Source organism: Labrus mixtus, chromosome 23 (genome assembly GCF_963584025.1).
Source record: "Labrus mixtus chromosome 23, fLabMix1.1, whole genome shotgun sequence".
NCBI lineage: Eukaryota > Metazoa > Chordata > Actinopteri > Labriformes > Labridae > Labrus > Labrus mixtus.
This window is the reverse complement of record NC_083634.1, coordinates 11,308,597-11,564,469: the sequence shown is the minus strand read 5'-3', so window position 1 is coordinate 11,564,469 and position 255,873 is coordinate 11,308,597. Positions and strand designations below refer to the sequence as shown.

At 40.3% G+C, this 255,873-nt stretch overlaps 2 protein-coding genes across 2 annotated transcripts; both read left to right on the top strand.

Moving 5' to 3' along the window:
* Positions 1 to 13,012: 13,012 nt before the first annotated feature.
* LOC132958271 (phospholipid-transporting ATPase ABCA1-like) lies at positions 13,013 to 162,510 on the top strand. Its single transcript, XM_061030999.1, has 50 exons — positions 13,013 to 13,154; positions 19,783 to 19,912; positions 23,278 to 23,371; positions 23,973 to 24,114; positions 24,244 to 24,371; positions 26,471 to 26,598; positions 27,372 to 27,569; positions 31,652 to 31,738; positions 31,843 to 32,038; positions 40,466 to 40,605; positions 41,734 to 41,850; positions 44,210 to 44,407; positions 47,080 to 47,285; positions 48,377 to 48,553; positions 56,527 to 56,749; positions 61,340 to 61,561; positions 65,118 to 65,322; positions 65,631 to 65,744; positions 66,258 to 66,429; positions 68,158 to 68,289; positions 68,950 to 69,089; positions 69,871 to 70,008; positions 75,206 to 75,420; positions 76,899 to 76,977; positions 78,786 to 78,988; positions 81,926 to 82,010; positions 83,213 to 83,320; positions 83,454 to 83,486; positions 84,119 to 84,258; positions 88,373 to 88,500; positions 92,628 to 92,726; positions 93,286 to 93,475; positions 103,067 to 103,161; positions 103,795 to 103,900; positions 109,108 to 109,182; positions 112,814 to 112,983; positions 116,514 to 116,691; positions 117,610 to 117,725; positions 118,727 to 118,871; positions 125,330 to 125,453; positions 126,897 to 127,026; positions 128,134 to 128,254; positions 133,477 to 133,539; positions 134,992 to 135,098; positions 137,891 to 138,032; positions 138,966 to 139,100; positions 141,215 to 141,318; positions 142,461 to 142,553; positions 154,124 to 154,367; positions 161,108 to 162,510. The coding sequence occupies exons 2-50, from the start codon at positions 19,847 to 19,849 to the stop codon at positions 161,231 to 161,233; spliced, it is 6,777 nt and encodes a 2,258-aa protein (XP_060886982.1). The 5' UTR covers positions 13,013 to 13,154; positions 19,783 to 19,846; the 3' UTR covers positions 161,234 to 162,510.
* A 34,909-nt stretch (positions 162,511 to 197,419) lies between these two features.
* LOC132958273 (caspase activity and apoptosis inhibitor 1) lies at positions 197,420 to 201,351 on the top strand. The gene is made up of 6 exons (XM_061031000.1): positions 197,420 to 197,609; positions 199,070 to 199,264; positions 200,057 to 200,141; positions 200,241 to 200,298; positions 200,412 to 200,479; positions 200,604 to 201,351. Exons 1-6 carry the CDS (start codon positions 197,505 to 197,507, stop codon positions 201,110 to 201,112), a joined length of 1,020 nt encoding a protein of 339 aa, XP_060886983.1. The 5' UTR covers positions 197,420 to 197,504; the 3' UTR covers positions 201,113 to 201,351.
* Positions 201,352 to 255,873: the final 54,522 nt, after the last annotated feature.

The following is a 255,873-nucleotide window of genomic DNA, read 5'->3' as shown; positions in this document are numbered from 1 at the left end:
TTGTTTTCATTGCGTTGTCATTGTCTTGGAGGTGTGTCTCTCACCTGTGGTCTTATTGCAGCTCTCCAATTAGAGTAACTCAGAACACCTGGGCCCAGTGTGCTGAAGTTACTTAGGGTGCATTCGAATTGTCCCTCCTATCTCCTTTCACGATCCACTTTACCTTAACCCCGGGGAAACGTCGTGAGGTTGAGGAAAGATGTCAGGAGAATTCATAAAGGACTTAGGGAAAGGCGATCTCGTTGCTCTTACAATCCGACCACATTTCCACTAGGCCACGTCATTAAATGCGACGGGCCGGCGGAGGTTGATGACGTGAGTCCGCCGTGTTGAAACTACAATGTTCAAAAAATGGACTACAGAAAACGCATCTTAAAAAACTTTCCCCTGTGCCTTCTTACCGGTGAAATAATCCTAATTACCACAAGGTTGGGACTGAAATAAAAGCAATATAGACTACCAGGCTAAAAGTAAGAAAAGTGAAACCATCAGCTTCCTGTCCACTCAGAAATCAACATCAACATAAATATGATTGTATGAAATGAATTGTTACATTTATGTAAGATATAACCTACACATAATGTTTGAAGCATACAAATGTACAACTGCACAAAACATTCTTAAGTGAATGAAATATGTTGAATAAAACATCATCTTGATAAAAATGTCTTTTATCTTTTTATCCCTTGATCTGTGTCACTTTATGATCATCGTTCATTTCCGTGAACGGTCGGATGCACGACTTGCTTTAAATGTTGCGGCCGCAAGGAGTTGGGGGGCGGCATATCTCATCTCCTTTCGTAAAAGGATGGTCCGGTGTATCCTATGCTAAAGGAGGTTATAAAGGAAGCACTGACCCACCTTTCCTTAACTTTTAGAGAATTCGAACGACTCTTATCATGGCCGCCACTTAAATGCTTCCGGGGTTAAGGTAAAGTGGATAGTGAAAGGAGATAGGGGGGACAAGTCGAACGCACCCCCTAACTCCTACAGGCTCTCTCTCTCTCCTCTGAATTTCTCCACAGGTCTACTGCATTTTGCTTGAGAATGTTAGACTCACTATACATATGTGACTATTGCTGCTTAATATGACACTTAGTGGCAGTTTAAAGAGATTTCCCCCTCGTGCTAACCTTCTCTTCACTTTCTTTCCCCATGGACAGTGCGATCTCCCATATAGCTATTGTACTTCTCATGGTTGGGGAAAAATCACCACAGGCAAAATGAGTCTGACATTGGTCCACAGTACAGGCAATGGAGGGTGACATATCCAATATCCAGAGAGTGGCAGGGCTAAATATCTTTGTCAGGCCAGCGGCTTTACTGTGAAGAGATGTGGATGAAGGGTTCATTTGGGTCTGGATTTGAACACAGAATTGTGGAAAGTCAAACTACAGGTAAATGTTTGTTTGGTTTTTACCTTCTTTTAGGCAATCAGAAGGCATCTGAGGACAAATGTGCAGTCTTTTTAGTTTACAAAATACAAACCTATGAGAAGAATTGTAAGTACTTGGAAGTTAATCATAAGGTAAACTAAGCAGGAATATACAAAAAATATGAACAGTACTTGAGTAAAAATGTATAATGGCTTCCAAAAAAAGTTTGTAATCCTAAGGAAATCAACTGCACCACTCAGGAATACAAATTGTATTAGAGTATCATTTATATTCTATAGTGCATCATAATTATCCAAAAGCAAAACTCAATCTTAATTTTGAATTGAGTGCACAATGCCACAAATCAGGTGCTTGTTCAGGTTCCCAAATGCAATGACGCTTGTCTGTGTCTCATGAGGCTCTGTGGGCTGTTGGAGAAGTTTAGAGAATACAGATTTTTGTTATTTAAAAATCTGACATTTAATTTTAGCACTTGGAATCGAAAAAGTAAACTGATTGGAGTTGTGATTGATAAGCAGAAACGAAACTTAAATCAGATTATACACATTCCAAATGATGGGCAACCCTAAAATTAGTTGCAGCTAATTTATTTATTTGGGCCAGTCAGGTAAAAAAAATAATAAACACCACCGTGTTGCTTAGGGTTTTTTGTCCACAAAGTCAGAGCTGACAAAACAGATTCTAGGCTTCATAGATAAAGTTCATTCCATACCCTGTGGTATAATGGACAACATCATGACTCATTGTTTAATACCCATGTGTTTACCAAGGCCATGCTGCCAGAGCAGATCTATTTACGGTGAGGGATTCTTATAGTAACAAAAGGTTTGCAGCTCTCTTCTGTGAATTCAAGGAAACAATGTGACTATGACATTCTGGGTAAAAGCACCTTGATGGTTGACTTTAAAGACATGATGGTGTTTGAGTACCATCTTTGTCTGTGTCAGCCTTTGTTCGCTAATGGTTTTACAGGTGAGCCAAATCTTATAACATGGTGGTTTTAGCCAGCTGACTGAGACTGCCTGCTCTTACACTGAGCCGCAGGTTAAGCGTCCTGCTGGGATAACAGCCTGGGGAGTGTGTCACAGTTCAGGAAATAACCTGGGCAAATCGATGGACTGTTTTTTGAAATGCCAATCAGACTTTGAACAGAGAGCAATTTGGGTCAGCCCAAGCTCTCTGCACTGGAAGGTGTGCATCCAAGGTCAAACCTTTTAGAAATGCATTGTCACCCACAGGCTTATAGTATGAAAGTCAAGATAAAATATTTCAAGAAAGAAACCTTAAGAGTGTCTAATGGATGGTAAGAAGTTGTGGGTTTGACCTTTAGCTTTATGCTTTTGTGACAGTTTACCAACTTGTCAAGGATTCTTTTACAGCTTAGCATTAGAAAATACAATCTCATGAATCAGAGGAAGGCTGTTCTATAAAAAAAAAAGTGTTTAAATCTGATCTTGTGAAAGTCTTATAGGTTGGAAACTAAGATTTTTTTCCCCATGGGAGTTAGAAAAAACTCCCTTCTCTGGATGTCACAATGCTTTATCTCTTGGTGCGGAGATCTGGTGCATTGCAGACATGTCGTATATTTTAAGACAAATCTTAACGTTTAAAATAGCCAGTACACTGTGAAGAAAGTACGGCCATAGGGCAAATGCCTGGCATGCAGATGCTGCTACAAACAGTGTCCTCCAGGGCTGGTCTTTATTAATTGACTGATGCAGCTCGTGCAAACGTCCCGCAGCCCGTTTATCCACCTTGTATCGACTCTTTTCCCTCATGCAGTGAGGTGAATCAGAGCAGCCTCTTGTTCTCAAATACAGCATGAAAAGATACAAGTCAATTTCCTGTATTCCCTGCTAAAGCTCAAGGCTGTTACATCACACTGAGATCAATTTGTAACATCTGTGTTTGTGTTAGCCGTGCCGTGTTGTGTAAAGAGAAGGTTGGGGAGCGCAGCGGATGTGTGGCATTTTGTGATGAGGTAATGTCTTCCTTGCACTGCATCATGAGTCACTTTTTTTTTTTTACACATGGCACCTGATAAATCCTGGTGTACATATCTTGGTAAGATAGCAGTTTTTGGCCATCAGACATAGGACGCCTGGATAGAAAAATTCTATGACCTTGCATAGACACACCTGAGGTCACTTGTTTGGTAAAGATATGGCCTTTTTTTTTTTTTACTACCAGCATAAACAGCAGCACTGCTAAAATGAAAAACTGCGGGTTGATAGTTCTTGACATTAAAGATGAAGTTAAAGAAATACTCAAAACCTGTACGCACGGGGGTTCCAGACATTTCAGCTTGTTTACCCCCCAGAACAAGGGTGCTAGAGATTGGGGTCCCCCACTGTCCCTGAAGGTGGTTAAGGCATATAACAGAGCACATCGCCACACAGACACAGTAATAAGCCTAGCCAAACACTGGGTATTACAAGAGAACAACACAAAAGAACAGAAGAGCGTAAGATTTTTGCACTGAATGGACATCCAAGATTGGATTCTAAACGTCACATTGATTCTATGTAAATTATTTTTAATTTGAGTTTGAATGTAGATTACATTGACACAGGGAAGCTTGTTCCAACATCACCAGCTAAATGTACTCAAAAGAAGGTAACTGGAATAATTGGTTTGTTGTAAGCATTTATGGGGTGATTTTTTTAAGGATATATATTTTATATTATTGTCAAGAGTTCCGGTCAACCTTTTGGAAATAAGGATTGTACTGCTGTATCAAGAAAGGCTTGAAAAGGAAATTATTTTTAACACATTTGCTCTGAAGAGAAACACAGTTAACTCAACTTTAGTTGTTTCCTTGCCTGCCACACAGTGAAGTCCAACAGGGGCGTATATTGCAATTATTGTTGTTTTTAAACCTTTGTGAGTCCCAATCATATATCCAATATCAAGGCTTAACTTAAGAGCAAAATAGCCACCAGACAAATCAAAACACGACAACACCCTGAGCTGCTGAGCCCTGACCCTGTGTGCAAAGAAAACTGGATTTCACCCTCAGATACTTGCCTCATTTCGATAACTCAAAATTGGTTTAAAAAATTGATTCATGTTTTGTAAGATATCTGTGCGGTACTTTATTTCCTAATCCTCAAGAGATCAGGATTAAATGTCATGTGTCTAATAATTACACTGCGTTCACACTTTATTGGGGCCTTCAATACTGCCATGGCTGTTCATAAATAAATGAATAAAATAAATGATGATAAAATTTGCACACATTATATCCAACCATTTATAGATTGACAAAAAAAATCTCACAAATGAGGTTTTCTTTAGTACACCAAATCTATGCAAGTTAAATGTCCCTGACCGTTTAGCAGGCTTTATCTTGATAGCTGTAGAGGTTAATAACTTCACTTTTCCCTTTGCCACAACCACGTCTTCTCAGCCTATTTTAGTTTCTTTAAAGATATTATGATATAGCTAAATGAAGGGCACCATCCTTTTCTAAAAAAAAAAACACAAGGAAAGAGGGTAACAGCTAATTTAACTGTTGTTGTAATTATGAATACATGTCCATTTTTGTCTGAGTTGGAGGAGTGCTTATTGCAGGAACATGACCTACCATTAGCACCATTTTGTTTTTTAGATGAAACCATAAACAGCTGGCAGAGCACACTACTCACCAAATTAAAACACTAACTCACTTGGAAGCTATAACAGTATAATAAATAACTTCCAATTCAAAGTTGTGTACAGTGGAAAAAAAAAAAACCCAAAGTAGAATTTGTCCTTAAAATACATCCAGATTGAGCATCGTCTGAATAGCCTCTTATGAATCCGCCATTGTTGTCAGTCCTTTTTACGCGGAATAATGAGAAACCCAAATGTATTTTTCTCAAAGTGCCATTGATCAGACGATCCCTTTTTTCTTTCCTCAACACAGCGTCCCATCTCCCAAGCCTTGGACTGCTATTTTTATCAGTTTTGGTCACATAATTAGATATTGAACCAAAGCACTCACACAATAGATGAAAATAAACTGCAGGAAAAAGAAAGAAAGATAGAAACTAACGAGTCGATTTGTGATGTGTCCCTACCCGTCAGAGGCCTGAATTTCCATAACGTATCCATTCCTCAGTGTGCCCTCTTTATATGTGCATTGTTAGAGACTGCTCCTTTTAGATTCTTAGTTAGCAATATATTTTCCTCATTGACCCACAGTGACAGCTGACAATATGGCAAAGGCTGCTGAATGTCACCACGATGAGTTTAATTTGAACAAAACACGTCTTTGGTACATCAGGTTTATGCATCAGTCAAGGCTATAGATAATATGGCCAACTAATTCTCCAAAACCAGATCAGCCTTTGTGTGCTTGTGTGATATGGTAAACTTTTGACAGTTCCCCTTGTTCAGACATGCCTCAATGCAGGCACAACACCATTCTTACTTTAATAAGGGCCAGGGGTAGAAAACATCAAGTGACCTCATTATCCTTTCTGATTTGTAAGATCTTTACAAAACAGTAGAATAGGGTTCTGTTATCTCTACAAGTCACAATGAGTTCCAAGCACACTGCAGGGACAAGATGCCTTCTCCTCATTGTTTTGGCTGGTAGTAATCAATACGCAATCAGTTGTTATTTTTTATTTTGCCTTGCAAAGAAATGATTTGCTAGCACTTGCACAATGTTGGCAATGTCATTGGAGGTGGGCATAACTGAAAGATTCAGCACAAAATAATGCCACCCAGGACAACAGCCCAGCAATAAATGGTTTCTTTGTGCAGCTTATAATGTAACACTGTGTCCATTGAGGTTTTAATGGACCTCATCTCTGCATTATTTTGTAAGGTTTCATGTTGTGTATACGGTGTTGATGATGAGTGGACACTGAAACTGGAAGGGGACACTTGAATACCTTGAATGGCAGCCTCACTATGCATTGATTTAAATTAAAAACCTTTCTAACGCAGCAAAATTTGAATTCTACCAATTTTTTGGTCGTCAAGTGGGAAAAAAAACTAGAGGACTGCACTTTTTGGGGTTATTTTATAGGAAAAGCATTGCTCAATTTGAGCCAGTGTCAATGTCATCAAGAATTTGTCTGCCTTTTCTTGTTAAAAAAAAAAAAAAAATTGAATTGCCATTTGTCGGCCTTCTCTGCAGTTACTTCTAACAGATTGAGTCTTAGACTTATTTACAGTCATAGAATCCCCGGGACAGTCATCTGTCTGGAAGATGCCAAAATCTGTGACTCTCTGAGATAATGACCTGTGTAATGATCAAGCACGTCCAAAATATAATTTGTTTGTGGGGCAAGTCTTACAGGCCTGAGATCTCATCTAGGGAGATGAGATGAGAGGCTTTTAAAGGGAGGCACTAAATGATTAAACATTTTTACTGAACCTGAGATACAGAAGCAGGCAGATGTAGTCACAAACGCTATCAAGATATTCTCTTTGAAACCTGATGGTGGACTCCTTGACATTTGGTTCTAAATGGAAGTTTAAACTTGTCATATTTATTGTGTGTTATTGTTGAGATGGAAAATTAGGTATTCCAAGCTAGCACAGGCATTCAAATCAACAGTGAGACATAGCTTGTATTTCCATTAGGGATACAGATAAAAAGCAGAGGTACTCATTAGTGCTGCTTTTATCTTTTTTTGCTAATGTTGGACTGTCTCTACAGTCTCTGCTTTTGAAAAAGGTGTTACATTTGGGAAATGTTTCCTCGAGTTAAAAGCTTGGAACAATATGATAGATGATAGCACAGACTCCTCTTTTGAAAGGGTTCTTTAAAACACAGGTCTGACTGAGTAACCTTATTGTTGTCAAGTCAATCCCCAATGGTTTGTAAATCAGTTATCTTTGTAAAAACATGAAACACAGACATATTTTACCAAAAAGATCACATATGAGGGTACTCATGATTTTGTTTCAGCTTTAGGCAATGAAAAAAAGCAGTTATCTTATTCAAAGTAACGTGAATGATAAAGCATTGAGTTCTAGCTTGAGGCTTCCAGTGCAAAAATATCAATATCATCCATTACAGCTATTGATAACACACTATCATTTGTCAGAGTTGCACCAAAGATAAAAATGGCTTGTTAACAACCTTTCAATTCGATGACAATTTAAAAAAATAAAAGTAAGTGCTCCAGCTAGCCAAACTGATGGAGCAGTAGCAACTACTGCAGATGATAACCATTGCTGACTTTGGCCATAACAATATGCTGGCAAACACCTGGGTTGGCACTGTTGTTTTTGGAGTTCTCCATGCTAGTATAGCAGCAGGTGCCACACCTGGCTGAGGACTGTTAGCCCATTTATCACGGGCTGTCCACCTGCTCAAAGAGAAAAAAAAAACATATTCTTTTCCTCTCTGATTTGGTCGGACCAGTTTCCCAAACACTGCATGCTCTGTTGCCAGGAACATCCAATGTTGGCCCAGGGACGGTGTGAGCAACCATGTTCTCCCAACCATACTGTATACCTCCCATGTTAAACATAGCCACTTGCTGAAAGCTTAGTACAGCTGTCAGAAAGTAGCCCCAGCTGGCTAGCGCAATATCCTCTGAAGTTAAAGCAAGCCTGACAGATTCTGCTCCATTTTTATCTAGAATGCTGTGACAAACCCCCTAGAGCCCCCATTGTGATGTCCACAATGTGATCCTATGCAGCCTCTCAATCATAGTTCAACAAGAGGCGATAAAATAATGTCACTGTAAATTGCTGTCCAAGGGAGTTACCATGGGAACTTGAAAAATTTGAGCGTGACATTATACAACCATACATTAACATGAGGCACATGTTTTAATATGGTACATAATGCTGCATAAATGTGATTTGAACTGATTTTTTTTTTTACAATTGTGCTTTTTTAAAGGCTTTGAACTGAAAAGCAACACAGACTTTAATTGTGTCATTTGTCTCTGAGGTAGTGTAGCACAATAGCCATGGAGAACACTGTGCTTATTCAACTTTAAGCTTTCTGCTGGAGTCCTTTGGCTTCATTCTGAAGATAAAGCTTTATCTCAAGATAAAGCTTGCATGGTGGTTAACAGTGACAAAAATCTTATAGATATTTGTTGTGCAGTTAAGTTACTATTGAGCAATATCATTCAACTCCTCTGACATGATCTGCTGAGTTTTTGTTACTGCTCTTTCAATTGCACAAAACATGGAAACAACTGAACACAAACCCCCTGGACGTCTAAAGTTGGACAAAGCTGCTTGCAAAAATGATCACACTGGTGTAGGCCTCTCCCAAAGTCCCAAAAGCTGCAGCCTTGGCTGGTATACACTTTTCTCAAGTTTAAGTTTTGCAGTTCACCAGCAGCTATTTCATTACTTACTATTGTTTTCTTGATCAGTGTAACAGTGTGCTGTTCTCTGTTGGCGTCCTTTTTTGTTCTTGGTCGCCTTTTTACTTGTAACCATTAGCATTTTATTAATCTGATCTCATAACAAAAAATTGATGGGTCCAATCATTCCCTTAGAAGAAGCGATTGAACAGATCTTCTGCTTGAATCTAATGGCCTTGTGAGTCCATATTTCAAGGTGTTGTTTTTCTCACACCATGTTCTCACTGCAGTCCTTGCAGTGGTGATGTCAAAATAGACAACACCGGTGTAAAAAAAAAAGTGTTGTTCTGCCTCTGCACAGTCTGTGTGGGCTGTGCTGGCTGAAGTCAAAACAAACACAATTGTACCCATGGCCAGCAGTCAGGAAGAGGCAGCAGCATCTGTCGAGGAAGACTGTTATTTGTTTTTCTCAACTTTTCTGGGTTTATTTTCCCCAGGACAACTCTCCACATGCTAAGACTAAGACATAAGACAGAATGAAAAGTCAAAATGCCAGCTGTGACTCTATCGGGATGTTTATCTCTGCCCAGTGTCCAGTCTGTCCTGATGAACATGGTTAACAAGCACCTGTGTGTTTACTTCTCACCTCATCAACAGGGACAGAGAAATTGAACAAAGTAAGGGCAGAAGGACACAAGCTAGCTACCTAGCTAGCTGCCGCTCAGGGAAATCGCTGTTGTATTACATCTGATTCTCTCTCTATAGGCATCACATTAGATATCCTTGCTGATATTTATTTTTTTTAATTGATAGAAATGCAAGCATTCAAGATTCTAGTCGAAACTTGAACTTTGATGCACATAAATTAGTCAGTGAACTTTTCAGTACTAGAGTTTCCCTGAGCAGGCAAAAAAATGTAGACTCTAGTGTGTGGAAAGGGGTAATTTACTTCACATTAATGCTACATAACAAGACAGCATAACGAGAGTTTGAAGGTGTGAGTTTGAGCATCAGTTGTTACTTCAAAAGCTTTGTTGGATTTAGTTTAGTGAAATGTTTAAAAAGCTGACTTCAGACTCTCCTGCTTGGTTTTCAACATCTGAAAACTGGGAAATAATTTGATGTTTGATTTGAATGGCTCAGTTCTTTTTAACCATTCATCTAGTCTGCAGAAACACTTGTTCAGCTTGTAAATAATCTTCTGCTTTCCTTTTGCAAACTATGAAATCACTGTTCCATCATTCTACACAGACATCCCAGAGACAGTAAATAATGAACCGATATGAGTTCAGCTCGAAAACGGAAACTGTAATCTAAATAATTAGTTATAAAGAATAGTGATTTCATTATGTAATCATTTCACTGAACATGAATAAATGACCAAAAAAATGAATTAACACTGCTGTGCAGGTTCCAAAATAAACACCTGCCATTGGCGGTGGCCCCATCAGACAAGAAAGTTAGTTTTAAACCCTGCTGCTGTGTATTTTGAAGTCCAGGTGTTTGAGCCAAACTAGTTGTTGTTATGTGAATACATTTGAGTGCATCTGCAAGAAATGTAAAGGTCTTAATTGACTCAGTAAATGTCATTGTATCATTCTTACTAAAACTACACTCTGACAGAAGAGGCTAATGGGTGCGAAAGCATCTAGCATGAAAATACGACCTATTACCTAATTTGTCACTCTCAGAGCCCATCAGGTAGAAGGCCCTTTCTCTTTTAACATCACTGTGTGTGCTAAGTGAGGTCAAAGAAGGTCAAGGGGGTCCAAGTCTACATTCAGATCAGTGGCTTTATGTGTATGTGAGGTGGTCAGGAATCCATTATCTTTTTTGATTTCTTTACAGATTTCCATTATTTTCCTCAAAGAGCAACAAGGTGCTAAATTGGGCTTGATTACCCTGATTTCTAAAATGCCTCAAGCAGAGGCTTCGTTCAAATCCGCAATGTCGAAAGGCACCAAATACTTTATAATTAGAATTTATGTAGGCTTATGAATGTGCGGTCGTTTTATTTTCAGTGCATGAGCGTCTGTGTTTCTCTGCCCTGATCAACGTCTCTGCTCTCGGGTTGCTACAGAGAGTGAGTTTTCTTCTTTGATACAATCACAGCGACTGACACACATATCCTTTATGGTTTGACTCAGACGTATCGCCAGGATATTAAGTTTGGCTGAGCCTGAAGAAGTTACAACTCTTTCCTTTTCTTATACCACATTCTATTAGATTGTATTCGAGATATTTCACCCAATGTTTACAATACCAAGACAGCTTCTATTCACTCGCTGACTTTTAATATCATATTTGACACAGGCACATGAGGCACGCTGCTCTTAAAGTGCAGAAAAAACAGGATGTATGGTGTTAACAGTTTTTCATAACACAGAGATTACTTTTCTGTTTAAGATGGTCACCGGATGATGATCTGTATAGATTATTATTAGTGTGTATTTATAACAGAGGGAGGGAGACAGATTGTCAGTGGGCGAGCTAACGGAAGAGAGAAAGTCCTAGTAATAAAGCAAGATAAGGTAATCCTTAATAAGTCTTACAACAGTTGAATGTGTAATGTAACAGCAGTAAACAGTCAAAAATTGAAATAACCATCAATAAAAAAAACAATAATAATCATTATTGAAAAAAAACCATAAAAATGCAAGAAAACTTGTTGAATTTTAAAAAGGCAAACTAAGTTAGTTGTTTTTTAAGAGACCTGTCTAATTTTCTCTTTGGTATATTATCATAGCTCTCGAAAATAGCAAGATATTTATTGGAAGAAAGGCTATCTTTCTTATCCGATTACTCGATTAATCTCCAGAAACAATTGATAGATTTCTCGATTACTAAAGGAAACATTAACTGCAGCCCTTGTGCTCAGTGTGTGGCCCTTGACCTTCTCCTTGAGGTCAGGTTCAGGTTGTGTTCTCGTTATCATCTATCCTCCAAGGTGTGCAAGAAAACAAAGTACAAGGCAGTGGTTTTGCAAATGTTGCACCTTGTATTTTGTTTAGTACAGCTGGACAAATACCGGGTAGGTGACTGGGGAACAGACGGTGTACTCTAGCATGCTGGTGCCTGTGAGCGGCAGCACTTCATTAGTTGAAGCAATTACTTTTGGGCAGTGGCGGTTTCACCTGAGTTCTGTGAGTGTGTGTGTGTGTGTGTGTGTGTGTGTGTGTGTGTGTGTATGTAATGAATTGAGACTATGGACCTACACCTCATGAGCAAGTCACAGTGACCCCACTGTGATTGAAAGGGACAGAGACGTGTTTTTGTGGTAGTTTGTTAGGACACGGGGGACTAGAGTTTGAGCAAAACCACAACATAAAGTCACATTTATATGTCTTAGCTTTGAGGACTTTCTTCACACACTCCCTTGGGTTTTACAACTAAACCTTTTTTTTTTTTTTTTTACTTGATCAGGAAGTTTGTAATTCAAAGTTGTTTTTTTTTGCACAACAATGTCATTAAAGTTAATTGAATTATTTCCTTTAGAAAATGAAAAGTGAATTTCAGTCCCTGTTTTTTTCCGGAATCATACATCCTGATATACTCAGAAGTCTCTTCCTGTTTGAAGTTTCCTCATCCTTGTGTATTTCCTGTCTAAACACCCACCTCATTTACATAATTAAATATCCCGGTGCACCTGTGGTATTATTCTTTATCACCTCACATAATAAACTATTAGCCCCTTTGTTACCAAATTATATGGTCCCAATAAAACCCCACTGACACCACACTTACCCCCCCCCATGTGACACATTTAGTTTGTCAACATTTTAAGATAGGCTATGTCTCATAGTAAATAAATAATCTTCCCATGATCCCGTCTGGTCCCTAACCTCTCTAATTAACACCACGCTAAACAAGAAAGGTAAGCTTCAAGACTAATTAGCTCATGAATAATTTGCGCTAATTCAACAGGTGACTACAAACAAAGTTTACTCCAAAACTACCCAGCGAGACAACAACAAAAAAAAATCACACTGCAAAAACAAGGCCAGCCGAATGTAGGGCAGTGCTCTTTCTTCACCTCCCTCGCCTCCTCGGGTGACTGAGACAGGACTACAAGAAGCAGACATATGCGTCCTGCTACAGGGCCAAGCTTAAGGGAACATGCTGTGTAATGTACACCACCTGTGTGCGTCCCCGGCTGCGGTATTACTGTGGCTACAGTCACTGCGACAGGCTCAGCAGAGGTCATTTGCATACTTTATGACTCTAGGTAAAAGGAGATAGCAACCATAAGAGGGAGGCAGGGACTGTTTGTGTGTGTGTGTGTGTGTGTGTGTGTGTGTGTGTGTGTGTGTGTGTGTGTGCGTGCGCGTACGTGTGCGTGACAAAGAGAGAGGGAGAGAGAGAGAGGAGGAAGAGATTGTAAAAGCACACTGTTTTGCCTGACTCACAAGGGCTGGGAGTTCAAACTGTTCCAATCCATCTTTAGGCCTGAAGATGTGCTGATGGGTGAAGAGCAAACATCTCAGAGGTACGTTGTTTTTTGACAGTCATCGGTAGTTTCCTCTGAAAGGACATGTGTTTTTGTAGCCAAGCCTGCTGTGATGCTGTCTTTCTTCTTCTGCTGTTGTTGTTGTTGTTGTTATTGTAGCTTGCTCCATACTCCCAGGGCTAACTCAGGCCCTGGACCTGCCTTGGGTATCTGTACACTAGTCTCTTGTTTTCCTCTGTCTAGTCAGACGGATTCAAAAAAGAGCGGCCTAAGAACGGCTTCTCTTATTTGGAAGTGTTAAACGAATTAGTCTCCCGGATGACTGTGTTTAAAAATGGAAATAAAATAGCTGAAAAGGAAATATACGACTTTAATGGACGCCTTTTTCTTTTTACATAATAACCGAGGAAAATTAAAAACTTGTTGTTCGGTTTCTGGCTATAGTTATTGATCAGGGGGTTTGAACGCTCATATTCTCGCGGCTTGTTTGCTGAGTCAGAGTGGAAAGGCTGAACTTTAGCCTCAGCTAAGCAACATTTTCCCCAAAGCTAATGATTACCTTTTTAACTACTCGTTACATCATTACAAGTCCGTGTCTCACGTGGCTTCCCTCTGTACTGTATACTGTATGTGGGGGAAAAAAAAGTTTCTCCTTGAATGACATGTCTTAATGACTGATTAAGTGTGAACATTTGGCCTATCTTTTTTTCTACTATCGTTTTCATTTGTTTCTAATGAATGAGTAATTAGCTGCTAAAAAATATTAACAGGTTGCCCCAGGAAGCACTGAAACAAGATGCTGAGAAATATTGCTTCTCTAAAACTAATTACCTGTAATGACCGACTTAATATAAGTGATCTCTCTCTGACAGGCGCCAATATCACAGGTTTAAAGCCTCCGAGATGTAAAGAAGTATTTAAAACTCTCGCACAGTAGAAACACAGCTTTTTGAGAATATAAAGTTCCCATGAAATCTCCTTTTTTATTTTCATTTTTGTCTTATATGCCTTGCACTTGCTGTCTTTTATTTGCTTGTTTCTTACCTAGTGAAGATATAAATGTTTTTTTTTAAAGGTATTTAAAAGAATATTTTTAGAATTTACTTCCTGACACACTTTGGTAACAAATATTATGCCACCCTAAATGTCAAACAGGCCCAGACTCCCAGCATCTATGGTCACTGTATTCGTTTTTAAAATGTTCTCACATCGTGCTGGTGGCTACATTAAATGGCAAACATTATTTCTTTGCTTTCTTTTAAATTTGACATAATCATTTTGCTGGATTAAATAGCACAGCCGTTTCATGAGAAATTCAAATGATTGCCTTGCTAATTTAGGACTATCTGACTTGAATCAGGTTTTAGGTCTGTGCTACAGTATGTGGCCTTTATTGCATAAACACTCTCATACTAAGTGCTTAGTGCTCATACTAACTTCCATTTGTTAAAAAGCTTTTGGGACCAATCAACCTGATGAATCTTCATGTTATAGCCTCATTTTTTAATTGATATTTTAGAATCAAGCAACACAGATTCTTAACGCAAAGTGCCTAAATTTAATCCTTCATTGTTGTCCATGAAACTGACACCACTGCAACAAGTGCAGGCGCTGCTGACACCGCAGTGATGCAGCATAATCTGATTGAACAGCCAAATAAGTACCTTTTAGTTGTACTGCCCTGTCAGGGTAGCAGGTAAATAAGTCTGAACAAACGAGAAAGAAGAAAACAAGAAGAAAGTCTGAAGAAGGCTGAGGTATGAAATGAACTTCCTCTAAGACTCAGTAGTGTAGTCCAGAGAAGCTTAATGTACTTAAATTGCCGAGAATTCAGTGTGAGAGGGTCTAAAAGATAATCAAGATCCGTCTTTGGGTCAATAAACTCTCTTTCCTATCAGCTTGGCAGAGCTGGCACAGGGACAGGCCAGAGAGGTGCCCCAGGGAGAGCAGGGTGCTGATAGCCAGAATAAGTCAGCTGTACGCGACAGTACCAATGGCTGTAGATAGTGCAGTGAATGCTGTAGAAAGCCTGCAGGTGTTGTGACTATGAAGCTCAGCAGATTGTGGCTGAAACTTGCGAAAAAGCTGCAACTGAATGCGTGGCTGCATTGCTTCAACTGTAGCAGCCAATGGAAATGTAAGCAACGCAAAAAACAATGCAGTGGCAATGCAGTGATACAGGTGTGCCAAACAAAACTGTAGATCACCAGTCTTGGATTGAAGAAACAGATGCACAGATTTGCATGTTCAGAGCCAGTGCGCTGTGGTTCACATGCTCACATTAGCAGAAGCTGTGCATTGAGCTACATTTCAGAAATGTTTTTTTGTGGTGGAACATACCAAGTGTACACACAGAGGAATTGGATTATTGAGGGGTCTGAAAAGTTTCTAAGGCCGTTTAGATATTTTTTTTTAGCCGCTATGAAAGTAGGTCAGCATTTGTAACCTCCTTAAATGTAACCTCCAGTCCTCTGTAAAGAGGTAAGCCAGGAGCAGACAACTTTTCAAAGACAGCTTTAAAACCTGTTGGGCTGAGTTTGTCATATTTAACGCATATTTTTTGATAGGACGTGTTATTAAAAGAGAAAAGCATTCTTAATCACTGTGAAAATATATTCTTTATATAGTTACAGATAAAGCGCATTATTTGACAGCATTTGTTTGAAGTTTGCATTCTTCTGATTTACTGTATTTAATTGCAGGGCCTCAAGCTCAGCACAGGATTGATGGAATTGCGCACAAAATATTCAGTTCCTGCAAGTCTGTCTCTCACAATAGTGGCAAAATCCTGCATGAATTCATACATTTACAATTCAGTTTATAGTGCTTTGTATGTCAAACAGGTTGCACAGTTGAGCACAAGACAGACTGGTCAGAAATGCCGCATCAGGCTGGATCATTTATGTACCAGCGCTCATAAATACACACATGCACATTGGCAGGTGTGCAGTGAATACCGGAGGCGATGGACTGCATTGTGTCTACCTCACAGACTAAAGTCTGTCGCTCACTCTGAATCCTTTCTGTGGCAATTGTAAAATCTTTGTCTGACATTGATCCATTGGCAGTCATGACAATGATTAACATACAAATACAGAAATAATCAACATCTGATAGTCCCGTTTGCATTTGTCCGTCACATAGAGGCGTCAGTATTCATTTCAGTCTGTTTCCTCACCAGATGAAACTCATCAAAGTATGTTTAAGTGTCAGAAAAAAGACAAATCTCTAAGTTAAAACATCTCCTCCTATGTGAAAGATTAAGTGGAGGATTTCCCCCGAGACAAAAAGTGGACCTAAGGCCCTGAATTGTATTAATACACTAGCTTTGTCCTTTTTGAATACAATAGTAGAAGTGGCTGCAGCAGTGAGATAGGGAGCGGCTGTTCAACAGAGTTTGACTGATCACGGGAACTTTTCTAACTTCTATACATTGTTGTAAATTGCACAACAATTAAATGAGAAAAATGGGCATGCAGAAGATCCCTTAAAATTACCATCCATAGTGGATTGTGTTTAGCTTCGTCATAACGTCCTACCTGTAATTAAAACAAAGATAGCAATAGATAAGCATGGCCTTGAGCCTATCTTCTCCCAGTCTGTGGTAGGAGCTCCTGCTGCAGCCAGGCTTAAGGGGAGCTCATAATAGAGATTGAGTTGGAAAGACAGATTGGATGAAGGAGCACAGGGACCATTATACCCTTCAGAGGGCTGTAGTGGTCCCCCCCTCCTCTTAACAGATATCGCCAGCATTCTCTGTCGTCCTGTGCTCCCATGCTCCATGACAAATATCTGTTTACTCTTTCTATCATCCAGGCGGCCGAAATAATGCACTCTGCTCTCACTGGTCCCTGAGTCCACAGCATGCATCAACTCTTGTATTCTCTCAATACTTTCCTTTTTCAAATTTCTATATTTTCTCCCTTCCTCTGTGCTCTCATTGGACTTTCATTGGAACTAATGACACAATGAAATGCTGATGCCAGTGCCTAGTGGCCACAGTGTTGAGAAAAACAATCCAAAAAGTTGCAAGAAAAACAACAACCAAAAAAACAATTTGAATTATTCTCTGTGCTTCTACTAGTCATAGATTAAAATGATGATCTGGAAAACAGTCTTCACACTGCATGTTTTTTTTTTTTCTCTCTGGAGGACTGCGGCTGCAATGCAAATCACAATCATACCCTCTCTCTTGTTAGTTGTTATCTCTTCTTTTGATGTTGAATTGAAAAAGAGTCCTCGAGATGGGCTTTTCCACAAAACTCGCCCCCCACACACACATACACACACACACTATCTTTTAACATACGCATCTCTTTTGTATACACAACTTCTCACGTACATTTCAGATGTATGGCTTGAGCATTTTCGAGGAGATGTTGTTTACCCTTCATGCTTGATGTGATTTCAGAGTGGAGGTGGTACCAAGCGAGCCTTCTTTTTTTACGCATTACATCTTTCAAAAGACGAGACATGAGAGCTGTGCAAGTGAATGAAGTACATACTCAATTATACAAGCACTGATGGAGCCGAGTGGTCATGCGTACACAAGGCCTCTATTTGTGCTCTGCCCGGGCCATTTTACGACTGTACACTCCCATAACCAACATCTCCTCCCAAGTCTTTACAAAGAAAGTCAGGGAATGAAAGCTAGAGTAAGTAATGTGTGTAGTACCCTTCAGGCAGTAGCTCAGTCTGTAGGGACTTGGGTTGGGAACCAGAGGGTCGCATGTTCAAGTCCCGGCACGGACCGAGTCTGGAAAATTGGCCTGGTAGCTGCAGAGGTGCCTGAGCACTGCCGAGGTGCCCTTGAGCTTGGCACTGAACACCAAAACTGCTCTGGGGCGCTTGCTGTGGGCAGCCCCCTCACTCTGAGACCTCACCATTAATGAATGTCCATAGGATCCTGTTTGTTAATGTGTGTATATTTCGGCCTATGTGTGTCTTCATGTTCATTAAACAGAGTGTAAAACTGAATTTCCCCTCGCGGGATTAATAAAGTATAAGTTATTATTAAGAAAGACCATTGGAGAGTAGGTCCAGGAGTAGGTGAGGTATAGGGATTGCATTGCTCAAAAGTAAAATAACTAAGATAACTGTATAGAGTGTGATAAATAGATCAAAGGTTCATTTGGCTAAAACTCAGTTTCTGTGCCTGTATGTTCTTCTTCATGTTTTACGCAATGCCTAAGTGGGCAACGTATCCCTCCTGAATCCAAAATAAATTCAAGAACATTTTTATGTCCTTCACCAGTAAGTTGGTACCAATAAATCTAAGGGTAACACAAAGCTAGCTTGAGCTTCATCTGACTCCATTAAAATGGTTCAAAAAAGTTTGCCCATCATGCCCAGGCCTCCAGCCAAAGGTTAAAATTACACATTCATTCGACACATTGGGATGTGTGTAAAGTACTTTTTTTGTATTGCGATCATTATGAAATTGCAATTTATTGTGAACCCCAATCAACGAGGAGATGAGATGATTGTACGCCTCACATCCTGTGTCAACCTGTGTTCTATTTAACAAAATAAAGTACATTTTGATTATTTTGACAACAGCAGTTGTTGCATTATTCAATATTATTGGTATTGCAAAAAAAACAAACCAGTGGTCTTATTCATCCAAACCAATATAGTACTATAGATTAGCTTATTTAGCCATTTCTTAGCATGGGAGACTCAACTTTCCCATGGCAGTAAATAAAACATCCATGAAGTAAGCAGTAAATAATGTAAACACACAGAGGGAAGATGGAACCAGTACAGAAAGAGGAAATGGAGCGTTAAAAGGTGGCACATTTGTCAGGACTAGCCTTGGGCTAAAAAGCCCATCGCTATCCTCACCTGCCCCGCCTTGTTCACCTCCTGTAATCTCTGGATTCTCTGCAGAGTATCAGTGAACATGCTTTACAACATGTTTTAAACACAGCTAGGTTACGCTGCTTGTTGCATTCCTGTATTGACAGCTAGTTTATTTTTTTGAATACTTTGGAGCCTTTAAAAGCCCTTAAAGTATTGAATTAACATTTCTAACTTTGTTGTAGGAATGAATAGAGGCATGGAATGAACTATCATCAAAAGAGAGACTGTCAGTTGTGCAGTCTTTAATAAAGGTCACACTTGTAGCAGGGTACGAATGCCATTCAGATCCACTTGTTTATCATCTGTGTAATCAGTGTTCAGTGGTTGATAGAACTTCCGATAAATATTTTACAGCAATCTTTGGTGCATAAAAAAGTGAAGTAGTTGCCTGTTAAGTTTTTGTCTTTGGCATTACCCTGCTCCAAAAAAAAAAGGATTAATTAATTGGTGGAGAATTTGTAGCACAGCGGTGGTTAATGAGACAAGGAGCACAGTTTACATTGCCTCATCCCCCTTTAAGAGGAAAGAAAAGAGATTTTGGCTTGTGCTAATAGCTTTATATGCAGTACATTAAGTAAAACAACCACATGAATAAAGATTCTTCCTCTGGATCCAAGCTGCGTAACCTCCCCGTGCTCACACATTGCCCCATCCTGAGATGTGCTGAGTGCAGGTGATAATAATTCTTAGAACAGGTGCTGCACCATAAGCCCCAAGGCCGGGGGAAGTGAATGATTAGTGGCACTCCCCCAAGATGCATTGCTCCTCTGTATTAAAACCAAACTCTGCCTTTTATTCCCTCCAGGGTTTATTAAGTGGGCCAGTTGCCATAGCTACGCTTTGGCAGGATATTGCCAGGATAAGCTGTAATGGGTCTCCTGACGCAGTTCACTCTGCTCCTGTGGAAGAACTTCACTCTCCGGAAGAGACAAAAGGTACACTTGTGCTCACGAACCCCTCCTCTCACAAATCAGCGTAGATCTGCCCAAATTGGTCAGCAAAGGAGAGAAAACGAGGATATGGTCCCAGGGTTGTTTTATCAAGGGCAAGTAAGTTATTCATGGTGTGGGGGGGTGTAGATAATAGGAGGGATTTACAATGAAAACCGTCTCCTATAGAAATACCGGTGAGCTGCTCTCAACTCTCCCACTAGAGAACAAGAACAATCTTAGCTTAATGCTGACCAATTTGAAGTGTCACCTTCAATTTTTAGAGATCTATCTCTTGTGCACTTTTTGTCACATTGCCTGTATTTTACTTCTAACAAAGGCAGTCTGCGGCCTAATAGAAGGGGATAGGGAGTGACGAATGTTGAATGCTTTGTTTGAAGGGCAAACGCTCTTTCTGGCTCTTCTTACAAACTCGCTCTCACTTCCTGTCCTCGGCAGTGCTTTACAAAACTTTGAGTGCAGTTCACAAAAGTCAGAAATTCTCACCATCCAACTTAAAACACAAATACATCAATTTACGTCAAACTTTTTTTAAGGGCTCTTAAGCAATCTTTGCACCTAGACGACTGTCAAGAGTTAGACTTAAGTTGATGCTTCACCTGCTTTCAAATAGTTGGACTGCGTTCATTGCTTACACTTATGATGTTATTCAAGTGACACTACCTTCACACAAACTTACAATTCAATTTGTTAAAAAAAAAAAAAAAAAATGCTTTGAGAAGTTAGTTTCCTGACATATCTGAATTGCTTGTTACCTGTAGAAATAAACACAAATTATCTCAATGGGAAACTCTTGATTTGTGCACATGAAGACATTAAAAGTCCCGTTGGCAACCTACATGTGACGGATATATCCCCATAGTATGTGACATTAGTTGAAGGCAAAAAAAAGCCCAAATATAAATCTTTTTATATTTCAAAATTTAGTGTGTGCAAACCACATAAAACAACACTGATTTCGAAAACTTGTTTTAACATTTTAACTGCTGTGGAGGCTAAAGTCCCTTAGCCAGTGGCCCTTTGCTCTCATTACGTTCTCATTCTTATAACAGACAAAAGCCTGAACATGGTTGGCCAATGGAATTTATAGCTTGTGGTGACTATGAGGTCACATGCCGCAGGGAAGATAACAGTTCCACCTTTTGTCGCGACGGCCTCTCAAGGGTCAGAACTAGCTGTCGTGGAATCTAGTTAGCCATGTGAGTCATTTCAGAGACAGATATAGATGTAACAAAGAACTGCAGTGTGTTTCCGCTGATGTATACCCTCACAGTGATAATAGCAGCCACATCCACCCACTTGTTTTTGTTAGGGGTTCCAGAAACAGTAGTGTGTCTGTTGCGTGAGTAGAACAAAAGAGATCCTTGCAAAAAAACAACAACAAAAAAAAAACAGCTTTCATCAAAGTTCATACTTCCCTGGAATAACTCAAGGCAAAGTAATTTGCAGTTGTTCAAATTTGAATCTTAGAAACATTCCTGTTCTTAATTTGATCAACCAGCAGAAGGAACAGGGTGGTATCTGTTTGTGTGAGGAAAAAATATTGGCCCTGCTTGTTCCCTGGAATATGTAAGTGGACAGTGGCAGTTTTGTGCGTGGAATGTGTGATATTTGGTGAAAGTCAACATGAAATATCGTTATTACACAAAACCGGTGGGAGTTAGCAAGGACAATGGTGCTTCTGGAGGGCTTGTGGAGGTTAATGACCAATTATACGAATGCCTCACCAAGCATTTTAAGGTTTTATAACAGGCATGAAACTGATTTTATGGTCCAGTATTTCACATAATTTCATAGGAGGAGATTATCTGTTCACAAAGACGGCAGTGTCCGATGGCGAACGCCTGGGGAGCCAGACATCGAGAAAGTCCCCGTGATCTCTGTGTTCCACTCTCTATGCCTTTTTTCTGTGGAATACATTATGATAATTCATCCTCTCAGCAGAGCTACATCCTCTCTGACGCACACACTGGAGGGAATTAAGGAACAGAATTCTAAATTCTATCTGGTTTCTTTGAAATAAATGCAATGGGATTTTTTCTGCAATTTTCCCATCTGCAGTTCATTGAAAATATTATAAAACTGAAAAACCAGTCTCTGCATATATACCCAACTGAATCAAATAAGATGTGCTTTACCCTTGTGACATATTTATTCTTGCTGTTATTGTATTAACTTCACCTCTGCCTACCCTCTAGGTTAATTATGAAGACAACGACTTCAGTATTGAGGTCTTCTCTTATTATTTCAGTTAATATGAGCCATAAGATACTCTGTCTGAACATATCTGTGGCTGCTCTAAACAGGGTGCTCCCCCAGGCATGTTTGGAGGGATGAGTGTGCAGGCGGACGGGGTCAGCTGAGGTTAGCAGAGAGGGCTCACGGGGTTGTTGAGCGATGGTGTGCCAAGGGATGCGTAAAATCCTACACGGCGTAAAGTGTGGGGTTGGAAGAGTCAAAGGAGAATGAGCTGCAGCATTGTAATATCTCACTGGAAGCCACCGTTGGTGGATAAAACTTCCTCCAGCTCAAGGATGATGAAGTGAAGTCTCCTGTTGAACAAATGTTACTGGGCCTTCTGCTTTCAGAGGTGCACGTGAATTATGCATAAAGACACTGCACATATGTGAAAGCAGTAGTAAAAATAAGCTTGTAGGTGTGTTTCTTGAACCTGCTATAACCTTAGGTGAATCAGAAATAACCTCCAAACCCCAAGGTCTTGATACTTTGTCTCTAGAACATCCCTCACGGCACACTGACGGGGGAAGAATATGAGAAAATTCCTTGTGAACAAGGAAAGCCTTGAGGTGATCCATTTGTGCGCCGTACGTTTCTCTCTGCACCCATTCCCTGAGGTTAAAATAAAAGGCAGGCGTGTCACAAGGGGTGCTTCTTGCTGTCAGGTAATAAAGTAGTTGTATATTAAAGCGAAGAAGGTGGTTGGTGCTCTTCATCCAGAAGGGGATTAAACGTGGTGAGAAGGGATAAGGAGTATGTGATGGCTTTGGCTAGGGAGTCTCAAATAGAGGTTGATATTCCACTCCTGTGAGAGTCAGACTAGTAGGAAGTCTAAAAAGAAAATGTGGACTATTGCATGATCCCCCCCCCCCCCCACACACACACACACACACGGAGAAACACAGATCTATTAGGTTCTTTAGTCCATCATAAACAGTATCACAACAGGAACACCTCAGAGGTTTCTGTTTGAGATGGTGATAAATCTACCTACCAGTCAGATCTTTGACTAGATATACATTTCATGTGAAACACCATGCAAATTATGAAAGTAATACTCATGTATTCCACAAACAAATTATTAAAATAAGCCTGATTTATCCCCTGTGCAGGTGCGTCTGGTCGTTGAAGTGATATGGCCTCTGTTTCTCTTCTTCATTCTGGTGTGGGTGCGCTCCACCAACCAGCCAATTTACAAAGGCCAATGTAAGTACAAGCTAGGGTTGTCAGGATATCAGAATTTTAAACCTAAATATCATACTTCAAAATCAAATAATATTAAGACCTGTTTCGATACACATTTAAAAGTCCTGGGTAATACTGGGTCATTTCTTGTTTTTAATGAATAGAAATGGCATGCAGAGTCCTGCACAATGTCTAAATGGCAATAATACACGAGCAACGTTTCAGTACAGAAAAGTTGCCAATGTATTTTTGCAATTTGGACAGTGTTCTCTCTAAAATATGACTCAAGATCGGTAGATTTTTTTAAAGCTTCATTGCTTTTTGATACCATATCAAAAAGTGTTCAATAGCATTTGGCAGAGATGTGGCAGAAAGTATCGATGCATCAAAACATTTTGACAACCTTTTTGGAATTCATTTCATACACCTGTAGAACAACTGCTAAGGTGTAATGTGTGTTTCTGTCATTCCTCAAGGCTTCTCTTTCTGTCAAAATGTTGAGGAAGTGTAACGATTCGGCAAGTTGCTAACCTCTGCTGTGCATCTATACCTCCAAACAACAATGTGTTAGCACTGCAGCCGAGTAAAAACAAACTGTATGCGCTCATCCCTATTCCTTCAGGCCACTACCCAAATAAAGCCATGCCATCGGCTGGCGTGCTGCCCTGGCTTCAAGGGATGATATGTAACATCAACAATCCCTGTTTGAACTATCCAACGCCCGGGGAGACACCAGGCCAAGTCAACAACTTCAACAACTCCATGTGAGTACTGGGATGTTTCCTCCACTGTCTTCTAAGGTTATACATGGGAATGTAACTGAATATCTTCACGGAATTTACGTTTTAAAAGGAATAATGAGCTTCTTTTTTTTTGTCTTTTTGGTGAACCAGAGTTGCAGGGATGTTAATAGAGCTGCAAACCCTCGTGGTGAATGGATCGATTCTCAGTAAGGCTCAGCTGCTGACGGATGACATTGAACAGTGGTCTTCAGTCCTGTCACAGTCCGACCCTGGCAATGGTAAGAGAATATAAACACCTCAATTTTGAGACACTTACCTCAAACAGCCCTTTTTTTTCCATGTAATTTTCACACACAATCACTGTAAAGCAACAAGGTCAAACTATAGATCGGTCTTTTTTGAAGGAAATGTGTGACTGCTTCTGAGTAATGGCTCCAGATATAATTGGTATATGCAATAGTGATCCTCAACAACAATCCCTCTGCTATGTCTTTATTAAGTACTCTCCATCAAGGAAAGTATCCCCTTCATGTGGATGACAACTTGGAGGATTTGTTATTCCCCTTTATCCCTCAAAAACAATGGCGCCATTATTTATGATGCAATTTGCCATGCAGTGTGACAGATCGTTTGTCTTGATAACTTGCTGCTTTGCATTAGGCTCATTTAGCCTGATGATATTCAGATTTTCATACGCCACCTAATTTGCAAAAAGACAAAGGGGGAAGAGGAGGGGGGTTCTTCATGTGGGTCCATTTGCATTTTGGGGTCGCTGGCTTGTAAAGTACAAGATTAAATCCATCAATGATCTAAGCCCGGGCATAATTAACGGCATTCTCTGTCAGAGAAGAGAGCGCAAAAGGTCATTGACAAGAATGGGGAATGGAGTAGTATCAAAAGACTGGGATGGCAAAGGCGATTGTGTTGTCCCTTTTTTGTTATTACCCGGAGTTGATTAAAAAGCTCGGACGGTCACTTCAATCAGAAAGGCAACAGTGTTCGGCAACATGTTCTACACCCCTGTAATATAACCCCATCTGACCCCCTTGATCCTCCTGCAAAAGAGAGGAATAAAAACGTGTTTTTAGGAGGAATCAGTGTTTGAGCTCTGCGTCAAGTTGCACATTTGACTCAAAGGCCGTACTGAAAGATAATGATGCATGTATTCCTGGTGTTAAGATGCAAGATAAAAAAAAAGATTTGCGATCCATATCTGCTTTTGGCCTCTCTTGTATGACTTCATCAAGTCGCTTACGTCAGCAGCTGAATAGACGTACAAACACGGCAGCCCATTCATTGTGTATTGCAAGCTGATTGCCCAACATTGTGAAATAATCATGAAGAGCCCATAGTGTTCATATCACATGGTTTTGTATGGGATCACATTGTGTTCGCGAGTTGGATGTATTGTTACATCCCTTAGGAATAATTCATAATTACCAAACATTTATCTGAAGTGATTCTTGGTTAACTCAGTGTCACTCCATCCTCTCATCCCCTTAATCGACCTACTTGCATGTATTGCATTCATTGAAGGCCTAAATGCTCTAATGAAATTGCACAACCCCCTTCATCTTCTCACCAGCACACGATACAGTATGTGAGATTCCAGCTATGGCAATTGGTTTTTAAAGATGGCCCTTTTAAAAAGCAGACTGACTGTGGGCAGCTAAATATGTGAATATGGTTGTTTAATAATCTGCTCCATGTTTAGCAAACAAATATTCCCCTCTCACGCACACACACATGCAACTCAAGTGTTTAACCCTCATTTGCATCATTAAAGGATTTAATTGCAGCTGTCATCTAAAAGGGATAATTTACACTCACATTTAAAAACCAAATCAACAAGTCTGCGTTTCATGTTTCTGGTTGAAAAGCGAATAAACAAGGAAGGAAAGGGTTTATTTTTACGTCAGCAGCTGCACGACAGTGATCTTGAAGACAGGGACTTCATCTTTAACCTTGTCCTTTCAACAACAGAATAAATTCTCTGGTGCTTCGTTAGACCAGCGTTCCGTAACAGCAGAAGAGCTGCTGTCCTATTAGTTACACGACGGGCTCTCTCCGTGGTTGGCGTAGGTGTCCACTAGGCCAAACGACCCTACTCTCACATGTGTTTCTCCATGCACCCATTCCTCATTTGTGAACAGGAGTGTGGAAAGGCAGGAGGATAGACAAAGAATGGGGACAGGGAAAGAAAGGCTTGAGATTTGGCTGCAAAACATGTGAAATGCATAGAGCAAGTAAGGAAGCTTAAACTTAGCAGTTAAGACTTGAGTTGTCTGTTTACAGGAGAAAACTGCTATACACTGCATTTCATGTTGTCAGGTTGGCTGTCTTTGCTTTGCACTAATTTCCGATCTTTATGTTTAAGCTCAACCAGTGATCCTAAGGACTATCCTCAGAGACAATGAGACTCTCTCCAATCATCTGGACGAGAATTTGTCCGTGCCACCAGCAGTGGTCAGAAGCCTCATGAATGCACAGATAAAACTAAACCAAGTGAGTGAACCAACCATTTCGCAACACTGTTTGAATTTTAAAAGCTGCAAAAACTTTCCCACCTTCTCCCATAAATGAATGGAATTCAAATGTTGTTCAAAAGATTGAATGTGTAAAGAGTGTTGTGCTTGAACATTTAAGAACAAAATGTCCTGGCCAAGAAGTGCCTTTGGGACTCTTTGTCTTGACAGTCTTAATCAAAGCAAACCAAAGTATTTGAGCTGTTTGAAGCTGTCTTCAGTAGGTAATTTGGAATTAAATGAACTTGCAATAAGGCTGTCTTGTCTCTAAATGTTTCCCCACTGATACTGCTGTATGTACCGAGTGATATCAGATGAGCTGCGAGATGGTAATTATGCTTCACTGACATTGACAAGGATGCTTAAATACAATGTGCACTGATTAAAAGATCCCCACAGTGTCTGAGGCGTTCTAATGGTTGCACACTCAGCTCTGTGCCCTGAAAGTATAAGTTTCCTAAAAAAAAAAAAAGTTATGAGCCATTCTACTGCCTCTGCTACTGCTACTGCCATTCATACGGCATGGTATTACTGCTGCTACAAGTGACACTGTCAGTGTTTTTGCATATTAACAGCACTGTGTGTCAGAAAAATAATTTTGATGAAAACTTCTGATTTTGAAATGTGATTTTTGCATAACATCTGCCTGCACGACAACACAAACGACACAGTGCATGAATAAATCAATGCAAAGTTCTCTTGTTCGTCTACTTCTACCAGAGTTGTTGTTGTTTTTTTTTTTTTCTTTTTCAGATGACGGGAATCCCACGGCCAGGCAGCCTGAGGAGCATCCTGTGTGAGGGGACAGATCTGGATCAGTATGTCCAATTTAGCAGCCAAGCTGAAAAGGAGACGTTTCAAAATGTCAGCTGCTCCCTCACTCCGCAGCAGCTGATTAACACCCAGCAAGTTCTCCTGCGGAACCTGGACGAGAGGAAAGTGCTTTCAGAGGTGAGCTTTCCCCGCAGCCGCCCAATGACGATCACAGCTTCTCTGATTTGAGTTTAATGACAGTTGAAGGAAATAAGCGTGATGAGGACACAATCTGACTAATTTGATGAAAAATAAAGAGAGCATGCATTTGGAAACTGTGTTTTCACTAAGTGTCCTAATGAGGACACTGCACTGTTAATACAGGCCATAATTTTCTGAGTCTGAAAAAGCCCAAATTCCTACACAGCAAGGTCACCTCATCCAGCATCCTTACAAATCACACAGTCCGGGCTAATAGAGCATGCATTAAACATGACAGTTTGAAACTCTTGAGATGCCTCTGCTTCGGCTGATGCAACAGGAGAATATCTCACGATGCATTGGAGATTTTCACTAGGTCTTTCAAATGATTCATATATTTTTTTTTTTCACATTTATCAAGACAAGGGCATTTTTTTAAGAACATCTCAGATTCAGGTTTCTTCTTGTGGGCCTTTCCAATGACTAGTACTTGGATAATGGCACTGCAAGTTTTTTTTGAGTAGGGCGCACTGCCTCTCTCCATTTTTAATTAACTCCAGAGACAGCTATGGCTAACATGAACATCATATTTCCCACAATAACATAGATAGTTATTTTGTTCTGCTGAACACTTGTTATTTACTGTTTGCTGACACAATATGGTTTCTTAAAGATCTTTTAAGGCTCGTTGGTGAGGGGTTAGACGTGTGCTTCCGTCAAGCTCAGTGAACCACTGAGGGAGAACAAACAGAGAACAAACAGCGCTCTTAAAGCTCCTGTGAGGAACTTTCACTTTCTTTGTATTGCGGCGCCCCTTGTGGACATTTGTCCTGTTCATGTCTAAGTACGTTTCTAACAACATATCTGATCTTCCTGTTTTTTTTTTTACAAGATGTTTTTTTTTGGGCTTTAAGCCTTTTATCGATAGGACAGTGGATTGAGTAGGAAACTGGGGGAGAGAGTGAGCAACAGCAGACTGGAAATGAGCCACAGGTTGGACTTGAACCCGGGTTGCCCGCCTAGAGACAAGCCTCTGTACGTTGGATGCAACCTAACTGCTAGGCCATCTGCGCCCCAATCCTCCTGTTTTTCTGTTTTTGACTATTTATGCCTTTATTTAGAGATAGGACAGAGGGTAGAGTCAGAAGAGTCAGGAGAGAGTGGAGTATGACACGCGGGAAAGGAGCTATAGGTCAGATCCGAACCTGGGCTGCTCGCTCGCTCGGACTTAAGCCTCAGTACATGGTGTGCACACTAACTCTAGGCCATCTGCTCACCAATCCTCTTGTTTTTTAACAGTGTATCACTCATCGAGAATCTTTGTTATGGCAAATTAAATGATAAGGATGCAGTGTGCAGTTAATCACTTGTAATGACCCCTACGCTGTGATGTCAGACATGAAAACAACTTTATAAAATCATTTTCTTCAGCTTCATACTGATGGTCTCGGAGGCGTCACTATTCATTTCAGTTTCATTACCAGCTAAAATCTCCTTAGATGAGCTTGATTACAGCTTAAAAGGTATTGTAGGTGCATGCTCTGTTACCTAACTTTAAATCCTTCATGGCTTGTAGTAAATTGAATTCAAAAACACAGTTAACCTCAATTGGCTCTGCTAGAAAATTGAGGTTAACCATTTAAAAATTAAATTTTCTGCTTGTCTGGCTCCTTGACGTACAGAGAAGAAGAAGTATCTTTGAAAGTAAAAAAAAAAATGCTAACCACTTTAAGGCCGAACCTTACCACAACACTTCAACGTTTTTATTCCTTCCCCATTATCTCAATGTGTTTTTGTTTCATCCATTTGACTTGAGAAGTCATTTTCTCTCCCACACTGTCTGAGCTCTTAAAAATTGTCACGCTCATGTGCACCTCCGTGTCTTCAAGTGATTTTACTCGAATGCACGCAATCAGGTGGGAATTATTTATTAGAACCAATGTTTTCCTGAATTCTTTTAAATCTCCGAGTTTCCTTTGGGATGATGAAAGCCCGCACTTCTCTTCCAGTTTATCTTTGAGGGGAAATATACGGGACAGCAAATCCAATAAATAAGTGATAAGGCAGGAAGTTCGTCGGAGGGAGCATTTGAACAATTAAAGCCCACAGGCATTTTCAGACAGAGGGGGGGAAAAAAGGAAAGAGAAGCCAGACAAGATAGGGGGGAGAAACTCTTGAGTGCCGTGAGCAAATGGATGGAAGAGAACATCAGGCCTTCACACTTACAGCTCGACGAAGCTGAATGATTGTGATAAGAACAACAACATAAAGACAGGGACAAGGGAGGACGTCAGGGTTTATCACCGAGTTATATTTAGACATCGGCTCTGAAAAACATCGTGTTTGTGTATATATATATAATTTGAGAATCCATAGAAAGGCAGTAACAGTTCATTTAAACCGATGTGGAGCTCAACAAGTCATTCCATAGTAACGCTGTCTACTCAGTCTTTTACAGAAACATCTTAATTGCAGTTCACACTTTTTTTTTTTTTTTTTACATCATTAGAGCTACAGTACGCTAATGTAATTATGAACGACTACTTTTCTCAATCAGCTTACCTTGTTAGAGAAGAAGAAACGCAAACAACACTTTGAGGCATCTGTTACAAAGTGCAGTGTGATTTGAGTTAATCGAACAGATCTAAGGGAAACTGCTTTGGTTCTTATTTCAAATACTTTGCATTCCTCTTCTCCTCTCTTAGGCCGTGTTCACACTTGACTTCTTTTTTCAGAAAAAAGCGCTGCCTTCAGCGCCTTTTGAGCGCTGATGTGCGAGTGTTCTGTAACCTTAACAACGGGATCTAGTCTGCGGTGCAACCGCGCCGGAGCACAACGCATCAATTTAGCACAGAAAAGAACAAGCGGGACGGGACGTCAGACCCCGATACAACAGTAAAACATCCGGTTTCTTTTCAGAATAACACCCTCCGTTTTGACGGTTCAGAAAAACGACTGTTTGTTTGTGTGTTTATGTGTTTATAAGGTTTTTATTGAGTTTTATACCACGAATATTGTTATCTCGTGCTGTCGCCAGTGAATCTGTAAAATTACCGTGGAAACTCCTTTATCTCTGTACTCCAGCTGTCCGGCTGTGCTCTCCGTGCTGCGGACTGAGAACGCAGCCGGTGGGTGTTGACGGACGAGGATGCATGGACCCATAACAGACCGGAGCGGACACGCAGTGCACACATACCTGGTGGAAGTTTGCCGTTTTTTGGGCACCGGTAACTAGGGACGTAGGTTACTACTCGTCCTGATTGGTCAGCTGTCAGAAAGGCGCTTGACGTCACCCAGCGCTTTTCTGAAAAGTTGAAATAATTCAACTGAAAAAGGCGTCGGGCGCAGCGCTTTTTGAAAAGGCGTCCGCTTTTTAAAAAAGGCGTCATCCTTGCTCCATTTTCCATAGGCTTGTATGTAAAAAAGGCACTGGCAGTTGAAAAAAGAGTGAACACGGCCTTAGCCTTCTTTTCTCCCTCATTATTGTCTTTCTGCACCTATAACTCCCATACATTTTTCAACTTTGTCGTTCGTCAGGCACTCCTTATAAAGCCTCTGCTTGACACTCGATGTATGAAAATGACTGTGGTTGAAAGGGCACGCCATTGAGTTCTTATAATTGGACCCATATTGCGTTCCCTTTAGAATGTCAGTGTAACACACTGTAATACTTGTCATTTGTAATGCAACTTTTATGAACCACTGTCATGGATGATGACACAAGAGTTCACATTGCAGGTCAAGATGCCCAAATGAGCAGTCATTTAGCGTCTCTGACAGAAAGGCTGATGAACAGTGGGTACTTTCTTTTTTAGCTGGTGATGGACGTCACACGTTATATCAAATGTTTAAATCAATTAAAAGCTTATAATTGAGACTGTTGCTTCTGGCTCTTCATTCAGTACCATTCATATGTGATTCTTTTCTGGGCCTACGTTAAATAAGGGATCATTAGAAAACAACTCATTATCAACTATTCCTAAAGTGAAGTTCACACAATGTATTTGTTATGTTATTATTATGTTATGTTTTGGTCATTCATGTTAAAGCTGAAACCCCTTTTTCGTGATCTTCTTTAGCTTCCGGCAGCATTGGATCTTAATGCAGTAGACACAGCAGCACTGTTGTGGAAAACTACACAAGATGCACAACCAGTGTTTGAGGAGGTACATTTACCTATTTGTCTTTTACAGTAATTGAGGTTTTGGTTGTTTTGTTTTTTTCCAACTGTGTCTCTCCCAATACTTGACGTATACTTTCCTCCCTCTAGGTGGCCAGGCTGCAGAACTCTATGATATTTAAGGCTGCTAGTTCACTGGATTTCCAAAATGACATGATGGGCAGTATGAATATGCTTCTGTGTGAGAGGCAGTCCGATTTCAATTCCACCAACATGTACGTCAGTTCACGCTCATCTGGCTGGATGGAAAACATCAATTTACTGTCCACAATGGGCAACAGTTCAGGTCAGTACAGCAGTATTTGTCAATTGAGTTCTGTTTGTAGTCATGACTAGGAAATGGACAAAATTAATGATATGTTTGGAAACCAGTGAGCATTACTTGGTAATGTTGCAGACATGTTGCAGGTTTGATCACTATGTGATGCAGATGATGGCATTTATGATAACTCATCAAATCAGAATTGTGTTGTTTTGACGAATATATATAGAGAACAGTGTGAAACTCATGAACCCCTTGCTAGTGTGGCATAAAGAAAAAGTCCAGAAAAGCTCAGGGTGCATATTTCTAGGTTAGATGTGTTGCAATTGTTCAAACATGATGAGTAAATATGTTCCTGCAAAGACACATTTAATGCAAAACCCAGTTTTTCTCAACAAGCATTGAGATGAGAAAAATAGAACAATTATCCCCAATTTCACAAATTAATGGTGCATGGTACACAGTGTAGGGAACAGTGCAGGGTTCACAGGATGTGCCTACGTGTGCACATGCAGGAAACCTGCACCTGTGGCACAGTTGGCAACGCTGCCTGAGCTGGAAACTGGGTTTGATTAGGAATTCATTATCGGCGGCTGTGTTTGGGGCTGGCATCAATCGAATCAAATCAGCCAATCAAATCAGCTCTTCTCATTCCATTTAAAAGCTGTGCACTCCCCACCCCGACATAATACTGTTTTCTTAATGGAGAATAAAAGTCCAGAACAACTTCTCCCAAGTGGGAAGCTGATGCTGTTGTCTGGATTTTGCAGAGTCACAAGGCGAGAATGTATTACATCCTAAATATGAACATATGGCAGCCCAAACTTCTCACAGAGGACAGATGGTGTCACTGAAACACTTTTTTTTTGTCTTCTAAACTGGTATTTTGTGCTAATCAGTTCGAGAATACCACCCGGGCAGCCATATTGTCAGCATTTGTAGCCAAATTCCCCAATGTGGTATTGATTTCAAAGAACCAGGCTCAGATTTTTGAGAAAAGGCAGCACTGATGGTGTTCAGTCTTGCATTTAAACCTTTCTAAAGCTGTCTAAATCGCTAGGTCAAGTATATCCCAGGATGTCATTGTCTCCTATGCTTCTAATGATATGCAGGGAACAGCCACAGTGACCTGATACAGTGTCCTGCAGAGCGGTATGCTCTGTTGTATCCTTGTTGAACTAATGAAAGATGTATTCCAGGTGGCTTAATTAAAAGAAAGCGTGGTATATTCACACTGCACTGAAAATATGAACAAAACCACCCACATTCAGTATGGCTGTAGGTGAAAAAGCCTCCTCATTGCTTCAAGGATTAAATTGATAAAAGAGGAAATATAAATTCTAAAAGATTTGTGGATAAAAGAAATAAAGGATCACCGATATGAATCACCCTTTGATCCTACCCCGTGCACTCTGCTTTTCTTGCATTACTGCATCAAAGTGTGATTCAAACAAATATGAGTCTGTCTCATGGCCGAGGACTTTATATCAAAGTGAAGTACGCACTTTGTACATACATAAAACATGGTTGTCATTTAAATCAGTCAGTTCTAAGAACAGAAGAAAGATTACTCATGGCCCTGTAACTTTATGGGAACAGTCAGGAACACTACATCCATGCTTCAGACTGCTTATTCTTGAGCAATCTTTTGCCGCCTTTCCACCAAATGTTCCTGGGGATTTTAGTGCTAGGTACTAACATTTTCCTCCAGCCCCCTAATGTCTGTGTATTCCACAAGGTCACAAGACCCATGAAGAATTGGAAAATGAGCTTGTTGATGTTTTAAAAAGCCAAACCTGTACACCATCAATCAGCAATGTTCAGCAATGTAAGGCCCAATCCAAGTCCAGGTACTTTTCAGAAGTTCTGCCCATGCACGCAGGAGACTGAAAAATTATTTTATTTTAATTTTATTTTATTTATAATATTTTATTTATTTTATTTTATTATTAGTTTTGTTTTTTTTACGTTTTATGATCAGAATGACCAATTATGCGATTAGAAATCAAGTGCAATGAAAAAAAAAAATAGAAAGTAGGCACATTAGCTATAACTCATAGAGTCTATGTTTTTTCTTATTGTAACAAACTCAGACTTTTTCAATGTCTTTATTTTGAATATTCCTGTTGTGTCAATGAGGAAATTGCATTGTTTTGCATACCTATAGTTCTACCCCAGATCAGGAAAAAAATTTGCGTTTAAAACTAAGCCCCTGGAACTTTTTTTAAAATCCTGGTTCCAGCAGTAGAAAAGTGCTAAGTTCCACCAAAAGTTCATGTGCTGTTAACAGTGACCTGGTAAGGCCAAAAGCGGTAGTGTGAAATATAGTATGATGCATTTACAACAGTGAAGTCTGACATTCTCAAAGGAACTATTTCGCTACCTAACATGGTCCAGAATGCACTGCTGTACTGGTGTTATTCTTCACCCAAGTGTTGTCCTGTGAAGTGTTCCTCGCTGTCGTTCAGGTGATATTTGAATTACACTTGACTCATGCTTTCACAGTATCATTTCAGAGAGCCGACTCTGAATCATTTCGTTCTACCCTGGACTTGCTGGAAGAACCTTTTCGAGCGTTTTGAAGTAAATCGATGAGAGACGATGACCTTATCCTAACAGAATGGCAGCAGTCTGAAAATCTCTTCACTTCACTCAGTTTTTTATATTTTCATCTAAGGGACTTGAGGAGACCACAGGGTGAAAACTGGTTATGGATTACTATCAAGCACCTGAATGTTTAGACCTGATCTTGTGAATGGTTTTGATGAACGGGTTTGACCCTCAAAAGTTAAACGTTTTATCATTTGCACCTGTTACCGTATACTTAGTTTTATATTAAATCAGTAAAGGTGGGGTAGCTTTCCACACATGGGAATAAAACTTTTGTTATGACTGATTTTTAAAATTCAGAAGAAAAGTTACACACATATAGAATTATAAATATGTTTATCTTATGTACAGTTTTATTTATAAATGTACCTGCATTTTGTGATTTGGTTCTTACACTGTAAAACATCCCGACACTGTACTGGACTATTAATGAAATGTACAGAAATCACACTTGGGGAACATAAAGACACGCAACAATAATTCAGGGAAGAATACACTAAGATACAATGCACATGAACGTTTGAACAGCGCTCAATATGTTTGTGCCAAGAAGTCCTCGTGAATGATCTCTTCAGCTTCACTTCGTGCAGGCTGATGCTCGTAAGAGACCTCACACTCCGGTTTCATTAAATGTCTTTTCTTTAGAGACAACGACACAGAATTAGATTTTAATAAGAAGACCTCTATTCCCTGGAAAGAATGTTGCACTGTAAAGTGGAATTGCATGCAAGTGCCAGAGCAAATGAGCTTAAACATTGTATCATCCATAAAAAAAAAATAAAAAAACACCAACATCTCCGTTAGCATGCTATTGGCTTTTTTGGATTCGCCTTGGCATTTCAATGGGTCGCTCTATATACACTTAAGTGAATGTGGAAGATGCAAGAGCGTCTGCGTAATGACCAATTACAACTCTTTTGTAAATGAGAAAGAACACTCAAAGGAATAGTGGAATAACACTAATAAAGGCCAACACTGATGTTTTCTTTAACGGCTCTGAAACATTCCCTTCCTAATTAATCATTGACTGAAAAAGGAAACCTTCCGAGTCACTTGAGTGAATAGCTTGAGTGGTAACTGTTCTTCCATGATGGTAAATTAACTTGTCACCACTAAATTTGCCCAAGCAGATTGGCAGAAATGGGAAGTGATTACATCACGCAGCATGTCAGTTATACTCTGTTGGATAAATGTGGTTAAAGATATTTCATCATTGATTTTGGAACCCTTTTCTAGTCAGCTCATTGTAATGAGTTTCCCTCATTGTCGCTATTCTGTACCATATGGAGGATTTAAGAGAGTTGGCTCTCTTTTCCCTGCAGATAGAACAGTCGAAGTGCCATGAGCCAAAGCTGAAAAGCTGCTGATTATACTTGACCTAAAGCCATACCAAAAAGTCTGTACTCAAATCAACCCTTCCAATAATCACATCTTGTGGTCATTTAAAAACAACCTTCCCTGTTTTATTTAATATGTCTCGTTTGCTTTGCTGTGATTTTCTCTGACATTGCTCCCAATGATTTACAATTTTCTCAAGACCCATTTTATTCTCTCCTGAGTAATTGGGTTATCTTAACTGATATATGCTAGAGCCGTACTGGTCAGAACATGTGTCCATCTTCACTCTCCTCCAACTATTGAATGTCAGCGCAGCCTCTTTCTCTTTCTTATGAGAGACTTACATGTTTATTCACGCTTATTTGACTCTCTGTTGGATTTCTGTAAGACGGCACTTCGTTTATCCTGCTTGCTCGATATAACTGCTGCTTTTTCGATGCACGGGGTAGTCCACTTCAGCCTGGTGTTTTCAAATTAGGTGAATAAACATGAGGTATGTGTGCATCTGTCTGTCTGAGTGCATTGCATGAATTGGTATGAAACGTGGATAATAAGAATCTAGAGTAATATCCTTCTTAGTGTGCAAGTCTGCACATGTAGTTGCGAGACACTGTGCGTGTGTGTGTGCGTGTGTGTGTGTGTGTGTGTGTGTGTGTGTGTGTGTGTGTGTGTGTGTGTGTGTGTGTGTGTGTGTGTGTGTGTGCGTGCGTGCGCGTGTGTGTGTGTGTGTGTGTGTAGAACCAGCATGTGCTGTGTGTTGACTGCACTGTCCCACTGTATAGACCAAATTGAGCCCATCTCCAGGGTGCAACTCAAATTGATTAAATTTGCCAGGTAAGTTGAGGGGCCAACTTGAGGCTCCAAGCAATTATTTGACTGTGGCTAAACCTGTTGTAGAGAACAGATTCTCTTGTTCTTTCATATCGCTGCTTTGTAATAAAGTAAAGATCTGTTGTCAGAGAGAACCGCGCGGCTCACACCTCTCGAGAGTGTGCAACCCCTGTAATCTGATGCTCCCTTTAGCACACAGAGAATCAAAAGCAGATGTATCTTCCCCTTGATACACAGATACCCGGTGTGTAAGTGGTATGCATTTGACCCCGCCATTTCTATAGTTGAGTAGAATTCTTGATTCTTTGTGTTTGTATTTGGCACCAGCATGCAAGGGTTTTTTTTTTCTGCTGTCTATTTTCATAATCTCCTCAACATGTAGAAGGATTCAATTTGTGGGAAACACAAAAATATATATAATGCCCAGGTTCACCTAAACCAGGTTTACAGTGGCTGTTCAATCAAGATTACTATGTTATAATAGAAAGCATGCCTGCAACAGGTTTTAGCATGAAGGAAATACAATAAACAGAGGCTGCTTTATGCACAGAATCCGCAACCACACAGCTGAAAAGGTCCTTTATCACAGCGCCCTCATATTGCCGTCCCAGTGTGATATTTGAATAGTGTCAAAGTGCAGAAAAGGTGTTTTTTTTCTGCAAAATAAAACAAGTAAAAATAGAAAAGCGAAGGTTTCACATACACAACACAAGGGCTGTACCATCCTGTCTCTGTTACACCTTTGTTCCTGCTCTACCACCATTCTGTCGTTTTACTTTTTTTTTTTTTACACAGACAGTGAGGTTTAAAACTCATAATTTAAACAGGCTGTGTTAGAAAAAAAAGGCTTTGATGCTCTTATGTTTGTGAACATTTCACCTGTGGTCAAAAAGCAACAGTCAAACAAAAGAGTAGCTTTTCCTTTTCGTTTCTTCTTTAGAATGATTTTAGGACGCCTAGAAAGTTGAAAAAGTCAAGTATTCTAGACAAAAACTCAATAACTTTTAACTTTTATATTCAGATACTTAATAATAGATACATAATAGAAAAGTTTCTGTGTTTTGTCAGATATTAGAAATCTCTTTTCTAACTGACCCTTAACAGCAGAGAACTACTGAACCATTGCGTACACACATGCTGTCTTTTAAGCGTTATATTTGCAGGAAGTGGCATCTGTGCAGTCTGTGGAGGGAACAGCTGGTCAGACTCAGACTAAGGGGTAGCCATTAGCTGCCCGCACACACACCTCCCAGGAGCACCTGGGAAAGATGGCCAGCAGGCAGAAAGGCTAACATTTAATTGCACTGAAAATGGCCGCTAAAATCTCCCTGATGGGAGAAAGGGTCGCCCTGGTGAGATGAGAGGGAGTGCTGGACGGAGGGAGTGTTTCTTGCTGTCTTGACAGCGGAGACGTAAAGGAAAGGACAGGAGACGGCACTAATGCAATGACACGTGTCCAACAACGGGACAGTTAGCTCCAAATCAAAAAGGCAGACGGTCATATTGACTCGCAGGAGACACACTGGACTGATCAATTGTCTGATTAACTGCCACACAGCAGGAATCGCATATTTTCAGTCATAACAAAGCCAGAACAATCCAAGCATGAGGTTGCATGCAGCGCGGGTCCTCATGTAACCTATTCATCACTCTCCCAACCTGGCAATATCCACGCTGGCAGATACGTTAAATTAGTAATGATCGTACCGCCGCTGAGCATCTTGACTTTTTTTCCTCCTCTGCTCCACACAAACTTGTCCTTATGTGCTCAGGTCTGAACTCTTGGCTTGTGTTTTTCTTCTGCTTGTGCATTTTTACTTCCAAACTTTTTATGAATACATCCACTCTGAAACTCTCTGGTTGGTTATGCATAATAATGTCACAGTAACTGGCCATGATTTGCTTCCTCATGAATAAGAAAAAAACTTTGAGTTTTCTTTTAATGAACTCAGGTAGGCTATTCTCAGGAACAATATGTCTTTGTTAAGGAACAAGCAGCTTTGATATGTGTCAATAGATACATTAGAAAGTAAGCTTTCTTAACAACAACAACGACCTGAAAGAAGAAAAAACATTCTTACAAAAAAGTAATTGCAAATTTCTACCCTTTTAGTTGGGCTTTCAGAATTCTTTTGTGTTGAAACTACTTTGCTCAATACTGACAGTTACTGAATAGAGTGGAACTTAACCTTGTAAAGCCTGATTTATACTTCTGTGTGGAATCTAGGCTGTAGTTTCCAGAGCCCTGTACCTTATCAGAAGACAACGTGCATAGCCTGTCCTGCACCTCCTCAATAAATGGACCTACACATCTAAACGTTGTTCTTAGTATGATGAATCTCTGTGTGCTTACTGTGGGCTGACTAGTAGTCTGACCTAACAATGCTTTCCAGTTGAACATTCCATCCATTCCATTCCATCCATTCCATTCCAATCCCGTACATTCCATCTCCTCATCTACTCTGATTTCTCCTTTCTTTCCTTTCCCTATTTGAAATAACTGCGGTATAACCAACTTGCTGCTCAATGTGTTTAATCTCCAACTCCAACATAATATGCTCGGTTTCAGTCGCCATGGTTTCCTGTATACAAACAAGCAGAGAATGTGGCGGAGCCAGAGAATTGCAATACAACTAGCATGGAAATGGCAGTGCCATCTACTGTTTGTAGGCGGAGTAGTACAGAGCTACAGAGACACACCAGCTCACAAGTTTGTAGTCCTCCTCACTTAAAAAAAAAATGAATCTCTAAACAAGACACTACAACAGGGATGGGCAACTTTGTTCACAGCAAGGGCCACATTCATTTAATTCTCACTGCCAGAGGGCCAAATTGTAGGATACAAAAAACGATTACAGTCAATTATGTCTCAAATTTAACTCAACATATACCAGTGATCAAATATTATTATGGACATGTTTCTAGTTTTCATGATTTCATGGTTGTCATGTTTTCTTCATGTTTCCAATTAATTGATATGTAAAAATTGACCTGAGGGCCACGTTGAGTGCCGCCAGTTGCCCTCCCCTGCCCTACAATATGAGTGGTTGGCTTCGTCCATAAATACTAGCTCTAAATTCTGAAGTGTCGTGTTTACATCAATATTTTTTTCGGGGTCTAAACTGGATGAGCTATGTTCTAATCAGCACCTTTATTCCTTTTTTCCTGCCTTATATTTGCAATATTCATGATAAACGTTTTATCCTGCAGCTTTTGGGATCATTGTTGCTCGTGATTTAAGCTAGATTCAGACACTTTTAGCTTTAATTTTTATTCCGTTTATTCCCTGACTGTGCCATATTAGGCTGTGGTTTCTCAATATTTTTACATGTTTCTGGTTAAGTTATGAATATAATTTCACAGGTAAAGATGTATGCTTTGTGCTTTAACTCCTACTATCTTTATATTTTCTCATACCGGCCTGACATTGATTTCTATGGTAGCCGCATATAAATTTCAAGCTCATGTGCAATATTTATCATGTTTTCTTCTTCCCTGTTGAAAGTTCAATGATTTCTTACAGGTATTACATCGCTTTACTCCACTTTTGCTTTCCAGTGAAAGAGCATACATAAAGGAAAGACCCACAACGTGCAGAATTCCAGTGCTGTTCTCTTGCTCCTGCATTGACATTTCCCGTCTTCTCCCCTCTTCTGTTCGTCTCTCCTGCAGATGATTTTTGTCAGACTCTGGTCGACACCCTGGAGGGCACACCTGGTCTGCGCGTGATTTGGAGCACCTTCAGGCCGTTATTGCAGGGGAAGGTCCTCTACGCTCCCGATACACCTGCTGCTCGCCTCATTGTGAAGGAGGCAAGTCTAGGTTGAAAAATGCAATATATTTGGCATGCACACAAGGACTTCTCTTGTTCCTGAGATGTAGCAGATATGGCTAAGTCTTAACTGATATCTCCTCTTGTTGGAGTAATGTTTGAATATCCTGTATGCTCAGGATCATGCCTGTAACAGTGATTGAATCAGTAACTGTGTGAAATGGGAAGAAGGCCTCAGTGGAGGAAAGAAAAACAACTGATGTCACACAGAATTACCACCTGGGGAAGAAAATGAAAATAATACAATCGTTTGTCAGGAGGCTGCGGCGAATCTGATGTATTTTCATGACAAGACATTTCTCCAAGATATTAGCATCATTTGGATAACTCCATAAACAAAGCAAACATCAGGCAGGCAGGGAGGTTTTTGCAACGCGAATACATAATGAGCTCACAGCACGAGGCCCGGCGCTGGCGGAGGAGTACCCCTGTTTCACTCCAGACATAGTCGCATTGTTTACAAGTCAGTGTTCGGGGGTAAATAACCCCATTTACATTAGTCACCACGGGGGGGGGGGGGGGGGGGGGGGGGGGGGTGGCGGCGGTGTTGCAATGTGATGAGTCCCTCCAGGGATTAGCTGAAATGTGCAGATGTGAAGTGCTTTCATGTCTGGATTTGCTCAGAGCGAAACAGAAGCTGCTCAGTGAATATTCTCCCAGTCAGGGGAAGGTAAAATAACTGTTTAAAGCTCCTGTGAGGAACTTTCTGTTTGTTTTGTTTTTGGCGCCCCCTGTGGACAGAGCAGTATCTCTTATAATTTATACTGAACTTGTCCTGTAAATGCAGTAGTAGTATTTCTCAACAAAAAAAAAAGTAATTCTTGCATTCCTTATACAGTCACATTTGTCTCTCATTGAGCTCATTTGCAGTGGAAAATGTAGAATCAAGCAGTGTCTGCAGTGTGCACTGACCCTTCAGTAGTGTTTTCAGGCATTTCAAATAAAAAATATAGAAATTGTCCCTCTTCATGCTGATGGTCTCCTTTGCTTTTGTAGTTCATAAAAAAACGACACCGAAAATAATTTCAGCCTGTTTCTTAACAGTTACATGAAACTCCCACACGAGCTTTCAATGTTTCTTGTTGTTTTTTTTTTTTTTTTACTCCAGGCGAACAGCACATTCAACGCCTTGGCCATGCTAAAAGAACTGGCAGATTCCTGGGATGAGCTCGGGCCACGTGTTTGGGACTTCCTTCAAAACAGCACTCAAGTCAATGCAGTGCGGGTAAGGCTGAGACAAACAACTTTTGAATTGCAATGTGGATAAAAAAAAAAAAATCCTTCAATCTAATCCAGTTCTGAAGAGAAAATCAGTAAAAAGAGAATGATGAGACTTATATTTAGTGCAAGTAAGACTATATGCTACGTGTATATCAATTTGTTGCACCGTCTGTTAGAAATGGAAACCGAGGGAGGTAAGTAATTATGGATAAGTGCAGGATAATTTTCATCCTGGCAGAAAGGATTATCTATAGAAGGTAGAGGACAGAGACTCTTCCCTCCCTCTCTCCTTCCCTTCCTCTTTGCCTCTCGCTGTATTTCCTTGACACTGACATTACTCCAGTGTCACTCCAAATGAGCTTATAGGCAGCTGGAGGGAAGCAGACATCGGGAGCTCCATATAGCCAGGGTATTCATTACCCTAGCCCTAACCTTTACACAAATGGGCCGGCAATCCTCCTTTGTCTTCATTTTCTCCCAGCCCGCCGCTTTCCCTCTCCGCCCCACACTCCGAAGCTGGTGGCTGCGGAGGTTTGTCATCTTCAGAGGTCCTTCAAGGTCGCAGACACATTTTACGCTTATGGACCAATTACCGTCACCACCACAGCTACATCTGAGATAGCAGATTTAGAATGTGGAGCTGAAAAGATGTACACACTGTTAACGAAATGTCTTTAAAACCACAGCTTTTTATTTTTTTATTTTTTTTTTTTTTACATATTTTAGATGTCAAATCTAAATATTTCAGTCCTGGTCAAATCTGCGACAGCCTCGGTTGCCATGGTAACAGCAACAGCAGTTTAATACTACATGACCCAGAATTCTGGAGCTGCTTGTTTCTTCATAACTACAAGAGAAACGGATGTGGTGTATCTACTTACTTCCTAATCTGCTTTATTCAATAATATAAGGTTGCTGTCAGATTTCATGCTGAACATGTCCAAACAGTTTTCCAGGGGAACACTACCTTTCTGAGAGATATCACTTCAGTGTTACTCTACTAATGTTAAGCAGAATATCATCACAAGTGTTGACACTGAAATCCCAATTGAGTACACTGGCCTCCACTTCCCCAACATTGTGCATTCAATTACTGGAATGATTGGTTTTCAACATTTCGGGGATCATTTTTCATTTGTCTCTTTTCTGGTTAGGACGTGATGAGTTAATTAACTTCTCTTAGCGGGTTAAGTTTCCTTTTCAGCGTTCCTTTGTGCACTCGACAGGCTTTTAATCAGTTCAATTTAAGTTTGTGGAGTTGCACTGTCATTACAGAAACATTCAGTGTTATGTTAATAATTGGGGGGTGAATTTCCCAGCAGCTTGAAATGATAGAAATCCTGGGTGGGAGTGAGGGGAACAGTTAAATAAAGGGCAACACATTTAATCAAACAGGTGGGAGTAAAATAACCTTATTATGCAAGAGCTACTGTGTTAAGAGCTCAGAACTATTTATTCCACTCCACAATAATACATATACATATTCATGTAATGCTTATTCAGTATGAACTATGGGGATTCAGCGGGGTTATATTTGCTCCCGCATCAGTATATTGTTTTAATGTAGCGCGTGATTAGAGAAATTGCAGTTTGATTCATGACCTGAGGTGATTGACCGGGGCCTGAGTATGCTTCAAACGTTTGGCGTGTAAACAAAAGAAATTAGATAAACAAATTAGCATTTGTTTTTGTTCCCCTTGGTTTTGTGTGTTTGTTTTTTCCGTGTATTTACATGAATGTTTTTGTAGCGGCAGGATTTTGTGTTGTATTTACTTTCATACTTCACTTCTACTTCCACCAACAACAACATCAATAAATAAAACAGATTCATATTACGAAACCAGTAATTATGGGGAAATACACACTGTTTGTCTGATAGGCAAATTGCAGGGGTCCATCAGGGGGCTTGAGATGTCCTTATGGTGGCTCAACACCAGTCTCTCAATGGACTTCATGGCCAAATATATGATTCTGTCCTGTGATTGAGGAATCAGAATCACTAATACTTTATTTTTCCTTCAAGGTAAAATGTGTGCTTTGCAATAGCTTTTATTCAGAATAAAATCATGAGGAAATATAGGAAATAATAAAAGAAGTATGCAACCCAATATACAGACATTATATAGGGATAAAATAAGAATTATAAGCAATAAAATACCCATCTAGTAAAATTGATATATGAAATATGTAAAGATATGTGCATACAGTGTAATATATGACCTAAAAATCCAAGAGATAAAAATGTTCAGATACTGTATGCGATCTGTAAGTTGATTTAAAATAGTATTAATAAAAGTTATTTGAATCTGACCACCCATACTTCCTAGATAATACAATCTTTTTGCGTTTTCTGTTGTATTCAGGCTTTGCTGGCCAATCCAGTGTTTGCCATTGCCCTCAACCAGCGTCTCGGCGGCACCGCATGGACTGCTGAGCAATTGGAAAACTTCCTGTACAACGGGCCCCCAGAGGACCGTCCACCCGGCATGCCGCCCCAAGACTGGCGGGATATGTACAACACCACAACCCAAATGCTGAAGCTCCTCTCCAAGTTCCTCGGTGTAAGTAACTCTTTTGTTTTCTGCGTTTGCAAAGCACCTCGTGAACCTGGCTTCTTGCCCACTCATGCACCGTAGTGTTCTGTGACCTCTTCAACATAGTGAGAAATTGGATTACTAAAAAACAACAACTGGCTGTTCTTTGACATTTGAGATTTTCTAAAACAAAACTCTCACTGGTGAGGAAATTGGTAATTCATTATTTTCTCTGCCCTCCCGCCTCTGTTCTCTTTTAGCCTCTCACTTCTTTGTTATTTGTCTGATTCACCTGATATTACCCATGTGCTTTCTTTGGTTAGAGATGGCGTTAGAACAAGAACTGCATGACCTTTAAAATACTCAAAGAAAGCTATCTATCTTTGAAAATAAGTCGAGCAATTCTAATATTATTAGATATATTTTCTTAGTTTCTGGGTTTTTTTTAAGGCTCCTGCGACAATGTTTTCACTGCTCATGAAACAGACTGAAATTAAAAAAAGATGCCTACGACCTTAAAAAGCAAACGAGGCCATCAGAAAAAGATTGATTACTTCTTTAATGTTACTGGTAATGCCTGTAACCACTGCTGGGTGTAAGTGTCAAACAAGAAGATTGATGACAAGCTGAAAAAACAGGCCTTTATTTATGTTTTTTTATTTTAAAAAAATGTTCCATGGCCACAGTGAGTGATACTTCTAAGTGAAAACAGGAGGAGTTTTTTTTTTGTCAGTACGAGACCAGCAAGAGGTAAGAGGTACCACTTTCTCCACAGGGGGCGCCAAAAATGACACTAACCAGGAGCTGTAAGAAATGATCCGCATGAGTCAACTTGATCCATTCTGAAAAACTCCAGTAGCATGTTATACATAAAAACAAGAGATTACCATTTATTTTTCATAGCGACTGAAATAGTAGTTTCTGTCTGTACAGACTTGAACCTAAAGATTGAAGAAAGCCATTTAGCAGACGATTGGTATCCTTGACATAATTGCTGCTCCTTCATTTGTTCCTTTATCTTTGTGTTTCGGGACTTTGACACAACTCACAACAGGGTGCTGCAGCATGTGAGCATGGTGCTTTGCTTCTAACACACACTGTATCCATGTTAGGCACGGTGCTTTTCTGTTGCTGTATCTGTGCTTTACTGATGTTTAAACCAAAATCAAGACTTCTCCCTATGTCATCTATATATTTTTTGTACCTTGCTCACTCTATCAGCCTTCATCCTTTTTACAGAACAAGCAAGAAACAGCTCTGCTCTTTATTCATTAAACTTTAATATCCTTGACTTTGCAAACTGTCAAACACACAGGGAGATCTGTCACTACATTGCTTCCACGATAATCATACAAAAAAAAAAAACCCAAAAAAACATTGTTACAGGCTTGACAGTAGTGGATGTGTGCAGGCATCAAACAGAGTGGTGTCTCTAAGTAGGAAACACACCGTTGACATTGATATATTGATCTGTGGCACAGTTTGCAGCGAAAACCCTCTTTCTCTGTGCGGTGTGATCAAACACATGTACAAAGCCCACCCACTGCCCCTGCCATGCTTTCATACACACAAACCCAAACACACACACGCACACATACCATCAATCCACAGGCAGGTAAGATGGCAGGTGGACCCTTGGGGTTAGCCCTACACGGCCAATGAAATTCCAACGTAATGCAATCTATTTTCAGCCGTAATGGAAATTGCTATGCTCGGGATGGATACCAAGAAAGGGACGGTTATAGACAACCTTTATGATGGAGCCATTTTATATAGTTGTATGCATCTGTAGGATAATAGTGAGTCTCTATATGTCAAGGCCTGAAGAGTGAATGCTTTCACCATGAACAAAGATATGTGAGCAGACATGTTACCTCAAAGGCAAAGAAATGCAATGAAAAAACAAACCAGGCCTATTTTTATACATTTAATTGTCTTATTTTTTGACTCAAAAGAAAATAATAAGTAGAGCACACTATTATTAGTAGTATTTGTTTATTTAATCTTTATTGACTAGGAAAGGTTTGTTGAGATTAGAAATATCTTCAGCATCATGTCCTGGCCAGCTCAGACGGCAGAACAGTTACAAAAAGTTTACGACCAACAATGATCAGCTATTTATGCGGATGTTAACAAGTCGCTCAAAACAAGCTTTTTTTTTTTTCTCTTCTGTTTATTTCCCTCAGTTGTCCAAACTTTTGAATGAACTTACCAGTCCCCTGCTGCGATGTCCTCACTGTACTGAACTTAAGTCGTTACTGTGATAGCTTGGTTTCCAAACCGCAGCCCGATATAGAATAAAGACCAGACGATCCTGTGGGGAGAAATGAGAAAACTACTGCGGCGCCGAGATGTGTGGACAGCTGTCAGGTGTGACTGCCTCCCAGGATGGCTAGCTCATTATCGTCTCATGAAACAGGGGGACAAAGCCACAGAACAGGGAGTGCTAGCAAGACTGAATCTCATTTGCTTGTCTTAAGCCCAAAATATTTCGCCAACCCCTGACAGCACCACATCATTTGGAACCAGACTCTACATAGTTGGTTTATAGCTGGGTGTCACTTTTTTTTCTCGAAATACTCATCTGCCATTTGCCAGTGAGTTCATGCCCTCCCGTGTTTTATTCCCATTATGTGGATACTATAGATCTAAATAAAACAGTAGCACATTATGGTTATATCCTCTGTGTTTGTCGACAGTGTTTGGACCTGAATAAGTTTGAGGCAGCCTCAGATGAAGGTCTTCTGGTGACCAAAGCCCTGGAGCTCCTGGAGAATGATACGTTCTGGGCCGGCGTCGTCTTTGAAAACCTCGAACCGGATTCCAGCCAACCCCCTCCTTATGTCAAATACAAAATCCGCATGGACGTCGACGAGGTGGAGCAGACCGTCATACTGAAAGAGATGTAGGTGACATAGCTAGTTCTTGTACTAACTTGTACCTTTTTTGAAGGAATTATACCCAATGTGTCTCATTGCCATGTGTAGAAAGAGAAGATTGATACCAGAGCAAACAAAAAAAAAGTCTTAGTTAGCCGATGTGATATTGACTTAGTGTGCAGGCTTGTCTTCTTTTTCTTGCTGATGTTTTTAATTTTACTCCTCATAAGTAATGTACATAGCATCATCCTCCTTCAAGATTGATAACACACTCCTATGTGTGGGATCATTTTGAAGCTAGAAAAAAACACAAACTAGCCAAATGGTTAGCTTTGCATAAAGACAGAAAAATTGAGGAAACTGCTGCCTTTGTCCGAATGTTTCAATTAACAAACAAAACAAAATAAATAAGAAATGTTCATTTGTGAGATGTTAAAGGCGTGTGTAGGTGGATCTTTTTCACGTCGTGTTAAATTGGCAGTGTCTGCCATTGAGGTCAGAAACACTGACAAATACAGTGAATAAATAGATCCCAAAAATAGAAAAGGTAGCAACAGGTGTGTGCCGCCCAGCTGGAACTAGATCTGCAAGCTAACTGTGATGAGTTTAAGTGTTAGTGGCACATGAGTAGAAAGGGTTGGAGGGCTCATATAAACACAGATCAGACACACATTTTTTAAAGGGCTTTTTCATTTAATATTGTTCATGACACGCAATGATGAATATTTATTTCAACAAAATTTAAGCCTAATAAAGTTGCTTACATTGCTTTAAGCTCAACTGATTACCTGCTGGCTTTATCTAGTATGAAACATAACGCATTGGAGTGATGTCAGTCTTGACTTCAGACTTACAGCAAAGGGAGTTGATGAGCATATTTTCCCAAAATGTCAACGTGTTCCTTAAAGTTTTTTAAGATTCTAGAAGATGCTGAATTGTACTGTCCTGGGTGTTAAACAGATCAGATCTCTTTTTTTCTTTTTTCTTTTACAGTTTACTGTCAAACATATAAACCTCGGAGAACAGTCATGATGTTGTGACAGTATTTCTCAACATTCTGGTTATGGCTTACTTGCCCTTTGCTAAGACAAATCATTGTGTGTCTGCTTTTAATAAGGTCTTGGTCTCCCGGGGCCCGAGACAACTCCTTTAACGACCTGCGCTATATATGGGGAGGCTTCGCTTACCTGCAGGACATGATGGACCACGGCATTATACGAGCGCAGACGTCAAAGACCCAACCCCTCGGTGTTTTCGCACAGCAAATGCCGTATCCTTGCTTTGTGGATGACGGGTAAGTACAAATGCCTTTATCTGTCAGCCTTGTGATTAGTGGAAGAGAAAGGAGGTATTACAGCAATAAAAGTATACTCACTCTGGGGAGTTGCCACACGCTGACGCCACACAGTTAAGTTATGGTTTTATCAGTCACTCCGACTCTTTAGATTTCTCTGTGGAAGCTTCACTATGCTTTCAGTATGTTCCCTCGTATTTGTCTTGCTTAGCCTTTCTGTGATGTCTCTGTCTCTTCTGAAAGTGTCTTATGCTGAACACAACTCACCTGATTATAGGACTAAGACGTGGAACTCCTCTAATAATGTCTCAGGAGTAAAAAAAATCGGACGTTCTTTGGAATAAATTGAACCAACCATCCAGGGTCAGCAACAGGAAAAGACACAAATGAAGACACCAAGAGGGAACGAGTGAGCAAAAAGTATTGATTTTAGTGAAACCACAGGAAATTCCTGAATAGTTGATGAACACTGAATTATTTAAGCAACCACCGTGAGTCCCCCCCCCCCCCCAATCCTTGTGTTTCCAAAGCTTTTTATTCTTAACATACCCGACCCCAGCTCTCATGTAGCTTAATCATGTGCTAAAGATTGACATCAGGCACCATGTGTGTTGTGTATGTATCCACTGATAACACCAACTATAATGTAGCTCATTCACCAAGGGACAGAAATGATGCGCTATCACTCTTAATCTTCCACATCCAAGATTTCCTCCGAGTCTGGGAAAATGACTCCCATCCACACAACATTATGATCTCCATTATTAAAGGGAAAAGCCCAGCGATGCCATCAAGAGAGAGGATAATTACCAGGGAGATTTAAGTCCAGCAACACAATACGCCCAGTATGTACACCACCAGTAGGCCCAAAAGTATTTGCACCCTGTGGAAAAAACACAGTTCCAGAGATTAGGGGATCCAATTTAGAAATACTATGTGCTTCAGATGGCGCAGAATTTACAGTAAGGCAGCCTTCAGCTGGTGTTTGGATCAACATATTTAAAGAGGCTAAAGAAGAAGGAAGATGGAAATTACAACTTCATACTGAAGATGCGTTGGGTACAATACATAGTTGGAAACATGGTGCTGTGTTTTGTGCAATAAATGTAGCATGAAGACGTGGAATTAGAGGACATCAGCTAAGCAGTCTTCATCTGTTTTTACTTGGTTCTTTATCAACTGCCTGTTTCCTCCTGTTTTTATATTCACATTCTGGCTTCATGACTAAACGCAGCTTCGTTTCTATGCACTTTATTTTGTAGCTGCTGTATTAAAACAGGTTTAAGACACACATTTTATATTTTTATTTTACTAGTTTAACGGGTGAACTTGGTTTTGCGTGCAAAGGGTAATAGTTTGAGAAGTCCTTCTTGGATGAATGCACTGCGGAACTGAATATTGTGCCCAGTGGAGAGATTCATCTGAGAGGAATTTTGGCATTTTCCATTAGCTAAAGCATAGAATCATCCACCTTATTTACTGTACATTAGTAGTAGATACACTGCACGCTAAAGAAGACTGACATCCTCTCTGTAGCCTTTTATGCGTTTTTGTACATTATACTGTATGTTATTTTCTTAACAGCAACATGTTAAACTTAGCACCAGATTATTTTATTTCCCTCTAATGCACAGCACTTTAAAAGGCAATTGGTTCCATTTTCAATTCACCGCAGTGATGTTGTAGCTTATTTGCCATCTCCAGCCCCATTGCCTCTGTTTCATCATCCAAAAATAAAAGATTAATAATTACAGAAGATAAATGGAAGCCATAAAGTGCAGCAGCATCCTCGGTCCCTCCACCATTTACTCGTTCGCCTGCCTCGCCATTTGGGCATTTCTATAAATTATTAAAACATGAAAACTGCTATTTCATCCATAAATAATTGAGAGTGAAATCACACAAAGGAAGACACTGTAGGAGACACAGAGAGAGGCCTGATGGGGACGGACCTCTGTGGGAATAATTTTAATTTTCCACATTGTGCTGTTACCTTCTTAAGGAAGGAAAGAACATTGTGCAGTCAGATGGACATGTTGGTCTAATGTGACTTCAAGATGCCATTAAAGACCCCGCACTTTAAATCTCCTGGATGTCCTCTTCAGAGTAAAAAGCTCTTCACTGGGTTAGTTTGGGTAAAACAGAAAACATGTTTACATTGTTCAATAGAAGCTTTTACTAAAGTGCTACAGTACGAGGTTACAGTTGTAGTTTTACTTGAAAATGAAAAAAGGTTTATCAAAAAAATGGCTTTGGCTTTTGGCTTTCTTTTTGCTCCTCTTCGTTTGGCTGTAACACGCCCGTTAACAATCTGCACGGCTTCAACCAAAGCGCACCCTGTTGGCATTTCCAAATTGAGATAACCAAACTGTTTTAGCTCCCACTGTTTTCCTTCACATTGTGCACAGACCTGCGATGACGGTGTGGGATAAAGCTTGACCCTTGCAGGTCCCGGTAGCTCATAAACTAGTTCTTTTATCAGCGGTGTCTGCACCACGCCATGCTTCTGGATCAGAGGCATCTCTTGTTGTAATACAAAGGCTGTGCTCCATATCAAAACTCTCACTCTCACACAGGCTTGACATTAGATCTAAAGCGGCTTTTAGTAAAACAGAACATAGTGATGCTTTGGATGTGAGGAATATTCAAATCTAGGATGTGTGAAATATGCTTTTGTCCATCTTCAGTGGTTTATTAACCTAATGTGCTCGCTTAGTACTTAAAGTGGGCAGATAGTTCAGCATATTAAGGACATCTGAAGCTCATTGAAGAATAATTCAGCTTTTAGTTTTTTTTACATTCCGAGTGCCTCTTAGTCATGCAAAAGTGACATACAATATTAACACCATTAGAAAAATCACATCTTTTATCCAACATTGCAGATGATCTCCATGAAGCCACTGCTAAAGAAAACATCTATCAATTAATACAGGTTTAGGGTTGCACCAGAGGAGTAAATCAGGGCCGATACTGATTCTGATGTAATAAAAAAAAAAAACAATGCTGCCGATAACTGATCCAATACTAATGTTTTTCATGAATTAATTGTTGTTACACTGAACATTGTGAGTCATTTATTGGGGGGCGGCTGTGGCTCAGTGGAAAGAGTAGGTCGTCTCTCAACCGGATGGTCGAGGGGTTCCCCAGTTCCTGCAGCCACATATCGATGCGTCCTTGGGCAAGACACTTAACTCCAAGTTGTTCCCGCTGCTTGGTCAGTGGCGTATAAATGTGTATGAATGTAATTACTTCTGATGGTCACTTTACATAGCAGCCTCTGCCATCATTGTGAGAATAGTTGTGAATGGGTATGCTGTGACCTTCAGTGTTTTGGCACTTTGAGTAGTGAGAAGACTAGAAACACACTATACATGCTCAACTCCATTCACCATTCAGGCCTTAACACTTTTTGAATGAGCACAAATCATTTGTACATATTTACAAACAAACTGTAACCGCTTTCAAATAAAAATGTTCTTTAAAAAGTAGTAATTAGACAGCCAAACAAAGTCTTAATCTAGACACTGTGATATTAGTTATATTGAATGCTGAAATTGATTCTAAAGGCAAAAAAAAAATGTTATATTAGGCTACATCATAATGCATACTAGCTTTTCATCATTAGACTGACATGACTCAGCAGATACGTAGCAGCAAAAGTGGGTGAATGCCAAATTTGTTGCTGATATGCCGATATCCGTCAACAGAGCAAGTACTGACAGCTTACAAGATTCAGCCGCTATATCTGTGAACCCCGAATAATGGTTAGAGTACGACAAATATTCTTTCATAATACTGACATAAGAAAACTGATGGTACAGTGTTGGCCGCTTAGTTATTTAATTTACAATGTATAGATCCAGATACATCACTGATGTATATATATTATGAAGTGGATGCTAAATGGTCACAATGCAAAGCCTGAGTGTTCCCAATCCATAAGTTAATTAATGTTGAAGCCAAATGCATCATAAGAGACGTGCATTGAAGCGATCCTTTGTATCAAATGTTTTGATCCACTGCGACTTTTTCAAGAGCTGGCATTTAAAAGCATTTGATAGTTTCCCAGTGGCCGATGCTGCAGTGTTCATTAAGTCCAAGCAGATATAAAGAATAAAGTCTCCTTTATGGATATATTTAGATAATGTCTCATTTGCCTCCTAACTGCCGGATTGACATTTTCAAGGCTGTGATAGTGTTGCTGAAAATCAAAGACATTCTGTTCAAATCAATGTGCAGTGTATTCTGAACATTACCGCAAACACAAGACCATGTAGGCTTGATTGCTTAAACACTGTTAACACAATCACTTTAAAATGTCAGACAGATTATTTATACATTTCAACACTACACAGTTTAAGTTGTGAAGTTGTTTGTATTAAAAGTTAATTACCTTTTTGTCACATTTAATTTAACTGCACCAAAGAAAAAAACGGTTAATGTATAAGGTAATTAGAAATAGTTCTTGGAAAAAACACAGAAAAACCTTGAACTTTAATAAGTATCTAAATGAAACATTAGCCCATCCAGTTCTGTAATTGCTTATATTAAAAGCATTCATCTGAACGTGATCATCACTTAATTTATTATAGTATAAGCTTTCAACAAGAGGTTAGTTGACTGTACTCCAAAACGCAGCATGCAAAGTTAAAGCACATTCATTTAGTACTTCTAAGAGATGAGTTTTTATTTCAAGCTGGATTCAATTATTGGTTTTGACTTGTTTGTAAAATCTCATCAATCCTTTTGTAATGTTTTTTCTGTATATGTCAGATACTATTAAGTTCAAAGACTCTTATATATGCAGTGCCCATAAACAAGACAATTTAACGGCATGAAGATATTCTTGTGTACCTCCTTTCAAAACATGTGGAAGGGTTAAAGTTAACTTTGAAAATATACAGAAGAACCAAGACATTGCAACAACACCAAAAAGTTGACTTCATTCCAGGACGTGGTTGCAAACCCATTACCGTTATAAATGGATGTAAAATGATCCCTGCTAAGTATCTGACTATCACAGCTCTTTACCCCACTATTAAAACAAACTGCAATATCGTCAGGAGTAAAAGAAACACATTTGAATATTGATTGAGGAACAATAGATGGTAGCAGGTATACCTTTTCTTCAACTTTATGTTCAAATATTTGTCTTTTACTATTAGGCCTGAAATGGCAAATTTATTATCAAATGTTTCTTTGCTTTCACAAGTCTTCATTTTTGAATGTCAGTGATTAATATTCAGAAATGATTTCATAGAATTCAGCAAGACTAGTGATATCAGTGAATCACTATCAAGTGGCAACCTCAACAGAGCATACAGACGCCCCTCGGAGCCCATTTATGATGTGAAGTTTGTATGATTCATTCCCTTTCATTAATGCGTGGTTCAGATTTGAAATTTAAAACTGTATAATAATCTTTAAACGCTTTGCTGTTTACCAAACTGTGCTACAATATTAGTAAATGGATTTCACACTACACCAGCGATGAAATATCCACATTGAATGAAATCTTTTCCTTTTTAATAAATAGCTCATTTCCAACCAGTCATTGATCTCATCTGTGTATTTGCTCGAAATGAGTCAAGTAGCTTTTTTCTTCTTTAAGTGTAGCACGCAAACCTCCTGAGAGGTTGTCCTCTACTATCGCTCAGTTTACTGAGAAATCAGTTTTCCAAGCGTCCCTAAATTTAGGTCAGGCTGCCAACGTAACTGGAGCTCTGCAACACAAACCCGCCCGGAGTTCTATTACTTAAGCACCTTTGATCGATCAACGAATGTATAATTCAGGAGCATCTGGTGGCAAGGTTGTCAGTGTCAGACATGGTGTACATGACTGATCTCTTTCCCCCTCCAGTGCTAGAAATCGCAGAAGGAGTTAACTCACACAGTCTGTCAAGTGTTACAGAGATGTTAGGCAAGAATCAGGCGCAGATAATAACAGAATTAGGATTCATACTGACACATTTGTGACTTGGGGCTGCTCGCCTCCCAAGAAAAAGATAGCAAAGTGTGAGCAAGCTTCATTTGTTGAAGTGTATCTATTTCATGAGTATGCTTGAATCTTCGGGGTTCAAAAAGGGAATTCTGTTTATGTAATCCTATCAGAGATTTCGGTTTTATATGCACTGTGTTTCAACTTTTAGAAACTCCATGTCAACCAATCCCTTCTTACGGCTTTCAAGGCCTCGTTTGAAATGGATCCATCCCGCGAGGGCAGGGGGGGAAGTGTCCTCGAAAACAAGTCTGTCTCGCTACCGTTCAAGTTCTACTATGTCACTGAACTTCCTCTGAAGTCTCAGTGGGGCTAACTGAATCTCTTTGTTGTGTTTGCACAACCATACCATACTTTAATCATCAGTTGTTCTATTGACAAAAATGCCTTCACTAAATGGTATTTTTAAAGTCTTAAATTGCTGTTCCGCCTGAACCCTGTTTCAAGGTACAAAGAGTAACATTATCCCATCAATTCAAAGTCTAAAACATGACTTTTTCCACAAAGACAAAACTGAAATTAATCACCTTCTAAAAAGTCATCTGTACATGGCTACCTAGCAATTATTGAATGTAGTTTCGTGAGTGAACTTGCACTCACTTTGCAGGGATTTAACAAGGCCTTTGAAAATATCTTGACCACAATCAAACAGAATACACTTCATGCAAATGGACTGCACTCATGGTCATTATTATGATCAATAGTTTTAGTTTAATTGCTTAAAAAAAAGGCCGCCATTCTGCCAATTACTGCACCTTCATTTTGTGCCTCATCTTCACATCCGTGCTCCACTGTGCTTCGCTTGCATTACATTCTCAGTATTTATGGAATGCAAGCGTAAGTGAAACGTGAAATCCATACTTTGTCAAAATCTATTTGATATCCCTCCTTCACTGTCTAATAAAGCAGAGGAAGCACTTTGTTTTATTGGCGGAGAGGGAAGATATTGACATGGCATTTTGGTGGCATTATGAATCCGGTTTAATATCACCTCATTGTGCTGTAACAGCATCAAATCATACATCATCTCTGGCATGAAGTGCAGCTCTAAATGGGTTGATTGAGCCGATGCACCAAGTGTATGAAGGTTAGCTGAGTACAAAAATAAATAAATGCTTCATTGGTGTTGAACCTGTGTATGGGGCTCTGAATGACATTATTTTCCCATGGTTTCTTCAGTGTCTGCAAAATCATCTTCTCTTTTTCACTTACATACTGCAAAAAGCAACCTGTAAAAGTCAATATATAATATTCAGTGACCTACCTGTTAGCTTTTAACATTATTTACACTCCCAGTTAATTTAAGTTTTGTACCAAATATAATCAAATAGTGGGAAGAAAAATATCTGATGACACTCCCTGAAAGTCAAATGTGTTATATACTGTAGTGGTGGGAATCACATGGGTAACTTGTGTAAGATGTTTTATGATGTGTCATGATGCGTTACGATGTGTTACGATGTGTTACGATGTGTTTTACGATGTGTAAATATACGTTATGATACGATACATGGCCCAGGATAACGTCATGATACAGTCATTCTGTTACATTTACAACATGTCAAGACAATCATATAGTGATACATCAGGATAGCTGAGGGATATAGAATGCTCCTAATGATGTAAAGCACAGGATAGATGTATTTATTCAGTTTGACCTTTCATCCTGTTTCATCTCTAAAATAGTTTCCACCGCTGTTCATCATGCCTGTCTTCTAACGTATTCTTTATTTTCTTCTTCTACTACCTCTTCTTCTTTAATGTCACATTCAGTTTCTTCTCTGGCCAATTAACCTCCGTTCACGTTTCTTTATACGTTGTTCCTTTAAGCCTCTCACTGAGTACCTACATTCACACAGCAGATTTTAAACCTACAAAAAAAACAAAATCTTGTGGTGTTGCTTCATAGGCCACTTCACTCTCGTTGTCAAAGTGAACTGCTGAGATCTCTGATTGCTTCCCTTCTTACACCCAGCTTCATCCAGAATATCGGAGGCATCCTCCCCATGTTCTTGGTGCTGGGCTTCATGTACACCGTTTGCATGACCATCAAAGGCCTGGTGCTGGAGAAGGAGCTCCGGCTCAAGGAAGTGCTGCGTGCCGTTGGCATTCAAAACGGAGCCCTTTGGTCCGCCAGGTTCACAGAAAACATAGTCCTGCTCACAGTTCCCTGTGCGCTCATAAGTGTCATGGTTAAGGTCAGTAGAAAAGAGTCCCTTGGTGGAAAGTATCAAAACACAAAGCATACAATAGAAACAGCAATCTAATATTTTATGTTTTTACACTCCCTAAATGGGGACAATCATGCAAATAATTGTAGCTATTTTTCTTTTTTTGTGTACAAAGTTGTGTTTTATTAGTGCACTTTTCATTGTATAAAATCTAACTTTGTATGTTTTGGACAATTGCAGCAACCTCAATATGGCTGCAACTTTATAATGTATAAATATATTACAAATTTTATGGTTAAAAGATAATTGGAGGTTGAGTTAATAAAGAATGTGATTCACCATCTGAATACATCCAAACAGATCATCTGTATTGGTCCTCAGCTTATGTTGCTCTTTGTGTGAAGTCATTGAGGTTAGAATATTGTTAATGCTTTGTGTTTTGGTATAATTAAAGTATCTAATCAAAGAAATTAATACAAAATATTTGAATACACACGCAAGCTTAAAATTAGTTCTCCTCAAATGATTATCCATGATTTATTTCAATCATGCATGCCTCAAAGTTTCACTTTAATTCAAATCCAATCACGGCAGTATCACTTCACATTTCCTCTTATTGCATCACCGTGATGGCTGCATCTCGAACATGAAAAAGGCTTCTGTTATGTAATTTGATGTGACTGATTTGCACTTTATCGTTCTTCAATTGCAGTGAAAGTGTGTTGTGTTTCTGCGACGCTGTGCACGGTTTTACATTATTGCATCCGCAGGGTAATAACTGTAAGTGGGAAACCAAAGGCCTCCAGTTCAGACAGGTGCCCCAGTTTGTGCACTAAATTACTACTTGCAGTCTTGAAGTTTATAATGTCTAATAACGCTGCCCGTATTGGTCCGAGAAAGTACGATAGATGAAATGTTGGGTTGTGTGAAACAAGTACAAACAACATTAATATTTGGCCCGTTCCTTGTGCTGACTTAAGCAAAAGTCAGAACTAATATGAACTTGAAACAACTCATCAAAGCGCTGCGCTTACTTTTACTGTTATTGGGAGATTTTACCAGCCTTTTTAGCTCATGCATAATGTACACAGGTTGGAACAGAATGAAAGAACAAACCCTCTGACTACCAAAGCCTATCTCAGCATCATACTGCTCATGATGTATAATGCAGCCTAAGTACAATCTTCTAATGGTTCTAACATCATCAATCATCAGAATAACTTTGGAGCAAAATGCAAAATGGAGTTGGTGTTATTCCCAGGACAGAGGCTAAAGAAAGTGTGACCAACATAAGTAATGTGCACTAAGTTTGTTAACATTTGTCTTATTCAGCAAATGTCTTAATTCTAGGAACATCTTCTAGGAGGTGGATGTTCCCCCCCCCCCCCCCCCCCCCCCCCGCACAGTTGTTTCTATGCTAATCCATGTGTTGAATCAATGATTGTGTAGGATATAATGAACATGTTTATGTGCTGTAATGATCCTCTGTGCAAGAATTGATTAGGAAAGCAACAGTGAGCTCAGTTATCACAGAAGGAAGGCCCTCGTGCCTGAGGTGACATACGCTGCAGCAGCATTATTATTGTTCTCGTTTAGATCGAGCACATCCTTCGACGGCTCCTTCTTTTGTGGGCGTCGTTAATGAAATAAAAAAGGATGCTTATTTTAAATCAGCCTAATCAATTTTTGTAGTTTAATTGGAAAATGTGGCTGGTAAATAAAAACTGATATTTGAACAGCTGGGTGAAATGTAATTTCCCACGAGCCTAATGTGTTTGCAAGCCATCAACAATTTGTAAACATTAATAACAATAAATTGAGTTAGTCGAGTGCCTTGGAGGAGCGGCTGCATGCGCGATGTGTATTCAGATCACAGGCCCATTCTAAATGATAATTTCACGGCCATTTTTAGCACATTAATAATAATAGCAAATCAAATGGCAATTATCTAAAGGCTGTGTCTGGATTAGGTGTGACAACAACCGGTTTTGTCACCTGCACCTGAGGCCTCTGTCATTTTACACTTGTGTTCTCCTCCATCACAGAGGAGCAAATGCTCAAATTATCTGGCATCCACACAGATGTATTTACACTGTTCCCTGTCTTCCCCCCCCCCCCTTAAAAAACACCCAGCTGAATCTGGATTTTCCTTATGAAAACGAACACTAAACTGCAGCGATCAATACGTGTGTGTGTCCTTGTTTTGACAACCTCAAACCACCTTCCAAAAATGTTTTTTGTCATGTTTGCGCTCAGTCATTAAAATGTGATTAATATGTTGTCCAAAACAACACTGACGCGAAACGGGGAGAAAAGAATGCAAATGACAGAGACCACCTTCATAGTTGGAAGACAGCTATTGACATGTCATCAATCACTCGTGGGTGAGGGACAAAAAGATCATAAAATGAGGATTTATTGAGCTGAACATGATGGTGGAACATGACATTAACCTCTGTACTTTCATCCAGTTTGGAGGTACTTTAACTTCACTTTAAAACTTGAATGCTGCTTGTTTATTTCAAGTAAACTACATGTCTGAGGAAAATAAGCACCTTTTATTCAAATGATTGATTCAACACCTGAAGTTGACATCTATAGAGCAATGGGCACTGTTACATATTCAAATACTTGTCCAATGAAGCCCAACTCCCAAAGCAACAACATCTGAGAGCTGTTACATGTACACAGTAACCTGTCCATGTGACAGCATGTTAAGTTCTTTACCTGCTGATAGAGTACATACAATAAACTTTAACAGGAAATCTGCATCTGAATATCTCTGGAAAAGAAGCAAAAGTATGTAAATGTAAGGTGTTGATGGAAGCAGAACCCATAGTTATGAGAATTCTTTCGATTTGATCAAATCAAATCCCAGCCAGGTGTTAATACAGAACACTTTGCCCACGTTCTGAAAGCTCCTGTGAGGAACTTTTGGTTTATGTTGCCCCTGACTGAATAATAAGAAATGATAAGTAGTGATTACGACTGTAGAAAAGCTCATCCTGCTGTCTTTTGAAAGTCAAAATAGTGAATCTTTGCTGTGGAAAACCAAAAAAAAACAAAAACTCAGAGGTGCTTTGAAATTTAGAATTAATGTCTTTATTTCAATAACAGATTGATTGACTGGTTGCATGTGAAAGGGATTGCTCATAGTGATGAACACATTTTTATTATCACCCTGCCCTCAGCTAAAGAGCATTTAAACATCTTTCAGCTCATTATTTGGGTTAACTGCCTGCACCTTTACTGTTTTGGCTCAGCTGCACTTCTCTAATCAACTCTGTGTACAGCAGCAGGCTGCACCTTTCAGCATCAAAGATCTCAGAACCTTTTTGTATGCTGCCTGTCGAGCGCCAAGCAGCAGCCAAATCTCTCGTTCATAGCGCCGCTGAAGTGACAGGTATTTCCCTCAGGCTTTAATGGAGAACCAAAGCAGATGAAAATAAGAAAAAAAGGTTGTACCCGTGCTTAAATTTACAAGGTTGCCAAGGACACAACTGTAAATGAATGTGTGATATTGATGGATTATTATTTAGGTTTATGATATCTAGGTTTAAGGGAGAGAGAGACACAACAGAGGTGTCCTGGGATGCTGATTTAATTGATAATAAATGGAAAGGTTTGGGACCAGAGGTCATGCTACATATAAGGTTTCCAGAAAACGGACCATGTGTCAGAACCAAATGTAAAAAGGGTTGTTGTCCTCTCCGATTTGGCTCCTCCATACTTCAGGTTCCTCCGGTCTCTGGCACGCTCCCTCCCATTATACATGACTCTAGCCTGGATCTACTCGGTGGCTATGATCGTTAAGGGCATCGTCGCAGAGAAAGAGGCGAGGCTTAAGGAGACCGTGAGGATCATGGGCCTGAGAAGCTCCATCTATTGGCTTAGCTGGGCAGTGTCCAGTGCGCTGCCACTGGCTGTCAGCGCTGTCCTCCTTGCACTAATACTGAAGGTGATCCAGCACGATTTAACCATGATTCAAGGAGGGTCCGACACTACTTTTGAAGAGGTTTTTCCCATCCAGTCCTCCATGGACAAATGAGACTTTAACTTAGAATAGTAAAAGTGATAATATAAAGAAGAACACAGTCGTTCTTGAGGGATCTTTTAGCTTTTGTATATTTCCAAAAGTTCCTAAATTAGCCATCATGCATCGTCTTGTAACAGTGTCTTCCATTTGGTTTCATTGAAATGGCACCATTATGCTAACGATTCAAGTGTCTTTTTGAATTTGGCTCAAAGGGGACCGCAGGAGAATGTATGGATGTAAAAAATATAGAAAATAAAACCCAACAAAAGTAGAGAAGGATCCTCCTTACAACCAGCAGAGCAAAAGGGTGACACATTTCATAAGAATTTGATCGCAGTATAAATCAGTCAACTGAGAAAAAAAACAGACAAATGTGCAAAAATCTGAAATTGAAAACCCTTTGAAACTCATTTACTCTGCCTGCGTTGTTGTACAAATGAGCCATTATAATCACATTTTCTAACGCTCTTTCCTTGGTACAACATTTGACCTCCAATCCTTTTTTTGTGGGTTGTGTTGACATTAAATTCTAAATTTCCTTTTTTGTTCTCCCGTCTTCCATTTGCTTCTTTTCGTCACAGTACGGCAAAGTGCTGCAATACAGCGACCCGTCTGTAATCTTTGTCTTCCTGCTGGTCTTCTGCCTGGCCACCATCAGTCAGTGCTTCTTCATCAGCGTCTTCTTCTCCAAGGCTAACTTAGCGGCGGCGTGCGGCGGCCTCATCTACTTTGTCCTCTACCTGCCGCACGTCCTCTGCTACGCCTGGAGGGACGTCATGGGTTTGGGGGCCAAGGTTGCTGTGGTAAGTTCATCTCCAGCTCTGGAACTGTTTTTAGTATGTCCTCCCTGCTGCTCGGAGACAGAAGAACTGACTGAATCCTGAGTTGTATTCCTCTGTTATGTTTCTGCACTATGATCACACTTTTGACAGTTGCAGCAGTTTGTTCCTTCTCCTTTTACTTTTTTATGTCAAAACAGGTACATGTCTGACTTGATTTGTGCTGCTTGTTATGAAAGGAGGAAAATTCTCTCATTGTGTCGAAAATATCTTAAGAGTTTTTCCCTTTGTCGTACCTGCACAATCCTCTTGATAATAAGGTGTCACTGCAAGATGAATTTAGAGGTCTAGAAAAATTCAAATCGTGACACAAAAGCTTTTAGGAAGTGCATTAAATATTTATGCCATCGCCACCAATTTCTTTCCACTTGTTTGGACACATTTTGACACCAACCTGAAGTTTTTAACTCGATGTGGACATACTCAAGTGACACAAACAAGAAACATTTACATAAAAGAAGAGATTATACAGACACACAGCGAGGAAGTCTGGGGTTTTCTTCCTTCCCTTTAAGGGATAAAGATAAATAGTGCACCATTGCTCAACTTTCACTGTAGTCTGTCTGCATGACCTTTATGACAGTGCTGCTATCATTTGTCCACAAGCTGTCCTTTCTGCAGACAGAGACACACAACCTTCAGAATCTTCATTGCTATGTGTGCGCAAGTGCATCGTCCCAGAATTCCAATAAGGCTGTGTTTCTCCTGTTTGTCAATTGCAACAATGTGACCTCAGGTGCTGGTGGCCAAGGTAAACAGTTTAATGTGTCCTTTATGTATACAATTGAAATAGAAGCAGTCAATAACAACTAACACAGACACCTGATAAAAGTCACTTCTGATTTAACTTTTTTCATCCTCCTACACGTTGTTATTCAACCTGTGAGCTTGAATAGCTTGTCTGACAATAAGTCCTTTAAATTGATGCTGATAGTTTCCTTTTGAAAACTTTGCAGTGTATTCACTTCTGCAGACTGCATGCAGGTTAGGAAGTATTTTACATATAAAGCACAGCAAACCTTATTTAATCTCTACACAAAGTGCCAGTGCGAGGTGCTCCCCTGGCGCAGAGATTTTTCTCCCCTGTTCCAGCTAGATGGATAGCCCTCCAGCCCTCTAATTAGCATGAGCAATGTTCCTCTGACCAAACCACTATCCAGTTCATCCTTACACTTTATCACAGATGTGTGTGTGTGTGTGTGTGTGTGTGTGTCTGTGTCTGTGTCTGCAGAGGGTTTTTCTCTCTCTCAGCTCGGATGAAACTAAGCCATGCCAAGGCATACGAATTCTCCCCCGCGCTGTCCTTGATAATGAAGTCTTTAATCGGAGCAGAATTTCGAAAGATCATCTGAATTTTGTCCAGCGGTTCTTGATTGCAGACGAGTGCCGAAGGAGAATCAAAGGCCGTGTTTCAGAGGGTCACAATAAGACAGCGCATAGTCATTTTCCAACCACCTATTATCTACTGTACTTTCACTATTTCTCACCTTTTTTTACCTTCAGTTTTTAATGAGACAAAACAAGACAGGGCCCAGAGTTCTTTTCTGTTATGGAATACCAGAAATACATTCAGTCATTCCTTCAGTCCGAGAGAAATCCTGAGGAAAACCGTCCAGCATTATAATTTTAGAACTGGTTGTCTTTGAAATCAATGAATAGATCTGTACTACTGCAACATCTGGGAGCAGACTTATGCATATGGCTTTAGTTGAGACTGTTAACTGTAATAAAACTGCACTATAACTCTTCTTAGAGTTGTAATTTACAATATCATTACTATGTTAAGATAAAGGACTTTCTTATTATTTCTTTCTTATTAAATCACATCACACTGTGGAATAAAGAGAAAGGAGAAGACATGAAACAAAGGTCACATGTGGAAATTGAACTTGTGGTACTACCAGTAGATATCAGCATTAAATGTCCAGCTAAATGCATTGCTGATTATTCTAACACTTACTAGATAACATTTTTGGTACATAACAAGTCAGAAAATCGACTGAGAGTTTCCTTAAACCAGAAATGAAATGAAATGGCTTCATATGGCTTGTCTTGTCTGACCAAGCGCCAAATCACAAATATATAACAGCTACTGTTTTTCCCATTTTAGAAGCTTGGAGACGACAAGAAGAGATTCATTTTTTACTTTCTTGAAAGATGACTCGACACAATTCCTCAATCATCACGACAGTTGCCAATTTTGGAGCAATCGACTGGTTTATGGGCTAATTATGGCACTTTCAACCAGAATCCAACTCAAGACAGAGATACTTTGTTCTCCCAGTTTTTCATGTAAGCCTTCTGCAGCCAGACACACATTTCTCTGCTGTGAGTCTGTCCGTCACTGCAGCTCTCTTTTTTCAAAAATGGCTTCTCGGAAAGCGCTGGAACCGTTATTAACGTTCCTCTTAACGATGCTCTTTCTCAGCAGCCAGCTGAACAGTAGCTGTGTGTGCAGTGTTGTCTATCAGTTCAATAGAGGGGGCTTGTTTTGTCTCTCTCCCACTCCATGCCCTTTTCTCAAAAGCCAAAGGAGTGGTTCCTGTCGTTTTGTCAGCCTTTCATACAGAGGTCAAGGATGGGTGCCCGGTAGCCCTGCTGTCAACCCTCGTCTACTGACTCATTGCTGATTGCTTGGCAGTAGACAGACAGCGGAGGACAAAACAGGAAGAGCCCAGCAGTGTTAGCAGCCAGGCTAGATATTTGGCGTCACTGCAGAGCTTTTCAGATTCTCTGCTTGGAAATGAAACCATCAGTTTCGAACGGTATTCATGATGTTTGTCTCTGAAGCTCAAGAAAACGCTTCCGCCGCAGTGAAAATGCTGCGAGCAAATGAGGCGTAATAAAACAGCTGGCAGGCAACATGGCAACGCAAAGTGATAGGCCATGGCAGATGATGTCTCACGGGCAAAGCATCATTTGCAATTTCCTACTGTATGAAAGAGCCAACAAATCTTAGTTTGCGGCACACACACATTGCAGACTCCATCTTCATTCTGGTCTGAAGTCCTTTGAGATGTTCACAAAGGCAACACGGCAATTACGCCAGCTGATGCCCGCGTAGAAAATGTCCCTGTGTCTGCAGCAATAGTTTATTGATCAGTTATGGATATGACCTTGGCTGGTAACCATATATCGCCCACAATAATGGCATCACTGAAATGCACTTACCACAGGCTGCATATAAGAAGTTGATGTAGCCTCTTGTTTCAAAAGTGAAGCCCAACCAAAGGGATATGAACCTGCATTAATGGCTGCGCTGATTGCACAGTGAGTATGTGGAAATTGGGAGCTAAGGCGTGGCTACCTGTGATTGACAAGTCACTGACACAGCCACACATCAACCAAGCTCAATCATCCCATTGTCCCGACGTGGTCACATCTGGCTCCAAAAAACATCATGACCGCTGAAAAGGAAGCTTCCAAAAGATAGAATAGATAGAAGAAGTCTAGCATAAGACACACAAGCATGCACCTAATTACTCCCTGAACTACTCACCTGCATGTCTTTTATTCCCAGAGTTTATTGTCATGCGTCGCCTTTGGCTATGGCTGCGAGAACTTCGCCAAGTACGAAGTGCAAGGCATCGGCATTCAGTGGAGCAACATTAACAAGAGTCCAGAAGAGGGGGATCACTACACCTTCATCGTGTCCATCCTCATGATGCTCTGTGATGCTGCTCTTTACTGGATACTCACCTGGTACATCGAGAATGTCTTTCCAGGTATATATTTTTTTTTTGTTGCACAACATACCGCTAGAAGAAAAAAAGGTAGGTAGGAAGGTAAACATGCTCAAATTTAGTGATCTAATTAGTCCTCTCTTGCATGAGATCCCCTCCTCTCAATTGAATTGAATGCCAATGCAGCACTCCTAACAGGATAGTCTTAATGCTTTTCTCATCGACTCTAATTAGATGAAGACAGGATTGGTGCCAAGCTGTCACGAGGAAACATACACTGTAAAGCAACATATTCCCTGCAGCCATGCTGTTATTAAAATGTGTGTAACGTTCACTGCTCTTGATCCCAGGCCAATATGGAATCCCTAAGCCGTGGTACTTCCCTTTCACTTCATCTTATTGGTGTGGGACGGCCTCGGTGACTCGCTCTGACCCCGACCTGCTGAAAGACTCGACACACAACGGTAAGCAGCCATAAAAAGCTCACTCGCGGTGTGCAGCAGCAGTGTTACGTACCCAGTTGTTGTGTGTTAACTTGTCTTGATTCTCGAGTTAATTGGAATGGGTCGCAAACAAACATTAGCGCCTTATTTGTCACGTCGGGTGATAATAGAGCTCTGTGCTATTGTGGAGGGAAAAAGAAAAGAGTTTCAAGCCAGGAGTATGCTACAAAAACTATTTCCAATTAAAAAGTGAGAGCAAGCAATTCTTAATTTTTGTCTTTTACTGCTCTGCTGTCTTATGGTTTTACGTTAAGGAGGCCAAATATGAATTTAGATAGAATAAATAAAAGGAGTAGTAAAAAGGAAGCGCAGTAATTTGCCTGTTTGTAAGCTGCATCATTTAAATACTGTTAAGTGTTATTCCAGTGTGTGAAAATGGTGCTTATGTCAACAAAGTTTTATTTTAGCATCAAGAATGTTATTAAGTGTAAATTTGTTTTACTCTTTTGTGAGTGTTTTCCTGCCTTTCTAAAGCCTATCTGGAGAAATCACAGCCAAATATGAAACCCGGAGTCTCAATCCGCAATCTTGTTAAAATCTACAAGACGGGAAAGAAACTGGCTGTGGACGGACTGAGCGTGGACTTCTATGAGAATCAGATCACATCTTTCCTCGGCCACAATGGAGCTGGAAAAACAACCACAATGTGAGCTGCAATCTCGTTTTCCTCTCATTCTTTTGGCACTCGGCTGTACATGTTATGTCATTGGCAGCAACTAATCTAAGTCCAAACTGCAGACTGTTCTGTTGCTCCATTAATTCAGTAGACACTGCTGTCAGAGTGACATCCTCTGAGAGGACATTTATCACACACAGTCAGCTGTTGTGTTGATATTGGGACTCATCTAATTGCAGTTTAGAAAAGAGTTGAAAGGTTGGAAGGGCTTTGGGATGGCAGAAATAACTGAAACCCAGTGGCCCAGAAAGAATGAGCGAGAGAGAGCAAGTGATGCAAGACTAAAGGCTGAAGGGAAGACATCCGCTCAGAGCGACTGTAAGCAAACAGAACAGAGCACAATAACAGGGAAGGACAGAGGAAGGACTCTGTCACACACTGGAGCTCTGTGGAGGCTTTTTGAAAGGACAGTGTCTCTCTGTCCGTGAAAAGCAGCGTTACATTTAAGATTTTGCACACTTAAAAACCACAACACAGTTTAGCTTTTCTTTGGATATAGACATTTAGTCAATTCCAACAAACTTTATACAAATTAAATAGTATACATTGGATGTTCAGTTTGATTTGTATTCATTTAAAAAAAAAAAAAAAAGTAGATTTTTAAGAATGGTATCGTCTTATGTTTGGTGTTTTGATACTTTTCTACCCAGACTAGTGAGTGAGTAAAAAGAGACTAACAGTTAAATATGGACAGTCATTGAAGGGGCATGTCCAGACTTTTTTTATTTATTAAGATTTATTTTTGGGCTTTTTGTGCCTTTAATGGAGAGATAGGACAGTGGATAAATCTACTTATACTAATTGTTATGTGGGGCCCTGTTCTCTCTGTCTGTTTCTCCTTCCCCTGCTGCACACCTGTTCTTTCTCTTTGAGTCTCCCTCCTCATTCACCTGCTGCACACCTCAGTGCAAACTGTGCTCAGGCAGGAGGACGGGTATTTAGAGGAGCCAGGTGGGAGAGACTCAGGCACTCACACTCTGGGCAGCGATGTGCTGACGAGCTTTTCTTCCCCATTTTTACAGTTTTTCCCCACACAAGTCAATAATATATTAATTGGGCTGGAGATCACAGGGAGTCCTTTTTTTCCAGTTATTTGGTTTCTTTGGGTTAGTCTTTTCTTCTTTGGAGGAGGTGCCGGGAGCGATGGCCGATTACGTGGTTGGCTCAGCACCTTCCCCTTTTCTCTTTTTGTTCGGGTCTCCAGCCCCTTTTCTTTCTTTGGTTTCTTATTTAACTTCGACTAGTTTGGGTAAGGGAGGGATATTTATATTGAATAAAGCCCTGAGTTGAACCCCAACAACTGTTTCCAGCCTTACATGTTTTCGGTCTCCATGTTTTCAGCCTTAAGTTAATATTTTTGGTTAAGGAGGCCGTTAAACTTGCCACCCCTCTAGACACACCCCTAAAGTTGTAATTCATGAAAACATCCTTCTCGTAATTTTGGTCTATTTCATTAAAACATGGTGATCAACTAGGACACAATATCTTTTGAGAAATGTGTTTAAATGGAGCAGGGAATAAATCTTTTCTAATTCACCATTATGTTCAAACAGCTTTTCCCAAGTTGCAGGTTCTGCTTTTGCCTTGGCAGATATATTCTTCTTCTTTACGTTTTTTAATTATGATCTGAAAAAAACAAAAAAGGAAACAGCCAGACTTCTTTTTAAAGCTGTGCCTGGTATTTTCTTTTCTCTGCAGGTCAATTCTAACTGGACTCTTCCCGCCCACATCTGGAACAGCTCTCATCAACGGCTATGACATCCACACTGACATGGACAGCATCCGGAAGTACCTGGGCATGTGCCCACAGCACAACGTCTTGTTCAATGAGTGAGCAAATTGAGCTTCTCTGTCTTTGCACTCAACTGGTCATTGGTCTAATCAGGTTTTGCCTGCGGGGTTGGGGGAAAAAAAGCAGAATTTTACAGTCTAATTTAATCATATGCCTAACAAGGTCTCAGTCTCGGCTTATGTTTTACATCAACACATCATTATCACTTTCCCTTTTGTGTAACAAAAAAAAAAGGATGAACTCTGTTCACTGTGTCCACTAAATGTTCTCCTAATAGCATCACTCCTAACCATTATTCTTTTTTTTTTTTAATTTCACCTTTTGAGTCCCCTCTATTTCTCTGTCTGCACAAACTGATTACCTGCAACTCCACTAAAGTCCTACATCATAATTACAGCTAAGCACTTGCAAATGACTTTCATTAATATTAATCCCAGACAGTCAAAGCATCTATATTAAGTAGGGTTCAAATATTCATGCAAACAGGGAGGCAGACTTTATGACAAGTTGTGTTCTCACCTGGAAGCTGAATTCAAGACTTTTCATTATGCCAGTGCTCAATAGAAGGAAGCTGGATCATCTCTAATAAAGCATAAATATGACTGAATATATATCTTACATATGTATAAGTGGAAGGTGACGCCCTCTTTGGACACTTTGCTCAGATGGGTGTTAAAATGTGTTTTTTATCTTCCTAGGCTGACAGTAGAGGAGCATATCTACTTCTACTCCAGGCTGAAGGGACGCAGCCGCGACGAAGTGAAAATCGAGATGGACCAGATGATTAAGGACGTTGGTTTACCACATAAGCGGCATGATCTTGTAAAAAACCTGTCAGGTGTGTCTTAAACAAGCGTACGATGACATGTTTAAGTTGTATCTGTTTCAGCATCTCTTTGAAATTATGCAGAAATGCAAATGTATTTTTTTTGTTGTTGTGTGTGTGTGTCTGTTTAATCACATCCCCTGGGAAGAAACATCATCTGTAGATTATCCTTTTTATTCAGGATAAAGCTGCCCTGTCAAGTTGTTTCTCTGCCTGCACATGTGCATGCGCCTGTCTCAGCGTACACATGCACCGTACCTGTGTGTCACAGGTTGTAATTCATTCTAAGGTGGGGGGGGGGGGCCGAGCAAGTCATTTTTTGATAAATTGGCCCCAGTCACGGATTGCTTGTGAGCAAAATCACTGAAATATGACTTTCAGGGTTGATCTATGCTGACATTTCCACTACATTAGCACTACATTGGATGCATTTTGAAGAGCCTGCTCTGAGAGCCGAGCCCCGAATAACCCGGAGTAGGGTGTATCTACTTCCCTGCGATCAATCATTGTACATCATGCAAAAGACAATAAAATCCAGAGCGGTACATCTCAACACATTTGTTTCGCGATCAGTTCCCAATATTGTGTCCACTTTGCGTCTGAAAACCTAATGCTGAGGGATGGGTGTGTGGGATTTTTCCACGATTACTGCCAGAATTTCTGCTACACAGGACAAAGATGAGTCTCCATTTGGTGTCAGATGCAATTTCTGGCATTTTCCGTCATACCAGCACATGTCCAAGACGCACTATATCACTTAGATCAATCTGATTTAGGTTGTTCTCTCTTGTAGGTGGCATGCAGAGGAAGCTGTCTGTGGCTATAGCGTTTGTGGGCGGCTCCAAAATCGTCATCTTGGATGAACCTACCGCAGGAGTGGACCCCTATGCCCGCAGGGGTATCTGGGAACTGCTGTTAAAGTACAAACAAGGTATGAGATCAGTGGTAAGAACCAAAGCTCAGCTAAAGACTTTGAAGTCGCATGTGTTTGCAGAATTGACTGGAATGCACAGAGCTCACGTTTGATCTTTTTTTCGAAAAAGGAGAAACTTTCCAAAACCGAGCCAAGCTCAAGGTGAACTTTTTACTGACAAGACTGTAATGTATCCAGCCAAAGTAGCCGAGGGAGAAACATTTTTTTTTTTTTGTCTTTCTCTCTGTGACACCCTGCCGTGGGTGGAGAGAATTAGAAATTTGTGCTGGAACAGATTGAAATGGAAGTTAAGACAAGTGAATCTTCGACGCCTTAATTGACATTGCTATTTAACGGAGTCTCTAATTGTCTGCCATATCAGTCAGCTCGTCGCTCTTGTGGCCTTATATACTCTGCGATTACTTGTGGCTGTAAGCAGGGCATCGACATTATAGTAACACATTCCCTCAACAGATGTCTAAATGTTTAATGTGCATTGAGTGACATTCCGCCCTCGCTGTGTCATTAGCTTCTCTCTCTCTCTAATCAAGCTCTTTCGCTCCATTTGGGAGGCGGAGATAACTGTGTTATAATGAGAACACCCACATTCTGGCTGCTTGAGTGACTCATGTTTTTTTGCCTCTCCAGTCTTATTTGCACCAGTGTTACTAAGGTTTGTCATTAAGCGGGGAAAAAAGGCCACGGGCAGCCTTAATTGTATGAAAAAACACTAATGGCTGAAAGAGTGGTTCTTGGTGTCTAATTAAGTGTGCAGGTTTTTCACACAGACATGTTGACCAGATTGCCTGGAGTGGACCCTGTTTTGATTTAGTTTAGCCGGAGCTTATGTGGTCTTAAAATTGCTCTCAAGGTACAAAGGAGCGTGATGATAAAGTCCATGTGTTTATAGTTCTAGATGAAACCCTCAGTGTACATTTAATATGAGGAAGCAAAGTGCATCAAGTCATAAACAGGAAATGTTCTCTTTTGTCATGTGTCATTAGAAAATTGCCGTAGAAGGTGAAGATTTAAAGTGGAAATTAGCAAATTATTAATTTTTAATTATCATCCATTACTGGAAGTTGATTACTATGAAATTACCCCACTAATTATGTTATAAAATGGGCCTTGAGGACGGCAATCATATAATAGATTTTATACATTCAGCCTTGTGTGTTTTTGCTGCGACAGCATCATTTTATAGAACCTGATTTATCGATTGTAATGAGCAGTTTAACTGATTAACAAGCGTTTTTAGCCCGCAAAGGCTTGGTTTTTTCTGTTCTCTTATGTGTACACCACACGGACTTTACTGCCACATTACTATGACACTTTACATGGATCCTCATGATACACAAGTGTAACTTACTGAATGCTACATGGCTAATAAATTAGATTTATCCCCTGACTTGCTGACTTTATCATTTAAACAGCTCGTATCAGCAGCCCTGCAGTACATCAGCATCCCTCAAGTTAGTTGTTATGATTTAATTAGTGGTTATCCAGTGAAACAACACAAACCTGCACCTCTGAATTGCCAAAAACAGTAATAATATTGTGTTGTAGGACTGAACATCTTCAATCACACATTGAATGTTTACTCTTAATGTTCCATATATGCTAGAATAAGACATGTTGTAGTCACAGGTGCAGAGAAGATGTATGTGGCAATACATATTTTGAGGCACTCAATATCAATATAGTTGTTTTTCATTCCTATGCACTTTTCACACCTCTGAATTAAACACAAAACTACAGTTCACAAACTCTTACAAGTCTTCATGCCAGACTTACCTGGAAAATACATACACAGTATATTTAAACTGAAGTTTTTTTGCAACTGCACTTCTTGTAGACTCTGATTGCTGTTGCATGCATTTTTAGAGTTTCTGAGGCAGTCGTGAAAAATTGAACCCCCATGCATAATACATTCTTTCCAGGACTACAAATTAATGTAGGGTTGAAGCCAATGTTGCAGTACAAATGGCATAAAAATGCACCAGCCTTTGTTTCTTTTATGTGATCTTCTGGAAGTTCTTTTTCATAACATGGAGGGCCAACCATCATGACGATTTTCTGGGTTAAAATGCAAATGCTCTAAAATCAAACCTCTTCAATAAAACATGTTCAATGTGTGGAGGAGACAGCAGGAGCAAACAGTAGATGTTCAATTGTAGCATTTGGAACTGAATGCAAAATTGAACACAATAATCACACAGGAAACATATTATTTCAGCCTGTTGTAACCTTTAGAAGATACCTTTCCATTCCTTAATAACCATTTTCTGAGTTGAGTCAAGTTCTCATCCTTGGCTTTGGCCTGACATGAGAGTTTTATAATAATTAATAATTTCTTTCCTATTGGTCTTAACACTTTTTAGTATTGAATGTCTTGTAGTGTCTGATTTGGTCTTAGTGCTTTTTTGTTGTTTTGATGTTTCGATGTTGTGATGTGCTGACTTTGGTCAACTTGAGTCTTTAAATATCATTTTTAATACATTCAGATTGGACATAATTTGGACATTTTTCCTACCCCGTATTTGCTTTTCAGAACTAAAGCACAAAATAGTGTAAGTAGTAAAATACATTAAAAGAATGAAAAGCATGTTAACAATCTTTCCTCTACTTTATAACTACTCAAAGAGTTTCTTACATTAAACAGAATTAAGTTGAGAAGCCACTGACATTTAATTAGTCTTCCTTTGTATTGCTTGTGTTGCTTTACATCAAAACAAAAGTCTCAAATGTTTCTTAAACCCCAATGGACAGGCTGTACCGCGGTAATTCAGAATATATTAAAATCTAATGGATGGCATATTTTCCCAGTATGGTGCCTCCAGGTGCTGTAGTTTCTCGAAAAGGCAAAAAAAACCCACAGGTAATTGTTGCCTCCAAATTACCCAAAATGTGTGAATGTGAGCCTGAATAGCTGTCAGCTGGGATCAATTCCAGCCCAGCCTACATACTTCAAAGCACAAGTAGGTATCACTAATGATGAATTTACTGCCACAAACTCCAGTTAATACTGCTCAGTCCAATAATTTATCTCATAGCCGTTATACATAATATCTGGGCGGCTTAACTCAACCACTGCGAAATCCATTCCTATCAATTTGATTTAGAGGGAAGGAAGTGAAATAACAAAAAAACAGATTTCCAGCCGTGCCTTGCTGTGCATATTGCGAGTACTACCAATTTACCTGAACACACCCAACTCCATTTGATATATCACTTTGTGCTGTAATGCACCACAACACACAATAAATCAGAATACCTTTGTGGGCCATCTGCAGTCCAAACACATTTATTTTCCTCCCAACTCACAGATGATGCAGTGCGATTTGATTTTTTTTTTCTTCTTGTAAACCACAACGAATAACCTGAAGAAAATCATCTCTGAGTTTGAGCATCTCATATGAAGGAGTTGGCTCAGTCAAACTAAACCTCAAGCAATCTCCTCAGCCCACCCCCTTCATAAGCAGAGCTTTTATTACTCCATATGTTAAATTGACCGAGCTGTGGGCATTCATTCAACTCGAGCGTTTTGTTGGAGTTTGTATATAGAGGGATCCAGACTTGCTTGGCATAGCATAAGGCAGCAATACTTAACTAAGAAGGGATGGATTTAGCAGCTCAGCTGGTGGCAGGCTATGAAAAAGAGGGGGTTGACGGGAGCGGGAAGAGGGGGGGACTGAGCAGAAATAGTTGGCCAGGCGAAATGGCTGCATTGGTCTGCGGTTAATGACCTCTGAGTGCGTCCTTGTCCTGGGGATGAAGTGACCTGCGAGGATACAAATTGAACTAACTCAGCCGCCAAGCTCAGCAGAGCACCTGACCTTTGTGCAATAAAAACCAGCAGATTCAGAACAGAAAGGGTCAAAACTGCAGCCAGCCAGCTACTTACTGAGAGGATATCCACTCGCCGTGTTTGGGGATTAATATGCTTGATATAGCACACCTGTCATCTCTGTTGAGGAACTAGATGTCTCGGAATGATGGCCATGGCTAATAATGCACAGCCTTTCTATTGGCACTGTCTCTAAAATGTGTAAACCAAATCTTACAGGTGTCACTAGAGGATATGTCAGGGCATCACTTAAGCTGGATTACTTCTACATAAGACCTGTAAAAATGTCTGAACCAAATATCATAGCAACCCATTAAAAAGTCGTTTTACTGTAATCTGGGCTAAAGGGCTGAACCAACCAGCTGATCGGCAAACTGCACTTCCATCCATAAATCTTTGACAGCATTCCAGGTTGTTGTTTTTTTGTCTCTTTTTGTCTTCCTTACTTTAAAATTCTCTTGAGAAACCAGACTAATTGGAGAGTAAGTCATTTCATAGCAGGTTACGTCTTTGTCGTTTGAATGTATTAGGTATGAGGTCAAACATTTTCTGCTTTTAGACATAACAGGATGAAAAGTTACCCGGTACTTGTGTGATACTGCCTTCATGCTGACTGCAGAGACATGACCATGCTGTGACTTCATTACACGTCTAGTCCTTTTCCTCTGATTTCTGGGGTATGTGATAATTAGTATGTGTTATCTGATGCAGCATGATGCGAGAGGATTGGAACACCTGCGAATGACCTTGCAAAGCATGCTGTAGTTGTTTTTGTAATTGCGCTGGGTTTGATGCTCCTAGAATCAAAAAATAAATCACAGCACGAAAAAAAAAAAAAAAAAAAAAAAAAAAAAAAAAAGAAGAGAGCTGAAAAGAAATGTGCTCTCATAGAAGAACTGAAAAGTAGGCTTAGGGTGGCCTTTATCGTGATTTAAAATGTGTCCCAGATTCACGCCCACACTCTCCTCCGGAGTTTGCTTTGTTACCATGCGGAGGAGCTTGGGTAAAGAAACGCAGCAGAATCGGCAATAAGGAGATAAGAGCAGAGACAGATTGTGATATTGGCTTGATTTGAACACGTTTGATCTGTGGCTTCTTTTCTTGTCAAGCTTCTATTTCCGGACCTTGTTTGTGTAAGACCGCTGTCAACACAAACAAGGTCCAAAGAGAAGAACGCTCCAGAAGTGCTACTTAGATTTCCAGTCAGTGCTTTTACAATTTTTTTTTTAAATTTGCAGTCCAGTGTTTTTTTATTGTTTGCTTCAGACACACTGTCTGACTCCCACTGCAATGGGACAAAAGGTACTCTATCTTATTGTGGTCTTTCAGGTGTCATCCACTGATTCTCTCTTTCTGTTTCCTCTTCAGGCAGGACCATCATTTTGTCGACACACCACATGGACGAGGCGGACATCTTGGGTGATCGCATTGCTATCATTTCCCACGGCAAGATGCGTTGCTGCGGCTCCTCGCTCTTCCTTAAGAAATGTTTCGGCAGCGGTTACTACCTCACTCTGGTCCGAGACGGGACCGGGATGATGACGGCTCAGCGTGATGGAATCATACAGAGTCAGGCCAAAGAGGTGCGAACAATGGCATATGTAGTTTGTGGCAACTGCTCAGCCCTTTCACCTCAGGTTTAACAAGAAATCTTCTAGAAGCAGCGGCCGGGAGGGAGTGGAGGGGTCTCAAGTGGCAAGACACGACAATGATCATTTTTGCCTTTATATCAGTGCTACCTGTAGTTTGATGGAATTACAAAATCATCCAAAAAACAGAGAAGAACTTGAATGTGTCAACTCCCTCTCGCTCGCTTGTGGTGAATTTTGTCACCCCAACTTCATACGGAAAATTGAACAGGGAGCTGTCAGAGAAAAAAACCAGCTCATAGATTTTTATTGAGAAAAAAAAATAGCTCTGTAATTAAAAAGTTTTTTAAAAATCTATCAAAGTAAGCTATCAAAACAATATTGTTTTTGTTTCTTTAAGGTTATTTGATCAGTGCTTATGGATATTACGATGCCAAAATTGGCTGTGTGATGTCATAATCTTGAACAATAATTTCAAAAATCAGAGAAAGTTTAATTACAGGGCGCTGGAAACGCAAACCAGAAGCTGCTCCAATTAAATTGAATTTAATGGAAAAAAAATCACATGACCTGGAACAATACACAATATAAGCTCTGCAAAACATTCATGTTAAAGGTCCACTGGAATCTTGAACACCCTGACATTGAAAGGGGAACATTCTCTTTGTCTGCTTGTATCAAGAAATTAAATTCAGCTGCGAGCCCCTTTGACAAAACATTCACCTCCCTGCAGTCTATTGTTGAGCAGGCCCTCTTCTGACTCTCCTAAACGCTCCCTTTCTCTCTTGCCACCCTCCCCCTATAATGATCTGTGTTTAGTCTCTCCCAGCATGAGAATTGGCAAATGCCTACGTGCTGGATGATACTAATTGTCACCAGGGAGAGGGGTGATTCTCGCATTTGCTCGCCAACGGTTCCTCGCACACTTAGTTTTAATCAATAGGAGCAAATGAACAAGATGCACTGATACCAGCAGGGCCGGAGCAATTATCATTAGTCTGCGAGCTCTTTGAGGTGAGCAGAGTCATTTGTTGGAAATAAATATATAAACATCCAAACACCTTTGTGGGCTCGGCAGAACGGGTACCTCTCCAAGATGACGACTTTGTAATTCAGTGGAAGATTTTGCAATTACACAGGCAATATAACTCTGAAACAGAGCTAGACAAAGTTTGATCATCCTCATCTCATTCAAAGTGATTAAACTTTGCTTCATAAATGAGAATGCAGCGAGGGTTTATTCAGCCCTTCGTGAAATTAGAATATAATCTTCATTTGTGTGCTTACTTTTAGACTGAAGAGATTGTGGCTTCATGTTACATTATAAGGTCGACCCCATTACCTGATGACTCATGCATTCAATTTAATAAAAAATGTGTGGACGGCATCCATTATTCCATTAATGGTAGACGGGAGTTGTTCTAAGTGATGAGGCATATTAAAAGCCTTTCTAATCCCATTCTGATTAACAGGAGAAAGTCTTTACTTCAAGGGGAAGCAGCCCGGATGACGGGATCGGCAGCCAGAGTTGGGACAACTCCGATCCCTCAGGTAAAACTTTCTCTCTTCCTACCAGTCCTATCTGAGGATGAACACCTTACGCAGTCTTTTTCAACCTCTGCTGAATGCAAAAAAAAGTTTAAGATTGTTCAAAAATCTACAAATCTAAAAAGTACAATTTGTAAGTCACCATTGATAAAGTACGCTACCTCGATGTAGCTCCATGAGAGCCTTTCTCATTATAACACAAGAATCTGGGACCAGCTCCAAAACAGGAAAACAACTTCCATTACACTTTTCAAAAAAGCATAATCCATGCATGGAGGTGTCCATGAGCTCATAAGTGTTTTGCACAAATTCCTACTTCAGGGAGCCTTGAGATACTTTTACAAGCATCCAACCTTTGGTAAAGTGAGCCTGAACGTAAAAGTGAAATGATTGGCACGAGTGGGATCTCATCGTGATGTGATCTGCCAAAAACCTGCTCAACAAACGTCAGCAGAAAGACGAGTACGGTTACTAGCGGATAAAAAAAATAACCAATACTGACCAATCAAAAAAAGTATCTTATCATATCTGGAACCTTTATACCGGGTGTTAGATGTCAAACCCAACTCACTGTGTGATCAATGCATATGCAATGTTTATTCCACATATTCGTCAACTCTCTAATACACACTTGCCTTAAAACTTATTGATTAAAACTCAAACAGGATATCAACTGCCTACTTGAACAAAAGCAGAAACACCAGAAAGTGCCAAACCGACACATACTGCAGCTTAAATTTGATCTAGTTTTGATCATTCTATAGACATCATCGATCCTATAGACAGAAGACCTGATCTGAGGAAAACTCACGAGGCTACAGATCGTTCTGCTTTCCTTCAAGATGAATACACACATCAGTGTTAAATACAAGACACCATAATATCGTAAAAAAATAATCACGTTTCTGCTGGTGACAGCACATTCTTCTTTATTACCACACGCACGCACACACTTTCACAAATAATTCAGTGTGAGGTGTGAAGCCGATCCCTTCGCTTCTTCATAAAGCAGCAGGCCGCTGGTTGTTAAGCTGCAGTAATTATGTATGAGAGGTTCTGGATCAATAATGGATGCGGTGTGTTCTGCAACACTGTCCTGATTGATTCTCACAAAGACTTGGGAATGGATGAGGCTGGAGAGTTATGTCCACTGATCAGTTTCAGTGTGCTTAAAGGTCACACTTTATTAGGATATGTTGTGATCTCAGTTCTCCTAACAGCTGGTTTTAATGGTCAACGTCACTAGAATATAGTCAAGTTTCATCAACGTCAGGTTTGGATTAGGGATGTCACAATAGACTTCCATTTGATGTGTATGTAGAAAAAACCACGATTGTCCATTCCCTTTGAAAAACAAACCAAATCCAACACCTTGCATGTTTCTTTAGCACTTCCTTTAAGCATTGAATCTGTGACAGCATCAGAAAACAACATTTTTCTGCTTGTATATCTCTCTGGACCCCTGCTGCTCCCTCTCTCTTGAGCTGATTGTAGATTTATTTTTGAAAAGCTCCTCTGCTTTTCAAACCTGATGTACAATTAACAGAGGTTGTATTATTGTGAAGCACGCTGTATTGAAAAATAAGTATTGGTTATTATGGCATCGCTTGTAGAGAAACCTTGAAACAGTTGCTGTCATGTATAAACTACATTCATTCCAGTTATCAGCGTTGGTTGCTGTAGAATTTGCTGTCAGCTTCCATCATGAAGAACCACTTCACTGAAATGTTGGACTTAAAGGAACAATAGTGTGATGTTTTAAAGGTCAGACATTTTTGTGTTTGTTTTGTAAGTAATTTTTTGCCCGGCAGGCTTGACAGCTGTAGGTCAACTCGTGCGGCGCCTTGTCCCCGAGGCCGTCTTTTTGGAGAGCATCGGTCAGGAGATCACCTACATCCTGCCTTATGGTGGAGCCAGAGACGGGACCTTTGCTCTGCTCTTCCAAGAGCTCGACCTAGCCATGGCTGACCTCGGCCTGACCAGCTACGGCATCTCTGACACCACACTGGAGGAGGTACGCTAAGCGTGGGATTGACAAGCTAGCCAGAGATACAAGCATGCACTTCTTTCAAGAGATGGCCTACATACACACAGGATCATCAAAGTACACAGACACACATCCATACCCTTGTTTTTCTCCTCTTTCTTTTCCTTTCTGTTTTGATTCTACTGTTTTCTTTATTTTCTTCTCTTCCTTTGACTACTTTCTTCCTTTTTCTGATTCTCAAAGGCACCAAGTAAACATTCAAAACTTGGTTTGCAGTTTTCTAATCCTTCTCACAACTCATGAAAACTCATTTGGCAGATCGTTCGGCAGATTTGGAAAACAGCAACACTTTTACAAGAGCACTATTTCATCCAATTACTTTATAAAAGTACGAGGATTAGCTTTTCCTTCTAATATTCAGCCTCAGTGACAAATGTAGGAAATTTTCCTTTTTATTTGTGATGTTAAACTAATTCTCTGACGTTGAGCACAACTCATACTGAAACATAAAGCGGCTTTATCCAAATCAACAAAAAAGAAAAAAAAAAAAAAGTTTTCTTAGTGATGAATTTGAGATGAAAAGCAAATCAGTAAAACCACGAGTGGTCATGTTGTAAATCAGAGCAGCTTGTAGCAACAACAATACAATTTAAAAAGAATCTCTACCGGATGTTCGACTCTTGTATTTCAAACTCTTTCATCATCTTTATGTCAAAGAGTCTGTCGTTGTTGTTGTTTGTTGTCGTGGATGAAATAAGTTCTTTATGGAGATTTCTTCTTCTGTTTATAAATATGTCTCCTGATTTCAGTTTTTTCTTAAACCGTACTGAAAAACAGTAAAAGCTTGAATTGACGTTCATGTGTGGAGAAAAATCTCTTCTTAAGCTGAAGGAAAAAAATAGTAAAGGAGATAAAAAAAAATAACTTCATATGTAGAGGTTCAACTTTGCATGTATGCAGGTCTTTCCACAGACACAGGGGATAGTCAACCTGTGGGGTTGGCTGGTAGCTCAGCGGTTCGACAACAGGACAGAGTTCATTTAAACATAGTGAGGCACAGGTAATAAGGGGGGGATGGGGGGGGGGGGGGTCTGAGGAAAATGTTGAACAACCAACACTTAATTCCTGCATTCTGGTGAATATTAATGCAATACTTTGTGATTATGTATTTAAATAGGTAAAAGGAAAACACAAAATTATTAAATTATTATTAAATTGCTGACAACACAAATCAATACATCCTGCATGAAGCTCACGCTGTTGCATGATTTCATCTGTTGTTTTTTTCACCTGGTCATTTTTTTAAAACTCAGTAGTTTCATGTAAAACATAAAAGTCACGAGAGAGTTCTGGATGAAATGAAGACTCTCTCGGAGTTTAAAACTTCAGTCACAAACGTAACATAACAGCCACATGCCACATATATGAGATTTCGCCGCAAGAAGGAGATGACTTCAGTGTTTGTATTGCAGGAAAAATAGGGTAACTTTTGTGTTTACAGTGCAGGCGTCACGTTGCTGCCACCACTGTTCTCAAGTGTTCTCCAGTGTTTCCTGAAGCAGCCCCTAATTTGGTTATTATGATATCCATCTTTGTGCAGTAAAATGATACTCTTTTTCTTCTTCTTCTTCTTCTTCTTCTTCTTCTTCTTCTTCTTCTTCTTTTCAATAATTCTGCTCATATTTATCCATCACTGACATCTCCTCTCAGCTGAGCGCCCCCCCCCCCCCTTCCTCACACTCACACACTGAGGGTCAAGGTTGTCACAGACAGACAGACAGACATCTTTCCTCGTGATGATTTTAGCGATGGCTCGTGCTTTTCAAATGATCGTGGAAGCCGTTTGCGACCTGTGAGTCAAACTTATTCATCAGAATGAACACTGGAAAAAAGTAGCCGACTGTTATTAACGGAGTGGTCGGCTGTTTGTGTAAAGCCCTGTTGCATGCTAACTTTTTTTTTTTTTTTTAAACATTTCACGTACTGTGGAGGACATTCATCAAGCTATCTATTTAAAAATGTTCTCATAAGGATGAATTCAGTGAGAAGTATTAGTAATATTGTGTCATTGATATCATACACACAGCTCACAGTCTTATTCCTCCTGAATAAATGACTCACACAGTATGTTTGGCGTGCAAACTCGTCTTGGCTCATAAAGTTGAGCGACTGTTGGTTAATGCTCTGCTTGTAACTCCGACATGAATCACACACTCGTGGCCTGCAGGCAAAGTAAATAATTCCTTTTGAATTCCTAAATATTCAGACACAACAAGGTCATTTCATCCGTCCGTGTTTTCTTTTGAAGTCCGACTTCACCAACGAGCACTACATGATGGGATTTTTCTTCAGGGGCTGATAGAAGGTTTTTTTTTCCTTTAATAGAAATTAGTCATCCATTAAAAATGTAATGTTGAGATGTTATGAAAAGCCTATTAGTCATGATCGTATTGTTGAGTGTTTTATGGTAGCAGTACATCAACTTTGTTTGCTTTTGTTAGATATATTGCCCCATGTGATACTTTTTCATAGAGGGCATATGTTTAAAAAAAATAAAAACCCTTACTTGGGAGGTTACTTGGAAATGTATCACAAGTAGGAAGAGTTTATTGATTTTGACTTATGGCCTGGATTAATAAATAAAGTCAGATGGGGAAGTTCTCCTTAAGAGGTTATTTGGCAGGTCCTCAGAAAGCAGGTTAGGGGGTCTGTGGAGGCACAACCCTGATCTGATCCTCAGAAACTAGACAGTGATCACTTTGTAAAAATGAAATCTGTCTCCACAGATGAGTTGAGTTAAAGTGAGCTTGTTCAGCGCAACAGAAACACTTCAACAACAACATTCAACCACTACAGTATCAGTAGTTTGAAGTCTTAGTGTGTGCATAGCGTGCTAACAGAACAGAAACAGTACATACGCTCTCATTAGACACTATGTTAATACTCAATGTGTTTATTTCACAGATATTTCTCAAAGTGGCTGAAGACACTGAAGTGGACTCAGACAAATCGAGTAACGTTCACTGGCTTCAATCCAACCATGACACTGGTAAATCACAGTTCTTTATCGTTTTGATTCTTTAACAGGGATCATATATTATGCCACTTCCTGACAAAGCTTTTCAGTCCATTATTGCAATGCAGAAAAGAAAATCCTCAATCTTTCCTCCCCCTGCGGTCCGTGTCTCTTTGTGGCTGGACTCAGGCAGCTCCAGTGCACGGAGATGTTTCTGCATTGCTTTGATGTTTCTGTCATGCTTTATTGTTGAATGCGAGGTTGTTGGGCGAGACTAAAGAGGTCGTGTCATTCATGCCCATAATGCTGCTATATCTGTTTAATCGAAGAAAATCAAAGAAACTAGAGAGCGTATTAGACATACTCAAAGCTACAGAGTTCTCACATGTGAACTAAAGCATGCGTAGTGCTGTTAAAGACAATATGAGTCCCTTCTGTGGAATAGTTTGCAGTCTTGTCTTTATTTTGACACTTTTCAACACTAATCTAACATCTAAAACATGTAACAATTATATTATATCTTAATACATTTTTGAATAATTACATACGTATATACACATCAACATTTGCAAAGATACATTGAATATAATAAAACCAGTTACAATGAAATTATTACTAAAATAACAAAAAAAAAGTGAAATAATTATCAGTTTGTGTCTATATATTTATAAAACGCTTTAAAAGACTACATTGACCTGCAGCATTGACCCGTGACCATCTGGTGGTATATACTGTATAGTTTCAGAAGATAACAAGTATTACACCTTATGGCATTAGAATAAATGATGAGCTCAAAAAGAGACCCATATGAGGATAACTAAAGAAAGCAAAGACTTCTAATTGAAGTAAATCAAACTCATTTGTTCAGTTGTTTTGTCGAGTCATCAGTTTTGCCTCTTAAGTACAAAACAAACAGAAACAGCTCCTTACACTGTTTTGATGGACTTCACTTCAACAGAATGATATTGCTTATTCCAACCACCTCTCGTCCCTCATTAGTCGACCTCATAGGAATTATCTCCCGCCGCCTTTAATGCGTGAATTTTCTCTGAAACACAACTCCACCTTCCACTTTAATCTTCACTCAGGATTCCTCACCCCGATAAAACACCTGGCTTTTGTGCTTTTACAGGGAATAACGCAGCCTCTTGCAGGGCGGCTGGCTATTCTTATTGTTATTTATAACCCTAAATTGGGTCAGGCCACAACAACATATCTTATTTGTATTCCCACAGCAACAAAGGAGGTGCCGGGGAGAGACTGCAAGAGAAGCTCCCGCGAATCCAAGCGGAACAGCATCGCCAGCGTCCACTCGAAAACAGGACAAGCCTCTGGAATGACGGGCAAGTCTGTCCAGATTTATGATGCTGCTTCTCACGAAGGCAGCTCCACTTAACATGTTTCATTGACAAAGCAAGAGGCTGATTACTGGAAAAGGAACTTTCTGTCCTGATTGTTTCTTTTTGTCTCTCACAGAACTAAAGGAAAAGCTCACGAGGAAAGTGGAAGGTAGGTACTGTGTTGTCTTCACAGTTTTATTATTCCAGCAAATGTCCCCCCCCCCCCCCCCCCCCCCCCCCCACACACACACACACACACACACACCTTTTATTCTACAGTTAATAACTTAATTTAGTGTGCCTTCAAATGGACTGTTTCACCTCAGTGGGTGATTTGAAAGGAGGGCATAAACAAGAGCTCCCTTTTTAGAATTTCATGCCAATCCTTACAGTATTATCTTACCTGTCTATTCACCTTGTTCAATGAAAGCAGCACAATGTTTTGCAGCATGAAAATGGTTTTCAATAAGAATACGCTTATTATTTTTAATGACTGCTGTGAAGAAGGGAGTGTTTTCTTTGATTTAAACCATATTCTTAGAGAGTGCGAGACTCTCAACCCAAATCTCTTCTAAGCTCCTTGTTTATCATCTTTGTTCTTCCTCCTGAGTCACCTCATATTACCATTTCCAAATTCACGATGTATTCAAAATAAATGCAGCTGCACTGAGAAATGAGCGAGCGCAGCTGACAGGTCTTAACGTTTATTTGATCAGCCCATTAGCCGGGCTGGAAAAGCATGCTCAGCAGGCTCTTTTACACATGCACCGATGATAAATAACACCCGGCCTTAATGTCCAGACTCCAACAGGAACGTCAGCGTCAATGGGAGGGGATCCACGGTCATCACCGGGTGGAGGCTGATCAGGAGGCAGTTCCTGGCGCTCTTTATCAAGCGCTTCCACAACGCCCGGAGGAGCCGCAAGGGACTCATTGCCCAGGTAATGGCCTCAGTCCGTCATATTGATGAATTGAAGGCTTATGCTAGGAGGGGTGCATGGGAGGATCAAGGTAGGATTTAAGAAATACATGTTGGCTTTCAATATCACTTAATGACATATATGATAGAGGGAGCGAGTTTAGAATCAGGAGGGAAACGTCCGGACATTCATTATGATGGAGTCAATAATGGAGGGAAGAAATCAGCACAGAAAGGATGTATCAGAAAAAAGAGGTTAGAAAAATGAGAAAGGATGTCGGTGAACTTCACACACAATGATTAGCGTTAGCTCCCAAAGGACACCATGATGAAAAACAAACACTCGAGGGACAACAGAGGCTAAAAGACGGCATGAATAGAGATTTTAAAGAAATGTTTAACACTAAAAGATGTACAGACTTAACATGCTACCTGTTATATATCAGTTAAGGAGTGGGCCATATGTAAAAAAAATAAAAATAAATAACAAACAATATTCCTTGCAAAACAATGTAAAACATACAAGACTAGAAAACGTATTGTCAGGGGAGAGTGAAGAACGTAAAAATATCAATATATAATCTGATGAAGAGGTCAAATAAATGATTAACGAAGACAAACCAAAAAAAAAGAAAGAAAGAAAAAAAAAAACAAGAATTCATCCGTTTGTTCGTTTCCTAGCTCTAACAGGGTTGAATTATGCCGTCTCTTTTTTAAATTTTTATTTGAATATTCAGCATCAAGTTAACATGAAAGTGTGTTTTTCTTGTTTGTTTTTGGCTTCAGTAAGTGGACCATCAGTTCCACCTGATCGGCGTGATTGGCGCCCTAACGACCAAAGTGACACCCCTGATTTGTTTCCCCTTCATTTAGCTGCGTGCTAATCACGCGCTTTTGTTAGCAACGTGTTAAAAAGTGACCGCGGGTGGGGGGGGGGGAATGAAGAGGTGACACGCAGCTATCAGCTCATTAAGTGGACGTCTGTATTATTTTGTCTCTCATAAACATGATTTAAAAAGTCAAAAGCAATAAACACATGCTAGTTAAACGAGTCAAAAGCAATTTAGGAGAAAGAGCGGTTTTGAAGGCACGCATTATGTTTCCCAGCCAGTTTTTCAAAGTGTATTCAGACTCAAATTTATGTTGACACATGCATTGACATGTTTTGGTATGTGTGTGTAGATATCAGGTAATGCCATCAGTTATGACAGCTGCCATGACGCTGAAAAGAATCAGAACTGAAGAGGTCACGTTTGATAGACCCAAAACAAAAGAGAGAGAGAGAGAGAGAGAGAGAGAAAAGTGTGTGTGTTAGAGAGAGAGTACAATGTTTCACCTTTGTTAGGTGTACGGGCTCTTCTTGTAATTTGCTGCAGCACCAATCCCCATTAGTCACTGTCAGTCCTGGACGTCCCTCTTTAGCAGGGGGATGCAGCGCAGGATAGTGGGATGAGTGCGGAGTGTGTACGTACAAGGGTGCTCATTGTCTGCAAGGGCGCACCTCCTACCTCCCCCCCCCCCCCCCCCCCCCCGCTCTATTCATTTGGCTGGAGTTTTTTTTTTTTTTTTTCTCCCCCCATCATGTCAACAGCTCCCATTGTCAGCAGATATGATTGTGCGGTGAGGTAATCTTCTCCAATACAAGCGGTTAGGGGACTATAAAGGAGATTATGGCATGTTGTACAAAAGGAGTGATTTATGGGAATGAAAGTTGGGGACAGGCGAGTCTTGGCAGTGTCAGAATCAGGGAGAAGAGCTGATTGGTTGTGTTGGAGGCGTTCAATAGACACTAAGACGATCCTCCTTCCGAGCCGCATAGGATGTACAGTTTGAAGTACTTCAGTCGTCTTTCTTTCTGATTATCTCTAGCTTCCGTTTTATTTTTGCTCACTGCTGTGGATTGAATTTGTCTGCTGGAATCAACACCACATTTATTCAGTATTTGTTTCCTTTGATGCAATTGCTTTGAAAAACAAAAAGGCCACATAAACATCCAAATGATCCTAGGTGAGGCTATTATCCGCTGTAATTCAAGGTGCGGAAATAAAGCTATTATTCACAAATGAAACCGGGTTGACTTAATGTCGTCTGAGGAAACAAACTTAATCTAATGAGCCATTTGACTTTGCAGGAAATAAAACACATCGTAATAGCGTTCTGTTGTTTACACTTAGTTTGCATATAATCCTATCGGCTTCTTTAAATCCCCCAAACTCTGGATAAACTCATGCATTGTTCACGGCAGTGCTTCGGCTTTGTGAGCGTAATGACTTCTCCACTTTGTGTGTGCTCATTCCCCCCTCAATGGAAGAAGAACCAGCTGTCACCTGCAATTATTTTGGATGGAAAGAGAAAAAAGTGGAAGAGTTCTGTCTTTTGCACTCCGCCATTAGGCTTTTCAGTCTCATTGTTGCTCTTTTATCTTTCTCCCGAGCACATTTCCAAGCCGCGGCTCCATGCAAGTAAATTCCGCTTTTTCAATTGTAGCCTCTTGAATTGGCCGAGCAAATTGCACGCTCTGCAATTAATCAAGTGTACGCAAACTTCCCCCTCTCTCGCGCCGAGCGCCCCAACCTACAAGTGATTAAACATTAAAGATATGGAGTGTTTTTTTTTATTTTTATTCTTCCCGCTGACCTTTTTGTCAGCTCTAGCAATGAAATGAAAAGAGAATTACATGACGGAGAAAAGAGGATTGGATTTGGTGGGGGTTAAAGAGGATAAGGGGAAGCTTGGCGGCGTCTGGTTTGAAAAAAAAAACAACACACACACACACGCACAAAAAAAAAAAAAAGAGCAGAATAGCGAGAAACTAATTATATCTGAGTGGCCACATGATGATGGCGATGTAGGAAGTGTTTAATCAAACTCGTAACGCGTGCAGAAGAGCCCAAACAAGTCGGTGTGGAGCATATTAATGTGCGCGTGTTATTACAGCAGCTCTGCCTTGTTGTTGATTGCATCAGTCATTATGTAGCGCGTAATGACAGTGAGGGGGTAGCTCAGGGAGGGGCTGATGAAATTGATCTCGCTTTGATTCTTGTGCTGTCATGCTTAAACACATCAACATGCATAAATATCAGACATACAGCCTACAGAATGTGTTTTCTCTTCCTCATTTAAAGGAGACCAGCTACAATTGAATCACTCTGTATCCATTACATTCTGTACACAGTGAACACAGCCTGTTTCTACAGTTAGAACAAGAATACTGCTCTTGCTCTCTTTTTTTTACAGAGATGTAGAATGGTTTGGTTTAGATTTTCGGACTTGCTGGAGTTCAACAGAAGTGATGAAATGTACAAACAGAAATTTCAGTTGTGTTCTTCTCCTCTTGTGGACAGGCCTGGCAGAGCTTGCATTTGACTTTTCACAAATCTGCATGTCGGAGCTGTGATTTCTGCAAACTTAAAACTTGTTAGTTGCTAGTAAATTATGAGGAAACCCCGTTTTTTTTTCCCCCTCGAGGATATTCTGGTGAAGTACAAAGAGTGAAACCTCCGTGTGACTATTTACAATTACACTTACAAACTCACGAGAAACAGATGAAAAAGAGCGCTCCTACGTCAAATGTAATGAACAAGAAATGACTGAGTTTTCTATGCAGACATTTGCGGAAGGGTGAATTTAACTCCACTTCGGATCTGGACAAACAATCGCTTCTCCAGCTAGCCTATTCTAAAATCTGGCAACAGATGAGACTACAGATTGAAAAAAGGGGTGGGTCTTTGTTGGATAGGACAGCTGAAGAGAGGCAGGACATGTTGGGAGGAGAGAGTAGGGGATGACACGGTGGGCCAAGGTGGGATTTGAAATCCACAGACGGTGAGGACAATAGCCTCTGTACATGGGGCGTGCAACATAACCGCTTAGCTATCAGAGCTAAACAATGCAGTGTGTGGGAAAGGGAAATGTTGACTGGGAGACCTTAAATGATACAAAATGTGTCCATCATTTTCAGAGTCATATATCACAGTGAGACATAAAGCGATTGGGTTTTCGTCATTTAAATGAATTTAACACAATTCAGACAGATGATTTGATTGGGACATTTGGGGTCACTCTCAGCACTAAAGTCTTAATCAGGGCCGCTACAATGAGCTGATTGTCTTCAAATGTGTCCCCTGTTTTCGTAGGTGGTTTTGCCTGCTGTTTTTGTGTGCCTGTCTCTGATCTTCTCGCTCATCGTCCCACCATTCACGGAGTATCCGAGCCTAGAGATGCAGCCCTGGATGTATGGTCTGCCTCAAACCACCTTCTACAGGTAACCACATTTTGATATCGTATAGAAGTGTAGTTCCTCATACAGCACAGATGTTTAACCTTTACATATTTTAATCAGCAATTACAGATGTGATATTATCTAACTGCTGTTGCTCATTTAAAGTATCAATAATAAGATATATTTCCCTCAAACAACACCCTCTTCAAAAGCTGTTCTTAGAGGGACCGTTTATTTGTAATAGTTAAATTAATGAGCAACAAAAGCCAACGATAGTCTGTTCGGAACTTCAAGTCAAAGACAGAAAATCCAAGGAACAAGGCGTTACAGTTCTTCCACTGTTGTTTGATGGCTGAGAGTTTCTTTTTAGTTTTGTTTTCTTGCCTCTGCTGCTGAGGTCATCGATCTGGGCGCTGTCCCCTTCTTGGCGGCAGCTCGCTTTTCTGTCATTGAGAATCTGCAGACGTACTAGGTGACAAGCCACAGCCTTGGTGGACTTCAACACCCACTGAGAACCCACTGAGATCAAACGTGACTTATTGCGGGGGGGGGGGGGGGGGGGGGGGTGTGGACACAGAGCATCAAAACAACACACAGACACGTATCACACTGTATGGTTTGTTAAATAATATCTCCCTTATCAGGTAGAAGATTTAAAAAAAAAAACGAGATTCACTGTATATGACACTTGCTGAACACTTCTTTCTTTTATAAGATTTTATTGTTACAATTCATCCACTCTCAGGAGTGAGAACAACATTGCTGCAACATCGATTCCTCTCTGTTATAACAAAAGAGATGAGTCACTTTTTGCATCTTCTTTCTTTTTTTAAAAACAACATTTGTATTTTTTGGATGTTGTGCCTTTATTGTAGAGAGAGGACAGCGGATAGAGTTGGAAATCAGGGAGAGCGAATGACACGCAGGAAAGGAGCCACAGGTCGGACTTGAACCTGGGGCCGCCTGCTAGGAGGACTATAGCCTCCAAACATGGGGCATGTGTAGTAACCATTAGGCTACATATTTCATCTTCTGTCTTAACCTCATCTGGTCTCAGTATTCACCCAGTAATCTGTCCTTCTGACACAAAGCTGTCAGTGCGTATTCACCCTGCAGGTATTCTATTCCCCACAGTAGCACTTTGTAATAGTTCTCTTTAAAGATGTCCCTACAGCTTGAAGTAGATCTGTTTGTTAAATTGTATATCTATCAAACAGCTTGTCAGCAAATGGAGACAAAAATAACATTAATGGAAGAGAAAATATTAAATCTAAGGTGCTGTGAATGCTGCAGGATAAAAACTGAGACATCAACAAGACAAAATGAAGTTTGTCTCTTTACATGATCTCATCTAGTTTTGAACGTGTTTGCCTTTGTTCAAAAAGCAAGAAACTGTGTCTTGTGTTTTAACATGAATCAAGCTGATTGTGTTTACACAAGCACAACAAGCAATGATCATGTCTTACTTACTCTGTTGAGCCTTTTTGATTAACACTATGGTGAAGACTTGAACTGATGCAGTGAAATACATTCAAAGAAATACAATATCATATCCTCTGCTACTCAGACAGAGAGCTGCATTTAGCAACATCTGAATGCTCTCTAACCCTTACAACTGTGGTGTCATGAGACCTTTTCTGCACAGCCGTTCTCAAGGTGAAAATGTAAAAGCCCATTCCCTCCCAATCTATCATGGAAGACACTTGTCCTTAAAAGAGATTCATTCAAGCAAAAAAAAAAAATCACAAAGATTTCAACAAACTGGGAGGGTTTTTTTCAGGGCTGAAGTTTAAAACTTGAAATGAGCCCCTGTGTTTTTGTACTGCATTGAAAACGCTTCACAGGACTTGGTACAAATATTTTTAAGCACTCAGAAAGAACAACACTTTAATTTTCTTCTCAACTTTTTCCTGTTTACATGCAAACAATTAAGCTCAAAACAGCTCAATGTTGTTCCCTGTCTTCATGCACTCAAATTCATTCAGTCTGTTTCCCCGTCCACTGTGCTAAAACATGGATTAAGGTGTGTCTCTCTCCATGGTGCTGAAATAGTCAGTCTTTTTGCTGTTGCATATTGTACATTTATTACATGAGGTGTACATGGATTTACCATGAGCACTAACAGCCAAATACTAAGAACCTCAAAACCTACAAAGACACAGAGATATTATCTTGCAACACCCAAGAAGATACATGGCTACCCAAACGTTGTTACTGATCCAAACTTGAAATTAAATCTGGGCTCCCAAAGCAAAGGATTCCAGATTCATTCATGGCATTTCAGAGGCTGCTCCCTGACATACTTTTCAAAATGATCTCAGCGAAAGTGGAATGATTTTACACGTACATTCAGTTTTTCCCTGGAATCCCTGGAAACTTCTCTCACATTCCCTCCGGCTAACTATAAAGCTTTTTTTCCCCCTCTCACTCTCTCTAACAAATCCTGCTTGAGTTATTAAAAGTAGATTCCCATCTTATCTTAAAGTTTATTCAGAAGAGAGTTATAGCTCTATTTATATCATTAATGATCCATTGCAAAGTTCAAGAGTCTTTGAACCCTGCTTTCTAGTGACTATATTATCGACAGTTATTTACACCCAAAATATGATATCAGAGATGCTCCTCCCCGAAGGTTTTATTCTTAGTGTGTCAAAGTGCGGCCTTCATTTGACTTTCTCCTAATATCGTCTCAGTTCTTACCTCTATGATGTTTCATTTTGTCTGGATGAGCCATTCATTAGTTCCACTGCCTCTGTGTATATGCACAAGTCTTCATTTTGGAACTGTCCAATAGTTTTTATTACCTTAAATAACGTGCTAACCCAGCCATTGTTAATTGCAAAACAGATGGCTGCACATAATCCATTTTTACAATCAGACCACTTGAATTGCGCTCGCTGGTGGTCAAGGAAATGACCGCGTGACCTTCATGGAGACGCCTCTAAATGAGACAATGAGCACTGTATTAATCCACATGGTTGGCTGAGCTGTGGCTACAGCTGGCAGGAAGCCATCATGATGGTCTTTATGAAACACTGTGTTTTAACTCCCCCGGTACCCTTAAGATAAAGGGCAGAGTGTGTGTGGTTAGTAATGAGAATGGAAGTGGAGTGGGAAGATTGTTTAACTGAGACACAGGGCTTGTATCTGTACAGGACACTCTGATAATAATGAAAGGCTGTGAAGAGTCTGTACTGTACACTGAATCTTGAACTGGCTACGACAGGTTCATGCTTGGATTTATATTTTGACTCGTCAGCCAAAGAAAAGCTGAAGTAGACAATAATTTCCCTCCCACTCTTGATTAAGATAATCCATTGCTATCAAGTATATACTTGACACCACCTTGTCCCATCCCCAGATATTCTTGCAACATTACTTGACGGGCCATTTTAGATGTCAAGACACATTTAAGAGTAATGAGCATCGAAACTCCTGTGCATCGCCCGTATGAAACACTTAAAGGGTCTTGTAAAATCTGAATCAATAGTGACAAGAGACGGATTGTTAAACGTTTAAAATCGTATCCAATTTTGAACGACGAGAAATGAGAAGACTTGAAAACCCTTAACCAGTTGTGCCGTATCACTGCGAGTCAACATAATGACACATTTCAGAGATGTTTTTGTCAATCAGGCTTGTGCACACAGAAGAACTTGTCACATGTCAGCAGATATCTCCTCCGACTCAAAGTATATATCTGTCTGACTGTAGTGATTTCAGGACCTCGAGTATCAAAATGTCTTCGCTTTTCAAACCACAGATAGATGTTAAAAGTCAAACTCGGCATGCTTTGCTTCTCCTTGGTGTAAAACAGCTCATATCGACTCTTGACTGACTCATCTCTTTTGAGGATCTGTGATCTTGACTCAGCGAAGAAACTCAAAGAAGTCTGGTTGCAAATATCAAATATTTTAGATCATAAAGGGCGCACAGGTTAAGGTTTTACATCGATTCAGCTGATGGGAGGAAAGTTGCATCATGGCTGCACCGAATGGAGACATGGTCCAAGCTTTCTCTATAACTTCTGTTTCTAACAGAAAAACATACTGCAGCGTATTTTTCTTCCATTGACTTTGTCATAGATTGACTGACGCGCTTGGATTAAAGTGATGTGTGTACTCTTTTAACCTTATTGCACCTATGTTTCATATTCCCAATATCTACAGCAAAGATCTGCCAGATAATGCTGAGGTGTCTCGGGTGGTGGAAAACTTGGTGAACACGCCTGGCTTTGGGACTCGCTGCATGAATGGAAACCCAATACCGTGAGTGCTTCTCCAAGAATGACATAATAATGTTAAAAAGCTGTGTTTTTGCCCATGCAGTCATGCTAATTGGAAATCTGCAAGCTGTGACTATGAGGCTAGTAGTCATAATGTGTTTGTGCAAGAGGTTTAAAAAAAGCTGTCGAAGAGTGATGTAACCCAGGACATTGAAAATGATTGCTGAGAAGGTTTTAAAAACCAAACCGTCATCATTGTCAGACTTTCATAAATAATGAACAAACCTCTTTAAATTTAAAGTTGAATTGGAAATACTACTGAGAATATAGTTTGCAAGAGTTTTTTCATCACTGGCTGAGAAGGGCTTATTGTTCTCGAGTTCATCTTTTATTTAGCTTTCTTTAAAAGAAATATGTGACTCATTTAGTTTTTACATAATTTGTTAAATGAAAACCTGTCCAATGGAAGTAGATGTTCTTTTAATATACTACCTAATCAAATCTCTGCTTTAATTTGACATAAGATAACGTGTTAATTGGGAGGAAGGGGAAATTATCAGGAATCAAGCACTCATATTTCCTTCATTTCTGTTCTTTCTCAGGAAATTACCATGCTCCTCAAGTGGCTCTGATTGGTTCACTCCATCGGTGGACCAGTCCATCACGGACATCTTCCTGAACGGAAACTGGAGCATGTCGAACCCTTCCCCCTCCTGTCAGTGCAGCACGCCTAAGCGGACCATCATGTTACCCGACTGTCCACCTGGTGCAGGGGGGCTCCCTCCACCTCAGGTTAGTCCTTTACTCTCAAGCTTTTGAGCCTTTTTTTTTTTTTTTAATAGGAGGGAGGTAAGGTAGTGTGAGCGACAATTATGTGACATTCAAGGTCAAAGTTTTGATGCCCTGGAACAGACGCTTTGTCCGACTGTCTGGGGTCCTTCATAGAGACGGTTAAACACTGCTAGAGCCACCTGGGGTACTGCTTGTTTGCTACCTTAGCATCCTGGACCACCTACTGTATGTGTGTCACAGTTATATACACTGCATCAAAGAGAGACATTTTCTTAATGTAAGAAATACAAAAATAAGTCAGTGACACATCTGTGCAGAGGAAAATGCTAGTCATGGAAGCTTTTGGCTCGGAGTGTGAAAGACCCAGTCAGCATCATTTTGATTTGAAACCGTTAAGGTACTTACTAACAAGGAATTTGCATTGCATTGCAGAATGTAAATCAGCCTTTTGTGCTGCCTCCCTTTTTATGAGCTGGGGGCCTGAAAGTCGGTCCAAAATTGATTCAACTGAAAGTCCACTGAATTTGCCGTTGAGAATGATTCAGCTTGTTCCCCATACTAAAAATTCATTGAAAATATCCCCACAGTGTTTCCTTTCCCAACCTTCATCCTCGCAGCACCTTTTAGGACATTTTATGACATGCACTGCCAGCAAAGACTCTAAAAAGAACCATACTTTTTGCTGCTCACAACGGGAGTCCTGGGAAGAGGTTTAGGTATTGCTCCCTCTACCAAGAAGCCAATACCAATCTTTTACAGTCCATTACTTGAACGAAATACATGGCCAATTTCAGCGTGGGCCAAAGGTGCACGGTCTGACCTGCAGAGGCTTGATCAAGGCTAGGATCGATGAGCAAGTTAGAGACCCTGTGTTCCTGCCTACCAGCCCCACCTGCTGACTGAACCAATCACTATAACGAGACAAAGTAGTGTCTCAGTTGGAGCTAACTGGTTCACAGCGCTGTGTCCAAATGATAATGAGAAATCTAAGCTTGAGAGGGAATAGACGGAGAAGCTGCCACCTCCACTCCACTGTCATTTTATCAGAGATGGCTATTGTCTGTTTGCTCAGGCCGAGTGGCATGCACCTGCCTTTTAAGAGATCTAAATTTCTCATTCTAGCCCCTCCTGAATCTGCCAATTTTTTTTCCCTCTCTGGGTCCTCTAATGGTGAAGTGTTTATTTGTGGTAGTATAACTCAAATGGAGGGTAGAAAGGAGCAGGGGGAGCTCTGGTGTCTGATACCTCAGATTTGGCTGCAGAGTTACGATTTCACACTCTCAGCCTGGTTTTCATTCAGACGAGCAGTCTCTGCTGATTGGTGCTTTGGGTGAGCCTTGGCACTCCTGTGATAATGCACAGTCATGGTGCAGATTGGATAGATTTTTGTTCAAATGCGACAGCATGCCAGACAAACTGTTATTTGGCAAACAATCTGTGAGCCATAACAGATGTCTTTGTCAGACTAAAACAGAATTTATGCAAATGACTTCAAGAACTTTCAATCAGAATAATTTGTAGACATTGGAACCCAGACAGACTGAACTGTTGGTGTTAATGAAATGCAGAAGGGGAAGCAGCAAATACTGTGTGATCAGGTAAGATATATGAAAAACTAAGTAAAGAAATAAAAAGATTAGTGGATGCCGATTATTGTCTTCTATTTAGAAATTGCTAAATCTTAGTAACATAACATACCTTCCTCTGTGCCCAAGTCGACCCCTAAAGATGTCCACATCTTCCAAAGTAAGCCTACACCCTTACCCTGCAGGCAGATAGGGACTGAATATGATGTACACACACTAACAGCTCTTTCAACAATGCAATTACACTGAAAAAGGGGACAGCAGACATCATGTGTCATACAGTATGTTACACAATCATCAATTTCATTAAAAAATCTAATCATAAAGGTTGGTATTTTCTAAAGCATTGCCATTTAATTTCATGAACATTTAACGCTCCTGTGAGTAGTTTATCCAGTGACCATTACGTGTTGACTATGAATTGTTTTACACTGAATTAAGTTTAAAAAAACAGAAACATAGCCAAAAGCTTTTTGATCCACGATACATAATACTTGATCAAACCTGACGTTCGGAATCTGAGTTATGCCTTGCTGCAGTTAAATATCACTAATAAGTGTGTTATATGTCTATGAGGAAATGCTCAAACTGTCTGTTTAAGGAAATTCAGCAAAGTGGTTGTGACATAGTCAAGCTTCATTCTCTGGAGATATGTGCTTTAGAAGGACAAACGAGACAATCATTAAAATAAAAACACTGGAAAGTTCAAATTACACCGTGTGAAACTGCAGGGCTCATTTGCCACTCTTTTCTTTTTCCTCCTATCACCTACACATCCCCTATACAATATTTCACAGCATGTAACATGCCATTTCACAACCTCCACAGATCTGTAATGCCTCGTTGAACTTGTGCAGGCCTGGCTGCAAGCTCCTTCCTGTGACAAGGCCATCCAGGGCTACATTAAAGTAGAAACTGTCCAGGTATCGTGTTATGGCATGATTGTGGAGACAGTCAAACAAGAAAGGCGCCCTTTTTGTAACCTTTTCCTTTCCCCTGACATACAGCCCTATCTTCTGACAGCCCTGTCAGGGACTTCTCCATTAGTTCAGCTGCTAGTTGTATCTAAGTGTCTTCCTGGTGCGATGCTACGCCATTAAGGTCTAGCACATTCTTCATGTTATTATTTTTCTTCTTTCTTTCTGCTTCTTGAATTCAAAAAGCATCTTTCTTTTAATCCGAGCATTGCTCAACCTGAATCTCATAAATGTTATTTCATAGGGCTGTCAAACGATTTTTTTTTAATGGAGAATAATCGCTTCATTTCAATAGTTGATTGCGATCAATCACATTTTTAATCACATTTGAAATCCTATCATTTTGCATTTAAAAATAAAAAGCTTATCCACGGTGCCCCTAAAGGGACAAAACAGCGTGGGATTAATCTTGATACAAACTTAATTTAAGACCTTAATTAATTGTGATCAATAAGTTAATGCTGACAGCCGCTATAGTTGTATAATCTACTTGTACTTTGCTACGTCACTTCTTCGGGACTTTATCTTTTATTTCTTTAATAAGAAGTGGCCCTTCTGTTAAAAAAAAAAAAAAAAAAAAAAAAAAACCCTGCCTCCTTGTTTCATTTTCTTGCATCATTTCCCCTTTATTTACAACAACAGATTGTGTCCCCATCTAAATCCTGTAAACGGATGTTTAATGGACTCTGTTTTTTTTTCAAACAACCTTGAGGACATTGAGTTATTATCATGCAACAATAATTAGTTTATAATAAGTTTTCCACAATGGCTGACATGATTTAAAATGTAGAATAAGAAGCAAAGAATACAAAAGGAGAAAATAGAAAAAGCCAGCAAGAGGAGGAGAGCCTTTATTTCATATACATATGCAGTTTACAGTCACAATTCTCCGTGCATCACCTTCCTTTTTCAGAGTGCAACACTATTTATTTGGCAAGGGACTTCTTTTGTAACACAGATAGCCAGCAAGCCTTTCTGCCTCTTTATTTCATCATCTGAAACCTTGAAAGATTTAAACCAGGCAGGTAGTCTCAGAGGTCACATAGTTGAAAGATGAATTGACGTGATTTGCTTGATCATAGTACTTTTTTTTCAACATGAAAGGATAGATGTGAGTTTACAGATCACTACTACAGTACTTCTTCATAAATGACAGTGAGTAACTGTATTTAACTCCAACCAATAACCCTACATAACCCTTTTCAACCCTCAGCTGAAAAATGTAATCCACCAGTGGGCCATAAGCAATAACTTAGAGTGAAATGTAGTGCAGTGTATAAGGTCAAGAAAAGCAACATATATAGTGTTATATAATTTGGCTGTCATGCTCATATATAGTAAGCAATCTTTAGATTGAGAGCATTGTTGCTTGGTGAGGGGTTTGATAAATATTGTAACAAGGATGAATAAATGAATATGACAAGCACTTTTGAGAAGGCAGGTGCATGGGGAAGTGTGCATTTATCATCATTGCCGCATGCTCACCTGTAGACTTTGGCCCATTGCATTGGGTGGGTGTAGAAATTAATTCAAGTGCAAAGCAGAGACCACCCACAGTGGCGGCGCACACAGTGAGGATGTATTCCCTTTGACCTGAAAGCTTCCCCCCTTTTGAATAAATCATGACAAAGTGTACCAGCCTCCCCACTACTTTTTCTTTTGTATCTTTCATGCTGCCCATCCTTGGAATATGCCCTTGAGAAGCCACAGAAAAAAGAAGAAAAAAAAAGACAAGAGAGAGAAAAACACGGACACCGAACCGCGGGAGCTTGTGCGAGATCATTGTTTCCATGGAAATGGCAGGCAACAGTAAGCCCATTATCAATTCTAAGGTATTGACTCTCGTTCACTGGTGATATTTAACCTTCATAGATGAATCGGCTGTCATGCGTGCCGAGGAATTGATAAAGCCGTCACGTTCACCGAATTACGATTGATGTCTTTATCATTTGGAGACTGGCCTAACTACGGCTTGCTTGCAAATTACTCCTTGGGCTCATCTATCAGGCAATTGAAGGTTCAGCATTGGTTTATAATTTGCTTTGGAAAAAAAGGCATAGTGTTCTACGACTAGCATTTCCAGTTTAGTTTGTTAGTTGGAGAGTATTTGTTGTTGTAAGAAAAAGTGATGATTAAATGATGAGGCACGAGATATTGTGTTTCTATGGTTTCATTTCATCATCCATGTCAATGAAACCACAAAGAATCCGTAATATGAAGTTGTTTTTTTTTTTTAAATCCAACATCTGTCAGCAAGGAACCATTCCAACACATCAGCTCCCAAAACCACTCCAGTCCAAAAACAAGAGGCTGACACATCCTTTCTCTGCCGGGCCCTTTTGATTTGTCACTTTGACTCCCAAACACCCGTAGATCCATTTTAGTGTACAACCACCTGTCCAGAGGGCATCCTCTCAGCAGAAGGCAGGAGATGCTCAAAAAACAAAGGCACGGAGGTCAGTGAATTGCGAGGTGAAGCAAATGGCGAATGCTTTCTCTTTGTTCTGGCTAAAACGAACAGAAGGGGACTGGATGAAAAACCTGTCGCCGCGGTGGATGTTTGCAGGATTGCCAGAGCAGAATTGTTCCTCGCGGTTGGTAACGGGAGTGATTGTAACCCAGCGTGCAATTGAGTATGATTGTTGTGATGTGATCGTATTGGACGCTATCACACAACACAATGAAAAGGTGCTAAAATGAAGAGCGGCTCCTGAAATACTCATGTGACAATTACACAATAAAGCATCTGCCATGTCTACTCAAAACACATCAAGTTATAATGAGTGGAATGATTTCACAACCACTTCAAGCACACAGAAACATGTTGATACGCATGAAACAAAAAATACCAAAACAGATCAACACCTTGTGAAGTCAGAGGGCGAGTGATGGTAAGATGTGTAATGGAAGAAGATTCTGTTTTCTGCAGATTGCTTTTCTTTGTGCATACTAGATTCAATTTGAATTGTACCTCTGAGGTACGGCGTGATATCAACTCAGCCAAGATTAATATGAACGCGGCACAGTCTCGTATCTCTCCAGAGCTCAAGTGTGCCAGCTCATTCAACAGATTTGATTACTCCTTAGTTTACATTTCCCTCACCCCTGTTTGCTTCCCCAGCTATCAAACTACAACTGTGTGGCAGAAAGAACTGACGTTATGCACCAGCATGCCAAAGCACACTGAAGCCGTTCAAGGTGTCGCAAAACCACATCATGTTCCCATTTCAGTCTTTTTGATAGGGGGATGTGGACCACGGCCAAAATAATTAGACCCACACTGACAGTATTCTTGGGGTATAAAGTCATTGTACACACAGCAGAGAGTAGAAGCTCTTATTTCCGGTTCTGTTTGTTTCCAAGTTTCTGTGGCTTTTTCGAAAGGGAAGCATGTTTGTTCAGAGATAAGCCAAGGTTGCTGCGCCGTTCGTCCTCCTTATCTTTGATTCATAAGCCAGATGGGTTCTCGTCTTCCTCTGCTTTCTCTTTCTGTTTCTTCTGTGCCTTGTGATTCCAGCTCTCCTCCTCTTCTTCGTCTTTTTTATTTTTTTTTCCACTTTTAAATTATGTTCCTATCCTCTACCCACTCTTTTTCTCACATCTCCTTCTATTTATTTTGTATCAACTTCTTTGATCTTCATTCTAATCTGCCTTTATTCCTCTCCTCCTTTTTATGTTAGCTCAACTTCTCCTCATCTCATTTTCTGCAACTTCTTTTACCCATGGAACAGCACTACCATGTGGTGAAAGATCCAAACAGTAAACACCTTCAGTAAAAGGAGTTTTGTACGGATGTGTTATGCTGCCACTCTGGCAATAATGTGTAATGATTATTGTCCTAAGATATTTTCATGTCATAACGTATAACTTCTATTCTAAGAACTATCACATTATAACATGATCATTTTCATATTCCAACAGTACAGGTTATCACTTTGTTACGTTAAAATATCTTGTTATTACAATATACTTTGAATGTGAAAATAACTTGTAACAATAAAAATATTATTATTATATTATATTATTATTATTATATATTATTATTTGATGCTGATCCTTATTTTTATATCCCACAGTGGCAGCATTACTCTACCTTGACATCTACTGTTCTATAGACTTCCACTGGATTGTTCTATTTAAGTAAAAGAGAAGGTATACACTCAAAAGTAACAGACTCAGTGCGCTGGTGGCACAGTGGTTAGTGTGCACGCTCCATGTATGGAGGCTACAGTCCTCCAAGCGAGCGGCCCATGATCGAATCCCACCTGTGGCTCCTTTCCTGATTGTCATACCCCACTCTCTCTCCCTGATTTCCGACTCTATCCACTGTCCTATCTCTCCATTAAAGGCCCAAAAAGCCCAAAAATAAATCTAATAAAAAAAAGGAATAGATTCAACAACACGTCATGTAGACTTGGGATATGATACAATAAGATTAGATGAGATATGAGACTATTTAATGCCATACAATGTGAAACCTGACACATGGCCCCCGTCAACCATTATATCAAATCAAGATGGAACTGTTGATTTTAACCATCCATCCCATCACTGATTAACTGAAGAATATAAAATGCACTTAAACAGGTATTCATGCATTCATCCACTGCAAATTTGTGTTGGTTTCACCTCTTATCATGCTTCATCTCTTTACTTCTTTTTCACTACTTTTGGATATTAGCCTGCCTTCTTCTTCTTCTTCTTTTATCCCACTTTCAACCTATTCCTTTGCCAACAGACTTCCATTCATGTTGCCCTCATTCATGTTATAAGTGCCACTGTGACGAGTCATGAAGTACTGACACTATGAGTGAAATTGGCAGAAAGATGAGTTGGCTCTGCCTTTTTTAAATTTTTTTATTAAATTATCTATATTTGGTACCAGCAGATCGAAAAAAAAAATTGTCTTCCACGAGTCAGGAGGCAATATCTCAAATATGTCCCATGTTGATCTGTAACGCAGATCGTGTGTAGACAAAGCATGCACATCAAACTGTTTTCCTGAAGGTTATATAACCAGTATAATTATGCTGTACATTCAGAACTGTTTTGGAGTCAGAGGTCTTCACTTTATTAAGGATCACTCCCCTAATTAGCATAGTGTTACCTCTCTAAATAAGCAGGGTGAAAACAGCTTGGTGTCGTGTGAGTGTGCGCTGGAAAGTATCAGTCCACACATGGTGGAGTGTATTCACTGCCGTGTGTCGTACCCTCCCCTTAATTGGATGTTTGAATGTACCCATTTATCCACAGAAGGGCATCTAATTAGGGTCCTTTGGCATTAGACACAGCTTTCGCAGCTTTGTCGGGGGGCTACATTTCCAGCAGGCTTCCTGCAGCCGGCCTTAATTGACTATTATGATAAGGGTTGAGAGAACGTGTTCCATGGTCCTGTGAACACATGCCACCTGCAAAACCCCTTTTCATCTTTTGCTCTTCAGTTCTGTTGATTTGTATCTAGTGGATGAGTTTTTATGGCTGGCTGAGCAGTAACGGCTGCAGCGGTCAGCCTCCCTGCTCGTGATGCTTCGCTACACACAGGAAAAGTCAAGTGCTTAGTCTAAAAGTTTTACCTCCTCACTTTAGTTAAAGAAAGGTCATGCAACACATTGGCGTAGAAGTCATGTATCTAAACATTTGGATTCTTTTTTTTTTTCATTTTTAGGATCACTGGAAGTAGCAATTTCTTGTGTTAAATCTTAAATCTGCTCTAAGTTTGAGTGGAAAGTGTACCAAGCATATATGCAGACACCCAATTAAAAACCTAAAGAACTCTTTTAGGTGATAATATTCCGACCCTTCAGCTCCCTGACCAAGTTGTTCAATAGCCGGATAAGAATGATCCGGATTTGGGAATCAATGTTTTTGGTATCAAGGATCAGGTAATCCAGTTTACTTGTGTTGTTTGTTTTGCAAAGCATGAAGTAGATTTGTTTCACCTCTCGTCTGAATGGTGTCTTCAGTTCTGAACTGTCTGGTGGACGGAGCTAACATTTAAGCCTCTGTGGATCATTAGCATGTGTGTCAGCCTTGATCATCAGCAGAGGCTTCAACTTCTAGCTCCGTCCACCAATTAATATAGAGCTGAAGAAGCATTTTGGAGGATCGGTGAAACGTCTTCAAGATCTTCAACCAGTCCTGTTGCCTTTGGATCAGGTTTCAAATTGACCATCATTTAGATGACTGACATCCTACATAGGTTTGATCAACATTTACCTGTTGCAGAATTTAATTAATTACCAAACCCAGATAATCAGTGCTGTATTAACGACTTGATACTGTATTCTTTGTCCACAGAGTGCGCCAGAAGGAAACATCCTTACAAATGTTGTCATTGATTTGATTTTAAGGCTATTAAATGAAACATTTAACGAGGATGAAATCCTTTTTTTTTCCCCATAATCCTCCGAGAACTTGAGAAATGTTGTGAGTAGCAACATCCTTGCAATTATTTCTTTGTTTGACACACTTGAACGTGTTCTCACATTTTGTTCAGCCTTGTCCTTGGACTAGGATCTTCTAGATTCTTTTTTTTAATTTATTTTTTTATCAAAAGTTATTCCAATCTTTTTTGGTTTCCTGTTCTGCACCGTTAATGTTTTTGATTCTCTGCGACCTCATTTTCAGCAGAGAGAGATAATTAAGTATGAGAAAATATGTGGTGATTTGGGATGAACAATTGTGGCATCGAAGGGTTAGGGTTAGAGACCTTTTTTTAATTTTATTTTGAGAGACTTATAAATGAAAACAGAGCTGAAAGGGCCCCACAATTTTGGGTTTCAATCATCAGGTTGTAAGATAATTCACAAGCAATGTCGCCACATGTGCTGGATGTGTAAAAAGACAACTGCTGGGTAAAAGGTTCAAATCCTCGATGTTGTAAGCGAATAATGTGGCTGTTATACATCATAACTTATAGTTTATGGCCCCAAGTTGCAAAAGGAAAAAAAAGTTATGACGGAATAAGCTCAATGTCACTTAAACAAAGATCAAAAGGTCAACACATTTTTCTCTTCTCTTTTGATCAGAGGGTTCAGAACACAACCGACACACTGCTGGATTTAACCGGACGGAACACGACGGACTTACTGGTCAAGACTTTTGAACGCTCCGGTAAAACAAGGTAAAGTGTGAGTGTTGTGAACATTTCAACCACCACTCCAAGTTTCTCTGAGTACACTGCAGCATTTGAAGGGCTCTTTGTTTGCGCGTGTCACAGTGCATTCACGTATCTGGTTGTACTTTAGAGACCAGTGACTCTGCTCAGGCACTTTAGCTTTGGTTACATGTCTATTTTTTTTTTTGTTTTTTTTGGACACAAAGAGAGGCAAATTACTACCTGGGCTGCTGTTGTGATGTTGTTGCATCCTCTTTCAGAAGGTCACTTAAGTGTTATATGAACAAAAGGACACAGTCCAGCACACTGTGATGCCATTTTCTATCCCTGCATGTTTTTGCAGGAGTCATGCTTTGACAAAATCCTGCTGGGCCTCCATTTGATATGCTTCATTTTAAACTATGACACATGATTAATCGTAGGTATTTGTTCAACCCAATGATTGACTGGTCCCAAACAAATCAAACTGTTTCTACTCTGCCTTTGCTTTATGTCTGTATCTCATGGGTTTGTGTTGCTTTCCAGGGAAAGTGTGTCAATGTGTGGGCGAGTTAGTACATTCTTGATGTTATTCGTTCGCTCTTACCTCCACTTGAACCTCCCTCTCTTTCTTCTTTTTTTTTTTTGCTGCCTCTTCAGGTACGGCGGGATCTCTGTCGGAGCAGTCAACTCCCAGGTCCGTCTGACCGAGGCAGCAATCGAAGCTTCATTCAAGGATCTCAAAGACCTATTCAGATCATTTCAAGTACGTTATAAACATTGACACACTCTGAGCCTACCCTGTTGATACTCTGCACTATGTGATTATCCCCGACAATAATGCTGAAAATCTTCGATTGGTTCATAAAACCAAGGACACAAACACCTCCCTGAAATCATTACAGTCCTAAGCCCTAATATGAGCTTTGTTAATATCAGGGTCTTATTTTCAGAAACTCTGAACAAACCTGATTGAGCATTATGTTAGAAGAAAACCTCCTTTTTAAATATTCCTCCATAAAATGTCAACTTTTCAGTCATGCTAGCAGCACTGGGCTTGGTATGGAAGCTCACTCTTTATCAACATGTATTGACATTGTTGATACTCGCTGTACATCACCACGATGCCCTGTTGCCATGGTGAAATTTAGTATCGGGCCTCCATTAATGCTGGCTTTTATAGTTGTGGTAAACACACTGAACTCAAAGCAGCTATTCTGAAACGTAAAACTCAGACTTACCCAGCTCAGGCTCAATCAACTCCGAAGTTGGGATTCGGCTTGGAGTTTGTTGAGCCTGCTTTCTGAAATAGGGCTCTGATCTTCAGGGATTGAATCAAACAGACTTTTGTGATTTTGATCCTTTTTTCTCGGGTGCAATAAATCCGGTAAACCGCCTCGGCAGTCGTGCTGCACGATTCTTGCTAAAGTGTGAATGCTGATTTTTCTCCCTGAGATTTCACAATGACAAGCCTTATTACTGCAATAATATGTTTGTTTCCAAATTTATAGCGGACCTTTTAAATTAAACAATGAGGTCATTTCTGACCCGATTTTTGAGTTGCGCGACTGATCATGAAGTCGGTCTGAATTCCAGCTCAATCCCACGTTGTGTGCCGTGCAGCGGCAGGAGGTCTCAATCAGCTGATCTCGACCGGTTAAAGGAATTTTTGGCCTATTTCAAATCTTGGCGGGCTGACTGCATACTCTGGCACGGTTAAAAGCAGAGCCTCAAGCTGGTTCTCAATCTTCAGGGCTTTATTTTACCTGATTGCGCCTCTGCAAAATGGCAGACAGCGTCTTAAAGCACCACGGCAACAGCAGGTGTTCCTGTTAAATATGTCTTCCCCCTCTTCTCTACACTCGGGATATGAACAAGAGAAAAGTTGAAAAAGGAAAAAGCTGCAGACTTGGAGCTGCCGGGGAATATTTTGTATTCTTTAGCCGTCTTGTTAGCTTCTATAAATTGTAGATGCTGAGTATGCGTGTGAGAGAGCAAGAGCGTTTTTTAACACTGATTGTAGTTGAGCTGTGAATACAGATAAATACACATAGATCTGTCTTTAACATCCGTCTGTGGGAGTTTTCAAAGGAAACTTTATTGGCAATCGACCACGCTCACTCCTGATTTAGCAGTACAGTGTGAACACTCTGATCGTTCCTGACAATCTTCTCCAAATTCAAGATGGTGAATTCTCCTAACACTACACTAAAGTTACCTCGACACTCATTTTGTCTCCACAGTCATTTTGTCTCCTATATTACATGTTCTTAAATATGATCATCTTCTAATGATGCGAAGCGTCCACGGTAACGGTGAATCCATGCAGAGAGTCTTTACTCTTCCTTATATTCCAACAGGCCAGGTATTGCTTAGACACATATTGTCATTGATTCATCTTCAGTTGTTTGATGTAGTCACTTCAGGGTTGCATTAAATGTTTGGATGGGTTTTGTGGCTGCAGACGACGTTGTTACGGACTGATTTTCTCCTGTCATGGCTGCAGCCATCTTTTAAATGAGCTGCTGCTAATTTCAGCCCTTCATTTCAGTGTTCTTTGTTCGGTTAGCTTTTGTATCTCAGGCACAGGTGATGCTTTTGTTGTGGACTTTTGGACCCTGCCGAATTCTTAAATGATTGAGAGAGAAATATAAAAGGAAAGAAAAGAGGAGTTTTAGATTCCTCCTGACTATTTTGTGGGGTGTCCATGGAAACTAGCCATCATTGGTCTGCATGTCTTTGAATGAATCGAGAAATCTGGGTCTCGACTGCAGAAGAACACACACATCCACACACACACACACACCTTTACTCCTTTTCATTCTCACAATCATTTAACTTTATCTTCTTCAATTCAATTCAAATGTACACAGCAATACGCTTTCACTCAAGCAGGGCTTCCTGAACTTCATACCATCGGACATCTTGCCCCCTTCTTGAATCTCTCTCTCTCTCTGCTTCTTTTTCACACACACACACACACGCCCACACACATACACACACACACACAGACACACACACACACGCACGGTCGCTCATTAACATTTCAAATTTGGGATGTTCAAACTACTCTGAGATCAGCACATTGCTTCGCCCTCAGGCGTCTCCGGTCTCATCCCTACCCGGTCTCCCTTCCCTTGTCTCCTGGATCTGGACGCTAATGTGACTTTAATTCGTGCAGCAGCGGTGATGTAACCCTAATGGCCAGACATTAGCTCTGCATTCCCTGTTATTAAAGTGCTACGCTGTCATTGGGAAATGTCTTAGACGCCGCTGCTCGGCAGGCATTAAGACGTGATACGTTAACGGGAAGTAGCATGCTTTTGCACTTTGAGCCACCTGTGCAGACGTCTAAGAAGGCTTTGAAATTTCATTGTAATTGCGTTTCCTGTCTTAAGCAGATAGAAATCGAGTTCGCTGCTGCAAGGGGTGATGGGAATGACGAGAAAAATGGAGTCGTGGTGCTGAAATGTATTTATTCAAGCCAGAATCGTAAGTGTCTTACATAGATGCTCTTATTCTTACTAGAAAGATCTGACACAAGATCTTATTATTATTATTATTATTATGCTGAAGGATAGGTGTAACAACTTTAAGTTTTGAGAGTTACATTCAACTTGTACTCCCAGACATGCGCTCGTTCGGATGTGGCAGAAAAAGTGACCAATAAAAATCACAACAGCTCTGCTTCACACATCTTCTAATCAGCTCTCTTAAAGGGGCGGCACGGTTCTCAAGTCCAAGATTTACAGACTCAGGACTCCCCTGACTCGACTCTGACTCAAGCATTGATGATTCTAACTTGTACTTGGACTCGAGCATTGAATGCATTTGGATCGGAGCGTAGAGAGAATTTGGACTTTATTTTTTTGTATGGACCTTTTAATTGAGAATCGTTTTTTTTTTTTGGCCAAGGATCCAGGCACATGCAAATACTTTGACTCCATAACACTTTAGAGTAGAAGAGACAAACATTTTGACATACTTCACTTTAAACAAGGACAAAGACAAATGTAGCACAAACCTTTGAACGCTTATAATATAAAAAAAAAATACTACTATGTTACAATCTAAGGTTTATTATGAATATTTAATTTACTCAGTTTCCAGGATGGGCTGGCACGTGCATTCCTGTGCCATCTTGTTCAGCAACAGTTCCTGCTCACGATGCCTGATGAGGAAACACCAGTTTTTAAGATCTCAGAGAGAATGCAAACACAAGCTGTGCGACCTGTCAGATGTGCAAAAGAAGTATCAAGGAGAAGACAGGAGCTGCCTCAACCACCCAGACAAGGCAGTGAGATGCTAAAGGAATGTGACTGTTGATAACATTACTGACTCTGACTCCGGTAATGGGGACTGGATTCAAACTCAGACTCGACTGGGATTCTGTTTTGGTGACTCAGACTTGAACTCTGTGGACTCGATACGTGAAGAGGACTCGAGGTTTGGTGACTCAGCTAGAACAGTAGCCAAACCAGTCTCCATCTTTGTGTTTGAACGTGGAGGAGTTTGTCAGGGATTAAACCCCAGCAGCTGCTTTCCCACTTCTCATCGTGTCTCACTCTCATCCACCGGTAATCCTCAAGAAAGCCGTCTATTGGCGCTGCCCGCTGCTACTTTGCATGATGCGAGTAGTAAAGACACAAATAAATGGGAAGATTTGCTTCGTTTTGCTGGAAGAAGCATCACGGACACCAGCAGGAGTCTTGTTCTTTGCCCCGGTGTATGAACAGGTAATGACTTGGAACAGAGGGCTTGTTATTTAACACAAACACTCCTGTCAGCGTAGATGGGGGTGTTACTTTTTCTTTCTTTTTTCTTCCTCCTTTTTCAAACTGCAATATGGAAAGAGATGAAGAATTCATGCTGCGTAACTGAAATGATGTGTGAACACTTTGTTTTGCCAAAGGAGCAGACTTGATGTATGGCAGGACAGAAAAAAAAAAAAAAGAAAAAAACTCGCTCTGAATATGTTCTTGAAATATCTCCAGTTTTCTGAGAGTGTCACAATGTGGCGTAGGATTGGCTGAGTAAAGGATTGTGGGATAGAAATAATAACACAAGTGGTGTAATCTCCTGATCCCCTTGTCCTTAGGTAACTGTCTTTGTGGGCTGGAAATATCTTTTGTGTCTAATCCTTTCCACTCTCCCTCTTTCCGAGCGGACAGGCACTTGCACCTGAGCTCACACTTGCATTCTTGGGATGTCTCACTTGATTTTTCTCCTCGGATTTTTCCCGCCCCCCCCCCCCCCCCCCCCCACCTCTCTCCCCAGTTGTCACCTGCACTGTTCCTCAGCAGGCCTCTTCCTTACTCCCTCTTTGCCCTCCCCTCCTCTCCCCCATGATGAAGGCCGGGTCCAACAGGAGGTCCATTTGCATTTATATCACACATGTAATGTGCTCAGCGCCTCTCTGGCTGGCCTGACCAGCATGGTATCAACATGACACTTTGGAAAGCGCATGCCTGTCATACTCGGGCCCCCATCCCAAGGCTCATTTCATGAAATACATGAGTGAGGATGAGCTGATTTTAAATGCAACCTGTCCACTTCCCCCTCTCTTTCTGTCTCCCCACATCAAAACAAGATGCAGGAAACACTCTGTACTCGCTGGAAAATCCTTCCTTTTCTTTTAGGCTTTACATTCAACTTCTCATATGATTAGTGCGTTAGGCAATAAGGCGATTTCTGTTACTTGTGATTTTTTTTTTTCATGTTCTGTCCCTCCTCTGGATAATTTAATTTTTAAAAACTTGCAAGTAGCCAAAATAACAGGGGACACCATTTTTACCCAAGTCTGTGGGAAATAAGTGGCTCAACACAGCCCGACGCTCTCTGGAAGTCTTAATTCTCGTCTCCCTCTGCCGCATATTTTGCATTTCAAAGAGCAGAAGTGATTTTCCAAGTGCATCCAATTAAGTAATATTTATTTCCCCCCCCCCCCATCTTGTTTTTCCTCATTTTCATTAGGATAATGTGACTGATCAGATCTTCCCGAAGGCTGAGACGCTGCTGAAGAAGCTGGGGACCAGGGACAACGTAAAGGTATTAGATTAATTGCCTTGTTCTCCTTTGCGCTCTGCTGCTTGATTTGATGCAATGAGATGAAAGTTTGAGGAGGAAATGAGGCAGGTGCTGTTAGAATTTTGTAATGATGAAGAGTTTAACATGGACAGAGGCTAACTCACCTACAGATCTGATCTACTCTGATTTATTCAGGATTGCTGCAAAGTCGATAAACACAATCATACCGCATATTTCAGTCTCATAAGTCAAATCACTACCATGTTATGAATGACTACAGCACAATCACTCAAAGCCATTTGTATTCAATTTAATAAGTCCAATGTGTTTTACCAACAGTTTTAAGCAAATCATGGTCAAATTAGTTAAAATCATTATGTTAAGCGGCGCACGTGGCCAAGCGGTTAGGTCGTGCCTATTGTCCTCCAACCAAGTGGATGACTCCAGGTTCAAATCCGACCTGTGGCTCCGTTTCCGCATGTCATTCCCCACTCTCTCACTGATTTCCTACTCTATCCAATGTTCGATTAAATAAAGTCATATAGGCCCAAAAATAGAACTTAATAATTATGTTATAGTCAAGAAGTACAAGACACTTGTAATATATTTCTCAAGCACTCTAAACTGTTAAGATGATTCTTAGACGTTTTCAGAAAGGTCTTTTATTATGTTACAATAGACATGTGTATGATGGTATTACTACCACTTACATTATCTAATAATACATAATCCGACTCTGTTACCTCTTAGCTGACGCTTTTTACAAGGATGGTGATGAAAGAGTCATCAAAAACCTCAGTCTGAAAAGAGACTGTAGTCTGAAATTCAATGTAGTGCAGTGTAAGGTACCACTGGGACATAATGAAGGACAAGAGCTGAAAAACCTCCTCAAGTCAGTACAGTACTTGTGGTACTTTACATAACTGAAGTAGGTTTGCATTTTAAGTAGTGGTAGAATTTGATATCTCAAACAAATAGCTCGCTCCGAGGTGTTGGTACTGTGGTACGAGGGTTATTTTTCCTCCTCCGGAAACAAAAATGTCAAAAGCTGTGGAGTTGAAATGCAAACGTGGCTTGTCATCATATATTTGTATTTCCTCTGTCCCTTACAGCATGTGTTTAGCAGACCACCAGCGTTTTCTTTGTCATCTGTTATCCTGAAGACTTGAAAATGATTTTGAGGCTGAAGCCGTTTGAGAAACATCTCAATGTGGAACTTTAACAGTTCAAACAATATCATTCATGGTTGATCTGTGTCTCTTTAGATGCAGCTACAAGAGAGCTATAAAGAGAGCCGCAAACATGCAGACAGAGACTTGAGTGTGTGTGTGTGTGTGTGTGTGTGTGCACATACTGTACAGTATGTATGTGTACTCCATATCCTCCTGTGCGAGGCTGACACTCAAACACCATCCACTCTTAATTAGCTCGGCACTATCAGCAGGGAGTCCTCTCTCACGCCCGCTCTCTTTCATCCATTCTTTTTTTCTTCTCTTCTCCACCCCAGCAGCCACAGACTCTGAGAATCACTTACATTAGAAAGAAAGTGTTCAGAAATGTTTCTTTTACCCAGCACGCTATGCCGCATCGAGACTGGCCGTCATTGCGGGGCCTTTATCTTCGATTAAATGAAAAAGTAGTGTTTGTCACACTCATCGCTTCTTCTTTAAGAAAAAACTCTTAAGCACTGAGAAATGTTCTGAAGATTAGTTGACCCCTCTCCTCAGAGATCCTTTGTAGCAATAAGTGGCCTAAAATCTATTTTTTCTTCTTTATTCCCTCCTCACAAAAACTCTCACACAGAGATAAACACACCAATATACGGAATAGAAAACGTCGATAGATGCACAGCAGCCCTGTACTCTCTAAATCTCTCGCTGTAAGTTGCACAAAAGAGTTAGTACAAATAGCAACATATTTTCGCTGCAATGTTTTCGTCAATATCCGAAGAAACATACATGATTTGAAATATTTGAATACAAAAGTGACAATGTTCCGATCCGACAATAACAAGATGATAACAACATCAAGAACAGTATCAAACTGATCTCACATGTGGTGATTTTCCTCAGTTCTCTGCTTCTTTACTGACTGGTCTCAGCAATGCTAGATGGGATTTATTTCATAATGAAGCTGGAGGCATCATTTAAAACAGCGGTTCTCAGCTGATGGGTCGGGACCCAAAAGTGTGCGAACCGCGAATGTGATCCTGGAAAATATACTGTGTCTAAAAAGTCAATGAAAAGTTTTTAACCATGGTATTTTTTTTTCCTCCATTACTTTGTTCTGTCACATTTTTTTTGTACAGTTTTAGGTTCAAACTCCACCATTTTTCATCGTGAATTGGACAAAAAGTTTCATGGCGTTTCATGAAATTGACTAGATTTCATGATGCTGTATGAAAATAAACAGAGATTGAAACGAAGTATATAAAGAGAAAAGAAACACAGAGCATGAACATTTTTTTTTCTCTGTCATGTATTGAAGCTTCTAACCTGCCTATGACCTGAACCATATTTAGTACAGAAAGTGTTTTCTTTCTAATCAAAGAAGAAATACAATTTTAACAGTGAAATCTGTGGTACACAATCACGGGGTTCTATGATTTGTGTACCTTTCAGTCAAATATTTCTCATACTCAGGATTTATGCTCAATGCAACTTTCTCAGCTTTTTTTTTTAATTTGACTGGTATCAATCTCAAACGGCCTGCCTATCTTTCTATTTCATTTATAACATTCATTACATCATTGATGTGTTTAATAAGGAACTTGTGGGGCACTGGTGGCGCAGTGGCACAGTGGTTAGTGCGCACGCCCCATGTATGGAGGCTATAGTCTTCCAACTGGGCGGCCCAGGTTCAAATCCAGCCTGTGGCTCCTTTCCCACATGTCATTCCCCACTCTCTCTCTCTCTCTCCCTGATTGCTGACTCTATCCACTGTCCTATCTCTACATTAAAGGCACAAAAAAGCCCCCAAAAAAATAAATAAGGAACTTGTGTCTTTTTCTCATTTCCTGCTACTTACTTTTACCCCTGAAGAAGCAGAGTAAGGTTTTTCTGGCACCACTTAACCAACTGTGGAGGTGTATGGAGAGTGAAAGGCTTGAAGGTTAAAAAAGCTCCAGTGACACTTGTAGTAAGAAGATGGACTTTACTAACTTCAGTAGACTGACACATTTCACCATGACCCTGATGAAGGCCACAAGCTGAAACTCGACGGTCTAGTAAAGTTGATCGTTTGTGTTACTAAGTGTTGCTGGAGCTTTTTGACCTCGACTTCCCTTTATGCTTAACATAACATTACCCTGAAAATAGATTGGTCTGCCAAATAATGATCCAATAATGATTATTTTCTCTTGTAAAATGCATTCAATGGAAGTGGACATTAAGTCCTTGATATTTTACTCCGATCCTTTCTTCAGAATAAGCAGCAGCTGGAAACAGAATTAATCATTTTCACTGCTCCTCACTCATGACTTTTTGAAATGTCCTTTTCTCATAACCTGCATGTTAAAATCTCTCTATTATTTGACCATCAGAAAATGTTCCAACTTTCCCTATGCCGTGTGCAGTTGCTAGGAGACATCTAAAGCAACCACAAAGGCTCTCCATGCTGCTATTAGCCCTAATGCTTGTCTCCACCTCTGCAGGTGTGGTTCTATAACCAGGCTTGGCATAGCGTGCCATCCTTCCTCAGTGTGGCCAACAACGCCATCCTGAGGGGGAATCTGCCGGCGGGAAAGGACCCCCGTCAGTATGGGATCTCCGTGTCCAATCACCCTCTGAACCTCACCAAGGCACAGCTCTCCTACGTCGCTATGTGAGTCATCAGAACAAAAAATCATTCAGGTTAAAGGGTAGATGGTAGGTGTTGCATGAAAATCGCCTCCTGTCAAAATTTAAGCAAAAGTGCAGAAATATAGTGTTCTGTTGGGTTCAGAGTTTATCCTGCATCTGCAATTTTCCAAATCTTAATGTGAAGGGTAGCGACTTAACATTTTCTTCTTGTCGGAGGACATGATTTTTGATTTTCTGGAGAGGGAAACTAACGGCTACCGGGGGAACCGAGAGAAACCACGCGGAGTGAGAAGGGCAGGAGTGAATGAGTGTCAGAAAGAGAAGCGGAGACAGCCACAGACAAAGGGAGAACAGATGAGTTAAAGACGACTCAATAGAAAGTGTAAGACAGATGGATAGATAGATAGAGGGATAGATAGATAGATAGAGGGATAGATCGTGGATTTGTTTGAGTATGCACAGATTTGGAGTCCCATGGGAGCCCCCTTTGCGAGGATATAAAAAATGTTTTTTCTCTGGCCTTATCCCAGCACCCGCTAGAGATCAGCTCCCCATGAGAGCGGGAGATTAATGACCTGCTAAATCCCAACATATGGATCTGACTGCTCTCTGTGTACTCTGCTCTGTTTTGTTTTGTGATTATGAGCTGGTACGTGATCCTCAACGTTATCTGTCGTTGATTTTATTTATTTATTTATTTTTTTGCTCTAAGACGTCATCGTGATCAACACTTTTAATGCAAAGCAGCTGGAATTGTTCCCACTGAAGGACATTACCATGCAGGGCCATAACCACAACTCCTGACATTATACAGGCAATTCAGTGGCTGCCACCAATCACCACAAAGAAGCAGTTTTATCCTGTCCTCCGCCGCTGCTCCTACCTGATCCTCAGTCAGGTATTTATGTAGTGATCAGGTGCGGACGACAGCCCTGAGTTAGAGAGCGAGGCTGCACCGGGGTTGGGAGATAATTACGATCGGCTTCCGACGGTAGATTCAGGATTAGCCTCTTTTCCCTCTCCGCCTCTCTGTGTACACTGTGACCACTACAATTTATAAAGTGCGATTCCCAGATTAGCTTGGACACTCTGTCATTGTTGAAAAAGTGTGCAGGTCACAGAACAGGATGGGGTAAGTAGAAGACTTCTTGAATAGAGAACTAAACACTAAGTTTTAAGCCTCTTCTTACTTCTATTTTTAAAAAAGTTTTTGGACCCACATTGGTACTCTTCAGCAGCCAAAAGGTCCGATCAAAGAACCCAACAATATGTTATCTGCACCAACTCATCAGCAGACAAAGTTAGAGCTCATTTTGTCAAAAGAAAGTTTAACAACAGCAAGAGACGGAGGTATTTTGTAAGACGTTAATGTTAAAATGCCTCCTTTTTGTTGTGTCTTTTTTGGTTTTCAAAGTCTCTCTGCTATACGGAGTAGTCAGAATTGTAATGTAGTGTGTAATGTACATGTCTGTTTACACTCTGAATCCCTACCACTGCTGCCCTAATGAAAACTGCTTCTATGGAATTTAAGTGATAATCACCCTTAAAAATGACGTATTGCTTCTCATTGACACCTCCTACATTTTAAGGAGCGACCATTGCTGAAGCTGTTCCATTGATGATAATTCATCTCTAATTACATCGCCAGGGTTTGGACACCAAAAAGTTGCACTGCACCGGCTAATTTCAATTAACACTCCCCTCTAGTACACTTCACGGCCAATTCCAAATGCAAGTTTGGACAGGAGCCAACAACTTGTAAAAAACAATATGCAGGTGAACAGTAAAGTGATGTTTCCTCATCCCTCAACTTAACTCAAGCAAAAAAAAAACATTGCACTGCTCTGATTTCCTCTCTTGCCTTTACAAAGGTCACACTCAATAACAGAGATCAATACATCACATCTTTACTGCTCAAAAATATCAACGTGGCAACTGACAGTAATGTCACTTCTTATGCTTTGGATTTGGATAATGTGAATAATTAGTGCTTGTAAATTCTGTGCATTATGTGCAGAACATCCCATATTTAAATCATATGCAGTTCAGTTTTTCCATTGACATGGTTTCTACTTTATTACATAATACTACATAATACAAACATCATCCTGCATGTTGTGCCTGCAGCCTTACACTTGATAATTATCTGGTGCTTTCAGCCCTGCGCCTCTATCACATTTCAGGCTTTGCCCTGCAGCCCTCCTCATTAAAAAAAAAAAAAGCAAAGCAAAGCAACACATTCTGTAAGGCTTTGCTCCCACTGCTCATCTTTCTTGCTCTTGCATTATTAGTTAATTAGCAGATTGCTTGTCCTCTTCTTCACAGCAATTACACAGCTTCAAAAATTCAGGGTTAGATCAGACTCTCCCACCCACCCGGAGCACCCGGCCGTATAAAACCTGTAGAAATGGTACCCACTGCAGTGTATTGTTTTATTTATGAGCGCTAATTGTGTCTGGTTGGCCACGATAAATACAGCCATGTAGCCACACAGGGTGACTCATTTAATATGCTAATTACACAACAGGAAGTCTTGTGAGAGCTAATCGCAGGGCGGGGCGGAGGGTTGAGGATGACGACGGGGGTTAAGGAAGGACAGCACATTTTTATACAACGCTAATGGAGCGTTCACAACGAAGGACGTTTTCAAAGCTTTGACCGCATGAATAAGAGTCTTTGAAATGGAGGTTAAAATCGTGGAGGAGAAACAAACATACATGAAAAATGGCGGCTTTTACCTTTTGAGGTTGTGGCTACCAACCAACCAACCAACCAACCAACCAAGACACCAACAAGAGCTACGATTACTGAACCGGGCATAATGGCATATCATGGTTTTTGAAGCCTAATGTGCTTTTAAAAGTGTTTTGTTATATTTGAACCCATGCCAGAGAAAGTAGGCGACACTTGTCTCATTAAGTCATCAATACTAAAAAAAAAGCAGAATATTCTGTCAAATGTAGGATGTTTTGTAACTAAATGTGTTGAAATTCACCCAAACATTGCAGAATAATACATACAGTGTGCCCATAACATTACAGAAAATGAGCAAAACATTGCTTCTCCATTTTTGCTCGACCTTGTATCCTTTGCAACAAGAGAACCATTGATCTTCTTTTTAACTAAAACTCAACTTTTCATTTTCTATAATGAAAAGGCAAAGGATGAGTCACCCTATTAAAAAAATGTATGAATTCTGCAAATACAACACTTCAATCACTGACTTCAGTCAGTTTCATAGGAGGCATGAAACACTTTAATTTAGATTTTAATTTAGTTACAGTTTTGTATTCCATAAAGATGTGTGATGTACAGAAGTTAGTGCTTACATATTTTAGCACATGTAAACCCACTGGAAACAGTTTGATCATTAACAGAGCAAACGTGTGAACTCATTTCCATTTTGACACTGTTTTGCTCACACCAAAAAGGATATTTCACATCATCCAAAAACACCTGTGTTCACAAGTTTCATCTCCACTGTGTTCTTTGGTTCTTTTTTAAGTCTCGCTAATGACTTCCTGTTTTGCCGTTCTCCCTTTTGAATCGCAGAGCCACATCCTCCACCGACGTCGTGGTGTCCATCTGCGTTATCTTTGCCATGTCCTTCATCCCAGCCAGCTTCGTCCTCTTCCTCATCCAGGAGAGGGTGAACAAAGCCAAGCATCTGCAGTTTGTGAGCGGCGTAAACCCCACTGTGTACTGGTTGGCAAACTTTGCCTGGGATATGGTAAGAACATACTCCATCACGCTGCCATATCACCCCCTTTCTTGATAAAAAAAACAAAAAAAAAACACCTGTTGGTACATTTTAGCATCGCCCCTTTTTTTTAGCATGCACAAAGCAATCTCACCAAACATGCTCAAATGTAGTTTATTTATGCCAAAGGCCTCATTTTACCTCAGTGAAGTCTCCTTGTATTTTGGAGGTTTTTCCCATCCTGAGGTTATGTATGAAAATCACCTCAGTCCCGTATAATTGATAATATAGCTTTCACACTGATGCTTCTGGGAGAAGCTCTGCCCGAGCAGCAGTTATTGACTGAGGCGTCATTATCGACACGGAATGCTGCAGCTGGTTACGCTCAACAGGCTCACTCGCAGTCTCCCCAGGGCACAGTTGAAGTAAACATTTTATCAGGTATCTTTGGTAAAAGAAATGGCATTAGGATGCTCATCATTACGGTGGATAAATACTGTCTGACCGGGAGACAAATGTACCCAAGGAGCTGCTCTAACGATTGTAGCCTGAAGCTGTCTGCATTGTCATGCATGCTCTGTCCACAATAAGAATATGGCAGAGATCCACGGTGAAAGCTCCTTAATATTCTTGTGTAATTTTTCATGTTTCCTTGTTTCTCGATACACCCGGTGGAAAACACCGTGTTTGTTCTATAAAAGAGCTACATGGAATATCAAAAACACAATAAAATCATTTTTATACTGAATCAACTATAAACTACTTATCAGTCTTAGTAAACACATTATAGATTCTATAATCACACATCCTTTCTGATAGTCTGTAAAAATGAGAAAAAAAGTCAGCAAGGATTAAGAAGCTAACCTTGGAGACATTAATGACGACATTAAAGGTAGATTTCTTGTATTTTTTCCTCAGTGTATTGTGCCCCTGTGTTTGTTCTGACAGTGTAACTACGTCGTACCCTGCCTGATTGTGATCGTGATCTTCCTCTGCTTCCAACAAAAAGCCTACGTTTCTCCTGCTAACCTGCCAGCTTTGATCCTGCTGCTCGTTTTGTATGGGTGAGTAGAAAAGATGACCTGAAATGTTATTATATTATATTCATGGCATTTTAACACTGACAGTAAGTTCTAAATCTGGCTAATTCTACACTGTTCCTTAACATCCAGTGTATACTGTGTACTGTATGGTGTACTTCCTGTCTACTCATTGAAGCTGACAGCTCTTTTGACATTTTGCCCAATCAGTATTTTATCATTAAAAACCAATCATATGTCCCCACGATGTCATCCTGAAGCTGTGACCACACCTATCAGAAACCTTGAATATGTTTTGTCTGGCAAAAGCGAAATTACAGACTCAGCTAAATACATCTGGCCAAATCCAGTTCTTGCTGCCAAGGGTGCTCGCCCAGAGAAGGGGAGACTTCCTGGTGGCCATTACATTTCCTGCAGCTGTGTTTTTTATGATTCTTTTTATGCTTATATGTTTGTTTGATACACATACTCCATGGATTATCAAAGTTTAAGTCACAGAGCATTTAATTTAACGTGTGATATGAACATGTAACATTATTTCTGATTAAAATACATTCAGACTTGTTTTGTAACTTCCACAGACCACGCCGTGGAGGCTACGTTCTTTGGCCCTTTGATCTGTTTTAACTGCTTTAGTGCATGCCTGACTATATCATGCTGAATATCTGTTGTTTCTCCATACCTCTAATACTGAGCTACTGCAGGCCAAGAGTGGTTGGCATTTACTGTTCAGCTGTGTTTTTATGGGTCACTCAGGATGCATGCAAATGATCAGAAGAGGCTTGTGATGCCATGAAACGGCAGCCCCTGGCCTATTAATCTTCTATTATGAATTTGAGGTGGTGTATTTTCTGCTACTTAGCTGTCACATAAACACTGGTGGTGAAATAATCAGGTTGTGTTCCTTAAGATCTCCTTCATTTTCAAATCAAATTTCTCAAAAGTATTAATGTTAGATCAGGTCAGGAGTTGACTTATTTGTCATCCGTGTCTTGTTTGTGTGACACTGTCTTTTTTTCTTGCAGGTGGTCTATCACCCCCATGATGTACCCCGCCTCCTTCATCTTCAGTGTTCCCAGCACAGCCTACGTGGTGCTCACCTGTATCAACCTCTTCATCGGTATTAATGGCAGCGTGGCCACTTTTGTAATGGAGCTCTTTGATGATGATGTAAGTGGCAGTCACACACATAGACTTACACATATATATAGATATACATACTGTATAAAATCCAGAGAGACTCATATACAGTACATGCATAATTGGACTACATAGTCCCTGTCAAACAGCAGAGGCAGGCATTCAGGCTCCCCAAGCAGCATAAAAAATGGATTTTGAAGCTATACCAGTGAATGGCTAATTGACATGAATCATACATAAACACTCTGTGTTCTCCAAGCAGAAACTTCCATACGCTTGTGGGTGGAGTGTGTGTACCCACCTGTTCTAACTTTTAATATATTTCCTTTATCCTCTCAAGGATTTTTCAAAGGATTTATTTTCCCTATTCTCTTTAATGCTTAATCGTTTGGTGAGAATAGGGTCTTCGGAGAACTTTCCTCATCCATCTTTCAGCAAGTGTTCATTTTAACTGCAAGCTGCTTCAGTCTCCGGGGAATCAAAAGACAAAGACACCAGAAAAGAGATGCATAAGAAATGGAGACCTTTGGAGGAGAGTGAGGGGCGGATGTTGACTGTCAGTCATTTTACTTTTGGATTATTATTTAAATCATATTTTAAGAAGAAAAGGAGAAACTGGTCCATTCTGAGTATTCAGCTCTCGATAGAAAGACTTCAGCAGCTTAAAGGTACTGTTGATACAAATACTCTTTGGTTTGTTCCCTGAACTAAATAAGTCTAATTTGAGTGGTAGACATAATTGTTGTTTGCACGATTAGCATACCATCATCCACACTTTTTTTTTCACTTCACGTTTTGTAGCCTCCTGCTGATCACTCGTTCCTTGTCAACAGACAAAACTGTGTCTCTGTTTCTGACGAGCTGCTTATACATGGGATGCTTCAACAGAATGTCTCCCACGGCTCCAGGTCGGCACTGCAGACAGAGTGTTATGACTCTCTCTGCATACTCAGTCCCCTCCGACGCGCCTGCCTCCGTCTCGATGTTTCCTCCGGCGACAAACCCGGCGATGGCATGGGATGTTTTCCATCTCCTAACGAAGCTGCCTCATTTGCATTTTGATTTCATTATCATGCATTCATTAACAATTTGTACTTTTCGTCTGGCACGTCTCACCTCCAAGAATGTCATTGTTGCCATTTTGTTGCCTCCACATTCTCTTTATTTATTGATACACTCTTAGTTGAGTGTGCTACTCATAAAAAGTGCCATTGGTGATAATTTAATGGCCACTACGATGCCAATTGCAGCACAAAGAGACGGATTTATTGTGCTCTTCTCTTGTTCAAGGCATTAGGGACATAGATAGTGTCTCTGAGACTTGACAGGGACAGAGGTACGTATATGATAATTCTGCTAATCTGACTTGATTTCACAACCGATAACAGAGCCTGACAGGCTGACATCAATCACCAAATGTTACAACTCTCCAGGTTTCCACATGTGCCCTGTTCAAAGGAGATATCTCCATGGAACAGACTCTTTACAGGAAAAGATAGAACGTAGATACGACAGTGCCCCGGTGTGCCCCAGATAGAAAAAAAAAAGGGCAGATCCTACACATGACAGCTCAATCCAGTCTTCTCCTTTTCACGATCCTGCCGTTTCAAAGCTTCCTCTTATCATTTTGAGACTCCTCAGCGGTGGCATTAGTTAAACAACGTCGCTCAAAAGTAAAGCTACAGGCTTTCGATCTGTTCTCCGTTTTTCAGGCAAGGCTTGAATCCAGATCCCTCGTGGGCACAGCACCATTTTTTTTATTTCTCTCCTGGAGAAAAAGTCAAAATAAAGGGTGCGAGAGAAGAGCTGCTGTGGTACAGACTCTGTGCCCCAGTTTTGTCTCGAGACCGATGGGAGATTTTCATCCCTTCAGGAACTGTCCAGCTCCCTGTGGATTGCATCAATCCCAGCCTGCCTTGTAGGCTTGGAGCAGTGCCTGAGTCGATACCTCCACCACGTGCCGCTCACAGATAACCACATATAGACTTTTCAAGATGAGCGTCAACGTGTAGCAATGCGGCCAGGTACGAGCTAACTTCTACAGTGTAACTGGAAGCATCGTGCAAAATCAAGCAGCCGTTATTGTCGATTAGATATTTATATTAGGAATCAAAGGCTTAGGTTTTTATGTTGTCCTTTTCATAACAAAAGCAAGAGGTTCTGATTTTTTCATTTCCTCTCCACTCCTTTTATTAAATCTGCTAGTATAGTCCGACTACAGAGTGACTTCATTTATATAGAACCTTAAAAAACAAGCTGAGGCAAAGGAACCCAAACACCATACCGACCGCCGCAAACAGAAGAACCCAAACTACGATACTCAAACAACATAAAAAGAACCCCATCAACATAAAAACACAAAAAAATTTAAAACCCAACAACATAAGAATCCAAACAATAAAACGACATGGCACACAATGTCCCCAATGTCCCCAAAATGTGTCTGTCAGCTGCTTGGTAGAGCTTCAGTCTTCCCACAAGAACTACACCAGCTTGAAAAAAACATGAATATCACCTCTAGAAAGTATCTAACAGGAGTCTTTGAGCCCTATATTGTGTGTGTCTGCTCTCATTGTGATTCCAGGCATTATGAATGAAGCTGTGCTGCGGGAATAAGCATAAGTAGCGATATGGGTCAGATAAGCGCCTCGCAGGCTATACCACCTTCAAAACCATTTGAAAAAGATTTATGGGCACATGAGCAGGAACGTAAGGAGGGAAATTGTCCGGCATTTCATCATCCCCCCCCCCCCCCCCCCCCCCGACTTGGAGCCTCCTAGATCTCTTTTGATGAACGCCCAGTCAGAAGAATATGTTATTTCATGTATCGATCTCAAATGAAGTCTCGCTTTCACCGCATCTCTCCAGGTGGGCCGCATTCAGCCAAGGTCGTAGCTGTTGTTTATTTACTTAACTGTCTTCATCTCTGTATACGTATACGTTGCATTGAATATAATGAACAGAGAGGCCTTGAGTGAATCACATGCCAAGTGCCTGTGTGTACTGGATCATTACATTGTTTGCCAACATCTAGAGTATAAATGTTTGTTGGACATTAAATACTTACTGACAGTTATTCAAAAAATGGTATAAACATCCTTCTCCTTAGATAGAAGTTTATTTTATGCAACGGACTGGCGCGCATAAATGGTCCTTATTTCCGTTTTTTAAATCCAGCTAGCTTACTTTTATTAAGTATGAATTCATAATTTGCGGCAGTAGCTCAGTCTGTAGGGACTTGGGTTGGGAATCGGAGGGTCAGCGGTTCAAGTCCCAGCACGGACCAAGTCCGGAAATTGGTCTGGTAGCTGAAGAGGTGCCAGTCCACTTCCTGAGCACTGCCGAGGTGCCCTTGAGCAAGGCACCCAACCCCCCCCCCCCCCCCCCACCAGCTCAGGAGCGCCCGCTGTGGGCAGCCCCCTCACTCTGAGACCTCTCCATTAGTGCATGTCCATAGGATCCTGTTTGTGCATGTGTGTGTATTTCGGGCCTGTGTTTGTGTAGCATGATAACTAGACAGAGTGTAAAAAACGAATTTCCCCTCGCGGGATCAATAAATTATTATTATTTTTATTAAAGTAGAAAAAAAGTTAGCATAAGGAGTCATAAACACACTTTAATGTACCTCAGCTCACATGTCCTCCTAGTGTAAGCAGTTTGTTATTCATTGCATCACTTTAAAACAACAGTCAAAAGTCTGATCTGTAACTTTATGATGAATATAATGGACACTGATGTATGGATTGATGAAAGCGATGCATCTTTCTATATTTAGAGCTGCTTCCACTCCTTATAATTTGTTTCTTTTATACCCTTTTAGTCTCCAGGCAAATGTGTAAATGTAGATAAAAGCCGTGATGAATTATTGTCGAACACATTGCCGGACATCTGAAGGTTTGCTTTGACATCATGATCAATGACGCCCTTTCATCACGCTCTCAAATCTGCCTGAGAGAAACTAGGCCAGTGACCACCTACCCGTGCAAAAAAAAAAAAAAAAAAATCAACTCACAATGTGTGTGTGTGTGTGTGTGTGCGCCCTTTTGATCTGAAACATAACTGTGTGATTTGCCACAAGGGGAGAAGATAGTATTGGTTTCTTCTTTTTGTTATGTGATGTGTACAACAGTGAGATGTAAATACAAATACTTAAAGAAAGGCAAGATTCTTCCACATGACTGCAACTGCTTTATTTATTTAAATTTTCATATGAAGATGGCCTCGAGTCAAATGGATAGAAATCTGTGAAGAGGCTGCTTACACCACACGATGAATCAGGGGTGAATTTTCCATCACGTTAGGTTGTGTGCAGTGGACGCTAGTGGCAGCTGCAGCTACGGTCATGGCTCATGTCCATGTCATAGCTTTGGATGGGTGATAGTGCCCTAAAATTACCTTCAGCATTCAACACTGATATATTGGCTGAACCGGTTAATAGGACAGACTACTTTTTAAATGGAAAAAAAGGTATTAAAAGGGAGCGCCCATAGCCTAGTGGTTATATCGTGCGTCCCATGCACAGAGGCTACAGTCCTCATCGCAGCGGCTGTGGGTTTGAATCCAACCTCTGCCCTTTGCTGCATTTCATCCCCTACTCTTTCCTCCCACCATTCCCTGTCTCTCTTCAGCTGTCCCATCTAACAAAAGACAAAAAAAAAAAGTCCCCCAAAAATAACTGGAGAAATAACAAAAGTGCGTCAATACACCAGAAGGCTTATTTGTTTTCTTACAGAGAGGTAGCTTCACCTAGCATGAAAACTGGAAACAGCTAATCGGGCTCCGTCTAAAAAGGGAGCGAAACTGGCTCGCAGTCACTCTAAAGCTCCCTCGTTAGCATGATATATATGTGCTTCTTTTTTCTTTTTTCTTCCAAAGACTCAGGTGTACAAACAGCAATTAGTTGTTTCATGTGGGTCCATGGTATTGACTACTTCTTGGCTGGAATCAGTTGCTGGGGGACTGTTGCCGAGGAACCAGCTAAGGTTCCAGGAAGTGACTTACAAAAGATACATCGTCAATTAGTGAGCTTTAGAGGTGCTGTTTGATGGATTTTACTACCTTCAGCTGGAGCTGTGCTGCTTTTCCTTGTTTGCTCTGTAAATACGAAGCTAACTGGTATTAACTTACATGTAGTGGTATAAATCCTCTAGTTTAACTTCACCAGACCAACAAAAAGCCTCTTAAAAAATGTTTTTTTAACTTCTTCCTTTGAAATATAAGCGGACATCTGGCTAATTTATGTGAGGAAATTATCTTTAAAGCTGATACGATTTAAGTCCTGACGACTTACAATGTGCATACACTTTTCCTCAACCGCAAACTGAGAGCATATTCAATGAAACTCATACATTACACAGCAGTTACAAACTCAGTGAATACATACTGTGACAATAATCACCATCATCTAGTAATCATGCGCACAGCTTTAACAAGATGCACTGCCTCTCCCTTTCCACCTACTCTTTGCTCGGGCATGACAAAAAAAAAAAAAAAAAAAAAAACAGAAATGATGAATTTATATCCTCCCTCCATGTATGCAAGAGCTTTGAAGACTTTGCTGCAATGAAGCAGTATGCATAATGCATGATCTGTCTTTTGAGCGTCGAGCAGCGCCAAACATAGAAATATTTTGTCTTCACTCTCTCTGCCTCTCCCCCTTCTCTCCCCCCTTCCCTCCCTTTCTGACTTAGTGCGCTTCCCCCTTTATTTGAGCCCGTTCATCACAGCTCTGTCCATTGTGTCTTCACCTAATGAGTTATTTCCGTTTCACCTTTTTCACTGGGGCTTCCAATGATTTGTAGCCTCAGGAAAAAAAAGGAGAAAGAGACAATTTGGTCAAGAAGTTGTGCTCAAGAATGCCCCGTAAAGATAAGACTAGCTCTTAATGTATGCCATATGAATCAATGTGCTTTAGCTTTGTGTTTGTTTGTGTCAGTCTCTTTCTTCTTGATGCACTATTAGACAGAAGAAAAGCACGCAGACACATGCAGAGTGCCTGCAGGTTGTTTTTCTTTAGCTTTGTCTTTTGCGTCCCTGGGTGCTCCTTCTACCCCTCAGTTGCGGTTTTAAGAACATCTGCTTACCTGAGCACCACCTCTTCACTTTTGTGTTTACACATACTGTATGCGTGCACTCTTCACAGATCACACGGCGTGCTCCCTAACGGTTGCTAAATTCCGACATCAAACGGCAAGGATGAACTCAGGCGCCCCGCGCTCCCTCAGCTTGCCATTCGACGCCCCACAACACAACAGCGCAGCATGCAGATGATGACACAGGATGTTTGTTAATTAGCCACGCTTGCGTCAAGGGTGATTCCAAAGTTCTTGCCCCGCCGGCCCTGCTGAGTCAAGTTGCCGAGTCGACACATCGGGCTTGTGCTGGCTAATTCCCAAGCAGGGCTTAAAGAGTCAAAGCTTTTACATGCCACCAATTTGTATGTTGAGTGTTTTTTTTTTCTTCTTTTGTTGGTGCGATATCCTGAACAGAATGTGTCCCGCATCAACGACATCGTGAAGCAGGTGCTGCTGATATTCCCTCACTTCTGCCTGGGCAGAGGGCTAATCGACATGGCCAAGAACCAGGCCATGGGCACACTCTTCAGTAGTTTTGGTAAGAGTCCACCGACACTATCAGCAACACTAATCCTCTTGGGGGGGGGGAAACTCCTCTCTTAATGATTCATTTTGTGAGATTATATTTTCCTCAAACAAGGATAAGGTCTGCCAAACTGAGGAGTGACAATGTGGACTGCATTTGTGGTAACACTTCAAATTATGAGTATTCTGCTACCTTTTAAGATATTTTTTTTCGTCCAAAAAGACGAACTCAATCGAGGTGCTTCATTGTTATGAGGAGACAAGAAGTCTGTTATGTTAACATGATTTTAACAAGCTTTAATGTTTCTTTTTAAACACATTTCTCCTACATTCAGTGTTACCTGGAAGATCTCATTGGTGAATATATTTCCTTGGCTCACTCTGACGCACACAGGATTAGCAGTATAGTGGTAGAACACTGGATAAAGTAACTTATTTGAATGTGCATATGCATGCTTATTTGCATTCCTTTTGCCCATCTGTGAGACCTTTAAAAACACTTAAAGAACATGCCTTTTTTCTTTAAAGTGACACTATACAGTTATGTTTCAAATGCTGGTTTCTTTATCCCACAAGCATGTTCCGCCAGTAATTCAAAGCCCCAAAACTCTAGACCTCTAGAGCTCTTCACTCTACGTGGGTTGAATTCAGTCAGGAGAAAGGGGGCGGCCGGGTTGCAGACGTGGCGTCGAGGGGTTGAGAGGGCCGTCAAGAGGCAAAAGAGCCACATGAAAGAGGAAGAGGAGTCTTACCCGTGGAGAGATGGAGCAGGAAATAGCGTTTTGAGGAATCATTTGCGGTGGCGGCGGAGAGCAGAAAGAGAAAAGCAATCACAAGCTAAAAGGGCCAGCGTGGAGAGGGGGCTATTTACCAGAGAATGAGAATAAAAGCGCTCTTCTTCTTTTTTTTTTTCAGGGGGGGGTTCTTACTCTGCCCCCTCGGGCTCGAGGGTTGTAGAAGCTGAGAGAGGCGCGTTGACGATGATTAAAGTGCGGTGGGGCTGTCGCCAGTTTACTTGCGTGTTTATAAGCCGCGACAGGCTTTTACATAGACAGTACAGGACACCAGTGATTTTCTCACGACATTTGTGACAGCAATTTGTATTTTATTTTTTTTACACTTTGCATTTGAAGGCTAAGTGGCATCTTAACTGCTTGCTCTCACCAATGATTATGTCTCCAAAACACTTCAAAGTGCCGACAAATACCAGCTCAAACTTTTGACAAAGACGTATTTGGCTGGCAATGAAGGAGAACACACATCTGCTAATTCCTTTTTGTTTTGACAAAGATTCTGCTAAATCGTCTTCTGAGCTCGTAGATAAGGACTTGAAATTAACAGGAAATGACACACAGTAATGATGTGTTTAATGACTTACCTTCCTCTGTGTGTATTGACTTTAATACCAGATTTTTTTTAATTGTTTCTCTTCTTTCTCTTCCTATCTTCTTTTCAGGAGAAAACCGTTTCAAGGATCCACTCAGTTGGGATATGGTGGGAAAAAACCTTTTGGCCATGTCCATCCAGGGAGTCATCATGTTCACCCTCACAATCCTCATCCAGTACAAGTTCTTCTGCAAACCCAGGTAAAACTGACAGTTAACAACTGTTTGTTCATTATTATTATCATTAGTGTAAGAAGTGAGTGCTGTACAGGAATGATTAATAAAAAGATGACTAATGGGAGCGCTGGTGGCGCAGTGGTTGTAGTCCTCCAAGCGGGCAGCCCAGGTTCGAATCCAATCTGTGACTCCTTTCCTGCATGTCATTCCCCGCTCTCTCTCCCTCCCTGATTTCAGACTCTATCCACTGTTCTATCTCTCCAATGAGGGCAGAAGAAGCCCCAAATATCTTCAATCTTTAAAAAAAAAAAAAAAGATGGCTTATATCCAATCTTCAACAAAATCCTTTGCAAAGACAACAGCAAAACGGATAAAGACAAAGTATACAAGACCACAAAAATCAGAGAAAAATGTATATACCAGACTTTATATAGTGCAAGTGAATGAGTTATCAACAGCAGGTAATTTTTTTTTAAAGAGTTAAAGCATTGGGGGAAAAAAAAGAAAAGCATTATGTCATGAATAATTGTCATGAGCATATGTTTTAAATGAGAAAAGGAAATGGTATTTATGAATTGAGGGGAGAGTAAAGTGTGTGGGGGGGGGGGGGAACGATAAAAAACGTAGAAATAATAAAAAGTGAATGAATGATAAATTAAAAAGCAAATGGAAAGGCACTCAGGGTATGACATCATCAACATCTCTTTAGCCATTGTGAATGAACTCCTAAGTGTTAGTTGAAATAATGGAAAATCCCATTACGTTTGTAAATGTGAAAGTGGCCTGGCAATGCTTGCTCATGCTGTTGTAACTCTTGTCCATGTTCTCAATAAAGGTAAGTATTTCCCCTCCTAGTTCCTCCATTTGAATCAGTAATGTCCTGCATATTTAGTTAATGTAAAACATCTGTTGCATCTTGAATCTGTTCAGCAAACACTACCCGCTCCAGTGTTTACTTACTTTAAAAGCTTGGTTGCTGTGGTTACTAATGCCCGCAGCTTCTATTATTTATGAAAATTGCAGAGATAGTTTCACCGTGCTTAAACTTTGACCGAGATAATTTGTCCTGCGAGTTCATGTTAATTTTAACGAGGGGTGTTGTGTTAACTGTGGTTGACTTCTCATTGCCAGGCTCATTACAGCGAAGTCATTATCCGAAGAGGAAGAGGATATCGATGTAGCCCGGGAACGTGAGCGGGTGTATGGTGGGCGGGCCCAGAACGACCTTCTGCGGATCTGTGACCTCACTAAGGTGCCGTGTCTGTTATATGAAACGCTTTCTACTACTTTGTGAGTCTCTTCTTTCATTTCTGTGCTTGTTGTATTTTTTAAATTCTTTTTTAAAAAATCTTTTTGGTACCAAATACATCACAGAGAGACTCAAAAAGCTTCTCATTTGGACATCAGTCTACTTAACTGTATCTTCTGACCCCTAAAAGTCCTTTGCCCTTTGTGAATCATCTGCCCTGAATATGACATTTGAACTTTGTTTTGTAAATTTTACATTTTTGCCACAACACCTATACACCAGGGGAAAATGCCATGCATGATTATAATTTGAATGTATTTTATTTAATGTGCAATCAAAATGTGTTCCAATACAGAGCGTGTAACACTTTGCTGCACGGAGAGTGTATAGCTGTCACTAATATTCAACTCTTGTCCTCATTCAGGCCTCAAACAGACGCAGTCATGTTTTTTAGGGTCTCCCAGAGGAAAAGAGTTTTAAACTCTCCTCCTGCCTGTTGGTTTCCATTGTGTTCAGCAGAGTCCACAGCTCTGCGTCTGGTCAAAGCCGTGATAGCGGCTCAGTCAGTATTATTAAGCGCATCATGCGGACAAAGTAGTAGGGAAATCATTGAGCATAAAGCATTCTCATAGTGAAGGGGAAAAAACAACCTCAAATATAAAACATGTCGTAAAATGCAACGGAGCAGTGTCGGTCATACAGCGGCCGTTTTTGAGAGACTGTTGTCATAGAGACAAGACGCAGGTGTGTAGTTTGTGTCAGGTCGTGGTTCTCAAATATTCAGGTCCAGGAGGGTACAGAATTGACATTAGGATATTTGCAGGTAACTGGCTGGGTTTCAGTAGTGAACTTTCCAGGTACAGTAAGATGCAGGTTTGGAAAATTGGACTCATGCAGGACTCATGCAACACAGTTTATCCCCCTCCATGTTAACCTCTCTGACATTATACAGTGACAACCTACACCATTACCTTTTTTTTTTAATAGCATGCATCTTCTCTACATGCATGTTAATGTGAATGTGTGTGGGTTGCAGTTCAATGTTTGAATATTTTCCTCTGCTTGCACCTGCGTTTTTCAGTTTGCAGGGCAAATGGAAAAGACAGATTGCTCTGCTGCAGCTGTGAACATTCACCAACATCATAAGTGGGCATGAGAGGCAAACAGCATTGCATTTTGGGGGGTGTAAAGGTCTAGGCTCCTATACTGCTCTCGACCGAATTTCCCCCAGGGATTAATAAAGTATTTCTGATTCTGATTCTGACCTCGCCTCCTTGCAGCAGGTGAAGTCGAGCATGCTGCATCGGTGCGCACCTCGACACCACGGAGATTAACGCTCCATCCCTCGGCAGATGTTCTCTCCCCGCGGGCAGTGCGGCAGCAGGAAGTGTCGCCACAGCAGCTTCGGTGCCGACAGCTGGACGATCTAGCATCTTTCTTAGCAGCCTTCTTTGCTCCTTTACTCCCGCGGCTTCTCAGTTTCACTACATTTAATCTTTCACTCATTGTGACGCAGCCGTCGCCGCGCTCCCGAGGGTAATTACCGAACAAGTGCAAGGTAAAACATCTGGGTGGTTAATGTATCGCAAATCAACCTGCAAGGTGGAGAGGTTTATTGTATTTTTTTTTAGGCAAAACTTGGCGATAACTTCTTATATGTCTGTTTGCCTTTGATAACGATTAACCTCTACTACGAAGCTTACTTTAGCCAGTTCAAATAATTCAAACATTTAGTTTTGGCAAGCAGTCACTGTTCAAAAACTCCTTCCTGGTTGATTTTTTTTTCTCTGAGATGAAAACACAGTGGCCCAACACAGCACAAAAAAAACAGCAGCGCAGTGGCAGCAGACATCGGGATTCATCCTGCATTGACTCCCACCACAGCTGTGCCCCATCCATTTGGGGGTGTAGATAACAAATTGATCAATGAGCGTGCGCAGCTTCGGTGGCCATGCGCCACAGGCTGAGCCCCTGTCATAAATCCAAGCACGCCTCTGAAGCGATCGACAGGCCATCAATCATGTGTCAAATTCCTGCTCCTCCCCTTCCTTTTCCTGATGCTCCAAACAAGAGCATTTTTTTTTTTTTTTTTTTGCTATGCACCCCACCTGCTAGCCTCCACTTAGCTGCTGCATTATCGTCTGCGCTGTAATCGATGGAGACTGTAATGGAAGTGTGTCCGTCTGTGAGAGTTCTGCAGGCACAGCGCTGTCAGTTTAACCTTCCTGTTGCTCGATAAGTTGACAGAGAAAGTTTAAATGAACCTTGTGACAGCTGTTTGCCGTTAGTACAGTAATGAATGATGAATGGCACCTTGAAACACTAAGAGTATGCCCATGTGATAGTGTGTTAAAGCGGTTCAGATGAGACAGGTTCTGCTGATGTCGGCTCTGCGGTGACCTTTAACGCCTACTCCTCACACGTCCGGGGTGTGAGGAGTCTGCAGTGATGCTACCTGACCATGGACCCGGTATAAGTCCTGGACGGGTGGCAGGTCGGCAATGATGATTTTTTCTATCAGCATAGCACCTTAAAACTGAAATACTTTTAATTTGTGGAAAGGATGGACACCTATTTGGCAGAACCACATGCTAACAAGACCTTCCTAACAGAGCAGTGTCTGTATGATTGTTTACGACCAGAGCTAGTATTCAGAGTTTGAAGCTGGTTTTGTTTTGCAATGCAAATCCATATTTTAGGTTTGCAAAACTGCCGCCATCACATCCTCGGAGCTGTCTCGTCTGATTAGACGTCGGCCTGCTTATCATGACAGCTGCTGTGGTGCTCCAGTCGGAGGGGAATTATCCTTTAATTGCCTTCCTCCTTACATGTATCGCCTGCTTTGATGTAGCTTTAGCGCCGCAAAATATCACTAAAAAGTAGTATGTGTAATCCAGGTTGATAAGTACTGAGTGCTGCTGCCAGATGGCACCGGAGAATGGCGGATCTTTGCAGCTCCTGCTTTTATCACGAGCTTTTGATGTGCCAACTGTGAAATAAATGCAATGTCATTGTTTGTCAGGCTTGAAGTGCAGTTATAAATTTACATTTGCCTGCTAGCCTCCTGAATACAGAGGGGGGGATAGATGACTGTTTCTAATGGTGGAGGATCTGTAATGGAAACGCGTCCTTCGTACAGGCATTCTTTGCTGTCACTTTTCTGTTTTTTTTTTTGTTAATGATCGTTCACTGTTTCAGACCCTGACAGTCACACAAAAAACACTTGCAGCATTCATGGAGAACTGTGTTTTCAACTTTTTAAACACAGAAATATAGCCAAGAGTTGTCTCTTTTTCATAACTCAATGGGGCACAGCAGTGTCCTTGATTTTGAATGCTGAGTGTCTTCACTGTCACACTCAGCAACAACAACAAAAGGCCTTGTCGTGTCTTCCTTGCTCGAGCAAGACAACGCTTCTTTTTAACAACTTTGAAAAACATATCAAACTCTCACATAGTCTCGGGTGCGGAATAGCGCCGCAATCGCTAAACACCTCATTTTGTCGAATTTGTACTTTCTGTATCGGGTGTTTTTTGTTTCTTTTCTCAGAAAGTAACAAATCAGGACCACCTCAAGTGTGTGTTTCTTTATACCGCCTCTGGGGAGATTTTCAGACGACACACCTTCAATTCAAATAAGAATGGATCAGTCCGGTCAGCGGGGGAGCGTTTTCGGATTCAGCATGGAGAGCTTTCAAAGAAAATGTGAAAAAACAACAACCGGCTTGTCATTTCCAGTGACACAACAAGATCTTAGCAGGATACTGACTCACAATCGGAACATGAGAGCCATTTGTACTGAGAAAAGATTATTCATCTCGAGTGAATTTCATGTATTTCACTTTCAGGCAGTAGTAGGAGCTTTAGGGTTTTTAACAGCTCCCTGACGATGTCATAAAATAAACTATCCAATGGAATGTAGGACTGCAAAATGATGCGCTTCTTTGTCCAGATCACTCCTGTTTTCTCCTCGTGTGTGAGAGAGAGCTTACCTTTTAAATGATGGTAGGTAGGATTGTAAATTGTTGCTGAGGATGCAGAGAGAATAGACGTAAAAAAAACGTGGGTCAGCATTGCTGTCTACCATTACCCCTCTGTATCCACCCTGCAGTCTCTGCTTCCTTCACCTCATTTTACCATCCAGCTCTGGTCCTATTGTTTGAAACCACGTCTGATTTGCCCAACAGTGACCGAGGTTATAATAGTTTAAAGATATTTTTGGGGTCTTTTCTTGCTTAGATAGGAGAGCTGAAGAGAGAGAGAGGAAATGTTGGAAGGAGAGAGAGAAGGGGATGAGTTGCAGCAAAGGGCCGAGGTCAGTTTTGAGGACGAGGACTACAACCTCCATACATGGGGCGCACGACAAAAACCACTAGGCTATCAGGCGCCCCGGGTTATGATAGTTTTTAGTCTTTTATTTATAGTTTCTATTTCATTCTGGCTTTGTGTTTTCAACTTCAGTTTAGTCTTATTACATTTTTAATGCTGGTTTGTTGATTTTGCTGTTTTGGTTTGACTCGAGATGTGTCTTTTTCTACTGCGCTTCCCTGATGATACAAGTCGATTCCAGAGATTGTTCTAATTCCCAAAAAGTGTCCAAACTATCTGATAATACATCAGCAGCATGTCATGTTAAAATGCTCACAGTGAGCATGTTAGCATTACAAACATTATGATATAATTCAGCTCAAAGCACAGCTGAACCGAGGAGCCCTATAGTCGTCAGAATCCAAGTAGGTCTCCTGGTTTGTAATGAAGATCACACTGTCCTTTGTGTTCTGCAGATGTCTAGACTTCTACCTGGTTTACTTGATTATTGGGCCGTCTTGTACTGAGGTGGCACTCAGATTGGGGAAAGATTTCCTCATGAATGCCATCACTGCACCCACAAATACTAATGTTCCTGCCTCTTCTACCCCCTGTGCAAATGTATTTTTATTACCTTTTTCCCATTTGGCTGCTCTAAATGTTGCAAATTATGCCTTCTTGTTAAAATTTCACTTTTTCTCTCCCCCTCCTTTTTTCCCCCCCACCTGCTTCTTCTATCTTTTCTTCCTCCCTGCTGCTCTGGTCGAGCGCTCCATATTTTCTCCAGCTATCCTCTCTTCCATCTTTCCTCGTTGTCTGCTCCCCCACCTTCCCCCCTGCCCCCCTACCTCGCTCTCCTTCTCTGTCTCTCGTTCTCCGGCTGGCTGCTTGATTCATTTTATCGTCTGCTCTCTGCAGGTGTACCCCCGGAAGAGCACCCCTGCTGTGGACAGGCTATGTGTAGGCGTACCTGCTGCAGAGGTGAGCCAAATGTTGCTGCATCACACGAGAACCTTTTCAAGCCTGCGGTGTGTTTGCTTCCGCTGCTACCAGAGGACTTTCTTACTATTTGCATGTTGAATACTTTTCAGAAATAACCAGGAACACCAACATTGGAAAACATCTTGTGTTGTTTGTGATAATTATAACTTGGCTTAATAATACACATCATACTCGTATTTGAATATGAATGACAATATTTACAAAATATTGATGTTTTAAAGCAGGGACATTTGCTGAGATTCTCTCTCTCTGGGTTTCGATTTGCAGTTTACAGTTATTTCTCGAAGATTTGATTTGGCTGTGTCCTGCTGTTTTTTCCAAGTGAAATCAAAGTATCTTCCAAAGGCTGCTTAGAGAAGGCGTTGGGAGGAACACTAATCTGCTTATCGGGGCTTGTTTTCTGCCATTATGCTACTGCCAAGCGTGTGTGTGTGTGTTGAAAATACACACAGGCACACTGGTGGAAGAATCTGTGAAGCGAAGACCAATGATGTTTAAAGCAGGGATTATCAGTGGGAGACCAAATTGGCTATATACAGCAGAGGAAACTTTCACACAGTTTTGGACTAATGGGCCTTTGTGAAAAAGTGATGCACTGTCCGTGTAAAGCATCCACACTCATCGCACAAACCTATACACTCACACCGCTGGAAGCCTGATTTCAACATAATCTCAAATGCTGACAGTCGTCCGTGCTCGCTGGGCTTTGCGTTAGTATCCATCCTTCCTGCCGCTGTTTACTCAAAGCCCAATGTAAATGCCACCCAAATATATTGTCATTCATGGGGGCTCTGCTGATCACACACTGCATTTCCATGCATTATTTACATCCGGCTTTGCCCCTCTTCTATGCATTCACAAGCGCGGGTCACAAACAAGCAAGGGATCAATGAATGACAGAAATCAAATATTTATGCCGGAGCCGGAGCACCTAAGGCGGGTCACATGACCACGGGGCTCTGCGGAGATGACTTCCTCTTCCTGATGCACATGCCCTCCGGAGGGAAGTAAAAAAAATCAGCAGCATCAGGGAGAAACTGCGGAGAGAGGTAGAAATTTACAGACACAGGAAGAAATGCTTTTGGGAATGGTCTTGTTTTTACAGTGTTTATTCCTGTGTGCCTGCCATGTTGATTTAGTGTTTTGTTGTTTTGTTTGCGCACAGAAATATATCAATTTTAATTTACAGCACTGGGCTAGTCATGCATAAACACTTGCCTCAATGTGTGTTTGTACATCACTGCCCAAATATGCACACTTTGTGTAGATTGGCTTCATTTAAGAGGTTAATGGTTCCATCATATGCATAAAGATTATTTGAAATGTCAAGCATCATGTCTCCTGTCTGTTTTTTGTCAGTGAGGCTTGCATATACAAATTACTGTTTTCTAAATGGAGGCCCCCCCCCCCCCCTCTTAAATTCTCTTTCAGTGTTTCGGCTTGCTGGGAATCAACGGGGCTGGAAAAACCACCACGTTTAAGATGCTGACAGGAGACATCCCAGTCTCCAGTGGAGAGGCCTTCCTAAATGGATACAGGTGAGGCGCTAACTCCCACTAGAGCCCCTGGTAACTTGTCATAATTAGCCACCCAACATGGCTGCTCAGATGGGGATCAAGCTGAGGGGTTGTGTTTTTTTTTTTTGGTTTTTTTTATAGCTCACTCTCTTTCTCTTCTTCTTTGTAACACAGCTTTCTATTTCTCCATCCTGCGAACTCTCAGGCTTTCGTTTTTTTTTTGTTTTTTTTTCTTGGCTAGGTAGTTTCGATATCTCTTATACATTCTCTGCCTTTTCAACTCCTGCTTCTCACATGTCTCCTCTCTGCGATATTCTCAGAAATGCTGGAGACTCTGCTCTCGCTGTCTTTCTGCCTCTTTCACATATTTCATTCCCTTTTCCACATCCTCCGCCCTGTACCTTGCTCTGTTTTGTGTCTCTGCCTCACGGAATCAGTCAGAGGAAATCTTTGTACATGCCGAAAAAATGCATTGACACCAACAAGAAGAGACTCAGGCACCTGAGCGAGAATGCTTTTCCCTCCTTTATTTTTAGGCACAAACTACAAGGCAACACGTCTGAGCCTGGTCGAGTGAAAGCTGTGGTTGGTTTCACACTGCAGCGGATGCTATTAGATGTCCATTTATACATCTGCTAATTGACTTTGTGTTCGACAAAGAACAAGAGCTGTATAGAGCGAGGCCTAACACAGCAGTGATAATGTTGATTAATGCAAGTAAAAGAGATCAAAGGAAGATCCGAGAGACCTTTAGGGGAAACAATAAAACTGAAAAGAGAGAAAAGCAGATGTGAGAACACCCACGCTTCTGTTTTCAGCTCATTATCATCTCTGTGGATTGGCAAAAAAAACAAAAAACGAAGATCGGCAGAAGAGAGGAAGCAGCAGCTCTTAAATAGAAGTTATCTCCAAACAATTACGTCTCTTTTCTGTGATTGTGTGCTCACAACACACGTAGCTGTAGCTTGCATTAGCCGCACGGCTAACAACCGACAGCCAGCAGTGGTTTATCAGAAGACTCTTGTTGTGGAAGAAGGAAGAGCAAACCGACAGTATCAGTCAACCTCATCAGATGTAATCGTATAAATGTTTAAAAAAAATGATTTGTGGGGGGGCGCTGGTGGCGTAATGGGGTAGTGCGCATTAGGCTTAACTCCTCCAAGCGGGCGGCCCAGGTTCGAATCCAACATGTGGCTCCTTTCCCGCATGTCATTCCCCACTCTCTCTTTCCCTGATTTCCATCTCTATCCACTGTCCTTTCTCGCTAAAAAAAGGCACAAAAGCCCAAAAAGAAATCTTTAAAAATAAAAAAATTAAAAGATTTGTGTGCGTATAGGGCCTCCCTGCTTCTGTTACAAGTTTACCACAAATTATTTCCAAAATGAACTTGAGAAGTTTAACAGTTTAGAAAAGACACATCCCTTGTCTTTATTACCATTGTCGTCTTTCTACACTTGGTATGGGGCCAAACCTAGCTGGCAATAAGCTTAACGTAGCTTAAGGAAAACAAGCCTTGTCAAAAATAAGACCAATCCGCCCACCAGCACCATAAAACCTCACTAATTAACATATCACAGCACATAAACCCTCATTAAAGCCACTCCTAATAAAGCCAATACTGTCGTTTTTACTCTTTGGTTTTTGTTTGTATTCAACACATTTGTAAGTTAATTAGTTCTGTTAATTAGCTTTTAAAGTGCTGCCACCGTTTGCTTTTCTGTTGGACAGAGCAAGTCTAGCTCTCTACGAAGCTCCTACCTCTTGTTCATGCAGCTGCCATCAAGAAGGCAAATAAGAAAAGCCCAAAATAATCGTTTCTGTTCAGAGTTTATGTGAAGCCTAATAACACGACCGTGTGTTCTAAATCTATGCTAGTAACATACGGTAGTGTCATGTTTTTTTTAACCTCAAGAGTACCTGTAGCTCCTCAGCTCCAAGCTTTACTTTGAGGCAATGAATACCAGCCAATCACTGAACAGCAGTTCTGGCCAATCAAGTAGCAGTACAGTAGAGCTGGATTAGTGGCTACTACATTGAAAACTTTTGTTATCACCAATCTTATCTTAGCTAAAAAGAAAACAGAATGTAAAACCAGGCAAACTTTGAGCTTACTGTTTCTGTTTTCAGATCCAGCAGCCTCTCGACACATCAAATCACATTTAGCTTCCCCTGGGCTTAGCATTGCTCGTGGAAAATAACAGGAAAGAAATGGGCTCGAGATTATCTGTAAAGAAAACAAAGCAGCTGTGAAAAGAAGAAGAAAAAAACTGTAATGTCTAGTTGCCTGCTGGTGGTGAAAGTATTAATATTGTGACCTATGGAATGGCATGACTGCAAATAAACTACTGCTGCCATTCTAGTGGATACATGTTGATATGTCTGGAAGTATATGTATGGCATATTTTTTTTTTTTTTGATTGTTTTTCGCTTGTTTCCTTTTTTGGTTTAAATGGAGAAGAGATTGTGGGGACACTTGCTTTAGTCCATGAGTAGAGAATGAGAAATGAACCTCTCTGATGCTCTTCATTAGCTTGGCAGTGTTTCAAAAAGAGACACAGGCCTTTGCTCCCTCGGCTCTGATTTTCTCTCTCTAATCAAGATTGTGTCGATACGTGATTCATCTTTCCAAGTAAATCAATGTTAAACTCAGATCCCTTTGGAAAGTATTTTGCAACACAAGTGTCTGCTTTATGGCCTTCAAACTGTTCTCATTGTTCATTTGATATTATCTGCCTTTAAAGGCATCTTTAGATCTGCATCTGAAACATGAATGACGTCCATCTGCAAATCTTTATCATCTTCTCTTTTCCAAGCATACGAACACAAATGAGGGACGTGCACCAGAACTTGGGCTATTGTCCCCAGTTTGATGCCATTGATGAGCTGCTGACTGGGCAGGAGCATCTGGAGTTTTACGCCAGGTTACGAGGGGTACCGGAGAAAGAAGTCACTATGGTAACCACTGCATCCATTCACACTTTTTGTCGTTGTGCAACAAAGAAATTGTCACTTGTTGTCATGCAAAGCTAATGTTGGAAAGCACAATGGATAGCTGATGTAGATTATTTGTCAAGCTTTTACATTTGGAATTCACAATATTGCAAGAACAATGTATGTCCTGTTGGCTGGTTTTCCATTTTATTTTTACCATCAATATACTATTCAACTAGAATGCATGTAGAGCGAGTTTAACATCACACTCACAGTGATAGATTTCCTCGATTGTCAAAGCCATACATTATAGAAAATGGCCTGTGGTAGAAAAAGCAGCAGCTGTGGGTTACGGCGCTACATTATTCACCATGCCCGGTGGTGTTGCTGGCCCTGTGCGGCCTCCCTGCACTCCTCTTGCACCTCCCTCTCCTCCAACAGTGAGATCAAAAGAGGACGAGGGGCTGGTGGGGACCATAGGCCCTCAGACCTGGCGCCAGGACTTTGATCTCTTAGCTCCAGTGTATGGGGACTCAGTGCTGTGCTGCAAGCAGAACTTCTTTTTCCTCTAGCCCATTGTGATGTGGCTTACTGCGGCCATTCTCCATCCAAACTGACCTGTTGTGATCGTGAAAATATGCTGTATTTTCAAACACAATATCTTTTATTCTGACACCATAACGTGTGATTTGCGATTTGGAGATATTGTGCGCCAAATTCTGACTAGATGTTGTTTATGAAAACAAGGAGAATGGTGAAGTGCTTCTGCAGTTAGTGATTAGGGTCTTACAGTGATGCCAGCTGTCATGTCTCGTCCTTGAAAACCACAGAGCATAAATACATTACAGATCCAAGCCAAAATATCATCCATCATGAAGAGTGTGATGACGGGGTGTTTGAACACTTCTCTTGATGCCGTAAATGCTTTGGTCACTTTGATTTCTTCCTTCAAAAAAGGTTGCCGAGTGGGGGATCCAGAAACTGGGACTTGTCAAATATTCCAACAAGTCAGCAGGAACATACAGCGGCGGGAACAAACGCAAACTTTCCACAGCGATGGCTCTGATCGGATGTCCCCAAGTGATTTTCCTGGTAAGCTTCATCTTTACAGCTCTGTCGTACATTGTGTGTGAATGTGATACGCTGCTGTTTTATTAAGCCTTAAGAGTGTAACACTTTAGATCAATATTGATGCTGAGCTGATGTTTGGATTACATCCGTTTTTCTCTGTTTACAGGCACACTGAGTCTTGACTGTAGTGAGAAGATGATATCATGTAGGAATTTAGGGTCATGTATTTAAAAAAAAAAAGGAAAAAGTGCGATCAATCTCGTGATGCTTTACTGAATTTTCTAACGGGATTATAAGTACATTAGTCATAGATGAGAAAGGAGTTTTATCTGTGGTCCCTCACTGGTCATACTCGAGTTCATTTTTATGCAGGAAGGACCAATTCCTTTAGAAGAACCTAGAGCACACTGGACTGTGTTTGCACGCATTAAAAACCCATTCATCAGGACTTAAAACTGAGCGCAAATGCATTTTCTCTCTGATGGAAGATTAATGAAGGTATGACTCAGAATACGCCGCTTCTCATTCTTTCAGTTCAGCTGCTTTAATATGCATTAGGAATTCATGTCCCTCTTACCGTGAGGGACAAACTTCATTCACCTTTAATTGGACTTTGAGGCTCCTTGGGGGGGGGGGGGAATATTCAAATAATTTCAAATCATACTTGTTTTCCTATATCCCACCCACCACGTCACATGGCCTAATAAAGGAGACATATTGGCTTATATAGATACATTTACATTTCAGTTCATGCAATTAAATTAGCTGTAATAAATGCATTACTTTGCATGATTTGAAACCATCAGTCAGATTATGCTGCTAATTCACTGTAATGACTAATCAGCCAGGTAATGATAATCCATAATAAATTACATTTACGGAATAAGCTTTCTGCTTACTGGATCAGTGAGGAGCCCACCGAGCTAACATGTTCCAAACCTCCTTATTTACTTGCCTTAGCCAGGCTAGCCCTTACTCCGAGGCAGAGGGATAATGTGTTGTCAGTGTGTGTGTCAGTTTCAGTATTGTGTACTAGCCTGGGGAGCTCAGGCAGCCTTGAGGCAGTGCCACATAGGGTCTGCACAGGGACACATTGGGCACGGTGATGGAAATAGCCCTTGGGATTTGTAAGACTCTGCAAGCAAGGGGGAAACAGGCCTGGAACGAAACCAGCCAGTGGACTGAGTACTGTCACTCTCTAATCATGCATTGACAGAATAGCCCCGAGGAAAAGAAACAGCAGGTCACTGAGACCGAGTGTGTGTTGTGCTGTTTTGGAGAATGCTACAGTATGTGTCGACGTTATGTAGAAATGTTTATACACAGAATTTACCCAGACTTAACCCATGTCTGTCTGGGTTTTATACATGTCCTACTTTTGCCTGACATGTCTGTGTCTCATTTACTTATATGTGTTACATCAATACACATGCATTTTGTCTGTTAAATCTTTGCACTTTATTTTTGCTGCCCCGTGATTGTACACAGATTATGCAGAGTACGCAGATTAAATCACACACAAATACTTTTCTATAGAGATGAATTATTCACAAAAGCCCAAACAAACAGACCTGATTATTAAAACTTGTAAAAAAAAAAAAAAAAAACACTGAATGAAGCAGTTTAATGTTGAAATCACTGTCTCTCCATCGGTCTACAGAGAAATGAGCTGAGCTGGTGCTAGCTTGTGTCTGATAAACAGCGTTTCATTTGTTTACATTAGCATATCTCCTTTTTTTTTGTTTTGCCAAGGTTTTCATTGTGAGCCGCATAAACGACAAGGTTCTCGTTCCCTCCAAAACTAACAGATCAAATGATTAACATGGATGAAAGGAGGTTTTTCAAAAGTCAGTGATACTCCTTATTGGGACTTTTGCAGCTGTGAGACTAGCTGAAGCTAACTTTAGATTGCTACCTGACCATAGTCTGTTGTCTGGTTAAATGGTATAGAGAGAGAAAAATCAGTGATGTGGCTTTATAACACTCCGAAATTGCTCAAAATCATCTAATGAAAGCAAATTTTTGCCACGATTTGTTTGTGTTCTTTGCCCTTATCTATTTCCTTTTGAGATGCCGAGGTGAGGTGAGGAGGGACATAATGGGAACTGTTTTAAAGCGCCTGTATTTATTTTCAGGATGAGCCCACTACTGGGATGGACCCCAAAGCCCGGCGCTTCCTTTGGGACTGCATCCTGAGTATCATCAAAGAGGGACGCTCAGTTGTTCTCACATCACACAGGTGCAACAAACAGTCTTTACCTATTCATTTCCTCTGACAGATTCACTTGCTAAGATCAAGCCCAAATATTTTGACTCTTCAGCTGAGAAAGCACATCAGCCAAATTGTCCATAAAATGAACATGAGCGCTAAGTATTGTAATTATAATTGATTGGGCTTGCACTTTATTTGGGAGGTATTGTTTCCTGCACTGCAGTTAATATCGGCTGCCAGAAAAACACCGGGGCTGCTCTAAAGCTTTCATGAAGCGCGAGGGCAAATTGACTGCCTGGCACTTGTTTTTTTCTTCCATGAAAAGAGAAACTGTCAATAACAGCGCTGGAGTCTTTTCATTATCCAACACTTCCTGAAGCAGAGTTAGCTTTCCCAACTTTTTCTTCTGTAGTGTTAGCTAGTTCTGGACATGGTTGATGAGAAGAAAAGAAAATAAAGCCCAAATTTTTGTGTGAAAATAAACTTGATGGTGCAAGTTGTTATGGAGCGTTTTACAATCACATGCCTTTTTCATTTTACCCTTTCTCAAATTGCCCGTTTTTTTTTTTTTCAATTGTTTGAGCTCCTGGCAGTGCCTGTGAATAATCTCATTCATTTGGACCAGATAATTCTCATAACATGTGTTCCCTTCATGGAGAAATAAAAGCATTTGTTGTTGTCCCAGGCAATGTGGCTGAGCTGCATCCAATCGTCCATGGCCTGACCAGGTGGTTGTGTTTTGTTAAGTGGCAGATTCACCAGGTTTTACAAAGTCATAATCCTAATTGCACCATTCCTCAGAAAGGCTTCACAGGTTTCGCCTCAACTACAAATGAGTCCTGCTACAGGCCTGCACCGAAAGAGAAAAAATGAGCTGATAAGAGCTACAGATGGTCCCTTCCTCCCCCTCTAATTACCAAATTTGTCGTCCTTTTAATGTGTCAAAGTGGACATTTAAAAAATTCTCTAAACCAAACTTTAACTGTAAATGTGAAGAGAAGGTCTCAGGAAATCATTTTATTATGAAAAACTATTTGCTTGACTTGAACATTTGCATATTTGGGGAAGAATTCAGGAGGACAAACGTCAAAACATACCTGAATTAGACCAAATAGACCAAAGCTTCTGGTTTTTATTGCTTGTCCTTCTTTTCCCCTTTCTTTCAACAGCATGGAGGAGTGTGAGGCACTGTGCACACGCATGGCCATCATGGTGAACGGACGCTTCAAGTGTTTCGGAAGCATTCAGCATCTTAAGAACAGGTGAGTGTCTTTCTTTCTACCATCGAGTGCATTCGACCAAGTGTACAATGAAACGCATCTTTGAAGCTCCTTGAATTGAGATGAAAGAACTCCCTGGCTCCCACTGATGTGCTGGGTTATTTATACACCCTATATAAATAACATAAGACCACATCATGAATAAATAGAAGAATTTAGTTTTAATAAAGTTTCAGAAGGTAAAAGTTTTTTCAAGGAAAACTGGAAAGTCTAGATCTTTTATCATTTATTGTCGCAGCTCAGAATGACTCTTTGGAGGTGCTTTAAAGAAGAACACTGCACTGCGCTACCAGTGGGACCTAGCATACACACAACCACTTTGATCAATATCATTATAGAGCCGTTTTCACGTATGCACTCTATGCAATTCTAGAGAATATAAGGAGGACTGCTCCTGAAATCCTCCTGATCTGGTTGTTCACATGTGTATCTCACAGTGGGAGACTACACAGGTCAGACGGGAATGGGAGCCGGGGGGTCTCCTGTGGCAAGACATGTTGTAAAAAGAACAACTGAAGAGGATTTATATATGTGACGCAACAATGAGAATATTTTCCTTTATACTAAAGCTATGTGTAGTCCTGACAGAATCACAATATCAACAAATGAACAGAGAAGAACATACTGGCAAACTGAAAACAATTTAATTACATACTCAGAGATCGTCCAGGTTGCCTGCATACGGTGGTGCACCTGACTAGACGTCCCCACCCCCTCCCACTCAGGTGAATTCTCCTGATTACTGTATATCCTTTATTTTAGGACATCGGGTAGTTGCGTTGCCCCATTTCCAGTCCCAAGGCTAAGCTAACTAGTAGCCTGCTGTAGCTTCAAATTTAGCATCACGTAGAGAGAACCTTTAAAACCATGTAGATAATTCACTAAGCTAGGTACAAAAGCTAATTAGCTGAGCTTAGCTTAGCATAAAGGCCTTAAAAATGGAACATGGCTAGCCTAGCCTGTTTAGATTTCTTAACAGTTGGATTCATTTGCCTTTGGACTGTACCAGGCTAGATGCCTTTTCATGGCCTTCAGGCTAACCTCAGCTAACTAGTAACTTGTTCTAGCTTTAAATTTAGAATTCAGACATGCGAGGGATATTAATTAAATGTATTTAAAGGTCCCATATTATGCTTTTTCTGGTTTTATGTGCTCTTTAGTGTGTTTTCCAAGTGTCCTGTGCATGTTTAGGCACATCTATGTGCAAAAATTCAAAGTCCAACTGACCAGTAACGACAGAGCGGATCGGCAGACCAATCAGAGCAGACTTGGCCCACGTGGGGTCTAACAGTGGGGGCTCAGCAGAGCGTAGCTGACAGACTCAGAGCGTCGAGGGAGCAAGGAGGAGCAGTACATGAAAACAGACACTTTTTTCAGACTTAAGCTATTGTGAACGTACAAAAGTAGGTACATAGATTAAATATAAGAACCCCAAAAAGGGCATAATATGACCTCTTTAAAGGAAGACAAGTTAGTGTTTACTCCTACATGTAAATGTATCTTTACATTCCTTCAATATCACTCCCACATACTTTATATGCTTTGAAACTTGTTTGTATGCCTGCCTCGCTAAACACTCATTATAGTCTACTTAGTTAAATATGTTTCTTTAGCTTAGCATCATTAACATTATTGTATTGATTTTACATGAAACGACCCTTATATAAGGCATTTGTGAAGGAAGTAAGGTCTGTGGGTGTCAGATTAGTGTCCAGGGTCTTTCACCATTATCTCAAGCTCAAATTAGTTTCTCTACAGACCCATAAATTCTCTTTTCACTATCCGTGTCTTTATGCACAGCTGTAGCAGCCTTTGTACATGTCGCTTGATTTGTTTTGTTACATCTCCATCACATATATCCTCTGCCCTTAACTCTTAGTACTTGGGTCTGCTCTCTGGTGTTCATTTGACATTTCCCGAGGCCGGCGCTCACGCCCCCGAGCCCTGCATGTAACATTTAGGCCCATCCATTAGCTTAGGTACAGTCTGCTGACATCATTACCTCTCTTTTGTGAGTTCTTCTGAGAGAAAAGGACGTTCCGGCGGCACACGAGAGCCACACACACTCGACAGGAATATGTGGTGGCAATCGTTGGGAGAGAAAGATCAATACACCTGGGACAAGGGGTGGAGCGGACTATTTTTAAAGTTGTGCCGGGATTAGGGCGCAGCACAGAGGGGGCAACCGTGTCAAGGGTATTTCACGTCAAGAGCGTTAATGTCATGTCATTGGCTACTGTCTCTTTGTAGATAGAGCAGAAAAAAAAAAAAAGGGGGAGAACGAGGGAGAGTTGAGAGGAGAAGGGCTAGAGCGATGTAGCAATCAGTCCCTCCCAGATGTTAGGGTAATTGACAGATCCTCTGTGTCAATTACATCCTGTCTGTAGGGGGACGAGTAGAGTGGTGTAAATAATTTATGAACCTCACAGGAGGTGTCGGATAGGTACGAGCCGGGGGGAAGGGACGAAGCACTAAACAGGAGGAGGAGAACAGAGGGTTAACACATGTCCCACTTCACTCAATGTACTATCAGGTAAAAGGGAATCTCACTTCACAAGACAGACAAGTGAGAGGAGGCCAGATAAGCATGACGACTACGCTGATTTTTAGTTCTTATTTTAGATCTCACACGTACAATTTATACACTGCTGAAATGCTACTGCTCAGTTCTCGCCACGCGGTGAATAATTTCTAATTAAGCGTCCCTATCTCCGCAGCGCTCTGTGTAATTAATGTTTCATGAGGTGTGGGACCCTGTTAATGACTGAAAAGGCAATTAAGGACTGTCTTCTCTGTTTTCTTTTCTCGTCACTATCCCACCACATGTTTGTCCCCCCCCCCCCCCCCGCCCCTCCCCCACCGATCCTGGTGTAGCATGTGATCCTGCATCATTTAAGTTGAGCCTCATCAATCCAACTTTGCAGGGCCGAAGCACAGAGGCCGTTTCTGTGTGCTCGCCTCCACAGCCTAGTCCATAATGTGGGCTGATTCTCACAAATGCACAAGCTGTTGCCGGTTTGAAAATGGGAAGAGTTCCATCAGACAGCAGGGGTTGGGAATAGGACGGGGGCAGGCGTGGTGATAGAGGCAGGTGGTGTACGCCGTTGTCACACGGCATGAGCGCGTGACCTGCAAAGCTCGGGGTGTCTCCTCTTCCCCCTTCCCCCCACATCCCATATTCTCCATCTTTTTCTCATCACAAGCCCCTGAAAGGAGAGTAGATTCTCACCACAGGGGCAGCTCTCACATTTTGACCCCCTATTGCTCACCCTCAGACATTCCCAGCCCCTCACTCCCCCCTCCAATCGCCTCTCCTCGTTCATAACCCTCTCTCCATATTACCCTTATTTATTCCTCCTTCTGCTACTCTCAGGTGGCCGGGCTTCCAACGCAGCCATCCAAGTGCTTGTTAGTGCTGCCCCCTTTAGTTCAGTGATGACCCTGTCTTTATCACCAAGATGCCCTTCTGCTGCTCTAACAACCCTCGCCTCCCGTCTATCAATCAAACCCCAAATGAGCCAAAATAGCTCGTTTAAACTGCCCGAGAGGTGGTCAGCATGTGAGAGAGGGGCTCAAGATTTGATTTAGACGGCTGATTCCAAACAGCAGGGCGGCCATTGTAAGAAGCCCCTTCATTATGTTCCTCGGTGGCCGTTAAAAACATCCTCCTTACCTGTCCTGAACCTCAGACAATCAAATCAATCACACATCCAGGAATATAGGAAAGGCTGACGGGGGAAGGGGGGAAATAAATAAGTATTAAAAAAAAAAGTGCATGAGGCTGTAAATAGTGCTTTAGCACAGCAGTGTGCTGGTATGAAAGCTCCCAGGTGTTAAGTAAACCCAAATGAAGTGGAGGAACCAATAAAAGCAGCTTCAAAGCTCCTCTATAATCTTGTCAGTGAGGAAGGACACCCTCTAGCTGATGCAGGATATTTCTCTGATTGATATCATTCATATCCCTTCTTCATACCCACAGTAAGTACACACCACAGCCCGTGCTCTTATTTTCTCCTTGCTTAAAGCACGTCATGATATAAAAGTAGGGGCTAAAGTGCCTTTAATGCATTAAGGTAATGCAGTGGAGAGTTTTTACAAGAGTGGTTTCTAAAAGTTTGGATCAATCTCCTGAAGTTGATGTTGAGAAGTCCAATAAACTCTGTCCCACTCAGTCCACGTCAGCTCTGCAGGTGGGCTGTTAACTGAATAGTTTATGGCTTTTAAGTGCATGTCACCAACAGAGATGGATGGCAAAATAATACTCTTACGGTTTACAATGCACATCAACGTAGGCGTAATTAAGGCTGCCAGAACATTGACACACAGGCGGGTGTGCTGTACATGCTCTGTACGCATGTGAGAGTGTAAAGTCATCATTTATTTTGGATTGTGGTTCCTGTGCAGACATTAGTTATCATAGCTTATTCTCAAGGCAAGCATCTGCATCTATATTTGATCCCTCAAGGTCTGCAGAAATTGCTACATAGCTCAGGATATTTTTTATTATGTCTGGCGTGAACTGTGCATGTTTGAAAATACTGCAGTAATAACTTTTACAGGCCAGATGATGGCCTTCGTGCCAGATTACTTTTGAAACGCAATATTGCATGTAAACACCTTGTAAATATGTCTTTAGATGGAGGCAAACTGTCAGTGCTGTTCAATCAAAACTAGCATTGAGGACAGATGAAGCTGTCTTTTTTTTTTTTTACATTTCTATCTTAGCTCAAGGTCCGACCACTTCCATTTATCCCTTTAGATGCTGGAAACTGCATCTCATGGTTTTGTTACAATCTGTAAGTCAAAATGCTTCTTTCAATGTTATGATTGACTAACTGTTCAAATTACCACTTCTTATTCTTGTCAGCACTACAAGGCCAAACTGTGACAGCTTAAAAGCACAGAAAGTATTACCTTGATACTTGTTAACAAGCATATGACCATCATTATCCAGTATTTTTAGATTCATTTTACATTAATTCACACATTAATAAAGTCATTTTCTGTAGGCGTTACAGTCAGGAGCAGTGTTTTTGTTATCTGCTCCCTGTTTTGTTTCTATCTTCTACTGACAAATCACATGGATGACACACTTTCTCCAATTGTTTCATGTTATTCCACCAACTTACTGTCAAACTCGACTTTTTAATTCCCTGAGGGAGAAAAATGTGGAGAACAGATTACACATAGACCTAAGCACACAGACTTACATAGAGCACGTTGTATCAATCAACAATGTGAGACACATCAGATAGTTTAAGATACATTATATCATCTCACTGGCCACTTAAACTATGTGCAGCAAGTTTTTTTTTGCAATGAATTAGCCAGGAAGGTGAAGCAGCCATAAACAATTGTGAGTTTAAATCACAACCAAAACTGTTTGAGCTTGAAAAGAAAGTGGTGCCACTAAAGACACGGCCACAGCACTGTCATTGAACATTTTAGTATTGGTTTGTCGGCTTTTTCGCCAAAATGTGTAAAAAAAAATGTCCCGCACCGATGAGCAAGAAAGAAAAATGTGCAAGAAAGATTCAGGCAAGAAGAGGACAGCTGGTAAAAACAGATGTTTGTTTTAAAATATGAAGGAAATGTTTTTCACAATACATTTTTTTACAGCACATTTCCATCGCATAACCGTCTCCTTTTAGGCGACGTGTCAAGATCGTATTATCCTTCTATCCATCCCTCCCTTATCCTCAAACTGCCTAGAGCTCCCCCTCCAGGTGCTAAAGGTGTATTTTGGATGAGTTCCCACCTGATCAAAGCATCAGACCACCCAAGCCACTCTGTGACCTCTTGCCCCACATCCGCACTTCCCCCCCCCCCCCCCTCCTGCAGACCCAAATACAAGGTTTGGCAGTGGTGAGGGGTGACCTTTCTAGACTCCCTCAGATGAAGGAAGGCAGCAGAATTATTTTCTGCCTGTCATGCCCTTATCTGTGTCTGGCTGTTGTTTGTTTTAAATTACATGGAAGAACGGCTTCTCAGCCGATCAGGGCGGAGGAGCGGATTGAGGTAGAATAATGAAAATGAAGAAGAGAGAACTGCGGCGCAGGCTTTACAGTGTCCCCGCCATGCTGTGTTGAGCTGCCGTATCATCTCCCTTGTAAAATATTATGAAAGGATTAGTTGTGACAATGTGGGGCAGTCGTGACTTTAAACAATATCCATTCATTTTTCTTCCTCTCGGGCAGCCTTTAACCCCAAATTGCAAACATCTCTCTGCTGTCTTTTTAGTCATTGGTCAAAAGATAATGAATTGTTACGATGATAACTATGATGCATGCTTTTGTGATGAACATGCAGTGTTCAGTAGGCTCTGTTCTAGCTTATCCAAACAACCTTTCCCTACACAGTCAGAGTTTATTTGAGGAGAGTCAAGACAGTGAATCAAAGATGAAAGAACTTGTTTTGTTGTGAATACAGAGGCAGAGTGACAATGATGAATATGAAAGAAAGATATTTTTTTCCCAAAGTGCTGCCTGAAGCCCCCGTGTAGCTGCAGAAAGGAAGGAAATAAAAGTAAGGTAGGCAGGCAGAGAGAATGAAAAGCTAATTGATAAGCCCTTTAACTGTCACTGACAAGCAGCATTTCATTACCCACACTCGCCCCAAACCATTTTGCCAAACCCTTACATCACAATGCATCCTGGCCTTATTGGATTTCTGCAGAAATGTTTTTGCATCTTGGCTCAGCTTGGCAGTGTTTGGATAAAGCGCATTTCCTGAGCCGGCAGCTATAATAAACACAAAGAGATTATGGTCATAGTCTTGATTGGATGATGAATTAAGCTCGATGCGTTGAGAAAGCTGCGATATTGTTCTGGTGGTGTCTGATCACAGACTGCAGAGTCTAGTGCAAATCATCAAAAATGTCATGGCTTTCTACAATAGGAGATGTATTGGCTGCAAGTGCTGCGTGTGCAAGCCAAACGCGATGTGCATCATCAGCGGGAGATGGGAGTACGTAGGCCTAACGTATGTTTCCATATTTTAATGGAAAAAATGTAAACAAAAGCTCATTCGTAGCATGTCTGTAATGAAGCGTGTCCTCTGGTGAAGAGCCTTTTCACACATGCAAAACTCCTGAAACATTCCCCAAATTTTGGATCTATCAGTCTGAGCTGCATTTGTGAATTGAAAACGGTAAACTTTCCCACTGACTTCATCTTAACTTTTCCTCCCGGCCTTCTAGTGAGTTGATGTGTGAATGCAGCAGCAAAAAATTCAACGTTTGAGTGAGTAGGCAGGCTGAAGGGATTTAGGTCCTGCAATTGCTGTGCAACCAATGGGATTATTGTTTGCGTAAAAAGGCTGCCTCATACTTTTCTCCATATACCAGTATCCTTTCCTACTTTTGTATTTGTACTCAGAACATGTAAAATGACACAACACATTGATGGTAAGTCCAAAAGGCCATCATAGAGTCAGACACAGTTGATTTGTGTGCCATCTTGGATATGTTGTTAGCATTACAGTGGGACTTTCACAGCATCCTTTTTATGACCCCCCCCCCCCAGATTGCGACATAACATTTGGCTTTATTCTTATTGGTGTCATGGTTTGCTCATGATTAGCTAGATTTACCTGGTGCAGAGTTATGTAATCCAACATATGTCTCAGCTTTGCATACACATAAATATATAAATCCATCTTCCGCCAAAAAGTTGTCTCTGTCCTTGTCGATCTTCAAGTTAGATTTAGACGTTTTTAACCTTTCAAACCTCTCAATAAGGTTTGCAAACAATGGGCCGTAGATGGTAGCGGAGTCATGCCCTTTTTGCACTGTTACTGTACATTGTCAGTTGACATGGTTCTTTTGTATCCTTACAAGGTCTTTGTCACCTTGGCCCCCTCTGCTTGTCAACAAATGCATGTTGTTGATGAACGAGAGGCGTTAACACCATTGTGTTTTATTGCAGTGCAGTCGAACTCAGAGACCTTTGGTAGGCACCAAAGCACACGGGACTATTTTCTACAGTACATAATTGTTAACCTACTGTGAAACCCTGTTACTAATAATAGTAATCTTATGCTTTATTTAATAGTCAAAATAATGAAATGGTACAAAAATAAGCGTAAGAGTCTATACCAACTTTAAGGAGTTCTCAGTGTTTTGATTTGATTAAGTTATTGTTACGCTATAATTCCAAAGTCCTTGTTCCTCTGATCATAACTATAACCCTGCTTTCCCTTTGCACTCTAAGCTAATGAAGTCCTATGTACTCCATAAACTCCCCGCAAAAAGAAACAGCATTTCTCAGCGAAGCCGAGCAGGTCAGTGTGGAGTGTAATTTGAAACGGTTGAAGGGCCGTTAAAGGGCAGTTGCTTAATTAAGCACTAACATGCTGATACTTTAGGGGCACTCGTAGCTGTTCTATCAACATGGTGTGTACTACATAATATGTCTCCAAGTTTCATGGGGGATGCTTTTGATCGCCTGCAGTGTACACCCCCCTGACGAGATCAGAGTGCGAGCAGAATCCTCAGATCCTCCCTTTACAGTAGGCTTGACGTAGAAGGACAGCACGCAACTCGCTGTATTGCATCATCAAATAGGAAATATTCAGTTTCATTGCTTCACATTTTGAACATTCTTATGTCATTTTGAGATGTTGTATTTGACTCTAACATCATTGCCAAATGCAAAGCATCCATATTTAAACAGAGATTTTAGTTTGACTAGTTTTCCTAAGCACAGTGCTGAGAAAACACTAATCTTAGTAAGAGATACATTATTTTACGACTTCTGTTTTTTTTTCAGTTTTAGATTGTTTGATGGGAGAAACAGGTCATATGTTTGTAGGGGTTGATTTGTTCATATGCAGGGTTAGATGCATGTAATATATAAAGTAAGAACAATTAATTTGAGGAGTTTTGGAAACCTTCACATTGTTGTCTTGTTTTTATCCAAGTTTAAAAATGTAATCATGTTCTAAATGTAGCATTAAAATTCACTAATGCATTCTTAATGACAGTCAGTATTAATAAGCAGTCCCACGCGCAGTTCATGCAAAGTAATATTATTCACACACTGCAGCTGTTCAACTTTGAGCACTCGTGTTGCTACTGAAAGGACTACGCTACATATGGAGTCCATTCATAGTGCTTCTTTACTTCATCAACAGAGCGCTTCACTTCCTCTCTCCCTCTCTCGGGATTGTGGAGGCATGCAGTTTATTCACCATATCTCTAATTGTCACTAAGGGAGCCTCTGACTCTTGTTGCATGTAGCTCTGTACCAGCCCACAATGGACGGTTCCACCAGTGAATCCAACATTAGGGAATTAATTAGGCAGAAAACAATGGGTCATAAGAGTGCTAACGACAGAATAACAAGGCACATTCTTATTTGGTGCTCACCAGACGTAGCATACAATTGGAGAGATGCAGAATGCTAATTAGCTTTAGAGCTTAGCTGTGGCTCATTTGAGTCTGTGACAACATATCCAGGATATTGTTCATGTTGTCAAGTTATACCAGTAGCACATGTTGAAATGTCTAAAACCCTGGCTATTCCAGCAAATATTCATCACTTGGCATAAATTGTACTTTGCAAATAAATTTAAAAAAGGTGGTTTAGTAAAATGTTACTTAAAACAAGTTTTGCACAGCATCATAAAAAAATGGCCGATGTAGTGTTTTACCAGTTAAGAGCATTGATGACATCTTATTAACTTATCACTGCAATGAAACAGTATATTTACCCCTGTAGTGCATATTAAGCATACAAACATTAACATTGAGTGTTCTACACAGGACATCCTCAAATGAAAATCCAATATTCAGTCTTCCTTTAACTCTGTTGTGTGCTCTGTTCAACTTCTGAGGGATATATTTAGGTATTTAGCTGCTAATTAATACAATCTGTTCACCAGCTAGTAGCCAACTATGTCCATCTGCAAGTATTTTATATAGTTATTATTTTTTCATTTATTGGTATTTGTGCAACGGCTTCCTGTTTCTTGAAACAAAGTTGATGAGTGCATTGGGGCTCAACCAAAGAAAATGTGCCTCTAAAGCTAGTTCTTTATGAGTCCTGACCACTAGCAACCCTAATCTAATGAACCATAACTCAATCTTAGAACCAATTGGATATTGTCTCACGATGCTATAGCCTCTGAAAGCAAGTGAGCGGTTAGCAATAAAGGACTTTAAGATAAGGTATTTAAAGATATTCTTATTATTAGATTAGCTTCTCTGTACCCTGCCTTTGTTTGGAGTTGGAAGTGAGATGGGGTTAGTGTTGAAGTGTCGAAGAGTAGATTATTAGCTTTAATAGCAGGCTGATATCTGTAGAGATAAATAATAGTTCAATTGTGCAACCCTCCCAATGCCAAAATCTAGTTTGACACCTTACCTTTTTAATGTTCATTTTATGGGAGAATTTAAAATAAATCTATTTCTGCAGCATTAAATTGGAAATCCATGTGTTTTCATATGTTGGCAGCCCTCTCTGGCAAGAAGCCCTGGAAATTAAATTCCAAACAAAACAAAAAAAACAAATAACATACAGGACGGTTTTTTGGGGACGTGGTCTTTTAGGATACTTCTGATCAATCTTATTTTACTGATGCATTTACCCAGCTTGCACATCTTAAAGTACATTTAATTTCCACAAAATGTTCCAACAAATCTCATTTAATTATCCATTTTTATTTAACTAGATGCTATAGTGCCTAAATAATCTTTTACATCACACGTCAAAAAATGGAAATGGGCTGTGTTTGAGTCCTGGCCTTTTGTTGTTCCCGACCATAAAATGAGCTCCTTCAGAATTATCTACCATTATATGAAGGCAATTTCCATTTCATCTCCCTTGGCTTTTCTATTTGAATCAAATTGATGCTTTCTCTAGCGTTTGATGCAGAAGACTGTGTTGAAACCTACCATTACTTGAAAGGGTTGAAAGTTTATCCATCTGCTAGAAACTTTGTTGCGCTCCTGATATCAAGCTGCTTTTTCAGTCAGCTACTGTGACTCACCTGCACTTTCACATATCAGGAGCTCGACATGGTGGGAAATATGAGACCAATTATACTTTTTCATCTCTTCTACTCCTGGCTTTGTCTCTTTCCTCCAGTACATTGGCTGTTTATCCATCTCACCACTGGAGAATAGAAAGGTTCATTATTTAGAGCAGTGGTTCCATAAGTGAGGGTTGGGACCCCCTGGGGGGTCGTTATACACTGAAACTAAAAATAGCATTTCTTACCTATTATTGTGAAAGTATATGAGAAAACAAATGTAAGTTTCCACAAGACTGCAAGCTGCTGCGGTCTTTAGTGTAATTCTAATGCTAGTGTTTGGATAGGCCTATTAGTGCGTGCTGCATGTAACGTAAAATGCGTTAACCACTTTAAGTGACAGTGGGGGTCCCCAGCCTCTGGCACCGTTTTTTTTTTTTTTGGGGGGGGGTAACGGGCTAAAAGGGCTTAAAGTATGGGAACCCCTGATTAAGAGGACCAGTTGTGAGAAATGTTGTGCTGACATCTATGATTGTACTTCTTTGTACTGAAATCTCAATTGTAATCTTCTTCTTTTTCAGATTTGGTGATGGCTACACAGTCGTTGTGAGGGTTGGAGGATCTCCTCCTGAGCTTAAGCCAGTGGAGGATTTCATCCAGCAGACCTTCCCGGGCAGCATCCTGAAAGAGAAGCATCACAACACACTGCAGTATCAGCTCCCGTACGCACAGGGAGCGTTAGCCAGTATGTTCAGCCAGTTCACCAACAACCAGGAGAGGCTGGGTTTGGAGGACTACTCAGTGTCCCAGACCACTCTGGATCAGGTAAGACCAAAGATATTAGGACTATTTCTGAGTCTTTGACTATTCTCTCAAGTTTGTATCATTTCAGTTTATTTGCTCACATTGCTCACGCTCTCATTCTTGCACGGTAAAGCCTGAATTTGATGTAATTTGTTTTTTTTGCTTTTACTTCAAAGAAGCATCTCCAATTTTCAAAACCCTTTTCTGGAAAGCCCTCATAATAATATACTAATCCTCTTTTTTTTCTTTAGTACCTCATATGAATAGATTACCGTTGGGCTCAATAGAGAGTGCATCAGTCCAGATAGAGGCCTTCAATTTCCTTTAGCAGAATCTACTTTTGAAATGATTACCCTCAATGGAGGTTTGCTATTAATAGGACGACAGATGTGAGGCATGTGAATATCGAGGATAGAATGAGATACATTTCAGGTTATTTTGTTAAAAAAATAAAAATGCTGCTGCAGCCTAAAGGCTTATATGTATCAGGATAATTATAGGAACATTTAATTCTGTTCCCCACTTGTTTTTCATCCTCTACCTTTTTAGACATTATAGTTCTGCAGACCTATTTTACACAGAACTCAGATTTCTTCTGTAACACTAAAATGGACCATCTTCTGATGATTTGAAACACTGCATAACCAAAGATCCACCTATATTTAAGAAAGCCTGATTTTTGTTTTTTAATACAACATACATAGATTTGAAAGTTTAGCTTATCATTACAACTAAATTTGGTTCATGTCAGGTGGGTGGGATAGCCTCGTGGTTATGTAACACACCCCATGTACAGAGGCGAAATAGTCCTCGTCGCAGCAGCCCCCCCCGCTCTCTGCTCCCAACATTCACCGTCTCTCCACAGCTCTCATGCAGGATCCAATACATGAAAATGGCACACACACAAATTATTATTATTTTGTTTTAAATTAGGTGAATTTCCTGAAGTCGTCTCTCTCTCTCTCTGCATTAATACATCTCTAATATTTATGTGAAAATAATTCAGTTAGATAGATACATAGTAAAATAGAACAAACAGTAAAAAAAACAAAAAACAATATTAATATTAATTTTAAAACTGCATATATATTATCAGATTGTTAAAATACTAAAAGTGCTTCTTATTATGGCACAAACCCCAGGGTGCAAAACAAATTATCCATTTATTTTTTGTCTGAAAGAAAAGAACAAATACAAAGATCTCAAACATGCACAGTTCATTCATCGGGTAAACCTTTCTAATTATTTTTTTTTTAAACAAGAAGGTTAGTTTTACATGGTTTTGAGCTTTTACAGCAACAAGGGTGGCACAGTCTGCCTCCAAATGTCTTCTTCTGACACTATCAACATTAAGGCCAACTGTAGTGGGCTGTGTTCTATTGTCCCACTGTAATTCAGTGGAGTGCCAGCTCCCTTTAACAGATTGTTGGGTCATCAGTCAATGAATTCAGCATTCTAAGTGCTCGTCTTTAATGCAGGTCTGCTCAGTCTGGGAAAAGATTTAAACATCTCTCTTTGCCTACACATTGTCTTCTCCTATTAAAGCTGTCAGAGTGACCAATGAGGACTACACTCACTTTCTGTAGCCAAGATAGATCAGCTGCCAGGTCCTGGTATCAATCCAGAATCTGAAGAGATTTTCTTTTGACACAGAAATATATATAAAGCCCCCCCTCCCCCCATCTGGTGCCTTTTTTTATTCCAGCCCAAAGGTACTGGCTGGCCCCCTGATTGGCGAGATAAACTGAGCCCTGTATGTTACGGTCTGGCTTCACCTTGTGTTTTCCAAATGGCCCCCAGGACCTGATGCAATCAGGCACTCAGAGGAGAGTGTGAGTGTGTCTGGTCTTACACGCCCGCCATTAGCTCAGCAGCAGATGAGCAGGTGGGAGGTGAGAATGACCTCTGAGTGGTCCAGAAAGGTCATCGGTCCGTGGGGTGAAACACAGCCTATTGTTTGACTTAAAAAAAATAATAATAATAATCCAGAAAGACATATGTGAGAGTGAGTTTTCTGTGCATTCCCTTTTACTGTGGCACTGTTTTATTAAAATCAAATGATGTGTCTTAAAAAATACTACAGGGATGCGAGGCATTTCATTATCAACATGATCCCCTTGTGGGTAATCTCTAATTCAAGATGAAACCATCTTTTGGAGCATTACTTAAATAAAACATGCCCTTTAGGGGGCAATTATCCTACAACTATGACAGGATAGGAATTCATGAGGAGCTAAATGCTTTAACTACATGTGGTTACTGTCAGATTTGGTTTTGTCTCCAGGATTTTTAGCAGAATCCTGATTTCCCCTTAAAGAACGGAGCCATGCTATTCCTTTCTAAATTCTGTAATTTCTCTTTTTCATCAACTGGCCCTACATTGTGCTCTGGTCAATATTTACAAGATCAGAGGCAGTAAATAAATCATACCAGGTGTAGGAGGTCACGGCATTAAAGCACGGAGCAGAGGAGTGGAGAACCTGTGGAGACCCAGACTGTCACCTTTCAGCCAGTGATTTATAGAGAAGAGCCCTGACCTATAGTATAACACCAGACTTGCACTACAATTAATATTGATCCACACAGCCTTGAGCCCGGCCGTTAATGCTGATGGTCGAGACAGTGCAGAGCAGATGGAGCATTGGAAAGGAAAATGTGACGTTGTGAACGGTCTTTTAGAAGCAGAGGGTGAGGTCAAGTCTTCTCTTCTTTGTGTTCAAACATTTAGCCCGCACTACTAAAAGCAAATAACCTCTTATTTTAATTATTTAACCGTTTTATTTTAGTTTAATTTAAATGAGAAAAATGATGTCACGTTATCTGACCTCTCAAGTAAAGACATAAAAAGAACACATTAGTATTATTTTACTCCAGCTTACCACTATATGAAATACTTCAACTAAATATCAAGAACTGTCATGCTATCCCTCTTTATCAGAAGCTAGCTTGCTCACTAAGACAATTTAAGATCAATCAAAAATACTTTGATCACATAACTACATCCTATTACAGTAGATACAGCACCATTATAGATCTTATGAAACACACTTCAAAAAAGAGGGAAAGCTTTTAATAAGTATTCATCAATAATTATGTGTAATTGTGTCTGAAAGTCAGTTTTTTTTGTTCTGGTATACATAATGCTGATGCTTATCATCTGTCATATGCAATAATGATCCCTTTTTAAATTGAAAAGATAGATTGTGAATTATTTAGTAATTTACTCTAAATTAACTTTCAAAGCTAAATACTTTTAATACTTTTATGCCAGCAAAGGGTCAGATGATAATATTGAATTTAAAAAGCGTCCTATTCACCAAATCTGCATTTCCCTGTAGCTCTACTGACTGTACTACAGCTTTCAGATTGTTTGGGTCAGGGGTCAAACCTTGGTCAGGGGTCGAACCTTCTCTGTTTTGGTTCATCCGTATAACCAAAGAGCCAAAAATGTGTCTTTTTGGTTTGTGGAGACCCCACAAGTTCATTTTTAATATTTGCTGGAAGTATTGACTTGAATGTCTTTATTTTACTTGGGCACAATGCCGTCATTCTAAGTATTTGCACTTGTTAATATGTCAGAGTTGGACAGCCACCAAATAATCAAACAGAAAACAACTACAAGTGTCACATTTTTATTATTACAACTTTCAACGTTCCTTAGTACTCGTATATTATGAGGCTATCCGTTCTTGACTAACAGACTTTAGAAAGACAGGACCTTTCAAAGTCGCTGTAGCTTCATGAACATGTGGTCGACATGTTGTATATAAAAATAGCCCTTTTACATCCAGCATTCACTCCTTTGACATACACGGGAGGTTAATTGGGTCATTTATTTCTTTCCCCTCCTCTGTTCTGCCTCAACGGGCATCAAATAAACACCCAAACGTACCCTCTGTAATGTGATTAATGCCTGTATCCATCTGTTATTAAGAAAATGCCACTCAACAGCACTGGTGCATGACGTTCATGTCATGAATGGATGGCTGGCTAAATACAGAAAGAGTGCATCATGAAGAAAGTCACATCACCATGCAGGGGAGGTATCGCCATGGTCATCTCACTCGCAAATTCAGTCAGGACTTCTTTTTTAAATGACTCTGGGGTCCTTACATAAGTTAAATGAAAAGACTCGTTAGAAATTCTTTTGCAAAACTGCACAGCCTTGACAATGAATATCCAATTCAGTGCATGCCTCAGCACATCAAGCCAACATCAGCCCCTGGCAGGGTCAGAGGCCGAGAAAGATGGGCAGAGGGTGCATTTGTTGATACTGTCATTCTTATCCTCTTACTCACTCTGCTCTGAAAAGATGCCTTGACAACTGTGACCTTGAAACACACTGCTGATGGTCTGGCATCACACACGCTGAAGCTTTAGCCTTGGGAGTTCTGCAGGCCTAGCTTGGTCCTCACTTCCAAGGCAGACTGCTGTTCTGCTTTTTCTACACCCAATAGCCACCAGCTCCCTGAACATTGAGGTCAGGACGCTTTACATATACAGTGGGAAGGTACCCAATTTCAATAACAAGATTCTTGAACATATAGTGGTTTGTGGAGAGAATAGCAATTGTTCATGATGCTTGAAAATGCAATTCATGAAGTGGGAAAGCCTGTTTTACCTTGAAATGAACAAAGGACCATAATCCGCTTTTGTAGAATTACAATTACTTACTGGAAGCATAGCATTTGATACCATGAAATCCCAAGTAAAAACAGCTTGACTCCTTACTTTAAACCTGGTTTGAATATAGAAAGAGCTGAACCCCCCTCAATTCTACATGTACAGACTCCCGTTGAGCAAGGCATTTAACTCCTGATTGCTGAAGTGGATTTGCCTATTTAATCTAACTAATACACTGAGGCTGTGTTCGCACTGGGGTGCTTTTCAGTGGGGCTGAAGCATCAACCGAACAGAGAAAAAAATTAAGAAAAATCTGCTGTAATAACTATAATTTTCTAAGGGAACTGGAACCACTAGATTCAAGTGATTAGCATACCTGGTGATCAGTCCCTAACAGAGGTCAAACTGAATATGTATTTTCGAACGGCATTAAAGTTCAGATTTAATAACATGCTGTTTAAAACTGAAATAACATTCATAATAATATGTTTATTCCCTCTCTAGCAGAGATATAAACGATGTATCTATGTAAAAAAAAAGAGCTGGAGACAGACACTTAACATAAAAAACCTGAAGCATTGATAAAAAGAGATAGCTCTGATTCTGTTGAAGCAAGAGGCGGGCTAGTTAGCCTATCTTAGCAAAAAGACTGCAAGGTAGCTAGATGGGGGGAGACATTTAGCCTAGCTTAACATAAAGACCAGATACAAATATATGAAAAAGAATTGTCTTGGGTTGAATAAGTCCTGGACTTGATGTGAGAGGCAGTTAGCCTAAACAAGCATAAAGATAGTAATCTGTGATAAAAACATCTAGCCCTGATTCTGCTAAGCATGGTGCTAAAGTAAGGGTAAAGCTAAAGTAAGTAGCCTTGCTTTGCGTTTAGACTGTAGGTCGTGATAAAAACAATAAGCCCTGCTTCTTTTTTTAAAGTTTAAAGATCTGCCGTCCAGCACTTTTTACATTTTGATTCTTGTTGTTTTATTTAAGAGAAAGAAAAACTCAAAAAAAAGTAAACTCAACCATTTGAGGCTTCAGAGCGAGCCCAGCTAAGCTAATTGTGTCAAAACTTAAGATGAGAATAGATTGGATTAATTTCATCTTTAGTGTCATTGCACAAGTACAAGTACTGAACAATGAAATGCCGAGATGCACACTTTATGCACAGATATCAGAGTATGATTGGCCTTCTATGACATTAATTAAGGTTTGATTTTATACATTTTTTAGAATGTAAAATGTTTGTTCTTTTTGGTTCCGAAAACTTAATTCATTGATGTTAACACGAAGACATAAGACTACTGATTTTATAAACCGACTGAAAACAGCTGCGGACAGGATGGGTCTTTTTCACCCCGTCTTTTTTATAATCCTCTCTAAAAACAAACGCCCAAAGGACACTTTTGTTTGCATCTCCTCATTTATGATCTGTCCCATGTATTTACTCTCTAGGCCCATTTATTTATTGGCAGGCTTGTATCTGAGAGGACGGATTTAATTCATGGGGAGTCTGAGTACTTTTTGATAGAATTGGTCTGACTTTTTTTCTCTGTCCCCATTGAAGTTTTAAATACAATCTAGTAATTCATATAGCCTTTTATGTTCACACAGCGACTGAAAATCATTTAATGAAATAGCAATGCTCTTATCATTTTATGAGATCCTCTTTGCTGCTTTTTATTTTTTTTTGTCACGCTGTATAAAAATGTTTGTGTAGCTTAACCACCGCAGACGACTAATGTGAAAAAAATAAAAAAAGCCTGGACTACAAGCATGTTTACAGCACAATGAAATACACACAGCTTTTTATGAACACCATAGGATTGATTCCTTCTGACTTTAAATGGGCATCACAGAGAGAAGAGTGATTGTTTTATTCTCTCTCTCAGCTGGTCAAAGATGTCAAACTGACATTCACTATGTGAGCCTCGACGCTTACTTGATGCCTCACAGCCCTTGTCTGGCAACTCATTCACATGCACCCCGTTGTCCCTGCCACTATTTCTGTTTGTTTTAGAGGCAGAGGGCGGGGAGGAGAGCATAAACACGATGGGAAGAGGAATGTCCACAGGCTCTTCAGAATAGTGTGCGTGTTTATTTTTCCTTTAAGTACCTTCTTTTCCTCATTGCTTTTTTAGGTCTTTGTGAATTTTGCAAGGCACCAGCACGATGAGAACGAATCTGCGGCCTATGACAACCCAGTGGACGTTTCAGACGAGCTGCCATTGAAGACTCGGAAGACCATCCATGAAGAGAAGGTTTAACTTGCATGGGAACAGCTTAACACATTGCACTTAGACTGGGGCAGCAATCGACTTTAAACATGTCTGTATGGGGATGATTTGACAGGAGGGGAAAAAAAACAACCACACAGAGTTGAAGTTTTTGTTTTGATCACCATTTTGTGCCTACACTCTCACTCACAAACCTTTTTATACTTTTGATTGTAAAACAGTCCATGCATTGCAAAACCTCCCATCTTCTGGCGTTATTTATGGGAATCAAATCCTAAAAAAGTTTATAACCAGTTGGAATATTTTCAATTTTCTCTTTCAATCATTTTTTTCTTCTGAATGTTTACATGCAAGAAACAATGAGAGGATCACTCCATATGATACAAATATAACTATTTTTTTTAAAGAGTTTAAATGATATAAATCAATGTGCATGTGAAAAAAAGCTTTAAAAAATCTTTCTGCTCTGATAGAATTGTCATGCACTGAGAAAAATCATCATTAGGACTAAATCATAGATTAAAACGTCTTGATAAGAAGAATACAATCAACACTAATGTTCAAAGATTGAACAGTTAAAATCTTTGAGTTAGTCTGCTCACAACATTTGTCTCGGGAGGTGGAAAGGACAGATTGCTGGACTTAAAGCGTTTTACATGGTACATCATTTTGTTTACTGTTTGTAATAATGATGATATGTTTGACTGTTTAACTGTAAAAGAAAAGGCTTGCACTGATTTATTTAAACAGGGGGAACACATATGGCTTCATGCTGCTGGTAAGTTGGAAAGTAGGAGGTTAGATCAGTCAGAGTGTGTTGATATTAAAAATGAAAGAAAAGTTATAACTCTGCATTAAGACAGGATGCTGCAATTGGTTCCATTTAATGTTTTTTTTTTTATTTATCTTGAACACCTGAATCAATGTAACTGAGAGAAAATAACTATCAAATGTGAAAAAACACCAAACATTTACAATATAGAGTTTATCAGTTCATCACCAATTACTAATATAAGTGAAGTCACGTCTTTCCAGAGTTACAAATCATCAGAAATCAGGAGATTAGCGTTTTATATTTTATATGCCTCGTCTTTTTTTATGGATCACTTTTTGCCTTGATATAATTGAAACAGACCCTTTTTGGGTAATCAGACATTCTGATACAGTCTGAGTGTGAATGTCACAGAGAAAAGCACTCCACTTCACTCTGAGAACTGTGCAGTTCAAGAGAATACATTTTCTCTCTGTGCCATTTAAACACACGAGAGCTCTGAAAACCATTTTGCAATAAAAAAATAATCAGTGTGGATTGCGTATATTATTTAGAAGTTTCATTTGTGACAGCTTTGTTGTATTATTCAAGTATGTAGACCATTTTATCGGAATTGACCATTTGCTAAGGCCTGCCCCATTTAGTTCCTCTTTTTAAAAGAAGGATGTGTGACTTTTTTGATCCAGGATATGTCGCTCTTGAGCACCAACATGAAAACCAAAACAAACTGCTGTTTGGCGACACCCCGGCTATTCTGAAGCCTCCGCTCAGAACAAACATTACAAACTTCTTTTCTTAAATCTTTAATTCTTCAAACATTCATTTATAACATTGAGCATCAATGATTAGTTTCAAGACTAGTAGCTAATGTTAGCATGAACCCTGAACACTACTCTGACCAGCTGCCAATCATAAAAATAGAGAAATATTAGCTCACATGATGGAAGTGCTAAAAAGGTATTTTTTTTTATTGACCCAGAAACTCCAAAGGTGTTCAGTGATATTCTCCCTGTGCAGTTCTGTCTCTTACAAACTCTGTTTACACAGATTTACAACAGCAGCACTTGGGAAACAGTGCAGACAGAATATTGATTTCTAAAATAACATAATGAGGAGATGGTAATTAACAGATGTTGCAAATCGCAAAAATGACTTGCTGGAAAAAAATCTCACAATACATCAAACTAGTTGTGACTAGAGCATTATTCTGTTTTTCATCACAGCTGAAATATTGTGTTGTGAAAAAAATCCAAGATGAATGACCTCGTAAGCAAAATTGCTAACGAAGATGTTAACCAGTGTGAGTGACATTACAGCAGATAAACTCACATTCTGTTTAACCCATACCTCACACTTTGCTTTCCATCTGTTGGTGTTTAGCAGCAAAGAGCTTGAAAGTGAGAGCTGTGCTTGCAGTACATGTAGTTACTAAGCAACCTTTGGACAACCTCTGAAAAAGGGGAGGGGCTAGCAAATGGTCAATAAGATACCATGGAACCAGCCATTAGTGTCTCTTGTTTACTATGACAAAATACTTTTTAGAGGGAAAGAAATGCCTTCCTAGAATAACATTAAAGATAAATCACATTGACTATGTATTGAATGAATGATATCATTGTATACCTCAGGAATGTCATTTTACCTCAGGAATATCCACATGTAGATTTGAAGAGTTGTTCAAAGCTATATTCTTATTCCGTGTACTGAACTGTATGGCTTCGGCTGAATGTAAGTGTCCTGAATATTAAAAATCCAAATCGTTTTTTCCTTCCTGTGTTGAAATGACTTGGCACTTTCTTCAGAATGTAAATACCTCCTCAGTCTGCCTCTCACAGACGCTCTGGTTTACATTGAGAGCCTGACATCATTTGTTCGCCTCACATTACTATCACGCCCGCTTGGAAAAGAAAAATGAAAACTATTTGTACTGTAATACTGCTTCATGCCAAGACAAATTATTAAACATTTGCACACATTGTAATGCGACTCTGGCTTAAATGTTTGCACATTTCTGTATTTGTCCGCTGATTCATTGGGTCCCCGTTTGAAAAGTCTCTTCAGCTCAACTTGCCATGGGCTCCGTGTCTCTCACTTTGAGTGCAGCATTCAGTCACAGGCTCTCTTTTGTTGAGTTTCCAACGCGTCCAGCCTTTCAGTGAGACCATGGGATGCCAGAATAGAGACAGCACCACAGAGTGGGTAAGGCATTTATTTATTTATTTTTTACAATAAGTGGAGTCGCTCCTTCTCCAAGGGGAGGGGACATTTTGTCTGCCTGAGAATACATTCATTTTCTTGTCAAACCATCACACACAGACGCCTTGAGTGTGTTTGCTCTCTTTCTATTTATTTCACTTTTGCATTATCTGGAAATCCAAAGTGTGTGTGCTTTAAGGTCAGAGCAGATTGTCAACTCAGTTTGATTTTAGCAACACAAAATATGTAGCTCTAGTTTTGCCTACTGCCTCCCGTTCAATATTTTATGAAGACCTGCCAGTTTTACATAATTCTATGTTGTTTGTTTCTGTCTTCCTGTTTTTCTCTTTCAGGTGCAACATGTTTGTTTTTGCTTTTGAGAAACATTAAACCAGGACAGAGAAAGCTGCTGTCAGCTGTAAGTCTGTGTTTTCTTTCAAAGTGTTAACTACATTTCCTTTTAACCCACAGACAAGCGATACACCGGGAATCTGAAAGACTTCTTTTCGCCTTAAATCTTTTAACCTGCACCAGTTTAAGAACATGTGTTAGTTGTCATTTATTCCATCAGAATGCCCTTTATCTGCAGGTAGAATATTCAAATACGATAAATTACTGTTAACTTTATGACATCTTAGAATTAAAATATATTTATTTCGGCTAACTAGTTAGACAAATAAAAGATGAAACCTTTGATGGTCTTTTGCAAATATTTTACATCCATAAAGCACACCAAAGTGACTGAAGGGTAAAATGAAAAATGTTAACCTATAAATGTGAATGCTAGCTTTGTGTAGCTGTTCTGTGGGTTTGGATTAGATGGAAAAAAAAAAAAAACATTGGACGCTATTGACTAAAGCAGTGGACAGATGAAATATCTGTGTACAAAGAATATTTTGGGAAGTGTGTGTGTTTAAGTTGTATGGCCTTCTAGAGCTGTTTGAAGAAATGGCAGGTGTGTTTTTGTCCCTTTGTGAATAGAACAAATAATAGTGTGACATTAAAAGATCTATTTAAAAGATTAGCATTTCTACTGTTTAATGTGTTTAAAAATGATCTCACTCCTCAGTCCTGCTAACTTGATCTTATGTAACTTGAGCTGATGTTTATCCTTTCTTCGCGCCTCACACCTCTCGCCTGTCTTCAATAATTAGAAGCCAGAGCTGTAGGCCTCATTGCCAGAGGTGATGATTCAGGTGGGAGCTTCACAGAGGCGCTAACACACTGGAGTCTTCAGGTAAGATTACCTGTCACACTCTGCCGTTATTCTTCACACTTTTTTAATTCCCAGTTCAACACTTGGCAGGTTTTTGGGCAGAGAGAAGAGAGAATTTACACATCAGCTGAGTTTGGATGAGGCCGACTGATTTGTTCGCGCTATTTCTCCTTCTATATATCTTTATAATGAAACATGTGAAGCGTTATTGAGCCTCATTCACCGGCTGTTCTGAAGAAATAAACTGTCCTTAAATCCTACAAACGAGCATTTGTTCTTAGGTAAGCACAGAAGTCAAGAACACTCAAGAGCACGCTTATGCACATTTGAGTTCTGACTGGATCGGGCACAATGACAGTTATTGAGTTTTATTTAGATCTCCATTTGTACAATATCATAGGGTTTACATTACACTGTTGTTTGATGATTAATACGATGTTGAATACATCATTTTACGATCATACAAATCAGAGTGGTCTTTTAAAATAGATAACATACACATTAATTATGTTCATTTCATCCCATGCGTCTTTTATTTGTGTTCCTGTGTAACCGTTTCTCACCCTGCTGAATCAAACAGCTCGTTGGCTGCTGACTTCCTGCAGAAATCCACTTCACAACTGATGGAGTTTCTTCTCTGTTAGGAGTCCGGTGCTCTGCCGGCTCCATCGTCAGCGCTCCGTCAAGCATCTCCACCACCACATTTTCTGCCACCAGCATGTGTGTCTGCAGGGCCCTGCACTCATGCCCTTTTATGGGCATTAATGAGCGGTTACTTATGCTAATTAGCAACAACAGGCAAGCGTTTTCAACCTATGAACACAAGGAGATCAGAACACAGCCGCGATCAGTTCAGTCATTTCAGAACACGTTGGTGAGTCTGATGGAGAGTCTTCTTAGAAAACATCTTAAAAACAAGTTAAGAAAAAACGTCAGAAGATATTGGTGAATGAGTCCCGATCGTTACCCAGAGGCCTTTTGTTTTACTGTTTGTTTGTTTTTTGTTTACTTGTTCGTCCTCCTATATCGTGACCACTTTAAATGAAAATTAATATAAACAAGGTAAGATCTCATTCACGGTATTTTCCATCTCGAGGAACTGGTTGTTTCATATAATAGTTGCATACTTATAAAGTTTGTCATCGCTTCTAAATGACCAAAACCTCATCAATGTTTCTCCATTTTGACAACAAATATTTTTAAATAAATGTATTTTGTGAAATTATAAAATGTGTTCTTCTACATAAAGTTCACTAATAAACAAATATAACTGAGACAGTACATCTCATACAGTGTGATCCATTATACGTTATAATACTTGACTACTCCTTGAAATTTGCCAATCTCTGTGACCAAGTACAAGAACCCGATAGAAAGCGTTTTCAGTGTGAATGGGAAGATTACAGGAGTTGGAGGAGACTGGATGATGGGCTCGACAGGTGAGCGCTACAGAAAGCACCCGCTGCTCTCTCACACTGTAATCACCCTTTGTACTCTGAGTTTGCTGTTCCTGCTTCTGCCTTCTTTTTATAAGTTGTCTGGAATAGCTAGTAATTGGTACAATGTCTCTTTTCCTCTCGCTGCAGTCAAACTTCGATTGACACTTCAGACACACTCACTTTGTGTCCTTCAGTACAGATTTCTCTGATGATCTTTTTGAGATTTTTGATGTTCAGCTTTTAATGACTGTGTTCAATGCTGTGCTCAGTACTTCTCTTTGTAAGCAGAGTGTGTTGATGGTTCAGGTTCAGGTCACTTCATTTGTACCCGTAGGTAGATTTGTTTGCAGCCAGCGAGATGGACATCCATCATGACACACCGATTACAAGACAAATGTAACAATGAACAACACATGAGAGAGAAGGAGATCTAAACCAACTAGAACATGATAAACACCTAAACAATTATGAGTATCTAAAAAAGACAAGAAGTGACAGAAGCACTCAAGGTTCCACCAATCAGGGCAGAGGGGAGAGAGAATTCTCCGTCGATAAGATCGATTAAAAGCACAAATCAAAATAAATACTGGTGAAGTCAACAAAACTTGTGTCCTCTTTGACATTATTTTTCAATCAGTGAATATAATGTAGAGGCAAGGCAATTGTATAAGTAGATACCAATGAAATGATAAACATTCTTATGTAGGGACTAAATAACCATCTTCAGTTATTATGTTTCAGTACAGATCATTATGCCACTTTGATTATCACATCCTGTTGTATTATTTTCAAAATAAAGACGTGACATGCATGAGATGATATTTTTTTGGCACTGACTGATGTTTCCTGCATCACCAAACCAAATAGAAATCCTGCATGTGAAGTTACGTTGCACATATAGAAAGCCATGCAGGCATGGAGGCAGTTTAGTTAAAACTGTCAATGTAAATAGATTGTTGATCAAAAAAGAAAAAACGCCCTGGTCGGCTTTTTATCGCCCTGCCTGAAGTAGTTGTTATGTATTTCTCCCATAGAAGACCCCTTCGTTTGACCTTGTTTACTGCTAGTTTAAATGATTGCATGTTTGCGTGTGCGTTGTGTAGTGCTGTGGGAAAGCTTCTTCCCTCCTCCAGTTAATTACCTTTGTTGACGTTTTTATGCGCACATGCGACGATGAACTCTCCATCTCGTCTCCTGGATTGATTGAGAGCACAGCAAACATCATCTCTTTCTTCTTTTGGACCTTTTTCTCCGGATCAAGCTGTGACACATCAGCTTCCAAAAATACTTTCCAGGCCTCACATTAATCGCCGCCTTTACAGGTCGGAGTGTTTAGCATGGATATTTCTGCTTTTATGAAGTTTGGGGTTATTTCTATAATCCCCAGCCTCCCCTCTGACGTGTGATAGATGCAGCATCGGTGTGTTGGGTATTCATTCATTTGTATTCAGCTCTGCTTTGGACTATTCTGAGAAGGTTCAGTGCGTCATGCAGCACTATTTGTGACCGGCAAACCCCTTTGAAAGCTGCCGTTGAGTTACCATGAGGCTGCGATGACACATCCTGAGACAGGGCTCGGTTTAATCGAATCTTTGAAAAGGCGAGTTTGCGTCAGAAACAGCTATGATGAACGAGTAATGTCCAGGGGAACCAGGGGCGTCACACTGGGGGATGATGTGGGTTCAAGCTCGCTGTGCGGGCCTCCAATCCCTTTTGATTGGTGTTCATCTAGGGCAGGGGTGACAAACTTGTACTGGGTCGGGGGTTGTTGAAATGACACCTCTTGTATACCCGACTTTTTTTTTGACAACATCCCAGTTAACAGTTACAAATCTAAACAAGTCAGACATAAATCTTCATGTCAGCCCTACAGTCCTACCAGCAGCCCTCTGTGTGATCAGCCTGTGAGCTTACTTTTGGATTTGATTGAAATGCTCAGTTATTATTATTATTTTTACAGTCTGATGGGAGCTGGTGGTAAAAGCCCAACAGCATTAGCATCTCACGCTGAAACTTTTTAGTGATCACTGCAACAATTTCACCTTTGGGTGACCTAAAAATGAACCACCTGTAAATAAAATCCATTGATATTGATTTGGTGTGATTGATTTGACTATATTCAGGGGTTAAATCTGTCTGGAGATGTCAAAGGCTCAAGGTGTCCGGAACTTACGCACACTTCTGCATGTGTCCGTTAAGGACGACGGAGAAAAGAGTTTTTTATAAGGACGAGCTGCTCTTTGTGGCTCACTCTATAGGAAGGAAGCATTGTTGTTATCAGCCAAACTTTTGTTTCAGACAGGAGAAACTGATGTGAGAAGTGTGGACAGATGAAACCTTCTGTCCGACAGGATTAGGGTCTCCTGCAGCGATGGATGCTGCAGCGTGGCTGCTAAGTCTGAGACACTTCCCTGCAACTTCCAGCAGTTCTTTCCTTTACCACTCCTAAGTATCACTTGTCTTTGAAGATGGTGGGTGTGATGGGTTGTCACAGCACTGTCGGGCATGAACTGCCGGGTTAGCTGACTGATTACGGCCATTTTAATAATTTAGCTTTCTTTAAGTCACCTTTGCAATCAGTGGTGAATTACTTTGCTTCCCTATTCATTAAATTGTGTCTCCTCTGGAGTCTCTCAGCATATAAAAATTGCAATTGTCTTCCTAGGGGGTGGAGGTGTGTAGGGGTTGATTATTACACTTCCTCAATTATATCAATGAAAAATGATCGTCCAAAGACGCCTTGAGGACAAACGGGATCGGCAGTATAATCACGCCGGATACAAATTTCTTCTTTGAAACATTTTTACAACAACCAATGCTGAGCAAATTTGATTTAGTGATAGTTTCCCCCAGCCTTCCGTCTTCTAAAATAGTGTTTGGACGACACATTGTAACACAGAATGTGTGAGTGGATGTCAGGCCCAGTCTCCTCTACAGAACTAGCTTGTTTCTTGCACTTTTATCCGATTTTTTCCTTACAAGATTTATCGGCAACGTTTTTACCGTTACTTCAAATTTGTATGTTATATAATCTTCTTAGCTTAAAGCATTTGTGAAGGGTTTTAAACTGGTGCTAACAGAAGACTGACATTATTACTGATGCCTATAAAAAAAGCAATCAATACAAACAGAGAGAAGCTTGATTATTTCTATTAAGTTATTTTTCATGCCTGTCATCACTGCCAAGAGGTGTTTACGCTGAAGATACAGCCAATAGACATTTAAAAGAAAGCAGGATGAGATTTTTCTTTAAAAAAATCAAGACTTGCACATGCACAGAGCAAGGTTAGCAAAGGCATAAATCAGCTGCCGCAGTCCACAGGAGTGGCCAAAATTAATACAACCTGAAAGTACCCGTCCCCGACAGGAGCTTTGATTCAGTTGTTCATTCAGCTGGCTCGCCATTTTGAATATTATGGACACTTACATAACTCTGCTAGCAAGACCGTGTGAAATTGTTCTGCTCCTTCATTCATTTTTGCTGAGTGTTTTTATGTGTAAGTGTAAATTCACAATGCCCCAAGTGAACCAGGGCTTAACAACACAACTCAACATGGACTCATGATTCATTCATCTGTCAGGCGGAGTTTGTGTGGCTTGCTGTCCAGAAACATTTGACAGTTTTCAGCGGGGCGGCTCAAATCAAATCTGGGTCCCTTTCACATCAGAAATGTGTGTTATACGTTTATACTTCTAACATCTAAAGACCTTTCTATTTCAATTGATTAATTTAGAAATAAAAGAGAATTCATTACGTCCTTCCGCTTTTGTGGGAGGGGGGGTTTGTCAGTGTTTTATGCATGAAAATGAGCTTGGTAGAGTCTTCTGACAACTGTACCTGCCTCCTGTTTGGATAGGCATTTTATATAGAAGTAAAAAAAAACAACCTTATCCTTTCAATCTGGCAGGTTTGTGAATGTGCAGGCAGCGTTTTAAACATGCAAACATGTGCTTTGAAGAGTCTTCTGACAGCTTTTTCTTTTTCCTCCCAGTTACTTGTCTATCATCTGGTTTGTCTTGTATCATCGTGTTGTCTTGTCGGTTAAAGAGTTGCCTTGAAGTCCCGGCACTGGTCTTGACTTTGTATGTAATCTTTTCTCGAAAGCGATGCGCCCACTCGAAAGGGCACCACTGATCTCGTTGACAATAGAAGCAAAAATAACGAGCAGGCTCTCGCTGCCTCTTGCCACTTCAAAACCTCCTGTCTAATGGGTCGGTGGAGAGGCTCCGTTTGCCAACAAGGTTTGCTGGAGGAGAAGGAAGGAGAGTAAAAAGACAGGGGGAAAAGAAAACTGAAGGAGAGTTCACGGCCCAGACGATCTCATGCCCGGCTGATTCTATTTTCTCGCTCTCTTCCTAAAGCCTCCCAGAGTTTTCCAATCTGTTTTGAAGCCAGGCATGCTATTCCGCTCCTGGTGTTTATCTGACATCATTAAGGGGTTCGCCTTCCCCCGATCCACTGACAGCCCAAACCTCTTCAGAGTGCAAACACACAAGCCAACTCGGCAGATGACAAAGTGCTGCTGAGCCTGTCGGCAGAACCACGTGGCTCCCAGCGTGCTTTGCCCCCAGCACGTCACCTACCTGGTCTGGCACCGTCTCAGCTTTGTAGACCACCTCATTATTCACTTTGACAGGGTTTTATGACCCAGCAGCTATGCCCGGACTTGTTCCTGGAGCACGAGCAGATGCTTAAATCTGTAGCTGTGGCACTGCTTTCAAACTGCAACTCGGTTGTGATCCTTGTTTATAAGAACTTGTGCTTAAGGTGGGCCGACAAGTCAGGATTTAAAAAACCTAGACAACAAAAGGGGGGAAAAAGTTGGATTGCAATGCAGTACATGGTTCGGGGTTAAAAAGAAAGCCAGGGAAGAACCTATTAATGCACCACACACATCTGCCTGCAGGTGCATACTGATCAGCACAGCTTCATCGAGCCCAGGATGATTCACCCAGGCTTTTATTTTGATGGAGCGATTCAGGGCCGCACTTGAAGAGCCACCTTGCCGTCCCTTTGGCCGCGAGTCTCCTAATGAAACACCGTGAAGGGGCTTGTTCCTAAGGCCTGTGGCAAAACAAGCCCTAAATTTAAGCACAGGCAGGGTGTGGGGGCTTTTTCTGTATATTTTCACCCCCCTTAAATCAAACGAGGTTTGACCTTACCGTCTTTGGAATACAAAGTAGGCGAGACAGAGGAGCCCTGTTTAAAGTCAGATCTGAATGGGGTTGCCACAGCTTGCAAACTAACCGTATCAGCACCCTGCACCCTCGCAGATAAGCGCAGTCGGCTAAAAAAGAAAGAGATACATATGTTTACCATCCCCATACTTCGCTGCATCAGGGGGAAAATAATGTTAAGGACACAAAAAATGTCTGACCTTCAAAATGCTGCAGCTGTGAGACAAAATAATCCCTATTCTTTATGTGTTATCACTGAAGGCAACATCTGACCGAAGGCATCATCGCATTCTTGTAAAACTAATCAACACATTTGAGTGTAGGTTGTAAGAAAGAAATCGCTGACATATGCTGATGTAACAAAACTTGTATGTAACACCGATTGTTAGTGGATGGCTTCAGCGAGGACATTTTGTACCAATTCGGACCAGAATTTGGAGTCCCACAACAGATTTTGAAGTAGGGGCCAGATTTCGGCCTGATTGCGCGTCATTAGTTGGCCAGTGTACGGGGGGGAATCGTGAATGAAACACGGCCCGAAACGTGTGAAAGTTTTTTGCCCATTTCCCTGACTGAAAGTGTGTGTGAGATAGTAAACGGGATAATGATGGTGTTTGCATATGAGGCGATTGAAATACACAGAGATCTGACTTTTACTTTCATCTGTGGAAGTTTTCAAAGGAAACTTTGCAGACAGTTGTTGGTGCTTCTCTCCGTTTCAACTCGTACCCGACAATCAGGTTGTACAGTGTGAGCACATAAATCCTGAGCTGTGGTCGTGGGTCATAAATGCAGTGTGAGCTGACAATTCCACCACGACTTTGATTCAGTGGTACGCTCGACTCCAAGAGGATACACAGTTTTTCTAACATTTATCTGGCAATTAGATATCCCAAAAATGTGTCCTTCAAGTTTTTCTGTTAGATTGAAAGATGTTGAATCACAAGGCTGAACAAGAAAGGTTTTTCCTCATTCAGTCATTTAAACGAGGCTAAACCTCTCAGTAGTTAACTCTGTTTCTAACAGAGGACGTGGTTTGAATTAAACTCACCCATCAGGCATAGGGCTTGCTGTTGTCCCATGCTGCTCTTTAAGTCAGAAATCACTTTTCTATTTGTTTCCTTTGAAATACCGAGGCCTTTGTGTCCATATTAATTTAGACCTCAGAAAACCGGGTTTCCATTCTGACAAAGTGAAATAAGTATAATTGAAACTTTCCTTTCTCTTGAAAGAGGAAGTGATCAAGCTGTGTGGGACTTTAATTCCTCGTACAGTTCTTCCACAAAGCATCCTACTTCAGGAATCTGTAGGTTACATACTTATACTCATAAGAGTCATCATTCTAATATACTGTACATCCTATTTCAAGAGGTCCTCATGAGACTTGGATTGAGAGAAATTCATTTTAGAACAGGCATTATATATTTTGTATGGTATCCATAGCAACAGGTGTTATTGGGTTGGCTCCCTGAGAATACAAGGTATTGAAAAAAAAAGGTGTAGGGCTTATTAGCTGATTGTAGTTTCTAACATGATTTGTTTCTTATGTGGCTGTGGCTGCAGTCTGAACATTTTTGATCTGTGTGTGTTTGCATCTGGGTTTGTTCATGCATGTATGGTTGAGAGAAAACAATAACCTGCTGTGTGTGTGTGTGTGTGTGTGTGTGTGTGTGTGTGTGTGTGTGTACGTGTGTGTGTGTGTGCATGTGTTCGTACAGTGCCAGTAAAAGGCCAGGCCAATCGATTGGCAGAGGTTTAACAGCTTTAGTCAAAGAGCACATTTCTGCTTGTAGCTCGACGCTCTGCGGGCTTCCTGTAGCGTGGTTGTTCTGTCAGGGAATTCAAATGTTCGGACACACAGACTGAGCCATGGTGGACAAGGATTTTAGGGGGTCTGACAGTGACTGAAGTGCTCATTGTGAATACCTGAGTTTGTGGAGATGCCAGGATGCTCTGAAAGGCAGAGTTGGACAAACATTGCACAAATAAATGTCAAGTTTTTGGATGAGTATGAAAGGATTGTCTCTCCCCTTTGTGATGTTAACATTTCAGAATTCCAAGTCCACACATTTTTAAATTCACTGAAAACCCAAATAGACATCAGCCTATTTGTACTTAGGTTGGTATTTTCTACAGTATTGTGAGCATTTATAGGACAGTAATAATGGTTTTGATCCAGTCTCAGAACTGATCAGCTCTCATCTGATGACAAAGGTCCTGGGAGTGATGGTAAACCTTTTTCAGGGCTTCCAGTGTAGCCAGTGATTCAGGCCTTCCTTGTTTTCGCTTTGCCATAGTTACAGTCCAACTAGCAACTTGAGGAGAAAGAACAGGTTTTTTTGTTTTGAAATTATCCTTGAGAGAGGACACAAGCGGGTTTCGGGTTAATAGATTATTAGTAAAGCTCATTGCCATTGGTCGCATGCTGATGAGTTTGGGTATTGTGTTCTACAGTATCTTTGGGATTTCTATAGAAACTTTTGTCCTGCACTCACCTTGTGCTTGCTGAAATGTTCATGTAAAAATCTGTTAAAAAGAGATTAACTGGGGGCGCTGGCGGCGCAGTGGTTGGTGCGCGCGCCCCATATATGGAGGCTGTAGTCCTCCAAGCGGGCGGCCCCCATGTTCAAATCCGACCTGTGGCTCCTTTCCTGCATGTCATTCCCTACTCTCTTTCTCCCTGATTTCCGACGCTATCCACTGTCCTATCTCTCAAATAAAGGCAAAAATAAATCTTAAAAAATAAAAAAAGAAGAGATTAACTGATATAATTTCTAGTATATTCATATGGTCATTTCATTTTCTAAAGGCCTTGTGATATTTATTTTGAATTTTGACGTGCTTTAGCATGGATACCTGTAGAGAAAGCTATGTACAGTTTGCGTAAACCAATAATATGTGTTGTCACGTTACAGTAGCAATTGTTAAGGAGCGGTTCATTTTTTAACTCAGCAGGAAGTTAATTTGAACTTTTCTTCACATGGCAGTGCTACTGTCTCCTCTGAATCTTCCTCGGACACTACAAACATTGTGCAGGCTGGAAAATGTCTGTCAAAGTATGATTGGCAACGCCCATGCAGTCTTGAGGAATAGTTAAACTGCAATATTAGCTTTCTTTCAACCTGGTTTTCTGATCATTTTGAAATTTTACAGAAAAGTATTGAGTAGATAAATTAACATTTCACACAAGAACGCTGGATTAAAACCTCCCCCTACCGACTATAAGCCTTAACGGGCAAATTTCCTGTGGGAAACACTGAATACCCAAAAGATCATTTGATGGTCAACTCAACAGACATGCATGAGAGAAGTTTTTAGCTCACTGCTATTATCACCAGTAACTGAAATCCTGGTACCAGACCCTTTTCCAAAGACAAGCACAAGCCTCTGCTACCTGATGTCTGTTATGATCACATCAGACGAGCAGTGAACTGTGAGGAATACTCTCAAGTACAGTCTACAGTCAGGCAGACTCAGCCGAAGTCCACACAGAGCCACACACCAAATATCCGCATGAGAGCCCTTTCAGACGAGATGAATTTTGGCAAAAGGCCTGCTGTAACCCCTCTGTACAGCCCGCCAGTCAGCAAAGTCTGGGCGAGCGTGGACTATTGGATTCAGCACGTCTTCTCTCTTTACGCCCTCGAGATGTCTGACTGCATCTGAAGCCCGTGAGGCAGCGAGAGGCCTGGACGGAGACGCACAGCTTGAGTGAGAGACTTTAATTTTGTGCCATGAATCCCGTTAGCTGGAGTGACAGGCTTTGTGTTTTGTTCTTGACAGCTTATGCTTGAGTGACATATTTATTTTGTTGAAATTACCATTTTCTTTCCTATATGCCTGGAGGTAAAAGAAAATGAATTGTATTTTTAATTAGCCTTTGAGCTTTCTTGTAGTAGAACATGTCCTCATCTGTATTCTTTTTTCTGTTGTAACGTGTGTAAATCACTCTACCACCTGGTTATGTTGCATTTTTATAGTACCGGCTTACTTTTTGAATGAAAATAATTCAAGAAAATTCTCTCTTGTCACGCTTTCAGTGTTTTCAGTGTCTACTTCTTAAAAATCAAATTGCTGAAATTGCTTGTCAGAGTCAGGTAAATTGTTATCAACCAAAACCACATTTGTAGTCGATCATCGTGTGTTACAGCATGTTCATGTGTCTTATCTGAACCTCGCTACTAGACAGTTAATCAAACCTCTCTACCCATCAAATTGATCGCCTCAAACTCAGCACAATGGCACTCTGGGCTGTGAGAGGGAGAAAAAAAAGAGCTCTCCTACATGCGCGAGTGTTCTGTCCCAGCCTCGCAGCTCTATGTTTGTGTTTCCAGCAGCTTTGATTACCGCGCTCCAGCCCACTTGGCGTCCCACATCACTGGAATACATTGACAGTAGAGAGGGGGAGGAGATGCTCCTCTGTACGCTGTCGTCTCTGAGGATAAGGCCGACTGAAGAGGGGGAGACGGAGAAATATGTAGCCGTTCACGCTGTGGTCTAAAAATAAACATGCTGGTTGGCGTCATAAGGTGCGAGTCTACAGCAACGGCAACCTGACTTCTCATTAATTGGTTCACCCAATCCACATCCCTGAAGGAAACGCTCTGTGTAAATGTTAGTGTCTATTATTTATGTCAATCTCAACATGTTTTAGCAGATGATATTTTGCAGATGATTACCAGTTATTCTCGTTAATGAAAAGGAAGCCAAATGAAGGACTTGGATCAACTAAATATTCCATCCTATTTATAAAAGCAGCACCAGGTAGATAAGAAGAGACAAAAACTGCTAGAGAGAGAGAGAGAGAGACGGAGAGAGAGAGAGAGAGAGAGAATGAAACATAGGAAAGTAAAATTCTGTTGAGAGCTGGAAGTCAGTCAACGTGGGTCGATCCGACCAGCACGGTCTTAACGTCAGGCCACAATGGGCCCATTTAGTTTATTATGATTGTAGAAGGAAACAGAAAAAGCAAAACATTCCAGGGAAATCATGTTCCAGGACATTTCCTGAGCATCTCCAACAGCCTAGAGGTTGTACCACAGTCAGGAAGCACAATGTTTTTAATTTTGTCTCAAAATGGTAACAACACTTTTTTAGAAGTTGTAATGTAACAGGAAGCAACTACTGACATTGCTTTGACATTGTAAATACAAATCTGGTCAGTGCTTGAAATATATGTATTAAACAGCTGCATAACTTATATGATGCCAGCAGAGGTGAGCATAGTTCATCAAAAAATGAACTATTTGATGTTTATCAGTTAAATGTATTTAATGGAAGTTCAATTTAAGTATAGAGTTAACAGGTATCAAAAAAGCACGATCCAACCATCACAGCCACAATCTATGCATCTGTCAGACCAAACTTTAATTTTTCCTACAGTCCTAATATTGAAAACAAAAACTGTCCTGCTGCGGTCCCCACCATCCAAATCCAGAAAAAGAATCAACCCAAACGCATTCCATCCATTAACATATTCACAGATTGATTCAAAATTTCCTCCGCTGCTCAACTGTTTTCTCTGTACAAAAATTAATGTAACTGTGGCCTTTCGAGTGACTCCTTATTTGACCAATCAGGAACTTCCGTTGACTAATCCTAGGCTACTGAGGCCAATGAGAGCCTAGGTAGAAACGGGACTCTTTCTCTCCCCACCGTTGCCGGCATTAAACATGATACAGATGTGTCAGCTGAAAAAAAGTGTCAGGGGCAAATGAGGTCAGCTGACTTGAGTTGTAGACGGTGAATTCAAGTAGCAAAAGTGAGTTTTTTTCTTCCTTTTGACATGTAATAACTGTAACTTTATAATTAATGTAATAATTGTGACTCCTGCTGTGCAACACCTGCTTTTTCTCTATAAGCGTGCAGTTCCTTTTTCTGTTGCTGCAGTTTCGTCTGTGCTGCCACTGCCAAGGAGCTGCTTTACTGCCTTCCATTGTTTTTATTACAAACATAAATATATATCTGAAAATGGATCACGAACCTGAAGAAAATTATCCTAGCTTAGTTCAAAGACTTCAGGGCACAGCGGTTTCCCAGAGTTGTGTTATCACAGCAGGTTATCAGGGCAACCAGCTGAGATGTTACACAGAAACATTGGGTGCAGGGATCACTGCTGTTTGTCAAGAAGCTACCTGACTTCCCATATGTGAATCAAGCCTTAAAGATACTGGTTGACCAAATGTCAAGCTTTTGACATGCTTATAGTGCTCTACTCTTAGCGCTCCTATGTACTCACCTCCCAGCTATGGCTTCATCCTCAACGCATCGATGAGAGTGCTATTGATCCTTTCTAGTAACTCTATTGAATAGAAAAATAAATGTTTTCCCCAAATTGTACTTTGTAGAAGGGTTCATTGTGGGGACATCTTGCCGTTTGTGTGACTTCCCCAAAGATTGCTAGAAGCAAGCTGGGTTGCAGAGCAGACGACGGCTGTAATTGCTTGTTTACCCAAATGATACAGGGGTCTCCTTGTTGTTGACCTAATATCTGCTTTTCAATCTTCTCTGGAGGCGTTTGTGATATTGGAAGTTAATTTTTGTGCCATTTTCATTGGCTTCTTGGATATATTTTCTGATTGCAGAACCCTTTCACCCCCAATCCATAAATGATTGTCACAAAGACGAACCCTTTCAATATTTAAAGGGTTGAGAAGTTCACCGTGACTTGCACTCTCAGTCTCGCTCAGAGGCTCCCGGTCACCCCTGGGTGGCCTCACACGGCGATTATCAGGCTCTGCCCGCTGTTCATTCTCCCGCTCGTACCGGACAGAAGGGGACATCTGGGATGACGCTATGAAGCAGATGCCTAGAGTCCATTAAGTTTGTCCCCCCCCAGCCCCCCAACCCTCACCCCGCCTCCACCCTGGCTGCACAGCCATATTTTCTCTGTCAGCGGTGCGATTCTAAGAGAGGTGACCGAGAGCGTGGCCTGGTCTCTGCACCAATCTGCTTCAGGACCTCGAAGAAACATTACCACACACACACGGAGCGGCGGGCCATATGGACATGCCACCTAATATGGGTCATTAATGTGTTGGAGAAGCGCGTGATTGACAGGTGGCGGGGTTAGCTGAGTGGCAGGTCCATCCACATTCCAAAAAGATGGTGGTGTCACGGCCACACACCTCATCTTGGTTTTCATTATGATGCGTCGTGACAATGTCAAAGCTTTTACCTGGTGTAACCCATCCATCCAAACGAGACTCCTTATGAAATTGTTTGGCTTTAAATGTTTAAGAAGCTTCCCTGTCTCCTGTGCACTGGAATATTATTGATGCCTTTTCAGTCCTGTCTGTTCTGCTTGGTTTGAAGTTCTTTCATGGCTCGATATGATTATATTAGGCCCCCCCCTTTTTCCCAGGCAGAGGCAGACAGCCCTTTCTGAAGGCAGATACCTGGAAATAAAGCAGACTTTCTTTGGACTGTTCTGCGTCCAAACTGTTCTGACTGAGAACAATCATGAAGATGAATGGCAGACTTAGCCTCCTTCTGAACCTCAGCGTTTAATAATTGGTGTTCTTTGACAGCAGCAGAATACATTATAAAGGACTGTTGTTGCATTTGGTAAACAGGTGGAGTAAGCGACATAAATGTATTGACTTTTCGAATCAACCTCCAAGCAAATGTATTCGGGGTGGCAAAACATTTTTGTTTGTTTGTTTGTTTTTGGTACCAATGCAGTAAATCTGATCTTTTTTTAGATTTTCATCAGTCCAGATAAAACTGTAAGGCTGATTGTTTTTAAATTGAAATCCATTAATTGAGCATTTTTATTTCTCTGATTCACATTCATAATGTGGCAACTTTTCTTTGTTTTTCAAAACACGAATCCATTTTTGAAGGACAGAAGCTACAGTATGTATTTATTTTAGTGTTTTTCCCTCTATCAGTTACAATAAAACAGCACCTCTTTTGATTAATCAAACTCTACCAAACGTGAACCGTTTCTCAATGTCAGCTCAAACTTTTGATGGAGCTGTTAGTACCTCGTCCCTGGTCCAGTCCTTGGTCATGACCTGAAAACCATTTTTATTACATACAGAACATTTCCCTGGTTAATCCTCCAATATTACAATTTCATTTCTAATATCGAATGCTTGTAAATCCAGCTTTCAGCACACCAAGCAGTAATAACGTTTGCACAAACATTTAGCCCTGCTCTTTATGAGAACTGCAAATCAATGTCTGAGGGAATGTTTGGCTGCTCCACCTGAACTTATTAGGCGTATCTGTTATGACAAGTGGCAGGCTGATATTTTAAAATGTGTGCGGTCGTAGATAAAATGATTGAGCTGTAATAAATCATGTTACTTTAGGCCGTATTAGGGAGAAAAATAAATGCATGCTTCAGTGATTACACACAGCTGAATTAATGTTTCTTCTTGTCAGCGTGCAGGAAAATGGAAAAACTTATAAAAAATAAACAGCAGGGCGAAATCAATATGACAACAAAATATTGAACTACATTAGGATTTGGATCATTGGACCATTTCAACATAGCAGCCACTTCTCATAAGTTTTACTGTGTTTTCAAGTGGAGTTTATGACAGAGATACTCTTCACAGGCTTTTTCTTCAAACTTTAAAATGTGTGGTGTTTGATCAGAGGGCATTGTAGAAATCCCTTTGAGTTTTTCAGGAGCTTACTTTTTTACAGTTCTTAAAAAAAATCTACTGGTCTTTTGTGTAAAGTGTATGGAACCAAAAAAAAAAATCCCTTGATTCATATTTTTTTGAGTGTTCACTTTTATGACGGACAGATTATTTTTCTATATATATGTTCATGCTTTACGACACTTCTTAGTCAAAGCAGAGTATCTGTGGAAATGTATTTATTTACATCAGCACATTTCTCCTGATATGTCAAATTATATGATTGTCTGAAGGAAAACGTTCAAAGTATTCATGTTCAGTAGACGCGCTGTTTGATTACTGAGACTCAATAAACACTGTCCCTGTAGTTTTAATTATTACCATAAAATTTTATTTAGTTTTTAAATTTAAAAATAATTTGTAATTTTTCCCGATCTATGATTTATCATTGGTCTATTTAAAAAAAAGCGCTACTACTTTGATTATTGCGCACACTGCCTTTCCTAGAGTTAAAGAAGGTCAAAACCTCACTCTAATATTTCCCTGTGATACATTTGAATCTTAAATTAGCAGAAAGTTATCCTAGCTTAGCTTAAAGAACTGTGGGGATCGAATCAATAGTTTGGCATCTTTTGTCTTTCGTTAAGATAAAACAAAGGATATAAATCCAAGAACATGATGTAGTATCAGTGATGTCAGCCATTGGTTCCTGAAGATGTGCTATGAGGTCCAAGATGGGTGGCCCCAAATTGGAAATGTATTTTTAAACTAACACTCGACCAAAGTAACATCAATATAGTAACTAACGAATATCTGGAATTGAGGTGGGCCTTAAGCCTCCTGGCAAACAGATACAACGCTTCCACCTGTCAGCAAAATGGACTTGAGCTTGTATAGCGCTTCTCTTCTGACTACTCAAAGCGCTTTTTACACCACATGTCACACCCACCCACCAACTGATGACAAACACCCACCCACCAACTGATGGCAGAGGCTGCTATGTAAAGTGACCATCAGTATTTATTTATCCATTCATACTCATTCAAACTCCTCTGATGCTGCAGCAGGAGCAATTTGAGGTTAAGCATCTTGCCCAAGCACACATCAACATGCAGCTGCAGGAGCTGGGGATCGAACCCCCGACCAAGAGCCTTTGTGGAGCCAGTGTGTTTTGTTACTCTTTGACTGAACACGGCTACCTGATACATGCTGTACGCCAAGTTAAGCTGACAGTCTTTCCTATCTAGCTTTCTTATGATGAGCATCAGGATCAACACGCTGTCTTTGTCCAGATAAATTAATTTCAAACTACAACATCACTGTCACTGTATCCGGAGTCCAAGTTATCATCAGCGTTGTCATCAGCTCCATGAGGCCTATTATGGTTGTTCTGATTTAAAAGAAAACCGCAGCTCAGAGTTCAGTTGTAAAGTCGAAATGTCCCAGCATGCGACTCAGAGGGCGTGATTTACATTTCAAAAGACCTTTGGAGCCACAGTCAGAGCCTAAGAGCTGCCGGATTTCCAGCTGTGTGAGCGACCCCATCGGACGCCCATCAATGCCGAGACTGTGTGTGTTCCACCCACACCGGGCATCACCTGCTGTCATGAAGACATTAACAAGACGGGTTGTGCCCTGTCCTCTGCACTCAAACTCCTCTTCATTCGCCTTCTTGAAAAAGGTGACAGATTTGACATTATTTTTTCTTCCTTTGTGCTTAAAAGTTAACAAACAATAACAAACACCTGTTGACAGAAAGTTAGGCCCCTGAATTGATCGAAAACAGTTACTCAACTGTGATTGGTTCCCACTGTGACAGTCATTTAGCAGATTAAACAGCGAGGAGAAGGAGCAGACCTTTACCTGATGCCCCGGGTTTTTTTTTGTATCTTTCTTTGTCAGACAGCCTTTGGGGAAATTAACTGATGAGTCCAAACCAGCAACAGGGTTGCTATAGAAACTTCAACTATAAGAGAGGAGTTTGTCACCAGAGAGAAAACAGCAGACAGAGAGAGAGAGAGAGAGAGAGGAGACAAAGAGGTGGCTGTGTTGAATAGTCACTGGAGAGGCATCAAAGGTGGAGTCATTTGCAACACAACATTAGTGCCATGCTTTATTTTCTGTCTTCTTTACCGCGCCCTTGCTTCAATATCTCCTGAAGTCTTCAGACCCTGTCCTGGACTCCCAAGAGGAATATATCTCATATGTGTCATAAATATTAGGGTGGACACTGTCATTTTTCAAAACGATTGTAACAGATGTAAACAACATATTAGACTTATTACCAATCAGTCTGTGTGCTTTTGTTTTCTTCAGATAATCACTTTTGAAAGAAATCTGATTTCCAGCTGAAAGCAAGCAGTGTCAGGTTACTGTATTGTTGATATGCTGAGTCCATATTGATCAGATGTTCTGTTACTGGCCCCTAGTGGCTCAGGTCAGAACTTAGATTGCAGTATCACATGGGTGGAGGACTACTGCAGGACACCTATCTACTCTACAGGAAGCTATATGCAGTATAAAGTATTAGTTCAATCAAATGTATTACCATAGCACATTTAAAACAATATGACATCTCAGTGATTCACGAATATGGACAAATTAAAAGACTGCAAAAAGACAGCATGATAGCAGAACTGTGTCAAGATATTAACATTAATGATTCAAAGAATTCAAATGTGTTCTTCAAAGCCAAAGAAAGTGGTTGTGTTTGAACTGCGCTTTGAATGACTGAGTTAAGGGGGCAGCTCTGATGTTGGAGCCAGTTTTTTTTTTCCACAAATGGGGGCTAATAAAAAGCTCAGAGTCCCTGTTACGGACAACATCTTTTAAATGAATTCATGTCAAGTTTTTAAAAAACTGAATAAAAGTTGGGAGGGAAACCTATCCGACGATTACTACATTACCTAATACATAACGTTCTATGTGACACTGATTCATCAAGTATTTATTGCAGATGATTTAGCAGGAAATATCTCACTAAAGTCATGTACTTACAAAGTTAAAAAAAAAAAAAAGAAAAGTGTGAGGACAAACTGTTCCTGCCCTTAGCATTTAAATCCCTCATTACTGTGATAGAAAACAAATGGATAACCGTTCTACTAATGGAAAGAGGAAATGGCACTATTCTTTAACAGCCTTCCTTTAAAGAAATTACTTACATTCCTTAAAAAAAATCTATTTTCAGTTGAAGACCGGCTGAGGGTAAGATGTACCTGCAGAGAAAGGAGATTAAAAGTGATTAAACGGTGAAATTCATTTATAGCCGCAACAGTTGCAAAGGCTCCGTCCCTGATTTATGGCCGTCCAAGCCCGTCCTAATTTCAGTCTGGGTGACACATGAGATGAGCGTCTGCGCTATAGTCAGGCTTCAGGCTCTGACAGGAGAGTTGCAGCGCTGTCTCCCATCTCTCACTCTTTTTTTTCCTCCCACCGCTCTTCATCCTCCTCTGTCTCCCCGCGCCGCGCCTTGGTCTGTCTGTGTGACTTTCAGACGAGAGGAGTGAACATTGTCATGCCGAGCTCGGCTTAGCACGTCTCTATCAAGTGTTTGTGCCCTCTGGAGAAGTGTTTTGGGGGAGGAACAGTTTATTTTGAACATGTCTTTGCCCATCTTCATCTCCCTCTGCACACAATGCCAATGGGTACGGTCGAACGTGTGCAGGGAGGCAGTGCATGCGAGCAGAAACACAGTGAGGCGTTCAAAGTCAGATGCTGCAGATTGGAGACTCATGCAGACGCACTCTCCCCTGTGTAACATTGTAAACAAAGTAAACAAACACCAAACTCTCTCCACGTCCTGTTTGTAGACAGAGTTGGCGGTGCGATCCAAGCTTTCTCAGAATAAACTGGAGCTATGGTGCTGGAGTTGAGCGAGAAAGGGAGAGACAGAAAGTTGGAATGTCACCTTCTGCTCCTTGGCACCTCGACTGGGAGGGCCACGCAGAGTGCAATGGGGCACAGCGGGGGCCCCTCTGAACCTTAGCCTTGGGACAGATGGCTGGTTTGGACCCTCAGACCTGCTAATGAGCGGGTCGTGCCAACTGGTGTAGGACACGGGGACATAGGTCAGGTAGTTCCATCAAAGCCGTGATCTGCCATGTCAATGGGGTTAGGCCACGCCCAGCTGCTTAGCTGGTGGTGACATGCAGTACTGTTGCCAACGATGAGTTCTTGGCCGAGGCTTGGGCTCATTAAAAAAAAAAAAAAATCTGGCACCCCCTTCCTATCCTAAAAGAGCCATATTCATACAAACCTATAACATCCAAGAGACACTTTAAATAGTCTTATTAGATTTATTACGGTATGTGATTAGCATTTTTCTTAATCTAAAAAATCCAAACAGGGTCCATGTTTAAAACAGTCCTTGAAACTAGCGACTGATACCAAGAGGTACAAAATCAGCTCTTTCTTATCTTGTACCCATCAAGCAGACTCATCAAGCATTCACTCTTGAAACCTGATGCTAAGTCAGATTCTCTTTAGTCTGTCATTTTTATCCAAGCATATATTACTAGAAAGAAGGGGCCGCAGTAAAAAGTTGAGCTTAACTCATAAACAGCTTGAGCAGTTGAAATCAGATGAACTTTTTTCATACGGCATTCACTTTTTGTTTAACCAGCCTTCCACTGCAGCTCAGCCAACAAACACTGTCCGAGGACACGGAAGGGTCATTCTGCATATTTACTAGGCAGTTTGGTTAAACACGAATTAAAAATGAACTAAATCTGATAAACCAATTATTTTTAACCCAGGATTGGGTCGAGAAATCACATTGGGTTGGTACAGTGAAATAAGTAAGTAAAGAAGAATGAAAACAATGGTAGAAAAGTGAGTCAAGATATCTAAACGTATTTATTTTTTTTCTACAGTGAAAATGTGCAAGGTTGTGATCTGAAGATTGTCTCCCAATTTCAAGCTGAGAGGTACTTAATGAGGCTGGAAAACTAAATCTTCTCAAAATGTAATGTACTTCACCCAATGACTTTAATGGTTGTGACACGAGAGTTCATCCAGTGTGTGACATGAATGAGAATCATTGTGGATTTGTGTGAGGAGACATTGATAATAAGTAAAAGACTTCACTCAGATTAGAGCTGATTATTTTCTAGACAGTATAATCCAACCAACAAGTTTTGATTTAACACATACAAAACCAACTTTTTAGTTCTTCTGTAAACTCATACAGATGTGACATAATGGAGGAACATCGGAATAGATTTGGCTGAATTTCCTTTCAATCTCTCAATTGAATAAAACAGCTGATATTGTCAAGGGTAGTGTGTGTATGTGGTAGCTCTACGCTTCATTTCCGTCTAAGGACCTGGACACAATGGCATGTTTAAATTTGTGCATATTTTTTTGTGACGCCAGTGGACGAGTGGGTAGTTTGCGCGCCCCATGTACAGAGCCGGAAGTCCTTGAAGCGGGCGGCCAGGGTTCGATTCTGACCTGTGGCTCCTTTCCCCACCCTCTCTAAAGCTGATTTCCGACTCTACTATCCAGTCTTCAATAAAATCACAAAAAGGGTTTAGCTTGGGTGAAGTTTGACATGCTAATTGTCATCATAGTATAAAAGCAATCAGAGTTGAGGGTACAGAAAGCTAGAGAGCCCACATTTTCATGGGCAGTATGGACAGGGGGCAATCATCACTCACATTGACCAATACGCATCAGATAACTTTAAGCATGTGAGTGTTGTATTAGCTGAAAATCTGAACCTCTTATGCAGTTAAAGCTTAGCAAATAAGAGCCGTAACCAAACCAATACATGGTTTGTTTTAACTCAATAAAAGCATTAAAGTATGAAATTCCAATATGGACGTATAAGATGAACAACTGTGCAGTCCAGACATGGCAGCAGCAGTTCACACCTCAGAACTTCAGAGTTTTACCATCTCTCTGATTTGAATATGTGTACTCGATTTTGCAAAATTGGCACCATTTCTGTGTGAAAAAGAGAAACGTGTGCGTAACACCAAACCCCACAGGGAGAATCCCTGCCAGGAAGCACTTTCACACCTCAGACATCTGCATTTTACACCTTAGTGGCAGACGGATGGGAATCCAAATTGGTCACTTCAATAGATACATACTCTGATTTGGCTACGTATGGGCATAGAAGCATATTAAGTCACATATTGAAATATTATCTAAATGACCCTCTGCTCGTCCCAAATGTGGAATAAATTTGTGACTCATAATATGATTTTCTCTCCTGATTTGATTTCTAATTTGCAATTCTGATCTGAAAACAGCTATTACAGGTCCAGCTGCAGCCAACAATGCTCTTTATTTTCCTTGGACAGCCATGTAAGAATATTTGTATTTTTACAGCGAAGCACAATTCATGATCTGCATTCATATCCATCCTGGTTATCGATCCGACCGGTGGGCTCAGATATAGAGCTGTTTTATCTGAGCAAACACTTCAGCTGCACTGTGAAGAATAGTGTGAAACGGCTGATATAGGTGGGAGAGACAGGCTGCATCCTGGGAGCTCATTTGTAAAGAGTACAGGTGTAAGGAGAAAGAGAGGAGACAGGTTGGAACTTGTGATGGATGACGAGGGTACACGGTGGACCGGTGACAGGAGCACATCAATAGTTAAAGCATCAGTGATGTAGTGCATTTTGTAGTTTTTGCAGTTGAAGTTGAAAGTAGTTTGGGGATTGCAGCAGCCCACACCCACTGCTTTACTTTGTCATATTTAGGAGGCGTGATGCGTTTGAAACGTTATTGTCAGGCATAATCAGTCATCAGCCCGCTCACTGGAGGCTTTTTTGTTCCTCCAACCAAAGAGCTGAAGGACGTTTGATTGACAGCGCATGACAGCCCCTCACACAGGCCGCCAAAGTCGCAGGTCCAGCCTATTTGATAATGTGTGTGCGGGTATTTTATGTGTGTGTTCAGAACCTTAATATATCCTTGTTAAGTTTTGCTCACTATGCAGTTTTGGTCATCACCAATGCCCTGATTTACCTTCACACATTTACAGTCTTTAAACGCTCAGATTAAACAAAACTCCAAGCTCCAAAGGAACAGTTAGTCTATGGATACCTTTCTCAAGGACACCGTACAGCCAAGGTCAAGTGTCAGGCTAAAGTCAATGTCCTTTTCAATTTATTTGACATTTAAGCATTGTATAGTTAATCTCTTTTGAGCATCAAGGCCGACACATTTCCATATTATTTTACCTTTCTTCATCAACTGAAATCAGGCTTTTTATATGATGAGCGGCCTTGAATTCAACACAACAATAGCACTTCTGCCAGTTCTATCCCACGAGGGCCTTGGTATTTTTTTCTACAACCCAACTCAATTATCATAAACAATAATAAATAATACACGTTTAAAAAAGAAAATAGTCAAGGCCATCTTTAAAAACTGCCTCGTACCGTCCAAAGTGGTTAATATTAGGTTTCTCATTTGTACTTATTGTGAGGTTTTCAGGGGTCAGGGTTAGGGTCACCAACTGCAGGACAGTTTAGAATGACTCTGTGGGATTGCAGATGTAATGACTGAATTGAGTCATTTAAGTGTCAGCACATGTTATTAATAAGGGACAAGTGTTGTAACTGTCGGCACTCAATATAGCATCTGGAATAACAAGACAATGGGCAGCCATGCTAACAGCTTCCTGAGACAGGCCTCACTATTAGCTCTGTTCTAATGTCAACATGCTAACATGGACCCGTTGACAATGATAGCATCTTGTACAATGTTTACTGTGTCACCCAGCCTTGGTTTGAGTTACAGTCTGAGCCATGTGAGGGTCTCTAAAACAACAATCATTAATAGTGGTGATAAAAAAACTGAGAAAAAGTATACGATTTGGAATGCAATCCGAGACTAAACTGCTCATTAAGTGGTCAAACACTCTCTTTCTCAACTTGTATAAAATGTATTATTTGTTAGTAAAATCATATTTTTTTGTTAATCTAAAGAGACCCCCATAGATGTAAGGTTTTACTGCTTTCATTGGAGCTCAGAGGCCTTCTATGGAAGCTGAGCTCCCATTGGCTCCCACGTTATTCTAACCCTGTATCCAGCTTAGTTTAGGGTGTTAGCATGCTAACATTTGCTGCTCAGTATAACTAAGGTAAAGCTGCTGGATATCAAAACCAATGAGGCAAACTAAATGATGGCACAAATTAATAATTGCTTTTGTTAAAAAAAATAGTTGGGTTTGTAAAACAAGGAGCCAAAAAAAGTCATATTTTCCAAATGTTTCAGTTTTGTAAGTTTTGGAGTTTAGCCAGTGTCTTCAGCCAGCCTTGAGGTTAATCCCTCAGTGACTCAGTCACAGCCAAACATTAAATAAATCAATTACACCATAATTAAAATGGTTATACAACCATTCTGTGCAATCAAAATTAAAATGAGAATAATATGCTGAGCATAAAGAGGCTTTAATACACACTTGAGACTCACAAAAGACATTTTAGTCAGACACTCTCCAGACTCATGAGTAGTTACTCCCACTTCTTCCCTTTACAGAGCCTCACGAGACAATAACACATTTTTATCTTCCATCTTCCGAGTCTTAAGCAGGAACCATGTTGTATGTTAAAAAGGTTTACTGTTCATGTTAGTCACAAAGATGATAAAATGCAGTATTTACATCCTTAGGTGGAACAAACTAAATAAGGCAGAACTGCACTTTTATATACACCTCACCTCACAGGTTGTTTTTATTCTTTAAAACATCATCTGTAATGGACCACAGAGATTTTGGTTCGATGCTTGTCACAGCATGACATCATACTCATGGTGAACTCAAATCTGCTTCTGCATCGTTGTTTCTGGGCAGCAAAGAGCCTGTGTGTCTCTTCTGCAATGAAACAGTGCCATCTATGGAAATATTCAATGTAGGCCTATATTTAATTAAGACAAATCAGTGACAGTCTTCTTAGAATTAAAAGCATCTAATTCATATCCTCCTCTTTGGAAATGCAAGCAGGATGTATACTGTGTGCATCTATTCATTTATAAATGTTAGAAATTGTAGCTCCACGCCACAGCAGCCTGCTATATATTTTTATCTGACCTGATTTAGATTTCCTCTCAGAAAGCCTTAAAGAGATAGACTGAGAGAGGGAGAAATTGCTCTAAAATTAGTCATGGATAAATCCAGGGCTTATGTGACTGTAAATATCCCTCTGACAGTTGGAAATGGCACTAATATGTCAGGCTTGGCTGCTGTCAATCATACTTAGAGGTTTCTGCAAAGGCTTGTCCCTTCAAAGCTACCTTGGGATATATCAAACTTTTATTTTCCTGCATTTCTGTCACCATATTTTTTGGGGGTATGCTTTAGGTTATTATACATATTTCATTTTATATGGTGAATCCTGATAACATGACGTTGATTGATGTTATTGCCAAGCAGATGTAAAGCAAAAGGTGGTTCTTAGTAGTGAAGTATGAATTCATACCATTTACCTTGACAGCAAAGGATTTACAGACATTTGATTTGCTACTTTTTTACTTGGGGAGTTCCAAAGTAGATCATACATGAGAATAAAAAACAGCTTGACTTGCCATTTTAAGGCTTTATACAGAAAAAACCCATTTAAAAACTAGTTAAATGTAGCCTGTTTTTATATTGTTTTAACACGTGAAGTTTGTCTTACACAAAATCATCTTTTTACTATGTATTTAATCATATAATTTAATAGTTACAGCTTCACTTTGCATTTAGCAACCATAAGCAAATGTTAGCATGCTAAAATGTACCTAAATGTTGTGTCAGCTGTACTTTTTTCTTAGCACTGATTAGCTAATGTTAGCTTGCTAAGATGGACGGTGGTTGAAATTAGCTTTTGAACGTCAGTATGCTGGAGTTGTCATTTGATTGTAATAATTTTACCATTCAGTTTAAGTTCACAGAGCAGTTAGTGTGACTGTTTACTCTTGTTAATGTTTAAAACACACCTCCTTTTAAAAATTAAAAACCTTTGTTGCATTAAAATCACTGTGCATAATGAAAATACAACACACTGCCAAATAAAGAAGACGTTCGACTAACCATGTCAAAATGTTCCCAGGTGAGTTGGATGTGATACATTTTTAATATGTGGCTGATGTTTAAAGGTGTTGAAATGTTTTGCAAAGAATTTCTTGCTGTCTCTTTTCTCAAACAAGTTTTGTTCTTTACTTCAGGTAACCTTTCCGCCTGGAACACTCTTCACAGAGTTCATGCAAGGTTGCTCTGACTTTGCCTGAAGAAGACAGCCAGGTGGTAAGTATAGTCCCTGACAATCCCCAAGCAAGCAGATAACAATGAACTCATCTTTCACCATTTCTGTTCTCTATTAAATGCGAGATGTATGGGCCCAACCTTGGCTGAGCGCTCTGGGAATGAACCAGTGCCCGAGGATTCTGCAAGGCTAAGGGTTGGCTCTTGAGGGCCAAAAACCTGTCAGTTTCCCTCCCAATCTTAGCCCTCAATTACTGAATCAAAGGCGAGAGGAAAACCAAATCCCATCCTGTGCCTGGCCGGAGAGGCTATCTCTCCCTGCTTGTTCACTCTCTCTAACTCAAACGCACACGGAGCACAGCTCTTGGGAAACCTTGCAAGTGAGCTGCTGGTTGTGCTCCAAAGAAGCTTCAAAGTTCATTGCTCTTTCTCGGCAGAAGCACAAATAAGGTGACTTACAGATATCCCCCCCCCCCCCCCCCCCCCCCACACACACACACACACACACACACACACACACACACACACACACACACACACACACACACGCACACACTCCTTTACATGTTGCTTAAGCTCATCTCACATGAGTGTACGCAGATGAGACATGCCAGTGTGGTTTTCATCCCACTTCCACTACGTTATCGCACTGCCTGTCCTAAGAAGAGATGCACTTTTTTTATATCTTGTTATGTACTAAACACAAAGCCTCACAGCATAAGTAGTCAAAGGCTTATGCCTGTTGAAAAATTGCTGCGGTGACAGCTGGAAAATGATTATGACTGACATCACTCGGCGGGTTTATGCGAAATACACACCGGCTGTGAAAAAAAGCCTCTTTTTATTTTCCTTGGTTACACTTCAGATTTAAGACAGATATTCTCCAGATGATTTCTGCTGCGGGTGGAGGAATAAAGTGAGAATTTACTCCAACTCTCATGAGAGAAGTCTCCATAAAAAACTGTTGTAGTCAAAGTAATGCATTACTGTGTGACAAATTTTCCGAGGGTAAAGCAAGCACATTATGGTATGTTGTGTGCATGCAAAGTCCAACAAGCTGCAGCACACAGCATCATGGTCTGTGGCCTTCAGCTTCAAAATATGATCTACGTTCAACTCCGGTGTTTTCCAGTTCCAGTTTGATTGGTGCTGAGTTCCACAGACGAGTAAGAAGTAATTAGTGCACCACATCTGATTAAACTTCCAAATAAAAGCAGTCAGGTTCAATAGATGAGCAGCATCTGGTTTAGTGAAAAAAAGGTTTGCCAGTATTTCACCTTTTGACTTTTAGCAATGCAACAATCATCTACACATGGTAAATGTATTGCAGCAGCAGGAAATAGTGTCTGGTGTCTAAGCTCCGACCTCATCACTCCTCACAGTTTTATTTCACATACCAACATTTGAGGAGTGATGGGATGATATCTTAACCCCCCCCCCAGTGGGAGCCTACAGTACAGGTGGATGTCGGGGTGGTGGTGGTGGGGCTGAGCAAGAGTGCAGTACTGGTGCAGGTCAGAGCTGGCAATGAAAGAGCCGAGGGAGTGACTGAACGCTTGCAGCTTAAATAGGCCACTAATTGGCAGGAGGTGTTGTCAGGTGATTGTGGATAATGACGCTTGTCAAGTGTGTAGCTTGAGTCGTCTGCCTGAACTAGCTCTCAGACGTCGCCAAGGTTTTAAAGAAGTGCTAAAATGTACACACTGGTATAACATAGTAATCACAAGTTATGTAAGTAAAGCACCTTTTTCAACACACCTTAGATTTACAAGAGAAGCATTAAACAATGCACAGGTTGAAAGTTAACTTTTTGTGCCAGTTGAACAAGCTCAGTTTACTGATGAAGAACATCTCTTATCTCTTTGAAAGCGCCAAATAGTTAGTGGCTGGTAGTTGGTGAAGTTGGGCCAGAAAATCTCACTCTGCTTCTTTAAAGCTCCAAATAGAGAACGTACACGGACCTGAAGTAGAGGCAGTATTGTCAGTTCATTTATCTTTGTTACAGCCTTCTCTCTTTTTTTTCCCCTCGCTGCCATGGCGGGCAGCGTTGAAGTAACGTCTACAACTTTGAAACTTCCCTATTGTTCTTTAGACAACACTGTCTCACACAATCTGAATCGTGCTCATCCCTTGAAGCTGCTGCTCATTTGTCTTTCTCAAACAAGGCATCACACTTGGAGCACTTAAACATGTCTAATTCAAACCTCACAGGGCTGATGAATATTTTAAATATGCCTCTGCTTGAGCGTTAACTGACAACACTGTGAGTGTTTCTCTTTTCCTGTGTTGCCTGTTTCGAATCCCCCCCACCCTCACACTTTGAAAACACCTTCACTCAGCACTGACTGTTGATCTTGATGAGCCACAGTTCTCCTAGAAAGCTGTGTGAGGCAATGAATAGATTTTTAATAGACGTCTTTGGCTTTCATTACTCAAGGCAGCAACTGTGTACACACCGGCTTGTTTTTGCAGTCCTCTAACAAGCTGCCGAGCTGCACCGTGGAGAAAAGCTGCTGCTTAAGTGGGAACAATTGATATTTAAGTTAACACCATGCTGAATGAGGGGAAGCAGGAGAGCTGTTGTGTGAGAATCCTGTGCCAAACAGAGTGATTAGTTCTTTGGTGCTTTAGTGCCATTATTCAGTGTTTTTATGTGGTACTATTAGTTACTTTAAGACTATAACTTGAAACACTTTAATGTGGCTATCTGGAGTGTTAAAGGTTATTGCTAACCATTATATCTATTAAATGCAAAACAGGCCTCCTGGTTATCCCTGTGTTTTCATTGATCATACTCCTATGGGGGCCATTTCCTTCAAAGGTCATGATCAGGGTGGGAAGGTCAAATGCTTTTATAATGTCATACTGCTCTGTTGGGGATGTAAGTCATATGAAAGTAGAGATTCTGACAGTAATGTTCACAGGAGCGGCAACTGAAACAAAATTTAAAATCTAGGGGGACATGGTGACGTATGCAAGCAAAATAAATCTTATGCTAATGTCAGACCGCTAATTTTAGCATTTACCGCTTTATCGTTAGAAATGGATGAATGCTTTTCTCACCATCTGATAGTTACACATTACATTAGAAGAGTAAATAATTCCTAACTAACTATAATGCGCTCGAAAGAACTGCTAACTTTAATGTTAGCAAAGAATCAGTCAATGCTAACATTAGCTGTAGGCTAACAGTAGTTAATGGGTTATGAAGCATTCAGCCACTTCTTAGCTCTTACAAACATAATGAGTCAAGGTCTATCTTTTTACTGTGCTAGACTTTAGATTTGAAAGAAGTCATTCTTAGCTAACTTGAGTTTGCTAAAAATGGCAGAATGTACAGAATTGAAAGATCGCAATCGCTGGTGTCTAATTAATATGGATTATAACCTTAAATTTAGCAAATTTCTTTGTGGAGTTTTTTTGTCTTTTCAGTGAGCAGTGAAATAATAGCAATTGTCATAGTCATGGAAAGCAAACCTAGAACAAACTGTTTGGTGTAAGATTTGTTTTCTCCTGTTACATAAAGCACTCACTTTAAAAAAAATGTAGATCCATCTTTTCTCAGACATTAAGAATGACACTGAAACAAGCAGGATGCTGCCATAAAAGATATGGTTATTGTATCATAAGATGGAGATGTTTTCATGCATTAATGCCACAACACCAAACCATAGATTTAGAATTCCAGTGTATTAAAACCACATGGTTTGTTGTGTTAACCTGATCACCTTCACAAACGTACACAAAATGTTCTAACCTGGCAGAGATTTTAAAAAGTCATATTTTTAACATTTCAGGGGAGTAATTGGCTCACAAAAAGTCTTTGAAGCTGACTCTCAGGTGTGTGTCTGACGTGCTAAAAAGGTTCTATCACAGCTGGCACAGAAGTTGTTTTTCTTCACTGAAAAACTCCCACTGTCAATAAGTTTGGATTTGTCAAGGACGGGTGTTGATTGAAGAGTTCACACACAATTTAATATGGCTTCGAAATATGTGTTTCAAAACTTCCAGAAGTGCTGAAATAAGTAACTCTGCGTAACTCTGAATATGGCTTACATGTGTGCTCCATATCAAATCTGATACAGTCTTCTGTCCCAATGAATAGTTGTCTTGTGAGGCTTGTTAAAAAGATGTCACACTGTTTCTGAAGGTCCTAATGTCCTAGTGGCACTTTGAGCTACTATCTCTCTCTCTCTCTCTCTCTCTCTCTCTCTCTCTCTCTCTTTACATTCACATCATATTACTGCATGTCGCTATCTGTACATCTCAGTTACTGACCACATCTTTTCCTGGGAGCTCCTGAGCTCTCTTAGGTTCCTCTGGATCGTTGGTGGACGGCCTGAACAACCAACCCCAGCTTCGGCTTTATACAACTTAGCCTTTTATTCTGCAGACACTTTTAAAGACTGAGCAGCGTATAACAGCATTTCTGTTAGCTCTGTCTAATTCAATAATGCAATAATATGTTGTTGTGAAAAGATAAATCATACTTTTTTCTTGAGCTGGCTGTAGTCCTCACACTTAACACACTCCCATTTACAGAGTGTTGTTGTTTTTCCCTTTCATGGCTTCCAAATGCAACTTTGCCAGCTTCGTCGTTGCCCTTTTTTTAACGAGGCGATATCCCGACACATGGGAGCAGATGTTGCAAAGAAAACACATTGTGACGTGACCGTGATCGATGCCCACCCTCCACCATATCCCCTGCATAATTTGGCGGATGGCATCAGGATAACAACCTGCATTATGTGGAGACAGCTGTCGCCATGGCGCCTGGGCAGTCATCGTATTGGCCCCCACCTTATTTCAGGAAGAGGCGGGGAAGCCAATTAGTGTGATTTACAACTTGTTTGTGTCGTCACCACCTTGAAACCCATGTCCCTGGTCCAGCTAAAGAAAATGCATGGCTACCTGGGTGGTAATAAGTAGGGCAGCAGAGTTGTTTATAGAGGAAATGTAATGTAATGTTCTCCGGATGGGATGTTTTTGTTGTGAATCTCGTCATGTACGTAAACTTAATGAGTGTTAGGCAGGATATATATATCTTTGTATTGTGCTGCATGGTGATATATATCTAAACATGTTTCATTGATCACCTTTTAAGCTTTAGTTGTAATGATAAGGGACATTTAAATAATCTATTTGTTCTTTCTGTGATGCCAGCCAAACTATTTAGGTTCATTATTTTATTTTTTTATTGTTCTTTATTTCTAAGATTTCCACAGATGTCCATTGATCAAATAATTAAATGTGTTTCCAATACATTTTCATACTTCAATGTTGCATTATTATTATGTAGCCTTCCAAATATACGTAACCTATGATTCATTTTTATGCAAACCCAAACTGTGTTGTAAATTCCTTTGAACATTCCTTTCCAATTTTGAATGTGAAACCTGAATGATGTAAATAAGCAGCTGCTGTAGGTTTGAAGGTTGCTGCAGTAATGAATCCGATACAGCTGTATTTGATGAAATGGCAAGGCAGATGGAAACTGGGAGATGGCAAGACTGTGTGAGATACAGGAAGAGGACTTGTGATTGACTGTCACTGGTAATCCCAGCTAGCTTTGAAGTGTAAAATCATAATGGTATACAGTTTGAATGTATTTGCACTTCCATCAACAGCTTGAGAGGTCACAGGAACGACAGCTCTCAGCATGAGTCAAAGGTGCAGAAGAAAACCTGGGAGTTATGCAGCAAGAAGATTCCCAGACAGTGATCTAACAGAAGAATGAAAGTCTGTTGCTGTGTCTGTAAAAGGAGATTGTGTTAATTTAGAGGCTAAATTTACAAATTCTGGACTATAGTTTTAGCTTAGCAATGAAATGCCCATTTAATAAGTCAGGCAATCAATTTAGAACATTTTGAATGCAACCTTAACAATAGGCAATTCAAAATAAATGTTGTGCATTTGAAAATTAATAAGGTTAAATGACACTGATTAACCTATGGGGCAAATAAAGAAACAGAATGTTGACTTATAGTATCTGTTGAAGAAATTACTAAGACTTGACTCCACACAATAAGACTCAGTTGACTCAGATGGCTTATGTTGATGAAAGTTTATACATCAGGTGAATACTCGAGGAGACATGATTTAACATCACACGTCTGTACTCGTGTCTTGCTCAATCACATCTGCAGAACTTTTCGAAAGGCATCGCATATATCCTAAAAGACATTACCATTATCAGGGCTCACATTGACCCACCTAGACTAAACTGTGACGTCTATAACACTGGAGCAGACAATAAGTCTACCAAAGATCCTTGCAGATATCAGGAAGAACAGTTGACAAGCTGTCAAGCTAAGCTAAGCTGTCCTTGGTGTTCTAATCACAGCTGAAATCTGTCAGGTCTGACTGACATTAGAGAACAGTGAATAAATGTCATGACATCTTTACATTATAATCTAAATAACTACAGAAATTCCACCACAGTATCAGTTTACAGTACGGTAGATTTTGCTTCAAAGGAGTGGCTGTTATTCCTTTCCATTGATGTTTAAAAAAAAAAAAAAAAAAAAAAAAAAATGCAGTACCACCCCCGTGCAGTTGATGGCAGTAACCAAGAAATCAGACAGAACTACAAAATGCGTCGCTTCCCTATGACACAACTTCCCCGCGACTTTCAACTTCAGCTCCAGAGCTCACGAACGCCTTTTTTTTGTTTTTTGAGAACAAGCTCTTGTTGTTATTTTAAAAATGCTCAAAAAGAAGTCAAGTAGCTCTGACAAGAAAAGGAAACACTCACAAAGTGAAGAACGACATGACAGTGCTAAACGAAGAAGTACAGAATCAAAGGCGGAGGTGAGTAGTTCAATCTAACGAGGCTTTGTTATGATAAAAACAGCAGATATATCTCAAAGGTCCCCCATGTGTTACCAAATTAAGAACTGTTTACACAACATTGATAGTAAATTATGTTGGTCATAATGTTCAGGTCAACTAGATTATACAGTTTAGGTGTACTTGTTTCCTTTTTTCCCTGTTTAGAAGAAGAGTTATATTAAAGGAAAGGTAAATTTATTTATATAGCGCATTGTAGCAACAAGGTAATTCAAAGAGCTTCACACAAGACGTGAAAACATCATGACAGAGGGTGGAAAAAACACATTAAAAAAACATTTAAAATCACAGAGAAAATAAATGTGAAAATGTGTTTCAATATACAATCCGAAATTAAAATAAGAACAATTCAAATCAGGATAATAAGATAATACTTTATTGATCCTCAGAGGGGAAATTCGGGCGTTGCAGCAGCACAGACAAGAAAGCTCAAAATACACATTAAACAGAATAGATAAGATAAATAAAAATAAAAATAAAAACAGGGGGTATATACAGTACAAAATGAATGATGAAGTTAACTGGGGGGAATTGAGACAGTATTTGCAGAGAATGACAAGATAAAGTGACTTATATCAGCAAGTAATGTAAACAGCAGAGAAGAGAGGCAGTGTTGTATCACAGTAATGCAGAGTGCAGTTATATAATATAATGTAGTATAATATAATATAATATAGTGCAATATGAATAATATAGTGTAATATAATGAAATGTTATATAATATAGACTAGTATAATAATATAATAAAAATATATAGAATGTACAGTATATATATATTGATGCTAAATAATAATAATAATAGTAAGATATATAACTTTATAACCTCAAAGTTAGGATGTATTGATGCTCTGTGCACCTTTCAATGTTAAATTGCTCTGATGTCCTGACTACAGCCTTATCATCTAAATGGACTCAGTATAACAATCCTGTGTATTTAGGCTCACAGTGTGCTCTGTCTGTGTCTGGCACCCAGGGGTGCTTTGATGATAAAAACTACACTTACACATTAATTTGTAATCCAAAAAAAAAGCTACCCAATAAACAGAAATGACATCAGACTAAGAATAAAAAGAAGAATTAATCTGGTTAATGAAAATATGTGTATATTTTTGGAATATCTTTATATCTGTTTTTATTATCTTACACGTCAAAGGTAACACGTGTTAAATCGGAGTTGCTGTGTTTTTATTGAGTGCAGTCACTAAGTCTGTCATTTTAATGCATGTTTAAGATATGTTTCACTTACAGTGCCACAAACTGTTGTCACAATCGAACTCTTATTATGCTGCAAAACATTTTTGACACAAAGCCTGTTAAGCTTAACATCGTTGATGTTGCAGGGTTCCATCCTTTTATCTTCTTCATAAAAGCAACGCACATAGACTTTTCTCTGTTTCACACAATGTGCCATTTTCCTCCAGCGGGAACCAAAGGATGAGCTCGCCGACCCAGAGCTGGACAGGATTGGCAGCGACATCGAGGACGGGGGACTTGACCTCAGCCTGCAGTTCAAGCCCATCACTGCCTTTGCCAGCGACAGAAAGGAGATGCTGGAGCAGTGTTTCCGCGTGCTGGGGGACAAGAAACTCCGAAAAATGCTGCCAGATGAACTAAAGGTAAATGTGTACAATTGTACACACTAAATCTTGGTCTGAAAGTTTTAACTCTTCAAACATGTGTGTTCATTCCATTTTGTCCGTCGTTTTTTTTTTATCAAAGGAGAAAGTCTTACAGAGAAGTGAGTGTCATTTCACAACATTTGAGACTTCTATAAATGTTTCTTCAAGATGAGAGTCCATAAATGACTAAAAGGAGTTTCCTCTGTGCCGTCACACTGTTGTTTTAACTTCAGTTTGTGGATTTAAGGAGCACTTTTCTTTGCTTTGCCAAGTGTTGTCTTCCAACACGTGTGGCCACATTTTGTTCTGTCGGCTATATAACAAACATCACCAGCTCCGGATGACAAAGCACCTTGAGTTATTGTGATCGTTTCATGAGCAGGTTTGTTCCTTCATTTTTAAAAACCATATTCGTTCTTTGTCATGGTGCATATATTAAAGGTGTTTGATTCCATTTCATTATTAAAACTTCACCTTGTTCACCTTTTTACTTTTCCAAATCAAACATTTCTTTGAGTGTGATCGAAAATAGTTTTTGTCACCGCTCCACACTGGGTGTTCTGCTTCTCTATAGCCGTGACTAAGCTATGGACCTGTGCAGTAAAAATGTCAAGTATGTTAAAACATGCTTATGTTCTTGCCAACGAGAGAGCAAGTGTTTTTTTTTGTTGTTGTTGTTGTAACAAGACATATCAAACTACAGATATTTGACCAATCTGCTGTTTTCTCCAGAGGCGATTTAAGTACCTCACAGTCCAAGAACCCATTTCAACAAATTATCATTCACAGGACTGTAGTTTCGACGAAATGAAAAAGCTGTGCTGGGAGCAACTGGAGCTGATCACAGACACAAATCTGATCCAGATCTTATCAGGTAAGACCTTTTCCCGGATACCTATTTCACTCTCTGTACTCAGAACATTCTAACAAAAGGAAAATAGTTAATTCACTAAAAACTCTTATTTGTGTCCAGGGGAAGAAATTACATCTGGAAATGGAGACAGAAATCCAGAAGAGACCGTGGAAAGCCAGTGAGTAAATAGCTCGGTGATTCATCTTGGATGTCATTTTAGGATCAAAGCAAAGGGCATGTTGTCATCCCACACATTTTTATTTGTTAATTTCATTTTTTTCCCCCGACAAGGCAAGACAATATTGTTGACTCTACATCGTGCGTCAAAGAAACTGCAAAAACTGAGGACCCTAAGCAAGGTAATGAATATGTAATTCACACAAATAACATCCCTTAGGCTGTGTATCACAGACTTCAAAGACAGACAGAAATGTTGAATGTGTATTTTACATTTAAAAGGTCTTCGTGTAATTGTCTTCACAGAGGGTGTGTCAGGCGAGGAGAGTGACGTCCTGAGTATAAACGCAGACACTTACGACAGCGACATCGAGGGACATAAAGAGGAGCAGGCTGTGAAAGCCGTGGACGGAGGGGTTAAAGCAGCGGACAGCAACCAGGAAGACGCCGACCAGGCCGTAAATGCTGACCCAGCGGTTAAACCGGACCCGGCACATCCTGAACCCCCCAAAGGCGCTAAAAAACCGACAGAAGCAAAGAAAGACATTCAGAGCGACATAGACAAAAGTGTTAGCGAGATTTTAGCATTTTCTTCTGCATCCAACAAAGAGACCGTAGAAGTGACTGCACCTCCGCCGCCTCCCGATGTAAGCTCACCTGTTCAGAGTGGCTCTGTTACGAGTCGTGTGACGGCAGCGAGTCAGCCGTCAATTCAGCAGCTGGAGCTTCTGGAGTTGGAAATGAGGGCGAGGGCCATTAAGGCGCTGATGAAAGCGAGCGACGGGAAGAAACCTGTCGTGACAAAAACTGTGTAGAGCATTTTGTTGTTTTATTTATGGTTTAATCATTCATACTGATACAAAAATGAAACTCCCACATAAAGATATTTTTAGTTTTTGTTTGAAATGGCAACTTATGACTGTTTTTTTTTTTTTTGTGTGATATGTATTGTTCTACGAGTGTGCCATTCAAACTATGCCATGTTACTGCTCCATATTGGAATGATTGTGCTGAATGTTTAGTGAAGATTAAACATTAAAAGGCTTGTCCTCTACCCTCTGAATGAATCCCATCTGAGCTCAAAAGCATACTGATATTTAAAGATGTATTTCTCTCTGCGGTCACTAGATGGCAGTGTTTACCTGCCACATTACATCCGTGATGCTCCACAGTGATGTTTCTAATGAACGCAGAGGACAGAATGTGATTATTTATATCAGTCATAGAAGTCAAGACAGCAGAAGAGTCCACGTTTTTAGGACGGTGTTTGTTGAAAGGTTTCAGGATGTGATAAGAAACGGAGGGCCCTGTTGCTTCGATGTAGGCTGAGCAGGTCCCGGCTCCGTTTTGCTGTCATCTACAGGAGATACGCCTGCAGTGCTGCTCTCCAGAACACATGTTTGACTTGTGAGGCTTAATGCCTGGAAATATCACATTTAGCTCAATTAAAACTGGCTTTAGAATGGATATCTTGAAAGAAAGGAAAATAATTAATTTCCATTATATACAGAAAAAAAAAGAACATCAAAATATGTAATAAATGTAGAATACAGTCATGAGACTACAAGTAAAAAGAAAAGAAGCCCATTTGAATCCACTAAAGTAATTAAAATAAATAGCGTTGCGTTCTGCATCTGTTTCACGTTCAGTAGCGTTCCTCTGCTTTATATTGTAGGATATATTTTCTATAATTAATTCTGGTCTGGCTTTGTTCCTCGATAAGCGGCACAGGTTCTCTGTGTATGTCATTACATTCAGATGCAGAACAAAACAACCATCTCTCCCATTACCTTAAAGTAGACAATGACATGTAGGATGAAAAGCCTGCTCTCCTCCTGTGCATTTCCATTGAAATGGGTTATTTCATTGGAGGAAAGAGGCTGGGGAGGGTGAACTGCATCATTCTCTATGTATTTATGTACAGGTGTCTTTGCACTCATTGATGACTTGAGGAAGAAAATTTCCACTTTAGTTTAAAAGGATGCGAGGATTGTGAAGTGCTCTTGGCATCTATAATTGGTGAGTATTCATCAGTGTCATTTTAGTGCTATTAGAACACCGATTACGATTTGGTGTGAGCAGATAAAAGGCTTTTAAAAGCAGACTTCAAAAAAGAGTGGGCTGAACATGGAGCGACAGAGATGAGATGATACTTACATTAAGATCTTTAGGTTTGCCGCTCCATGAATGGCACAGCTATTATCGTCACAAACAAGGTTTAGCTGAAAGTTCTAGTACCTGACACTTTATGTGAGTAGTAGCCACACCTAGCATTATTCCCAGAGTTGTGACCAGGCGTCTGGTTAATCATTCTCATAACACTTGGTCAAAAAAGTTTATTTGAAGGCTGAGTTTGGTTTAATGTAATAAAGACTGAGGGGTCTGCTAAAAAGAATACAACCAATATGATCAAATCCCTTGATCTTTATGTTATTAAAGTCGATCCCAGGTGCTTAAGTCCTGAACTTGAATGTTCTGGAAGACTTTATAGACTACCTACGGTGGCCCGTTGGATATGAAAATAAATGGATTTTTGCACTTTTCGATGAATACTTCACAGGAGTCAAGAAAGGCCAAAAGTCTCCAACCACTTTCTCGCAATGTAAGACTACTTACACTTTTGTACTGTGATGCGATGTTCTCTAATTAAGAGTGTAAAGAGCCAAGTCCAATTTAGAAGAAATAAGTAGTGATGGGAATGTTAATGAAAATGAGTAACTAGTTTGAGTTACTGGTACCTACTATCAAAAAGTAACTTAAGTCACTTTTTTAATCTTCAATACTCATCTTAAAGGTGCACTATGGAGTTTTGGTGGTGAAAGTTGAAAGTTGGAGAAGTGAAACAATTCTATGCTATATTTTCTGAACTGAATATACAAACTTTACTCAAAGAAAAAAAATGGTTCCTGGAGCTCTGTTTCGAGCTTAAAAGCGACCAGGAGAGTTACAGTTTCACTGTTGCGGGCCCGCCACCATAATGTCCCACGTAGCATTTTATCTTCAAACAGTGTTACAGGGACCAATTTTTCCTCTGAGGCCAGTTTGTGTGCAGTGTTATGAATATATACCACAGAATCTGTACACTTCTCCAGCTTTCACTTTTCTCAAAACTACATGTTAATGTTTACATTACTTAATGTTGCTGTGGCATAGTGAGAGGAGACGACGCACAAATTCATATAACATTGTCATCATCATTAATGCTAATGCTAATTCGTTCTCAACAGTTGATATGGAAGCATATCGTCAACATCATACCTAGCAATCAGTCTGTTTAGTCCCGGCTTACAGGCAACTTGTTTAGTAGACGCACGTTGTTTAGCTCAGTGCTCCATGGGATTAGAATAACCTCTCTCTAACCTTTTCTGTCTAATGCATAGACTACAAGTCACCACTTTCTTCTTGTTGTTTGATTCGAGCAGGGGAGACATTGTTTTTTTGGGGGTATTTTGAAGACAGACAGCTCACGTCTGAATGGTCATCAGCCGTTCTGTGTGTTTACTTGTGCATGATATTCTTCCTCCCAGGATGCTAGCTGTGCAGTATAAGCGGAACCTCGCCCGCCGAATCAAAGTCAATAAACCTCAATCTACAATTCAATTCATTTAGCAGACGCTTTTATCCAAAGTGACGCTTATCAGAGAGTAATCTCCTGCAGTTGTCAGCTATTTCACCTATAGTAACAGGAAATTAGTGCTTTTAAATTTGCTGTTGCTCCAAACACTGGAAATAAGAGATGGAAATTTATTGTACTGCTGTCCACTTTGTTGTGTTCTTGTTCTTGTCACAGTTTTTACTCAACTACCAAAACAAATTAAAGAAAGTGGAAGCACAAACATGGCAGCACAACATGGGTATTTCTGTTTAGCAAAAAAAGCAAAAGCTCACAAAAAAGAAAAAAAAGTAATTCTTAGTCAAGCTCCAAGACTTTAGTCTAGAATGAACAAGTTAAGCCATTACTGAATGGTTTGCAAATATAATTATTTTTACCAGCATCCAATTTCCCCAAAGAATAGTGAAACTTTCTCCAACAAGTAAGTCTTCCACTTCTTTGTCCTTTGGTTCATGACAAAATGAGTGTAGTCCTTGTTGTACAAAACGGAAGCATGCAAGTGCAAACATTGTTTAAGCTTACATGTACGTAGTGACACTGCTAACTTTGGTTCAGCCCATTGATGTAAGCTCAACTGTACTGCATGCCTAATATTGTAGCATGCTTGAAATGCAAAAGGTCGCCAATCTACACCGTTTGGAATTACGAGCTACCAGAAGTGTCCCTGTCACGTGTGCTACGGTTTCCCTAGTCTGAGATTTGGGCTGCGTTTTCTTTAGGCTCGGGCTTTGTTCCTACTAGCTAATGGAAATGACAAGAGATGCAGTAGAAGCACAAGGAATTATGGAGAAAGATAAGCTGTCAGTCCAAAATAAAACTCCATTTTACTTTGGTACCACAGGGAATCACCATGGGGACAAAAAAACGCTGGTGAAAAATGTGGATGCCATTATTCTAAGAGCACATCCTGTTTTGCATAAATAAAGTCGTTCTCCTGAAATTTCTTCTGCAGTGTCTCTGTTCCTTCTGCAGCAAGAAATTAAATTGAACTAACAGCTCACGCTGACAGGCAATAAATAACTTAGCACCTCTGTATGACTAAATGAATTGATTTCCCCAAGCAATGACTCATTGGACACACATTTCATTTTCTTCAAGTTTCAGACAGTGTTTTTCTTCACAAAGTCGAGATGTTTAATGATAGATTTTGTTTGTTTTGATTAAATGTTCTCTCCTACATTTGCAATTCTAATGAATGAATGCCATTTTGAGGATGGTGGAGAACGTGAGCACTTACACGTGTTGATTGTATTTAAAAAGAGGGATAACTTGAGAAATGGTGGCTAGATAAAAATGATTTATTCTCCGTTTTGCACATCATTTAAATTGTAGTTTTACCGTACGCATTTTGGACTTGAAAAGTGGATCATTTTGTTCACTTAAATAGAAAAAGAATTACAATTGTTCCAGTCGCAGATGTGCAGTACATCTGTTCACTATTCACTTCATTCTGGCACATAAACGCTTGGCGTTTTTCTCAAAGTGGGCTAAGCTTGGCAGCATCCTTTTTGTAAAATGTGAAGTGGATGATTGTAAGTTTTTGCCTTTTTGGAAGAGAAGAGCTCCTTTCTTTTAGTCACACTACAAAATCCCCGAAAGAGATTCAAACATTTGATATTCCACTCCTGTGTAGTTTCTACATTCTGAGAAAATTCCTCCCCTTCACTGACTCCTCTGACATCTGACTTTCATATTCAATGCATGCTCTCTCCCTGCATGGGTTTCCCCCTCCCGTCGGCTCCGGGCTCTGCATTTAAATGGTGCATTAATACCATCAAACAAGCATTGAGATTCTGGCGTGTAGACCAGAGAGCCAATAAAGCAAAATGATTTTGAAGGATATCGGAGACATCAGGCAGGGATGGATGACCTCGCACAATCAAATCAGCATAATCAAATCAAATATCACAATATTGCATCAAAGCCAACTCCTGGCGGGACTGCAACTGCAACACCATCAACAAGCTCAACCATCACGGTACCGCTGCTCTCTCACACAAATATTGTGTTTGAAAGCCTGAAGTGAATATATTTGACAGCTAATGGAGTGTTGTGTGCCTTTAAACATCCATGTAATCTATGGTTAATCTCCAATTAGTAAACATGAAAGATTCCCACTGAAATAAATATGCATATTGCAAAACCTAATCTGTAATAGTATGCAAAGATTGAACTGTCCTTCGAGCATTGAGGACGATGACACCCAAGACAATTATGAGAGCTTCAGATTATATTTTTCTACATCAATAATGCACAAACACTCAAAAATAATTAGAGAATAGTATCTCTAAAAGGGCTTTCGTGTCATATGACATACTCATGGTTTTATGAAAAATAATCTCACCACACCCAGTGGACAGATATCTAAGTGAGATGAAGAATATGTTATTAGTGCAGCAGTTTAGTTCAAATATGGTGAGGTCACACGAGAAAAACAGAAAGAAACTCATCAGAATCACTTAACTTTACAGAGTATGTGCACATATTTATCTTAGAATCATCAACTGTGTTCAATGACAGTCGAATTGTGTCCTTTCAAAACAAAAGCATGTAGAACAAATAGATTCAGAAATCAACTTATTTACTTCATCAATACTCTGGTTGCAAATAAGCCAGCTTCAACTCTATGGGCATTATTTCATTGTCTTTGTTTCAAGATTCATTTGAAACTCAGATTTTTGTAAAGATGGCAGTACACAACAGTGAAAGTCTTCAGCCTTACAAGTCAAACAGGTGTTCAGTGCAGAAATGCTGCAAGTGTTTCTTTTTGTTGTGTTTTAGCATGTACGACTTCATGTTCCAACAATATAACTCATCTTCTTTTAAAGGTCAAACATTATCCTCCCTTTTCAACAAGTTTAAATAAGTTCCAGAGCTCCCCAAAACATGTCAGTGAAGTGTCTTGCTCATAATCCACTCCGATCCTGCATGCTTATAAACCCCTCTATTTCCTGCTCTGTTTCCGTGTCTGTAGCTTTAAATGTAAATGAGCTGTGTTCGACCACGTCCCTACTGGAAGGGCTTGTGTGGCTAAGGCTTTCTCGCTTCATGCATAAATGTTTACACTAAGAAGGCAGACTCAGAGGGCAGAACAAACACCTAGCGGTGGGAGGGGTTACTCCCCTTTGTGATGTCATGAAGGGAAGAGCTCCAAACGGCCTGTTTGAGCACACATTTTCTGAAAAGTGGAGCAGGAAAAAGATGGACAGGATGGACTTTTCTCAGAATTGGGAAGTTTATAGACAGACTAGGGACATATATTTGTGTTTGAAAAACATGGTGAAGTGTAGTTTGCACAGTATGTGCCTTTTAAAGTGAAAAGTTAAACGTGAAAGAAAAGCACTTTACACATTGTGTCCACATCTTCATATATGTTTTATTTCTAGGCTTGATGTGAATGCACTGCTTGTAGTATTTCCTACAAGGCATTTATATTACTCAAATCAAGAAAAGAACATCTGCTAAATTTTACTTCAAGCTTTTTTACTTTTTTAATATAAGCTTTATTTTCTAAAACACTGATGTAAGACCATCTGACACTAAAATGTATATTATGAACATATCTGAGTATACTGCAGTGGAAGAAACACTGTTCCTAGAATGAAAAATAAGCTTCTAAGCCGCTCTGAACCCAGTCTCTTAAACTAATCACACTTTTCTGTGAAGCTGAGCTTGAAACAGCTGCATGGTTATAGTCCCAGCTGTCCTATGAACAGCCATGGACCACCAAAACCGTCCCCTCGATGGATGATGGATCACAGCTAACTCACACTTTTATGATGCTAGGTGAAGACTACACCATTTGTGCCGAGGTTGGAAGACATTGAACTGTCAAATCCTGCTGGGGTGCCCTTTATTTATTTTTATTTGGATGATTTATTTCCCTCAGAAGCACAGAAGGACTGAGCCGAGTAAATTACTTTTGTCAAAGTTGTGATAAAACTGTCAGATTGCTTCCCACCATCAGCTGGCAAGCAATTGTGTTACATAAGTAATTGTCAAAAGGAATGTCAAGAGAGGAGTATATTGCTTGGTGAGTTTCTGTCTTTCTTTCAATCAGGGGTTTTACATTCCAGGCGCGTGTTTAATGGCCTCGTCTCGTGTTTTAACTACATTGCAGCATGTAGCCCTCTGAGGTAAAGCCTAGTTTAGATAAGAGTCAAAATTAGCCTCTCAACCCTTTCTGTTTTTTTTATAGTGTGACAGCTTTGAATGAAGGTTTTGTATCTCTATTTTCTATTTCGTGACACCTGCTTCAGTTACACCTCGCTCTCATGCTTCACAAGAACAAGTAGGACAAGTTTCATTTACAACTTTGAGATTGGTAGCTGACAACATTAATTCTGTCTAAATCCTCGATAATGTTAAGACTCCTATAAGCGCCAACGAACAAGATGTTGTCGTTGAAGACGCTCAAATGACTCCACAAAAGGTATGAGTCATAGACCAATAAACAGAGCCAAACAAAAGCTTTACCCCCACATTGCCACTTCAAGTCACAGCATCCATACTCTCCTCTTCGTCATTCAGTGCTATTTCAGTTTCACTTCTTGACAGCGTAATCAAACAGCCTGTGTCTGCATTATGCTCCTCAATACTGACTGTTTCTATACCTCGCTGTGATAACGATAGAATGTATGGAGAAAGTGCTTTTGCAATTTAAAAGCTATTTGGCTGTACAATCAGAAGTAATGGTCTTTCAAGTGCGATTTTTCTCTTCCTCTCTTTATTATAACCTCCCTCAAGGAGGATATCGGCTTTCAATCCTATTGGTTGATGTATATGTTTGTCAGCAGGATTCAGGGAAAACAACAACCTACTGTAATCTTCATTGAACTCGGTTAAGGTGTTTGGCATGGGCCAAATAAAGAGCCATTCACTATTTGACTGGAATCAATGTCTAACTAATGAATAAGCAAGAAAAGTGAATCCAACTCCCAAACAAGCAATTATAGGAGGGAGGCGGCTGTGGCTCAGTGGTAGAGTCTGTCGTTTCTCAACTGGAAGGTTGGGGGTTCAATCCCCAGCACCTGCAGCCACATGTCCGATGCTTCCTTGGGCAAGAGGCTTAACCCCAAGTTGCTCCGATTGCTTCCTCAGCGGTGTATAAATTGGTATGAATGGGATTGGCTACTACTGATGGACACTTTACATAGGTTGGTTGCTGTGACCTGCGGTGTAAAAGCATTTTGAGCAATCAGAAGACTAGAAAAGAACTATACAAGCTCAAGTCCAGTTACCATTTAGCATAGGAGACCCGTCCCACGATCGACCAACTTTCTTTTGAACGTACAGTTTGTGTTCAACTGTCCTGAAACATCTGCCATGGTAATGATGTCATCATCATTGAGACATTCAACATGTTCTCATGAGCTGCTGCATGATTATATGTATTTCCTGTTTTTCACAAATTTTGAATTAGTTGTGTTATAGAACAACAAGTTTGACAACACATCCCAAATTGATCAAGCCACCAAAAGTGGAGGAGATATCTTTTAACTTCACATACACACGACAAAAAGCAAATCATTGCTAACATATATCTGTGTGTTTGACTTATTTCTGTACATGTACAAAAAGTAAAGAAAAGAAACGCTTAAAGCCCTAATATCTGCACTCATAAATGGCTTTTATTCATCTTTTTCCAGACCTTCTCCATGTTACTAAATGAAAGAAGTTTCTTTTTGTGAAATAATCATTTTCCTGATTACAAATACTGTATTTTGATTTACCTCAAAAGTTTTTGACTCTTGCATAAAGTGGGTACAAAGAACAGTCAATTCCAAGCCTAACCCTTCAAAGAAGTCAATGGCTGATGGTGGCTGATACTTCCTGTGTAAATCATGTTCCTCTTCATTGGCTAGTTTTTGCAGTTGAATAGTGATTTCTATTTTTCTTGTTTAATAAATGAACCTCGAAAGGTTTGCCTTTGAAAGTTCAGTCATTATATCTGTAATGTTAAAGCCAGCAGAGACTCAATAAGTGTATCTGGGACAGATGTTAAAATGTCCTTTCTGGTACGTTCCCCAGCAGGAACAGATGTTTACTGGGCCTGCTGGTTAAAGGAGTCGTCATGCTGGGAGGATAGAGGTGGCTGTTTTATCTTCTGGACTGGCTCCATCTCCTTCACTGACTGGCGGTAAGTTTTTCTTTTTTAAGTTTGGCTGCTAGTTGTTTTTGCGATGCCCTTTTCAAAAATAATACACTGCTAAGGGATGCTTCTTTCATATGCTACGGTTACAAATGAGACCCCAGCTATCTGGTGCCATGTTGATGAGCAGAAATGTCAAAGTCAAATGAATCTGCGCCTCGCTGCTTGTCATGAGCACAGGAAATGAACTATTTGTTTGTCAGAGGCTAAAATAGTTCAGTGCTAATAACGATTTCTGCAGAATTAATCAAGGTGAGTCGGATGTGAGTCCAACATTAATCAACATTCCCTTGCCACTCTTTTTTTTCTTTTAATCCGGTCCAACCCAAACTAATCAGTAGCAGGCAAACGCATCCCCCTTAAGACTTCACAATAGAGCCATATTACCATTTTTCCAACAAAGATGAATTGACTATCACTTTGCACAATTAAAGGTCATACGGAAGTGATGAGTCACTCCAAAAATCAACACGGTAAAACCAAAAGATCCATCATGAGTCATCCGGTATTCATAGCAAAGGTCCACCTATTATAGAGCTGCTCGATATTGATAACCTCACCTCCACCTATTCCTCGGGGACTCATTAGTCACATCGGTAATGATATGTCATAATAGAGCAATCAGTGTCTCAGATGTGAGTGATGACTGTGTTAATAAACCCAAGTTATGATTGAGTACATGTCTGATCAAGGTAGGTTTGCTATTTGGAGTCTTTTTGCCTAAAAGATGTCCACCCTTGATTTGTGTGTTTCCCCCCCCCCCCCCACTGAGGTAAACAAACAAGATTCTGACATCAAGAGTGAGCCTCAAACCGCTGCTTTATATGTATTTAAGACTGCTTAGAAGTCATATCAGCCATGTTGGATGGTCTATCAAAGCTTTATCATCCTTACAGCAGACTCATTACCCGGGTGCAGAGATGGCATAATAAAATGTGACTTAATCAAAAGAGAGCAGGCCTCCAGAATAATGGCTCCCCACAGCTGAGCATGGGAAACAATTGGGACGGGGCTACTGTTGTACTTAACCTCATCAAGGTCCTCATTTAGGTGATGGAGGACACGGACGCTGAGGCGATGGGCTGTCGGGGGGGTTGTTTGTTATTTTCAATCTAGGCTTGGTGAAACGAGTCAGCAGTTCAGAGTTAATTACAATTGTACTTTTATTATATCAAGCATTTTAGAAGAAGATTATTTTCTAATTGGTTTTCAAAGTGTACTCCTTCAAGAATTACCTAATTTCTCTTTTAATATTTAGCAAAAATGAAATGTACAGAAAACCTTTCAAAACTTCCTCTTACACCCTTACAGAGGTTACACAAAGTCCAGGTTTATTGCTGTGTTCACATTTAGGGTGAAATCTTCCCCTGAAACCCTAACCCCCCCCCCCCCAGAAATATGATGTGTAAGTGTCTGTTTCTGTAATGGGCCATGCCATGGGAATGTTTCCATGGTAACGTGGCAAAGGCGCCAGTACAGCTCAATGCCGCTCTCTGGGGAGTTTCTGGGGAGCTTCTGCTTAGTGGGAAATGATGATAATAGTGCCGAGTGTTGGATAAAACTCAACTGGGGAAGACAAACCCCTTCATACTGCAGTGAAAGAAGATGTTCATCCTTTTTGCAGGCATTTTGTGAAACCATTTTTTCTTGTCCTTTGTCGCTTTCATTTTTGTAACTTCAAGTACCATTAATACCACAAAAAGACAGTTTTGCCCGTCAGACTTTAGATATTTAATCAATTCAGCTAATTTTACTGTGAAATTTATCCTTTTTTAAGAGCTTTAACATCTGATGAAACTCTCGCCCTGTCAGTTTCTGCATATTTTGTATAAATTGTTTGAGAATGCTCACACTATTGGAAAATATATGTGCACAATTGCTCACACGCTGGTCTTAGAAAGTATCATCCACCGCCTGAAAGAAGATTTGACCCTGTGACTCCTCTTGCAGGGAGAAATCTCTGCTCAAACCAGATACCTGTTTATTTCCCACCGGCTCTCTGTTGCTCTTTTCCCCGCGCTGATATGAGCGCCCATGTGCGTGTTTGTTCGGTGTTAGATGTCGGATTCCAGCAGCTTAGAAAACATGGCTTTGTATTAGATCACAACTGTGAATAAATTAGACCAGCGGCGAGTATTAGGCACGGGGAAAATAACCGAAGACTGAAAGTCTTTGGAGTTGAAAATGTCACATTAATTTCAAACACATTACCCCCTGCTGAAAGACTTAATGAAGAAGCCCATTAGAATGTCATACCTGCTTACTTTTGAGTTTTAGAGAAAGTTTATTTGATATGTCGGAATCAATTACCCAAAGTCTTTGTGATAAAGAACTGCTCAGTGAACCTGAACCCTCACTTCTACTTGCTCGCAAATTTTATACCGGCTGTGCTTTGAATCATTTCCATGCAGAGTTTCTTTTTTGGCAAGGCAGTCTATTTTCCTCCTGCCAGCTTAAAGGTTTTGTCCTTGACGTCACTTTGCAAAGTGTGTGCAACTGATACAAAAAGAAAGACTTGAAGATCTGTTTTAAGAGGAGCCCAGGCTGCTTTTTTTTTCTTCTTTTCCTGTGCACAAAGAGGCTGACAGGGTGAGGCGAAAAATGCAGTCGGGTAATGGTCTCATGGCTTTAAATCACAACAGAAAGCATTCTCTCCTTTTCTTCTAAGCTTCCCTTTCTGTTTAAATACTGATTGTATTCCATGGTGCCGTACCGTGGAATTATTCCTCATGCTTTTAAGAGCTACTCCATTTATTTAGCATTGCATTAACTTACAATGAGTGCGTTTACATGGACTATAGCCATGTATCTCGATTATGAGTCATATCCTGGTTTGGATCATATTCAGAATATGGTGTTTACATGCAGACGGAGAAACCTGGCTATTCATATCCCCGTATACATGATAAATACGAGAAATAACTGCAGTCTCATGTTTGTAACATGTAATTTCGCTAATTGTCAGAAAACCCAACCTAAAATGCAACGGTGATGTAAGCCTGCACTATATTTACACGTCCTTCAGCTCTTGACTCTGCCGTCATTAAGCCACTTTGTTTGAGCTCCACTTTGGCGCCTCCAATCTTGAACTGGGAAGTTGAAGATTTGAAATCTGCACGATCATGTCAGTACTTTGTTTGTCGGACCACGGCAGCAAATTAGAAAGAGAAACGTAGCACGCTGGCTGATCATAACGTTGTCTACTATGCTACTGAAAGGAAACAAAAGGAACCATTTCAACTCCTCTCCTGGTTGAAGAACAGGAAGTCTATTTGGCTGTTCTTTTGTCTCACTGCGAAGCATTTCCACTGAGTTTTTGTCAGTCTGTGTTTGTGTCCATCTTCTTGTGAACCACGTGAGATCACAGAACATCACGTGAGGTGGTACATATTTTTCAACTGGCACACAGGGACGTTTTTTTCTTCAGCACTGCAACTTTGCTAAATGTTGCTTAGTGCTGTGCTCATGATGGATTACCGTTGAGTCTTTGTAATATAACAATGAGTAAGGTCTTTTACCTGCTCTTTTGTGAAGTGTCTTGAGATGACGCTTGTTATGAACTGGTGCGATACAAATAGAGATTGAATGATCGACTGACTGATGATGTTCAACTTCTTTCTGTCATTTTGTCGTGTTTTTGTGAGCAAGTGAGGAAATTGTCTGTGCACTTGTGTTTTTCGTATCAAAGACATGCCATTGTGCAGTGCTTTAAAAAGGTCTAAAGGCTCCAGCCAGCAACATTTGTATTATGAAGAGCGACTTTATAAACTTTATTAGACTGAAGCATTTCATCTTGTGGCCTTCATGTGTCATATCTGTGCACTGCTGGACTAAAAAACTTCATATATTGTGCATTTAACACATGAGGAACCTCCATTTCTGCACAGGGTTTACATTGAGGAGTTGTGACTCTTTGTCTGCTTCTTATTTGTTCGGCGTTCTCAGGGTGGAGTTAGTCTCTCGGTGGACGTGGAGCGTTTCATGTCCCCCTCAGACACGTTGCGGGAGTGCTGGGACACACACCGGATGAGTGACTAAGAAAACAATTCCCCTGGATATGCCCGTTGTCTCGCTCTTCCTCTCCGGCACGCTCTCTCTGTGTCTCTTCAGGGCTGAATCACATTCCTCTTGCTTCCCTCCGATGTGTCTCTGTCATATATAGTAGCATGGGCACATGAGCACACACACGCAGGCAGACTTTCCCTCCTCTGACACACACACACACACACAGTCTGACAAATCCTGGCTTCTGCCAAAAAGTCGATAAATAAATGCATTGTCTCTTCACTTTCTGCTGCTGGCATCAGCCTGTCTAAATTGTCTGAGAAGGCAGTGGAGTGTGAAATTGAGTTCAGAACTGTACGCCGTGCGAGGGGGCACAAGATGAGCGTATGTTTGCTTATTTATTCATATTGCAGCAGCATTCAGGAACGCTTTTGCACGAGAGGGTCAGTTAAACACACTGAGGTGTTGTTGGTGGAATCTGACAAGTTTAAAGGAGGAGTCCTGGAGAGTGGCATTTTGTCCTTGCAATAAGAGCAAAAGGTCATTCATTCTTAGCGGTAAATGAAGCTTTAAAGTGAAAATGTTGCAGTAACACTGAGTCCAGTAACATTTCTAATCTCATGATCCTGGCTGCTGTGAACCAGGGTGACTTCTTTGTGACGGTCTCTGTCATTGTTCTAAATGCCATCCACACTGCTGCTCAGTAGTTGCATACAAAGCAAAAAGGTAATTTTACTTGAATCACTTGGTAGTGATTGAATAACTTCACAGTGATTTTCACTCTCCCATTTCTGAAAAGATGAGTTTCTTTCCCAAAGCCAAAGAGTTCATGCGAGAATAATAGCACCTGCCCACACTAATTTGCCAAGAACAAATGATTTTGCTTGAGAATGTAACTTTTGTGCCGCTCTCCCGAGATTTAATCAGAGGTATTACGCAAACCTTCCCTTCCTCAGCTCTTTTCTTGCCACTCAATGATGAATGTGTTGTTACCGGATGATGTATGTTTATAGATTGCCGAGGATAACTGCTGTTTTGAAGAGTTATAGCTTCCCCTCACATCACAGAAAGTGCCTCTGTGCGAAAATCATTCAGGGATTTCAGGTTCGTCTCTCAATTTCACTGAGCGCGACACATGATAAATGTGCATTTGTGAGGAAAATAAGAAGGAAACAAAAACTCATCCCTTAACTTTGTTACCAGACTTTTTGACAAGGCTGTCTGAATGTCAGTCCCTTCTGCAGAGTCTGGCAGTCTGTGGAAGAGCGATTCACATATTACATTTTTTAAGAGATTAGCAGTGGTTGAAGTGTCCTTCACTGTCACTAGAATCACTGGACTGGAGGTCATCCTCTTGAAGTTTTATCATTTTAGAGTGACAGAAATTGTAATGGCAGCGTATATCCAATCAAAGTCTTTGCATTCTCAGCATTTCATGTAAGAACTGTCCAGAGGTCAACTGACAGTCGAGGCTTCATTTCTGCAGCGCTCACATCAATCCACAACACTGTGTATCACAAGTGATTGTTACACATAACTCCATAGAAAGTGCTATCGAAGGGTCTTAGGTTGGATCTCCCTCGTCTGAATTTTCCAATCCATTTTATAATCCTGAAGGGAGAATGGTCTTACATCCTGGTCACATAAAATCATATAAATGGAATCTGAGAATGGACATGGAAGAGGTGGAAATGGCTAGTTTTGGCATGGTGTCAACAGCTAAGGGGCAGTTTAAATTAAGCAAGAGAAACATTGTTGTCAGACAGTCGCCTCCGTTATTCACTGCAACCCCCCCCCCCCCCCCCCCCCCCCCCCACACACACACACACACACACACACACACCATATGTCAGATTGTCCTCCTTCTAGGTTTCGATTCTAGGGGTCAAATTATGTATTTGTTTTGACCACAGATGGAAGGCAGTTTTAAGGCATCCCCACACATTTTGGATCCCCCTCGTAGAGTTGTAGTACTACTTGGTCCCAGTCTAGTCCCGGAGTCGAAAGAATTTTGACTTACTGCACATTGCACATATTGCACAAGTTTACTTTTTCTTTAAATTTTATTTTATTTTATTTACCATTTTGTACCTTTTGCACAATTTAGAATGTATTACTGTAAATATTATTTATCTTATTTTTACCTCATTTTATTTTATCTATTTTACCTTATCTTATTTTACCTTATTTTGGTTGTATTGCACCGCGGGACGGAGACAAACGAAATTTCGATTCCACTGTATGTCTGGCATATTTTGAAATTGACAATAAAGTTGACTTTGACTTTGAATTTTGACTCGGTCTTGTCTCCGCCTCAGACTGGGCTGATTCCGGATTTTAAATCAAGACCCCCACTGAAAGGCTATTTCCATGTCATTACTGATTAGAAGGAAGCCGCCCCTTTATAAAAGAACAATTAACTTGATTCATTCATAATTAGATTTTTATCCCCTGGTTACAGCTTCAACCTTCTTGGTGACATGCCCAGTGAACACAATATGATGATTTTTCAGAGATACTTTTGGTCTTGTTCTTGTCTTGGTCACGTCCTGCCTTGGTCTTGGTCTTGACTTGACCTTGATCCCTGAATGTCTTGGTCTTGACTTGGCCTCGGAGCACTCCGGTCTCAGGTGTGTCTCGGTCTCGGTTAGGGTTGTCTTGACTACAACACTAGCCCCTCGACTTGCTTGGCAAACAACAAACCAACAGGTGTTGCAGCGATGGACGTGAGCAAGCACACTGGTTCGGATTTAACTGATTCTACCCGACCTAAGCCTCAGTGATTTTCTGATAAGCTCTACAACAAGAGACAGTGAAGCTTCTGTTTCTGCGACATGGCAACATGGCACATCGACTCTTGAAAGAAGGGGACGGGGCGGAGGGAGACAGCTCTCTCCAATATCTTGAATTTGGACTGCAGTACCAATTTTAAACGCTAGGTGTCAGAATTACATATTACTCCTTTAATTCTTTGACAACAGGCATTTATTCCCATCATCATTGGAAATATTTCAATTTCTTATAATAATATTCAACCCAGTTTATTCAATACTCAGCGCTGTGTCAAACCTTGATAAGGAAGTGTGACCATGCCTGCCTGGAGAGAGAAAATCTCATTTTATGTTAATCACACTACCTTGAGGACATTCTGGCCTATTATCTGCTTTTAAGCATCTGCACTCATTAACTGAGTAAACACACAATTACTGTCATACTAATTAAGGGGTCATTTGGCCCTGTCTTTTCAAACAGCTACCATCTCCCATTTTCCCGTTACTATGACACGGAAACAACCAAATAGATTGCAAATTTATCCCAGAGAAGTCGTTTGCCCTTCTCTGGAATGCAAAATGGTTTTAATGCAACTAATGATGTGATTAGTTTTACTTGAGAAAAATAAACCAACCCTCTGTGTCCAGGGCTGAAATGCCTGTGCCTGTTTGATTACCATACGCTGTCACAATGAACGCAGGACATATTTATCCTGACTGGCTTCAGGCTTACTCATGAGATTTAAATTTGAATAATGCAAGGCACTTAATGAACGCGAACTTTAGAATTTTCATTAAACATATGATATCATTTGGTTGATCTTATTTGATGCCACCCTGTTATTGGACCAAAATGCCGTCTCTTTGCTAGCACAACCCTGCCTGTAAATGTCACCCATTCACCAACCAGTTGTCACTTTTAGTCTTTCTTTTTTGTCTTTGTCTTATATATTTTGATAAATCTGTGGCTCGAAGTGATGATGGAGAGTCAACAATGTTGTCAGTGTCTTCTTTGAAGCCTTTACTTTAAGCCAACTTGCTTGGTGTTAAATAGAAGTCTGTATTCTTTCTTATTTCTTTGGGTTCCCAGAAGCCATCAGCCCAAGAGACCCTGTTCCATTAAACTACTGCCAGATAGCAACAACCTTGAAGTTCCTCGAATCAATATTTCAGTGCTGAATGGCAAGTTTGTCCTTAAACAAAAATAATTTTCTTTGACAGCCTGAACAACCGTTAAGCCAGTTAGAGGAGGTTTGCCCTCCTCAGAGCCCATTAAAAGGGTTTTAATGAGGGGAGAGTGGAAGGCAGCAGTAGACCCCCCACCAACTTATGATACAATGCACTGTCACCTCATTAAATCCTGATGGCGTTCAGCGGTACTCCAGGACACTTGTGAGACCTAAGTGTTACTCAGCGGACGCTCCTTGGCTGTGGGGGCACTGCCGGGGGGCTGCGGGTACCAGCTGGACTTGGCACCACAGCTTGGCCCTAGACAGTGATAATGGCCTCCCTGCTTCTTGTTCATATCACATCCTTTGTCACTTTAAACTGCTCCGTAATGGCCTTTATGGCCTGTCATGAATCGTGCAATAAAGAGAAGCTTGAAGGCAACCAAAAATAAAAAGTAAGAAGAGTAGGGTAATGACCTCCGAAGTTTTCAATGAAGGCCTGACCAGTGGTCGAACAGACACTAGACTGGTGTGATAGTGACGGCTGGTAATGCTACCACAACCTATACAGAACAAAGTTTAATGCATAGAAAATGCAAATAAACCAACCAGAAGCTAATATAATGGATCAAACTTAGCTGAAACTGCTCTGATGAAATAATATTTCACTTAACTTTTATCAGAAGACCTGACTAATGAAAACTTTCAACACCATCAAAAGTTGTCTCCCAGCAGACAAAACTAGGGGCAGCTGATTGCTCAGCTAGCCCTTCACTCCTTACACATGACATGTTAGGCATGTTAGACTTTGAAGACTGTGGCTAAAGTTTGGGCTGATTTGACCCCCATCTTGCACTCTAAGAAATTGCTGTAAATTTACAAGGAAATTTCAACAGTATGACCCTGTTATGTTTAAATACAGGACATTACTGTATTATAACGGTTTATAACAATATTTTACTGTATTATTGCTTGAAGGAAACAAAACGGTAATTTACCGTAATTTTTGCAATGCATTTTGGGAAAAATAAGTTGAGACCACATGGTTGAAAGGACAGTGGACAGGTTGTTTATTCAGTTATGAAACTATAACAGAATTTTTTTCACTTCTCTGTTTAAAGTGTATCTACCAAAACTCTTTTATGCACTTCATATACATTGAAAATAGCCTTTGCTAAACGCCTTAATGTAAATATTTGTGCGAGATTTTTTGCCTATTGAACCTTCATGTTCTTAAAGTGTATTTTCTTTGTTTAAAATAACAGCTTTTTGCTGTATTTACAAAAACGGTAGAAAACTGTAAATTTCAGCAACAGCAATATACCGTTAATTTTACAGTAACGTCCTGGCAACCCTACTGCCAGTTTACCGTTTTTTAACAGGGGAATTTCTAAGAGTGTGGACAAGTGCTACCCATTTGTCGATCTAGTCCTGTACATGTGAACGGTCACTGACGGCCATGTTTTTTTACATGACAAAGAGGCATCAATACTCATTTAAGACTTCATATCTATCTACGAACCTGTTCACGTAAATATTGCAATAATAGAATGTCCTTGAGTGAGGACTGACCAGTTGTGGGAATGTTAACTTAACAGCCTGTTAACAGCCCCAGTTTAAAAAAAACAAAAAAAACTCCACAGTAAGCCTGAGTGAGCTGATGTGAGAACGCAGCAGGATATTATCCAGAGAATTCACCTCGAGCCAATGGGAGGGGGGAGTTACTTTTATACACTGTGACTGCTTCACGATGCATAGAATTTATACAGGCGATACGATCTCTGTGCACGTAATGAAACTGCTGCATTACGTTTTTTCTTTTCGTCAGTATGTTGTTCTCCGCTCTTTTGTTGATATTGTGTTTCCTTTTAACTACATAGAATAGAATAGAATTACTTTATTGATCCCAAACTGGGAAAACATGAAGCATTGACAAGAAGGCAAATATTCTCTTAAATATCATTATATAGTGGGCTATGTTCCTTCGTCTAATCAAGATTTATTTTTATAAAAATAAACCTTTCAGTCTTTTCAGTGGTGGGAACGATATCTGTCAAGCATCACTAGTAAAAAAAACTCATGGAATAATAAATAGCTGATATCTTCCTAAATATGACACTTAACTGATGGAGCAAAGAGATTTGATTGCCCCTTGCTTTTATCTAAAATACCCTTTTTCCACCGCACTTCTTAAAGGGTGTTTTGTGACAAAAATACATTTAAGTCTCCCTGCTTTGTGTTTGGCTTTTGTCAACAATATAATGTGTTTTTTGTTTGAAATATGTAAAGTGACCCAGCGCCTCAAATTAAGAGGTTCTCAGCTCGAAGCAAAGCCTTTGCTGAAAACAAGCGTGAGCAAATCACCGGTATGAGCCTATATTGTTTTTCAATTTGAATTAGTGCCTAAATGAAGCATTATGATACATGCACACAACCTCGTGCTTTATTATCCCAGGCCTTTTTCTGCCGTTGCTGTTATTTTAATCACATTGAAGAACGGTTTAAGCCGAATAATAAAACCATCGTGGAGGCTAATTTCAACAGCTTTCATTTTTCATTTGACTCAACCAGGATGTATATTTCAAGGTTCTTTGTAGTCCTGTGTGTGTGTTTGTGTGTCTGCATGCATGCTGAATATTATGCTATTTAATTTTGTGAGACAGCGGTGTCTTAGCAACACGATGCTATAGACATTAATGTAATCCTCCACTGTGAGTGTCTTCAATACAGGAAGAATGTATGAGTTTAGTTTTTGCTTTGTGGTATGAAAAGGCATGCAGAAGTCATGATATCAAAAATACAGCAGGTAGAACGTATGACAATATACCTTTTGAATGGGACTGACCTTGCAAAGAACGCCTACAGATCATCTTCATTTTCCTCATAATGATGTACATGTGTTGAACTGCGCAGGGGGAAGTAAAAACCTCCCTCAGGAAGTAAAACCTCCAGTTCTTTGAGTGATGAGGGAGGTGGATCCTCACTTCACCCTGCGCTCCAGAAAATTCCCATGGAGGATTATTCTGGTGATAGGAGCTTATTTCTGTCATCTCTTTACTGCTTAACACAGGGATGGGCAACTTTGGTCACAGCAAGGGCCACATTCATTTAATTCTGACTGCTAGAGGGCCAAATTGTAGGATACAAAAACGATTCCAATCAATTATGTCTCAAATTTAACTCAACATATACCAGTGATCAAATATTTTTACGGACATATTTCTGTGTTTTATGATTTCATGGCAGATTTTGTCATGTTTTCTTCATGTTTCCAATTAATTGATATCTAAAAATTGACCCGATGGCCCGCCAGTTGCCCACCCCTGGCTTAGCATCACTGTGTGTTCTGCATTCTGTTTTTATTCGCACCGGTAAGTGGTCTTGATTTTGAAAAACAGAAAAAACAAAAAGCGAAGCAGTCGGAGGTGTCCCAGTAGAAGAAGATACCCCGTTCATGCTGTTTGTGTCAAATCTAGTTTTTCTTGCTAATTTTATGAGCTGCAGCTGGAAAAGTGGGTCTTTGTGTGGGCTTGACGGCGCCATGATTGACAGAAGCCGGGTCTTAATGAGACCACAGAGAGTTTTGGTTTCATTTCTGAGATGAAAACTCTTGATTTCCAGGTCAGCTCGCACTGCGCTCCTCAACCTGTGCATTAACATAAAAAAGCCTCAAAGCTTGCTGAAAAACAGAAAATTGTTAGATCTATGACGGTGGTGCAACTTTCCATCAAATGGCCTCTTGATTTACAGCTGCCATGACTTGAACTAGAAGTCTTATGTTGTGAAACTGCGTTTTTAAGGACTCCAGGCTCCAGGTTTTATGTTCCGACACTGAGTTATGACTCACTAGTGATTTAATGACTCTAAATCTTTCATACCCATTTTGTGAAGCTCACAAAAACACAATAAATGTTTTTGGGGGATTTTGTTGAACAGAGGTGATACATGTTAGTCAGACAAGAAAACAATCTGTACTCATTCTGAAGCCATCCATCAGTTGGGACGCCATTCTTCACGGCTCCTTCTCTTCCTCCTCCTCTCCTGAGATGACATACATGCACACTCCCAAAAAAAAAAAAGAAAAAAAAAAGGGCAAGTCTTGCAAAGAAATGAGGCATCATAAGTAAAGGTGAGGTGCAGCACAAGAGAGGGCACTGTTCCATTAAATCGCAAACATAAGTGTTGGTAATTCCCTTTTCTTGATTTATGGTCTTAAGCTGTTCTTTTAAAGTCAGAATGACTGTGACTCTGAGTTTTGAGTCTTTCACTGAACAGGCAGTGTACTGTGAGGGAAGAAGCTGCACGCCCAGCGTTTATATGGAATAAGGTTTGTCAGCACTGGGAAGGGGAAAGGTGGGTAGTCGTCTGGGTTGTCAGCAGAGCAGAAAAGAACATATGTACTCATGTGGCATATGGCAATTTCAAGGGTAAAGATTATGATACATACATGGATTTGGAATAACATGGCAAAGCAACAACACTTAGACTTGACTGTAATTACTTGTTAGTTAATGGTTAATGCTTCCTCAGACACGTTTTCCCCATTTTAGGCAGCTTTTTGAAATTCTAAACACATGCCAAAAGGCACAGTAAAAAAGAACGTCTTCAAAAATACCCGCCTACTTGTGGACTAGGCCTGACTTTTCTTCTCATTGGCTTCAACCTGTTTTTGCTCCCCGGCAACTTTGTATCTGTTTTTTGTTGTTGTTGTTGCAGCTAAACTATAAAAAAAAAAAAAAAAAGGTGGCCTGATTTCTATTTCTTACATCAATGCTTGACAGGTAGTTCACCTTTTGGTTTCTGGAACATTTTTACAATTTAAAAAAAAGAAACTACTGCTCCTGCTACTGTAAAATGGTATTTCTGCTTAGAGCATTTAGGGGCGATTGTTATTGGGATATGACCATTCACAGTAAAACAGTGGTTCCCAACCTTTTTTGGCTCGTGACCCCACTTAACTCCACAAAACTCTGACGACCCCAGACATCCAAAACACATAAATCTTTTTGCTACACTAAATTAGCCATTAGTCAATTCAGTCATGTAATAACTTTTTCTACTGTGTTGCTCATTTTAGATGTAGAGGATTTGGTGTATGTTATTGTGGAAAGAGGAAGAAAGGCGAAGATGGCATCTTTGCACAATGGATGACAGACAGACAGACACTCTGCAAGTTTCTTGTTTTGGCCTTGGCTTTGGCCCACAGTAGCCTGACTTCAATATATTTTAATATGCAGTATATTTTTTATTGATCAATAAATACACATTTCAGCCGACCCCATGGAATTCCATTCTACCAAAGTTGGGAAAACCTGTAATAAATGCATCATAAAAGTTGGAATTAATCGCAATATTTATGTAAAGAAGCTCACTCAGTATGCATACATTTCAACGATTGGATGGCGTCCTGAGTATGTTGGACATGCTTCCACACCTTTTTCACATTGGTGAAAAAAAGCTATTGGTGCAAATTTAGTGATGAAAAAAAATATTTGGGGATTTTGTATTCAATAGTGAACATTGTTATCACAGATGGCATATTCTCATATCATGCAGGCCTATTGCTGCATGAGCACAGAGCTCAAAGCTCAAAGTTAAACGCTGTCAGACTCTAAAACAAACCGCCGTGCTAAAGAGCACTAGGGAGTTCAGTACCAACTCACTGTGGTTTCCTAAGCGCCTGAAGACCACCGAGTTGTAGGATCCTTGTTTAATTTGAAGAATAAATTATTCATATATGTTTTGGTGGTTAGAATACTCTCTTTAAAGGTAATTAGCCTCATGACTCATTTAAACATTTCCAGATAAACATTTCACTTTTCAGCGCTCTTTAAAGCTAAAACAGCCAATTTACATCGAACTAATGATTATAGTAGCCTTCAGTATTGTCATTAACTCAAACAGAGGCGGGTATTTCACAAAGTGTTTGATACTTTTCTCCTTCCTGTGTAAAAGCAGCAGATTTGAAGTGAGGATCTTTCAATGACAACCAAACGGATGGATGAAAGTAACTTCCTGATACTTTCTCCCTCCAGTCTCTGAACTGTCTTCCTCCTAATTCCTCTCTTTACTCGTGGAAAAACTGTCTCCATTTGACAACAGCCATTTGCCAATCTGGCATTTGTTGTCGCAATTACATATGACTCCTCTTCTTTTTTTTGTTTTTGTTTTTGTTTTATTCCTCTTGCTTTTCAGTCATCTGGACAAAGACAGAAGGAGCAATTTTTCATGCCATTCTGCATGCCCACTTGCTCACTGTAAGTAATGAGGCTACGATTACTGTCTGCCAAATGAACGCTTGTTTATTCTTCTAAAGCTCCAAACCATCATATGCCTGTATGCCAGTGACAAAGCGTTTTTGTGCTAACTGGGAGAGATCCATAATTGATATTGTGAATTTCATTTGAAGTATGTAACTTGGCTGAGAAGCTGTTCCTGGCTGCTGGAGATCTGATGAGCCTGCCGCCCTTTTGTCAAGTTGAACAGACTGTAAAGGCGGAAAGATGTACCCCAGGGACCAATGAACAGCTAAACAGATGACATGAATCCGAGCAGGACTTCCAATGAACTTTCCTTGAACTAGAGAGGACTGGTGATCCATGGCTGAATCTCTCTCCTCTGTCTCCTCATTCTCTCCTTTTCTCCCCTCCACTTCTCTTTCTCCTCCTGCACACCATTTGTCTTTTTAAATTCACTTTCCTGTCCTTCTTCCCCCCTCTAAAGGAGCCAAATGCAGCAGTTTCTGGTAGTTCTTAAGCTAAAGTTACTAACAAGGCGCTGTCACAGTGTAGTGCCACTTGACTGCTTTCCCATAATGTCGGATTTTTGCCTTGAAAGACAGCGGTTCATTTTCCCGTCGTTCCTCCCTCTTGCTCCCTCTCTCTCTCCCACTGCGGCTGACCAGGACTCTTCCCAGGCCGTTGGTTTGATTTATCCACTGTGCTGCTCACGCAACAATGGAGCAGAGAAAATGAAAACTCCCCAACGTCTGAGGACACCGTTTGTGTTTCAGAGAATATTCCAGCATTACATGATATCTTTGAAATAATCCAAAGCCTGCGACTGTTTGTATTAATCTCTAACAGGCAAGAACAACCATCGACTTTGTTGCTTCAAAATGTGAACTAAATAGTGTTGATCATGCGTACAGCCATGATAAAGACTTATATTTGCATTGTAAAATACAACATATCCAGCAATATGTTACCGTTTTCTCTATCCCTGCAGCCAGCCATTTTCTATATGCACTTTACCACTTTGGGCTTTCTTCTGTGCACCAATGTGTACGTCTATGTATCGCCAACAGGGGGCAGTATAGGAGTTCATATCGATGCTGCGCCTCCTTTCTTTCCAAAGCCACAGCCTGTCTGTCCCTTCAGATGCTCAAAATGAGTGAGAATGCATTGATTTACATACATCAGAGGTGTCTTTAAAATACATTTCGAATGCTAAATAATCTCTCGGCCTCTCTCTGTTTGTTTATCTGTCTGCATGTGCAATAAATTCAAATGATCGTCGTGTCAGCAGAGAGCGAGTAATAGTTCATTCTTCTGCTGTTTGAATGTGAAACGTACCTGTTGGTGTGATTGAGTTAGTGCAGACAAATTCTGGAGTAAAATACCCCAAAAATGTTCGACTGCATTGCTTTTAAAAGACGCTGCTTATACTGAAACAACACATTGTTTGGGCAAAAAGGTTACTCGATGCCTCACACATACTGAAAAAGTAGATCCTTTGGCATTTGTGCTGTTAAAATAACCCGGTTGTATTTCGCCTTGAGGCAGCTTTGATATTCTGTCAGGAAGCCCGTAGAGGTGTCGAGGCCTGCTGTCAGGGTACCCTCTCATCCATCTTCCATGCTTATGATCCATACTTTTAATTCATCAGCTGCAGCATGAAACATCCAACATCCAAACACAATGACACTGACACTCCTGTATTGATCTGTGATGTCAGAGGGACATTTGTCTGAGCTTCCTTCTCAACTCCCAAATCATTTCAGGGCATTTTCTTAGGTTATATTAATCCTTCAGGACAGATTAAAATCCATATATGATTTATAACTTTCTGTATTCACTTAATGAACTGCATTTTGAATCATGATTTTTCAAGCGTATTCTGACTTTTGCGTCGGCTACTTTCTAATATTTTCTCATCCCGCCTGTTGTCACGCGGCCACAGCTCCATTGTTCTCTGTTCATTTTCTTCCGAGCGATATAAACAATTTACAGGGTGCATTTAGTGATTTACAACTGCCATCGACCTCCGTTGGCAGCCAAGAGATTGGCGACAGCATTGACATGCCTCTGGCTTGGCTTTATGTAGGTTAAAGATGGGCCATATTATAAAAATGACAGCTTAACAATGGGAGAAAAAAAAGACACTTGCTAATTAGTGCAGACATCAGATGGAATTATTTGTTGAACAGTATATAAAGGTTGTCATTTTAAGGAGTCTCTGATGAGTTAGGGGTGTGTTCTGATAAACAACTTGAAGCCTTGCTGATGTATTATGGTCATCTTAACCATACGATACAGTACAGTTAGTTTGATAAGAGACACCACCTGTAATTATCTATAACAAACCAATATACTGATATATATACATATATATATATATATAGAGAGAGAGAGTGTTAACCTCTGTGGATATAGTAGGTAAATATTGAAGGATGATGTATAGCCCCAAGGAAAGGCCTTGACACAGTTTTTTCCAGATTTAAATATCTTGAGCTTGTATAGTGATTACTCAAAGTGCTTTTACACCGCAGGTCACACCTACCCATTCACACACTGAGGGCAGAGGTTGCTAAAGAGACCATCAGAAGTAACTAATCCCGATTCATGCACATTCATACGTCGCCGCCAAAGCACCTTACAGCTGGGAGACGACCGCCTCTACCAACTGAGCCACAGCCGCCTGTCCTGATTTAGAAGGACCATGATACCGTCTGTGGTGTTCATTTCAAACTGAGTGGGATTGGTCTTGTCTCTTTCCCAATGGCGAGAGAAGACTTCTGTGCTACAGACATTCCCAAGCTGATTTGTTGGCATGAGATCCCCACAACTGTCAGTGCTTATGTAAGCAGGCCCGAGGGGTGAAAATGTCACACTTGTTTGCAGGTCCGCGAACGTTTCACAGTTTGCTGAATCCACGGAGAGAAAACCCCCCCAAGAGAAATGGTGGACTGGTACTATATTTGCTCATAATTCCACCTACAGGCACAAACAGTGAATTAAGCGAGATACTATAAGGCTTAATGATGAGTAGATGAATGGATAATGAAGTATTAGCTCCATGTCTGGCAATGAATTCAGCCTTGCATGCAGTGGAAGCGCAGAGCAATTATTAATCTAACTTAAGTCTTAATTATATACGGAGTATTGAGTTGAGTTTTCAAGGTGCCACAACAGGCAGATTATCCATTAACTGCCCATTACCGATGTAATTGTTCTGACTTGTTGTCAAGTAATTTTAATTATCTGCAAATAAACCTTTGCACACATTAAGCTGCAACCCAAGAGGAGGTTTTGTTAAACATCTGAAGGCTTTTGCATCTCAGATATTCAAGTTTAGGAGTCGTTTTTTTTTTATACATAAAGTTTACTTACCACACAGCAACAATAACATGCACCTATAAAAGCACTTTGAAGGTGTTAATTTGTTCCTGTCCAATCCTGACTTATGTTACAGTAAAGGGACTGTCCTTACTAGAAAAATGTGGGCTTCAATCTTTGTCACCTTTTTGAAGATGAAGATTTAGAAAGCTCAACTTGTGCATTGGGGAAAACCAAGCAACTATCCAACTGTAAGAACAATGTATGCATAATGTTATATAACAGCTGCAAACCTTTCCTACACATTCCTTGTAGGGGCACTAATGCTACCACTCAAAACTGAAGCCTTACATACCGTGTGCTTACTTCTCTTACCTGTAGGATGTTCCATTATAAGGTTTTTGATATCCTTCAATGACCAACATGACAATATCTACTATCAACACACTGCTGCTGTTTTTCAGATCATAACCACATGTCACTTTAACATGACATTGTCCCTCAGGAACACATTTCAGTGCCCCCCCCCCCCCCCCCCCCCCCGTATTAAATTCATTGTGCTACTACAAAACCTTCTTTTTTTAAAAACTATCCTATTGCATTGACATACACACTGAAACACATTCCCTGCACTTCAGGCTGTATCTGAGTCATTTATGATTCAGGTATATGAATAAACAAAAAAAAAACCAAAAAAATCAAGTGAAAGTACGACGTGAGCAGAGTTGTAGTCATGACGCTGCAAAACCTCTTCTTTACAGAGACTCAAATATGTTTTCAATTTCATAGATTCCACATAGATTTCTCATCACGAAGTTCATCAACCACAGAAGCAGCTCTTCTTTTAAAGTAGCTCTATATGCAATCATGCTGCGTGTCTATGGATCATTCATGACAGTTTTGTATGGCACTAAGATTTTCAAGTTGCCTGTAATCTTGCAGGATCAGGAAATTTTCACTTCTTGGCTCGCATTAGATTCTAAAACAGGAAACAAATCTTTTTTTAAACCCATGTGTTTGAGGAGAAACAAACGTGTGTAAATGTCCTCTATTTCAGCTTCTACCTTGTGATAAGGTGCAAGTGATTAATTGTTCCTCTGGTCTACGTTGTGTATTTCTAGACCTTTTGTTTTCAGCTAACAAAGTGCAATGTGACAAAGTATTAAATGTCACTGAGAATACTTGCACTGTAAATATATTCCATGAAATTAATTAGCTGGAAGCAATGGAAATAAATAATATCTTGGGGACATTTTCCTTCCAAAGAGTGTGATCCCATGGAAACTGCTGCCTAGCTCATCTTCTGGTGCTTTTTTTAAGCTTTTTTTTACCCCTCCAGATACAAAGGAAATCATTACTTGGCTGTTTTGCAAATACTCACCAGTAAGCAATTATATCCCTAATTGTGATTAGACCGGGAGCTTTCTCCTAGCGTTTTGTTTACAGCACTTTGTATCAGGCATTTACTGGAAAGAAGCCTCATGAAAGATTCAACTATACAGCAGGGTGATACAGTACAGACAGAGAGAGTTGTGGGTATGGGCGCTCGTTCTGACTTCCTGAGGCAACTGGAAGCTCCATTTGGGGGATTAAGTTCACACCGTTGCTTATCTATAGTTCAGAGTTGCCCCTGCAGCCAGCTGCTGCTTACAGATGAGATCTGGAGCTCACTGACTCTGACAGCTAGATTGGCAGTCTATATTCCTCTATTCTATACCTCTCATCCTGAGCCTTGTCATGATAGAACAACAAGCAACTAACTGGACAAACTGAAGATTGTCTTGTCAACTCAAACTCCTGGTTCCACACATGGCCTTTCCAAGTATATTTTTTGCAAGATTAGGACAAGAAAAAAAGTTGCAGGACTTAAGGCAAATCAGGGTTACTGTGTAAACCAAAATACAGGCGTGGGTTTTCTTTTTACCTCAGCATTGTTTGCAGGCGTCGCCATCAATTCTCTCTGCAGCAGGATCTTTGAACGTACATTAAAATAAGCATTATTACTATTCATTTCCCAAAGCCCTGCATGTGCTGGCTCATGAAAACAGCCTTTAAACAATCTGCAATTAAAGTATTTAATTGATTTCAGTTAATAATGCAAATGAATGCATTAGGAACGGCACTTAAAATAAACAGCAAAGAAGAACCATGGAAAACAGACTTGGGTTAATTTTCTCTTTTTTTCACTTTTTTTTTTTTATAGCTACGGGATTATTTAAAAAAATATATTTATTTCTGAGAACATAAATCTTTTATGATGGGGAAACTTGTGTTTAGCTCGCCATTTCAGCTACTTCCAACTACTATTTATAATCTCCTGCCTTAGTGATTTGATGAATTCATACTGTCGAGTACAGTACTGGTTGCTCCTCTCAGCTGCTTCGGATTTACCTTTTGTGACTAAACCTCCGCTGTGCTGCCAGGACGTCTGTGGCTCCCTGTATGAACAGGTGGTGGATGTATACGCTGCCTTCCTCCTGGCAGCGTCCTCCACAGGGCCATCCTTGGGTCTCACTGTCTCACTGCTGAGCCTCAGATGCTACTCTGTTGTATATTTATGTTGCAATTCTATGTGTGACATTTTTTTTGCCTGCTCTTTAGGTGGTGCTGACAATTTCCCAGCCCAGAGTGTACGTCTTATTCTTTCTATTTGTACTTTGCTAAACGAAAACAACAAAGGTTGTACCTCGTTTTCAGTCACTCAGATCACTCAGATATCCATTCTAATCACATTTTAATGCTTATCGTTCTCTTTGTGTCATGTTTTTTTAATTAATACTCAAATGTATTTATATAAAATGCTTATTTAAAGTCAAACTCACTGGTCTTGTTTTACATTATTTAGAAACGAGTGCTATAACACTGGTGTTTATTCATTTTTTTCAATTATTCAGGACATTGTGGCCTTAAAATTGCATGAGCACATGACAAAAGAGTTCCACCAAGGCATATAATGATGGTAAAAATTGATTATTGCACTTCCTCTCTGTTGTTTCTGTATTTAAACTGTGTGAACAAGTTCATAAATCACTTGCTTAGCTAATGCGGATCCCTTTTTTTTGTTGGTGAGAAATTGACTATGGATTTGGAGGTGATGGTGATTGCAGAAGTAGAGTAAGCACATTTTTCATTGTTATCATTCAGACCGGTGCTGAGGGTGAAGGCGCTATTCAGGAAATGATGGCACCCGGCGACCTAAATAGGCTGGTTGTGCTGAAGATAAATGGGAAAATGCACTTAAATTCAGCCATTACATCTGTAGACGCTTCTTTTTTAGCTCCCTTCAATGTGGCTGGATAAATGGTCGTATAATTGAACATGTGAAGAAAAGGTCAGTAAATAATTTTAAGCTGTCGGTACCTGTAGTTGAAGGTTGCACAGATATCAACAAACCATTCTAAAATGACACATTTCACAGCATTTACCTCAGCTTGAGCTGTATCACCTTTCTCACGGCTGACTACATTCAAGAAGCTCTGAAATGTCCTTCTTGAAAGCGGCTGTTTGGATCCAGAGCGTTGTATGGTTTCATTTTTGGAAACTAGAAAGTGTTGGCTGCTCAAAAAAAAAAAAAACACTGTCAGCACTTTTTAAAACTCTTAGTTCGGTTGCCCGTGGCGAGAAATTATACCACAAAGATTACCAAGTGCTCTTTTTTTTTTTTGTTGTATAACATTAAAACTCAATTTATCATAAAGAGGATGCGTCATGCTTTACTGCAGTAATATACAAATGTTTGGATGCTGCATTAGAAAACATAGACAACACTCATCAACAACAACAAAAATCTAAGCTTGAGGTCCATTTGGTAGCTGTTTCTCTCATATATCACTACAAATATTTTGCAAATTTCTGCTAAAAACTGCACAGCTGTATCAAACATATATGGATTTTTCCATTATTTAAGCTGGGGCTGAATGATGTACTTACATATATTTACTGTATTACCTATCATATATTATGTCTGAGCGCCCCCTGCAATGGAAAGCTGACTAGTGTAACAGTACTGCATTGCTTCTCATGAGTTACTGTAAGTATTGCTTCTTTTTTTGTACTTAAATATGAACAATATTGATTTATTGATACAAATATCCATGACTCAAATGTTAACTTTCTTCCCATTGGCCTTACCAACCTTCATAAAAGTAACAAAGACTGAGGTACTGATCTTTTACAGATCAATGGCAGGTACAAATCATCCCCATTTTCTGCTGCAACTACAAGTTTACCCTTTACTGCTATTCCCGTGGGCCATTGGGGGAAGGAGGGAAAAATAAGTTTTTGAGGAAATCAAATTTGATACAAATTGCATTTGCTCCCAAGGAGGAGACATTGAAACCTTTTCGCTAGAATAAGCTGACAGTGATTTCATTTGTCTAAGTAGATAAATCATACATATTGAACTTGTCTCTCACGGCGTGTCACTGCTCAGACCTGATTTAATTTGCCACTTTGTGACGGAGCAAGAAGCCATGCTTAAACCCAGAAACTCTGAAGGTTGTACTCTTTCAGCATTCTAATCAGGTGCATACTTTTCCTTCTTTTCCCCCATTTTTTCCATCAGAAGAGTTGGAACCAGTTTTCCCCCCCCCCCACCTTTCAGTCTAGCGTCTTTCCCAAAACCGAATGTGTTGCAGCTTCTTCAAGTTTCAACATTTTTGTCATTGAGTTTTTGAGCATAAAGAAGTCTTTGACCACTTTCTGCTTCTAACTGCTCACCGTGAATGCATTCCCGAAAACCAAATGGGAGAGCGCCCTAGAATACCCTCCATAAATTTGGTGGGGTTGGATGGTTCAAGTGCACCTGATGGGAGATCAATTGCATTGTAGTGCGGCACTAACACTTATGTCGCTCTTTGCTTTGGCTTTGGGGGCGGCAGTGCCATGTCTGACAAGAGGACAGAAGCAGTCACAGGAAAAAAAAAAAAGTCATGATGAAAGACAAACCATTTGTGCCCACGACTGAATACTGAAAGCTATATTTTACGGCTGCTATTCTACCAAATTGCTTTTGTGCATTGGGGTGGCTTTTTAAATAATGCAATCGGTTAAAAGCTCTCTGTAAAGGCTGTGCCCGTATAGCGTGGGAAGCTGGAATGGAATTGAGTGCATTTTTAGGAAAGAGGGTTATAATTTATGCACCATTGAGATATGGCCACTTTTGTGTGTTTCTTTGGCACTTTGATTCAACAGGGTTCAACATGTACACAATCTGTTTGAAGATGAGTTCAGGGCCCTTTGGTCCAGAGATTTTAATAACCAGGCCAGTCTGGACTTGTTTTGATAGGTGGGTTTAAGAGTATTATGATATGATGATGCTAACAAGTGGCCTTTGCTTCATTTTCTTTTACTTCTAAAGCAAATTATACAAACTCCTTTTAGACACATTTGCTGACGGGGTTTTGTGCTATGTCAGTAGTGACGCTAACAGCAGGTACAGCTCCCTCGCTTCTCCCTTCTCCTTTGTTGTAATTAAAAGCAGTAAGTGGCCGTTGTTCATGCATTCATCAGGGAGGTGTAGCTTGTTGACCCTTCTCGCTAACATTTCTGCTTCATCTCATTGGCAAAACACACGTTTCACCCTTCGGACAATGGCTGACAAAATGATGGATCAGTTCTTCCATATTGGCTTGTTGATCCATAGTCACCCCTCCCGTCCCCTCCTGCCGACAGAGTGGATATTGGCATTTGCCACTCAAGCGGCTGCGCCCCCGAGTCCCATAACTGCTGATTAGTCAAATGAGTCCCGGCCTTTGGAATAATTAATGTTTAACACCGGGGTCTTCACTCTGCGGATGATCGAACGGCACTGAGGTGAGCATGGTCATGGAGATTGGACAGCGGGGGCCTGCACCCGTTGTGGAGGGAGGCTGCAGCCTGAGCAGTGTTAATGTTAGCCAAGGTTAACCTTAGCATGACTGTGAGTGACTGCATGGTGGGAAGAGGGAGGGATTGATGTCTGAAATAGCATTTAATTGTCTTTTAATTATTTCTTATTTGAATCAAGCAGGGTATAAATAGCGGCAGGATAATGACTTCTTTGTTGCCAGGGAACGTTTTCTGGACAGTTTAACCGCAACAATTGTTTTGCTATGCTAGCTTTGTGCTGCTAGAAATGGCAATTCAGGCTTTAATGTCTCAACAACCACTGGAGGGATACCCATCTAACCCGTTTGACTTTAACAGACATGCATGGTCCCAAGAAGAGAGGGCCATATGACTTTGGTGATGTCATGTCCTCTTCCATGAGTTGATGTTCTTTGACGTCAGGAAATAATCTTTATCATCATTTGGTGACGATAAGTTACTAGATAGTCTTGTTGATTAGCATGCTGTTAAATTACGTTTAATTTGTATCATCCGTACACATTATTTTTGCCTTTGAATCTGTTCTGTCTTAAAGAGCAGTGACCTTTTCTAAAGCACTACAACCTTAAGGATTAATACAAATTTTAGGTATGAGTAAGACCCTCGAGCGTTACCAAGTGAACAGGAATGAAGATGCATTAAAACATACATTAACTGTCAAATACTTCCCTTTGGATTGTCCATACTCAGGAAGTCATTGACACCTCATTGTGTATGTGCTTTATCCCTTCCATGTATGAACATGTGAAATGTAAAGAGGTTCATTTTTAGATTAGACTGAAATAGTTGTTAGGGGGATTACCAAGTTATCAAGAGCATACTGATTCCCTTTTCAAACTTTGATGAGACCTTTTCTTTTCGTCCAGTAGCCAACATCGAGTACACATTTCAACTTTGCTTATTGAATAAGTTAGGCTTTGAAGCAAGCATTACAACGCTACAATTCATTTAGCAGACGCTTTTATCCAAAGCGAGGTACATCAGAGAGTAAGTACAACACAAGCAAGGATCTAGAAAAAAAGGAAACGACGTCGGTAAGTGAAAACCAACAGGCAGTGCACAGAGGCAAAGCACAGAGCGTTCTTATCAATATAGAAACCATCTTAAAAACATTGTTCTCAAATAAAACCATCGTCATCATCATCATTAAGGTCGCAATAGAGCCTCAGAGCTGCATAAATGTAGCTACATATTCTTTCCCTTGTCTTTTTTTTGACACCATTGCCTCTAAGCATCATATGTTTGGAGTGTAATGTCAAAAAGGCACGCACATCCGAGAAAGTTAAAGTACTGGGTGCTGGACAAAAAACTTTAAACATGGGAATCATTTCAGTTTTCCCTTATAAAAGTCAACGCATTGAGAGATATATCCACATGAATAATTACCTTTTCTCCCACTATTTGATGTCATTTTGTTGATCAAACAGTGGTTACTTAATCCCAAAGAAACATCTTTGAAAATGCTTGCACATTTTTATCCCTCTCCTACTCAAAGTAAGCCGATTCTGTATACAACCAGAACACTTTTTTACTAGTAACTTTAGAATGAACCCATCCTTTCAACACATTAATGATGATGAGTCACATCTCTATTTCTAAGGATTTAGAAGAGAACAAATAAACACAAAATCTAAAATGTGATACAGAAAAAGAGTCAACTCAAAGCTCAGCCCTGCTTGGAGTGTAAACAGCGCATCTAAAAGCCTCTCCGAATGACTTGCAGGTATGTTTAAATTGGATGTACTATTTTTCATTTCAAAGTAATGAAATATTTAAGGAGCAGACAGAGGTCTGTGCGACATGCTTGACCTTGAAAGCAGAGAGTCTGCTCTGTTATTACAGTATTTATATGGCTGCCCCCGCCTCCCACGCATGCATAGATATAAAAATATTTAATCACTCAATTAACTGATGTGGAGTATAACCCCTGTAAGACACAGGTGAGGGAATAGGGCACACGTGATGAAATTAAACAATAGGGCAAAAGAGAATATTCTTTTTTATATTATCATTTTATATTGTGGAGTTAATTTGATAGAATGAGGTATCATTAAATGATAGTTAGACTTCAGTCATCATCCTGAGACAGTTCCACATTCAGGCGACATCGCTGAATGACATTGATGGAGGAATAATGGCGGTCTCAGTGGATGGATGGATACCATGGGTTCCTAAATGGCTAAGAGTGCTGTATGGTTTCAAATTAGCAAAAAAAAAAAAAAAAGAAGCACATTCTTTCATTAGCTCTGTCACTGTGATTCATGTGTCATGTTATGGATTTATGGTGAGAGAACATTTATATCCAAGATGGAGGCCGTAATGTGGCCAGATTCAGTTCATTATCGATTGTTCCTCTTTGACTGCACTGGAAGCGTTCGAAGGAGTGTGGAGGTGAAGGGTTTGCCGTCTCCAGGTTTGGGATAAAACTTTTATAGGAGCAGTTTGGCCGATTCTTAATGCTCAAAGCTATTTTGAAAGTAAAATTCTGAATTTACATTTCTCTGCGCTTCACTAAGCAGTCTCCAACTGCCCAGTCCAGTGAGTAAGAGCCTGACTGAGAAGTCACGGAGATTGAGGATATTTCATGATGAAACGGCACACATGTTTTAACATTGTGGCCGCTGCAGCGTGCAAGAACAACAAACAGGCATGTCAAGGTTTGGAAGACTACACTACACAACAGTGTAACTCCACTGCAGGATTGTGGAAATGTACTTCATTATTCAAATGGCACATTTTGTTGGGCTTCAATGGTATTCTATATTTTATTTCCACACATGAGACACTGACTCTAGATTACTATGTACAGTTGAATTGTGATTAAAAGTTTTATTTGACATCATGTGTGTCAAGTAATGACTATGGAACCAATGGGATTACTGTTTTATATGGAAACCCATTTGAATCAAAAGTGACAAAACTCTGGTTTTCTCTTAAAGTGTACAGTTGTTTGGTCTGCCTTCAGCAGACTGATTAATTATCACTTAAAGAGATTGAAGGTCCATTCATAAAAATGGTGGCTCCTTTCCACTGACTTTATGGGAGCGATTAATCATGTTTTGATTTGTTTAAAGACTGCTGCCTTGAAGTTGTCATAAAAACCCATTTGATCATTTTCTAGTCTTCATTGCTTACAGTTACAAACACACTCTTAATGAATACAGATCATCTGGTCTTAAAGAATGGCGTATAATGAGTAGACATACTGTAGACTGCCATCTTTATTGTATACAAAATATGAAGATATTGGATATGAACATTTGATTGTACCCCTCGACAGTGTCTTACCTTTATTAAGATATACACAATTACTTATTAACATCCAAAATGAAGAAGAAAAACCATTTCAGATATTAAATGTAGATATTGTAATTCAATATACCAAATGTAAAATTAGCTGACTCTTGATTCTTTACATAATCAACTTTATGAAGATATCCACATTTGTTTTTTTGATTAGTAAATCCAGTCTTAGACTTACTGTGGTTTTCTACAATTGGTTTTTGACGTCAGCCAATTGTCTGGATCTGACGTCAGTTCAAGTTTTCGCATCATCTTGACGTTTAAAAAACACAAATTCTCCTAGTCTAAGGTCAAATGTATTTATTGAAATCCTTGCAAATGGACTGGTGGTATATTTAATATTAAACAGCTAGATTGCTTATATTTTACAGATATCTGCAAGACCACACACTCCCTCCTCTGTATCATGTAACCCTGAGCTCTGTACGGGAGGTCTGGGATGATATTACATGTTCATGGCGCCTGATATCCCAAGGAGATCCCATGACAGAGGTATGGTGCGGAATAGATTACCACCATCACGCCTAGCATCTCACTGGACGTAAGCACATAGACGACCTAAACTCATATTAGCATGTACAGCCAACTGCGCATACTTAATGGCCTTCCTGGAGTGTCAATGTAAGTCTGCACTTTGTCAGCAAGAACCACAGGCAATCAACACATTCTGCACCGTTTTGTTTAAAAAAAAAGACAACAATCAGATTTTATGATGAATATATACCAGTTCAAGCTTTTAGAATCATTGTCAAATAACTTAAAAGCTAAGCAGGAAGAGAATTTGTGTAGCCGTACACAATCTCCCCGCTGGTACATTTGGAAGGCAGTCTTATCCGAGCCAATTTGTTTGGGAGGACTAATGCCAGACAGCTGCGCAATTACACCTCAGCACAAAGCTAAGCCAATCTGCTATAGACAGTAATGGCTCGCATTGATATGCCTATGTCTGTCTAAACAGTATCCACACACTGAATTGTCAACATAATGTCACACTCGCATCTCAGGTTGAGCGTTGGAGCTGTTTCTTCTTTCTCTCTCTCTCTCTCTCTCTCTCTCTCTCTCTCTCCCCCTCTCTTACTTCAGCACTTGTTACTTGATAATGAAAGCAAGATGATGGCAGCGAAATGCACCCATATTAATCTCTCAGCATTTTTCGACCATGACAGCGCAATTTTCGGTGCCTTCCTCAAATGATCAGCCAGCCTCAGAGTATGCATGTCTCCTGGAGCAGATGCAGACTAGGCTCGCATCGCCCAGATCCAATTTGGATATAATGTTTGTCTGTCATTTTGAAAGAGAGAGGGTTTGATGTGGGGGGGGGGGGGGGGGGGGGGGGAAGTGGCATTTAAAATGTCTGCCTTTTACTTATATAACATATTTTTCACAAGCTTCTCTCTCTACTGTTGCTGTAGTTTTATTTATTTACCTTCGATACATTTCGCAAATCTGATGGATATAAACTCTCCAGTGGGGAAATTGAGGCTGGCTGATTGAGGATTAAACCCGCTCAGAAAGAAACGAGCCATTTCCCGCTTGGTTCTGATTGCTTGCAGCTTCATTATTTGCCTCCACAAAATTGAACGTAGTCCAAAAATACTTCTTCTCTCTTGCTGCAATGTTCGTCTCTTTCCTTTTTAGATTGCTGAGGTTTTTTTTTTTTTTTTTTTTTGCAGATTGAATTCTTATGGGCTTGATAGGCGAGGTGGCTGTGTGTTTTTTCTGCACTGTATACAAAATGAAATGAGGAACTCGTTGCTTTTCCTCCTGCATAGAATATCAAACATCATTTCCAGGGTCCAGAGTAAGTTTGATAGTTTCATATCCTCAGTCTCGTTTCACAACATGATGGAGAGAAGCTTTTGACATATTTGAGGGGGGAAAAAAACATCTTGCTGTAAAAAGATAAATAAAATGAAATTATTTTTTTTTTTCTTTTTTTTTTTTAGAATAAACTAAATCCATTAAAGTATTAAAACTAAACTGAGTGTAAACTGTTGAACACTTTTGTATAACCTGATAGAGATGACTCCTCTGTGCAGTATGGTTCCATTGATTCACTAGAAGTATACCAGAGGGAGTAAAACTATTGTTCTAGTTGACATATTTAATTATGTTTAACATGGGCAGTATTTTGAATCTGTAACAATTAGCAGCTGGAAACACAATGTGCAGCTCAGAAAGTGTATTAATACGCACCTGAAAGTAGTTCCAATAGTAGTAGTAGTAATGTTTGCGACAAGCTGTGACATCAACCTGTTTAAGACAATAATTCAATCTTCAAAATCATTAACTAAACCCAACATGAACGTACAATATGTAGAACTGTATCATAATATTTACACAAAAATATATAAATTGATGAAAAGTGGACTTGACCTGTGTTATATATGTTTTGTTGTTGAGTACTTAAATTACCTCTGATATTTTGAACAGTTATCAAAGCCAGAGAAATCCGTAATTTCACAGTTGTAATGGGGCGTGTCTTGTCGCGGCTGCCGCCATGACAGAAACGTTTATCATTGCCGTGGAAACTGGAAACACCGGATGCTACATCAGAGACCGCTACATAAGGAACGTGAGCGTGAGCTGCTACTGAAAGCTGCCGTACTGTAGCTGTATGTGCTGCTGCGATGAAAAAAAAAAAAAAAAACGTCATGTAAATGAAACTTTGATACGTCGTCGTTAAACATAATTCTCTTTCTCAGGTCTGCTTCGCCCATTAGTCTTCAATACGTTAAAACGCGGAGTTTGTTTTCATCAGGGGTGGTGGTGAGAGAACTCCCATGATTCTCAGTACGCCTCAAAGTCATCTTTTGTTACTGTGTTGATTGAGAGCCCCCTGGTGGCGGTGTCTCCGTACTGTGCCTTTAAGAGCAACATCTATTCTTTTTAGTTGCTAAATGCTCCACTATGCTCAGAACTGTCTTTGTCTGCTTTATCATACACAGCATAGAGCGGGCTTTGGTTAAATCAGAAAGTAGTTACCTGCCACTTAAAGCTGATCAGTGTACTGAAAAATAGAGTTGCAGGCCTTAAAATCAAAACTACTACTAGCGGTAGTCAGTCATTCTTCCGTTCTTAATAAGTTCAGACAATAAGTGCAGATTCTAGGATCTAACTTCAGATGAAGCTTGGTTGCCCTGTGTATTTTGTTGATGTTTTTTTTCCCCCTTTAGAGGATGTGCTGTTTCCACTAGACATTACAAAATACATTCAGATTTCCGGACAGGTGGTTTATTGTCATGCAGAGTTTTACTACCCTGCAGCACAAAACATCATTATAGCTGCTGGAGAGAGACACTCGGAGAGGCAGCAGGCACGCGGGGAAGTTTGTGTGCCGCGTTCGGGAAGGCAGGTTGTTTCATTATTAGGAATGTCGCGGCTATGTTCGCGTTTGCCCGCTTACAGTCAATCTCCGATAAGTCCTCGTCCAATTGTTGCTATTGTGACAAGCGCCGATGCGGTGAATGCAGAAGTTCCAATGCGAGCAGAACTAATTATACAGCCTGCTTCCTCGCCACACAGGTAGCTCGGTGCACCACAGAAAGAGATGTTTGCCTCTGCATTCAACAGATAATATAACAGTTTAGAGGAGACATGTGCACCCAGTCATGAGAATACAAAACAATCTACCAATGCACAGGATAATAATGTCTTTGTATGCAAGCAGTTCTGCCTTTACTTCAGCAATATATCTCTTGTAGAGATGGAAATCTGCCAAATTCATGGGATGGTTTTCATTCTTTAAATTGGAAAATGGATTTCTAGAAAGTGAAGACTGTGGCCTTACACAAAGTCTCTCCATACCGTTGAAAAAGAACAACGGGCTAAGGATGCATTTAACAGCTTTGTGAGGATGGAGTGACAGGGGTGGGGAGTGTAGAGTAACAGTAACCATGTTGTCTTCTTGAGAGACGACACATAAGCAGAAGCAGCTGAACCGTGAATCTCTTTCTCTCTTCGTCTTCTGTCCCTTACCTTCAAGTTAGCCAGGGATCGATAAGAATGAGGCATTTTGATTTAACAGCTTCACAAATAATCTCTCACACACACACACACACACACCTACAGTAAATTCTGTGATTGGCTTTCTGTCTTACTCACAGATGACTTCAGATATTAGGAGGAGGCAGTGGAAGAAACAACAATAAAATGGCGCTGTGGTTCTGACTTTGGTGATATTTTCCCATGAAGGCTGTCTTCCTTTTTCTTTGTTATCTCCTCTTACTCACACTCTTTCTCTCTCTCTCTCACACCCTATTTCCTCGGACCATTTTTTTGACAGGAAACATTACCGCCATTACAGATCACTAGATACTGTTCGCTGGATGTCAAAAGAATCAGATTGATCACATGGCACGGCGGAAGTGTTGCACAGAGGCAGAGGGGACAGTCAAATGGGAGAAAATAATAGGGTACTTGCTATAGGCCTGACAGATAACTTGGGAGAAGCCATACAATAGGCGAGCAACATGGCTGAGCCGCACAATGGAACAAGCAGGGAAATGGCTTTTGCATTTCAGCCGTCCTCTCATTTCAGCTGACATCCCAGATAGCATATGTCACACTGTTGAGAAATATCTATACGTGGATGTGGTGAATCACAGCTGCAAGCACACTGCAAAGCTCCTATTACAGCCCGACCTGCAAAATGAGAAGATATGAGACAAAAGTGGTTGCTTATTCCTGCCTGCTTCCAATACAAGAGCGTTTCTTGATTTATGCTCAGTTAGCTTTTAATTAGAAATCAATCTCATTTGAATAAAAACATCAATGCTCATTCAAAATAGGCAATTTATCTGCAATTACCAAATCCATTAAAGCATAATTAGACTTTCACACTAAAAAAATCACATCAAGACAAAACAGAGCATTTCTCGGGGTATATTTCCAATGCAGAGCAGTGTTGTTGTGCACCATGAATGGAAGGGAAAATAATCAGTCGGATCTTTGATTAGTCGTACTGCAGGCTGTAAATCAGCACCAATGGTGGTGGTTAATCGTCCAGGTCTTTTTTTTTTAGGAATGGTGTTTACTTTTTCCATATTTAGAAAAAAATGACCCAGACAAAAGAAAACACGCTGATAATATTTTACTAGGTATCAAATGTTAATGCACACATGTGATTCAAATATCAAAGTCGATGTAAAATGTGTCCTCTGCCATCGTCCATGACTTGAATCCCCATGAATCCAAATAACAATTGAAGAACAAAAATCAAAGGTATATGAAAAACACTCGACTCACTAGTCAAATATAAATGCCTTTAACAGTAACTCAGAGTATAATTTAGATGATTATGAGGAAGCTGTTTTTCTAGCTCTTGTTAACGTTCATTCCCTCCTCACGTCACCATTTACATTGTTTCAAATCTCTGATTCAGCGTCTTCTTTGAGCGCCATGCCTGGGCCTCTGTGACGGCAGCAGCGTCACCTGTAGCCTGTACATCTCTACATGCAGGAGACTATCAGGCAGACTTTTATTGTAGATTTCGTCATGGAAACGAGAAAACTGTCCGTTTTGGTTCGCATCATACGACACAATAGTGGCTGCATGGCGTGCTTCCGGGTCACTTGACTGACATCCCACGTCCTGCCGTGTCAGTAACTAAGTCATGCTATTAGGCATGGCGCATTGTTAAGTCGTAATGTTTACTTTGTAATACAGACAAATAATCTTGGTCATTAAGACACAGATCCCTGTATCTGATATGAAACGTCGGTGTGTCTTGACTCACAGGTCATGTCTCTTGATTGAGTCATTCACAGTATGTGGAGACAGTTTATACATTATAATGGGGCAATGTGACTTCAAAAGTGTCACTTGAGAAGACAGTGAACATCTACACCAGTCGGGAAAAGCAGGATTCTTGTGTCGCTTGTCCATATTGGTAATGATGTGCTCACCATGATGAGCTGGATGGGCTCAGGTCATTTTCGGCTGGGATGCAGGGGCAGATCCAGGGAGGGGCCTGGGTCCTACTTGAAATCTGATGTTCCACCCTAATTACTAATCGACTTCTCCGGCTGTGTTGCAACAGCTTGCAAATGTGTGATTAATCACAGCCTCTGATGACTCTTGATTTCATTTTTAAACTGATTGACATCACTAGTTTGTATTGATTTATTCATATCTGAACATCACGTCAAGCAAAGACAAAGACACTGATGAGGCTCAACACAACCATGAATGGTATCCGGACCCAGATTTACCAGATATGTGCACTTCCTCCCTGTGACTGTGTTCCTTATAAAGATCCTTTGTATTGCACGACTCAATGACGTCTCCATAGAAAGTTGATGGAATCTGTGCTCTGGTGTTGTGGCTAACAATTGAGCTAGTCACATACTCAGCTTGTTGTTTTTTATAAAATCAACATGACTTGGCTATACTGTAATAAAATGTGATTGAGCCAGTTTTTTTTTCCCTAAGCATGAAAAACAACTCTGGGGACCTTATGACATTTCTCTGTAGAACCCGGTTTGCATCCAAAATCCTAATGATAGTCCCATCAAGTAGACTATAAATTTGAGCAAATGTGACCATACCACCACAAAACAAAGATCTTGAAAAGGGTTACTACACCAGCCGAACAACGCCTTGTTAGCGTGGACTTTATTAGCATCTTAGCATATGGAAATGAACAACTAATTTAAAGCATAACTGTTCTTCACAGAGCGGTAATCATGGCTGTAGACTCTTGGGATTGGACATGAGATGAACTGAATCCAGAGTCTCTTGTGAATACTTGTTTTTTTGCAAGCCTTCAGTCGGCTGGCGTAGATGGCACAGAAGGATCGCCTGACAAAACAAAGCATTTCAATTGTGCCAATGTAGGTTTGGAGACATTGTGAAGTGTGGACATTTTTGGTGACACTTGTACACAAACTGTTAGATGTAGAGAGCAACGAGAGGAGTAATCAACATGGACAATATTTTTTAGTTTGATCCCTACATGTGTACTTTTCCCACTGGATTCTATTGAAAAGTTGAACGTATAAGATAATTCACAACATGATCAATGCTGAGGACAATATTGCATATACAGTTGCCAAACCAAGCAGAAAACTAAAGAAAACAAATATTGGTTGGTAAAGCTTAATGACCATTGATTTCCATTCAAAGTCAGATGGTAAAACAAATGAGCAGATTGTGAAATGCTTCATCTGGTGAGCACAGTCGATTCAGCGCTGTGTATGAAATTGATCACATTGCACGCTCTGTCTTCTAGACGTCTTAGCCGTCATGTTGCGTCTGTAAAGCTCCTTGTGCCGCGCAGTATGTCCTGCAGTATAATCCACAGGCTTCTCCTTGTCCCCGTGTGTGGGCGTTGGTGTTTGCCCCCCCCTTCCTCCTCCTGTCATAAAAAGAACACACTGCTAGCGCTGCTTAACCTTGAGCTGCTGCGACTGGGGCACATATCACCTTTGCAGCCCCCTTGGCTACTGATATAAATCAAAATGTCCTCCTGCTGTTTTAGGATGAATCAGCAGTTTTGGGGGATTGATTGAATTTTATCTTGATTTCATAAAACATTTAGACAAACCAATTAAAGTGGTGGCTGAGTGCAGCCACCAGCACTTAATCTATCATGCTGTCAAGGGGATAAAATCAGATTGACACTAATGTAGTCGATATGTTGGTGTATTTGCAATCTGGTACACTAAAGTGGGAGTTAATTAGAGTAACCCCGAGGATAGAGTCATGATTGGTATGAAACTGCTGCACTTTGACAATGCGCTGGGACGATTTTAAAGCGCAGGGTGCTAAATTACAAGCGTTAGATCATCGCGCAATTCGCTGTCCCCTTTGACTCCGCTCATTTACTTTCTGATAAACTTCACCTCACAATGCAGCAGAGCTAATGCAGGCCGGCGCTGTTATACTGCAGTGCGGTCCAAATATTATAATAAGATGGATGGCTACTGCACATTTTCCTGGAGCACTGGCCTTTCTTGGTCGTGTCCACCAACTGCAGGTGAAATACAGCATGGCCATTAACATGCAGAGGTTCTCCCCGGAGTTAACGGCCTACTCCCACTGAAGTCCTTCTCCTTTTGTTTTAAGGCAGGCTTCTTAATTACTAGCTGTCCCATTCAGGTTGTAAATGGCCCTTTATTGCCATTCTGTAATCAGAATAAATCCTCCAGCCTATTCACTGGCCTGATGCCCCTCCATTGATTTACAAATGACCCATGTATTATTAATCCAACGTTTCCCCCTTTTTTTTACCTCATTATAAGCCCTATCTGCGGGTACAGGGCACTACAACGTTATCGCGCATGATGCTGTTCTTTTCCCAGAATATTTTCTGAGGGTTGTTCTCCGATATGATGCTGTGTTGTGTTGATAACAAAGAATAAGCGAATAGGGTGCGGTGATATCGCTAATATTGAGCAAATCACTTTCATCTGCTGCTTGTGTGCATTTTTTCTCCTTCTCTGTAATCTTTGTCTTTGTAGAGAAGACAAAAGTTCACAGTGACATGGCAAAGAAGAATGAAATCTACTTTTGGCAGGAAATTAAAGTTTATATTCATGTGCGGTGGTGCTTTTTTTGTGTGTGTGAAAACAAGCAAAAACCACCTCTCCTTGTCAGGTGAAAGTCAGACTTATAAATCAAACTTCTGTCATGTTAACCAGCCAAAGATGTAACTCAACAATCAAAAATAAATGTAATACAACATTTCCAAAAGTCAGCTCCCGTAATATATTATATATTCACTACGTTTTATAAGCATTTGTAATGTGTCCAGAGCTGCAGAAAGCCTCCTGGACCCAGATCATAAACCCAATAGGAAGTCATCCATCAGTCATTTGTTTTGTTTTTTTTGGGGGGGGGGGGTCAAATTCAAGGGTCCTACTTCAACAAACTCATCCTAGGGGCTTCATCTTTTCCGCCTCAGATTTGGTCAGGGTATTGAAGTCACTCAGTTAGAAGGTACAACAGTTAGAAGGTATTTAAGTTTTGTTTAACACCCCCCAATGGGCCGGAAAAAGTGAATGTCTCAAAAGTAGTTTCAATTCTGATAAACAACATTCAATCTTGTTCAAATTTTAAGTCCCACCCTTGACAGATCCATATATCAATTATCCTTCACAGTCAAAGCACAACCTACTGAAAAGATGCAAACAGTAACTTTCCTAAACATTATTCAGTTTGCTCCAAAGTTTAGTCCCACCCTCTACAATCTATTAATTGGTCACCTCGTTGAAACAGGCAGTATTCATTCTCATGTAGACTGTTCATTCCGGACCAACTTGGCCTGACTAACCCTGACTGCAACTCATCTTGACGTGAACCAAGGTGCAAGGGCACTCTGCTTGTCGCTTTATTTTTAGGTTTCACAAAGTGATGTCTTTCAAAAATGCTTTTCTACTTCTACTTCATATTAAGCAATGATATGCAGCATTAACTGGGAGGCCACTATTTGTTCCCCAAACTATGAATCCAAAGCTAAATGACGGGTCTTTGTTGTAAGACACTTACAGCTAACAGATGTAAGGGCCAACTGATTCTACTAACAGTCGAATAGTTGCTGCTTTAGTTTTTTGTGATGGATCCAGGAAGTCACTGTGTAATTTTCATTTCAAACTCTTGAGTGTAAACAGGACATCCAAACTCAATATAATCTTGGATTTTAGAAATTATAATGAGTAAAACATACATTTGGCTTTTGATTTTAAGAGTATAAACTGTAACATTATGAAGGAGGCGTGATAAAACACTGAAAGGAAAACGTGACCTACCAGAGGGACTAGTCATTTATAAATAAGCATCTCCAACACACCCTGTGATAACATCTTATGTTCCATGATGCAAATGAAACCAGAGACGATCGTCTTAGAGATGCATTTTCAGTTTCTACATCCACCAACACCACTCGATATCCATATCAAAATGACATCTTTATTGACCCTTTAGTTTCACATTACAGCCTGAAATGAGATCATAGCAGTGATAGACGCTCTGATCAATGCCTCAGCGGAGCACTGAAATTAATAAAAGTCACGGCTGTATTGATAAAGCCTTTGGCAGATAAAGGCTGTCTGTGGAGAGGATCACAGTAAATATAGTTCATACAGTCAGAGCCTCCCATCAGCCTGTGCAAGCTTGTAACGTTTCCACAGAGCAACACGACTCCCCTTTCAAGTATTTAGCTTCTATTGAGATATTTGACAGATCGAGGGTGTAACTTGGAAAGGAGTTAAATATTGAGAAGATTACACAGCAGAAGGAGCTGCAGCACTGCCTCACTTCACTTTGAACACCATTATTAGCTTTCTTAGCCCGTTAGATAACTGTAACAAGGTGGTCCAGGACAGTTTATACTGAAGCTGAGCTAAATCTGAAGACTGTCTCTTGAGCTTCAACAGAAAAATTCCCATAAAGCACAAGGCAACTTTTTTTTTATATATGTGACACAGAAAGGACAAATGTTATTAAAACGGGGTCAACAGCTTACCTTTACGAGACATCCACTATTCACTTCATGGTGCGCTATATAGGGAGTGGGCTATTTTGCAGTGGTGTCCAGATTCTGAGTGAGCATAATCGCACCCTGTACAGCCCACTCATTGTATCCCACAATGCATTGTGAAGAGATAGTGTACAACCGATTGTCACTATCCATGAATTATGTCCCATCATACATTGCAGTTAAAAGATTTTTGCGAGCGGAAAGTGGCGTTTGACTCGACTGCTCTCAGACGGACGGAAGGAGGGACCAGCATGAACACAAAAACACAGAAATCCTATTTGGAGGCGTTTTGACTGAAATCTAGAAGATGTGTTAATAAAGAGTAAAGAATTGTCAGAGGAGTAACGTTAGTTTGTCCCAACTTTTTTTTGTTTTCTTACATTAATCATTAATCCAGTAGTGAAATTCTGATTTTACCGTCTCTTGTTGAGAGACATGCTTCTCAAATAACACATACTGCACAAACGGGACCTGTAGACATTCTTCAAGGGAGAGATGTCAGAGTGGGGCTGCTCCACTCTGCTACACAGGGAGCGCGCCAGAGCTGTTGGGAGTTTCGAATGCCTTGCTCAAGGGCAGCTCTGCAGTACTCATGAAGTGACCTGGCAACTCTCTAGCAACCAGACAATCTTTCATACTTGAACCGGCGACTCTCAGGTTCCCAACCCAAGTCCCTAAAGACTGAGCTACTGCCGCCACGATGATGATGATGATGACAGGCAGGAGACCAGGAGTCTGTAAGCTCAAAATAAAGGAGTTTTTGAGCCGGAGATAAGCGGCGTGATTTAGCTGTGTGACAGTAATGACGTCGTAGTCGAGTAGTGTTTGAAATGTTTATCTTGTTGAGTGAGAGCACTTCAAATTCCACTACATACAACGCCCGAAATAGTGAGTAGGGAATGAGACACAGCCATAACCTCTCACTTCTTCTCTTCAACATAACCAGTGATGCTTTGCTGTTGTTCCAGAAATGTACACGACACTGACATTCAGTCGTCAATTCTAATCAACATGCCGCCTCAACTCCATTGTGCAGTTTCATCTCCTTTGATTACCACGGCAAATTGGCTCTGAAGCCTGAGAATCAACTGAAGCGGTTAATTTTCAAGCAGCAATATAAAGGTGGGTGTGGTCTCTTTATTAGTCCTTATGATATTATACTGCAAATAAAAGAAAGGGGGGATGGGGGGGCGGGGGGCGGGGGGGGGGGGGGGTACCAGCAGATTTATCCTTAAAGAGTCTCTGCATTTAAGACAGGAAGTGTTTGTTAACATTGCACACCATGTCTTGCTGTTGTTCAAACAATGAATAACAAAGAGGGCTCAAGGAATTTTCCGTACAGAGAGCAAAGAGAGCAACGACGCTTTGCATATCCACAATCTGTCAGAGAAATAAATAAATGAAACCCCGGCGCTTCTTCAAAAACAAACAGCTGTCAAAAAGTCACTCAGGGGCACCTCACACACACACACACACACACACACACACACACACACACACACACACACACGCTAACACACACCTCCTTCCCCCCAAGAAATCAAATCCCAGCAAAGAGGATTCTTTTATTATATCCTACAATTTATTTATTTATTTTTTTTATTTTTTTTTACTGCTCCTTGCCTTTGTATGTTTCCATCTGAGAAACAAATCAAGCAAATAACATCCTTGGAGGTGTCTGTGTTTTAATGTGATGTCTGCTGTGTGCTGTCTCACTACAGAGTAATCCTTCTGTAGCCCAAGGATGTGCCTGTGATCTCCGCTTTGAGAGAACCAAAGAGACTTAGCAATAAAAACGTCATTATTATTGTGTGGTACCGCGCGCTAAATGCAAACAACATAAATTAAAGAGGGAGGGAGCCATTTGTAAACAAAGGAAACAGTGAGGAATGAAAGCGTAACAATGTTTCCTCCTTTTGTTTCCTCCTTTTGTTTCCTCTGCTTCTGAAGGGACCGACTGCATTGCAGAAAGAGGAAGCTCATTTTTCCTGACATTTATACTCACAAGCTTGTCAGCCTTTCACTTCTAGCATACCTGTCCATCCTGACGCAGGGGTTCCTTCTCTAAAGTGTTTACTTACCTATATCCACATAGTGGGGGTCATATGCTCTACAGACTGTACAGCATGTTGAATAGCAGTCCCCACTTTAATGTCAAATAACGAGAATGAATGACCGCGTTCATCAGCAATGACATCACTCTGTCCTCACAATAAAATGAACGTCATGTTTTCTTTTATTAGCATTATGACCAAAGGGAAAATCTTATAAGTATAATAATGAATAAAGTCTGTCTTAATATTAAAAATGAAGGTAACCTTTTTTTTTTTTTTTTAGACACCAAACCATGATCCTCAATCCTTATCCCTTTTGTAATGTACTTATTTCTGTGCCTACACCTAACCGATCTAAGCCTGAGGGCCATGTGTCCATTAGTGGGTGTTTTAGCGCTGGCAGTGCCCTAACCATTGTTTACTGTTGCTATGGTTACATAAGTTAACTTCTGCTTCCCTCAGTAGTGACGTTAGGTCTGTTTTTAATATCTGTGTGTGCTTAATATTTCTGTGTGCTTTTTTTTTTTTTTTAACTTGTCCTGCAAGTTCTGTACATATTTTACTGCATACCATAATACCATAATACCAAAGAGTGGTGCAAATGAAAGAGCTTTTATCATCGGGCCTCAGGCTCTTTCTGTTTTTTTTCTTGACTCATTCGGCAAAATATAATCTTAGAATCTACAACATTAGTTGACTTAGTTTAAACAGGCAGCCGATTGTTAATGGGATTTATTTATAGAAAATCTAAAGTAGCTGAGACATGAAAAGTCTTTGTTTATTGAACCGTTCTAAAACACACGTCTCTGTGTTAGGGTGTGTTTGGGCACTTTAACGTAACTCCGCTGTGTAAACGTGTTCATGTCTGAAAGGTCACACACATCAGCCGGCTGTACTACAGAGTCTTGACTTCATTATTCCGCCTTGTTGTAAGGCGCTGTGTAAATATCTCAATCCATTCTGACATCATCATTTTCATCTGATATCAACATGACTGCCGGGCTCCTATGAGCTTCAAACACTCCCACTTAATGAAGTCAGATGTCCAAGAGAAGCAATGTCCCCGGTGAAGTGAAATTTATTTAAACCTCCAAGAGAAGGTGGGAAAAAATCGATCCAGGAAAGAGAAATAATGCTTAAACTTTGAATTGAATTAGCAGAATTGTCAAAATGAATGCAATGTCATTTGATTTCTGTCGTTCAACAGATCATTTAGGACACAAAGTGCAGATGTTGAACAGACTACAGGAGAATACATTGTTCCTCTAGATACGGACATCATTTAGTGTATCTGGAGTGAATGGAGTTGCAGCAGTAAAAAGAGACTATAGGAATAATTCATTTCTTTGATTTTACCTCGCTTGTTAAATCAAAGTTCATGTTGTGTTAAAATAATTAGTTATACGTTTCTTCTGTGGAGCTGCTGGTTCCCCCTTTTTCTCCTCTCCATGTCTGTCTCTCTTCACCCTGCTCCACCTCTCTCTCTCTATCGCTGAGCAAAGCTTAAAAAAAAAACGGTATAACAAATAACACAACCGTATGTAATTTGTTACGCAGGAAAGGAACACTTTTTATTTCATTAGCTTTATTTTATTTGAGGAGAATTGTCACTTATAATAATATGATTTTTTAATTTTGCATGTACATGTTGACAGTCTGCGGCTGGTTTTTAATAACAGTTTCTGTGTGACATTTGGAAAGTGCCCCATGTGGATTTGACTCAGACCCGACTTTGTTTTCTGTCACTTCCTTACAGAAACAATCTCTCTCTATGTATGTATGTATGTTGAGTTTGCCAATCAGCTAAAAGGATTTCAAGATCTGATTTTTGGTCCATATCGCCCAGCCTCACTTAAATATGACTTGAAGGTTTGAGTACATTCTGTAAAGAGCATGTTAGTGTATGTGTGCTATGTGTTTCATGTTAGGACCCTGCTGAACAATGGTTTCTAATTAAAAGAGACGGCTATTTCAAGGCGTCGATAATTGAAAATGTAGGGTCTTACACTGTAAGTGACTCATTCTGAATGTTGGACCACAGTGAAAGATTATTAACAGGGGGGTGCCAATTTACCCCCCAGCTGATTCTCTCGTTTTATTTCTCTCAATTTTAACTTCAAAATTAGACTGAATGAATTTCACAAGCTATTTTACATAAAATCCAGGTTTGATACATCCTGTTGCTAAAGCCTGACCTCCATAGTATGCACTTAGTTAATTTCTTCCATATTATTAGAAAATGTGGTAAGTACCAAACCCCCGTATGGCGCACATTCACTCGTTTGAGAAAGATTTTTTGAAACAGAAAAAGATACTTCTTTCCTCACCTTGAGATGCAACTCAGCATGCGTCGCAAAGCAATTCGCAAGCGTCACACAGTCACGCTGTTTCCTAGCTGCATCTGCCCCAACCAACCAGACGAGGAGAGAGGGCAGCCTTTTCAGTGGACTTGTGCATTGGTGTGTCCAAATTCTGGGGACTGGTGTGCTGGTTGCAGGGGAGGCCTGTTGAATTATGTATTTTCCCCCAAAAAAAATATTTGTGCCTTTTTCATGAGTTCATGCAGCCTTGGTGTGTTTGAAGATAGTTTGCATTTAATTTTTAGACATGAGCAGGTGGGAGGCGGCTGCTTTGGCAGGCTCCCTTTGGGGGTTACACACAGTTTGATTCTATGAAAGCACCTCATGCTGAGCAACAATGATTACCATGTCAACATTACGGCTTAAAAGAGGGCAATCCATCAATCCAACTGTGTTTTCTAATACACTTTAGCATTAATTATGTTGGTTGGGTAGCAGAAATTACCATTTACCAAAAGACAATCAAATTGTCTTCTAATGTTTTTTTTTCCCAAAATGCACTTTGATTTTAAGGTGTAAGACGATTGAATTTATCTTGTCTTTCAGCGCACGTAGGGAGTGCAACATTATAACCTTTGCTAGCGTTGATGAACGTTACATTCTCTGCCACTGCAATACTTTTGGCGTTTGGCATTTTACCTGAAACCAGTTCATTTTGTTGGGCTAATTGGTTTTGGTCTCAGATGGATCTCTGCGTTTGTGGGCATAACGACCTATCCCAGTGCAGATTTAGCCAATACAGGAGGCTGATAGTGATACTGTTAACGTGTTGCAACTGCACCTTTTTGTTTGAACACTTTTCTTTATGGATGATGCAATCAGGATAGTAGATGTCACAGAGTATACTTTGGTGTTGTGCTTGTTAGGACTGCTGCTTGTTTACGATCGTTTCAGCATTATCTCGGCTTGCTGCTTACAAAAGTACTGCTCTCAAGGAATGTAGCTGAAGAAACTTGGCTACATGTGCTACATTTGAAAAACTTTAATAAGCCTTATTGTCTGACAGGTTTCACTTTCAAAGCAGCCTTATTTATACGCTACGTTGCCAATTATGGCATGACACCCCAAGCTTGTATCCATGACATATAATAATTCTAATCCAACGCAATGAGTCAGTGTTACAAATGGGAATGGGCAAAAACTTAATTTCTTGTGTTGTGAGAGGTAAAAAATCGATGGAGAAACTGTGAAGAAGAGAGTGCGGGGAAGGAAAAAAATAAAGTGAAAAAAGTTCTGGCACATCAATCGCCTCGGCCAGCTGTCAGAGGTGACATTTCATTAGTATACTTTGTCAATAGAGAAATGGTCTGCAGAGAGAGCGGTGGGGTGCGAGTAACAAGGAGGGACAGAGGCACGCAGAGATAGAGAAAGCCTGTAAAGACGAGGAAAAGAGCACAGTCCTTTTTCATTAGACCCATCCTGATTTCAGCCAAATTAAAGACACTGTGGCTACAGGCGTGATGAGAGAGAAGGTAGGTGTTCCTCTTCCATTTTAAGTCCCTATCAATCATCCACCCATCACTTTCTTCAACCCCTGCCGATGTGGCAGCACCAGCCCACATGTCTCTCCGCCTGCTCAAGGTCCAAGAAAGTTACCGTTCATCCTTCTTCAACTGGCCAAGTGGCGGATACATTTAAGGGAAAATCACCGGCATAACGACTCCTGCCATTTCCCATAACGCCCTCATCCATCAATTAAGAGCACTCGCGTAAACGGGAGATAGATATGGCAGAATAAGGCCAGGCTTTTTGATGACTATAGCACTGGGGGGAATCAAGGACCCCACTGTTACCCCTATGTGGACCCATAATCACAGCAGTGGCCGCGGGCAGTTTAAAGCTAGAGCCGTACTCTTGATCACAAAAGTCATCGACTGTACACAACGTTGGTGGTTCATTCATACCACTAAAATGAATAGAGAATGGGCTTAAGATTTAAGAGACTTTTGAATCACCATTGTGTGCAATAACTCAGTTGAAAGTGGTGCAGTAAGTCTATTACATTTCAAGATCTATCAAAGAGGATCAATTACAATGTCATTTTAAGAACAAACGTCTGGTCCTCACTCCTGTTGGCAGCTTTGTCCTGGAGGCAGAGCAGGTCGTCAAGATTGTGGGTTTGATCCCCTGCTCCTCCAAGTACACATGTTGAAGTATCCTTGGGCAAGATCGTGAATCATAGTGCTCAAATGATGCTTTATATGGCTCTACATTAATATATGAATGTGTGTGTGAACACATGTTGACATGAAGTGTAAAGCACTTTCAAAGGAAGGTTCTATATATGTGCTCATATGTGTATTAGGCCACATGGTCATGAAACCATTTATAATCACACCATTGACATTGTACCATTCATCATAAAGTTGTTGCATCCAAGCAACATAAGCGTTCATTTGGAATGTTAATTTTGGCCACTTATTGATGGAAGTCCAATATTCTCAATACTTTAAACTCTGTTTGGTCTGCACCAACTTCTGAGGGTTATTTCTGGCTCAGTAATAGATATTTCTTATGTTAACTAATGAATGCATGGTCTGGGTGGACTGTGGAACTGAATTGCCCTCTGGGATAAACAAAGTTTGAAGTCTAAAGACTATCAATTGTTTTGTTTTCTGACTGGTGCTGAGCAGGTACCAAAGTGCTGTAAGTCAATTAACTGGTAAATTAATTGATAAAACAACCTCAACAAGATCATGCCCCATATGAAGACGAAGTCTCAGATGTGCTTAATACATCTTGTCAAATTAAGATTTGATTACTTTTATAGTTTTTTCCCGTTGTTAATGATTGTAATTTATTTTTTTTTACTGTCAGGAAAAACACAAATTAAGATTGCGTTAATACAGAGAGCATACTGATAGAAGATCAGGATTATAATGCCCAGCTGCCGACTAAAAACTGCCTTGCTTTTTTAAAAAGGTGTGAAATAGATATGGTCCTTGATGCATTCGACTTTCTCTAGCAATCTCTGCTAATGAGTACTAAAAGGAAGTGTTCGAGCTTTTCCTGACTTTAAATAGAGCCCTTACTGGAAATCAGAGACAAGGCTTAGCCTCATAAACTTTGATCAGCCATGCAGTTTTATAAAACTGACTGTAATACTCTGAATGACTCCATCTTTCATACATTTATAACCATCCAGATATGCAAATATCAGCGTCAACCTGCCAGATTCCACTTCCAACAGTTCCAACCCTTCACAGCCCACTTAGCCCATATTCCCGGAGCACTTCAGCACCAGTTCAACAGGGATCCATTGGGCTTCTCGTTGACTTCTCCTAAACCGCCTGTGCTTAGATGCTCGCAACACACACACACATCATATGCAGCGAAAGGGAGAAGTCGTCAGTTTTGGGTCTTTTTAAGTGCAGAGAGGAATACCTCGAGGCTCTCGCCGTGTGAGACGGCGTTTACAGATCGAGACATTCCTCCTCCCTCCTCGTCGCCCTTTCATGTCAGCCCAAGATGTTTTTTTTTTCTCTTCTTGTTTTCCCATCATGCTCTGCGGGGACTGCTTCATGCTGGGACGCCCAACAAAACAGATAGGGAAAAGTCAAAATGAAATAAAACTGCTGAAAGCTTTCATGTAACTGTTTAAGGTTTGGGGCTGAGTACAGAGTCTGCAGATAATTAAAGCTATTGGGGTAAACAAACACAGCTGTTTTTGGATTCATTGGGAATATCTAGTGCGTTAATTTGCATGACATGAACATTAATTAAGTGGTGACGATCTTGGTGACTGTGGGAGATTAAGGTCACCCCAGCAGACCTTTACCCCTGAGAATGTTGTTTGAGGCTAAAGCTCTTCAAAAAATGTTTTAAAAAATCAAGATGCAAACAAGCTTTGAATTTTTTGAAAAGGAAAAAAATGTAAAAAGTTCTCATTAACTTCAAACAGCAACATAGCCTTGTTGTTCCCCAATAATTAATTTGACAGTTGACAGAAAAAGAGAGGAAAACTGGCTTCAATTATTACAATTGAAATCTGTTATATTGATAAAACACCTGAGTTTCAACTTGGTAATGAGATAGACTGAATGTTATACTGATGCCTCTTAACGACCTACGAAAGGAACCATCAGAGAGTAGATTGATTATTCCGAGATAGTTATTTTAAAGCCTGTCACGGCTGCCACAGGCTGGGTGTCAAACGAAATGATGAACAGCCTGCTACTGAAACAGCTCCTTTTTTTTTTTTTTGCTTCATCTTCTTCTTTTTCTCGATTTTCCACTCAAAATATA

Excerpts from the sequence above, each read along its gene's own strand:
- LOC132958271 (XM_061030999.1), top strand. The coding sequence starts at position 19,847 with ATGGGTCTCCTGACGCAGTTCACTCTGCTCCTGTGGAAGAACTTCACT. Across the intron at positions 40,606-41,733 it reads CTCGCCTCATTGTGAAGGAG|GCGAACAGCACATTCAACGC; the intron begins GCAAGTCTAGGT and ends TTTTTACTCCAG. Across the intron at positions 83,487-84,118 it reads GCTCACGAGGAAAGTGGAAG|ACTCCAACAGGAACGTCAGC; the intron begins GTAGGTACTGTG and ends CTTAATGTCCAG.
- LOC132958273 (XM_061031000.1), top strand. The coding sequence starts at position 197,505 with ATGCTCAAAAAGAAGTCAAGTAGCTCTGACAAGAAAAGGAAACACTCA. Across the intron at positions 197,610-199,069 it reads GTACAGAATCAAAGGCGGAG|CGGGAACCAAAGGATGAGCT; the intron begins GTGAGTAGTTCA and ends ATTTTCCTCCAG. Across the intron at positions 200,142-200,240 it reads TCTGATCCAGATCTTATCAG|GGGAAGAAATTACATCTGGA; the intron begins GTAAGACCTTTT and ends ATTTGTGTCCAG.